Here is a 288358-nt window from a genome sequence, read left to right as displayed (position 1 = left end):
CTGTGCGAGTGGATTCTTCGTAAAACCCATCGCACAGCAACGATCCACTTTGTATCTGTGCGACGCGCTTGCGCACTGCAGTGCATGCGCAGTTCTGACCTGATCGCAGCAAAAAAATTAGCATGCGATCAGGTCTGACCCCCAGTCAAAATCGGGCACAGACAATATCTCACCGTGTGTACACACCTTTAGACTTGCACAGCAACTACATCTGAACGGGATCCGGTCTGAAGGTCGACAATGTTTAGGTCGACCACTATAGGTCGACAGGGTCAAAAGGTCGACATGAGTTTTTCACTTTTTTTCTTACTTTTTCATACTTAACGATCCACGTGGACTACGATTGGAACGGTAATCTGTGCCGAGCGAAGCAAGGCACCTTGCCCGAAAGTGAGGGGACACGGTGCACTAATTGGGGTTCCTGGTCACTCTACGAAGAAAACGACACCCACAAAAAAAAAAAAAAAATCATGTCGACCTTTTGACCTGTCAACCTAGAACATGTCAGCCTTCTGACCCTGTCGACCTAGACACTGTCAATCTAATGATCGGGTCTGGGACTCCAGGTCGACAACAAAAAGGTCGACACACCTTAGGTCGATGCAAATTGGTCGACACACCTTAGTTCGACATGGACAAAAGGTCGACATGGACAAAAGGTCGACAGGAACAAGGTCGACATGGAAAAAGGTCGACATGAGTTTTTTATGGGGGGGTTTGTGTGTCGTTTTCCTCGTAGAGTGACCGGGAACCCCAATTAGTGCACCGCTTTGCTCGCCATGCTTCGGGCATGGTGCCTTCGCTCCGCTTGGCACAGATTACCGTTCCAATCGTAGTCCACATGGATCGTTAAGTATGAAAAAGTTCAAAAAAAGAAAAAAAATTGTGAAAAACTCATGTCGACCTTTTTCCATGTCGACCTTGTTCCTGTCGACCATGTGTCCATGTCGCCTTTTGACCATGTCGACCTAAGGTGTGTCGACCAATTGGCGTCGACCTAAGGTGTATCGACCTTTTTGTTGTCGTCCTGGAGTCCGGATACCCTAATGATCCACATCCCATCTGAACACCCACAAGTCCTGGTCTATACTGCACTGCAGAACAAGACCCCACATACTTAGGGGAAGATTTATGAAAGCTTGGAGAGTAATACCAACCAGTCAGCTTTTATAGGAAGTGTTTATAAAATGACAGGAGCTGATTGGTTGGTACCTGTTCATTCTACAAGCTTTGAGGAAACCAACCAACCACACCAGCAGGCATCAGCACACAGACCCTTATCACCCCGCTCCAGCTACAGTATGCCTCATGTACATCATACATATGGGAGCTGATGCAGCGACTGACATGAGGCCACCCGCTCCCCGCTGTGCTATCCCCGCCCGGGCCGCATGCTCAGTCACGGTATTACGGTACACAGCCGCCAGCGCTTCCCACCTGAGCCTGTATACAGAACGCTGCTGCCGCTGCCACTATAACACCCACGGACGGAGCTCCCAGACCCGCTGCAGCAGTGTATCCGCCACACAATCACCGCCCCCGGCCGCAGCGTCATGGTAGGAGGAGCCGCCGTCACTCTGACCCTGGCTCGCTCGTCGCACATTAGACCGTCTCACAGGCGGAGCTACAGTAGTATTCCGTGTATTATAACTCCGTATATTCCTGCGGATGCGGAATCCACACAGGGAGGAGCCTGTGCCGAGCACAGACCGGGTACTGAGGGAGAGATGTATCGAACATATTTAATAAGAGGAACGGGACCTTCACGACCAATCAGCTGCTATGTATTATGTTACTGAATGCACTTGATAAATGTTGTGTCAAAGCTGATTGGTTGCCATGGGCAACTTATCCACTGGCTCATTTCTCTACTCTTTTGCCTGCTTCCTGTATCTACCCAACAGTGACATGTGTGGCGCTAATATATCCCCCAGCAGTGAAAAGAATATAAAGAAGTAGGAACGCTGCAAATTATGGTATAGGAGTGGCCTGGGTGGTAAGAAGTGTGCGGGAGTGATGCATCAAGCAGCATTAGCTGTCACTTTGGGGGATATTCAGTTATTTAAAAAGTCAGTTGGGTGTCTGGTTTTTCCTATCTAATAGACAGAAAAAAACAGACACCCAACCGACTTTTCAAACAATTGAATATCCCCTTTATGTTTTATCCATGCCCCCATAATGACGGAAACATGGGGCTTGCTTTGTGAGTGTGGAGCTTCGTGCGAGGCCATGCCCCCCTAACCACGAGGCCACACCCCTTAGCTGGAAGCCACCCTCCCCCTATCGTCTAGGGCGGCTCAAAGAAGTTGGGAGGTATGTATGCAGTGATTACTGCAGACACTCTTCTTGACAAACTGTCCATCCAGGAAGGATGCGGCCACAAAATGAATGACAGTGGCAGGAGTATGTGGCGACGCAGCTTGGGTGGGTGACAGGCCATACGGGGGCAGTCCAGTAGCGTTTTTCAGGGGTGGCGGCGTGATGTCACACTCAGCCGCTATGATTAAATAAATTGCGGAGGACCGACTGACAGCAAAGCCAGGCTGCGCTACAAGGGGTCAACCTTAATTCGATGAGTACACAATATAATTGCGGACGCATTGGGAGGTGGCCCTTCACACTTGCTGGGCAGCCCCCAGCATGTGAGGAGATGAATGCAGATCTGGCTGCGTATCAAGGAACAGTTTTATTAAAATGTAGCTTGTACATTGGTGGGGCAGTGGGTGAGAATCATTGGTGGCACTGTTGATGTGGGCTGTACATTGGTGGGGCAGCAGTGACTTACAGAATACACTCTGAAGGCAGGAGGCTGAGCTGGCTGGCTGTACGGAGTGCGGCTCCGTCCAGTGTGCTCGCGGCGTCAGCGGCTGGTAAGATGGAGCCGGGGAGGGTCCGGGCGGAGGGACAATGTCACAGTGTGCACATCGCTCATCACGGCTCCGTACACACATGCCGAGATGAGCGATGTTACAAGTTACATTGCTCACATTCAGCTGCATGCACGGCCGACCCGCGTCCTGCTCTTAACAAGCGTGGGTCCGTGCATAGGCCGTCGTTATGGGCATACACACTAGACGACTTGAACAATATATCGTTCAAAATTGTCGTTATCGCACATATTGTTAGGAAAAGTCGTCTAGTGTGTATGCCCCTTTAGGAAGTACTTGGAACAGATGTGTAATTAAAGTCACATTGAGCACTTAAAACATTTTCTGTCAGAGATTGAGACTGGAAAACGCATTGTTGATTTCTGTCAAAGATATTTTGCATATTTTCAACCCCGACTGCAGCTGGGTCAGACATGCTTAGAAAAAAACCTTAAAAAATGCTTGTCACTGTGTCGTTGTTATTATTATCCTCAGGTATTAGTTGTGAGGAGAACAAAATTCCCCAGACTCTGAGGTAAAACAATTGATTCTTATCATAATGAATTGTTTTCTGAGGTAGGCACATGTTCAAGACAACTTTACCCCACTGGGGGGAAAAAAAAAAAAATTGGGAACCTGTTCAACAGACCATACAAGAAATCGTGTTATTATTATCCTTTGTTTATTTTTTAACGTCAATAGTTTTTATTGAAAGTATATTCAAACAAAGGGGTACAGAAAAAAGAAGGGGGTAAGAAAGGGGGAACAAAGCATAGGGAAGGGGGGGTATACATAATGATATCATCAAAATTTACAGAGTTTACAAGCTCAAAAGCAGTGGTAAAGCATAAAGATCTCAGTACCATAAATCGGACAGTATAGTAAACACTACAAAAATAAAGTACATAGATAGAACACTAGAGGTGGATCATTAAGGTAGAGTCAAGGGGGGATTATCCTTTATTTATGTGGCACCACAAGGGTTCTGCAGCACCTATCAAAGTATATAAATGAACAAATTAAAAAAAAAAAACTGACTTACAATACAAAACAAGTAGGACAAGCACATGGTATAGAAACAATTTAGCATCAACGGACACAACACAAATAAGCAGGTGTGTGCCGATGGTGCCTTGCCCACAGCGCAAATGCACTGCAGGCGCACCATCTGGCAGCACACCGCCCCCCCCCCACCACCACCACCACTCCCTGTACGTCTGTACTACCCGGTGTAAGTGCCGCCAGTGCCTGTCTCCCGCTGCCGCCACTGCACACCCCCCATGCCGTTATCCCAGCTGTGAGTCCCGCCGCCGCCTCTGCAAAGGACGGGGAGTGATACGCCGCAGCTGCCATGTGGTAGCACATACCCCACCCCGTATTCCGTCTGTGAGTCCCGCCATCACCTCTGAAAGGGACAGGGAGTGGTGCCGCAGCTGCCATGTGGTAGCACCCCCCCCCCTTCCCCCCATCTGTATGAGGTGCCTCTGTAATTCAGAGGGAGTGCTATTGCAGCCTGCAGCTCCCAAATAGTAGTGTAAGTGCCTGGAAGCCCTGGATGCCGGATCGTCCCCACAGGAATATCACACACACACCCCTACCTCTCTCTCTCCCTCTCTCTCTCTCTCTCTCTCTCTCTGACTCTGCCTGCCTAATGTGTAACAAAAGGGGGCTCTGTTGCTGTAATATGTAAAAAATGGGGACTGCTGCTTAATGTGTTAAGAAGGGGGACTCTGCCTGCCTAATGTGAAAAGAAGGGGGACTATGCCTAATGTGTGAAAAGGGGGGACTCTGCCTGCCTAATTAACTGAAAAAGGGAGACTCTGCCTGCCATAATGTGAAAAAGGGAGCTCTGTGGCCACACCCCTTCACCATGAAGCCATGCCCCTATATTTTGGCGCACGCCTACGGCCTGCATTGGCCCTGTTTTGTATATGTAGGGGCAGTGCCGTAACTAGGTATTTCTCTATCGTCCTAAGTGGATGCTGGGGTTCCTGAAAGGACCATGGGGAATAGCGGCTCCGCAGGAGACAGGGCACAAAAAAGTAAAGCTTTACTAGGTCAGGTGGTGTGCACTGGCTCCTCCCCCTATGACCCTCCTCCAGACTCCAGTTAGATTTTGTGCCCGAACGAGAGGGTGCAATCTAGGTGGCTCTCCTAAAGAGCTGCTTAGAGAAAGTTTAGTTTAGGTTTTTTTCTTTACAGTGAGTCCTGCTGGCAACAGGATCACTGCAACGTGGGACTTAGGGGGAAAGTAGTAAACTCACCTGCATGCAGAGTGGATTTGCTGCTTGGCTACTGGACACCATTAGCTCCAGAGGGATCGAACACAGGCCCAGCCGTGGAGTCCGGTCCCGGAGCCGCGCCGCCGACCCCCTTGCAGATGCTGAAGCGTGAAGAGGTCCGGAAACCGGCGGCTGAAGACTCCTCAGTCTTCATAAGGTAGCGCACAGCACTGCAGCTGTGCGCCATTTTCCTCTCAGCACACTTCACTGGGCAGTCACTGAGGGTGCAGAGCGCTGGGGGGGGGCGCTCTGAGAGGCAAATATAAACCTTATACAAGGCTAAAAATACCTCACATATAGCCCATAGGGGCTATATGGAGATATTTAACCCCTGCCTGACTGGAAAAATAGCGGGAGAAGAACCCGCCGAAAAAGGGGCGGGGCCTATCTCCTCAGCACACGGCGCCATTTTCTGTCACAGCTCCGCTGGTCAGAACGGCTCCCAGGTCTCTCCCCTGCACTGCACTACAGAAACAGGGTAAAACAGAGAGGGGGGGCACATTAATGGCTATATATATATATATTAAAGCAGCTATAAGGGAGCACTTAATATAAGGATATCCCTTGTATATATAGCGCTTTGTGGTGTGTGCTGGCAGACTCTCCCTCTGTCTCCCCAAAAGGGCTAGTGGGTCCTGTCTTCATTAGAGCATTCCCTGTGAGTTTGCGGTGTGTGTCGGTACGTGGTGTCGACATGTATGAGGACGATATTGGTGTGGAGGCGGAGCAATTGCCAAATATGCAGATGTCACCCCCCAGGGGGTCGACACCAGAATGGATGCCTTTATTTGTGGAATTACGTGATGGTTTATCTTCCCTTAAACAGTCAGTTGAGGACATGAGGCGGCCGGACAATCAATTAATGCCTGTCCAGGCGCCTCAAACACCGTCAGGGGCTGTAAAACGCCCTTTGCCTCAGTCGGTCGACACAGACCCAGACACGGGCACTGATTCCAGTGACGACGGTAGAAATTCAAACGTATTTTCCAGTAGGGCCACACGTTATATGATTTTGGCAATGAAGGAGACGTTACATTTACCTGATACTACAGATACCGTAAAACAGGGTATTATGTATGGTGTGAAAAAACTACAAACAGTTTTTCCTGAATCAGAAGAATTAAATGACGTGTGTGATGAAGCGTGGGTTGCTCCTGATAAAAAGTTGATAATTTCAAAAAAGTTATTGGCATTATACCCTTTCCCGCCAGAGGTTAGGGCGCGCTGGGAAACACCCCCTAAGGTGGACAAGGCGCTCACACGCTTATCCAAACAAGTGGCGTTACCCTCTCCTGAGACGGCCGCACTTAAGGATCCATCAGATAGAAAGATGGAAGTTATTCAAAAGAATATATACACACATGCAGGTGTTATACTACGACCAGCTATAGCAACTGCCTGGATGTGCAGTGCTGGAGTAGTTTGGTCAGAATCCCTGATTGAAAATATTGATACCCTAGATAGGGACAATGTTTTACTGTCGTTAGAACAAATAAAGGATGCATTTATCTATATGCGTGATGCACAGAGGGATATTTGCACACTGGCATCTCGGGTGAGTGCTATGTCCATTTCAGCCAGAAGAGCCTTATGGACACGACAGTGGACAGGCGATGCGGATTCAAAACGTCACATGGAGGTTTTGCCGTATAAAGGGGAGGAGTTATTTGGAGTTGGTCTATCAGACTTGGTGGCCACGGCTACTGCCGGGAAATCCACTTTTTTACCTCAAGTCACTCCCCAACAGAGAAAGGCACCGACCTTTCAACCGCAGCCTTTTCGCTCCTACAAAAATAAGAGAGCAAAGGGCTTGTCGTACCTGCCACGAGGCAGAGGAAGAGGGAAGAGACACCAACAGGCAGCTCCTTCCCAGGAACAGAAGCCCTCCCCGGCTCCTGCAAAAACCTCAGCATGACGCTGGGGCCTCTCAAGCGGACTCGGGGACAGTGGGGGGCCGTCTCAAAAATTACAGCGCGCAGTGGGCTCACTCGCAGGTAGACCCCTGGATCCTGCAGATAATATCTCAGGGGTACAGGTTGGAATTAGAGACGGATCCTCCTCATCGTTTCCTGAAGTCTGCCTTACCAACCGTCTCTTCCGAAAGGGAGAGGGTGTTGGAAGCCATTCACAAGCTGTACGCTCAGCAGGTGATAGTCAAAGTACCCCTATTACAACAAGGAAAGGGGTATTATTCCACTCTATTTGTGGTACCGAAGCCGGATGGCTCGGTAAGGCCTATTCTAAATCTGAAGTCCTTGAACCTCTACATAAAAAAGTTCAAGTTCAAGATGGAGTCACTCAGAGCAGTGATAGCGAACCTGGAAGAAGGGGACTTTATGGTATCCTTGGACATCAAGGATGCGTATCTACACGTTCCGATTTACCCCGCACACCAGGGGTACCTCAGGTTCATTGTTCAAAACTGTCACTATCAGTTTCAGACGCTGCCGTTCGGATTGTCCACGGCGCCTCGGGTCTTTACCAAGGTAATGGCCGAGATGATGATTCTTCTTCGAAGAAAAGGCGTATTAGTTATCCCATACTTGGACGATCTCCTAATAAGGGCAAGGTCCAGAGAACAGCTGGAGACAGCTTTAGCACTATCTCAAGAGGTGCTAAGACAACACGGGTGGATTCTGAATATTCCAAAATCCCATTTAATCCCGACAACTCGTCTGCTGTTCCTAGGAATGATTCTGGACACGGTTCAGAAAAAGGTTTTCCTTCCAGAGGAAAAAGCCAAGGAGTTATCCGATCTGGTCAGGAACCTCCTAAAACCAGGAAAAGTGTCAGTACATCAATGCACAAGAGTCCTGGGAAAAATGGTGGCTTCTTACGAAGCAATTCCATTCGGCAGATTCCATGCAAGAATATTCCAAAGGGATCTGTTGGACAAATGGTCAGGGTCGCATCTGCAGATGCACCTGCGAATAACCCTGTCACCAAAGACAAGGGTGTCACTTCTGTGGTGGTTGCAGAAGGCTCACCTATTAGAAGGCCGCAGATTCGGCATTCAGGATTGGATCCTGGTGACCACGGACGCCAGCCTGAGAGGCTGGGGAGCAGTCACACAAGGAAGAAACTTCCAGGGAGTGTGGTCGAGCCTGGAAAAGTCTCTTCACATAAACATTCTGGAACTAAGAGCAATCTACAATGCTCTAAGCCAGGCGGAACTTCTCCTGCAAGGAAAGCCGGTGTTGATTCAGTCGGACAACATCACGGCGGTCGCCCATGTAAACAGGCAGGGCGGCACAAGAAGCAGGAGTGCAATGGCAGAAGCTGCCAAGATTCTTCGCTGGGCGGAGAATCACGTGATAGCACTGTCAGCAGTGTTCATCCCGGGCGTGGACAACTGGGAAGCAGACTTCCTCAGCAGACACGATCTTCATCCGGGAGAGTGGGGTCTACATCCAGAAGTCTTCAACATGTTAATAGACCGTTGGGAAAGACCAATTGTAGACATGATGGCGTCTCGCCTCAACAAGAAACTGGACAAATATTGCGCCAGGTCAAGAGATCCACAGGCAATAGCTGTGGACGCACTGGTAACTCCTTGGGTGTACCAGTCAGTGTATGTGTTTCCTCCTCTGCCGCTCATACCAAAGGTATTGAAGATCATACGGCAAAGAAGAGTAAGAACAATACTAGTGGTTCCGGATTGGCCGAGAAGGACTTGGTATCCGGAACTTCAAGAGATGCTCACGGACGAACCGTGGCCTCTACCTCTGAGAAGGGACCTGCTACAGCAGGGTCCCTGTCTTTTTCAAGACTTACCGCGGCTGCGTTTGACGGCATGGCGGTTGAACGCCAGATCCTAAAAGGGAAAGGCATTCCAGAAGAAGTCATTCCTACCTTGATTAAGGCACGGAAGGAAGTCACCGTGAAACATTATCACCGCATTTGGCGAAAATATGTAGCGTGGTGCGAGGATCGGAGGGTTCCGACGGAGGAATTCCAACTGGGTCGTTTCCTACATTTCCTGCAATCAGGATTATCTATGGGTCTCAAATTGGGATCCATTAAGGTTCAAATTTCGGCCCTGTCAATATTCTTCCAAAAAGAATTGGCCTCTGTCCCTGTGGTCCAGACTTTTGTCAAGGGAGTACTGCATATACAGCCTCCTGTGGTGCCTCCGGTGGCACCGTGGGATCTAAATGTAGTTTTAGATTTCCTCAAATCCCATTGGTTTGAACCATTGAAAAAGGTGGATTTGAAATATCTCACATTGAAAGTGACTATGTTACTAGCCCTGGCCTCTGCCAGGAGAGTATCTGAATTGGCGGCTTTATCTTATAAAAGTCCTTATCTAATCTTCCATTCGGATAGGGCAGAACTGCGGACTCGTCCGCATTTTCTCCCTAAAGTGGTATCAGCATTTCATCTGAACCAACCTATTGTGGTGCCTGCGGCCACTAGCGACTTGGAGGACTCCAAGTTGTTGGACGTTGTCAGAGCCTTAAAAATATACATTGCAAGGACGGCTGGAGTCAGAAAATCTGACTCGCTGTTTATATTGTATGCACCCAACAAGTTGGGCGCACCTGCTTCTAAGCAGTCGATTGCTCGTTGGATTTGTAACACAATTCAACTTGCACATTCTGTGGCAGGCCTGCCACAGCCTAAAACTGTAAAAGCCCACTCCACAAGGAAGGTGGGCTCATCTTGGGCGGCTGCCCGAGGGGTCTCGGCATTACAACTCTGCCGAGCAGCTACGTGGTCGGGGGAGAACACGTTTGTAAAATTTTACAAATTTGATACCCTGGCAAAGGAGGACCTGGAGTTCTCTCATTCGGTGCTGCAGAGTCATCCGCACTCTCCCGCCCGTTTGGGAGCTTTGGTATAATCCCCATGGTCCTTTCAGGAACCCCAGCATCCACTTAGGACGATAGAGAAAATAAGAATTTACTTACCGATAATTCTATTTCTCGGAGTCCGTAGTGGATGCTGGGCGCCCATCCCAAGTGCGGATTATCTGCAATACTTGTACATAGTTATTGTTAACTAATTCGGGTTATTGTTAAGGAGCCATCTTTAAGAGGCCCTTTCTGTTGTCATACTGTTAACTGGGTTTAGATCACAAGTTGTACGGTGTGATTGGTGTGGCTGGTATGAGTCTTACCCGGGATTCAAAATGCCTCCCTTATTGTGTATGCTCGTCCGGGCACAGTACCTAACTGGAGTCTGGAGGAGGGTCATAGGGGGAGGAGCCAGTGCACACCACCTGACCTAGTAAAGCTTTACTTTTTTGTGCCCTGTCTCCTGCGGAGCCGCTATTCCCCATGGTCCTTTCAGGAACCCCAGCATCCACTACGGACTCCGAGAAATAGAATTATCGGTAAGTAAATTCTTATTTTTAGCGCTGTGTGCAAGAAACGGCATTGCCCCCCTACGCAAGACAAAAGAAATATATAGGGGCGTGGCTTCATGGGGAAGGGGCGTGGTCACAAAATAATGCCAGTTCATACTACGGTGCATAGTAGTCTCCATTATTCAAATTACGCTGCACAGTAGCGCCACTACACCAGGTAGAGCCCCTTTTTACACATTACGGCAGACAGCGTCCCCTTATTACGGCAGACAGCGTCCCCCTTATTACACATTACGGCAAACAGCGTCCCCCTTATTACACATTACGGCAGACAGCGTCCTCTTTTTACACATTGCAGCAGACAATGTCCGCCTTTTTACACAAAACGGCAGACAGCGTCCCCTTATTACACATTACAGCAGACAGCGTCCCCCGTTTTACACATTACGGCAGACAGTCCCCCTTATTACACATTACAGCAGACAGCGTCCCCCTTATTACACATTACAGCAGACAGCGTCCCCCTTATTACACATTACGGCAGACAGCATCCCCTTTTTGTACACATTACGGCAGACATCGTCCCCCTTTTTACACATTACGGCAGACAGCGTCCCCTTTTTACACATTACGGCAGACAGCGTCCCCTTTTTACACATTATGGCAGACAGCGTCCCCTTTTTCTCTTACGTCCTAGAGGATGCTGGGGACTCCAAAAGGACCATGGGGTATAGATGGATCCGCAGGAGCTTGGGCACACTATAAAGACTTAAAGTGGGTGTGAACTGGCTCCTCCCTCTATGCCCCTCCTCCAGACCTCTGTTAGACTTTGTGCCCAGGGGTGGTCTTCAGTATGCCGAATGTCGGGATCCCGGCGCACAGTATACCGGCGCCGGAATCCCGACACCCGGCATACCAACAGCTATTCTCCCTCGTGGGGGTCCACAACCCCCCTGGAGGGAGAATAAAATAGTGTGGCGCGCATAGCGCGCCACCGTGCCCACAGCGTGGCGAGTGCAGCGAGCCCGCAAGGGGCTCCTTTGCGCTCGCCATGCGGTCGGTATACCGGCGGTCGGGCTCCCGGCGCCGGTATACTGGTCGCCGGGAGCCCAAGCGCCGGCATACTGTACTACACCCGTGCCCAGGAGTGATGGGACACACACTAGGGGAGCTCTCCTGAGTTTCTCTAAAAGACTTTATGTTAGGTTTTTTATTTTCAGGCAGACCTGCTGGCTACAGGCTCCCTGCATCATGGGAGTGAGGGGAGAGAAGCAGGACCTACTTCTTCTTAGTTTAAGGGCTCTGCTTCTCAGGCTACTGGACACCATTAGCTCCAGAGGGTTTGATCACTTGGTGCGCCTAGCTGCTTGTTCCCGTCCCCGCGCCGTCACCCCCTCACAGAAGCCAGAAGAAAGAAGCCGAGTGAGTATTGGAAGAAAAGAAGACTTCAGTAACGGAGGTAACAGCAGCGGTAACGCTGCGCTCCATGCTCCCACACACCAACGTCTCTGGCAGGGTGCAGGGCGCTGGGGGGGTAGCACCCTGGGCGGCATGTTGCTGAGGTTTGGATCTCCTGCGGGGGGACATATTTAGGGTCCAGATACCAGGTATGTTCACCCCGCCAGTGTGCCGCGAAACGGAGGGAGCAGCAGCGGTAGCGCTGCGCTCCCTGCTCCTGCACACCATCGGCTCTTGCAGGGTGCTGGGGGGGAGCGCCCTGGGCGGCATATACTGACTTAAACCGCTGGCAGGGGGACATATTTCGTTGACACCGGGTATGTCACCCCGCCAGTGTGCCGCAGCGATCACGCTGCGCGCCTTTGCTCCCACACACCAACGGCTTCCGAGGGTGCAGGGCGCAGGGGGGGCGCCCTGGGCAGCGATTCTATTTATGTATATATACAGGGGGTTATACCCTGTATATAGGTTCCCCCAGCTCAATATATGTATTTTTATATATTTCTCTAACGTCCTAGTGGATGCTGGGAACTCCGTAAGGACCATGGGGAATAGCGGGCTCCGAAGGAGGCTGGGCACTCTAGAAAGATTCATGACTACCTGGTGTGCACTGGCTCCTCCCACTATGACCCTCCTCCAAGCCTCAGTTATACCCCTTTCACATCGCACAAATAACCCGGTACCGACACGGCATATTGCCGTGTCGAACCGGGTCAGTGTGCGATGTGAAAGCACACTGGGCGATTTAGCGGGTCGCCTGACCCGGTAAATCAACCCGGTAAAAAAGAAGGGTTTTACCCGGGTTGATTACCGGGTCAGGTGCGGTGTGAATGGGAGCCGTGTCGATGCGACACGGTTCCCATTCACAAGATAGGGAGAGGCGGCGCTGGAGATGAGCTCATCTCCCGACGCCGCCTCCACCCCAGCCCCTGCTGCTGCTGCGGCCTCCGTTGTCATGGCAACCGACCCGGTATATTGCCGGGTCGGGAAGCCTGCAACGGAGCGCAAATGCCGGATCCCACCCGGTAAGTACACGTTTGTCTTACCGGGTAGGACCCGGCATTTGCGGTGTGAATGCAGCATTAGATTTCGTGCCCGGCCGAGGTTGGATGCACACTAGGGGCTCTCCTGAGCCCTTAGAAAGAAAGTATAGTTTAGGTTTTTTATTTTCAGTGAGACCTGCCGGCAACAGGCTCACTGCAGCGAGGGACTAAGGGGAGAAGAAGCGAACTCGCCTGCTTGCAGCCGGATTGGGCTTCTTAGGCTACTGGACACCATTAGCTCCAGAGGGATCGACCGCAGGCCCAGTCCTTGGTGTTCGGTCCCGGAGCCGCGCCGCCGTCCCCCTTACAGAGCCAGAAGCAAGAAGAGGTCCGGAAAAACGGCGGCAGAAGACATCAGTCTTCACCAAGGTAGCGCACAGCACTGCAGCTGTGCGCCATTGCTCCTCATACACACTTCATACTCCGGTCACTGAGGGTGCAGGGCGCTGGGGGGGGGGGCGCCCTGAGAAGCAATAATAACACCTTGGCTGGCAAAAATTCCACAATATATAGTCCCAGAGGCTATATATGTGGAAAATACCCCTGCCAGAATCCAGAAAAAAGCGGGAGAATAGGCCGCGGAAAAGGGGCGGAGCTACCTCCCTCAGACACACTGGCGCCATTTCTCCTTCACAGATCCGCTGGAAGGAAGCTCCCTGGCTCTCCCCTGCAGTCTACAACAGAACAGGGTAAAAACAGAGAGGGGGGGCACTAAATTTAGGCGCTATATATATATATATATAATATAAAAAGCAGCTATAGGGGACATAACTCAGTTAGTCCCTGCATTATATAGCGCTCTGGTGTGTGCTGGCAAACTCTCACTCTGTCCCCCCAAAGGGCTTTTGTGGGTCCTGTCCTCATTCGGAGCATTCCTTGTGTGTGTGCGGTGTGTCGGTACGGCTGTGTCGACATGTTTGATGAGGATAATGATGTGGAGGCGGAGCAGATGCCTTTAGAAGGGATGTCACCCCCTGCGGGGCAGACACCTGAGTGGATGGGCTTATGGAAAGTAATGAGTGCACGTATAGACTCCTTATATAAAAAAATCGACGACATGCCAAATGTGGGACAGCCGACTTCTCAGCTCGTGCCTGCCCAGGCGTCGCATGGGTCGTCAGGGGCTCTAAAACGCCCGCTACCTCAAGCAGACCCAGATGTCGACACTGATACTGACACCAGTGTCGACGACGATGAGTCTAACCTGATGCCAACTAAGGCCATTCACTGCATGATTGAGGCAATGAAAGAGGTGTTACACATTTCTGATATAAATACGGGTACCACTAAAAAGGGTATTATGTTTGGGGAGAAAAAACTACCCGTAGTTTTTCCCCCATCAGATGAATTAAATGAAGTGTGTGAAGAAGCGTGGGCTTTCCCTGATAAAAAATTGGTAATTCCTAAGAAGGTACTAATGGCGTTCCCTTTCCCGCCAGAGGATAGGTCACGTTGGGAAACACCTCCTAGGGTGGATAAAGCGCTCACACGTTTGTCTAAAAAGGTGGCACTACCGTCTCCGGATACGGCCGCCCTCAAGGAACCTGCTGATAGACAGCAGGAGGCGATCCTGAAGTCTGTATATACACACACAGGCATTATACTTAGGCCAGCTATTGCGTCAGCTTGGATGTGCAGTGCTGCCGCTGCGTGGTCAGATAAACTGTCAGAAAATATTGACACATTAGACAGAGACACGATCCTGCTAACCATAGACCATATCAAAGACTCAGTCTTATATATGAGAGATGCACAGAGGGAAATCTGCCGACTGGCATCTAAAGTAAGTGCATTGTCCATTTCTGCTAGGAGAGGCTTATGGACTCGCCAGTGGACAGGAGATGCAGATTCAAAAAAACACATGGAAGTGTTACCATATAAGGGTGAGGAATTATTTGGGGATGATCTCTCGGACCTAGTTTCCACAGCAACGTCTGGGAAGTCAGCATTTTTACCCCATGTCCCCTCACAGCCTAAGAAGGCGCCGTTTTATCAGGTTCAGTCCTTTCGGACCCAGAAAAACAGGCGTGGAAAAGGCGGGTCCTTTCTGTCCAGAGGCAGAGGTAGGGGAAAAAGGCTGCAACAAACAGCAGGTTCCCAGGAGCAAAAGTCCTCCCCCGCTTCTTCTTCCAAGTCCGCCGCATGACGGTGGGGCTCCACAGGCGGAGCCAGGTACGGTGGGGGGTCGCCTCAAAAATTTCAGCGATCAGTGGGTTCGCTCACAGGTGGATCCCTGGATCCTGCAAATAGTATCTCAGGGGTACAAGCTGGAATTCGAGGCGTCCCCACCCCACCGGTTCCTAAAATCTGCCTTGCCGATTGCTCCCTCAGACAGGAAGGCGGTGCTAGCGGCAATTCACAAGCTGTATTCCCAGCAGGTGATAATCAAGGTACCCCTACTTCAACAAGGCCGGGGTTACTATTCCACACTATTTGTGGTACCGAAACCGGACGGTTCGGTGAGACCCATTCTAAATTTGAAATCCTTGAACACGTACATAAAGAAATTCAAGTTCAAGATGGAATCGCTCAGGGCGGTTATTGCAAGCCTGGACGAGGGGGATTACATGGTATCCCTGGACATCAAGGATGCTTACTTGCATGTCCCCATTTACCATCCTCACCAGGAGTACCTCAGATTTGTGGTACAGGATTGCCATTACCAATTCCAGACGCTGCCGTTTGGACTGTCCACGGCACCGAGGGTATTTACCAAGGTTATGGCGGAAATGATGATACTCCTTCGAAGAAAGGGAGTTTTAATTATCCCGTACTTGGACGATCTCCTAATAAAAGCGAGGTCCAAGGAACAGTTGTTGGTGGGAGTAGCACTATCTCAGGAGGTGCTGCACCAGCACGGCTGGATTCTGAATATCCCAAAGTCACAGCTGGTTCCGACGACACGGCTACTGTTCCTGGGTATGATTCTGGATACAGTCCAGAAGAAAGTGTTTCTCCCGGAGGAGAAAGCCAGGGAGTTGTCATCTCTAGTCAGAGACCTCCTGAAACCAAAACAGGTATCAGTGCATCGCTGCACACGGGTCCTGGGAAAGATGGTAGCTTCTTACGAAGCAATTCCCTTCGGCAGGTTCCATGCCAGAATCTTTCAGTGGGACCTGTTGGACCAGTGGTCCGGATCGCATCTTCAGATGCATCGCTTAATAACCCTGTCTCCAAGAACCAGGGTGTCTCTACTGTGGTGGCTGCAGAGTGCCCATCTTCTAGAGGGCCGCAGGTTCGGAATACAGGACTGGGTCCTGGTGACCACGGATGCCAGCCTTCGAGGCTGGGGGGCAGTCATACAGGGAAGAAACTTCCAAGGACTATGGTCGAGTCAGGAGACTTCCCTTCACATAAATATTCTGGAACTAAGGGCCATCTACAATGCCCTAAGTCGAGCAAAAGCCCTGCTCCTACACCAGCCGGTGCTGATCCAGTCAGACAACATCACGGCAGTCACCCATGTAAATCGACAGGGCGGCACAAGAAGCAGGATGGCGATGGCAGAAGCCACAAAAATTCTCCGATGGGCGGAGAATCATGTACTAGCACTGTCAGCAGTGTTCATTCCGGGAGTGGACAACTGGGAAGCAGACTTCCTCAGCAGACACGACCTCCACCCGGGGGAGTGGGGACTTCACCCAGAAGTCTTCCAGATGCTGGTAAACCGTTGGGAAAAACCACAGGTGGACATGATGGCGTCCCGTCTCAACAAAAAGTTAAAAAGATATTGCGCCAGGTCAAGGGACCCTCAGGCGATAGCTGTGGACGCTCTAGTGACACCGTGGGTGTACCAGTCGGTTTATGTGTTCCCTCCTCTGCCTCTCATTCCAAAGGTATTGAGAATAATAAGAAAGCGAGGAGTAAACACAATTCTCGTGGTTCCGGATTGGCCAAGACGAGCGTGGTACCCGGAACTTCAAGAGATGCTCTCAGAGGACCCGTGGCCTCTACCGCTCAGACTGGACCTGATACAGCAGGGGCCCTGTCTGTTCCAAGACTTACCGCGGCTGCGTTTGACGGCATGGCGGTTGAACACCGGATCCTAAAGGAAAAGGGTATTCCGGAAGAAGTCATTCCTACGCTTATTAAGGCCAGGAAAGATGTTACGGCAACGCATTATCACCGCATATGGCGAAAATATGTTGCATGGTGCGAGGCCAATAAGGCCCCAACAGAGGAATTTCATCTAGGTCGATTTCTGCATTTCCTGCAAGCAGGAGTGGATATGGGCTTAAAACTAGGCTCCATTAAAGTACAGATCTCGGCTCTGTCGATTTTCTTTCAAAAAGAACTAGCTTCAGTACCTGAAGTTCAGACTTTTGTAAAAGGAGTGCTGCATATTCAGCCCCCGTTTGTGCCTCCGGTGGCACCTTGGGATCTCAACGTGATGTTGAGTTTCTTAAAATCACATTGGTTTGAGCCACTAAAAACCGTGGATCTGAAATATCTCACGTGGAAAGTGGTCATGTTATTAGCCTTGGCTTCAGCCAGGCGAGTGTCAGAATTGGCGGCTTTATCATGTAAAAGCCCTTATCTGATTTTCCATATGGATAGGGCAGAGTTGAGGACTCGTCCCCAATTTCTCCCTAAGGTGGTGTCAGCGTTTCACCTGAACCAGCCTATTGTGGTGCCGGCGGCTACTAGTGAATTGGAGGACTCCAAGTTGCTAGACGTTGTCAGGGCCCTGAAAATATATGTTTCCAGGACGGCTGGAGTCAGAAAATCTGGCTCGCTGTTTATCCTGTATGCACCCAACAAGCTGGGTGCTCCTGCTTCTAAGCAGTCTATTGCTCGCTGGATTTGTAGTACAATTCAGCTTGCACATTCTGTGGCAGGCATACCACAGCCAAAATCTGTAAATGCCCATTCCACAAGGAAGGTGGGCTCATCTTGGGCGGCTGCCCGAGGGGTCTCGGCTTTACAACTTTGCCGAGCAGCTACTTGGTCAGGGGCAAACACATTTGCAAAATTCTACAAATTTGATACCGTGGCTGAGGAGGACCTGGAGTTCTCTCATTCGGTGCTACAGAGTCATCCGCACTCTCCCGCCCGTTTGGGAGCTTTGGTATAATCCCCATGGTCCTTACGGAGTTCCCAGCATCCACTAGGACGTTAGAGAAAATAAGAATTTACTCACCGGTAATTCTATTTCTCGTAGTCCGTAGTGGATGCTGGGCGCCCATCCCAAGTGCGGATTGTCTGCAATACTTGTAAATAGTTATTGTTAACTAAAGGGTTATTGTTGAGCCATCTGTTGAGAGGCTCAGTTGTTTTCATACTGTCAAACTGGATATAGGCCCTCATTCCGAGTTGTTCGCTCGGAGTTTTTCATCGCATCGCAGTGAGAATTCTCTTAGTGCGCATGCGCAATGTTCGCACTGCGACTGCGCCAAGTAACTTTACTATGAAGAAAGTAAGTTTACTCACGGCATTTTCATCGCTCCGACGTTCGCATTGTGATTGACAGGAAATGGGTGTTACTGGGCGGATGCACGGCGTTTTAGGGGCGTGTGGATGGAAACGCTACCGTTTCCGGAAAAAACGCAGGAGTGGCCGGAGAAACGGTGGGAGTGCCTGGGCGAACGCTGGGTGTGTTTATGACGTCAGCCAGGAACGAAAAGCACTGAACTGATCGCACAGGCAGAGTAAGTCTGAAGCTACTCAGAAACTGCTAACTCGTTTGTAATCGCAATATTGCGCGTACGTCGGTCGCAATTTTAAGAAGCTAAGATTCACTCCCAGTAGGCGGCGGCTTAGCGTGTGTAACTCTGCTACATTCGCCTTGCGAGCGAACAACTCGGAATGAGGGCCATAGTATCACGAGTTGTACGGTATGATTGGTGTGGCTGGTAAGAGTCTTACCCGGGATTCTAAATCCTTCCTTATTATGTCTGCTCGTCCGGGCACGGTGTCCTAACTGAGGCTTGGAGGAGGGTCATAGTGGGAGGAGCCAGTGCACACCAGGTAGTCATGAATCCTTCTAGAGTGCCCAGCCTCCTTCGGAGCCCGTTATTCCCCATGGTCCTTACGGAGTTCCCAGCATCCACTACGGACTACGAGAAATAGAATTACCGGTGAGTAAATTCTTATTATTTGTTGAGCGGGCTTAAGCACGCCGAGAAGAGGCGGAGCTTAGCCCTCACAGCGGAGTCAGCTCTATTTTGTTCAGGTCCCCGCCAGGGCTTGCTGTATAGTAAGAAGGAGGGGGGGGGGGGCACAGTGTTTTTTAATGCTATATGGAGTCATATAGCATTATGTTTTATAAGGGGCGCATAATCTTTGTTGTGATACGTAAATTCAGTGTTTCCCTGTTTGTTTACCCACTATCTGTTAGTCGACATATGTCGACATGTGTGAGGGCTTTGTCACAAGCTGCTGTGGGGATAACTGTTGGCTTCGCCGGCGCATGACGGTACTTGATTAGGAAAATTAAGTATTAGCAGGTTGGTGTTTGCTTAAAAAAGTAAACACGCTAGGGGAGACACAGTTGTTTGTGGGTGCCCTGTCGGCATCAACGGTATTTACTGGGTAAAAAATTAACAGGCTGTTATTGCCTTGTACCTGTATATATATTTATAGATATATGTGGGGGGAGTCTTATTTAAATTGTATATGTGTGCTTCCCTCAGACCCCTCGGGGTTCCAAGATTGTTATTTTTTGCCGTTTACTATCCCCTGCTGTCAACATATACTAAGTTTCTGTCGACCATAACGTTCCTGGTAGATCCACATCTGGGGCATGTCAGTACATGGTCATACACATTCAGAACACATTACTGTCACTAGGGACCTGACGGGTCTGGACAATCCACTCACGTATAGGTTATATATATATATATATATATATATATATATATATATATATATATATGTTTATATATGCATGGTTAGGATATGTGTGTTTTATTGTGTATTACATTATGTATGTCCATGAATGCTGAAGTAATGGTATTCTTCTCATGTGCTGGACGCTCTGTTGATTAAGCTCTAGATTGGCCGTGATGAGTTGGTTTTCGATCCTCTCAAGGAGTCCGAATATTATTCTCTTCCCGACGCGGAGAGAACATTGTGGCAGTCAACTCCTGGTCGATGCAGAGCCGGTCGCAAAGGATCATACACAGGAAGCTAAGTGATATTTTATTTCTATATTTATTTGCACTGCATGTACATGGGGGAGTGTTCTGTTCGGACAGGCATCCGATAGAATTACCCTACAGAGTGTGGGTAAGGTTGCTTATGTTGATTATATTCTATAACATTGCAGCAGGTTGCCGCATGACGGCAGGAGGTGTGGCCGAGGGAAAACTGCTGAGGTTGTTTCCGAGAGATACTGGGATGCCTCAGTTCAGTCAATCTCGGCGGATACCACTGGTAAGTTTAGCTTTGTGAGTTAGACTCCTTCGCAACGGTTGGGGACGCATTCTTTGGTGGGATGCAGTTGTTTTAATCGTTCGATACCGTTCCTTTTTCCTTTTCTGTGCAGACAGTGGAAGCTGAAAAGGTAAGAGTTCTGCAGCCCTGTTTGGTCCGCAGAACCGGATCTCGGTTTCTGTTTTTAACACGTCCGCCACAGGTCGCTGAGTCTATCTGGCTGGATCCCACTCCGGTGGGGACTCGTCTACTAATTTTCCGTTAGTCCGAGAATTGACTAGGACCTGTGACTTGATTGTATAATCCGAGGGGGGACATTCTGAGTTACAAAATTACCCCTCACTGTTTTTCTATGAGATCTTGCCGTTTCCCTTCTGGAAGGGGAGGTAGTACGTGACGCCGTACAGAGGTGCGTCAGGTTCAGGGAATTGTTCTGCTGTTCCAAAAAAAAAAAAAGACTAAGAGGTTTCAATGCGTGGTTCTCTGCATTCGGATTACCTGGGTGGATATCCAGGATTGTCTTTGCCATTTCATAGGAGTAATGGCGGTATGATGGTTCTCTTTCAACAGTAAGAGCCATTCTTATTCTGTTCTGGGACGCTCTCCAGATTAAGGCGAGATCAAGAAACGAGTGGTGCAAATCGTTGTTTCTCTCTGACTGTTCTTTCAACAGTGGGAATGACTGTTGTTCCCAACGACGCAGAGTTCGGAGGTGGGTGTCAGAGTGGATACTGACCGGTTGAGGTTCCATGTTTTTTCCTGTGGAAAGAGATCTGAGGATCCAGAGTCGGATCAGATTTGCAACAGTGTAAACCCATCAATACGTTCCGTTGATGAAGAAGATGGTTGCGGCCTACAAGGCCATTCGGTGAGCAGGTCAAATGCTAGAGTGGTTTTGGCGGGACCAGTTGGACATGTGGTCCGGGTCTCACCTGCACATGCACCGGAAAATAATCCTATTGTCCAGGACCAGGATATCTCTCCTGTGGTGGCTGCACAGTTCTCACCTCCTAGAGGGACGAAGGTTCGGGATCCAGGATTAGATCCTGGTGTCCATGGATGCAGGTCTCCGAGGCTGGGGAGCAGTCTTTCCAGGGGAAGAATTTCTAGGGGAAAAGGTCAAGCCGGGAAGCTTGTCTGCAATAAGCATTCTTGAATTAAGAGCTATTTACAACGAACATCTTCGCGATCTGTCCGTCTTAATTCTGTAGGACGACTTAACAGCAGTGGCGTAAGTAAGCCGCTAGGGCGGAACGAGGAGCAAAGCGACAATGGCAGAATCCGCAAAAGTTTTCCACTGGGCGGAAAGGCATGTAAACGCTCTATTAGCGGTCTTCGTTCCGGGTGTAGACAACAGAGTAATAGACTTCCTCAGCAGACACGATCTCCATCCAGGAGAGTGGGGTCTTCATCAAGAAGTTTTCACAGAAGTGACAAGTCTTTGGTGAATTCCTCAATTAGACATGATTGCGTCTCGCCTCAACAAGAAACTTCAGGGATATTGTTCCAGGTCAAGGGACACTCAAGCTATAGCAGTGGACGCCCTCGTGACACCTTGGGTGTTTCAGTCGGTCTATGTGTTCCCTCCACTTTCACTCTTTCCAAAGGTGATAAACATAAGAAGAACAAAGGTTCAGGCGATCCTCATTGTTCCGGTCTAGCCAAGGAGGGCTTGGTATCCAGATCTTCAAGACTTACTCATAGAAGATCCCTGGCCTCTTCCACTACGAGGGGACCTGTTACAGCAAGGACCGGGCGTGTATCAAGACTTACCGCGGCTGCATTTGACGGCATGACGGTTGAACGCCATATCCTAGCCCGTAAGGGTATTTCCGGTGAAGTCATTCCCACATTGCTTCAGGCTAGGAAAGGAGTAACGGCGAAGCTTTACCACCGTATTTGGAGGAAGTATGTGTCTTGGTGTAAATCCAAGAAGACTCCTACGGAAGAATTTCAGCAGGGTCGTTTTCTCCAATTTTTTTTTGCAAGCAGAGGTGGATGCAGGCCTAAAGTTAGGCTCCATTAAAGTGCAGATATCGGACTTATCAATTTTCTTTCAAAAAGAATTGGCCACCTTTCCAGAAGTTCAGACTTTCGTGAAAGGAATGCTGCACATCCAACCTCCATTTGTGCCCCCAGTGGCACCATGGGACCTTATCGTGGTGTTGCAGTTTCTTATGTCACACTGGTTGGAACCTTTATGAGAGGTTGAGTTAAAATTTCTCACTTGGAAAGTGGTCATGCTATTGGCCTTGGCGTCCGCAAGGCGGGTGTAGGAATTAGCGGCTTTGTCTCACAGGAGCCCCTATTTGATCTTCCATGTGGATAGAGCGGAATTGAGAACTCGGCAACAATTTCTGCCAAAAGTGGTTTCTGTGTTTCACAGGAACCAGCCTATTGTGGTACCTGGGGCTACTTAAGCCTTGGATATTTGTGTCGCCAGAACGGCTCGGATTGGGGAAACAGAGGCTCTGTTTATCCTGTATGATCCCAACAAAATTGGGGCCCCTGCTTCTTAGCAGACTGTTACACGCTGGATCTGTGATAGGATTCATGCCGAATCCTATCACAGATCCAGCGTTCATGTTCATTCTACGGCTGGATTGCCGTTACCGAAGTCGGTGAAGGCCCATTCTACCAGGAAGGTGGGCTCTTCTTGGGCGGATGCCCGAAGAGTCTCGGCAGTTCAACTTTGCCGAGCAGCTACTTGGTCGGGTTCAAACACTTTGCTAAGTTCTACAAGTTTGATACCCTGGCTGATGAGGACCTCATGTTTGCTCAATCGGTGCTGCAAAGTCGTCCGCACTCTCCCGCCCGGTCTGGAGCATTGGTATAGACCCCATGGTCCTTTTGGAGTCCCCAGCACCCTCTAGGACGTAAGAGAAAATAGGATTTTAGTACCTACCGGTAAATCCTTTTCTCCTAGTCCGTAGAGGATGCTGGGCGCCCGTCCCAGTGCGTACTGTGTCTGCAGTTATTGGTTATGGTTGCACTTTGTGGTGTTTCCTTTCTGTCAGGTTGTCGCTGACGTTGTTCAGGCCGTTGCATGCGGTTTCTTATTATTGGTTGTGTTGACACACAGGTTGTGTTGCATATTCTCTCAGCATATGGCTGTATGTTTTTTATTCCGTGGGCTGGTATTCTGTTGAAGGCCATGTCTTGCGGTATGTTTGTGGTGTGAGCTGGTATGACACTCACTGTGTTTAAATTATAAATTATTTTCTCCATCTCTCCTGGGCACAGCTTCTAACTGAGGTCTGGAGGAGGGGCATAGAGGGAGGAACCAGTTCACACCCACTTTAAGTCTTTATAGTGTGCCCAAGCTCCTGCGGATCCGTCTATACCCCCATTGTCCTTTTGGAGTCCCCAGCATCCTCTATGGACTAGAAGAAAAGGATTTACCGGTAGGTACTAAAATCCTATTATTACACATTACAGCAGACATCGTCCCCCGTTGTACACATTATGGCAGACAGTCCCCCTTATTACACATTACGGCAGACAGCGTCCCCCTTATTACACATTACAGCAGACAGCGTCCCCCGTTTTACACATAACGGCAGACAGTCCCCCTTATTACACATTACGGCAGACAGCATCCCCCTTATTACACATTACGGCAGACAGCGTCCCCTTTTTGTACATGTTATGGCAGACAGCGTCCCCCTTTTTACACATTACGGCAGCCAGTCCCCCTTTTTACACATTGCGGCAGACAGACACGAGAGAGAGAGAGAAAGACAGAAAGAGAGAGAGAGAAACAAAAAGACAAAGAGAGAGAGAGATACCATCTCTCCCGCTGGCAGTTAGGCTCCTCGTGCTGGCAGAGATCCCGGGCAGCCGCAGGGGAGAAGGAGGAGGAGGGAGGGGGACTTGAGCCGCAGCAGCGCTATGTCATTGGTAGCGGCGCCGCTGCAGCACTCCCCTCTCCTTCCGCATTGGCTGCCCGCTGCTGAGAATGCTGGGTTGAGGGAAGCGCATCCCAGCATTCACAGCAGCGCCGGGCAGGCAGCCACAGTGTGTCTCTTTGCTCTGAAGTACCCGCGGCGGCGCTGCTGACATCTCCGACCGCGGCCGTGCGGCCATTTGAAATATAGTGCGGACCGCCAGCCAATCAGAGCTCACGGCTGTGAGCCTTGAGCTCTGATTGGCTGGCGGTCCGCGTGCGGTCAGAGTTGTCAGCAGTACTTACTTCAGAGCGAGGAGATGCGCTGTGGCTGCCTGCCAGTGGACTCTCCTCACCTCCTTCCCTCAAACACAGCGGCGGATGCGGGGGGCAACAATTGTGAGCACTGCTGGGGGGGTGGAGGCATTATTTGTATATCTGGCACTGCTGGGGGGCATTCATTTTATATCTGGCACTGCTAGGGGGCATTAATTGTATATCTGGCACTGCTGGGAGGCACTAATTGTATATATGGCACTGCTGGGGGGGGCACTAATTGTATATCTGGCACTGCTGGGAGGCACTAATTGCGTATCTGGCACTGCTGGGAGGCATTAATTGCATATCTGCCACTGCTGGGAGGCACTAATTGTATATCTGGCACTGCTGGGAGGCACTAATTGTATATCTGGCACTGCTGGGAGGCACTAATTGTATATCTGGCACTGCTGGGAGGCACTAATTGTATACCTGGCACTGCTGGGAGGCACTAATTGTATATCTGGCACTGCTGGGAGGCACTAATTGCGTATCTGGCACTGCTGGGGGGCAATAACTGTATCTGGCACTGCTGGGGCCATTAACTGTGTATCTGGCACTACTGGGAGGCATTATTTGTGTATCTGGCGCTGCTGGGAGGCATTATTTGTGTATCTGGCACTGCTGGGAGGCATTATTTGTGTATCTGGCACTGTTGGGAGGCATTAGTTGTGTATCTGGCACTGCTGAGGGGCATTATTTGTGTATCTGGCACTGCTGAGGGGCATTATTTGTGTATCTGGCACTGCTTGGGGCATGATTTGTGTATCTGGCACTGTTGGGAGGCATTATTTGTGTATCTGGCACTGTTGGGGGGCATGATTTGTGTATCTGGCACTGCTGGGGGGCATGATTTGTGTATCTGGCACTGCTGAGGGGCATGATTTGTGTATCTTGCACTGCTGGGAGGCATTATTTGTGTATCTGGCACTGCTGAGGGGCATTATCTGTGTATCTGGCACTGCTGGGAGGCATTATTTATGTATCTGGCACTGCTGGGAGGCATTATTTGTGTATCTGGCACTGCTGAGGGGCATTATTTGTGTATCTGGCACTGCTGGGGGCATGATTTGTGTATCTGGCACTGCTGGGGGGCATGATTTGTTTATCTGGCATTGCTGAGGGGCATTATTTGTGTATCTGGCACTTCTGAGGGGCATTATTTGTGTATGTGGCACTGCTGGGAGGCATTATTTGTGTATCTGGCACTGCTGAGGGGCATTATTTGTGTATCTGGCACTGTGGGGGGGCATTACTTGTGTATCTGGCACTGCAGGGGGGCATTACTGTTGTGAGGCCACACCCACCTTTTGTGAGCCCACACCGACTTTCACAGGAATGCGCGCACATTGGGGGGAGGGGGGAGCTCTTCCAGAGGTTTTTTTTTCCAAAGGTAGCTCACACCCCAATTAAGGTTGGAGACCACTGCTTTAGAGTCATTTTACTGTCCCAAACCTTTTTACTTACCAAGATTTTCATATAGACTTATACACATTCTCTGATCCTCCTCTCCATAAGCAGTGTTACTTCTCTACTACTCATTTTCTGATGTCAGAAAAAGATGGACAACTTAAGATAAAAAAGATTTAAAAAAATGATCTGAAAGAGCTCAGATTATATAGTGCTCTGAACGAAATGATAAATTGCTAGTTATATTGACACATTATGCTCGCTCTTCCAGGGATAGACTTTAGCTGTAGCAAGAGATGCATCAACTCCAGAAATATCATTGATGTTCCTGTGCTCTGGTGGTTTGTCCCTGCCCTAAGTAGGGTTGCCACCTAATCCCTTTAATTCTGGAAACATATTAATGACATAGGTTCTGTGGCTGGCTGACTTCAAGACTCCATTTCACCTGGTTTTAATCAGCCACAGAACCTGTGTAATTAATATGTGTCCAGAATTAAGGGGATGTGGTGGTAACCCTACCCCTAAGATGTCATAATGACTGGCCTGCATTGATCAAAGTGAGCATTGTGACATCACTACAGCATACCTCCCAACTTTTGGCTGGACGAAATAGGGACTCTCGCGCGGCTTTGCCGCGCGCCAACCCGGAAAGGGGGTATGGCCTTGCTTGAGTGGGCGTGGCCTCCCAAACGGCCGTTTTCTGCCTTTTGGGGGCGTGCCCAGTGCTCCCCGAGCAGCTGGGCATCCCCCGCTCCCCTCCTAGCTCTGAATACATGACGTGCGCGTGCGCACAGCATGTATTCAGTGATCACCGGCTGCTTTGCAGAGCGGAGCAGCGGGTGATCAAAGCCTCCCCCCAACTGCTTCCCCACCCGCGGGACACTGCTGCCCGCGGGTGGGATAGCGGGACAGGGTCCGAATAGCGGGACTGTCCCGCTGAAAGCGGAACAGTTGGGAGGTATGCTACAGTCAAACGGCATATTTCCTGCTGTCAGCTGCTGTATTTCCATAAATGGAGCTGCCAATTACATACCTCCCAACATTACCCTCTCCAGGAGGGACACAATGCTCTGCTTCTGGACTTTTTTCTTAATTTGTGAATGCCATCACCTGTTTTGAACAGGTAAATGAATAAAGAAAGCTGTTTCAGCACAGGTGATGGCAATCACAAATTCAGAGAAAAGTCCAGGAGCAGAGCATTCTGTCCTTCCTGGAGAGGATCATGTTGGGAGGTATGCAATTACTGCTGACTAGTCGATACAATATTGCAGAATGTGATGATATCATTACTTATGCCATTGATATAATTGCATGACATCTATATTTCCAACTCTATAGTTAATTACCTAGGCTTTGGCAGCTGTTGCTTGCACTGGAATTTTAAGCAGGGGCAGTTAACTTATCATACCAGCATTTTCTTACATCCAATGTCTATAAAGATCCTTTCTCCCCTTATATCAACAACAATCACTTTTTACTAGAGATGTGCGGTGGGCACTTTTCGTGTTTTGGTTTTGGTTCTAATTCCCCGCTCGTGTTTTGGTTTTGGCTTGGTTTTGCCAAAACCACCCTTTCGTGTTTTGGTTTTGGATCTGGATGATTTTTTTTGGGGGGGGGGGGGGGAAACGCTAAAATCACAGAATTTGGGGGTAATTTTGCTTCTATGGTATTATTAACCTCAATATCATTCATTTCCACTCATTTCCAGTCTATTCTGAACACCTCACACCTCCACAATATTGTTTTTAGGCCTAAAAGTTGTACCGAGGTTGCTATATGACTAAGCTAAGCGACACAAGTGTGCAGCACAAATACCTGGCCCATCTAGGAGTGGCACTGCAGTGGCAGACAGGATGGCACTTAAAAAAACTAGGCCCTAAACAGCACATCATGCAAAGAAGAAAAAGAGGAGGTTGCTGGATGACTAAGCTAAGCGACAGAAGAGTGTGGCACAAACACCTGGCCCATCTAGGAGTGGCACTGCAGTGGCAGACAGGATGGCACTTTAAAAAACTAGGCCCCAAGCAGCACATCATACAAAGCACACTAGCAAAGCGAAAATACACTCCCCCCGTGGGCGGCGACTATACGTTTGCATGGCTGCAAAAAGTAGCGAGCGATCAACCCGAAATGATAGCCAATATTGGTGGCACAGGATAGCGTACCCCTTAAACAAACACACACACACGGCAAAGCCTGTAAAATTAATTTGGATAATAATAACCCTTTTATTTGAAGCTATTATAATAATATGCAGCACAGGCGAGCATACCCCTACACCACACAGGGCAAACCCTGTAAAAATTATTTGGATAATAATATAAGTAATGTATATAACCCTTTTATTTGGAGTAAATAATGTACAGCACAGGACACCACCACTGGGCTTATGGCAGCACAAGACACCACCACTGGACTGATGCAGCACAAGACAGCACCACTGGACTGATGCAGCACAAGACAGCACCACTGGACTGAACTTATACGGCCGTACCGCTGGACTTATACGACCCCTGGAGTTGTACGGCAGTGTCAGACAGAATGGCACTTTAAAAAACTAGTCCCCAAACAGCACATGATGCAAAAAAGAAAAAGAGGGGCAAGATGGAATTGTCCTTGTGCCCTCCCACCCACCCTTATGTTGTATAAACAGGACATGCACACTTTAACAAACCAATCATTTCAGCGACAGGGTCTGCCACATGACTGTGGCTGAAATGACTGGTGTGTTTGGGCCCCCACCAAAAAAGTAGCAATCAATCTCTCCTTGCACAAACTGGCTCTACAGAGGCAAGATGTCGACCTCATCCTCCGATTCCTCACCCCTTTCACTGTGTACATCCTCCTCCTCACAGAGTATTAATTCGTCCCCACTGGAATCCACCATCACAGGTCCCTGTGTACTTTCTGGAGGCAATTGCTGGTAAAGGTCTTTATAATTAATTTTGATGAAAATCATCTTCTCCACATTTTGTGGAAGTAACCTCCTACGCCGATCACTGACACGGCTACCGGCTGCACTAAAACACTCTTTCAGAGTACACACTAGAGGGGGGCAACTTAGGTAAAATAAAGCCAGTTTGTGCAAGGGCACCCAAATTGCCTCTTTTTCCTGCCAGTATACGTACGGACTGTTTGACATGCCTACTTGGATGCTGTCACTCATATAATCCTCCACCATTCTTTCAATGGTGACAGAATCATATGCAGTGACAGTAGACATGTCAGTAATCGTTGGCAGGTTCTTCAGTCCGGACCAGATGTCAGCACTCGCTCCTAACTGCCCTGCATCACCGCCAGCGGGTGGGCTCGGATATCTTATCCTTTTTCTCGCAGCCCCAGTGACGGGAGAAAGTGAAGGAGGAGATGTTGATGGGTCACATTCTACTTGAGTTGACAGTTTTCTCACCAGCAGTTCTTTGAACCTCTGCAGACTTGTGCCTGCCGGAAAGAGAGATACAATGTAGGCTTTAAACCTAGGATCCAGCACGGTGGCCAAAATGTAGTGCTCTGATTTCAACACATTGACCACCCTTGAATCCTGGCAAAGCGAATGAAGGACTCCATCCACAAGTCCCACATACTTTGTGGAATCGCTCCGTCTTAGCTCCTCCTTCAATTTATCCAGCTGCTTGTGCAAAAGCCTTATGAGGGGAATGACCTGTCTCAAGCTGGCAGTGTCTGAACTGACTTCACGTGTGGCAAGTTCAAAGGGTTGGAGAACCTTGCACAAGACGGAAATCATTGTCCACTGAGTCAGGTGCATTCCCCCTCCTTTGCCTATATCGTAGGTAGGTGTATAGGCTTGAATGGCCTTTTGCTGCTCCTCCATCCTCTGAAGCATATAGACTAGAGTGTTGAATTCTACCTCGTTACCACCTCTTGCTTGAGGTGATGGCAGGGCAGGTTCAGGCGTGTTTGATGGCGCTCCAGTCTTCGGCACGCGGTGGCTGAATGCCGAAAGTGTCCCGCAATTTTTCGGGCCACCAACAGCATCTCCTGCACGCCCCTGTCACTTTTAAAAAAATTCTGCACCACCAAATTAATTGTATGTGCAAAACATGAGACGTGCTGGAATTTGCCCAGATGTAATGCACGCACAATATTGGTGGCGTTATCCAATATCACAAATCCCCAGGAGAGTCTAATTGGGGTAAGCCATGTGCAATGATGTTGCTCAGTTTTCGTAAGAGGTTGTCAGTGATGTGCCTCTTACGGAAAGCGATGATACATAGTGTATCCTGCCTAGGAATGAGTTGGCGTTTGCGAGATGCTGCTACTGGTGCCGCTGCTGTTGTTGCTGCGGGAGGCCATATATCTACCCAGTCGGCTGTCACAGTCATATAGTCCTTAGTCTGCCCTGTTCCACTTATCCACATGTCCGTTGTTAAGTGGACAGTGGGTACAACTGCATTTTGTAGGACACTGAGGACACTTTTTCTGACATCTCTGTACATTCTCGGTATCGCCTGCCTAGAGAAGTGGAACCTAGGTGGGATTTTATACCGGGGACACAGTACCTCAAACAATTCTCTAAGTCCCACTGAACTAATGGCGGATACCGGACGCACGTCTAACACCAACATAGCTGTCAAGGCCTCAGTTATCCGCTTTGCAAAAGGATGACTGCTGTCGTATTTCATCTGCCACACAAAGGACTGTTGGACAGTCAATTGCTTAGTTGAAGTAGTACAAGTGGTCTTCCGACTTCCCCTCTGGGATGATGATCGACTCCCAGCAGCAACAACAGCAGTGGCAGCAACAGCAGGCGTACCACTCAAGGATCCTCCGGAAGAATCCCGGTTAGGAGAGGACTCGTCAGTCTTGCCAGGGACATGGCCTGCAGGACTACTGACGTTCATGGCTGAGGAAGAAGTTGACGTTGAGGGAGTTGGTGGTGTGGCTTGCAGGAGCTTGGGTACAAGAGGAAGAAGGGATTTAGGTGTCAGTGGACTGCTTACGCTCTTACCCAAAGTTTCACAATTTGACACTGACTTCTGATGAATGCGCTGCAGGTGACGTATAAGGGAGGATATTCCTAGGTGGTTAACATCCTTACCCCTACTTATTACAGATTGACAGAGGCAACACATGGCTTGACACCTGTTGTCCGGATTTGTGGAGAAATAATTCCACACCAAAGAGGTGGCTTTTTTTGGTATTTTGCCCAGGCATCACAATTTGCTTCTTCATCCCATGGACAATAGGTGTCTCCCCCAGTGCCTGACTTAAATAAACAACATCACCATCAGAATCCTCATCGTCAACTTCCTCCTCAGTGCCAGCAACACCCATATCCTCATCCTGGTGTACGTCAACAGTGACATCTTCAATTTCAATATCAGGTGCTTGCACTTGCACTTGTTCCCGTCCAGTGTTCGGAAGGTCAGGCATCGCAATCACCGACACACTTGGACTTTGGGGATTTGTGATACCATCTTAGAATGCACAGTTCTTTTCTGTGCTTTTTCCAGCTTAACTCTTTTCATTTTTCTAGCAGGAGGATGAGGGCTTCCATCGTCATGTGAAGCTGAACCACTAGTCATGAACATAGGCCAGAACTTTAGCCGTTCGTTGCCACTCCGTGTCATAAATGGCATATTGGCAAGTTTATGTTTCTCCTCAGACCATTTAAATTTATTTTTTGGGGTCTTTTTACTGAACTTTGGCTTTTTGGATTTTACATGCCCTCTACTATCACATTGGGTATCGGCCTTGGCAGACGACGTTGATGGCATTTCATCATCTATGTCATGGCTAGTGGCAGCAGCTTCAGCACTAGGAGGAAGTGGTTCTTGATCTTTCCCTATTTTATCCTCCAAATTTTTGTTCTCCATTATTTTTCTGGAGTTATATAACACAATATGCGGCACAGGAGAGCATACCCTTATGCCTCACTGGGCAAACCATGTAAAAATTATTTGGATTAAATATTAATAACCCCTTTATTTGGAGTAAATAATATACAACACAGGGCAGCACCACTGAAATTATATGGCAGCACAACTGGACTGGACTTATACAGAATTATATGGATTTATATGGAATTATACGGCAGGATCACTGTAATTATACGGCAGGATCACTGGAATTATACGGCAGTACCACTGTAATTATACGGCAGGATCACTGGACTTATACGGCAGTACCGCTGGATATATACGGCAGTATCTATGGACATATATGGCAGTATCACTGGACATATACGGCAGGATCAATGGACATATACGGCAGGATCACTGGACATATACGGCAGGATCACTGGACATATACGGCAGGATCACTGGACATATACGGCAGTATCAATGGACATATTCGGCAGGATCACTGGACATATACGGCAGGATCACTGGACATGTACGGCAGTATCAAAGGACATATACGGCAGGATCACTGGACTTATACGGCAGGATCACTGGAAATATATGGCAGGATCACTGGAATTACATGGCAGGATCACTGGAATTATACAGCAGGATCACTGGATTTATACGGCAGGATCACTGGAATTATACAGCAGGATCACTGGATTTATACGGCAGTTCCGCTGGACATATACGGCAGTACCGCTGGACATATACGGCAGTATCAATGGACATGTACGGCAGTATCACTGGACATATACAGCAGGATCACTGGACATATACGGCAGGATCACTGGACATATACAGCAGCATCACTGGACATATACGGCAGGATCACTGGATTTATACGGCAGGATCAATGGACATATACGGCAGGATCACTGGACTTACAGTATACAGCAGGATCACTGGAATTATATGGTAGGATCACTGGACATATATGGCAGTACCGCTGGACATATATGGCAGTACCGCTGGACATATACGGCAGTATCAATGGACACATACGTCAGGATCAATGGACACATACGGCAGGATCGCTGGACATATACGGCAGGATCACTGGACAAATACGGCAGTATCAATGGACATATAAGGCAGGATCACTGGACATATACGGCAGGAGCACTGGAATTATACGGCAGGATCACTGGATTTATACAGCAGTACCGCTGGACATATACGGCAGTACCGCTGGACATATACAGCAGGATCACTGGACATATATAGCAGTACCACTGGACATATACGGCAGTACCACTGGATATATACGGGAGCACAGGGACACCACCACTGGACTGATGCAGGACAACACAGCACCACTGCAATGGACCGGACTTATACAGCAGCGCTGGACATATAGCAGCAGAGGACACCACTGTGACTGGTCACTGGACTGACTGATGCACAGGACACTACCACTGGTCTGATGCAGGACAACACAGAAACACTGTTAGGGACTTATTATACAGCAGCACTGGACATATGGCAGCAGAGGACACCTCTGTGACTGGTCACTGGACTGACTGATGCACAGGACACTACCACTGGTCTGATGCAGGACAACACAGCAACACTGTAAGGGACTTATTATACAGCAGCACTGGACATATGGCAGAAGAGCACACCCACCACTGTGACTGGACTGATGCAGCATAATACACCACCAGTGAACTGATGCAGCACAACACAGCACCCTATACAGCTGCACTGGACATATGGCAGCAGAGGACACAACCACTGTGACTGGACAGATGCAGCAAAAGACACGGACACTGAGGACACTGAGAGAATGGAGACACGCCCTCTCTCTACACTCTCCAATGCCGAAGTGAAAATGGCGGCAACGCACGGCTCCTTATATGGGATCCAAACCCCGCGACAATCCTGTAATTTTTTCAGTTAGGAGCTGCTTAGCTGGTGCTTAATCTCTGTTTTACAGGTACACATCAATTTCAATAAGTACATATATGGGATATGTCTACCTGAAAATAATTCTAGTAAATTTTGGAATAAACGTCAGGGCTCATACTGGCATTAATGTATATATAGTAAGAGCTATGAAAAAGGCTGTGGCTCTGGGGGTTTTTTTTATTGTTTTTTTCCTGGTTATTCCTAAATAATGACCACAAATAAATAAATATATATATATATATATATATATACACAGTATGTATATGTATATATATACAGGTTGAGTATCCCTTATCCACAATGCTTGGGACCAGAAGTATTTTGGATATCAGATTTTTCTGCATTTTGGAATAATCGCATACCATAATGAGATATCATGGTGATGGGACCTAAGTCTAAGCACAGAATGCATTTATGTTTCATATACACCTTATACACACAGCCTCAAGGTAATTTTAGCCAATATTTTTTATAACTTTGTGCATTAAGCAAAGTGTGTCTACATTCACACAAATCATTTATGTTTCATATATACCTTATACACACAGCCTGAAGGTCATACAGCATAATACAATATTTTTAATAAATTTGTGTATTAAACAAAGTGTGTGTACATTGAGCCATCAGAAAACAAAGGTTTCACTATCTCAGTCTCACTCAAAAAATTCAGTATTTCAGAATATTCCGTATTTTGGAATATTTGGATATGGGATACTCAACCTGTATACATAACTCCACAATGCTACTAAAAGAAACCCCTTTTTATCCTACATAAAAATTCAATGGCCCTCATTCCGAGTTGTTCGCTCGGTATTTTTCATCGCATCGCAGAGAAAATCCGCTTAGTGCGCATGCGCAATGTTCGCACTGCGACTGCGCCAAGTAACTTTACTATGAAGAAAGTATTTTTACTCACGGCTTTTTCTTCGCTCCGGCGATCGTAATGTGATTGACAGGAAATGGGTGTTACTGGGCGGAAACACGGCGTTTCAGGGGCGTGTGGATGAAAACGCTACCGTTTCCGGAAAAAACGCAGGAGTGGCCGGAGAAACGGTGGGAGTGCCTGGGCGAACGCTGGGTGTGTTTGTGACGTCAACCAGGAACGACAAGCACTGAAATGATCGCACAGGCAGAGTAAGTCTGGAGCTACTCTGAAACTGCTAAGTAGTTAGTAATCGCAATATTGCGAATACATCGGTCGCAATTTTAAGAAGCTAAGATTCACTCCCAGTAGGCGGCGGCTTAGCGTGTGTAACTCTGCTAAATTCGCCTTGCGACCGATCAACTCGGAATGAGGGCCAATGTCTCCAAGATATAGTTTAAAATAATAAACTGTCATATGCATTAACCAAGAAATGTATGCCTAAATTTACTAACCATTGGTTTTGGTGCTACCCAAGACTGACAGAAACTGACAGATATAGACAGCGTGTTGCTGTCCAAAAAAAAAAATCAACAATGTTTACTATCCATCAGGTTTCAACTCCAATCAGTCAGATTTCACTGGTATATTTGCTGTGGGCTTTTACATTTTTGTTCAAACTGACAGCAAATAAAAGTAAAGAAATTTTTGCTACATTAAGTAAAGAAATTTCCGCAAAATGATGGGAAACCCTCCCAAACAATAAACTTATTCTGGTCTATGTAAAAGTACCAATCATTGGTCCGATGTGCTAAAGTATTTTAAAGTTAGGTTTTTGGACGGTTTGTTGTCAGTTTTGCCTTTAGTAAAAGCCTGGTTTTAAAAAATGACGGTAAATCACCCAAAACCGACCTTTAGTAAATTTACCTTTCAGTCTGTGCAGTAAAGAATAGGCACAGTCGTATACGTTTGCCAGTGCATGCCCTGTTCACTCTATGAATTATATTTATGCATATTTATATCTGCCAGAAGACTTATTTACTATAGTTAAGTATAGACGATTGAGTTATTTCAGATATAATATTCAGCTTTATAATACATAGTAATTGGTATAATAATGAAAATATAATATTTACGTGTTTTTTAAAGGCTTCACTTTGTAAAGGATCTCAAGGTCAGGTTGTTAACAAAGCACTCAGCTATTTAAATGCATAAGTAAAGGATAACACTTAATAATGGGTGGGATTCAATTCTTTTCACCCCTTTCCACACCTGTTCTGTTTCTGCCCTCAGGGATGTTGTATCATTATTTCAGCTCGCTACCCCCAGAGTAGCGAGGCACCCAACCCTTTACACAGCTTAACCTGATTACTATGGGCGCAATATTCGCGATAACGGAGATCATTTTAGAAAGGAAATTGGGCGTGATATATCATTTGAATCTCACCCACTAAATTTCATATTAACAAATGTGAAATAAAAGTTACAGGAGTGCATGTAAATGGAAACACGTTCTTGTCATCTGTATGTTTAATACTATAATTGTTGTTTACCTGCAACAATAAAAGTCCCCACAAGATGGGGTTCTAGTTACTCGAGATATTGTTTTATAACATAACATGGAAAAGAAACAAAAAATTATATTTTTTGTTTAAAAAAAATGAATGTAATGTAATACTCCTATACTCCCATATAGGGGGAAGTTACTGGATAGAAATAAACACAAATAAAATAAGTACTTTCCCAACTAATCCAACTTTTAATACTAACATTTCTGAAGCATGGTTTACAGCATTAATTTCGCTGTGTGATTGGTTGCTTTAATTCCTCACATTTTTCCTGTGCACTACATTTCAGTAATGTCGTGGATATTATTTTTTACATGAAAAAAGAAACTGACTATACCTTTCCAACCACCTGCTACAAACAATGTGTTAGTAAAGTGCCTTGTAAATTATTATTTAAATGCTGCTAACTTTTACCATTTTAAACTATTAGATTGATTCTGGGAAAAAGTAAGAATTAAATCTGGAGTTCTCAAAACTTAGTTTATTCATTGCTTGAAATAGACTAGGAATTGTGGGGGTCATTCCGAGTTGATCGCTTGCTAGCTACTTTTAGCAGCCGTGCAAACGCATAGTCGCCGCCCACGGGAGAGTATATTTTCGCTTTACAAGTGTGCGAACGCCTGGGCAGCCGAGCGGGACGTAAAAGTTTTTTGCAGTTTCTGAGTAGCTCTGGACTTACTCAGCCCTTGCGATCACTTCAGTCTTCTTGGTCCCGGAATTGACGATAGACACCTGCCCTGCAAACGCCTGGACACGCCTGCGTTTTTCCAAACACTCCCTGAAAACGGTCAGTTGACACCCATAAACGCCCTCTTCCTGTCAATCCCCTTGTGATCGGCTGTGCTAATGGATTCTTCGTTAAATCCATCGCCCACCAATGATTCGCTCTGTACACGTACGACGCGCCTGCGCATTGCGGTGCATGCGCAGTAGTAACCTGTTCGCTGCGCAGTGAAAAACGGCAGCGAGCGATCAACTGGGAATTACCCCCCCGTGTGAGATGTTTAGTGTGAGGATTGTGATAGTTGCTGGCAATTATGTAACATATTCATATTCCATACATTCCTTGCTTATCTGCTTGGGGTAATTCCTTATTGTGTAATTTACCCCTGACTGTTACATACAGGGGTGCTGAGGCAGAGCGGTGCTACTTACCCATGCACAGGCTTGTTGGGGGCCCCGGCAGACGACTGCAGGGGGAAGTGTTGGATTGAAATATTAATGGCAGTTGGCGGCTGATCTCAGTGGTATGTTGGCACATGACAAGCTGGTCCACTCATTCTCCCTGCACTGCCGTAGGCCTCTGCTGCAGAGGGTGACAGTGCTGCCAATCTTTGCGCTGTACCCAGCCTGGCTGTGCCTGTGGGTGTCGATAGTGGCCCGGCTCAGTTGCTGATAAATGTCCGCCTTTGCAGCTCACAGTGCCCCTTGTGCAACACTTTTTTTTTTTTTTTTGGGGGGGGGGGTGTTATATTGGGAAGGGGTGTTGCCATGATTTGACCACACTCCCCATTATCTGTACCCATCCTCGCTCTTGGCAGTCCTGATCACATAATGCCACTTACATACAAAAGTGGGAACATCGGGCACACATTAATTGCACCATCGAACCCCTTAACAACCCTGTGCTGTCTCAGAAAGAGCGTCTCACCTAAGACACCAGCGCCTTTCCAGCTGTATGAATTCGCAGTGGGTAACTATGCATGCCCCAAAAATGCCTGCGTTTTTCTAACCACCCCCCATTGCCTTCCCCAAATGTTGACTACCTGTCACTCATTCTGCAAATATATCCTCTGTGCGTATAGTATCGCTAATCCACCACAATGCAGCACAGCAATGGCGCATGCGCCCTAGTAAAACATCACTGCATCTGCAGTTGACATTGCATGCACCCCTAAATCAGGCCATAATGTGAACTGGGGGCACCACAGTGTGTTTAACACATTTGTGGTTCTGGGAGTATTATAATACTTTTTATTAACATCACCATCACATCTTATTGACAGTTTTATTGGTGGCAGACCCACAAGTTTGTTGCCCTGGGGCCCCACATACCTTTATCTGGCCCTGACTGTAAGCTGCCTTCTTTCCTTTAATGAACTCAGTCAGTCTCCCTCCTCTTGCTGGCTCCTCACTCTACTCTCTGACAGCATGCTGGAAGCGTTGCATTGTAATCAAGCAGCTGCCATGAGCAGAGTACATATGTCCCGGTCTGCTGGAGAGGGGAGAAGAAAATATGTCATGGGGCATACTGATGATGAGGCAATGGAGGAGGTGACTCTCTTTTGCCTTCGGTAGTCCCTGCCACCACCTGTCCGGCCCTGTCTGTGTGGAAAAGGGGGTCCTTTGATTGTGCCCTCTGTGTTCATTATAATCCAGCTCTGTCAAAATCAGTAAAGAATTTGCACATGTGATCCAAAAGAGGGGGCGTGACCTCTCCAAAAGGGGTGTGGCTTGACTGCAAGGGGCATGGCATTGCAGGAAAAGACTACCTTACACCCCAGTTTTGCAACCTGCATGCCCAGACATTGGCCAACACAGGAAAAAATAATCCTGATTCATCACTTACTTTTTTTGTAATTTTTCCCCCTTACACATTATGTCACGCACGCAATGCCCATTACACATTATACTACACACCGCAATGCCCATTATACATTATACCACACACCGTAATGCCCCTTATACATTATACCACACACCGCAATGTCTGTGACACATTATGCCACACACTGTAATGGCCATTACACAATATGCCACACACCGTAATGCTCCTGATACATTATGCTGCACACCGTAATGCCTGTGACACATTATGCCACACACTGCAATGCCCATTATACATTATGCCACACACTGCAATGCTCATGATACATTATGCCACACACTGTCATACCTGTAATACATTATGCTATACACCATAATACCCCTGAGACATTATGCTACATACTGCAATGCCCATGATACAGTATGCCACACACTGTAATGACTGTGACACATTATGCCACACACCACAATGCCCATGATACATTATGCCACACACTGCAATGCCCATTACTCATTATGCCCCACAGTAGGGCTTCTAATTACTTTAAAATTACCTGCTCATTGCTAGGGGTTTCATGCTCTTGGTTCCATGCTCGTTGCCAGGGGTTTTCAAGCTCTTGGTGTCATGCTCGTTGCCAGGGGTTTCATGTGCTGAGTGTCATGCTTGTTGCCAGGGGTGTGTAATGGTCATTTCCAGGGATTTTCATGCTGTCGGTGTGGTGCTCATTGCCAGGGGTTTCATGCACTGGGTGTCATGTTTGTTGCCAGGGGTTTCATGCACTGGGTGTCATTCTCTTTGCCAGGGGTTTCTTGCACTGGGTGTAATGCTCGTTGCCAGGGGTTTCATGCACTGGGTGTCATGCTCGTTGCTAGGGGGTAATGCTCATTGCCAGTGGTTTCTTATGCTGGGTGTTTTGCTTGTTGCGAGTGGGTAATGCTGGTGCCAGGGGTTTCATGCTGTTGGTTTCATGCTCTTTGCCAGGGGTGTGTAATGCTCATTGCCAGGTGTTTTATGCACTGGGTGTCATGCTTGTTACTAGGGGTTTCATGCACTGGGTGTCATGCTCGTTGCCAGGGGTTTTATGTGCTGGGTGTCATGCTCATTGCCAGGGGATAATGCTTGTTGCCAGGGGTTTCATACGCTGGGTGTCATGCTCATTGCCAGGGGTGTGTAATGCTTGTTGCCAGGGGTTTTCATGCTGTCAGTCTCATGCTCATCGCCAAGGGTTTAAGGTTGCCACCAGCGCTACCCAGCACTATGCGCTCCCAGGTCCCAGTACTTCCTGGCTCTGTGAGATGCTAGAGGTCAAGTATAACCTCTAACATCTGTCTCCTCCATGGTGGTGACCATTTTGGGAGGGACAATTAGCAGATTAACATAGTTAGTCCGCATGGAAATCTGCACTGAAAAAGCGGCGGTGCCCCCCAGCAGTCCTATGCCTCCTCAGTGGCTGCAGGGGCTGTAGTTACGCCACTGTTGTTAGTGTCGATAATCCCTTGACTGTTAACTGCTTCTGGTTTACAACTGTCTGTAAATCAAAGGCAACTATCAGTGCGGCGGGCTTCCTATCAGTGCGGTCGCATTATTACTGTACCCCCCTGATGATGGCAGGATGCAGAGAGGGCCAGGTCGGGGGAACTTTTTACTGCAGTGTGAGGACCCTGGGAGACACCTTCTCTTCCCCCCCCCCACCTATAATCTGGCCCTGCTTACAGTGATGGGTCAGTATATCTGATGCTGCAGCACAGCATAGCTGGGCAAGGACATCTAAGAACCAGCAAAGATTTTGGGGGGTAGATGGGCGGTGAGGTGTGAGGAGCATATATTTAGATGCATACAGAGGGAATACACATGGCAGACCGGCAGAGGAGATGTCGGCTGTCACTATACCGACAGCGGCATTCCAGCAGGTGGAATCCTGGCAGCGAGTCCCCTCGCGTCGGGCCTGGGGGCGAGCTTAGAAGACCAGGCTGCAGTCAGTTTCTATTCTATTTTAATGCTCTTTTTTAATGCTGTTCTCACCTTTTCTAGCATTTTTCTGCTCTATAGCTCATAGAGGTTGTCATATTCCCTGAACAGCAGCTTGCAGTGGCGGATTCAGGGGGAGGGTGGGGGGGCACCAAGGCACGTCCCCCCCCCCCCCTGTAATTTTTTTACAAAAAATTTTGTTTTGTTTTGTTTTGCTGTGGCAAGCTACCAACATGCCCGGGCTGCCCGGAGGCTAGCCAGTCCATCCGACAGTCAGCAGGATAACGCTGCTGTCATGCCTGTGTGCAGTGAAGAGGAGCCCAGCAGCCTGCATGCGGCGGACGCCATCCTGACAGCCGTCAACCCGGAGGCTTACCGGGACCAGACGCCAAGCCAGCAGCCGCCAGACCAGAGACCAGTCATGGCTCACCTTTCATCTGTCCGTAAATATGGAGAGTGGGCAGCAAATAGTCCCACCTCTCTCCCACACAGTACAATGCCACAAACAGGTTGTAACTTTAAGCATTCGGGAGAGGGGGCAGGAGGGGGATGGGGAGCGGGTGACTAGGCTGCTGTTAAGGGTAGTCGGCAGCTGTCTCACAGTAACAGACACCGGCAGCAGCCACCACCAGCCCACAGCTGCCACCTGAACCTCCCATTTCCACAGGGCACACTGCACAAACCACTGCAATAGGGACCCAGAGGGTGGCAGCCTGCTCACCTGCAGTGAGCACAATGCCCTGGACACATTGCTCCATGCCACCCATTATTTCCCTGTCACGCTCTGCCTACCCAGTCACCCACTATCTCCCTGTCACCCACTGCCATTCCTGGTCACCCTGCTTCTCCTTCACCCAATGCTTACCCAGTCACCAACACCAACTAATTCCCTGTCTCTCTATGCCTTTCATTCTCTGCCTCTCTCTGTCACCCATAACCTCATCCTCTGCCTCTCCTCTGCTTCACTGTCTCCCTATCACCCGCTCTCTCCGGTAACCCTCTGCCTTGCCAAGGCATCACACTCCTAACCACCCTCTGTTTCTCCTATCACTTGCTGCCTTTCCCCGATAACCTTCTCCTTGTTACTCACTGCCTTTTTCCGTTACCCTTTTTTGTCACCCACTGCTTACCGTCACACCTCTCTCCTGTCACCCACTGCTCTTCCTGTCACCAACTTCCTCCCCCTGTTACCCATTCCCTAGCATCACCCACTGCCTCCCTGTGGAGATGTGCCCTGTACTACAGGGCACATCGTTGCAGCGGCGGGTGTCCGGTGCAGGGACCAAATATTTCCCTGCGCCGGACTGTCGGCGGCATGTAGCGGCGCTTTAAACTTGGCGCCACTTGGGCCGCCAATGAGAAGCGCCGCCGGCGTCTTTTCAAACTCGGCGCCGTCCGCGAGCAAATCGCGGCTCGCCGGCCAATCGGAGGCGGATGCGGCGAGCCAATCTGCGCTCGCCGCGTCATGGGCCCCTCCCCCGGCGTCTGACGCCAGACGCCGGGTGGGAGCCTAAGAAGAGGACCGCGCGCAGGAGCGCAGAAGACGCCGGGCAGGAGCCGAAGTCGTAGGGCGCGCGGAAGAGCGCTGAAGAGCTCGGGTGGCCGCGGAAGAGGCCAGAAGACTCCAGGCCCGGGAAAGAAGATGTCCAGCGGCGGCTGGACGCGGTGAGGCGACGGCGGTGCCGCTGGCCAGGACGGGCCAGTGGCCGAAGATTGAAAAGGAGTGCCGGAGAGGTCACCAGGGCTGGAAAGGAAAAGAGCTGACGAAGCTCCCCCCTGGTGCCTCTCCCAGCGAGTCAGGTAGGCCCTTCTCAGGTGCCCCTGTACCCGCTCCTCCCTAGACCACCGGGTGTTCGGGCATTAGGCCCGTGGGCACAGTCAGGCCCTTCCGGCCTGTGGGCACATAGTTGGGCCTTCCCGGCCCGTGGCACCGTCGGGCCCGTGGCCCTGTTAGCCGGGCACTAGGCCCATGGCCACGTTAGTCGGGCCCCCCGGCCCGTGGGGCAAGATAGGCGGGCACTAGGCCCGGGGGCACATCAGGCAATAGGCCTGTGGGGCATTAGAGGGCATTAGGCCCTAGTGTATTTTGGCCAATTAGGTGAAAATAAGGTGACGCTGGGTACTAGGCCCAGGTCACCCAACGGGCGACAAGTTAGGCGGGCGCTAGGCCCGTGGGTGAAGTCAGGCCGACGGCCTGTGTGCAGTCAGGGGGCGCTAGGCCCAGTGAATAAGTGCCCCCCCCCGCCCCCGAGGTGAATAAAGGTGGCACTGGGCACTAGGCCCAGGCCACCCTGAGGTGTTTAGGTAGGCAGGTCCGCTTGACCTGAGCCCCATAGGAGGAAGTGTACTGGAGGTGGGCAGGCTGTGTGGCGTCCACCCCCTTCCAGCGGTAGGTAGGGATTTGAAGGAACAGCATCATTTGATGTACTCTGGTATGTGTGTTGTTACCGTGCAGGGCAAAGTGTTGTTTAGAGTTTGTGCATAGTTTGTGTTGCACCACCCACACTTGAGCCAGTTTGAGGGCCTTGTTTATGTAGCTAGTGTAGCGGATGCACACTAGGTTAGAGTTAGGCCCTGCATGGCTGTTTCTCTCTTTGCCTCCTTACAGGGACCTGTAAGTGGAGAAAATCGGAGTACAAGACGTAGGACGGTGAGTAACATCTGTCTGTGTGTCCCTATCTGTCTCCCTTCCTTCAGGGCGAACGGTGAGCCTTGCACGCCGGTGCAAGGTAGAATTTCCACCTGGTGCGAGAGTGCCAATAGGTGAAATTCGGGCTCTGAGGCGGACGCCTGGGATGACCCTCACCTAGCCCGAAAGCGTTATTTTTCTGGGTTCCGGAGGGCGTTTCGGTCCACAGTCAGGAGGACGGCACTCAGCAATCTCCTTCCTCCTAGGTCATCGTGTCCGGGTCCGACTGAAGAATTCCAGGTCCGTTGAAGGTTCCGGTACCTGAAGGTGAGAGAGTGCGGCGCCTGGTAAGTGGTGAACCTACACCTGCACGGCAGCAGGCACTACGCGCACCGCCACCCTCTTACATCCCCATCACCCATTCCCTAATGTCACTCACTGGAACCCTCTGCCTCTCCCTGTCACTCACTGCCTTTTCATCTCCAACCATCTCTTCTCGTTACCCAATGCCTCACCCACTTCCGCTCCCCAGCGTCACTATCTCCCCATCACCTTCCCTCTCCTGAAACCCTCTGCTTATCCAAGGCATCACCTTCTCCCCATCATACAGATACAGCATTCCCTTTGAGGCCACACCCATTGTTTCAAGGCCACACCCACTTCCCCTGGAGCGCACACACCTTTCATCGCACACAAATAACCCCCCCACCACACACACACACACACACACACACACACACACATTTCCCCTGTCTTGGTGCCCCCCCCCCCCCCCCCCCCCCGTCATTTTGTTCTGGTTCCGCCCCTGGCAGCTTATATACTACTATTGGCCGAGATGCATGATACTCTGCATCACGCCACTTACCGCATGCCTATTGCTGTTATTAACTCCATATGCATGTATATTTCAGCAAAGGACAGCTCTCCTGAAGAGTGCTCAGACTCTACTGCGCATGCGCATGCATATCTCCGGGAAAATGGCGCGGTGGCCATTTCCCCTGAGATTTTTCTACTGCGCATGCGCAAAACTCTGTGAAAATGGCAGCTGAGCCATTTTCACTGTGTTTTCACAGCGCTGCGAATGCCGGCGCTGGACTCCTGAGGGGTATTTTAAAAATGGGTGCAGCATGTGCGGTGGGGGTCCTCTCTGGACTCAGGGGCCCGTGTGCACCGCACACACTGCACCCATTATAGAAACGCCAGTGCTCTCTGCACATGTTATATCTGCTCCCCCGCCAGGGCCTTTTCTAGACCTTGTGGTGCCCAGGGTGAAAGTTTCCTTTAGCGTCCCCACCACGACAGGGAAAACAGGGTTAGTGCGCGCATCAAAAAGTAGGGGTGTGGCCTCATAGAGAAGGGGCATGGCCACAGTTATGCCCCCAGTAGATATGCCCTCAGTAGTTGTGCCCCCAGTAGATTGGCCCCCAGTAGTTGTGCCCCCAGTTGTACCCCCAGTAGTTGTGCCCCCCTGTAGTTGTGCCACCTGTAGATGTGTCCCTGTAGTTATGCTCCCTAGTAGCGCCGCTTGCTAACACAAGAAAAACAAACAAAAAAACAATACTAAACAGCCCCGCTCCTGCTTCCCGACCGCCGCTGCCCTCCGTCTCTGGACGCCTCTCCTCGGATCTATGGGAGAAACGTCATGACATCTGTCCCATAGTGCCACACAGACACTAGAAGTCAATTAGGACCTCTAGCGTCTGACAATGCACCGGCTGCAGCGGGCGCCCACACAGCCCATGGCGCCTGCTGAAGCCGGAGTGCCGGGTGTGGTGGGCGCCTGCAGGGTGACTGTAGATGTGTCCCTGTAGTTATGCTCCCTAGTAGCGCCGCTTGCTAACACAAGAAAAACAAACAAAAAAACAATACTCAACAGCCCCGCTCCTGCTTCCCGACCGCCGCTGCCCTCCGTCTCTGGGCGCCTCTCCTCGGATCTATGGGAGAAACGTCATGACATCTGTCCCATAGTGCCGCACAGACACTAGAAGTCAATTAGGACCTCTAGCGTCTGACAATGCACCGGCTGCAGCGGGCGCCCACACAGCCCACGGCGCCTGCTGAAGCCGGAGTGCCGGGTGTGGCGGGCGCCTGCAGGGTGACTGCACCCACAGGTCGCAGTGCCCCGTGCACCCGACCGGCTTGCCTGTGCCTAGATCCACTCCTGCCCCCTGCAGTGCACATGGTTTTGCCCATTAGCTAACAAATTTGCTGCTGCGATCAGGTCTGCATTAGGCCCCAAGTACGCTATTAACATATTTTTTGTTAGTTTATTTGATAAGCATTAAGTATTTTGAAGTCTCTATAACAAGTAGTTAATTTATTTTTCATCAACCATACAAGTTAAAACTTTAGACCAGTTGCTCTGAAACTGAGTGCCTAGGCACCCTAGGATGCCACGGGACACTTGTAGGGGTGCCTTGGTTTGGTGGTCCAGGGCCAAAACAAATTACTTATGGACAAAGTGATAGGCAAAACCAGTGCTGGTGGCTGCCAATCATAAATATGTGGACACTTAGAACCTCAACTATATAAATTTATTAATAAGAAACTTTAGGACTAGGGATAAGTACTAGGATGTCTTGAAAAAATGTTGATACTCTATGGCGCTGTGATTCAATAATGTAGACCTTTGTAAATATTAAAAAGCAAGGATAAAAACTCTTCTCGTCGTTCTCTAACATAGTTGTTCTCAAACTGTGTGCTGCAGCACCCTGGGGTGCCTCGGGGCACTTGCAGGGGTGCCCTGGGTTGGTACTCTAGGACCAATTCAAATTATTTACAGTCAGTCCAGTAGACAAAACCACTACTTGTGGCTTCCAATCATAAAATATGTGGGCAAACAGAAGCAAATCATATCCCTCACCACATAACTGAACCTAAGGATGACATATAAACACAATTTACTTAATTTAATATATTTTTTCTGAATTTCTCGATAAGAAACTTTTGGCCTAGGGGTGCTGTGAAAACAAATCTGATATTCTAGGGCACCGTGACTCAAAAACGTTTGGGAACCACTGCTCTAACACTACCGTTTTCTTTCTTTAGAACAACACATGCAACAAAAACTCTGTATATATTAATTATATAAGACTAGGTGCTTCATCGCGCCCTACGGGCGCTCTTCACACTGTCGGAAGGGCCTATGCCCCCTTAACCCCTGCACGCCTTTCTGTGGTTCAATATTTGTATTATATGGAGTATTACCTGCATTCCTAGTTTTGTTAGTGGTTAAATAATGCACGACAAAAGGGCGTCCAATGGTGAAGGGGGCGTAGCCCTTTGCGACGGGGAGGGGGCGGGGGAGTGGGGCCATGGATGAGGGAGGTGGTCTGGCAGCGCTCCAGGTGGGGGAGGGGCGGGGGTGTCGCAGGTGGTGGATGGCAGGTGCAGAGCTGTTGTAGATGTGGGAGGGGTTCCTGAGGCGCTGCGGGTGGGGAAGGGGCAGGTGTGGGGGTGGCATGGGTGGTGTAGTGGGTCCGGAGGCGCCGTGAGGGGGGGTGCTGTGGGTGGGGGAGTGGCAGGAGCGGGGGTGCGGCGAATGGGTGAGGGGGTCCGGAGGTGCTGCAGGTGGTTGAGGGGCGGATGAGCAGGTGCCGGGGGTGGGTAGGGGTCTGGAGGCTCCGCGGGTGGGGGATGCATAGGTGCAAAGGGGCAGCAGTTGGGGAGAGGGTTCGGGGGCGCTGCGGGTGGGGGAGAGACAGGGGTGCCGTGGGTGGGGGAGTGGCTGGTGCAGGGTTGTTGCGGATGGTTGAGGGGTTCCAGAGGCGCTGTGGGTGGGGAAGGGGTGGGTGCACGGGTGGGGTAGGGGATCCGGAGGCGCAACTGGTGGGGGTGCCGCGGGTGTTGGAGGAGCAGGTGCGGGGGTGCGGCGGATGGGGGAGGGGGTCCGGAGGCACTGCAGGTGGTGGAGGGGCAGGTGCCGCAGGGGGTCCGGAGGTACAGCGGGTTGGGGAGGGGTGGGTGCGCAGGTTCAGCGGATGGGGGAGGGGGTCCGGGGTGCTGCACGTGGAAAAGGGGTGGGTGTGGGAGGGGCAGGTGCGGCGGGAGTGTGACTGTTGCGGACGGGGGAGGGGTTCCGAAGGTGCTGAGGGTGGGGAAGGGTGCGGCGGGTGGGTAGGTGGTCTGGAGGCCCCACGGTTGGGGGAGGGGTGGGTGTAGGGGTTGCAGTGGATGGGGGAAGGGGTCCGGGTGGTGGGGGAGGGGCGGGTGCAGGGTTTGTCCGTGGGTGGGGGAGTGGTGGGTGTGGAGCTGTTGCGGATGGGGGAGGGGTTCCGGAGGCGCTGGAGGTGGGGAAGGGGTGGGTGCCGTGGGTGGGGTAGGGGGTCCAGAGGCACAGCTGGTGGGGGCAGGGCAGGTGCCGCGGGTGGGGTAGGGTGTCCAGAGGCGCCGCGGGTGGGGAAGGGTTGGGTGGGTGCGGGATGCAACGGATGGGGTCCGGGGGTGCTGTGAGTGCGGAAGGGGCGGGTGCGGGGGTGCTGTGGGTGGGGGCGGGGCAGGTACGGGGCTGTTGCGGATGGGGGAGGGGTTCCATAGGCACTGCGGGTATGGAGGGGCGGTTGCGGAGGTGTGGCAGGTGAGGTAGGGGGCCTGGAGGCGCAGCGGGTGGGGGAGGGGTGGGTGCGGGGGTGCAGTGCATGGGGGAGGGGTCAGGGGGTGCTGCTGGTGGGGGAGGGGTGGGTGCGGAGGTGCTGCGGGTGTGGGAGTGGTGGGTGCTGGGGTGTAGAGGGTGGGGGAGTGGTGGGTGCCGCTGTAGGTCTTACAGTATATATCAGTGCACATAATCTCTGTGGCAGTTAATGAGGGTTGTTGATGGAGTAAGAGGGGTGAGGGCCAGTACACAGACAGAGGGAGCTCCGGCTCAGCAGCAATGGGTCATGGTGAGTGTTCCTTCCTGGCCCCGTTCCGCCGCACACTGTTCGCCCTGTCTGACGGGCGTCATTCCTCCACCCTGCCTGGCAGAGTCAGCTGGTGTTATCGTGGAGCATGAGTTAGCGTCCGGAGCCCTGTGGGCCGCCAGGCATGGTGTTTTCCCTGGAGAGGTGCGGCGCGCGGCTTTAGGCTGCAGACGGAGGGAGCTCCGATGCAGCAGCAATGGTGATCAGTGAGTGTCCCGCCCTGGTGCTGTCCCGCTGCACATTGTCCGCATCACTTGCCGCTGAGCATGGCAGCCAATGTCTGTATGCTGCCAGTGCTCATATAGCAGTGCGTGAGCTAGCGCCCCCGCCCTGGGGTGTGGGTGTCAGGCGGCAGGTATGATGTCTATCTGGGAGAGGAGCTGCGGACGGCCACTTGCTGCCTGCAAGTACCCTCCGTATCTGCACTGTTCCCCTCCCTGCAGATGCTGTCAGTGGCCATGGTGTACTTCTGCTACTGCTGGCCATCCTCACCTCCCTATACTGTAGGTAGGGTCTTGTACCTGACTCTGCTGCTGGCACAGGGTATGGGGTAGCTCTCTGTAGCAGATGCAGTTGACTCCGCCCAGCGTTAGAGTCCCAGGCACAGAGTCACAGATCTGGGCTATTATGTAGGAGATGTAGGTGGTTCATCATTGTTGATAGACACAGGAGTCGTATATCAGTCATATTTGTATTTCAATGCTGAAAATCTTATAGAAATTGAGCTTTTGTAATATTCTTGCGGTAAGAACATATTGACCTTATCCATGGTTTGACTGTACTCCTTCAGATGTGATCCATTATTATGCTACAATGTCTTAACCATGACTGCGCTCTCTTTGGGGGTCATTCCGAGTTGATCGCTTGCTAGCTATTTTTTGCAGCGCTGTGATCAGATAGTCGCCGCCTATAGGGGAGTGTATTTTTGCTTTGCAAGCGTGCGATCACATGTGCAGCTGAGCTCTACAAAAAAAGTTTTGTGCAGTTTCTGAGTAGGTCTGGACTTACTCAGCCCTTGCGATCACTTCAGCCTGTCTGGTCCCGGAATTGACGTCAGACACCCGCCCTGCAAACGCTTGGACACGCCTGTGTTTTTCCAAACACTCCCAGAAAATGGTCAGTAGCCACCCATAAATTCCTTCTTCCTGTCAATCTCCTTGCGATCTGCTGTGCGAATGGATTCTTCGTTAAATCCATCGCTCAGCAACGATCCGCTTTGTACCCGTACGACGCGCCTGCGCATTGCGGTGCATACACATGCACAGTAGTGACCTGATCGCTGCGCTGTGAAAAACAGCAGCGTGCGATCAGGTTGGAATGACCCCCTTTGCCCTTGATTTTTTTCATTGCAAAACAATACATTGTATTCATTTATTTTTCGAATAATGAAAAATTTATAAATTGAAGTCTTCTTCAAAAATAGAAATGTACATACTAGACTTGGCCAGTTTCATTACATATCTATCACTCATTTGTCTCCAGTGCACTTCCTTCAATAGCTTGTTTAAACTGCCTCACAATTGAACTTTTTTCCTTTACTATTTTTAAACCTTTTTTAAATTTCCTGTGTTTTACACATTTACTTGGAGCCTATATACAAAGTTCTTCTGTATACTATGGAAATTGAAGAAAACAAGAATTTATTATGTAAGGTATTAATAGCATATACAGTGGTGCTTGAAAGTTTGTGAATGCTTCAGAATTTTCGATTTTTCTGATGAAATTTGGCCTAAAACTACCTCAGATTTTCACACAAGTCCTAAAAGAAGATAAAGGGAACCAAATCAAACAAATGAGACAACAAAATTAGACATGCTCATTTTTTATTGAGGAAAATGATCCAATATCACATACAGTATCTGTGAGTGGCAAAAGTATGTGAACCTTTGCTTTCAGTATCTGGTATGACCCCCTTGTGCAGCAATAACAGCATGTAAACGTTTCCGGTAATCGTTGATTAGTCCTGAACATCGGCTTGTAGGAATTTTACCCTATTCCTCCGCACAAAATAGCTTCAACTCTGTTATGTTGGTGGGTTTCCTCCCATGAACTGCTTCCTTCAGGCCCTTCCGCAACATTTCGATTGGCTTAAAATCAGGAATTTGACTTGACCATTCTAAAACTTTTAAATGTATTCTTCTTTAACCATTCTTTGGTCAAATTACTTGTGTGCTTTGGGTCACTGTCCTGCATGACCCACGTTCTCTTGAGATGCAGCTCTTGGACAGATGTCCTGACATTTTCCTTTAGAATATTCTGGTATAATTCAGAATTCTTTTTCCCATCAATGAGGGCAAAAAAAATTCTTAAGAGTTCATAAACTTTCAAGCGCCACTGTAACCTTAGCAAATATTTTTTTTTTTATCAGGTTAAAGAAAAGTAGACTGTACAAGATAAATGGAAAAGTTTAATAAGACATCAATGTATATACATTACCATATTTATACTAAAATTTGAAACCTTGCTCATGACACACATTCAGAATATGAATTTGTATCACTCACAAATGAAAGAACTTATGAAAAAGTATATATTAGAGATGACGTTTACAACTTATTTTTGGCTGAATATATTTACCCATGTTTCAACTATGTACCAATAGTCACATGATACATGACCTATTTGTTAAAGGTAGAAGAGCCCTAAATCCAGCTAAAACATCCCTTGATAATATAAGCCCTACAGCCAGTGATGCCCTTTGCTTGGGCTCTCCAGCGATACCTTCCCTATGCAAAGCATACTGAAGCTAAATAATGCATTTAAACAAAGATAATGGCCCAAATTTAATGCCGTAGGTGCGGGTTATGGGCCGAACTCAGACGTTTTTTTAAAGCGTCAATCATTTTCAAGCCAAAATTATGCCTTGTAAATGATCGCCACTTTAAAAAAATGTCCGACTTCAGCTGGCAACCCACACCATCAGGGGCGGAACTACTGGCGGGGCAGGCAGTGCATTGCACTGGGGCCCCGCCGCACTCAAGGGCCCACAGCCGCCGGCCGGCATTACATGAATGAGTCACAATGACTCATTGTATGTCATGCCGCAGCCGCACACCAGCGCTCCCGTGACCCGCCCGTCATAAGGAACGATTCTGGCCACCCGCACACGAAGGAGGGAGGAGGGTCCGTCCCTCCCTCCCTCATATACAAACAGGTCACAGTCTCTGAGTGAAGGAGAGAGCCGCAGCAGCGCTTTGTTACTGGTGGAGGCGCTGCTGCTGCTGCTCCTCTGCTTCACTATAGGCTGTCTCTGAGAACAGCCTATAGGGAAGCAGAGGGGCAGCAGCAGCGCCTCCACCAGTAACACAGCGCTGCTGCGGCTCCCTCCTTCACCTCCCTCCTCCTTCTTCTCTACTGCCCGGGAAGCTGCACCGAGGAGCCTGAGCCAACAGAGAGGGTAAGTATAATTCTTCCTTCTTTCTTTCTTTCTTTCTTTCTTTCTTTCTTTCTTTCTTTCTTTCTTTCTTTCTTTCTTTCTTTCTTTCTTTCTTTCTTTCTCTTTCTTTTTTTATTTGTTGGGACTGCCTGCCGCAATGTGTAAAAAGGGGGGACTGCCTGCCGCTATGTATAAAAATGGGGAATCTGCCTGCCGCAATGTAAAAAATGGGGAATCTGCCTGCCGCAATGTAAAAATGGGGAATCTGCCTGCCGCAATGTAAAAATGGGGAATCTGCCTGCCGCAATGTGTAAAAATGGGGGATCTGCCTGCCGCAATGTAAAAATGGGGAATCTGCCTGCCGCAATGTGTAAAAATGGGGAATCTGCCTGCCGCTATGTATAAAAATGGGGAATCTGCCTGCCGCTATGTATAAAAATGGGGAATCTGCCTGCCGCTATGTGTAAAAAGAAAGAATCTGCCTGCCGTAATGTGTAAAAAGGGCACGCTATCTGCCGTTATGTGTAAAAGTGTATGGTGTCTGCCGTAATGTGTAAAATGGGGACGCTGTCTGCCGTAATGTGTAAAATGGGGACGCTGTCTGCCGTAATGTGTAAAAAGTGCACGCTGTCTGCCGCTATGTGTAACGAGGGCACGCTGTCTGCCGCTATGTGTAACGAGGGCACGCTGTCTGCCATTGTGTAAAAAGTGTATGCTGTCTGCCGCTATGTGTAACGAGGGCACGCTGTCTGCCGTTATGTGTAAAAAGTGCACGCTGTCTGCCGTTATGTGTAAAAAGGGGAATCTGTTCGCTGTAAGGAGTAAAAGGGTCTCTACCTGGTGTAGTGGTGCTACTGTGCGGCGTAATTTGAAGAATGGAGACTACTGTGCACCGTTTTATGAATTGGTATTATTTTGTGGACACACCCCTTCCCCACGAAGCCACGCCACTATGTATTTTTGCGCGTGCCTACGGCGCGCACTGCCCATGGGGTGGACTTGGATGGGATGGGGGGGGGGGGCCCAAAGCATTTTGTTGCACCTGGGCCCACCGCTTGCTTGTTCCGCCACTGCACACCATGTCAGGATAGTGATAGCAGATACTATAAACAAGAAGAAATGCATTTTTATTTTTACTTTTGAACTTTTTTTATTATTTTTTTATTTCTGTTTTTCATTTTTTATGTAATGTAAACTTGGAAGCTCATGACCAGCCATCCAGAGCAGATCTGTTTCTTTGTATTGTTTTGATTTAAGGCTGCAAAGCTTGATTATAGACACATTAAAATATCAGACCTGGAAACAATTTTCTTCTTTGGTCTGATAAACACAAAAATGTATTCCATTTATTCTTTTGTTGCTCCGGTTTCAGGTCCTGGGGGGTGCAATTTTTTTTACCATAGGTAAAATAGCCCCCGAAATTAAATCAACAGTCAATCATACAGTTGATTGCTACAAAAAGGCGTGATTCATTATTGTGATTCACTGTCAAACTTTATAAGGACATGGAAGCAATTTGTACTGGAAAGACAATATATTTTTGTGCTATACACAGGATACAGTCATTAGGTCGACCACTATTGGTCGACATGCATTAGGTCAACATGGTCACTAGGTCGACATGTACTAGGTCGACATGGAAAAGGGTCGACATGCATTTTTCTAATTTTTTTAAACTTTTTTATACTTTACGATCCATGTGGACTACAATCGGGAACGGTAACCTTGCCCGAAGCATGGTGAGCCATACGATGGGACACGGTGCACTAATTGGGGTTCCTGGTCACTTTACAAAGAAAACGACACCCCCCAAAAATAAAAAACCTCATGTCAACCTTTTTCCATGTGGACCTAATGACCATGTCGACCTAGTGACCATGTCGACCTAATGCATGTCGACTAATAGTGGTCGACCTAGTGACTGTCGATCTAAGTGTGGTCGACCTAATGACCCATACCCGCTATACACAGCTCCACTTAATAATTTCCTCCATGCTACAATCAACAATCGTGTTATGTCATTAAAACTAGGGATAACCCAGCAGAACATATTACAATGGTGAACTGATCAGTGTAGCAGTAGCATTTATTTTGAGTAACTCTACTTGTACTGTTTAAGAGGAGGTTTGAGAGAGGAGAAGGCCTATGTGCACTTTCTGTGCAGGTCCACCTCTCTCACCCATGATCTCAGCAGACTCTGGGCCTAATTCATGGTTGATGCTCACGAAAGTGAGTGACTATTGGCAGACTGAGCATGTACTGTGATCGCACTCTGCACGAGTCAAGGTGTCGCTGTGATCCCGCTCACAATGAGGATTTCAGTCGAAAGTTATTGACAGGAAGGGACCGTTAGAAAATGTTACCAGGGAGTGGTTGCAAAAACGCAATTGTGTCATTGCCGTTTTTGGCCAACAGCTTCACTTGCATAATTAGCAGTTGTGAAGCCGAGAAAATCGCACATACTAAAACATGTGTGTACAAACATGAATTAGGCTCTTTGGCACTAGAGCTCTTTACGTGCCAAATTTTATCTTGCAGAAGTCCATTTCTATGGCTGAAATTCCATGCTTGTAGCCTTTGGTTCAGATGCATCTCCAGCTGCTGGCATGTCCAGTGAAACATAATTATTATCGGCATATCAAATTCCAGCATTGCTGTAACTTGCGCTATGTCTTTGAATAGGACATCTCTAGACTTGACAAGCTTTTTGATGCTTGGATTCCATAATCAGTAGCCTTTGCTTTCATGGCAAAAGCCACACATGATTCACTTTACTGATTTTAAATCCAGCTTAAGCTTTCTTTTTTTGATATGTGTACGTAGCAGTTCCTTCAAAAGTTCTGATATGCTGTACACTTGTTTTTTGTTTTGTTTTTTTACCATGATTTAATAGTTGTTATGTCCTTTAAAGCAATGGTAGAAGAATGGGTATTGAGATGAACTGCTGTGTACACGGCTTCTGCCCACAACAAATTCTCTAGACCTTTGTCCTTTAGCATACATCTTACTTTTTTCTACTGGTGTACGGTTTGCTCATTCACTTACACCATTTTTCTCAGAAGTATAAGCAATGGTCAACTGATGCTGTATTCCATACTTTCTTAAGAATAGTTCCACCTCTCTGTTTTGATATTCTCCCCATTATCAGATCTCGGTGGCCTGTTTGATCTTCTAGAAGTCTCTTGTAGTCTGCTATCTTTATTGCTACTTCAGATTTCTCTCTAATAAAGTACATGTGTCAATTCTGTGAAGTCTTCTATGAATATCACAAAGTATCTACAGTATATCCATTCACTGACTATACTTCCTTTGGACCACACACATATGTACGCACTATCTCAAGTAATGGTGTAGCTCTGCTTGTTGACTTGGTAAATGGCTAACAACGTTTCCCTTCTATACTGTACAGCGCTCACATGTCTGTATCTCTGCAGTAGTCAGTGATATTTCTGTGACCATCCCATTCAGTTGCTGTTGAACACTGTCCAAGGTGACCAAAATTTCTGTGCCAGAGTTCTAGTGACTGTGACTCAGTTGTCATAATAGTGCAACAGTGCTGTGTATCAAGGATGTACAATTGCTGACACCTTGTACCTGTAGCTGTTACAGCCTGTTTTCTGTTTCACACAATGTTATTTTATTTAGCAAAGTGAACTCTGTGGCCTCTCTGTTCTAGGACACTGAAGGCTATAAGATTTGTTCCCATCTCTGATACATAAAGCTCATCTAGGATTTCTATTCTTGCTCTAATTTTGTAAGCAGGCTTTTTGTAACTGTAAGAACTTGATTGGCAATCCCTTTAATTGTGATAGGGTCACATTTGGTTAATGTGGTAAACCATTCCTCTTTGCAGCTGATATTGCTTATTGTGCTTGAATCAATATACCAACAATCTTTTATGCAACTATATGTACCCTCAGGGCTGATTAATCTTTGCATTTCTTGCTATGCATAGGAGTCACATTCTTGTTCTTGCAAACAAATGCTTTGTGTCTTATCTTGTGACAAATATAGCACTTAAATTTAATTTTCTGAATTTTTCACTCTATAAATGTAATCAATACTCTCAGCACTTGACTCATAGTTCTTGGAACTGCAGTAACTTTGCTCTGACTGTGTTTGTAGTTCATTTTGCTGTGTTTGTCTCCAATGCTACAACTAGGTAGCCAAACTCAGGCAGCCAAACTTAGGCATCAAGTTCTGTAGCAATAGCTATCTCTTCCTCATCCACTTGCACTCCAACAGACTTGAGTTGCTAAGAAACAGACATTATTGTTGCATTCACACAACTTGGTGTTGTACAATACACAACTTAAATGTATCCTTTTCATGAGACTTCCATCTTGGTTATGTTGCCTATAGTGCTGTCCACATGTCTTTAGCTGACATCTTGACATGTATTGTAGAGTGCACATTTTGCTCTACACTTAAACCATTACTACCAGTGTCTCTCTACCATAACCTTCCACCATAGCTCATGTTTAACTTGCATTTCCATAAAAAAACACTTTCTATAATTTTCTACACCTTATAGCTTTATAAACCCCTTCTGTACTGTCACACTGTGCTGGGAAACACGCTGAGCTATCTTCACTCTGAGTTCTGCAGCAGTTTGTGGTGTGCATGTGCCTAAGATGGCATCTGTGTGTTTCTGAAGACACCAGCAGTTGCCTTAACACTACAAACTGCCTAGGTACTGCTATACACACTCTGGTCATGGAACGGAGTGGGGTCTTATACAGCTCACCAGCCGGTGAGTGTATTTGAATGCAGATAGTGGTACTGAGATGCTGGAACAGCATTTTGGAAGGCAATATTTCACAGGTAATCACGGGACTCCCACTGTGGCACTCTAACACTGTGACAAGATGCTGTCACCCACTGTGGCACTTTAATACAGTGACAGGATGATTCTGCACATGTGCAGTACTAAGGATGATGCCCATCTTGTTACAGGGAATGAAGCCTCCTTGGAGAAGGTCCACAAAATTAGCGATGGGCCCTGAGCACGCAAACGCAGGTCTCATGTTGGTGGCCCGCATTAAATGCGAATGCCTCTGCCTGATTGACAGGCAGAGGATTTTGCAGTGCAGCAACTGGGCTGTGTTGGTGGCATTTTTGAGGTGGCTGTGTTTCGTCACATGCAGCCAATCCGAACAAACAATGGCGGCAGGTGTCCTGCCATCGCAGCCAAGCTGCGCCTGCAGGAGGCTTTCAGAAATTCTGCAATCACAATGTAATTGCGAAATGAACGCAGTGGGTGGGTGGTGGCCTGCGATGCGCAGCACCCAGCATGCGAAGAAAAAGAATTGTAAATTCTGCTGTTGAATTTACAATCCTTACTGAATGAAGTCCATAGCCTGCACAGTAGCGCTCTCCACTTTCAATACAAGATACACTGGTCTATAGAAACAAATAATCGCATATAGGGGTCTATTAATGAAGCAGTGAAAAGAGTGAAGTTGCCCATGACAACCAATCAGCTGCTCTGTATCATTTTATAGTATGTAAATTATAAATGTTACGCCAATGCTGATTGGTTGCCATGGGCAACTTCTCCACTCCTTTCACTGCTTCATGAATATACCCCATAAATTTTATAAACAAAAAGGAAAATTCTTTATTAAAAATCATCGCTAACATCAAAAGATATACCAGTGTATCTATAGTATATTCTTATGTGAATAAGCAGAAACAAAAGGCATAAAGATAGTAATAAGAAAGACCACAATCATGAATAGGAATTGTTTGTTACAAATACAATCTCCTGGTGACTAGTGATGTATGATAGTGTATCATACATCAGATTGACTAGGGCAACTAACTTGTGTGCACCCCTACCTATAAGGTTGTCAATATGATATGCTAGTGATGTTATTGAATAGTATAATGTGTAAATGCTGCCAGCACCACAAATGTGTTAAACATGTTGTATTTCACTAGTTCACATTATGCCACACAGAACACCCAGTTCACATGGTGATGCTATAGCATACTAAACACTCATATAGCGAGTTCCTAGATCTCAAAGAAAACTATATACACTATAAACACAGAAATTGCTATCTCCCCCTCCCCACCAATTAATCTTTTAATACAGAGCCTGCAGTTATTACCATTATCATGCCTACCCGCTTCAGCTGGGGAAAGTTCTGCTTGGAAAGAAGCCACCTGGCGATCCTACTCAGTCTCTACCACTATCTCCCTCATTTCCTCTACTTGTTGGTGTCCTCCGAGGTCCATCCATGACCGCTTCTCTTTTATGTCTACACCTCTTCCCTTGGAATTCAGTTCCTCCAGCCTCCAATATGCTAATAAATCTCAAACCTATCTCTCCTCATCTGGCTTTTTGCCCCCTGTTCTCCCTCACATCTCTAACTGCATTACTGCCATCTCATTCTGGATGACTGAGTGCTTCCTGAAACTTAACATGATGAAGAATAAACTCATAATTTTCCCACTTTCCAGATTCCCTCCACCTCCCTTCTGTCCCGAATTAGGATTTATTTATGGACACAGGTCCGAAAACCCGAGCCTGGAACCACGGACAAGCTGGTAACAGGCTGACCTGGAATGGGATCGGACTGGAGTATACAGGCTGAATCTGAATGGGACCGGACTGGGGTATACAGGATGAACCGGAATGAGACCGGACTGGATGCAGAGTAGTGGAACTTGATGTAAATATGGTAGCTGGAGAGATGCAAGTAAGATAATTGGCAGGGACCTGCAATGAGCAGGTGAGATGACAAAAATGGAAGTGGTATACACACAGGAGTTGCAGAGGTCAGACAGATATACTCTGAATTTGTATACTTATATGTTAGTGGATGCACAAAGGAAAAGTCTGACATTGAACAAAGGTTGGGGCTTAATATTGTGGTAGAATACTAATAAAGAGCACACTAAGACACGTGCCCCTGCTGGCGAGTTCAGATATATTTGTAGAATTTCTGTTCTCGAAACATGGGAACTTGTGATGATAATATTCAGCTGAATTCAGCACTCTGTAGTGCAGGTGAGACTTTCACATGCAGCAAACTAGGGTACTTGATGGCAGAAATATCAAGAGTTAACTGCATGCAGGATATCAGAATGGCCGCAGAAGGAATGCTTGTACTTGAGAGAAGCATGCAGCACTGAGAACAAAGCTGCAGATCAGGAACCAGTGAGTCAGTAATGACTTGTTGATCTGGCATTGCATTGGTGAACTGGAAGGGTTTAAATAGGCTGACCTGGGAGTGGATAGGCTGCAGTGATCATGTGGAATAATTCAGGAACCAGATAGGTGCAGGCACGATCACGTGATGAAAGTCAAGATGGCTGCATGCATGATGTGCCTAGTCACAAAGTCAAACAGGAGTCACACAGAGCGGAGTCACACAGTCAAACTGGAGACAGAGGCAATGCAGAGAATGACATGCACAGGGTGATTCAGGAGACATGGCATGCACAGAGAGACACAGGGCACACCAGGATGCTATATGAAGGAGGTAAGCTGATTTATAGAAGCGGATCTTGACACTCCCCCGCTCTCTCTCTGTTGACATCAACCTCTCTTCCATCCCATGTCAACTGCATTGGTTTCATCTTTGTTTCCATTATCTCCTTTACTTCCAGATACAGTACAATCTATCTCTTAGTCTTGCCTTTTCAACCTCCATGACATCTCTAGGATTCACCTTTTCCTCACTAACATCATCACCATCTTGACTACTGTAACATCCTTATTTCTGGCGTCTCTTTAAGCTACCTCCTCACTTTCCAATTTGTCCTTAATGCTGCTGTTGGTCTAATTTTCTTCTTCCCACACAGCATCTGCCTCAACCCTCTGCCACATCCTACACTGACCACCTAGAATTCAGTTCAAGCTTCTCACCCCTAACTGGGTACACACTTGTCCAATACTCCAGGTATACAACTCCAGATCAGACTGTACATACAACCTACTGCATACTTGATCGCAAATTCTACATCCAATCTGTGCATGCACACCTGTCCAATTTTGCTGCAGATCTCCATTCTGCTTCTGATTGTGTTACCTTACACAGGGCCTTATTCAGGTTGCATCACAAATGCGATGCAACCGCAATTTAAGCTACATGACCCATGTACGCATGCGCTGGTCCCATCCTGTGCAAGCGCCGGCAGTTAATGCGGACGGCCTGCATGAACTGCGATTGATAGGCAGAGGTGTTCGCTGGGTGGGTGGCGTTCAAACGTTTTTGGGGTGGGGCTGGGGAAATGGGGGCATGTTGTGGCATTTTAGGGGCAGTTGCGTGTCGTCACATGCAGCCGATATGATCGAAAAAATGGCGGCGGGACTCCTGCGCCAACAGGAGGCATCCACATTCCTTGCAATCGCATACTGGGGCCACCCATCACAGGGCAAGGCCACCCAGCATGCTACCCACAGCCCACACACTGCGATCACGCTGTAATTGTGATCACCCTGCAATTACAGCATGGTCGCAGAAATCGTGGATGCCTCCTGTTGGCGCAGCCTGGCTGCAACGGCAGGAGTCCTGCTGCCATTTTTTCGATCAGAGCAGCTGCATGTGACGATATGCAACACGCCTTTGTTTCCCCTGCACCACCCCAAAAACGCTTGGACGCCAACAACCCTCCCCCCGCAAATGCTACTGGCCTTCCAGGATAGGGTTTGCTGATAATTTTCTAACAAAATACATTGGACAGAAATTACAATTTAAATAATTTTCATACATTAATATTTTTAGATTAGGCTCAGGCCATGGAAATTGTATAAACTGAAACTGAAAGAGTCAGAAATTAACTCTTTATTAAAGTTAGGACCTTACCGCAATCCTATTGTGCACATAGAATAAAATAAACCTTTATAATAACTACTTTGCGTTTTTGAAAGCTGTGCTAAAATGTCACAGACATTGATGGGAAATATCAATTGATATTTCTGTCAATAAACATTTATAAACTGTAACACTTTTCTATATAAAGCCATAAATTGCTAATTCCCTCCCAGGCCCCCCAAGTTTGACAATGTGCCAAAGCATTCGGTTCAGAGGTTCCCTGATACTTTAAGCCTTGGTGTACAATAGCCAGAACAACACATATGTCACATGCAATGTAGATCTCTTGTGAAACTGATCATCATGTGTATAAGTGGCAGTTCCAGGACCCCTTTGTCACTCCTCATTAATCCATTTAGTTTGAGCTTTCCCATCGGTGGCTGGGCTCTGAAAAGGGAACTGTGTCATGTGTTGCATCCTGTATTTAAAAAAAAGACCAACAGGAAGTACTGGGATTGGTAGCCAGAAAAAAAGACTGTTTTTAGAGAGAGGAAACTAAAGACATTAAAAAGCCATGACGAGGGTGTGCATAGTTATAATCAGAACCATGAGCAAGTAGTGAAGGAACTTCCAGCTGAAAGAAGGGACTGATGTGAAAAGATCACAGGCGAGAGCGGAGGAACAAAACCTAAATGGATGAATAAGGCTTTTTAATGAACTCCCTCTCAGTTCCAGCTGCTCCTATCTCACTTCAAGCCCTGTCAGGTAAATTTCACACATGATATATTCTCCTCAGACCCTTTGTCTTTTATTTCTCAGCTCTGAACATGTATAGAGGACAGCTGCCCTCTGCCTAGAACCCCCTGTTCTTATTTCCAATGTGGGCAATGATTATACAGACATGATGACATACTGCCTGTGTCCATCTGCTGGCTGTCTCACTATATGTACACAGATATCGTTAACATTTTGGGTTTCTTTGGGTTCAATGTAATACTGATATTATGGAATGAATATACATTAAGCTTCAAACCAGTACAATACAGAACTTAACATGAATACGGCTTTAAAACAGAGACAATTCTAGTAATAAAATACTTTTTGGGACAGGAATATCTTTCTTTCTCGTTGTGGTTCTTGATGTTCTCTTCATGCATCTGCTAGAAAGGGTACTCCGCGATATTCCCAACATTTTGGTTTCCCTGAATCGCTTCCTTTTTTCCACCACAGAGTAAATAGCACTTTGCCTGTAATTGGTGTCCTATTTTGGTGGTGCCTTTATATAAACTCTGCTGGTAGTTAGAATTACTTTTGAAAAGCTTTGCAATTGCTTGTTGATGATGTCTGATGATCTCTAGTATCAGAACTTGATGATTATTATCTTTTATTTATGAATTATCTAAGATGTTACAGTTTCAACATAACAAAACTATGTTTAAATATGTATTTTGTGATCATATATTGTGTAGACTTAAATGTTAAATCTATGATATCTCTTTTATGTACTTTACCCTTTTAAGATATAAACAGAAGCAAGGACTGTCTCGAACATTTTTTTTAGTGGTAGACAGGTGGATGGGTTCTTATAATTATGGGCATAATTCAAACCTGATTGTAGCAACAAATTTGTTTTAGATTTGGGTGGGTTATTTTGTTTCTGTGCAGGGTAAATACTGGCTAGATTTCAGTGTGAACACACCCCACCCAGATCTAACTCTCTCTGCACATGTTATATCTGCCCCCCCCCCCCCCCCCCTGCAGTGCACATGGTTTCTCTAACGTCCTAGTGGATGCTGGGAACTCCGTAAGGACCATGGGGAATAGACGGGCTCCGCAGGAGACTGGGCACACTAAAAGAAAGATTAGGTACTATCTGGTGCACTGGCTCCTCCCTCTATGCCCCTCCCTCTGGCTCCTCCCTCTATGCCCCTCCTCCAGACCTCAGTTAGAATCTGTGCCCGGCCAGAGCTGGATGCACCTAGTGGGCTCTCCTGAGCTTGCTAGAAAAGAAAGTATTTGTTAGGTTTTTTATTTTCAGTGAGATCTGCTGGCAACAGATTCACTGCTACGAGGGACTGAGGGGAGAGAAGCAAACCTACCTGCTTGCAGCTAGCTTGTGCTTCTAAGGCTACTGGACACCATTAGCTCCAGAGGGATCGAACACAGGGCCCGACCTCGATCGTCCATTCCCGGAGCCGCGCCGCCGTCCCCCTTGCAGAGCCAGAAGACGGAAGAACCAGAAGAAAAACGGCGGCTGAAGACTCCGGTCTTCAATAAGGTAGCGCACAGCACTGCAGCTGTGCGCCATTGCTCCCACAGCACACCACACGCTCCGGTCACTGGTGGGTGCAGGGCGCAGGGGGGGGGGGGGGCGCCCTGGGCTGCAATTAGATTACCTTTTGGCAATAAAAACACACATAATACAGTCTAGTACTGTATATGTGTAAAAAACCCCGCCATTAAAGTACATAAAAGGACAGAAGCCCGCCGCTTAGGGGGCCGGGCCTTCTTCCTCAGCACACCGGCGCCATTTTCTCTTCACAGCTCAGCTGGAAGGAAGCTCCCCAGGCTCTCCCCTGCAGTATCCTGGTACACAAAGGGTGAAAAGAGAGGGGGGGGGCACATAAATTTAGGTGCAAAAATTGTATATACAGCAGCTACTGGGTAAACACTGAGTTGTAGTGTAATCCCTGGGTTATATAGCGCTGGGGTGTGTGCTGGCATACTCTCTCTCTGTCTCTCCAAAGGGCCTGGTGGGGGAACTGTCTTCAAATAGAGCATCCCCTGTGTGTGTGGTGTGTCGGTACGTGTGTGTCGACATGTCTGAGGTAAAAGGCTCCTCTAAGGAGGTGATAGAGCGGATATGTGTGTGGGAGGGTGTCTCCGTCGACAGCGCCGACACCCGTTTGGATATGTGTAAGTGCTGAGGTAAAATTATTGCACAAAAGGTTAGGGAACAGAAAGGAAATCTACCCTGGTCTGTCCCTATGTCACAGAGTCCTTCAGAGTCTCTCTATGTTCACTATCCAAAATAACAAAGTATCGACACGGAGTTTAACTCCACTGTCGACTACGATAATACAAAGTTACAGCCAAGAAGGCTAAAAGATATTCAACATATGAATATTGGAATAAAAGATGATTTGCATATCACTGATGACTCATCTGTCCCTGACACGAGAGTACACATGTTAAGGGGAAGAATGCTGAGGTAAATTTCCCTCCTCTCATGAGGAAAAAGAGCGGGAATCTCCAGACAAGAGACGGCAGCTTCCCACAAGAGAATTCTCAGGCTGTATCCTTTCCCCACTAGGGCCAGGATGTGTTGAGAATCTTCCCCTTGGGTGTCCTGTTTGCACTAGCTATTCTCAGGGATCCTGCAGATAGCGTGCACATTCTAGTATACTACCCAGACCGGCGATTGTGTCGGCATGGGCTTATAGCGCTGTGGCAGCGTGGACAGGTACCTTATCAGCAGAGATTGAGACCCTAGTATGCATATAAATATTTTAAGATGCTGTCTTAAGTGATAGATATATAATTATAAAGCATGCCCAAAGGGACATGAGTATACTGGGTCCTAGAGACAAAAGCTATGTCGATTTCTGCTTGATGTGTCCTGTAGAATATACATTGGACAGATGATGCCGATTTAAGAGGCATATGGAAGGCTGAGGATTGTGTGGAGAAAGGTTCTCGGGCCTGGTCTCCACAGTTATAGCTGGTAATTCTGATATTTTGCCTTATATTCCTGCACAGCCTAGGAAAGCACGACATTATTAAATGCAGCTTTTCGAATAAAGAAACAAGAAAGTCTGAGGTGCGTCCTTTCTTGTCAGAGCCGGGGGCAGAGAAAAGAAGCTGTACAACACAGCTAGTCCCCAGGAACAGAAGTCCTCCCCGGCCTCTACAAAAATCCACCGCATGTCGCTGGGGCTCCACAGGCGGAGCTAGGCCCGGTGGGGACACGCCTTCGTAAGTTCAGCCACAAGTGGGTTCACTCCCTGTTAGATCCCTGGGCAATAGAAATTGTGTAGCAGGGATACAGGCTGGACTGTGAGAAGATGCCCCCTCACCGATGACCCGGCGGGATTCCCCCCAAGAGAGGGAGCCAGTGTTAACTGCAATTCGCAAATTGTATCTTCAACAGGTGGTGGTCAAGGGTCCCCTCCTTCAACAAGAGGGTGTTATTATTCGACCATGTTGTAATCCCGAAACCAGATGGTTCGGTTAGACTCATATTGAATTAAAATCCCTGAACATATACCTGAAAAGGTTCAAGTTCAAGCTGGAATCGCTAAGAGCGGTCATTGCAAGCCTGAAAAGGGGGAGTCTTTATCGTGAATCGGGACATAAGGGATGCATACATTCAGGTCCCCATTTATCCACCTCATCAGGCGTACCTCAGAATTGCGGTACGGGATTGTCATTACCAATTTCACCAAGGTAATGGCGGATATGATGGTGCTCCTGCGGAAGCAAGGTGTCACTATTATCACATACTTGGATGATCTCCTCATAAAAGCGAGATCAAGAGAGCAGTTGCTGGACAGCGTATCACTTTCTCTGGAAGTGAAACGGCAACACGACTGGATTCTATATATTCCGAAGTCGCAGTTGGTTCCTACAGCTCATCTGCCTCGCCTAGGCATGATCCTAGACACAGACCAGAAAAGGGTTTATCTCCCGATAGAGAGAGCTAAGGAGCTCATGACACTGGTCAGGAATCTATTGAAAAACAAAACAGGTGTCGGTGCATCACTGCACTCGAGTCCTGGGAAGGATGGTGGCATCATACGAGGCCATCCCCTTCGGCTGGTTCCATGCAAGGACAATGGAACTTACTGGACAAGTGGTCCGGATCACATCTTCAGATGCATTGGTTAATCACCCTATCCCCCAGGGCCAGGGTGTCTCTCCTGTGGTGGCTGCGGAGTGCTCACCTTCTCGAGGGCCGCAGATTCGGCATTCAGGACTGGGTCCTGGTTACCACGGATGCAAGCCTCCGAGGGTGGGGGGCAGTTACACAGGGAAGAAAATTCCAAGGTTTGTGGTCAAGCCAACAGACTTGCCTTCACATCAATATCCTGGAACTAAGGGCCATATACAACGCCCTAAGTCAAGCGGAGTTCCTGCTTCGCGACCAACCGGTTCTGATCCAGTCAGACCGCAGGGGCTCATGTAAACCGCCAAGGCGGCACAAGGAGCAGGGTGGCGAGGGTAGAAGCCACCAGAATTCTTCGCTGGGCGGAGAATCAAGTAAGCGCACCGTCAGCAGTGTTCATTCCGGGAGTGGACAACTGGGAAGCAGACTTCCTCAGCAGGCACGACCTCCACCCGGGAAAGTGATGACTTCATCAGGAAGTCTTCACGCAGTTTTGCAAATTGATGGGAACTGCCTCAGGTGGACTAGATGGTGTCCCACCTCAATAAAAAGATAAAAAAGGTTTTACGCTGGGTCAAGGGACTCTCAGGCGATGGCTGTGGTCGCACTAGTAACACTGTGGGTGTTCCAGTCGGTCTATGTATTCCCTCCTCTTCCTCTCAGACCCAAGGGCTGAGAATTGTAATAAAAGGAGGAGTGTGAACAATATTCTTTGCTCCGGATTGGCCAAGAAGGACTCGGTACCCGGAACTGCAAGAAATGCTCTCAGAGGACCCATGGCCTCTGCCTCTCAGACAGGACATGTTGCAACAGGGGCCCTGTCTGTTCCAAGACTTACCGCGGCTGCGTTTGACGGCATGGCGGTTGAACGCCGGATCCTAGCGGAAAAGGGCATTCCAGATGCAGTTATTCCTACGCTGATAAAGGCTAGGAAAGACGTGACAGCAAGACTTTTTCACTGTATATGGCAAAAATAGGTTGCTTGGTGTGTGGCCGGGAAGGCCCTACAGAGGAATTCCAGCGGGGTCGATTCCTGCACTTCCTACAGTCAGGAGTGACTATGGGACTAAAATTAGGATCCATAAGGGTCAAGATTCGTCCCTATCCCTTTTTTTCTCAAAAAGAACTGGCTTCACTGCCTGAAGTTCAGACGTTGTTACAGGGGTGCTGCATATTCATCCTCCTTTTGTGCCACCAGTGGCACCTTGGGATCTTAACGTTGTGTTGTATTCCTAAAATCCCACTGGTTTGAGCCACTTAAGACCGTGGAGCTAAAATATCTCACGTGGAAAGTGGTCATGCTTTTGGCCTTAGCTTGGACTAGGCGTGTGTCAGAATTGGCGGCTTTGTCATGTAAGAGCCCATATCTGATCTTCCATATGGAAAGGGCAGAATTGAGGACTCGTCCCCAATTTCTCCCTAAGGTGGTATCATCGTTTCATTTGAACCAACCTATGGTGGTGCCTGCGGCTACTAGGGACTTGGAGGACTCCAAGTTGCTGGACGTGGTCCGGGCCCTGAAAATGTATGTTTCCAGGACGGCTAGAGTCAGAAAAACTGACTCGCTATTTATCCTGCATGCACCCAACAAGCTGGGTGCTCCTGCTTGAAAGCAGACTATTGCTCGCTGGATCTGTGGCACGATTCAGCTGGCACATTCTGCGGCTGGACTGCCGCATCCTAAATCAGTAAAAGCCCATTCCACAAGGAAGGTGGGCTCTTTCTTGGGCGGCTGCCCGAGGGGTCTTGGCATTACAGCTTTGCCGAGCTGCTACTTGGTCGGGTTCAAACACATTTGCAAAATTCTACAAGTTTGATACCCTGTCTGAGGAGGACCTTGAGTTTGCTCATTCGGTGCTGCAGAGTCATCCGCACTCTCCCGCCCGTTTGGGAGCTTTGGTATAATCCCCATGGTCCTTACGGAGTTCCCAGCATCCACTAGGACGTCAGAGAAAATAAGAATTTACTCACCGGTAATTCTATTTCTCGTAGTCCGTAGCAGGGCCGGATCTAGGGGGGGGGGGGGGGGGCGAAGGGGGCGACCGCCCCCCCCTAACACAGTCATAGCCACGCCCACTTTTGAGCAGAAGAGAGCTCTCCTGGGAGAGCCTTATGCAGAACGATGTGCTGCAGCTTATACCACAGCAGCACAGGGGAGCCAGGAGAGCAAGGGTTACAGAGCATTTGCTCCTCACTTGCTGGTGTGTGGCTACTAGGGCTAATAAATACAATTACCCCATAGCACAGTCACATGTAGATAGAACAATCACAAAGCTCTATCTCAGTCTCACTCAAAAAGTTCAGTCAGAATTGAGAGAGGAGAAGTTAGGACTGCAGATGGGAGGAGTTGGGACTGTAGAGGGAGGAGTCAAGATTAAACAGTAAACCGCCCCCCTAAAGAAAAGTCTAGATCCGTCCCTGGTCCGTAGTGGATGCTGGGCGCCCGTCCCAAGTGCGGAGTCTCTGCAATACATGTATATAGTTATTGCTTAACTTAAGGGTTATTGTTATGAGCCATCCGTTGAGAGAGGCTCAGTTATTGTTCATACTGTTAACTGGGTATAGTTATCACGAGTTGTACGGTGTGATTGGTGTGGCTGGTATGAGTCTTACCCTGGATTCCAAATCCTTTCCTTGTAATGTCAGCTCTTCCGGGCACAGTTTCCTTAACTGAGGTCTGGGGGAGGGGCATAGAGGGAGGAGCCAGTGCACACCAGATAGTACCTAATCTTTCTTTTAGTATGCCCAGTCTCCTGCGGAGCCCGTCTATTCCCCATGGTACTTACGGAGTTCCCAGCATCCACTATGGACTACGAGAAATAGAATTACCGGTGAGTAAATTCTTATTTTTGCCCATCTGCTAACAAAATTCCTGCTACGATCAGGTCTGAATTAGGCCCTATATATGGGTTGGGCATGCGTTACCGCCGCTGAAGATCCTGGAGGTCAGCATACCGACCACAGGATCCCCGCAGCAGAATGCCGTCAGGGAAGGGGGGGGGAGGAGGTGCACCAAGCACCTTGCGGGCTCGCCATAGGTTCTATTCCCACTCTATGGGTGTCGTGGGAATGGCCCTGCTGTCACATAACTACATCCCTTATATATATCTCCCAATATTGTATTTCTGAATCAAATCCCTCTGTGCCTCTGTTCTTTAGAATCCCTCTGTCCTTCTTTTGGATCTGTTGATCTCTTTATGGATATTGAGACACACTAGCGCCAAACAATAGCTGCTCATCTCCCAAATGCTGCATAACAGCACCCATGCTGTGTACTTTATTGCTTTGTCGTGGCAATAATTTGCTGTAGTGCTTTATGTGAAATATACTAGAAGGTAGTAGGTGAGCGAGTGTGTATGAATGCAATCAAAGTGCATATTTTTACGCTGCTCTTTGTTTTTGTTTTTTTTGTAATTCTGTGTTTTTTTTAATAGTTGAAGAGAAAACTAGCTTACAGAGGCCAATTAATTGGTTAATTTGCACGCAAACAATATGCATATAATTTATTCAGCAGTGAAAACATGTAATTCATTTTGGGAGAAATGATCAACATTGCAGAGTCTCAAACCAGTCTAAGGCCAGGTACACACTAGAACGATATCTTCAACAAATAAATCGTGAAGATCGTTTAATGTGTACGCAGGATTGCGCGCTCCCGCTGGTCGCATACAAGATCTTCTGGTTGGATGTGCTCCATGGCCAATCAGACGATATCGTCTCATATGCGGTGTTGTGCAGTGTAATGAAGGACGAAACCAGATATTGTTCGGTCGTTCATTACATTGCATAGTGCATATGGGCAATCTTGCATGGTCTGAGGTAAAGGGAATTCATCCCGACCAACAGCAAGATTGCCCGTGTCTCTAGTGTGTACCTGGACTAAGTTTTAAATTAAATCAACCAGAATTTTCATCTTCACATTAGTCCTTCCCTGTGTATTATAGTTTACCTATTATTTGTAATATTAAAGTGATTTATTCAATAATGTAATGCAAATAAAAAGATATGTATTGTAACCAATAAAAAGCAATATGATATTAGTTTTGTGTTGTGTCTATTTACAATAAATATCAGTATTCCCTTTTTCAAGATCTGTTTGTGCCGTTTTTGTGCAGTAAAGACGCAGACAATACAAACACACACTGGCTGTAGTCTTGCGTAATCAGATTTTTGCCACATGTGTGTTATTACTTGTGTCTTTACCCCGTCATACACATTACACAATCAGGGAGTATTGATTGTTATTGTAAACAGAGTGGAAGCTCACACTGAGTTTGGAGAAAATACTTAGGGTGGTATATATACAGAAGAGAGTAGTGCAGGCATGTAGCATCTGTATAAATAATCAGAACTAATGCCCGTACGCACCGGAATGATGCTAATGAAACACGGAACGATCATGTTCCGCCCTTCATTAGGATGCTACAGGACGCTAGCGATATCGTCAGGTTTGATGTGCAGCATATCAAATCAAACCTGATGATATCGCTAGAGACTGCGGACACCCACATATCAGGCATACACACTGCATGATATGCGCTGATGTGAGCGATATGTCGATATGATCTGCCAGATATGTACCCAGGTTTATTTATTGTCTTACACATGTCTTCCAATAAATTTGACTAAATACATAGCAATGCATTGAGTTGGAGACTTCGTTCTGTGTTGTTCACCTTGGATCAGCATAATCATACAAAGAGGGCAATTCAATTAGCCGCGGTAATTTACCGCAGGCTACTTAATTAATCCCCTGGAACGATTCAATTAGTCCTCTGAAGGCAGACCGCAGGCTGCATTTAGTGGGAATTCCTTTTCGGGTCTGAACAGACCCGAAAAGAAATCCCCGATAAATAGTCTGTCTTCAGGTGCTGCAGCCATGTTAATTAACAGATATTTCCAGGAACGTATCCCAGATTATATACTGGATTCTATGTGTTAAACTGGTTAATTTAAGAGGTTAGAAAAAGGGGCTCTACTTTAATATCCCCAGACGTTAAAGCATGAGGCTACTCCCCTTCACCTCGTTAAATTAACAGGACTAATTGAATTCCCCCAAAAGCTGTTCCTTTTGTTTCCATTAGACACGATATGTATAATACTTGTTGAGTTTATGGCTGCTCTCTCCGGGAGGAAGCAACCAGGTCGCACAACAGGGGGCGTGGTTCTGTGAATAGAGAGATGTCTGGGGGCATAGGCATGGGGTTGAGCGGGATGCAGAAGACCTGCCTACTTTTCCAGGTGGCTGGGAGTGCCACACAATTTTCGGGAACCTCTCTGCAATTCCGGGAGAGTAGGCAAGAATGAGCCGTACCCATACCTATCAACATTGAATAAGACAAATAAAGTCTGTTCCCTAGTAGGCCAACATACCATCCAGCTTATATAAAACCTTGCTCATTTCAGATGATGTTAGGACTGTTAGAAAGGGGGGGGGGGGGGGGGGGGAAACGGGAATGTTGGCAAGTATACGTATACATTGAATAGCGCGTGATGTTTTCCAAACAAAAACTTCTCTGTGTTGCGATATAAATACATGTCTGAAAATACGGTGTTAAGTAAAGGTTGTAGGACGGGACAGGAGCAAGACATAATGGGCAGTATTCAATGGTTATATCGCACCCGGTCTCCCGTTTAAAGTGACGGGAGATCGCGAGGCGAAATTAAATTGTTCTTATTTATTACGCATATTGCACCCTTAGGTGTCGGGCTTAGCAGCGTATAGCGGCTAAACTCAACCAAACTAATGGGCGCAATGCAAAAAGTCCTGTTTCAGCGCTCAAACAAATCACTTTTCGCTCATTTCAGCTCGGGGGGGTGAGCTGAAATGCCGTCGCTGGTAGCCGATCGCGCCCAATAGCTCTGTTGGGTGCTTCTACTAGATGCCAGCGATAAAACAATTGAATACCGGCCCAAATATATCTGAATGTGGAAATCACCTTTCATGGTGTAGTTCACTCTTTGAAAACAAGAAGCCAATCACACGCGTATCTACATTAGAGCTTCAGTTAGGAGGTGGGATCTGTGGTGTTCTGGGTGCAAATAAGAAGTGGGGTACCCAGGTGTGAGCTGCAGCTCCTGGCTTTAGTTGCTTGGAGGAATTCCGATGGACACTACCCCCTGCAAACTACTTGTGTGGGAGGGGGGGGGGGGCTGTTTATATTAGGAGGGGATTCAAGTGTTCCATTACATCCAAAAATTGGGATGTATGACCATGTGCTACTTATACACACTGCAGTGTGTGGGATAATCTGTTCAATGGATTTAGGAAATATATATCAGAGCAGGACTAGTCTGACACATATGGGAATTGTACATAACTTTCAGTCTAATGGAACACTCATTTCTCAGTCACCTTTCACTATCAAACAATAGCTGTAAGTAATGGAGGAGCTGTAATGTGCATGAATATAAGATATGAGGGTTAATCACCACAGTAAACATAACATATTTCTGGCAGTCTATCAGGTTACATGTTTTACATTTTATTTTCTTGCTTATGTTGCTGCTCCCATGGGTGATACTTGTTGCCAAACTTTTATTTTTCCATTCGCTTCAGCATAAAAAGTATTGGGTTTATTTCCAACACGAAAAATGCAGAACACAATAGTTCATTAGATTCTCACACAAAGCGATCCTTATGGAACTTTTGTGTCCATCCCATCTTACCAGGTCCATTTCTCAGCAAATAACTACTTACCCAGCAATGCATGGCAGCCTTTTATACTGTATAATAGAGATGAGCGGGTTCGGTTTCTTTGAATCCGAACCCGCACGAACTTCACTTTTTTTTTCACGGGTCCGAGCGACTCGGATCTTCCCGCCTTGCTCGGTTAACCCGAGCGCGCCCGAACGTCATCATGACGCTGTCGGATTCTCGCGAGACTCGGATTCTATATAAGGAGCCGCGCGTCGCCGCCATTTTCACACGTGCATTGAGATTGATAGGGAGAGGACGTGGCTGGCGTCCTCTCCATTTAGATTAGATTTAGAAGAGAGAGAGAGAGAGATTGCTGTGATACTGTAGATTAGAAGAGAGTGCAGACAGAGTTTAGTGACTGACGACCACAGTGACCAGTGACCACCAGAGACAGTGCAGTTGTTTGTTTTATTTAATATATCCGTTCTCTGCCTGAAAAAAACGATACACAGTCACACAGTGACTCAGTCTGTGTGCACTGCTCAGCCCAGTGTGCTGCACATCAATGTATTGTATATAAAGCTTATAATTGTGGGGGAGACTGGGGAGCACTGCAGGTTGTTATAGCAGGAGCCAGGAGTACATGATAAATAATATTATATTAAAATTAAACAGTGCACACTTTTGCTGCAGGAGTGCCACTGCCAGTGTGACTAGTGGTGACCAGTGCCTGACCACCAGTATATTAGTAGTATTGTATACTATCTCTTTATCAACCAGTCTATATTAGCAGCAGACACAGTACAGTGCGGTAGTTCACGGCTGTGGCTACCTCTGTGTCGGCACTCGGCAGGCAGTCCGTCCATCCATAATTGTATTATAATATATACCACCTAACCGTGGTTTTTTTTTCATTCTTTATACCGTCGTCATACTAGTTGTTACGAGTATACTACTATCTCTTTATCAACCAGTGTACAGTGCGGTAGTTCACGGCTGTGGCTACCTCTGTGTCGGCACTCGGCAGGCAGTCCGTCCAACCATAATTGTATTATATACCACCTAACCGTGGTTTTTTTTTCATTCTTTATACCGTCGTCATACTAGTTGTTACGAGTATACTACTATCTCTTTATCAACCAGTGTACAGTGCGGTAGTTCACGGCTGTGGCTACCTCTGTGTCGGCACTCGGCAGGCAGTCCGTCCAACCATAATTGTATTATATACCACCTAACCGTGGTTTTTTTTTTCATTCTTTATACCGTCGTCATACTAGTTGTTACGAGTATACTACTATCTCTTTATCAACCAGTGTACAGTGCGGTAGTTCACGGCTGTGGCTACCTCTGTGTCGGCACTCGGCAGGCAGTCCGTCCATCCATAATTGTATTATAATATATACCACCTAACCGTGGTTTTTTTTTCATTCTTTATACCGTCGTCATACTAGTTGTTACGAGTATACTACTATCTCTTTATCAACCAGTGTACAGTGCGGTAGTTCACGGCTGTGGCTACCTCTGTGTCGGCACTCGGCAGGCAGTCCGTCCATCCATAATTGTATTATAATATATACCACCTAACCGTGGTTTTTTTTTCATTCTTTATACCGTCGTCATACTAGTTGTTACGAGTATACTACTATCTCTTTATCAACCAGTGTACAGTGCGGTAGTTCACGGCTGTGGCTACCTCTGTGTCGGCACTCGGCAGGCAGTCCGTCCATCCATAATTGTATTATATACCACCTAACCGTGGTTTTTTTATACCACCTAACCGTGGCAGTCCGTCCATAATTGTATACTAGTATCCAATCCATCCATCTCCATTGTTTACCTGAGGTGCCTTTTAGTTCTGCCTATAAAATATGGAGAACAAAAAAGTTGAGGTTCCAAAATTAGGGAAAGATCAAGATCCACTTCCACCTCGTGCTGAAGCTGCTGCCACTAGTCATGGCCGAGACGATGAAATGCCAGCAACGTCGTCTGCCAAGGCCGATGCCCAATGTCATAGTACAGAGCATGTCAAATCCAAAACACCAAATATCAGAAAAAAAAGGACTCCAAAACCTAAAATAAAATTGTCGGAGGAGAAGCGTAAACTTGCCAATATGCCATTTACCACACGGAGTGGCAAGGAACGGCTGAGGCCCTGGCCTATGTTCATGGCTAGTGGTTCAGCTTCACATGAGGATGGAAGCACTCAGCCTCTCGCTAGAAAACTGAAAAGACTCAAGCTGGCAAAAGCACCGCAAAGAACTGTGCGTTCTTTGAAATCCCAAATCCACAAGGAGAGTCCAATTGTGTCGGTTGCGATGCCTGACCTTCCCAACACTGGACGTGAAGAGCATGCGCCTTCCACCATTTGCACGCCCCCTGCAAGTGCTACGAGGTTACATCCAGAAAATGTGGAGAAGATGATGTTCATTAAAATGAATTATAATCAATTCCTCCGCGGAGACATTGACCAGCAGCAATTGCCTCCACAAAGTACACAGGGAGCTGAGATGGTGGATTCCAGTGGGGACGAATTGATAATCTGTGAGGAGGGGGATGTACACGGTGATATATCGGAGGGTGAAGATGAGGTGGACATCTTGCCTCTGTAGAGCCAGTTTGTGCAAGGAGAGATTAATTGCTTCTTTTTTGGGGGGGGTCCAAACCAACCCGTCATATCAGTCACAGTCGTGTGGCAGACCCTGTCACTGAAATGATGGGTTGGTTAAAGTGTGCATGTCCTGTTTTGTTTATACAACATAAGGGTGGGTGGGAGGGCCCAAGGATAATTCCATCTTGCACCTCTTTTTTCTTTTCTTTTTCTTTGCATCATGTGCTGATTGGGGAGGGTTTTTTGGAAGGGACATCCTGCGTGACACTGCAGTGCCACTCCTAGATGGGCCCGGTGTTTGTGTCGGCCACTAGGGTCGCTAATCTTACTCACACAGCTACCTCATTGCGCCTCTTTTTTTCTTTGCGTCATGTGCTGTTTGGGGAGGGTTTTTTGGAAGGGCCATCCTGCGTGACACTGCAGTGCCACTCCTAGATGGGCCCGGTGTTTGTGTCGGCCACTAGGGTCGCTAATCTTACTCACACAGCTACCTCATTGCGCCTCTTTTTTTCTTTGCGTCATGTGCTGTTTGGGGAGGGTTTTTTGGAAGGGCCATCCTGCGTGACACTGCAGTGCCACTCCTAGATGGGCCCGGTGTTTGTGTCGGCCACTAGGGTCGCTAATCTTACTCACACAGCTACCTCATTGCGCCTCTTTTTTTCTTTGCGTCATGTGCTGTTTGGGGAGGGTTTTTTGGAAGGGACATCCTGCGTGACACTGCAGTGCCACTCCTAGATGGGCCCGGTGTTTGTGTCGGCCACTAGGGTCGCTTATCTTACTCACACAGCGACCTCGGTGCAAATTTTAGGACTAAAAATAATATTGTGAGGTGTGAGGTATTCAGAATAGACTGAAAATGAGTGTAAATTATGGTTTTTGAGGTTAATAATACTTTGGGATCAAAATGACCCCCAAATTCTATGATTTAAGCTGTTTTTTAGTGTTTTTGGAAAAAAACACCCGAATCCAAAACACACCCGAATCCGACAAAAATAATTCGGTGAGGTTTTGCCAAAACGCGTTCGAACCCAAAACACGGCCGCGGAACCGAACCCAAAACCAAAACACAAAACCCGAAAAATTTCAGGCGCTCATCTCTAGTAGGAATATCGCACTGTGGCCACACTGACCTTACACGCACTGGCAGGGTTGGACTGGCCCACAGGGGTACCGGGGAAACCCTCCGTGGACCCCACTGCCTGGCCCCCCACCCAGGTTCCAGACTGCGCACTTGAATAATACAGTATGTTACCTTATACTGCATAGGACTATGGTGTATTTTATACACTGCATTGTTTTAATTAATCTGGTACATCATCATGCATAGCATAGACAATCAGTATTTACGGGGTCAAGACCCTATCCAAGCCTCTGTGAGGACTGGTCACACCTGCTCTGGTAACTGACCACACTCATAAGAATGGGCCCCTAAAACAGCATTCCCTGGTGGGCCCTTCATGTCCCAGTCTGACAATGCCCACTGGCATAGGTTTTGATAGCTGTAAATGCACGTGTGCCCATCACTTGGCCAAGAAATGTTGCAAATAGCATTGCTGTGCAAATAGAACCCAAGCAAAGGCTTCTGCAGAGCCAAAAATAGGTCTGTAACAACTTCTTCATAAACTAAACTGCATACCTTAGATTTTCTCAGTTCAGCTACGGTCTTTGGAAGCCATGAGATACGCAGACTATGGTTGTGGGTTAGGTGGCCTGTGGAACCTGTGAGGCCTATTGGTGAGTTGTCATGCTCAGTATTTCTGATCTAGAAAAGAGAATGCCAAAACTTGTAAATGACCTTTCTCTTTGTGATTATACTGTATTAGTAAAACAAGAAAACACAACTTAAGGCCTAATTCAGGTTGGATCGCAGTGTGCGATCCAACCGTAAATTTTTAGACAAAGCTTGGGCAACGCTCCATTTCCAGAGAGGAGACAGAACGTTGCTGGGGCGGTGTGGCGTGAACGGGTGTGATGGCGGCCAAGCGGGGGGCATGTCGGGGTGTGATCACGGCAGATGTGTGACATCACACTCAGCCGCCGCGATCAGGAAGATGGTGATCCTGCTAATTTGCAGACTTTGTAATCCTTTTCTGAATTAGGCCCTTAATACAGAAACACAGAATAAGGGGGAGAATTCTATTAGCCGCGGTAAATTACCATTGGTTAATTGATCCCCGGGGTATCCACTTAGCCCTGAAACCAGGAGTTAACGGGGATTTGTTTTTCACCAGCCTCAGCTTAAAACAAAACCCAAAAAACCTAGATAACTAGTGCATCAACAGGTGCTGCGACCCTGTTAACACGCAAAATCCGTGACACGCTAATTTAACGGGCGTTAACAGCGCTGCTGGGTGAAAAAGGGAGTGCAATTGCCCGAGGCTACCTATCATTTTCTCCTGTGAACACTTTTCACCGACAATTGAATTCCCCCTTAATGTATAAGATTATATACAAAATACGAGCTATACTAAGTAATTAAGATATTATAAGACATTAAGTAATTAAGACATTTCTGTATCCAACCAACAACATTGATATAAAGCGGTGGAACGGATGGGGGGGGGGGGGGGGGTGTTAGTGGCAGTCAGACACAAACCTATTAGGTGGAGTAGGAAGAAGTGTAATGTTTGCATGTGATTGGATAGCAGTGGCATAGCAGTAGGCCACAGAGACCTGCTGCAAAATATGATCCAGAGCCCCTAAACCAGAGCCGCATGGACCTGAGGAAACACCAGAGCTGTCTGTTGATTAGGAATGCAATACTTTGTAGTTTTGATATTTATGAAAATATTGTGCAGTGTGATTATGAGCACATCTCAATTGCCCTGATGTTCAATGGCATATTGTGTTTTTTTGTGAGACCACCAGAGTCCCTGGGGTGAGATACAGCTGTTATACTTATTTTGTAATGACTGTTCCTAGGAACATATACAGTAGTAAAATAAAACCTGTAGTGGAATAATGACAAACCAACATTACTTGTACCATTGAGAGTAGTACACCTATAATGAAGTTATACATCTGTTAAGAAACATAAGGTGTTTACCGTTAACAAATAAAAACCTCCGTGATACTATGAATAAACGCACAGGAGAAATAGTCTATTATGTTATCATGAAAGGACAATGTAATTAGATCCTTTAATCATGTGACTTTTTGTAAAGGTAATTTTTCCTTACATAAAGAAGGGTTTAGTAAAGCCAGTTAACCAAGAAAGAACCTACCTGTAATATGCAAAAAATGTATTCTGAATAAATCCTTTTTAAATGATGAATTCTCTGTATATTACTGTTACAGTATATCCTGAGGGTATTCACTGGGATCCGGACTATTGGTCAATATACATTAGGTCGACAGTCATTAGGTTTCACCCCATATGGTCAACAAACAAAATGTCAGCATTGACAAAAGGTTGACATATGAAAGATGAGCACATGAAAGGTCGACATGATGGTGGTCGACACATATATGGTCAACAGCTGATTTTTTACTTTATCCTGCCTTGACTATACATGTCACAAATCATAACCTTTAGTAACCTTGTGGTGAGCAAAGTGAGACAACGGATCCAAAGCGCAGCGAGCGAAGCAAGCCCGCGAGTGGACGCGTTGCAACAATTGGTGGTCCCAGACAGGGCAGTAGAGAGTCTGGCTGGGCCCGGGTACTTCTCAGGGGGCGTGGCCTAATTACAGGATGTTTGGTCATGCATCCTTAGAAAAAAATACTGAGATAAATGCTATTTTAAGCGCCTTCATTGCCGCACTGCAGCCCAGCACACAGCAGAGTGTGCTGGGGGAGGAGAAAAGCTGCAGCTGCTGCTGTCAGGCAAGGGGGAGGGAGCCCGGGTATCCCACTGGGCCCTCACCAGGCCCCTCCATCAGACCTGGTCCCGGGTAATTTGTACCCTATCCACCCCTCTCCCGGCACCACTTGGCCTCGATGCCAAAACTATCCACACTAACCCCAAAAATACAAAAAAAGTATGTCAAACATTTTTGTGTCGACCATTGTCGTGTACCTTTTGACCATGCCAACCTTTTCCAATGTCGGCCTCTCATATGTCGACCTTTTGTCCATGTCTAATGACTGTAGACCTAATGCATGTAGATCTTCTATACCATACTCGCATCCATTTACCTCCTCATGTAATGCAGAATTGTACCCTACACCAATGTGTCATTTCATACTGTACAACATTACATTACTATGTAACTGAGGGATAAATGGAAAGGGTGAACAACAGTTGTACTAAGTCTATGTTTCTTCTTTCACCCATATGTTATGGTGAAGCACACACACAAGTTAATGTATGTATGTATGTATGTATGTATGTATGTATGTATGTACAGATGCTACAAATGAATTCAAACAGCAGAAACTTACATTTAGCTGTATTTGGTTTCTAATAGCAAACAATGATAGTAATCTGTATTACTGGTCCTCCTCCAAATTATGGGGGTAATTCAGACCCGATCGCTGGGCAGCGCTTTTTGCAGCCCTGCGATCGGATAGTCGCAGCCTACAAGGGGAGTGTATTTTAGCTGTGCAAGTGTGCAATTGCATGTGTAGCAGAGCTGCACAAACTGATTTTGTGCAGTCTCTGCGCTGCCCAGGACTTACTCACCCGCTGCGATCACTTCAGCCTGTCCGGGACCGGATTTGACGTCAGACACCCTCCCTTCCAACACTTGGACACGCCTGCGTTTTTCCAGACACTCATTGAAAACGGTCAGTTGCCACCCACAAACGCCCTCTTCCTGTCGATCTCCTTGCCATCGCCGGTGCGTTCGGGATTTTTGCACCAACCCTTCGCTGACCGACGATACGTCGCGCCTGCACATTGCGGTGCATACACATGCACAATTCAGATCTGATCACAGGCTGTGAGAAAACGCAGCCTAGAGATCAGGTCTGAATTACTCCCTATATCACCCCCGTGGAGCTGTAGACAGGGCTCATAGTGACCCCCCCTCCCAATTTTTTATGTTCCTAGTCACAACATAGGCAGGCATTTAGGGATCTATATGCAATTCAGGAAGTATCCCAGAGACAGTTATACAAAACACAGAGCATTCCATAGACCGATCTGTAATACAGAGTGCATTCCAGAGGCTGTTATATAATACAAATCCAGGCGGCCTTAGACACTCTCTCCAGTACATACTGAGATACAGAGACATTGCAGGGAGGGGTACACTGAAATGCAGGGTGACTACAGGAATGAGGTACACTGAGATACAGAGACACTGCAGGGATGAAATATGCTCCATTAAGTTTGTCCAGCGCTCTAAAATTGCAATAATAGCCCGTTTGTTTGCTTTTTCGGCTGAAAAAGTAGCAGAGCTAATTAGAAACCACCTAAGAGAGAACAGGGACTGTGTGCAGGCTTGGTGTGGGCTGTGGATTTGTGCGAGTCTACTGTGCATGCACATGGTCTCCAGGAACATGGCACCCATGTCTTGTTCCTGGGGACACGTCTATTGCACATGTGCAAATCACTGGGAAAATGGCTGTCACACCATTTTCCTGGTGATTGCTTTCTGCAACACCAGACAGTCCGGGACTCCGGAGGGGTAAGTATAAATATATGGGTGCAGGGTGTGCAGTGTGGGCCCCTTGGACCCAGGGGCCCATGTGCACTGCATAGCTTGCACCTATTATAGTTATACTTACTGCAGAATTGTGAAGGAACAGTATGTGGGGGCAGGGCCGGATCTAGGGGGGGGGCGAAGGGGGCGACCGCCCCCCCCCCCTAACACAGTCATAGCCACGCCCACTTTTGAGCAGAAGAGAGCTCTCCGGGCTTATACCACAGCAGCACAGAGGAGCCAGGAGAGCAAGGGTTACAGAGCATTTGCCCCTCACTTGCTGGTGTGTGGGTACTAGGGCTAATAAATACAATTACCCCATAGCACAGTCACATGTACATAGAACAATCACAAAGCTCTATCTCAGTCTCACTCAAAAAGTTCAGTTAGAATTGAGAGAGGAGGAGTTAGGATTGCAGATGGGAGGAGTTGGGACTGTAGAGGGAGGAATCAAGATTAAACAGTAAACCGCCCCCCCTAAAGAAAAGTCTAGATCCATCCCTGGGGGGAGGGGGGGGGGGGGGGAGGGACATCGGACTAGGGAGCGGAGGGGAATGAGATATTGTCAGCAGAGAAGGGGAGATGCAATAAGTCTTAGTGAGAAATAAAGTGGATTAGTTCGCTAAAGCACCCAATTGGTGTCTAACTGTGATTTCAAATGCTGTGCTAGGTAATTGACAAAAACTGATTGGTTGCTTTGCGCACCTTCTCCATTTTATTTTTCTTAAGGCTTGATACATAAGTTGGGCCTAGGCTGGGGGAATGATGATGAGTTCAGATTTAGAAATATTGACTTTCAGAAAAAGTTGTGCCATCCAGGAGGAGATGGCTGACAGGTGGTGGTGATAAGGGAGAGGAAAGATGTGCATGGAGAGAGGTAAATTAAAGAAATTTCAGTCAGTGACTACTACACGGTCGGGTCACATTATTATGACCACTTCCTACATTTGATGTCAGCAGCGCGTAGCCCCTGAAGTACACCATGGGGTATATTTACTAAGCTTCCGATTTTGACCAATTTTGAGTTTTTACTTCAAAGTGTCATCTCGGGAATTTACTAAACTAAAATCTCGGCAGTGATGAGGGCATTCGTATTTTTTTTGAAGGCAAAGAAAAAAATACGAATGAATACACCATCGGTCAAACACGCCTGTTATTTTATACAACTCGGTAATTTACTAAAAATTCGTATTCACAATCACTGCCGGCAATAGCCAAACACTGCCGTGAAAAAGTACAAATCGTAAAAAAAAGCAGTTTTCAAATAGACCTGCTTTTTCTCTAACGTCCTAGTGGATGCTGGGGACCCCGTAAGGACCATGGGGAATAGACGGGCTCCGCAGGAGACAGGGCACTTTAAGAAAGAATTAGGAATACTGGTGTGCACTGGCTCCTCCCTCTATGTCCCTCCTCCAGACCTCAGTTAGAATCTGTGCCCGGACGAGCTGGGTGCACTTTAGTGAGCTCTCCTGAGCTTGCTAGATAGAAAGTATTTTGTAAGGATTTTTTATTTTCAGAGAGATCTGCTGGCAACAGACTCTCTGCTACGTGGGACTGAGGGGAGAGAAGCAGCCCTACTAACTGCGGATAGGTCGTGCTTCTTAGGCTACTGGACACCATTAGCTCCAGAGGGATCGAACACAGGAACGCACCCTTGGTCGTCCGATCCCAGAGCCGCGCCGCCATCCCCCTCGCAGAGCCAGTAGCCAGAAGCCGGCGTGAGAAGCAAGAAGACTTCAAAAGCGGCGGCAGAAGACTCCATCATATGAGGTAGCGCACAGCACTGCAGCTGTGCGCCATTGCTCCCACATTACACCCACACACTCCGGTCACTGTAGGGTGCAGGGCGCAGGGGGGGGCGCCCTGGGCAGCAATTAGAGACCTCTTGGCAAAGTGGGCATATATACAGTTGGGCACTGTATATATGCATGAGCCCCCGCCATTATTTTACACAAAATCGCGGGACAGAAGCCCGCCGCTGAGGGGGCGGGGCTTCTTCCTCAGCACTCACCAGCGCCATTTTCTCTCCACAGCTCCGCTGAGAGGAAGCTCCCCAGGCTCTCCCCTGCAGAAGCACGATAGAAGAGGGTGAAAAGAGAGGGGGGGGCACATAAATTTGGCGTAAAAACAATATATACAGCAGCTACTGAGTTAACACTACGTTACTGTGTGATTCCTGGGTCATATAGCGCTGGGGTGTGTGCTGGCATACTCTCTCTCTGTCTCTCCAAAGGGCCTTGTGGGGGAACTGTCTTCAAATAGAGCATCCCCTGTGTGTGTGGTGTGTCGGTACGTGTGTGTCGACATGTCTGAGGTAAAAGGCTCCCCTAAGGAGGAGATGGAGCTAATATGTGTGTGAGAGGGTGTCTCCGTCGACAACGCCGACACCTGTTTGGATATGTGTAAGAGCTAAGGTGAATTTATTGCACAAAAGATTAGAGAACAGACAGGAAATCTACCCATGTCTGTCCCTATGGCGCAGAGACCTTCAGAGTCTCACAATGCTCACTATCCAAAATAATAGACACTGATATCGACACGGAGTTTGACTCCAGTGTCGACTAAGATAATGCAAAGTTACAGCCAAAATGGCAGAAAAGTATTCAATATATGATTATTGTAATAAAGATGATTTGCATATCACTGATGACTCATCTGTCCCTGACACAAGGGTACACATTTTAAGGGGAAGAAAGCTGAGGTAAATTTCCCTCCTCTCATGAGGAAAAAGAGCGGGAATCTCCAGACAAGAGACTGCAGCTTCCCACAAAGAATTCTCAGGCAGTATCCTTTCCCCACTAGGGCCAGGATGTGATGGGAATCTTCCCCTAGGGTGTCACGTTTGCCCAAAAGGTAGCCCTAGCTATTCTCAGCGATCCTGCAGATAGCGTGCACATTTTGGTACACTACTCAGACTGGCGATTGTGTCGGCATGGGTTTATAGCGCTGTGGCGGCGTGGACAGGTACCTTATCAGCAGAAATTGAGACCCTAGTATGTATATATATATATATATATATATATACATACATATAGAGATATATATATATATATTAAAGATGCTGTCTTAAGAGATATATATCATAAAACATGCCCAAAGGGACATGAGTATACTGGGTCCCAGAGGCAAAGCTATGTCGATTTCTGCTTGACGTATCCTGTAGAATATGCAATGGACAGATGATACCAACTTAAGTGGCATATGGAAGGCTGAGGATTGTGTGGAGAAAGGTTCTCGGACCTGGTCTCCACAGCTATAGCTGGTAATTCTGATATTTTGCCTTGTATTCCTGCACAGCCTAGGAAAGCACGTCATTATCAAATGCAGCCTTTCAAACAAAGAAACAAGAAAGTCCGAGGTGCGTCCTTTCTTGCCAGAGGCGGGGGCAGAGGAAACCAGCTGCACAACACAGCTAGTTCCCAGGAACAGAAGTCCTCCCCGGCCTCTACGAAAATCCACCGCATGTCGCTGAGGCTCCACAGGCGGAGCTAGGCCCGGTGGGGGCACGCTTTCGTAAGTTCAGCCACAAGTGGGTTCACTCCCTGTTAGATCCCTGGGCAATAGATATTGTGTCTCAGGGATACAAGCTGGACTTTGAGAAGATGCCTCCTCACTGACGACCCTGCCGGCTTCCCCCCCCTAGAGGGAAACAGGGTTAACTGCAATTCACAAATTGTATCTTCAACAGGTGGTGGTCAAGGTTCCCCTCCTTCAACAAGGAGGGAGTTATTATTCGACCATGTTGTAGTCCCGAAACCAGATGGTTCGGTCAGACCCATATTGAATTTAAAATCCCTGAACATATACTTGAAAAGTTCAAGTTCAAGATGGAATCGCTCAGAGCGGTCATCGCAAGGGAGGGGGATTTTATGGTGTCTCTGGACATAAAGGATGCTTACCTTCATGTACCGTTGTCACAAACCGGTCTCTCACCTCTGCGGGTTCTGGGGTTCGTCCTTTGCCAGTGCGGTTGCTCACGGTGCTGTGCGCCCGTGTGGGGACGCGGCGTGATCAGTGGCACAGGTAATGCAGAGTCTGGGAACTGGGAGTGCGGGGACCAAATGGCCTAAGGCACTGCGGGGTGTCTGCTGTATAGGAGGTGGCCATGTTGGAGACCAAATAAGTAATACAGAGCACTTGTGAAAACACCTGCGGGCAGGTGTAAGCCAATCCCGTGCTTGTGCTGCCTTTAAGTAGGCTGGGATTATGTTACACTGGGCCAGTGCTTTGTTGTATCAACGCTGTGCTCTAGCTCTGAGCTCTCTCCGTGCATTCCTGTGTGATTCCCGTGGTCCAGATATCGCCTCCGTTCCCAGAGGTCCGTCTGCAGCCTTCACTGCTAAAGATCCACCGGCTCTCCGCTGTGCTGTCAGTTAATTGCACACCTACTGGAAACAGTTGGATTCCCAGAGTCTTGCATGAGGTTACCTTGTCTGCCTGCCTTCAACCATACAAAGTTTGGAGGATTCCACTACCCTCAGCTGTTCGTTTGTTCTACTCTGCATTTAACCCGTTCATCACCTTGTCATCTGCTACAGTTTTCACAGTGATCTCCGGAACCCGCAAGTAACCCAATTCAGTACTTTTATTTTCTATGTTACCATAACAAGGATAATTCTTCACAGCCTCTCAGTTAACTCTCAAAACTTCATTGCAAATCCTTACAGTTATTTCTTCATGTCTGCATTACCCAGTTAAACACATTCTGCAGTTCAGCATCAAAGCTTGTTTATATTTGGACAATTCAACATTTATTCATCAGCTTGTTTTATATACAGTTCCATGAACATTTCTTTTATTTGTCTTTGAGATTTATCCTGCATATTATTTCTGCCATTCCTGCAATACTTCAGTATAATATGATGATTAACAACTTGTCATTTAACTCTTTACTGAATTGTTATTTTTAATAAATATATGAAACGGAACTTTCTTCGTCCTCCCTGCTTTCTTCATACCCCAGCACCTACACCTGTGGTTGGTCCCGGGTTAACGGATTCACAAAAACACCCGGATCTGACAGTAAGCACTGGCCACATGGATCCGTCAAGTGACCAATTCGCAGGAGGCGGTGCTACGTCAGATATCCTTTCCCGTCTGGAAAACCAGGAGTCTATACAGACACAAATAGTGCAGTTTATGCAAACTATGGCAGACCGTTTAGAGACTCTTCATACGGCTATTAAAACGTCTCAAGTTCAGATTCCAACTCCGGTTGTCCCAGTTACCACTACAGCTTCTCCTGTGACGCTGCCTACGTCCCGCTTGCAGTTACCCTCTCCGAGTAAGTTTGACGGAACTCCAAAACTTTGCAGAGGATTCCTGAATCAATGCGAGATCCAGTTCGAACTGTTGTCCGCCAGTTTCCCATCAGCTCGTTCTAAGGTTGCATATATTATTGCCCTCCTCTCCGGTCAGGCTCTGGAGTGGGCATCACCATTATGGGAAAGAGGTGATCCTATCCTCTCTAATTACAAGGAGTTTGTATCATCCTTCCGGAGAATCTTTGACGAACCAGGCAGGACCACCTCAGCATCTTTGGAGATTCTCCGTCTACGTCAAGGTTTACGTCCTGTCAGTCAATATATTATTCAGTTTCGCACGTTGTCTTCAGAGTTAAACTGGAATGAGGAGGCCCTGATCGCCGCGTTTTGGAATGGACTTTCAGAGAGAATCAAGGATGATTTAACTATCCGGGATGTGCCAACTAAACTGGATGAATTGATTTCTCTCTGTAACAAACTTGACCTACGCTACAGGGAGCGATGTTTAGAGAAATCCAGGGCAGAGCGATCCAGTCCACGTTATCATCCTAGGCCTCGACAAGATTCTTCATCACAGTCTCCGGTAACGACAGAAGAACCTATGCAGATTGGGCGCTCTCGCCTCACAGAGGAGGAACGACTTCGTCGTCGACAGGGTAACCTCTGCATGTACTGTGGGTCCTCCGAACACTTAGTTAAATTCTGTAAACTCCGACCGGGAAACTCTCGCTCCTAGCTTATTCAAGGGAGGTTAAGCTAGGAGTTACTTTAGAATCACGTTCTGGGAAAGAGCCGACCTTGTCTATTCAATTAGAAGTTCCAAGTTCTACAGTGAAAGTTTCAGCTCTCCTAGATTCCGGGGCAGCCGAGAACTTCATCTTCTCAGCCTTTGTCTTACGGTCTAAAGTTCAAACCATGCCTCTGGAAGCAGCAGTTGCTGTTACAGCAGTGGATGGAAGTCGAATTCCAGATGGTATAATTACTCATCGAACCGTATGTCTCAAGATGAAAGTTGGTGTGCTCCATTCCGAATACATCTCCTTCTACGTGATTCCCAAAGCCTCTCAATATGTGATACTTGGTTTACCTTGGCTGCAGAAACATAATCCTCAACTTAATTGGCAAACCATGGAAGTCCTTTCGTGGGGTAAATCTTGTACCAAGGACATTTTAGCCTCAATTGTACCTCTCCGGTCAATTAGCCTTCCCGACCTACCTCCGGTGTATCAATCCTTTGCGGATGTTTTCAGTAAACAAGCAGCAGACTCTCTCATCGCGAATGGGACTGCCCAATCGTCCTGGTTCCGTGCAAAACCCCTCCTAGGGGACGAATTTATCCGCTATCCATCCCAGAGACGCAAGCTATGTCTGATTATATACAGGAAAATCTAACCAAAGGATTTATCAGACCATCTTCTTCACCTGCAGGAGCCGGATTCTTTTTCGTTAAGAAGAAGGACGGTGGGTTACGACCATGCATAGATTACCGTGGACTCAATGAGATCACTGTGAAAAACAAGTACCCATTACCCTTAATTCCAGAATTATTTGATCGGGTAAAGGGAGCTACTGTGTTTACAAAATTGGATCTCCGAGGGGCCTACAATTTAATCTGCATCCGGGCAGGGGACGAGTGGAAGACTGCTTTTAATACCCGGGATGGGCATTACGAATACCTTGTAATGCCTTTTGGTCTTTGTAATGCACCTGCAGTTTTTCAAAGCTATGTGAATGAACTTTTTCGTGATCTTCTCTACAAGTGTCTAGTAGTGTACCTGGATGATATCCTAATATTCTCTAAGGATCTAAAGCAGGCATGTCCAAACTGCGGCCCTCCAGCTGTTGAGAAACTACACATCCCAGCATGCCCTGACACAGCTTTAGCATTCTCTGACAGCAAAACTGTGTCAGGGCATGCTGGGATGTGTAGTTTCACAACAGCTGGAGGGCCACAGTTTGGACATGCCTGATCTAAAGTCTCACCGTCACCAAGTTAAAGAGGTACTGACACGTCTGAGGAAAAATCAACTTTATTGTAAGTTAGAGTAGTGCACTTTTGAAGTATCTTCCATACCGTTCCTTGGTTACATCATTTCTGGATCAGAGCTATGTATGGATCCCGGTAAGGTACAAGCTATCCGAGATTGGTCCACTCCTACAACTCTCAAGGGGATTCAGCGATTTCTTGGCTTTGCTAATTTCTATAGGAGATTCATTAAGAATTATTCTACGTTAGCTGCTCCCATTACAGCCCTAACTCGCAAGGGAGCAAATCCCACGAACTGGTCTTCTGAAGCAATCAAAGCCTTCTCTAAATTTAAAGCAAGCCTTTGTGTCAGCCCCCATTCTTCGACAGCCTGATTTAAATCGTCCCTTTCTACTAGAGGTGGATGCATCTACAGAAGCAGTAGGAGCTGTGTTGTCACAAGTCTTTGAAGAGAAAAAGGTCCATCCCTGCGGATATTTCTCCCGTAAGTTCCTCCCGGCCGAACGTAATTATGCAATCGGTGAGCAAGAATTACTTGCCATCAAGTTGGCATTTGAGGAGTGGAGATACCTTCTAGAAGGAGCACAACATCGCATTACAGTTTATACTGATCATAAGAATCTTCTATATCTGCAGTCAGCTCAGTGCTTGAATCCACGACAAGCTAGATGGGCGCTTTTCTTCACACGATTCAATTTCAAGCTCACCTATCGTCCAGGGTCTCAGAACAAAAAGGCAGATGCCCTTTCTCGGTCCTTTGCTTCTTCTGAATTAAATGATGCTACCATTGTGAATCCTACGTCCTTTTTAATGACTCGAACCTCTCCAGTTCCTCCGCCTGGCAAGACCTTTGTCGCCACAAATCTTCGAAAACGGCTGCTTACCTGGGCTCACTCCTCTTCCTTCATGGGTCATCCTGGGGTTCTAAAGACTCTCAAATTTATTCAACAGTCTTATTGGTGGCCACGTTTCAAAGCCGATGTCCAAGAGTTTATAGCAGCATGTCCTAAATGTGCCCAACATAAGAGTCCAAGAAGTTCTCCACCAGGTTTATTACATCCATTATCCATACCCAAACAACCATGGACTCATATCTCAATGGATTTCGTGACCGATCTACCTCCATCAAAAGGGCGAAATATAATTTGGGTGATAGTGGATCGATTTTCGAAAATGGCACATTTCATTCCATTAACTGGATTACCATCAGCCCCTTTACTAGCCAGATTGTTCAACTCTGAAATCTTCAAGTTGCATGGCCTTCCTCGAGAGATCATCTCTGATCGGGGAACACAGTTTGTGGCCAAGTTCTGGAGGTCACTTTGTTCATCTTTAAATGTCAAGTTGAATTTTTCTTCTGCATATCATCCTCAGACAGATGGACAAACTGAGAGAGTAAACCAAGACCTTGAAACATTTCTCCGGCTATATATATCGTCCTCACAGGATGACTGGGTTGACTACCTTCCATTGGCAGAATTTGCTCATAATAATCTCTACCATTCGTCTTCAGAATCTACGCCCTTTTATATTAACTTCGGCTTTCATCCTCGTGTGCCAGAGTTCCATCCATTGCCAGCCCTAGAGGTTCCAGCAGCAGATCAAGAGCTTCAACGTCTATCTAGAATCTGGAGTTGTGTGCGTAAGTCGTTGGTCAAAACTTCCGCTCGTTATAAATCTTTTGCAGATAGAAAACGTAAAGCTGTACCGAATTACAAGGTGGGAGACCAAGTTTGGATTTCTACGCGCAATCTCAGGTTCAAAGTTCCTTCTAAGAAATTTGCTCCCAAGTTTATTGGTCCATTTCCCATTGTAAAGGTACTCAACCCTGTGTCATACAAAGTCAAGTTGCCACCGTCTTTGAGAATTCCTAACGCCTTTCATACATCTTTATTGAAACCTTTGATTCTCAATAAATTCCGTACTACCCAGTCCAAATCTCCTAAAGTTCACTCTTTGCAGGATGAGGAATTTGAAGTTAAAGAGATTGTGGACTCACGTTCCCGATATGGACGTTTACAGTTTTTGGTCGACTGGAAGGGTTACGGTCCGGAGGAGAGATCCTGGGTTTTTTCTGAAGATGTTCATGCTCCAAGACTGGTACAGAAATACTTCTCCAAAAATCCTGATAAGGTTCAAAGGTGTTCGGAGACCACCCTTAGAAGAGGGGGTACTGTCACGAACCGGTCTCTCACCTCTGCGGGTTCTGGGGTTCGTCCGTTGCCAGTGCGGTTGCTCGCGGTGCTGTGCGCCCGTGTGGGGACGCGGCATGATCAGTGGCACAGGTAATGCAGAGTCTGGGAACTGGGAGTGCGGGGACCAAATGGCCTAAGGCACTGCGGGGTGTCTGCTGTATAGGAGGTGGCCATGTTGGAGACCAAATAGGTAATACAGAGCACTTGTGAAAACACCTGTGGGCAGGTGTAAGCCAATCCCGTGCTTGTGCTGCCTTTAAGTAGGCTGGGATTATGTTACTCTGGGCCAGTGCTTTGTTGTATCAACGCTGTGCTCTAGCTCTGAGCTCTCTCCGTGCATTCCTGTGTGATTCCCGTGGTCCAGATATCGCCTCCGTTCCCAGAGGTCCGTCTACAGCCTTCACTGCTAAAGATCCACCGGCTCTCCGCTGTGCTGTCAGTTAATTGCACACCTACTGGAAACAGTTGGATTCCCAGAGTCTTGCATGAGGTTACCTTGTCTGCCTGCCTTCAACCATACAAAGTTTGGAGGATTCCACTACCCTCAGCTGTTCGTTTGTTCTACTCTGCATTTAACCCGTTCATCACCTTGTCATCTGCTACAGTTTTCACAGTGATCTCCGGAACCCGCAAGTAACCCAATTCAGTACTTTTATATTCTATGTTACCATAACAAGGATAATTCTTCACAGCCTCTCAGTTAACTCTCAAAACTTCATTGCAAATCCTTACAGTTATTTCTTCATGTCTGCATTACCCAGTTAAACACATTCTGCAGTTCAGCATCAAAGCTTGTTTATATTTGGACAATTCAACATTTATTCATCAGCTTGTTTTATATACAGTTCCATGAACATTTCTTTTATTTGTCTTTGAGATTTATCCTGCATATTATTTCTGCCATTCCTGCAATATTTCAGTATAATATGATGATTAACAACTTGTCATTTAACTCTTTACTGAATTGTTATTTTTAATAAATATATGAAACGGAACTTTCTTCGTCCTCCCTGCTTTCTTCATACCCCAGCACCTACACCTGTGGTTGGTCCCGGGTTAACGGATTCACAAAAACACCCGGATCTGACACCCGTTTATCCACCTCATCAGGAGTACTTCAGATTTGTGGTACAGGATTGTCATTACCAATTCCAGACGTTGCCGTTTGGTCTGTCCACGGCACCGAGAGTATTTACCAAGGTAATGGCAGTAATGATGGTGCTCCTGCGAAAGAAAGGAGTCACAATTATCCCATACTTGGACGATCTCCTCATAAAGGCGAGGTCCAGAGAGCAGTTGCTGATTAGTGTAGCACGCTCTCGGGAAGTGTTACAACAGCACGGCTGGATTCTGAATATTCCAAAGTCGCAGCTGATTCCTACGACGCGTCTGCCCTTCCTGGGCATGATTCTGGACGCAGACCAGAAGAAGGTTTTTCTCCCGACGGAGAAGGCTCATGAACCCATGACACTGGTTAGTGACCTCTTAAAACCAAAACAGGTGTCTGTGCATCACTGCAAGAGAGTCCTGGAAAAGATGGTGGCGTCATACGAGGCCATTCCCTTTGGCAGGTTCCATGCGAGGACCTTTTCAATGGGATCTGTTGGACAGATGCATCGGCTGATCACCCTATCCCCCAGGGCCAGGGTGTCTCTTCTGTGGTGGCTGCAGAGTACTCACCTTCTCGAGGGCCACAGGTTCGGCATTCAGGACTGGGTCCTGGTGACCACGGATGCAAGCCTCCGAGGGTGGGGGGCAGTCACTCAGGGAAGAAGTTTCCAAGGGCTGTGGTCAAGTCAGGAGACTTGCCTTCACATCAATATCCTGGAACTAAGGGCCATATACAACGCCCTAAGTCAAGCAGAGACCCTGCTTCGCAACCAATCGGTGCTGATTCAATCAGACAACATCACCGCAGTGGCTCATGTAAACCGCCAAGGCGGCACAAGGAGCAGGGTGGCGATGGCGGAAGCCACCAGAATTCTTCGATGGGCGGAGAATCACGTACGAGCACTGTCAACAGTGTTCATTCCGGGAGTGGACAACTGGGAAGCAGACTTCCTCAGCAGGCACGACCTCCACCCAGGAGAGTGGGGACTTCATCAAGAAGTCTTCGCGCAGATTGTAGGTCGGTGGGAACTGCCACAGGTGGATATGATGGCATCCCGACTCAACAAAAAGCTACAGAGGTATTGCGCCAGGTCAAGAGACCCTCAGGCGATAGCTGTAGACGCACTGGTGACACCGTGGATGTTCCAGTCGGTTTATGTGTTTTCTCCTCTTCCTCTTCCTCTCATACCCAAGGTGCTGAGAATCATAAGAAAAAGAGGAGTGAGAACAATACTCATTGTTCCGGATTGGCCAAGAAGGACTTGGTATCCAGAGCTGCAAGAAATGCTCACAGAGGACCCATGGCCTCTAAGGCAGGATCTGTTGCAGCAGGGACCTTGTCTGTTCCAAGACTTACCGCGGCTGCGTTTGACGGCATGGCGGTTGAACGCTGGATCCTAGTAAAAAAAGGGATTCTGGATGAGGTTATTCCTATGCTAATAAAGGCTAGGAAGGACGCAGAGCCGGCCCTAACGAATATGATGCCCTAGGCAAGATTTTGGCTGGTGCCCCCTAGCACCACCGCTTGTTCCGCCTCTGACCCTGCACCCCTTTCCCAGCACCATCACCCCCCACCCATAGCAGTCCTTTTTTTTGTTTTCCTACCCCCTGTAATTTAAATAAGAACAGTGTGCACATTTGGCCTTACACATATGCCGCACATTATTAGTGCCCTTATACACATAATGAAACACATAGTGCCCCTTACACATATGTTACACATTATTAATGCCCTTATACACATAATGACACATGTAGTTCCCAGCGTGAGTCAACTGGCAGCTCTGCTAACGTCGGGTGCCTAGTTTTTATGAAAATGCATCTTATTTGCATTGCTATGTGGCTAGGATGCACAAGCAGCTTCTGCTGATTAAAATTATATGCAGCATGCCTATATACTGTGTGTGACTGTGGCTGTATCTGCGTACGACATGCTACACACAGAATATAGGCATGCCGCATATCATTTCTCTGACGTCCTAGTGGATGCTGCAAGGATCTCACAGATTCGGCCGGGATTCATTGTGTTTTGTCAGGCAGTGTTTTACTAATCACTCCCATAAAACACTGCCTGACATTATGAATGACATCGACATCGGAAAATACGACAGCTTAGTAAATGAATCATAAAAAAATAAAATTCACACTACCGATGTCATTCGTGTCATGCTGTCATGCGTAAAAGGGGCGATTTATCAGAGTTGCAAAAAGGGATGATTATCGCCTTACGGGCCAAGGGTGGCAGTATTTCTGGAACAGCGCAGTTTGTGAACTGTTTGTTGAAGGTGTATCATGACTGGACAAATGACACCATTGCGAATAACTGATGTGGAAACTGCGGAGCACCACGTGCCACTGATGTGAGAGGTGAACGTCGATCACGAAGGTGTGTGAAAGCCGACTAACACGCCACAGTGAAGCAGCTCACAGTCAAAATGTACCTGGGGGCTACCAGATGTGTGTCTAAAACGACAGTTCAGCCAGTCTAGCTGCTGTCCGTGCTGCACATGGCGGTTACTCTGGCTATTAGCTGGTGGTCATGATAATGTGAGTCAACTGTGTATAGGCAATAAAGGCATGATACATTCAATTCGACAATTTAAGAGACTCATGCATGTGATTTGAATCACATGTCACTAATGTGAAGATACTAAAGTATTTAACCCTTTTGCAGTTCAAGCCTGTTACACTTGCAGACAGCCTTGTGTCTTAGCTCAGGATGTCCAATACCTCTAGCGGCTCTCTATCACTTAGACCACAGGTTCTCAAACTCGGTCCTCAGGACCCCACACAGTGCATGTTTTGCAGGTCTCCTCACAGAATCACTAGTGAAATAATTAGCTCCACATGCGGACATTTTAAAATGTGTCTGTGAGTAATTAATACACCTGTGCACCTGCTGGGTTATCTGCAAAACATGCACTGTGTGGGGTCCTGAGGACCGAGTTTGAGAACCTATGACTTAGACAAACAGCTGAAATGTGCACCTCATCACATGTACTTTCTTTTCCATATGCACATAGACAAAGTAACAAATGCTACAAACTACAAATGCCAGAGACAACTGAACAACCGTGCCCTAAAGGGCCTATAGTCACAAACTGTGTTGGAGCAATGACCCAGTCACTGAGTCACACTGGGCCTGACGTATATTTGTACGCAAACCTGAAGGCTTGCGTACAAATACGATGCTTGGGGGTCTGCAGATGTCGCTTGCAGCCTCCTGTCAGCCGTAGCTAGATTGACATTCTGTGGTATTTGGAAGGTGGAGCGAGTGAAGCACCCTGGATTGTTCTTCAAAATGGGGGCATGTCACCCTTCTTTTGAAGACATGACAAGTCCAGGGTCTTCCTGGACCCCAGTGTCTGGATCTGGATTCAGCTTACACAGGCTGGCTGGTGCCTGTAGCCATCCCAAATCACGACCAATGGTTGCGATAGTGATCCGAGGCTGCATCCTGAGACGCAGCACTTGGATCCTCACTAATGGTAACTTGAGGCATCTATCTCCTGTCATGATCCGGGTCACTGGACGCCTGTATCTACCTTTCAGGTGTCTCCTGAGGCTGGCTCAGTGTTCCAGCGCCGGGTCTCACTCATGCTGCTGACATCCTCACTTTACATCTCCTCTCTGCCAGTCCGCAGACGCTGTCACAAAGAACTCATGTAGTTAGAATGGCGTTTCTAGCCCTCCGCGGCCTCCGCCGCCATTGCTGCACTTCTAGTACTCAGATGGGTCTGCATGGCGTCTCCTGTCCGCTGCAGCCACTGCCGCCATCCTTATAATTCAAATGCGCAAACAAGTCTGCACGGCGGCTCTTGCCCACCGCGGCCTCTGCTGCCAGCTCTGTGAATCAAGTGCGCAAGTTGGCGTTCACTGACCTCCGCGGCCTCAGCCACCATTACTGTAATTCCTCACATGGTGCAACAAGCTAGATTTCCCTCCAAGTGCTAGTATGGGCGCAGCCATGTTGGTTCCAGTCACATGACACTATCTCCACCAATCCACAGCACCGCTGGACTCTGCCTGATTGTCGATCCAATCCCTGCACTGCTGCAGGTATAAAGGTCCTGTTCCTAAACCAGGAAGTTGTCAGTGCTTTGGTTGTCAACCCAGTGTTACCAGTCTCCTTGCTTGTGGTTGTTTGCTATTCCAGGTTTCCAGCTCCTGCTTCCAACTCCACTAGCGACCCGCACCAGTTTAACATCATGCGGTGCATCCTGACTCTGCAGTGTCCTACATTGCCCTCTGCAATTGGCAGTGCCCAAACACCGTCTTCCAGCTGTTAGCTTCCAGCGGTGTTCTGTCCTTTGACCTCATCGGTGCTCCGCCATCGAATACCAGCAATCATCGGTGCTCCGCCATCGAATACCAGCAATCATCGGTGCTCCGCCATCGAATACCAGCAATTATCGGTGCTCCGCCATCGAATATCAGCCGTCATCTGTGCCCTGTCACCGTCTTCTCAATTTCAACGATCTCTAGCATCATCTGTGTATCTAACTATTTCTCCAGCTACATTGGATCATCAAGCCCTGCTCACTTCATCATTCAGTCGGGTTCCGTCCGGCCTACCCAGCAACTAACTCGCCTCTCAGACAATACAACCAGCTTCCAGAGAACCACCTGCTGGTCAGTTCCTGTATTTATTGCACCACTCAGGAACTGGGTGTCGATTAAGGACATTCCATCTCCTAAGTCTATCTAGACGGATACCTATCATTACCACACCCAGTACCATCTGCTCTTCTGTTGTATTCACAGGAACTGTGTATTGCATATATTTTTTACCATATCTCATGTTGCTGTTGATGTACCACCTGAACAGTGCTTGAAATAAACCTTTTAAACTTTACTCCTGTTGTCGTGGTCACGCCTTCGGGCTAGGATACTGCATGTCCAAGAGTCCCATACTACCGACCAGGTTTCACTATACCTCTGCAACTGAGACTTCCTCCTACAGACGCCTCTTGCTGTATTACAATTTGAAGCAGACAGAATTGCACAGTCACTTGCTGGCGTCTGTGCAATTCCATCCAAACATGAATCAGGCCCACTGTGCACTCCTTTGCCAGCAGCGCAGGGAATACGTCCAATGTCTTCCTACTTTTGACACGTACACAAGGTATTAAAGAGACTTGAAGATTGCTGATGCAGTTTTAGACAAGTCCAACAAGAGTGACTGTGACCTTTTCTTAGGACTGTCCCAAAGTACGAGTGCTGGTGGGCGAGGTTCCCTAGTATGATTGCTGCAGTGGCTTCCAGGGAGAATGATTTATGGACTGACTGGTACAGTACATCTGGCACAGCATTTCTGATGCTAGCATCATAAGTCCTGCACAGTCTGATGCCAGTGGTCAACATAACAGTCAACAGAACTCTTTGGGGCATCACCGGTCAGTTTTATGCCTCTGTACCCTCTAATGACAGAAGCTTCTTTAAGGGACATGTTAGGACATCTAGTTGTGCATAAAAAACCTACACTTATTAAGACTAATGTAACCATACAATTTAAAATACATATTTAACATCATACTTCATATGTACTGTAATTTGCAGATTACTAAATGTGAGATGGGATGCTACGCGGGACTAACCTTGAGACATACAGCATAGAGGGGTACATTTACTAAGTCTTGGAGATAAAGTGGACGGAGATAAAAGGGGCTGTTGTTTACTAAGCCCTGGATGGAGATATAGTAGCTGTAGATAAAGAATCAGTCATTCAACTCCTGTCATTTTTCATACACAGCCTGTGACATGGCAGTTAGGAGCCGATTGTCTGGTACTTTATCTCCATCCACTTTATCTCCATCCAAAGCTTAGTAAATAGACATTAAAGTACCAGCCAATCGGCTCCTAACTGTCATTTGTCAAACCCAGCCTGTGACATGACAGTTAGGAGCTGATTGGCTGGTCATTTATCTCTGTCCACTTTTTCTTCATCCAAGGTTTAGTAAATAGACCTCTAAGTACCATATCTCTCAGTTATCTGTTATGTAGGGGTATGCGCTATACTAGGTAGGCATTCATAATGTTGACATTCTTAGCATGTCAAAGTTAACCATGTTGACATCATGTGGACACTGCTGAAATATCGACATGACAGAATGTCAACAAACCATTCCTGGTTGTCTAGCAGGTCTTACCTGGTCGCACCGGCAGTGGGTTAGTCAAAGGTGGATTCCGTGTCCCCGGCGGTCACATGGCATAATCATGTGATGCGTCAGCGTTCCAATGAGTACTTTACCCCTACCCCAGAGGTTCTCAAATGCAGTCCTCAAGGCACCATAACGGCACTCAAAAGTATAGCCATGCTTGTCCACAGGTGACTAAATTAGTAACATAGTAACATAGTATCTGAGGTTGAAAAAAGACAATTGTCCATCGAGTTCAACCTATTTGTGGTGTCCTATGCATGATGATTTGACTAAAATTTCTGACTGATGCTGCTGTCAGCCATTGCATTTTATCCCTATTTATAGTAACTATAATGCATGACTATGCACCATACCCCTGGATATCCTTTTCCAATAGGAATTTATCTAACCCATTCTTAAAGGTGTTGACAGATTCCGCCATTACAACTCCCTCGGGCAGGGAATTCCAAACACGTATTGTCCTTACCGTGAAAAAGCCTTTACGCCGTATTGTGCGGAATCTCCTCTCCTCTAACCTGAGCGAGTGTCCATGAGTCCTCTGTGTTGATCTAACCAAAAACAGGTCCTGCGCAAGCTCTGTGTATTGTCCCCTTATATATTTGTAGATGTTGATCATATCCCCTCTTAGTCTCCGCTTTTGCAATGTAAACATGCCTAGTCTTTCAAGCCTTTCCTTGTATTCCATCGTCTCCATGCCCTTAATTAGTTTGGTCGCCCTCCTCTGTACCTTTTCAAGCTCCAGGATATCCTTTTTGTAGTACGGTGCCCAGAACTGTACACAGTATTCAAGGTGTGGCCTCACTAGTGATTTATATAACGGGAGTATAATACTCTCGTCCCTAGCATCAATACCCCGTTTTATGCATGCTAATATCTTATTAGCCTTCTTTGCTGCAGTCCTACTTTGGATACTACTTCTTAGCTTGCTATCTATGAGAACACCTAAGTCCTTTTCCAGTACAGAATCCCCTAATTTTACCCCATTTAGTAGGTAGGTGTAATTTTTGTTCTTGTTACCACAGTGCATTACCTTACACTTGTCTGTGTTGAAGCGCATTCTCCATTTGGCTGCCCATGCTTCTAATTTAACTAAGTCGTTCTGAAGAGGCTCGGCATCCTCCTCTGTATTTATAGCCTTACATAATTTGGTATCATCTGCAAAAATTGACACCATGCTCTCTAGACCTTCTGTTAGGTCGTTAATGAAAATATTGAACAATAGCGGTCCTAATACTGAGCCTTGCGGCACACCACTTAGCACTTCAGTCCAAGTTGAAAAAGATCCATTAACCACAACGCGCTGCTTCCTATTATCTAACCAGTTTTTGACCCAAGTGCATATTGTGCTTCCTAGCCCTGATTCTTGTAGCTTGTATATAAGTCTCATGTGTGGTACAGTATCGAACGCTTTGGCAAAGTCTAAAAAGATTACATCCACGTCTTTACCCTGATCTAGGTTTGCGCTTACTATTTCATAAAAGCCAAGTAAGTTGGTTTGACAGGATCTGTCCTTCATAAACCCATGTTGATTCCTTTTAATGACCTTATTGGTTTCAAGGAACTTCTGAATACTATCTCTTAGAATACCTTCCAATACTTTCCCCACTATAGATGTAAGACTAACTGGTCTATAATTACCTGGTTCAGCTTTACTTCCCTTTTTGAATATAGGCACTACTTCCGCTATACGCCAGTCTTTGGGAACCATACCTGATATAACTGAATCCTCAAAGATCAAAGATAGCGGTTTTGCCAGTTCAGAGTGAAGCTCCATTAGAACCCTTGGATGAATACCATCGGGCCCTGGTGATTTATTAATCTTTAAATGTTTTAATCGGTCACAGACTACTTCCTCGCTTAAATAAGTACCTATCAGTGTGATATTGTCATTATTGAGATTGTGTGTCAGTCCCTGAATTGGGTCCTCTCTAGTGAATACTGTTGAAAAAAACTCATTTAGTGTGTCCGCTATGTTATTATCATTTTTGCTTAAGACTCCCAACTTGTCTTTCAAAGGGCCTATACTCTCCTTTTTTAATCTCTTGCTATTAATGTATTTAAAGAATTTTTTGGGATTCGCTTTGCTTTCCTTTGCTACTAGTTTTTCAGTTTCTACTTTAGCCGCTCTTATTTCCTTTTTGCAATTTTTGTTACATTCCTTATAGTGCTGAAATGACTCTGCATCCCCGTCAGATTTGTATTTTTTAAATGCTCGCCTTTTCTTGCCCATAAGTTCCTTAATCTTTTTGTTAAGCCACATCGGTTTATGATTTTTATTCCCTTTTTTGCTACTCATAGGAATATATTTGAGTGTATTTTTAGCTAGCAGGAATTTTAGTACCTCCCATTTCTCCGTAGTATTTTTTCCTAAAAACAAACCTTCCCATTCAATATCCCTGAAAAATACCCTCATCATTTCAAAGTTGGCTTTGCTAAAGTTTAAAGTCCTAGTTGAGCCAGTATAGGGCTGTTTGTAGAAACTGATATTGAATGTGACCATATTGTGGTCGCTGTTTCCTATGGGTTCCCCTACTATAATACCCGATACCAAATCCTGATTGTTTGTTAATACCAGGTCTAAGATTGCATTGTACCTAGTTGGTTCCTCAATTCGTTGGACTAGGTAGTTATCATTTAGTGTGTTTAAAAACATACTGCCCCTAGCAGTATCACATGAATCGTTTTTCCAGTTTATCTCTGGATAGTTAAAATCTCCCATCACTACTATGTCTCCTACTCCTGCTGCTTTTTCAATTTGCTTTAGTAACAATTCATCATCAGGTGCGTTGATACCAGGCGGCCTATAGCATACACCCAATACTAACTTTTTTGTTCCTTTTTCCCCGCATGCAATTTCTACCCATAATGTCTCAACAGTGTCTACAGTCCCCTCCTGAAGATCTTCCCATATATTAGGTTTTAAAAACGGCTTTACGTACAGACACACCCCTCCACCCTTTTTATTTAGTCTGTCTCTCCTAAACAGTGTATAGCCCTCTAGATTGACTGTCCAATCATGAGATTCATCCCACCAAGTTTCAGTAATGCCTATAATATCATACTGTTTGCTTGCTGCAAGTATTTCTAGTTCACCTCAGTCAATTTTATTTAACCATCTGTGAGCCATGGATATACCTAAAACCTGGACCGTTGTGGTGCCTTGAGGAGCATGTTTGAGAACCTCTGCTTTATCCTCTATCCCTAATCATATTCCCTGCCCCTAGCCCTCCCCCTAATGCCTAACCCGAATCTCCCCCTAGTGCATAACCTAACCCTTCCATCCCACACCCTAAACCCCAATGTCGACATTCTGAGAATGTTGGCATTTCACATGTTGATATTACAGATGTCAACACTGTGAATGTGTTGACGCGTCAACTGTCAACATTGTGTTGTCAGCATTATGATGGTTGACATTGTGAATGTGGAACTTATGACTGCATCCCTGTCAAAGGATGACATTTTTAATGGTCAATATTTTTTTCTAAATAATGTTAAAAAAGTTATATTTTTAATCATTTTTTATCTTTTTTTTTTAATCATTTTTTTGGGGTTTTGTTTTAACAAGTGGAACTGAAAGTCCAAGCCTGAGCTTTCAATTCCACTGCATGTACGCGAACCAACTACTACATTGTGTAATCGCATTTTTCACGGAGACTGATGCAGCACTAAATTAACACTTAACACTTTGAGGCAGAGATTTTGCTGATAAATTGTGACAATAAAAAAATTATATAAAATGATTGTTACTGTCTTTTATTAACAAGCAGATCCCTTAGAAAGTCAGTCTGTCTAGAAACACAGGACCCGCTGTATGTTAGTAAGTAAAGCAAAAGTAAAGCAAAAAAGCAAGCAACTGGGCAAAACCATGTTGCACTGCACATGAGGCAGATGTGGGATGGTATCTGGATCCTTGAGATGCCGGCAGTCAGCATAACAACAGCGGCATCCCCACACTCAGGATCACGACAATTACTAAGTAACTATGCTACCCCTAATCCCTAACCTCCCTAACCCGGCTTACCTTTCTGCAGTCTTTAGTTCGGGATTCCAGCGTCGGTATTCCTAGCAGTGGGCCTGATTCACTATAATCTGCAATTGTGAGAACGCACACACTGAGCGATAATCTGCAGAGTGCTCATGCGCTGTGAACGCACTGCACGTGCACAAAGGCCAAAGTGCAATCGCTGTGTTTGCAGCCTAAGTGTAAAGCGATTGCAATTTGATTGACAGGAAGTGACCGTTTGAGGGTGGTAACATGGCGTTTGGGGAGTGGTTGGGAAAACACAGGCGTCAAATGGCCGTTTTCGGGGAGTGTATCTGATGTCATTATTTGAGTAGGCATGCTTGTTTTTTGCATATGCATTGTGATTCTGCTAATGGATACGCAGATTTGCGATCGCATCAATGGGCGTCTGTTATTCTTTCTGGGCAGCTCTTCACATGCGATTTATAACTAGCAGATTTGTGAGAATCGCTGTCTCAGCCTCAATAGTGATCCATAGTGAATTAGGCCCTGTGTTGGAATTCCGATATCCGCTATCCGCAGATGGAATATGCAGAGAGAGTTAGATTTGGGTGGGGTGTGTTCAAACTGAAAACAAAACTGTAGTGTAAAATAAAGCAGCCAGTATTTACCCTGCACAGAAACAATATAACCCACCCAAATCTAACCCTCTTTACACATGTTACATCTGCCACACCTGCAGTGCACATGGTTTTGCCCAGTTGCTTGCTTTTTTGTTTTACTTCCAAACATGAATCAGGCTAATAGTACATTAATTGCTGACGAACACCAGCATCTAGCCGGTCCATTTGACTTATTTCTGGTTTGGTCCCGGTACATAACAGTGAGTGTTTGTTCAAACCATAGTTCCTTTATTGGTGTCTTTTCCGCTACATCTGCTGGGAGTTTGTTCCAAACATCTATTAATCTTTCACTCAAATATGTTCTAACATTACTCCAGAGTGTTGTGATATAAATGATGGATTATATCCTCCACATTTGTCTAACTAGAGGAATATATAAAATAGACATACACCATTACAGCACTGTCTTGAGATTATGACTTCTACAATATTGTTGTCTGTTAAACTGTTCTGCATCTCAGCTCTATGTGCCCAGAGCGGAGATGAATGCAAATTGGATGTACTTGATCCTGCATTGTGTGCGCAGAACTACATGCGTATATATAGGCCCATATGCAGAGTTGTACGCACTTTTCGACATAGGCGTTTCTATAATGGGTGCTATGTGTGCAGTGCACATGGGCCCCTGGGTCCAGGGGGGCCCACACCGCACACACTGTACCGATTTTTAATACTCACGTTTCCGGAGTCCAGCGTTGGGCGCTGCTGACACTGCAAAAATTGCCATTAAAATGGCCGCTGTAGCCAAATTGGTCTCTGGAACATGGCGGACACCATGTTTCCGGAGACTTGCACATGCGCTGTAGACTCCGGCACAATGCTGGATACTACTGCGAAATACAGAGGAGGGGGCCCTCTCGGAGGTGAACACGGGCCCCCTCCTCTGTTAAAACGCCCCTGCTTTGCGGTGCATGCGCCCACCATCCGTACACTTAGCAAATGATTCCCTGGAGACAGGCATATTCATGTTGCGATCCAACTCTGCAGAAACACAGTTCCATCAATACACCCTCTCTCTGCACAATGCCTTGGAGAGAGACCCTGTTACAGCCCAGTCACGTCACTTCCCGGATTTAACTAATTTGTGTGAACTACAGTTTTTTTTTATGTTTTCCAGTATTTGGTGGCAAATGGTCAATTGTGTGTTTTCATCCATTACCAGATTTTCATTCCAACCAGCCAGATCTGGCAGAAGTTCTCCTTGGCAATTGTATAGTGTATGCCCAGCTTAAATAGGATTCCTGATACACTTTGCACATTTATTGTGGTAACTAGTGTGTGCTAAATAGTAAAGGATTTTAAGAATGCCTGGGAAACCATTTGTTTGTCCGTATAATTTGACTTTATCTGCCATCAACATTCTGTGTACTTAAGAACAAAAACAAGTCTATTAATTCCTGAGTATGCTTCAGACATAACAATTGTTCCATATAAAACCATCCAATAGAATGTCAGCCAGTTCTGCTGCTATAATATTGTGGCAAAATGACTGTGCAACCAAATGTCAAGGCATGTTCCGCTATATGTATCAAGAGCCAGACAGACGATGTTATCAGTATCAAAAATAGTTTCTAGAATGTCCTGTGTTCTGCTAGTGTCTGGGGGGTATTCATGGTGCCCATGGTAACCAATCAGCTTTGAAGTAACATTTAGCAAGTGCATTCTATTAAATTATACATAGCAGCTGATTGGTTGTCATGGGCAACTTCTCCACTGGCTAACTTCTCAACTCTTTTCACTGCTTCATGAATAGACCCTGGGCAGCACCAGATTACTGACATCTGAATGTATGATTTGACCCAACTGTTATTAACAGATGCTGCTTTACTATGGGTGTTCTAAACACAAGCAGGTAACACTCAATGGCAGTGACCTTGCTAAACTTATGTTATGTTAAGGTGCTTTTAAGCCTCTATGCTACATTGTCACATTAGAAGCATAGAAATACAGAACTGATAGCAGATATGAACCACTTTCCCCATCTAGTCTGTCCCTTTTGTAACCAAATTGTTACCTCAAAACCTATTAGATCCTGAGTTATTTGTAAGGGTGTGGTATGCGCTACCGGCGGCGGGTATCCCAGAGGTCAGCATCCCAACACCAAGATCCCGGCCACAGAATGCCGACGGGGAAGAGGTAAGCGCAACAAGCCCCTTGCGGGCTCGGTGGCGAGCTGCACTTGCCACAGGTTCTATTCCCATACTATGGGTGTCGTGGACACCCACGAGTGGGATTAATCCCTGTTGGTCGGCATGCTGACCGTCAGGATAGTGAGGGGGCGGGATGTAGGGGGGAGGTATTGTGACTGGCGGTCTCCTGACGGCCGGTCACATAACTACATCCCATTTGTAACATTCTTGAAGTTGTGGTACTGAAATGTTATGTGTGTTATTAGTTTGTGCGTCAACTGTAGAATAAAAGATACGTTTGGTACTCAATAATATTTTTGTAAGTTAGATGTAAATATAATTTAAAACAAAGTATTTGGCACTTTATTATATGCAAGTGTTTCAGACTCTGAAACTAGACTGAGAGAACTGGGGTTTTAGTAGAGTTGCTGTCCAGAATATGAGGCCAGACTTGTTTAATGACCTATTTGCATTGTGGTATGTAAGAGCGATGTGAGTTTTTCCATAGAACAGACAGCCCTATTTAATTCGTTACATGGGAGATACGCTGTGGTTGGGACCAGAGCCAGCAGTTAGCAATAACACAGCTTGTGTTATAAGAACAATCTGAGCAGCAATGATATTCTAAACTCAGCCAGGATTGCGGAATAACACAAATATTACTGCTCTTAACTCATTTTACAGTATCTCTGTTTTTAATCAGTTTTTCTTTATAGTGAGATAACATTGACTTAAATGCGTTCATGGGAAACGGCTGATCCGGGGTTAGAATGATCAATATATCATGCCGTTATGTGTGTACAGTAAGTCGTGCAAGCTCCTGTTTTGTATCTGAAGGCATAGTGTCAGGCTTTCTGCAATGCTGCTCTAGGATACTGCCATCAACCTACACAATATTGTTGCTGTAAGTTTCTTTTTTAATATTTCTTCAAAACTCATATGACTTGAAATTACAGCGTTAAACCGATCTCGCTGCTCCTACTGAGATCAGGAGCAGTTCAGAGTGCGTGACTACGGTTCTCCATCACTGCCAAAATCTAAACAATCTTGATTCCTGAACTTGCTTCCCTAGAGACAGCCGGGTGCCTTAATTCAATGCCAGGAAGCTTTGGACACGTCGTTTTTTTTCCAAATGCTTTAAACAATACTTAGAAATTATTCATTTAAGAATTCCGAAGCCGCTCCATTCTTTTCTTTTGCAAAATGTTTTGATCAAATCAGGGTGTGTATGTCTGCATTTACATTCTTCTAGCTTTTTTTTAATAGAGCAAATATTACAGGACATATTTTTTGGCTTCCTCATGGCATTTTGTGCAGAGTGGAGCTGTTATACTGTATTTGTCTGTAGATGGAGGTGATAAAGAGCACAAGCAGACTAAGCATATTAGCAACATGTCTGACAGACTGGGACTGCAGCTGATGACAGTGTGTCATAGTATTATCCTCACTTCAAGCCTCTAGAGTTTCTGTGTATTGATGTATGAGGGATTTTAAAACCGGGATGTAGGAGCTGATGCACCACTAATAATCGGAGTACTAATGGATTCAGTATTCGATCCGGACAGTCGGGATCCTGGCGGTCATAAGACCGATGCAGGAATTCTGACAGATGGGATCCCGACGGTAAGCGCGTGTTCCCTCGCAGGCTCACTGCGCTTGCCACGCTTCAGGCCCGATGGCGAGCTTTGCTTGCCACACTAATTTATTCCCCCTCGTGGGGTGGCATGGACCACCCCCTGAGTGGGGATTCTGGGCCCCAGTTGGTATTCCGACCGCCGGGATTCCCTTGGCTGTCGGGATTTCGGTGTTGGTATCCTGACCGACAGGATCCCGACAGCCGGGAATCTAACTGCTTCCTGTAATAATCTTGTGCTAGGTTTATTATTCTAGAAAAAGAATTAAAGGGAATGTAATTCAGCTCGATGTTCTGCCGTGATGTTCAACTGTCTACACTACCACTAAGGGGGTATCAAATTGCAGGTGATAACCCATTTTAGCGTAATACGTTTTCCACCTTGGTTTAAACCAAATGGTTTAAAAATAAACAAAAACAAAAAAATAATGCTCAGTAAAAAAAGCCTATTATACTAAAAAACAAGTGTTTTCATTTTAAATGTTTAATGCCAGTAGTATACCCAGTGCTAATGTTTAACAACTCGTGTGTGTGTGTGTGTGTGTGTGTGTGTGTGTGTGTGTGTGTGTGTGTGTGTGTGTGTGTGTGTGTGTGTGGCTGTGTGTGTGTGTTCTCTGAAAAGTGCTTTTGCATTTTCCATTTTGTATAATTATTCAGATTTTTTTAAATTATAATAAGTAGGACCAATGCTTAACATTAACGTGTTGTTCTTATTTTCAATTTCTTTCATCAATCCTTCAATTTCATCATTATCCTTTATTTATATGGCACCACAAGTATTCATGGAACAGTGAAAAGCCCTTTATTAGTGATAACATTTCACTGTTTCCTCCAATTCATAGAAGGCATTACCGTGGATAAATTTCTGAGTTCCCCCTGCTCAGTGTAGAAATCGCTTCCGGGTATGGGGCGGCCAATTCATAGAAGCACGGAAAGCTCACCTTTCTGTTTAGCTTCTCTAAACAAATTCACCATCTCAGGATGGCGTAAGGAGGTGGGAGAGGGGAGAAAATCAACGGAGACTACTGTCTCCCAGACCCTCCCTGTTCTCCTTACCCACTTCTCTCTCACCAGCCAATCACGGGTCCCCAGTGTTACTAGGCAGGAAATTAGAGTGAGATGTCCCCGGCAGTCACCTGAGACTGCCAATGCTGACTGTACTCCCTCTCACCGCCGCCTCCAACACCTGCACTGCCCCCCGCAGCAACCCCACTGCAACAACAGTAGCAGCACTCTGCCCCACAACCCAACTAATCTCGGCACCCCTGCCCAACCACCGCAGACACTCATCTGCCCCCATTACCGGTGCTGATGCTGGTGCTGCACAAAGTGAAAACGTCTTCCCTTCCCCTCCATGCTACTAGCTGGCACTGGGTGCGGTCCCCGTGCATGGCCAGCACCATGTGTGAGGTATATGCATTTGCTGGGTCACTGCTAACTTCCCGCTGCTCCCCACTACCTTCACACAGCCGGCTGGCTCACTCTGCACATGTGCAGTATCAGGGAACTGTACATAAATGTGGTATAGCAAGTGATCCGCTGCTTCGCTAAGGAGGCTGACACCATGGGACACCGCAAGATGGGTGAGTATTTGTAAACCACACGGTAACTTGAAGATATATCGCATCAGTATGATGAGATCTGTATTGAAACTTACTGTGTCCCATTTCACTACCTTTATGAATAGACCCCTTTGTGTGAAAATTGGTTATTGGCCAATTCAATTCAGGTGAAGTTAACACGCAATAATTCTCCATAGGGTTTAATGCACATTTTTTTCCCACCAACTCCTGAGCAGGTCTAAAGTTGGGGAAAATCCCTATTTTATGGTAAATATGTCAGAATTTGGGGCTTAATTCAAGATTGATTGCAAAATCAAAACTGATTGATTGCAAAACCATGTGCACTGCAGGTGTGGCAGATATAAAATGTGCAGAGAGAGTTAGATTTGGGTGGGTTATATTATTTCTGTGCAGGGTAAATACTGGCTGCTTTATTTTAACACTGCAATTTAGATTTCAGTTTGAACACACCCCACCCAAATCTAACTCTCTCTGCTCATGTTATATCTGCCCCCCCCCCCCCCTGCCTGCAGTGCACATGGGGGGTCATTCCGAGTTGATCGCTAGCTGCCGTTGTTCGCAGCGCAGCGATCAGGCTAAAAATCAGCATTTCTGCGCATGCGTTTGCACCACAATGTGCACGCACGACGTACGGGTACAAAGGCTTTTGTGGTTGTGCACAGGTTCTAGCAAAGTTTTCAGTCACACTGACGGCCGCAAGAAGATTGACAGGAAGGGGGCGTTTCTGGGTGTCAACTGACCATTTTCAGGGAGTGTCTGAAAAAACGCAGGCGTGGCTGGGCGTTCGCTGGGCGGGTGTATGACGTCAAATCCAGACACGAATAGGCTGAAGTGATCACAAGCGCTGAGTAGGTTCAGAGCTACTCTGAAACTGCACAAACTGTTTTTGTAGAGTTCGGCTGCACATGCGTTCGCACTTCTGCTAAGCTAAAATACACTCCCCAGTGGCCGGCGTCATTGCGTTTGCACGGCTGCTAAAACTAGCCAGCGAGCGATCAACTCGGAATGAGGGCCATGGTTTTGTGCATTAGCTAACAAATTTGCTGCTGCAATCAGGTCTGAATTAAGCCCATGGATTTCCCCACTAAAGGAAGATTTTGCTTTTGCAATCAACCTTGATTTAGGCCCTTGGCCCCGAACCACTGGCATGCTCTCCCTAATGATTAATTAGTGAGAATTTTTTAAATTATTTTAATTTGGCCAATAATTACGTCATTTTTGGCGTGAAAATATGGAAAATGTAGGCAAATGGGTTAATTGTTGTGACAGCTATATGGGGTGCTGTATGAATGGGAGGGTATGGGTCATTAGGTCGACCACACTTAGGTTGACAATCATTAGGTCGACCACTATATGTCGACATGCATTAGGTCAACATGGTCACTAGGTCAACATGGTCATTAGGTCGATGTGAACAAGGTCGTCATGGAAAAAGGTCGACATGAGGTTTTTTTTTTACTTTTTTGTTGTCGTTTTCTTCGTAAAGTGACGGGGAACCACAATTAGTGCACCGCGTCCCCTCGCATGTCTCTCAATCGTAGTCCACGTGGATTGCAAAGTATTAAAAAGTTCAAAAATCAAGAAAAAAATAATGTAAAAAAAGGCATGTCAACCTTTTTCCATGTCAACCTAGTATATGTCGACCTAGTGACCACGTCGATATAATGCATGTCGACCAATAGTGGTCGACATAATGACTGTCGACCTGAGTGTGGTCGACCTAAGGACCGTATCCCGAATGGGACAGGTAGATGGGGGTGCTGTATGAATGGGACGGGTGGATGGGGGTGCTGTATGAATAGGACAGGTAGATGAGGGTGCTGTATGAATGGTACAGGTAGATGGGGATGCTGTATGAATGGGACGGGTGGATGGGGGTGCTGTATGAATGGGACGGGTGGATGAGGGTGCTGTATGAATGGGACGGGTGGATGGGGGTGCTGTATGAATGGGACGGGTGGATGGGGGTGCTGTATGAATAGGACAGGTAGATGAGGGTGCTGTATGAATGGTACAGGTAGATGGGGGTGCTGTATGAATGGGACGGGTGGATGGGGGTGCTGTATGAATAGGACAGGTAGATGGGGGTTCTGTATGAATAGGACCGGTGGATGGGGGTGTGGTATGTATGGGACCGGTGGATGGGGGTGTGGTATGTATGGGACGGGTGGATGGGGGTGTGGTATGTATGGGACAGGTGGATGGGGGTGCTGTATGAATGCTAAAGGTAGATTGGGTGCTGTATGAATAGGACAGGTAGATGAGGGTGCTGTGTGAATGGGATAGGTAGATGGGAGTGCTGTATGAATGGGACGGTGGATAGGGGTGCGGTATGAATGGGACGGGTGGATGGGGATGTGCGGTATGAATGGGACGGGTGGATGGGGGTGCTGTATTAATAGGACAGGTAGATGAGGGTGCGGTATGAATGGGACGGGTGGATGGGGGTGTGGTATGCATGGGACGGGTGGATGGGGGTGCTGTATGAATGGTACAGGTAGATGAGGTGCTGTATGAATCGGACAGGTAGATGAGGGTGCTGTATGAATGGGACAGGTAGATGGGGATGCTGTATGAATGGGACGGGTGGATGAGGGTGCTGTATGAATAGGACAGGTAGATGAGGGTGCTGTATGAATGGGACAGGTAGATGAGGGTGCTGTATGAATGGGACGGGTGGATGGGGGTCCTGTATGAATGAGACAGGTGGATGGGGGTGTGGTATGTATGGGACGGCTGGATGGGGGTGCTGTATGAATGCTAAAGGTAGATTGGGTGCTGTATGAATAGGACAGGTAGATGAGGGTGCTGTGTGAATGGGATCGGTAGATGGGAGTGCTGTATGAATGGGACGGGTGGATAGGGGTGCGGTATGAATGGGACGGGTGGATGGGGGTATGCGGTATGAATGGGACGGGTGGATGGGGGTGCGGTATGAATAGGATGGGTGGGTGGGGTGTGATATGAATGGGATAGGTAGATGGGAGTGCTGTATGAATGGGACGGGTGGATAGGGGTGCAATATGAATGGGACGGGTGGATGGGGGTGTGCGGTATGAATGGGACTGGTGGATGGGGATGCAATATGAATAGGATGGGTGGATGGGGTGTGATATGAATGTGATAGGTAGATGGGGGTGCTGTATGAATGGGACCGGTGGATGGGACTGCTGTATGAATGGGACGGGTGGATGGGTGTGCTGTATGAATGGGACGGGTGGATAGGAGTGCTGTATGAATGAGACGGGTGGATGGGGGTGCTGTTTGAATGGTACAGGTAGATGGGGTGCGGTATGAATGGGATAGGTAGATGGGAGTGCTGTATGAATTGGATAGTTGATGGGGGTGCTGTATGAATGGGGCGGGTGGATGGGGTGCTGTATGAATGGAACGGGTGGATGGGGGTGCGGTATGAATGGTACAGGTAGATGGGGTGCGATATGAATGGGATAGGTAGATGGGAGTGCTGTATGAATTGGATAGTTGATGGGGTGCTGTATGAATGGGGCGGGTGGATGGGGTACTGTATGAATGGAACGGGTGGATGGAGGTGCGGTATGAATGGGACAGGTGGATGGGGGTTCTGTATGAATGAGACGGGTGGATGGTGGTGCTGTATGAATGGGACAGGTGGATGGGGGTTCTGTATGAATGAGACGGGTGGATGGGTGTGTGGTATGCATGGGACGGGTGGATGGGGCTGCTGTATGAATGGGACAGGTGGATGAGGGTGCGGTATGAATGGGACGGGTGGATGGGGGTGCGGTATGAATGGGACGGGTGGATGGGGGTGCTGTATGAATGGTACAGGTAGATGAGGTGCTGTATGAATGGGACAGGTAGATGGGGGTGCTGTATGAATGGGACAGGTGTTTTTGAAGCCTGCAGGTGGGAGTTGCAGGTGTTTTTTTTTTTTAAATGTTTAAAAGTGGCTTAGAATGACACAAATATACACTTACAGGCATTTTTATGCATCCCTAAATTAAGTATATTACCTATTTGCAGAAAAACACTTGTTTTCTATCATTTTGTCACTGCTTTAGAAAAATGATTGTAACAGCCATTTGACACAATTTAAGAACCCCAAATACATTTATTATGACCCCTTTCAGACATGCATCAAAACCCCTGGTTTATGCATGTGAAAGCGCATCAAACCGAGATTTTGGTATGTATTAACTCATAATGAAAAAAAGGGGAAATGACCCGTGGCGCTAAAAAGGAAACGTGTCTCATCAATTAAACCACCTTGTGTTTGTCTATAAGGTTTGGTGAACCTTGGTGTGACCTGGGCTGCAGGTAGAAGGTTGATTGCACAAAATAGAGGTTCGATTTTGCTTTTTAGTGTTCATGTTGTAATTCAATCGACCTGGGACTAAGTCCCATGTCTGCGACCCTTCTCCCAACCAGGGTCATGGAGCTCAGACTCGGGAATTGCTGGAGTGGTAGACCCAGCAATTTCCCTGTCTGATGTCTGATGGGGTTAGTCTTTTCTGGGGTATAGGCAGATTTCCCCATTCTCCCCTATACTTAACACATGGAAAACCAGCAAGAATTATTGGGTGAAACACTTAACACCCATTTTCTAATTGGATTGCACGAAAAGTTTACACCCGCAATCAACGGGTGTTAACTTTTGTTAACACTCGTTATGTGTAATCAACGGGCGATATACAAGATAAGTAAACACCCGTGAAAACATCGCTTTCGCTTACAGTGTCTTAGTACTGTATGACAGCCAAACATTGACAATCATGTCTGCGCCAACCATTTCAGTCTTCATAATGAATTGAAGTTTTGCCGAAGATTTCTGGTGTCAAATCTTTGATGATTTTATAAAAAAAAAAGTTTTATTTTTCAGTAATCTACATAGTCATTTCTTATGAATTTTATTGCTCACTTTATGATAAAATAAAAACATCTGTGTATAATGTTGCCAAACATCTTTCAGTCAGCGTTGCCACATCTACTGATTGGTGACAGGGACAAAGGTCAAATGACCAGAGCCTAGTTACATGGAGCCAACACTGGAAATGAAACCGAGATCCAAGCAAGTTTCATAGGCAAAGCTCTTGTATAGGGAAGTGCAACTTCCTCCATCATATTCAGCCTACTGCCCACATGGAGTCTCATTGTCTTGTAAGTAAATAACTTAATAACTGATGTTGGTTCCAGTAGCACCCGTGTTTTGCTCACAGAGCACAATTATTTTTAACCTGTTCTTCTAACTTCTATTTGTGGGGAAGATTTATCAAAGCTTGTAGATAGAGAAAGTGGAGAGAGATAAAGTACCAAACAATCAGCTCCTGTCGTTTTTCAAAAACAGCCTGTAAAATTACAGTTAAGAGCTGATTGGCTGATACTTTATCTCTCTCTAAGGTTTGATACATCTAGCCCATACGATACATGTAGCCCATATATATCAAACCTTGTGTGCTCAGATATACAGTATATGCGGTTTCACCTTTCATCGTCCACATATGGAAGGAACATATGGGCAACTTCACCACTGGCTCACTTTTCTACACTTTACACTGCTTCATGAATAGATCCCTTGGACGGAGATAAAGTCGCTGGAGATAAAGTACCAGCCAATTGACTCCTATCTGTAATATTTCAAACACAGCCTCTGGCATAGCAGTTAGGAGCCGATTGTCTGGTATTTTATCTCCAGCAACTTTTCTCCATCCAAGGCTAGTAGATAGACCCCTAGGGGGTCTATTTACTAAGCCTTGAACGGAGAAAAAGTGGATGGAGATAAAGTACCAGCCAATCAGCTCCTAGCTGACATGTTACAGGCTGTGTTTGAAAAATGACAGTTATCAGCTGGTTGGTTGGGTCTTCATCTCCGTCCACTTTATCTCCACTCAAAGCTTAGTAAAAAGACCCCTTAGTCTTCTACTGTATGCCTGTGCCACGGCGGACTAAGTGAGAGACAGATGGACTAGTCACTGGTCCGACTGGGTCTCTATGAAACTCCTGTTGCAAATTTCTATGTCTGTGACAGACAGGTGAAGTCACTCAATTTTCTGGTGGTGGTGGTGGTGGTTTAGGGAGACAATCAATGTATTGTGGCAGTCCAGATGCCACCCTGGGTGTTTGCAGGACAGGGCACAACAGTTCGGTTGCCCCGGGCCAAAGCGACCTGGGTTTAGGACTGGATAGAGGAAGCCCAGGGAGGTGTTAGGACATAGCAAGTTGTCATTCAGCCTTAGCACGGCCAGTTTTGGGTCCCTGGGGTTTGGATGGGGGAGAGAGAGAGAGTGGGCGGGCACTCATCCATGCAGGTCTGGTCCAGGTTTGGAGCAAGCACACCCAGCAATCAGGCACACCTGTGCCATACTTTTATAAAGCTCGTTAGGGCAAGGACTCTTGGGACATGCTTGGGACAGGCATATGAATATCCTTACAAAGAATCAAGGTTAAAAAAGGGTTGAGATTGCCTAAAGGATAAAATAAAAAAGGGGCAGACTAGATGGGCCAAGTGGTTCTTATCTGCCGTCAAATTCTATGTTTCTATGTTTCTATGACTCAGGGCTCCTGATGCCAACAAGTGGCCAGGCGATAGAGGGCGAGCCAGTGGGTTAGAGACAGGGAGCCTGAGATTTGTGTATATGCTGTTTGTGGACCGGTGCCTGGTTAATGTAACCGGTAAATTTGCTGTTATAAAGACCTGTTTACTGTGCTGTTGAAGTAAACAGACTGCTTTTCCCCACAACTGTGTCAGCGTCTTGTCTGGTGGAAGGTCGCTTGTTACAAATTGGCGCCTGAACAGGGACCCTCTGCTGGACGCACCAAGCGCAGCGGGAACCCAGTGGGTGCAGGAGCTGCCGGAGCCGTGACAGTCTCCACAGACTCTGCAAACTTCCTCTGGTCAGGTTAGTAACCAGCCAGGGTGTGTGTGTCAATTGTTTTTGTTTTGTTTTTAAAAAGTGTTTTTTTGTTGAATTGTGGTTTGGTGGCGTATGTTAAGGGATGCGAGGTTCATATATCGTGCATCCATCACGTCTACCATGGAGGAGTTGTTAAGGGCCCTACCTAATATGTCTGCGCGGCAACAATCCCAGATGCAGCTTCTCCAAACACAAGGCTCATCAGGAAACCCTGCGCCTGATTCGTGATGAAGTGGATCTCCTGCGACAGCATCACCAGGCCGTTGCAAAAGATGTGTCCCTCAGGCGATGTAGAAGCGTACCTGGGGACCTATGAGCGCGCGGCCGCACACCTGGGATGGCCAGAGGATAGCTGGGTGAATAAGCTGGCCCCATATTGGACGGGGGATTCCCAGACCAGGCATCCACCTATTTGCAGCTTAAAGCTGCCATACTGGGTTGCATCGGCGTAACCAAGGCCTGCAAAGCCCAGCGATTCCAGGACTGGCGTTGGACCGTGACAGAGAATTCTCAAACCAAACTGTCTGAAATTCTAAAAATGGAGAGGTCTTGGCTTCAGCCGTAGAGGAATATGGCCGCCTAAGTGGTAGAGACCGTAGCCATAGACCACTGTGTTCGGGTCTTAGACAGAGGCATGCAAAGGTGGGTTCTCCAGGCTGACCCCCAAAATATGTAGGACCTAGCCACCACAATGGAGAGATATGCTGTGCTGGGGAAAATGGCTAAGCCCTTAGACCGAGAGCCTCGACCAGATCCAAGACCCCAGACCCGTCTAACTCCGGAAACGGGGCCCCGGACCAATACGGTCATCTGCTATGAGTGCAGGGAACAGGTTCACATCCGAAAGGACTGTACCAAACAGCCTGAGCCTATGGAGTGTGGAACAGGGAAATTGGGGAAACCAGCCTACAGCTGTGTCAGAAGCAAGGGTTCATCTGTGCCCTCCTGGTTCCAGGTGACCCTCCAGATTGCAGCATGGCCAATCCAGGTGCTTGTCGGTACCGAGAGTGAGTTGTCAATTATCTCCGCGGAGTCGGTCCCTGAAGGCATTGACCAGGTGCTCTGCGTCCATAGTGTCACTCGCAAGTACCCCATAGTGTGGTTTCCAGTGCAACATCGAGGGGGGTGGGGGGGCGGACAATCCAGCTGGTGCCAGCCGTCGCCCCGCGCTTGCCCTACTCTTTGATCCTGGGGTGGGATTTCTCTGGCCTATCGGAACTGCTGGCGTTTCAACTCAAGGAGCTGCCTTCCTCTCCCAGTTCCGTGGCTCGAAGGTCGAGTAATTCTTCAGGAGCTGACTGTCTGTGTGGAGTCAGTACGTCTGCGCCAGAAAAGCTGACCAACCCAGAGGAGGTGAGTGACGAAATGACATTAAGAACTGTCATGTCGCTTCAGGATTTCAGACGAGACCAGCGGGAAGACCCGATCCTCGTGAATTCTTTCCAGAACATTTGTATTTATAATGGGAAAATGTATTCGCCCTCACCCGGGGGGGGGGAGGGGGCAGCTCTTATTTCATAGTAGAGAAGGATTTAGTATATAGGGTTGTCGAGGAATGGGGCAAGAAAGTTGAGTAGCTTATAGTGCCACGGGTCCATCAGCCTCTGGTCGTGGAATCTACCCATTCACAGTTGTGGGGAGGACATTTGGGGCAGGAGAAAACTCTGCAGAGAGTGTACAGCAGCGGTTTTTCTGGCCGGGAATCCTGTCGTCGGTAGCAAAGTACTGTCAGGAGTGTCCTATCTGCCAGCGTACCGCACCAAAGCCCCAGTACAGAGATCCCCTCATCCCTCTTCTGGTAATCTCCATTCCTTTTGAAAGGATTGGGATGGATATTGTGGGTCCGGTAGAAAAATCAGCAAGGGGACATCAGTATATCTTAGTCCTCCTTGATTATGTCACACGATACCCTGAATCCATCCCTCTCCAAAATATGAAGACAGCAACCATTGCCAAAAAACTATTGCTGATCTTTTCACACCTGGGCATACCCAAGGAGGTCCTCACTGACCAGGGGACCCCCTTTATGTCCTGGCTGATGAGCGACTTATATCCGTGCTGGGGGTTAAAGAGATTCGCACCTCAGTGTATCATCCCCAGGCCGATGGCTTGGTGAAGCACACACTGAAGCAGAAGCTCAGGAGAGCAGTCACCCAGGACAAAAGGGATTGGGACCAGCTCCAGCCTTTTCTAATGTTCACCATCCGAGAGGTTCCCCAGTCCTCTACAGGATTCAGCCCCTTTGAGCTGTTGTACGGCAGACAACCCTGGGGAATCCTGGACCTCCTAAAGGAGGGATGGGAACAACAGATGTTCCCGGAGCCAAATGTAGCACAGTTCATCCACCAGCTCTATGGGCAGTTCCAGCAGACACTCCGTTGGTCAGGGACCAGATGATCTATCACATAAATCTGCTGAAGCCTTGGAAGGAAAGCTCAGAGTCAGCAACTGCAAGAGTGGCCAAGATCTCGGCATGTGCGCTCCCAATTGACAGATTTCTCGATGAGGTCAAGACGCATCAAGCTCACGACATGGTCAGGAGAAATTTAGATGTCTTTTTGGTGATTCCGGGGAGGAGTAAGATCATCGAGCACAACATCGTTACTCCTCCAGGGGTAGTGGTCAATCTGTGGCCGTACCCGATACCCAAGGCAAAGAGGAACGCAGTACGCAAGGAAACGGAGGACATGTTACGCCTGGGTGTTATTGAAGAGTCCACCAGCGGGTGGAATCACCCCATAGTGCTGGTTTCCAAGCCATCTTGAGCACTGTGGTTCTGCAACGACTTCCGCAGGTTGAACCAGGTATCTAAATTTGATTTAGTTGATGAGATAATCGAGCAACTGGCCCAAAGCCAATACTTGACCACTCTTGACCTTACCAAAGGCTATTGGCAGATTCCCCTCACCGAGGCTGCCAAGGCGAAAACTGCCTTTTCCACCCCAGAGTGCCTGTTTCAGTATCAAGTCTTGCCATTTGGTCTTCACGGGGCCCCGGCCACATTCCAGCAGGCTATAAATAAGCTCCTACAGCCCTACCGAAAGTACGCAGCCACGTACCTAGATGACATTGTTATCTTCAGCGACAACTGGGAGTCTCATCTGGCCAAAGTGGAAGCCGGTGCCAAATCAAACTTCAGGTAAATAAGGTGGAGGCGGTGGCTGCCTGGCCTGGCCAAGGCCTGAGAGGAAGACCCAACTCAGGGCCTTCTTAGTGGGATATCACCTCAAGTTTTTCCTGAACTTTGCCACGAGAGCAGCTCCGCTCAATGATTGCTTGAAAAAGCTAAATCCGGACAAGTTTTGTGTGGACGTTCCAGGTACATGAGGCCTGGAGGAACTTAAAAAGTGCCCTGTGTAAAGCACCAGTGTTGATAGCTCTGGACTTCGGAAAAAGGTTCATCCTGCAGACGGATGCTTCGGGAACAGGCCTCGACGCAGTGTTGTCTCAGGAGCTAGGGAAGGAGGAGAGACCAGTCCTCTACTTCATCAGGAAACTACTGCCTAGGGAACAGCGATATGCCATGGTAGAGCAGGAATGCCTGGCTATCAAGTAGGCAGTAGAGACTCTAAATTACTATCTCCTGGGACGGGAATTCACCTTAATCACGATAACGCTCCGCTCCAATGGATGTGCCTAAATAAGGAGACCAACGCCTGGGTAACACGTTGGTTCCTTGCCATCCAGCCGTACCACTTCAAGGGCCAGCACAGAGCAGGAGGATTACAGGGCAACGCGGATGCCCTTTCGAGAAAGTTCCTCTCCTCAGAAGTTGCAGAGCCCTGTGGGGTAAAGCTAGAGGGGGGGAGGAGGACTCAGAGAGAGGCCGACCCGAAAAGGGATATGCCTGCTGAGATTGGTGAGCAGGTATGTGTGCCAAAGAAGAACTCAGCTTCACCGTAGGATCGAAGCTTAGGGGGAGGATATGTGGCAGTACAGTCCAGATTCCACCCTGGGTGTTTGCAGGACAGGACACAACAGTTCGGATGGTCCGGGACAAAGCAACCTGGGTTTAGGACTGGACCAAGAGGAAGCCCAGGGAGGTGTTGGGACACAGCAAGCTGTCATTCGGCCTTAGCACGACTGGTTTTGGGTCTCTGGGGTTTGGATTGGAGAGAGAGAGTGGGCGGGCTCCCATCCATGTACTTCCGGTCCAGGTTTTGGAGCAAGCACTCCCAGCAATCAGGCACACCTATGCCACACTTTTATAAAGCTCGTTAGGGCAAGGGCTCAGGGCTCTTCATGCCAACAAGTGGCCAGGCGATAGAGGGCGGGCCAGTGGGTTAGAGACAGGGAGCCTGAGATTTGTGTATATGCTGTTTGCTTTTCCCTACAACTGTGTCAGTGTCTTATCTGGTGGAAGGGTAGCTTTTTACAGTATGTCTTATTTATTTTTTTCCTTTAGGGGCAATGAATTAATGTATGTTTTATTTTTTTCCTGTGGGTGCAATTAATGTGTTTTTTTTTTCCCTGTGGCAGATAATGTTTGTGTTTTTTTCCTGTTACGGACAATGTTTTTGTTTGTTTTTCCCTATGGCGGGCAATGTGTGTGTGTGTGTTTTCCCTGTGGCAGGCAATGTGTGTGTGTGTGTGTGTGTGTGTGTGTGTGTGTGTGTGTGTGTGTGTGTGTGTTTTCCTGTGGGTGACAATGTGTCTTAGCTCCTTGGTATTTATTTCTTTTCTGTGGAATAATTAGTTTAATTAAAAGCTGGGAAATAACCTTTTCAGTTAATAAAAGTAGCAGCAGAAGGATGACATTGGTGATTTTGTTATGGTTAAAATATAATTAAGGTGAAAAATCTTGACATTGTCAGAATATTGACTTCAGAAATGTCAATATTTTCATAATGTTGATATTTCCAGGATTCTTAGGATTAGTGTTTGGGAGATTTAATACAATATTGGTACCCCAAGGGGTGCCAGTTTATACAGTGGTAAATTGGGAGGGTAGAGTCTCACTTAAAAGAACTGGTGCTTGTCTAGAGGGGACTAGAGGGGACTAGAACTTGGAGGGCAAGGGGTGGCGGGCGATATAGAAGGCTTGAACAACCCTTCTTGCGCCGCATAGAGTACCTCCGTGCCTCTTCTTCACTGTGAGACATCACAGTTTTAGCACACAGAGGATTAGCAGATCCTTGACAGCAGCCTCCTCATGACTGACTGAGACCTGTCACCTGAGAGAATTCAGATTGAGGTAGTTAATCTGATTTATATGTTGTATAGTAGTTGAAGGTAGGCACTATCTATGCCTTCCATGGGGATAACCTAGACTCCACAGCACAGGCCACACACCCTGTGTAGACCACACCTACACAACACTGGTCATGCCCCCACATCACTAGTCACACCGCTGGTCACACCCTCTGTAGCAGCATACAATAGGCCCTAAATATATTTCAGATCTAGGCCCATTTGAACCTTAATCTGGCACGGGCCATAATCTATTGATCTAATGATTTTGTACTTGAAGAGTAGCTCCCCAAAAGCGCAGCTCGCTGTGAGGGTCATAGCGGCTGCATGTGATGTCACGCAGCTGCCGCGGCCCACCCCCAAAGGTCCGGGCACGCCTGCGCTGCCCAGACTGCAGCCCCTAAATGGAGGCCAAACGCCACCGGCCCACCCAGCGACTGCCTCTGCCTGTCAATTAGGCAGAGGCGATCGCAGGGCTGAGACAGCCGTCGGCTGTCTGGCATGCGCTGGCGCACTGCGGCATCGGCAAATGCGCAGTTCAGACCTGATCGGCTGCTGTGGAAAACGCCCAGCACCAATAAAGGTCTGAATTAGGCCCTGGGTTGGAACAACTATTCGTTACACGGGGGAAAGAGCAAACACCCAGTTAGATGCTAAACAGGTGCTCCAGTCACATCCCCGGCTGCAGTCTGTTTGCAAAAGACGTTTCTCTGTGTCCAGGCTGCCCACTATCAATATTCCAGATCTGGTATAAGATCTCCACTCCAACACTCTCTATTCAGCGGTGGTCACAGTAGTAATTGCACGTGCAATACCTCTGTTACAGGTACTTTCTCCTGCAGTAGTTGGTTAGTAGTAGTATATGGAGGGGGTGGTATTCAGTATGTTGGGATCCCAGCGCTCAGTATACTAGCGCCGGAATCCCGACACTCGGCATACCGACAACTATTCCACAACCCCCCTGGAGGGAGAATAAATAGCGTGGTGCGCGCCACCGTGTGAGCAGTGTGGAGAGCACAGCGAGCCTGCAAGGGGCTCATTTGTGCTCGCCCAGATGCCGGCGGTCGGGATCCCGGCGCCAGTATGCTGGGCGCCGGGATCCCGACGGCCGGCATGTGGTAGTCAGGGTCATCAGCAGCACACCCTGACTAGTTTCTCCATCAGTAAAATGCGGTGACAGTTTCATCAGAAGTATGTGGCTTCTTTCTCGATCCATAGTTGAACCAGCAGTGTCCAATCAGATTGATAAACGCCCTACCGGCCAATTAAGCTGTATGATTTTCTAACCGACTGGCACCCATATTCCAAAGGATGGATACCACATTTCAAAAACCTACATTTACAAAGTAGAAATACAAAAATCCTTTTATCATATTTATTAGAACCTTTACACCAATGTTTTTAAATTACACTTATCACACACAGTAAAAGAAGTGTTGTGCAAAACCAATATTCATGACAATGTAGCCAAGTAAATTCTATTCACAGGGAACAGTGATATGTTGGGCACATTGTGACCTTATATGGTTTGTTTTCATGAACATTGGTACAATACTGTATATGCTTTAAATGCAGACATGGAACATGGGATCATATTTTTTTGCCTTGAAGATGCATAGATCTAGGACTACAGTCCGGCAACCAATGGCATTTGATTTTTCCCATTTATCATGTGTGTAACAGGTTAAACAATTAATGAGGGAAGAGGTCTTTTATTTTAGTCTCTGACAGATTCAGAAGACCAGCGGGCTGTATTCTTGCCCTGGTAATAACATGTACATTACTGGCAGCAATAACAGATGGATTAATTGGGCAATTTGCTATTAAAATCATGCTGGTACAGCATAACTAATATGGTGGTCTCAGTGGCGTAAGTTCGTCCCAGTTGCCCGGAGGCAAGATAAATATTGGTGCCCCCCCTATTTCCTATAGTAAGATAAATAAATGTATGCATGTGTGCGTATATGCGTGTGCGTGTGTGTGGAGTGTTCTGAAAAAAATGTATATACTGTATTTATACATTTAATTGTCTTTTATTTTAAATCACACAATTCTTAGCAGTCATACCCAGGAGTAGAACCCATGACCTATTACACTGACAGTGGACACTTTACTGATGGAGTTATTTGCTCCTGTACGGGAAGTATGAGAATTCTAACTATATGAAGTTACGTGTAATTGTCAGAGAAGTAACTTCATATAGTTAAAATTCTCATATTTTCTATGCAGGAGCAAATAGCTTCATCAGTAAGGTGTCTGCTTCCAGTGTAATAGGTCATGGCTTCTAATCCTGGGTGTGACCTTTGTAAAATGTGTATATTCACTATAATAAAGAGGGTGTGATTTGTAAGGTCCAGGGACCAGTGAGGAAGTCGGCCACTGAAAAGACAGCGACAGATATCAATTAACTTAATTCACTGGTGTCACAGAATGGGAGGAGAGGTGCCCCCCTTCAGAGCAGGAGCCCGGCGGCAGATGACTCCATTGCCTCCCAGAGTTCTGCCTCTGGGTGGTCTTCAGTTTGCTAGGTTGTCCTGGAAAAAACTCGGCTCCATTAACAATTCCTTCACAGATAACAGCAGTGGCGAAGGCAGTGGAGTTCTGCCTTTGGTGACAGCCAGTGTGGGAGGACAAGTAGCTTGCATGCTGAAGGCGTGCGCTGGTGAAAGGGGGCATGGCCTCGTGGGTTGAGGGTGTGGCCTCACAACCCCGAACCTCTGTTTTTGTCACTCTGGGGCTCAAGAGATGCTGGGTTTCCCTGGAGACCACTCTGTGTGCAGTGCCGGCTCCTGTCACGTAATGTTATAGTGCAGCACCCTCTCCTGTCACTGAGTCACCCCACACCCCTGTAGTGCCGCTACTGCACGAAAGTGGTGTTCATACTGCGCGTGCGTGGCCATTGAGCCACATATATGCAGAGCCCATTCTTGTTTTCTTCAATCTTAACTTGTTGCATAGTCTTGCCTTGTTGTATTCAATGTTATCTGTTGGTAACAGAAGTACAGAGTCTTTAAGTTGGTGATGTGCTGATTTTATGAATTACAGTGACTTTGTGATTATGGGGGATATTTATCAAATGCTTGGAGAGAGATACAGTAGAGAAAGATAAAGTGCCCTGCCAACCAATCAGCTCCTGTAATTTTTCAATTAGCTTGTAACATGGATAATGATTGGTTAGTACTTTCAGATTTCAAGATACATCAAGTACATTCTATAAAATAATAGGTGGAAGCTGATTGGTAAATATGAGCATAACCTTGCATACCTTGCGCACAATTTTGGATTACCATGGGTGTTCGTGCCACCAATACCCATGGTTGCCAAAAATTTTTTTTTAATGGTTGCAGGGTTTTCAGGGCTAAAAACCCCACAATACATGGGGGAGAAAAAGAGATACTGATCTGCCCAGTGCTCTCCACATCTCCTAGTGGTCTCCCCTTCATCTTCCCATGTAGGGGCTGCTGGGAGAACTAGTTCTCCCGGTGGCTGGCTCTAGGGGGAAATACACTACATGGGGGGGGGGGGGAGGTCACACACACTGGGGGTCACTGACACACACTCATAAACACTGACAGACATTCCACACAATTACATACTCACCGCTGCCGCAGAAAACCCAGCTCTTGATGATGGAGGCAGAAGACACAACTTCAGAAGGTGAGTAATTACAGATGATTTTTTTCCTAAAATTAAGGATATTACGAAAAATTAGACTTACTCTGGAGATGCAAGAAAAAAGACGAAATCACTGTGTCCCATTCCTGTCCTTTAAGTGAATAGCCAAACGCCAAGGCTGCCAGAAAAAAAACCGCATTGGCCGGAGTTTAATAGTCCTGTGTTTGAAGCTGTGTGCTCTATGCGATCAATGTGATCGGTGCGATCTGTGCAGTGCTTCTGCGTTACAGTGTAATAAAACCGTTACCATTTAAAAAAAATGCATTGGTTCCCACTCTAAAAGTTTGACCAGCCTGGGACCTATGAGCTGATTCTGGTCCTGTAAAAACAGGAAAAAAAATATGTGGGGGGTCCCCTGTATTTTTAAGTTCAACTAAAACATTAACTTGCCTCCAACTAGTTAGCTCAAGCCAGGGATTTCATAGAAAATGGGCACCCCCCAAAAAAAGGTGTCCCCCTTCCCGGATATATACCCTGGTCCTGGACTGAAGCCCGGGCCTATCCCCTGCACCACTATAGTGTGTATGGGAGCAAATAGTCAACTGTCCTTTGCTCCCATTCATTACCAGATTTTTGTTCCAACCAGCCAGATCGGACAGATCATCTGACAGATAATCGTATAGTGTGTCCCCAGCTTTAGAATGAGATAATGGGTGAAGCAGGGTCCCCAATAAGCACAAAGTAATGTCTGAAGACTCCTGCTAAAGCTAATATCACAAAATGGTAAAATGGTCCTCTACATGAAAATACATATATGAATTTATATATCCAAGTTGTTAGATATTAATATAGGAAATTGCATGTCATTTTTTAACTGCAATTTAAAATCATCTCCTATAACTAAGCTTTCTAGTGAGCCTTTCATACACCAGACCATTACTGATAAGGAGTACTGACAGTTACTGCACTCCTGCTGTGTGTTTTGTGCCTTGTCTAGTGGACCAAACCCAGAATGTGTGGGATATAAGTACTGTGGGGAGCCAGAAAACAAGGCAGCAGACAACAGTTGTTTTTGCAGCAGGGAACAGAAGGTACACTTATGAAACAGTATTTTTTAATGACTTCCTTTCTGAAGAAAAACACAAATTTAAATTTTCATTAAGGGTGCAATTAAACAAATAAGTGTCTCTATGTGAATCCAATGATTTAGCAAAATGATTCAGTAGAGGAAAAGTTGGCAGGGTTCGCTATACATGATGAAATTCTTCATTTTTGAGTACAGCAATCAACCACCTAATCTTTGTGCAAATTGTCAAAATTAGTTATTCTGTTTACCCTGAATATTAACAGCAGAAAAGTGCTTGTGTGTTAGTGTGGTTTGTTTTCTTTCCATACAGAAGAAAATCTCTTGACCACGGTTAACCCAATTCAGACTGTTCCTAAAGAAGATGCTGCAAGAAAACATATGGCTACTTTCCCTGGCAATTGTTACATCTGTAACTAGTAAGTGCATTATACACCAACATAGAAAATGTGTTTGCATATCTTTATTAATCTTATATAGTAATTACTTTTATATAGCTTTTTTTAAAGAAAAAAACAAACATTTTATATTCATTGTATGATCCATTGCTTAAAACATAGGGGTGATTCAGATCTGATCGTTGCTATGCGTTTTCGCACAGGGGGTGATCAGCAATAGACTGCGTATGTGTATGCACTGCAATGTGCACGCGCGTTGGCAAACAACAACAATGGGCATCGCCGGTCAGCGACAGGCTGGTGCGAAAAATGCAATTGCACCGCCTGTGCTCATTGCATGTAGGAGTAAGTTCTGGGCTGCGCACTGACTGCATATAGTGGAAAAATCATTCAATGGTAAGTGAGGTGCGAACATATTTGCTGCTGCCCACTGACTGAGGGATTTTTAGCAGCTCGGCGTACACATGCAGTCGCGCACTTGCACGGCGAATATACACTCCCCTTGGGCGGCGACTATCTGTACGCAGTACAACAATTTTAGCAGCCCAGCGATCGGGTCTGAATCACCCCTATAATATGCTGCATATATTGCAGTATTTGGTTTACTTCAAACTTGAAATCCATCCCTTGTGATAGTAGCTGTCATCACAGTCAGCACGCAATTACTCCAGCCCTAGCCTTCATGCAAGAGATCCATCTAACATCAGATGGATCTCTGCCTACGCTCACCTCTGAATAACCCACCTCACCAATTACTTGCCCAAGGGCCATCTTAATGTATAGGGACACTGGGCAGATGGCCAAGGCCCCAGGATTCTGGAGCTATCCAGCAATCGTGCTGACAATCACTGTATGAAAGCAGGTGGAGAGAGCGTGGGACTGCAGGAGGCATAAGTTATGCCTTTTGTTTTATTTATTCCCGTGAATGGGTGAGTAGGGGCCCAGTGCATTGCTTTACACAGGGCCTACAAGGCTGTTAAGACGGCCATGGGAACACTTCTCCCTTGGGCCCAGTTGCTACCCAGCTACACTCACTTAGCCACAAGTAGAGATGCATCTGAGATGTGTATGACTCTGAATCGCATGTACAGTACTGTAAATGCTCAGAGATGTGAATGCTCAGCTTGCGTGCAACTCTGAATTATCCCCTATGTGGCTTAAACTACAGTGTACGGAGTACATCAAGGGCAGTCAGCTATAGACAAGCGCACAACGCACATTTTACTGTGAAAGCTGTATCGTCTGTAGGTGGTTAAGCTCAGGTGTAAATACATGATGATGATAGTCACCAGCACTAGCGTACCAATTGTGATTGGCTGATGGCGAAGGCACTGCTTTCTGCGTTGCTCTTAAATATATTGTTTGTGCGTTTTCAACAATGTTTTTTTACTTATTACTTGCATAGGATGGAGACATAAAAGTCTAACAGGGATGCATATTTTAAAGCAAACATGAATGATTATAAAGATGGGCGTAAGGGTATGTGACATGTACAGCCCCTAGTGTAAATGGCGCATGTGCCACCGATGCCAACCTGTACGCATCTTGTAATAACTGCAATCTTGCACATGTACGTAATTGCAGCACTTTTAGTGACTGTATTTTACGCCTACAAACTGGAGTGCAATTGAAGCCAGTTTTGCATCAGCCCTACTTATTTTTGCCAGCAAATAGGGCTTCTAAATCTGGCACATGCTTCTTGGTAAGGGACGCTAATAGACTATAAATAAAGCAGGGAACACATGGTACATTTATATAACAGTTTTTAGAATTACTTCTATTCTGAAGAAACACGCAAATGATCAGTCTGGTAATACCGCATTCAGATCGCAAATGCCGGATCCCACCCGGTAAAAGAAACGTGTCCTTACAGGGTGGGATCCGGCATTTGCGCTCCTTTGCTGGCTTTCCGACCCGGCAATATACCGGGTCGGTTGCCATAGCAGCGGGGGGGGGGGGGGGGCGCAGCAGCAGGGGCGGGGGTGGAGGCGGCGCTGGGAGATGAGCTCATCTCCTGCGCCGCCTCTCCCTATGCTGTGAATGGGAACCGCGTCGCATCGACGCGGCTCCCATTCACACTGCACCTGACCCGGTATTCAACCCGGGTATAATCCTTTTTTTATACCGGGTTGAATTACCGGGTCAGACGACCCGCTAATTCTTGGAAAGTGCTTTCACATCGCACACTGACCCGTGTCGTGTCGATACCGGGTTATTTGTGCGATGTGAAAGGGGTATGAGTGGCACAAATGCATCTTTCCTGGGATCATTATGTCTTGCTGTACTCCCCCCCTCCCCCTTCATCTCCTTGCTGCTTCCCTAAGCACAAGGGGTTGATAGTGCAAGATGCCCCCCATACCTTATACAGATAGATACATAACATTTTTGTTGAGCATGAACAACAGAAGAAATGCAATTTGTTGGATAGAACAGTGCAAATTCCAGTTGTTTCTAACTCTACATAAGACCCATGACTTACACTGATCTATGTTTTCAAGCTGACATTTTCTTTATATTTGATTTAGCTGCAGATGTCTCCTATTATAACTGTGCCTGTGAAGGTGAAAGCTGCCGGGGAAAGACCTGTGTTGGAAGGGCATGTTTTGTGACCGAGGAACTACTGTTTGACTCTAGAAAAATCCACAGAGTCCGAGGCTGCTTTAATTACCATGTCATCGAGCAGTGCAGCGGCAAGACAGAAATCACACGGGTGGAGTGCTGCTATGCTAATTACTGCAATCAGAATGTTACCATCTTCACTCTAGGTATAGTAACATTATTTATTATTAACAGTTTCTTATATAGCGCAGCATATTCCGTTGCACTTTACAATTAGAACAACAGTAATAGAACAAAACTGGGTAAAAACAGATAGACATAGAGGTAGGAAGCCCCTTTTTGCAAGCTTACAATCTATAGGGAAATAGGCATTGATTTGATACACAAGGATACATGCTACCTATTGCATAATGGTCCACCAGATTGCTAGGTTCTTAATGGGTTGTATGATATGATCACCCCGCAATGTTGGCCAAGTGTCAGGAGGGTGTGAGAGTAAAGAGACAAGATATGTGATGTTATGTGTACTGTACAGAGAGGATGTAATTAGATAGGGAAGCACTGAAGGTTATGTGGGTAGGTCTGGAATTTGATAGGCTTGTCTGAAGAGGTGAGTTTTCAGTGTCACTGACATGGATTGGGGGTGTTGTGAACTCGGGGGCTCCTCCGATGGTCGGGAAGAGGCACCACAGCTGGGTCGGAGCAGAGAAGGCCGGATATAGGTTTTCCTCATACAGGACTCTGACAATTATGTTTGATGAAAAAATGCTGAAGAACTTTATTTAGGGAAGGGAGCAATACAGCAACACATGGAAGAAAGAGGACTTGTGGGCAATGTCAAAGGCTACTGAAGAATTTGTGAGCGATGTTTAGAGATACATGAATAAAGAACTTGTGAGCGATGGTGAAAGACACTAAAGAATTTGTGAGCGATGTTTAAAGTCACTGGTGAATGAAGAGCTAGTGAGCGATGTTAAAAGACACTGAAGAATTTGTGAGCGATGTTTTAGATACACTGATGATTGAAGAACTTGTGAGCGATGTTTAAAGACCCTGATGATTGAAGAACTTGTGAGCGATGTTTAAAGACACTGATGATTGAAGAACTTGTGAGCGATGTTTAAAGACACTGATGATTGAAGAACTTGTGAGCGATGTTAAAAGACACTGATGATTAAAGAACTTGTGAGCGATGTTTAAAGACACTGATGATTGAAAAACTTGTGAGCGATGTTTAAAGACACTGAAGATTTTGTGAGCGATGTTTAAAGACACTGATGATTGAAGAACTTGTGAGCGATGTTTAAAGACACTGATGAATGAAGAACTTGTGAGCGATGTTTAAAGACACTGATGAATGAGAAACTTGTGAGCGATGATAAAGACACTGATGAATGAAGAACTTGTGAGCGATGATAAAGACACTGATGAATGAGGAACTTGTGAGCGATGATATAAGGCACTGAAGATTTTGTGAGCAGTGTTCAAAGACGCTGATGATTGAAGAACTCGTGAGCGATGTTTAAAGACACTGGAGACTTGGTGAGCGAGCAGCACGATATGCTGGGAAAGTTGACTGGATGCTGGAAACTCTAGGAGATAGCACAGCGGTCACAGGAGCACTGGAGATCACCTCTGGAAAAGCGACGATACTCAGGCGCCGGAGCTCTGCCCGGCATCTGGTTTTGAATCTCCCGCCCTAACAGGATTGGTGGAGCGGTTCTGTGACGCCACCCGCTCCCCGCTCACATGACGCCAGGTGCAATGGCGGCGCCCACACTCCGGGGAACCGCCGGGAGCAGCGCCAGGCAGGCGCCGGGACCCGACGACCGCCGGAGGCGAGGGCCGCCAGACGGACTAGTAGACACGCAGGGGTAAGCGCTGCGGCCGCTGCCTCTGGTGTGTGACAGTATCCCCTCCTCCAGGAGTGGCCCTCGGACACTTCCCGGGCTTTGTTGGATGTCTGGAATGGAATATCCGCACTAGTCGGGGAGCCGTGACTTCAGCAGCTTTGACCCAGCTCCTCTCCTCAGGACCATCACCTTTCCAGTCTACCAGATACTGTAGATTCTTGTGAAGATAACGAGAGTCAAGAATAGCTTTAATTTCAAATTCCGTTCCAGCTTCAGTCTCTACAGAGGTTGGCCTAGGAGATTCTGAATGGAACCGATTCAAAACAAGAGGACGAAGGAGAGAGACATGGAAAGAATTTGGTACCCGAAAGTGGGTAGGCAATCAACCGGGTTCAGGACTTGCAACACAGGGTAAGGACCAATGAACATTGGAGCAAACTTCATAGCAGGCACTCTTAAACGGAGGTTACGGGTAGAGAGCCATACCCTGTCACCCACTTTGTATTGGGGAGCTGCCCGTCGCTTCCTATCCGCAAAGAATTTGTAGCGGCCGGAGATTTTCTTGAGGTTAGCATGAACCCTACTCCAGATTTGACTGAAGTGCCGGAGAGTAGAGGCTGCAGCAGGGACATCTTCTGGAGGACAGATGGGTAATTCTGGAATTTGAGGATGGAATCCGTAATTAATGAAGAATGGAGACTCACCAGTGGAGGAGTGGTACAGATGATTATGGGCAAACTTGGCCCAGGGTAACAGTTCCACCCAATTGTCTTGCGAAGGAGAGAGATAAACGCGGAGAAAAGTCTCTAAATCTTGATTGACGCGTTCAGTTTGCCCATTGGTTTGAGGATGGTAAGCAGATGAGAACTTGAGCTTTATTTGTAAGGCAGAACAGAGGGCCCTCCAGAACCTTGCCGTGAACTGCACCCCCCGATCAGAGACTACCTCCTGAGGTAACCCGTGTAGGCGGAAGTGTTCACGAATGAATAATGAAGCCAACTTGGGAGCTGACGGTAACCCGGTCAATGGAATAAAATGTGCCATTTTAGAAAAGCGGTCAATAATCACCCAGATGGTATTATGACCCTTGGAGAAGGGTAATTCGGTAACAAAGTCCATCGAAATATGGGTCCAAGGTCTCTTAGGAATGGACAGTGGATGAAGCAACCCCGCAGGAGGCAGACGAAGAGTTTTGTGCTGAGCACATTGAGGACATGAGTTGACATAATCCTGTATATCCTTCTTCATAGTGTCCCACCAGTATGACCTTCATAGAAATTCCCACATTTTTTGAACTCCAGGATGACCGGAAAACTTGGAGATATGAGCCCACTGCAACAACATCGGTTGAAATTTAGCTGGTACAGACATTCTCCCAGGAAGAGGACCCAGAGTGGTAGGAGCTGCCGAAATAGAGACTGGACTGAGAATCAAAGCCTTTTCAACTGAATTTTCTTCATCTGAGGCCGTTAAGGAATGAGATAGAGCATCAGCCTTAGTGTTAAAAGTCCCGGCCCGGTACTTAATGATGAACGAGAAACGAGTGAAGAAGAGCGCCCATCTAGCTTGACGGGGATTCAAGCACTGGGCCGTCTTGAGATACAGCAAGTTCTTGTGATCGGTGTAAATCGTAATTAGATGTTTAGCACCTTCCAATAAGTACCTCCATTCTTCTAGGGCAGATTTTATCGCCAGAAGTTCCTGGTCTCCAATGGAGTAGTTTCGTTCAGCAGGAGAGAACTTGCGAGAATGGAAACCACATGGATGTAACTTCCCATCAGAGGAGTACTGGGAAAGTACGGCACCGATGCCTACCGATGAAGCATCGACCTCCAAGAAGAATGGTTTTGAAAAATTTGGTTGCTGGAGTACCGGAGCGGACATAAAGGCTGCTTTCAACTGGGCGAACGCTGCTACCGCTTCAGAAGACCAGTGACTTGGGTCAGACCCCTTTTTGGTTAGGGCAGTAATAGGTGCCACAATGGTAGAGAATCCCTTTATGAATTTCCGGTAGTAATTTGCAAAACCCAGAAATCTTTGTACCGCTTTCAAGGAGAGAGGCTGAGTCCAGTCCCGAATGGCAGTGAGTTTTTCCGGATCCATGCGGAGCTCCGTACCTGAGATGACATAGCCAAGAAATGGAATTGAAGGGACCTCAAAGGTACATTTGGAAATCTTGCCTTAGAGATAATTCCTTCGTAGGCAAAGAAGTACTTCCTTGACCTGTACTCTGTGCTCTGTGAGATTCTTAGAAAATATCAGAATGTCATCCAAATATACCACTACGCTTAGGTATAACATATCCCGGAATATCTCATTCACAAATCCCTGGAAAACGGCAGGGGCAATGCTGAGGCCAAACGGCATTACCAAATATTCATAATGCCCGTCCCTGGTATTGAAGGCCGTCTTCCATTCGTCCCCCTGTCGGATGCGTATCAAATTATAGGCTCCCCTTAAATCGAGCTTAGTGAAGACGTGGGCTCCGCGAACCCTATCAAATAGCTCAGTGATGAGCGGCAAAGGGTATTTGTTCTTAACGGTGATATCGTTTAAGCCCCGATAGTCAATACATGGTCTTAACCCTCCGTCCTTCTTCTTCACAAAAAAGAAACCTGCTCCCGCCGGGGAGGTAGAGGAGCGAATGAATCCTTTCAGCAAATTAGACTTGATGTAGTCCGACATAGCTTGGGTCTCGGGTAATGACAAGGGGTAAGTACGTCCCCGGGGTGGCATTTTCCCTGGGATGAGCTCAATGGGACAGTCCCAGGGTCTATGGGGTGGTAACTGATCGGCCACCTGTTCCGAAAAGACATCTGTGAACTCCCGATAGACCTCCGGAATGAGCTCTTCATCCGACTTGGAAGATACTTGGAGCGGGTAGACAGGAGTGAGACAATTAGAATGACAAAAAGAACTCCAGGACAGTATTTGTGACGACTTCCAGTCGACGTGAGGGTTGTGAATTTTAAGCCAAGGAAGACCTAGAACCAGATCGTGGGGCATCTCCCGAATCACTAGGATCTCCAAATGTTCTTGATGCAGAGCTCCCACCTGCAGCTTGATTGGCACTGTGCGACTGGTAATAAGACCATTAGAAATTTGGGTACCATTGATGGCGGTCAACGTAATAGGCCGTTTGACAGACTGTAACTGTAAACCTAAGTTCTGGACACAAGAAAGGGAAACAAAATTCCCTGCAGCCCCAGAGTCCAGCAAAGCTTTAACAGGTTTGGCTATTGACTCAGGAAACAGAGACACGGAGAGTAAACAGTCCACTGTCGGAGAAGGTTTAGATGTAATTCCTAACTTGACTCCTCCGGAACAGGCTAGGACTGCCCGTTTCCTGGACGGGACTTGCAGAACTTGAGAAAATGATCCGCGGCTCCACAGTAGAGGCAGAGTCTACCCTCACGACGTCGCTGTCGTTCTTCCGGGGACAACTGAGATCGATTGATTTGCATGGGTTCGTCTGGACCTGGAGTAACCGTTTGCTTAGATGGGAGAGACCGGAATCTGGATCGATCTGACCGACTACCTTCGCCACCTCGTTCCTGCATGCGAAGATCCACTACACAGAGTGAGATCAACTGTTCTAAGGAATCTGGCAGATCCCTAGTGATCAGTTCGTCCTTTAGGTGGTCGGAGAGCCCGTTCCAAAAAGCAACCCGGAGAGCATCATTATTCCAGCGTAGTTCTGAAGCTATGGTCTGGAAATGAATCACATACTGCCCCACTGAACGGGAGCCTTGTCGGACTCGGAGCAAGTCTGAAGAAGCAGCGGTCGTTCTGCTGGGCTCATCAAAGATTCTTCGAAATGACGCAATGAAATTGGTGTAACTAGAAACCAAAGGGTCAGATCGCACCCACAATGGTGACACCCAATCCAACACTGAACCTTCCAGCAAGGAAATAATGTACGCCACCTTGGACCGATCCGTGGGGAAGTTGTGCGAAAGAAGTTTAAAATGCACCTCGCATTGGTTGAGAAAACCACGGCAAATTCTTTGGATTCCCATTATAGCGAGAGGGAGTAGGAAGCTGAAGGCGAGACCTAGTTCCAGACAAGGATTGAACATTACTAGGGACAACCACTGGAGCGGGCACTGGAGCTGGAGCCAGAACTACTGAAGCCAGAGAAGCCTGAATTTGATCCAGCCGGCCGGATAATTCCTGGAGATACTGCATCACCTGGCTCTGTGCAGCCTCCTGACTCTGAACTCGGGAAACCAAGTCCTGGATGGCACTTGCCTCTGGGTTCCGATCCCCCGGGTCCATGAGGCCTGAGTATACTGTCACTGACCTGGATTGGGAGTGTTGTGTACTCGGGGGCTCCTCCGATGGTCGGGAAGAGACACCACAGCTGGGTCGGAGCAGAGAAGGCCGGATATAGGTTTTCCTCATACAGGACTCTGACAATTATGTTTGATGAAAAAATGCTGAAGAACTTTATTTAGGGAAGGGAGCAATACAGCAACACATGGAAGAAAGAGGACTTCTGGGCAATGTCAAAGGCTACTGAAGAATTTGTGAGCGATGTTTAGAGATACATGAATAAAGAACTTGTGAGCGATGGTGAAAGACACTAAAGAATTTGTGAGCAATGTTTAAAGTCACTGGTGAATGAAGAGCTAGTGAGCGATGTTAAAAGACACTGAAGAATTTGTGAGCGATGTTTTAGAGACACTGATGATTGAAGAATTTGTGAGCGATGTTTCAGAGACACTGATGATTGAAGAACTTGTGAGCGATGTTTAAAGACACTGATGATTGAAGAACTTGTGAGCGATGTTTAAAGACACTGATGATTGAAGAACTTGTGAGCGATGTTTAAAGACACTGATGATTGAAGAACTTGTGAGCGATGTTAAAAGACACTGATGATTAAAGAACTTGTGAGCGATGTTTAAAGACACTGAAGATTTTGTGAGCGATGTTTAAAGACACTGATGATTGAAGAACTTGTGAGCGATGATAAAGACACTGGTGAATGAAGAACTTGTGAGCGATGTTTAAAGACACTGATGAATGAGAAACTTGTGAGCGATGATAAAGACACTGATGAATTAAGAACTTGTGAGCGATGATATAAGGCACTGATGAATGAAGAACTTGTGAGCGATGATAAAGACACTGAGGAATGAGGAACTTGTGAGCGATGATAAAGACACTGATAAATGAAGAACTTGTGAGCGATGATAAAGACACTGATGAATGAGGAACTTGTGAGCGATGATAAAGACACTGATGAATGAAGAACTTGTGAGCGATGATAAAGACACTGATGAATGAGGAACTTGTGAGCGATGATATAAGGCACTGAAGATTTTGTGAGCAGTGTTCAAAGACGCTGATGATTGAAGAACTCGTGAGCGATGTTTAAAGACACTGAAGACTTGGTGAGCGAGCAGAACGATATGCTGGGAAAGTTGACTGGATGCTGGAAACTCTAGGAGATAGCACAGCGGTCACAGGAGCACTGGAGATCACCTCTAGAAAAGCGACGATACTCAGGCGCCGGAGCTCTGGTTTTGAATCTCCCGCCCTAACAGGATTGGTGGAGCGGTTCTGTGACGCCACCCGCTCCCCGCCCACGTGACGCCGAGTGCAATGGCGGCGCCCACACTCCGGGGAACCGCCGGGAGCAGCGCCAGCCAGACGCCGGGACCCGACGACCGCCGGAGGCGGGGGCCGCCAGACGGATCAGCAGACATGCAGGGGTAAGCTCGGCGGCCGCTGCCTCTGGTGTGTGACATTCAGGGAGCATTTAAAGGTTTGGAGACTAGAGGCGAGTCTTATTGTGGGTGGGAGGGCATTCCACAGAGTGGGTGAAGCCCGGATAAAGTCCTGTAATTTGAGTGTGAACAAGTAATGCGTGTGGATGAGAGACGTAGATCTTGTGCAGAGCGGAGAGGTCGGGTAAGGAGATATTTTGAAATGAGTGACGAGATGTATGTTGGTGCAGTTTGGTTAATAGCCTTGTATGTCAGTAAAAGTATTTTAGATTTAATACGGTAGAATACCGGTAACCAATGGAGGGACTGACAGAGCGGATCTGCAGACGACGAACGTCTAGCGAGGAAGATTAGCCTTCCAGCTGCATTCAAAATGGATTGTAGTGGTGAGAGCCTATGTTTGGGAAGACCGGTCAGGAGACTATTACAATAATCAATGCGGGAGATAATGAGAGCATGGATTAGAGTTTTTGCTGTGTCTTGTGTAAGATATGGTCGAATTTTGGATATGTTTCTTAGATGTATGTAACATGATCTTGAGACAGATTGAATGCGGGGAACAAAGGACAGTTCAGAGTCAAGAATGACACCTAGGCAGCGAGCTTGGGGGGTAGGGATGATTGCAGAGTTCTCAACAGTGATAGAGATATCAGGTTGGAAATTACTATTGGCCGGTGGAAATATAATTAATTCTGTTTTGGAAATATTAAGTTTGAGGTTGCGAGATGTCATCCAAGATGAAATGGCAGAAAGGCATTCAGTGACACGGCCCAATACAGATGGTGACAAATCAGGGGAGGATAGGTAGATTTGAGTATCATCCGCATACAGATGGTACTCAATCCGAAAGAGTTGATTAGTTTGCCAAGAGATGTGGTATAGATGGAGAAAAGCAGAGGACCTAAGACTGAGCCTTGCGGTACTCCAATTGAGAGAGGTAACGAAGAGGAGGTGGAATCAGAGAAATGAACACTGAAGGAGCGATTAGATAGGTAGGATGAGAACCAAGAAAGGGCTGTGTCCTGAATCCCTAGGGATTGTAGTGTTTGTATGAGAAGAGAGTGGTCAACAGTGTCAAAAGCAGCAGAGAGATCAAGGAGAATAAGTAGAGAGCAATGTCCTTTAGATTTAGCAGTGACCAAATCATTCACTACCTTAGTCAGTGCTGTCTCTGTGGAGTGTTGGGCACGAAATCCTGACTGAATTGGGTCCAGTAGGCTGTGTGAGTAAAGAAAGTGTGTGAGGCGAGTGTAGGCAAGTCTCTCAAGTAGCTTGGAGGGGCATGGGAGCTGAGAGATGGGACGGTAGTTTGAGAGACCACCACCACTGCATCATCTGTGGTTGCAGCCTCCAGCTAACCCAAGCCAAACAACAAGCAACTACATCTGCAGCACTGGATGATGGTAGTTTCCTTTAAAATCACAAATAAACTATGTAAGGTTTAAAGAAGACCATTTGTTTGCTGAGCCCCAACATTCACAAGAAGGAAGCCAAACAAGTAATTATAAAAAGTATTGCATTCTTTGTGCACTAAGGTCGTTACTGGTTACAAGTGAATTTATAGACAGGTTACTAGTTCCCTGACAAAACGACTGCACCCTCTGCAGTGTCTGCACCCAGGTGACCTGCCCCCTCTAAAGCATTAAATGGATTGCTTACATACTCCACACTAAGCAATCTCTTTAAAGGAATGCCTTTCACTAATGCTGGGTACACACTCGTAGATAAATTTGCAGATCAATTGATCTGCAGATATATCTACAGACAGACTTTGCAGACTTTACATGCGCCCGCCCAGTTCATCCATCAATCACCGCCAGCGTCTGCAGCAAGTGTACTGACGGATGGCTGACTGCCCGTACACAAACAGCGATGCATCAATATATCGTTAGATATATTGACCATCGGCTGTGCTGCAGGGCCGACATGATATGTCTGTGAATGACGGCGTTCACTGACATATAGTTTGTACACACTGGCAGACGGGCCAGTGATATATCAGCTGTGTAATAAAAGCCTGATATATCGGCCATTGTGTACGCACCATAACACTAGGGACAGATTCAAGACACTACAGCAGAGATTTTCAACCTTTTACAACTCGCGGCACACTGAACAAGATTTCAATATTGCCAAGGCACATTCAAATATAATGGTGATGCATGGTGCAGTTGCGTGTCCTAGGATGTCATGTTGCAGCTTCTCCATAGGTAACGCCTGAGCCACATCTGAGAAAGCCAGAAGAGCCCAACACTGCCGAGGCCCAAAATTAGAACTGGCTCTGCAACCACTAAACCCACCAGTATTGATCGTTCCAGGGCCTCAATAGCGGCAAAACACTGACGGGCCTGGCTGTGTTTCTACTGTCAGCTGCTGCTGGTGTTCTAAGGGTGGGTACACACCAGAACGATCGCAAGACAATTTCCCTTCAACTTCCCGGGAGCTCCTGGACAGGCCTAGGCTCAAGATTTGGCAAAAACGGGGCATTTGTGTCAAACGGTTCCGATCCGACTGCGATCCAATGCATGTTGGTACACAGAACACTAGGCAACCATCTTGCCGACTGGCCTTGAATTTAAATAATGGGCAGGACTAGCTGAGGGGGTATAACTAGCAGCAGCCATTTTAGGTCTTTGCATTTCTGCTTTGTGACTAGTGAGGCTTGATTTATACCTGCTGAATGCTGTACATAGCTATTGTGTTCTCCTTTGTTTTGCCTGGCATTACAAATAGTTCTTTTCCTGTGTAGTGATGGATCCTTCACAGCATCAACTTCTCCTGTCCTATGCTGTGCTGAGGCTGAGATGTGAGAGGGCCCAGCGTAGGAGTGTGAGGTTGTGCTGGACGAAGCAGTGGTTGCTGAGGAGGGAGACTCATTCTCACATGCCACTGCTCATGGAAATTAGGGAGAACAATCCTGATAACTACCGCAACTTCCTGCGAATGGATGACGCCACCTTCCAGGAATTGCTGTGTCTGGTGACCCCCTAATCGAGAGGCAAGATACGAAGTACCGCATGGCTATCTCTGCTGAGGACAGGGATTAGTGGGCACATAAACATTGGTGGGCAGTCTGGGCATATATAAACCAATCAGTGGGCATACGTAGGCATTGGTGGCCAGTGTGGCCATATATAAAGCAATCAGTGGGCACATAAACATTGGTGGGCAGTGTGGGCATATATTAAACAATCAGTGGGCATACTGTACGAAGGCATTGGTGGCCAGTATGGGCATAGAAGAGCATTGGTGGCCAGGAGTACACATACCAAAGGATGAAATCGGATGGGTATCAGAGGAGTCTGCACTGTGTCTGCACGCATACACTGCACGATGCTGGAGAAGATGGCGGCGGGTGGCAGTGTACAGGAAATGCCACTCAAATGACGCAGGTCGCATGATGGACGTACGATGCAAACACACATGATCAGCACACGATCGGCACCCACTCGGAGGTCGGATTGAGGAATCTTGACTGCAGCAGGTCTACGTAGATCTCCAATTCGACATATGAGCAGCGGGTACGCACATCGGATCGGAAATCGTAGGCAAAACAGTTATGAATCTGCACTTTTTACATTAGATTGCATCGAAATCAGGGCTTTTTACACAATGTCGTCCTGGTGTGTACCCATACTAACTCCACCCGGGAGGGTGAGGCGGCATCACGTTTGCGGCTTCAGCCTCCAGCTAGGGGTGGTACTATCGGCCACTGCTGGGTTCTTTCTCCAGCTGGGAGGGTGCAGCCTCAGGCGGGGGGGGGGGGGGGGGGGGCGGTCTGTACAATCGGCCTCTGCTGTTTTATTTATCTCCAGCCGGAGGAGGGGGAGGGAGTGATATGGGGGCAGGCAGCAGGCGGGTGAACTGGCCGACCTGCTGGCGGCCGCTGGCCAGCACTACCAGGCGTAAGCAGCAGTAGTAGTTAGTTTACTGCTAGGTAATCCAGCTCTGAGCGGGTCTCCTGGGACCAGACGGGCCCTAGACGGCTGTCTTTGTTGCCTAACGGTAAATCCGCTTCTGCTACACGGCGTATACCAAGCTTCATGGTTGCTTTTCATTATTAGCTTGAATCTTTTTGAAGTTTCTCTTTTACATTTGTGCAGCAACAACATTTTTATTTTTAGTTTTTGCATTTGTAAATGATCTAAGTGCACGCCATTTAACAACTTGTTTCTTTTTCCTCAGAGAAAGCGGTAGAGATAAACCTCATACTGGTGATTGTCCTCCCAGTAGTTCTGTTCCTGATTCTCCTAATGGTCTTCGCATTCTTGTTCTGGAAATTGAAGGAAAGCAGCCGGAAAAAATCCTTGGCTAGACTGATTGATTTTGGAAATATAGACATTGTTAATGCATCAACTGTTGGTGACAGCACTTTAGGGGTGAGTCATTTGGGAGATGGTAAAGATAATGCTATGTAGAAGTTTCTTATCTGAGTGCACTTTTAATTAGTCTTAGGGCAGTATTTCACAGTATGTTGCTCCAAGTGCCCTAAGCTGCAAATAGACAACGTCCACTGAATATTTATCTGAGTGTGTATATACACAATGTTTGCTTCTATATAAAGCTTCATAATAAAGCTTCAGCAAGCATATATAGAAAATTGTACACACCTCAATATGATGATAGAGCATTACGGAAAAAAATATCCACATAACAAAAACACATTATCACTGTTATAATAGCCATATAAATAAATAGGTAAAGTAAAATCTATGCCAGAGGTTCTCAAACACGGTCTTCAAGGCACCCCAATGGTCCAGGTTTTAAGTTTATACATGCTTGGCCACAGGTGACTTAAGTAGCACCTCAGTCAATTTGATTTAACCATCTGTGCTGAGACATGGATATACCTAAAACCTGGACTGTTGGGGTGTCTTGAGGACCGTGTTTGAGAACCTCTGATCTATGTAAATTGTGATACAGTGATATAGTGAGCCACAGTCATTGTACTATTGGGCATCACTATAATAAACATCAAACACAGTTATACAGTTTTAATAATTTACTTTATCCTCTTGCTAAATTAAAAGCCTGATGGGGTAAGGTAGAACTTATAAAGTAAGTATACTTGCATCTGCCGAAATTTCCCAGGCAATGTGGCTTCAAATTATAATTCCCAACCAGAACCCCCACTCTGTATAGTCAACACAAAAAGTGATATACAGATACCCTAAAATAACATTAATGTGGAATTTAGGAACCTCTGGAATGCCCTCCCGCCTTTTTTAGACTTTCCTTCAGCCTCTCAGACTTCAAACGTGCCTTTAATACTCACTTTTCATCCTAGCTAACCACCGCTTGCCCCTCCTAATCTCTGCAGTCTCTGTCCCCTTCTACCATTTGTCCACCTATATCTTCAATAGTCTGTGATCTCGTATGAGCAGGGCCCTTTCTCCTTAGTCTTTTCTATGTAATTATTGCTTCTAGTGTGGGAATCATAATAACTAACTGGCTTTACTTAGTTTTGTAAAAGCAAAAACTAAAAAACAACTAGAAATGCATTTTTTTGTCAGGATCTTCTAGATGACAATTGTACGACTGGCAGTGGCTCTGGGCTCCCATTTCTTGTGCAGCGGACTGTGGCTCGTCAAGTTACACTGCTGAAATGTGTAGGTAAGAAATAAAGAAGTCACTCTGGAAATGTATATGGTAACAATTGCAAAAATAGATCACAATTACAAATGGGCTAGGTGGTTCTTATCTACCATCAAATTCTATGTTTCTATGTCATGCAAGGGCATAGCTACCATAGGTGCAGGCAGTGCAGCTGCTATGGGGCCCAGACCTGAGAGGGGCCCACCTTCCCTGTCATGTGTTATATACATTTCTCTAACGTCCTAGTGGATGCTGGGAACTCCGTAAGGACCATGGGGATAGCGGGCTCCGAAGGAGGCTGGGCACTCTAGAAAGATTTATGACTACCTGGTGTGCACTGGCTCCTCCCACTATGACCCTCCTCCAAGCCTCAGTTAGATTTCGTGCCCGGCCGAGGTTGGATGCACACTAGGGGCTCTCCTGAGCCCTTAGAAAGAAAGTATAGATTTAGGTTTTTTATTTTCAGTGAGACCTGCTGGCAACAGGCTCACTGCAGCGAGGGACTAAGGGGAGAAGAAGCGAACTCGCCTGCTTGCAGCCGGATTGGGCTTCTTAGGCTACTGGACACCATTAGCTCCAGAGGGATCGACCACAGGCCCAGTCCTTGGTGTTCGGTCCCGGAGCCGCGCCGCCGTCCCCCTTACAGAGCCAGAAGCAAGAAGAGGTCCGGAAAAACGGCGGCAGAAGACATCAGTCTTCACCAAGGTAGCGCACAGCACTGCAGCTGTGCGCCATTGCTCCTCATGCACACTTCACACTCCGGTCACTGAGGATGCAGGGCGCTGGGGGGGGGCGCCCTGAGCAGCAATAAAAACACCTTGGCTGGCAAAAATACCACAATATATAGCCCCAGAGGCTATATATGTGGTAAATACCCCTGCCAGAATCCAGAAAAAAGCGGGAGAATAGGCCGCGGAAAAGGGGCGGAGCTATCTCCCTCAGACACACTGGCGCCATTTCTCCTTCACAGATCCGCTGGAAGGAAGCTCCCTGGCTCTCCCCTGCAGTCTACACTTCAGAACAGGGTAAAAACAGAGAGGGGGGGCACTAAATTTAGGCGCAATATATATATATATATATATATAATATAAAAAGCAGCTATAGGGGACATAACTCAGTTAGTCCCTGCATTATATAGCGCTCTGGTGTGTGCTGGCATACTCTCACTCTGTCCCCCCAAAGGGCTTTTGTGGGTCCTGTCCTCATTCGGAGCATTCCTTGTGTGTGTGCGGTGTGTCGGTACGGCTGTGTCGACATGTTTGATGAGGATAATGATGTGGAGGCGGAGCAGATGCCTTTAGAAGGGATGTCACCCCCTGCGGGGCAGACACCTGAGTGGATGGGCTTATGGAAAGTAATGAGTGCACGTATAGACTCCTTATATAAGAAAATCAACGACATGCCAAATGTGGGACAGCCGACTTCTCAGCTCGTGCCTGCCCAGGCGTCGCATGGGTCGTCAGGGGCTCTAAAACGCCCGCTACCACAAGCAGACCCAGATGTTGACACTGATACTGACACCAGTGTCGACGACGATGAGTCTAACCTGATGCCTACTAAGGCCATTCACTGCATGATTGAGGCAATGAAAGAGGTGTTACACATTTCTGATATAAGAACAGGTACCACAAAAAAGGGTATTATGTTTGGAGAGAAAAAACTACCCGTAGTTTTTCCCCCATCAGATGAATTAAATGAAGTGTGTGAAGAAGCGTGGGCTTTCCCTGATAAAAAATTGGTAATTCCTAAGAAGGTACTAATGGCGTTCCCTTTCCCGCCAGAGGATAGGTCACGTTGGGAAACACCCCCTAGAGTGGATAAAGCGCTAACACGTTTGTCTAAAAAGGTGGCACTACCGTCTCCGGATACGGCCGCCCTCAAGGAACCTGCTGATAGAAAGCAGGAGGCGATCCTGAAGTCTGTATATACACACACACACACAGGCATTATACTTAGGCCAGCTATTGCGTCAGCTTGGATGTGCAGTGCTGCCGCTGCGTGGTCAGATAAACTGTCAGAAAATATTGACACATTAGACAGAGACACGATCCTGTTAACCATAGACCATATAAAAGACTCAGTCTTATATATGAGAGATGCACAAAGGGAAATCTGCCGATTGGCATCTAAAGTAAGTGCATTGTCCATTTCGGCTAGGAGAGGCTTATGGACTCGCCAGTGGACAGGAGATGCAGATTCAAAAAAGCACATGGAAGTGTTACCATATAAGGGTGAGGAATTATTTGGGGATGGTCTCTCGGACCTAGTTTCCACAGCAACGTCTGGGAAGTCAGCGTTTTTACCCCATGTCCCCTCACAGCCTAAGAAGGCGCCGTTTTATCAGGTTCAGTCCTTTCGGACCCAGAAAAACAGGCGTGGAAAAGGCGGGTCCTTTCTGTCCAGAGGCAGAGGTAGGGGAAAAAGGCTGCAACAAACAGCAGGTTCCCAGGAGCAAAAGTCCTCCCCCGCTTCTTCTTCCAAGTCCGCCGCATGACGGTGGGGCTCCACAGGCGGAGCCAGGTACGGTGGGGGGCCGCCTCAAGAATTTCAGCGATCAGTGGGCTCGCTCACAGGTGGATCCCTGGATCCTTCAAATAGTATCTCAGGGGTACAAACTGGAATTCGAGGCGTCTCCACCCCACCGGTTCCTAAAATCTGCCTTGCCGATTGCTCCCTCAGACAGGGAGGCGGTGCTAGCGGCAATTCACAAGCTGTATTCCCAGCAGGTGATAATCAAGGTACCCCTACTTCAACAAGGCCGGGGTTACTATTCCACACTATTTGTGGTACCGAAACCGGACGGTTCGGTGAGACCCATTTTAAATTTGAAATCCTTGAACACATACATAAAAAAAAAAAAATTCAAGTTCAAGATGGAATCGCTCAGGGCGGTTATTGCGAGCCTGGACGAGGGGGATTACATGGTATCCCTGGACATCAAGGATGCTTACTTGCATGTCCCCATTTACCATCCTCACCAGGAGTACCTCAGATTTGTGGTACAGGATTGCCATTACCAATTCCAGACGCTGCCGTTTGGACTGTCCACGGCACCGAGGGTATTTACCAAGGTTATGGCGGAAATGATGATACTCCTTCGAAAAAGGGGAGTTTTAATTATCCCGTACTTGGACGATCTCCTAATAAAAGCGAGGTCCAAGGAACAGTTGTTGGTGGGAGTAGCACTATCTCAGGAGGTGCTGCACCAGCACGGCTGGATTCTGAATATCCCAAAGTCACAGCTGGTTCCGACGACACGGCTACTGTTCCTGGGTATGATTCTGGATACAGTCCAGAAAAAAGTGTTTCTCCCGGAGGAGAAAGCCAGGGAGTTGTCATCTCTAGTCAGAGACCTCCTGAAACCAAAACAGGTATCAGTGCATTGCTGCACGCGGGTCCTGGGAAAGATGGTGGCTTCTTACGAAGCAATTCCCTTCGGCAGGTTCCATGCCAGAATTTTTCAGTGGGACCTGTTGGACCAGTGGTCCGGATCGCATCTTCGGATGCATCGCTTGATAACCCTGTCTCCAAGAACCAGGGTGTCGCTACTGTGGTGGCTGCAGAGTGCCCATCTTCTAGAGGGCCGCAGGTTCGGCATACAGGACTGGGTCCTGGTGACCACGGATGCCAGCCTTCGAGGCTGGGGGGCAGTCACACAGGGAAGAAACTTCCAAGGACTATGGTCGAGTCAGGAGACTTCCCTTCACATAAATATTCTGGAACTAAGGGCCATCTACAATGCCCTAAGTCAAGCAAAATCCCTGCTCCTACACCAGCCGGTGCTGATCCAGTCAGACAACATCACGGCAGTCGCCCATGTAAATCGACAGGGCGGCACAAGAAGCAGGATGGCGATGGCGGAAGCCACAAGAATTCTCCGATGGGCGGAGAATCATGTACTAGCACTGTCAGCAGTGTTCATTCCGGGAGTGGACAACTGGGAAGCAGACTTCCTCAGCAGACACGACCTCCACCCGGGAGAGTGGGGACTTCATCCAGAAGTCTTCCAGATGCTGGTAAACCGTTGGGAAAAACCGCAGGTGGACATGATGGCGTCCCGCCTCAACAAAAAGTTAAAAAGATATTGTGCCAGGTCAAGGGACCCTCAGGCGATAGCTGTGGACGCTCTAGTGACACCATGGGTGTACCAGTCGGTTTATGTGTTCCCTCCTCTGCCTCTCATACCAAAGGTATTGAGAATAATAAGAAAGCGAGGAGTAAACACCATTCTCGTGGTTCCGGATTGGCCAAGACGAGCGTGGTACCCGGAACTTCAAGAGATGCTCTCAGAGGACCCGTGGCCTCTACCGCTCAGACAGGACCTGCTACAACAGGGGCCCTGTCTGTTCCAAGACTTACCGCGGCTGCGTTTGACGGCATGGCGGTTGAACACCGGATCCTAAAGGAAAAGGGTATTCCGGAAGAAGTCATTCCTACGCTTATTAAGGCCAGGAAAGATGTTACGGCAAAGCATTATCACCGCATATGGCGGAAATATGTTGCATGGTACGAGGCCAAAAAGGCCCCAACAGAGGAATTTCAACTAGGTCGATTTCTGCATTTCCTGCAAGCAGGAGTGAATTTGGGCCTAAAACTAGGCTCCATTAAAGTACAGATCTCGGCTCTGTCGATTTTCTTTCAAAAAGAACTAGCTTCAGTACCTGAAGTTCAGACATTTGTGAAAGGAGTGCTGCATATTCAGCCCCCATTTGTGCCTCCTGTGGCACCTTGGGATCTCAACGTGATGTTGAGTTTCTTAAAATCACATTGGTTTGAGCCACTAAAAACCGTGGATCTGAAATATCTCACGTGGAAAGTGGTCATGTTATTGGCCTTGGCTTCAGCCAGGCGAGTGTCAGAATTGGCGGCTTTATCATGTAAAAGCCCTTATCTGATTTTCCATATGGATAGGGCAGAATTGAGGACTCGTCCCCAGTTTCTCCCTAAGGTGGTGTCAGCGTTTCACCTGAACCAGCCTATTGTGGTGCCTGCGGCTACTAAGGATTTGGAGGACTCCAAGTTGCTAGACGTTGTCAGGGCCCTGAAAATATATGTTTCCAGGACGGCTGGAGTCAGAAAATCTGACTCGCTGTTTATCCTGTATGCACCCAACAAGCTGGGTGCTCCTGCTTCTAAGCAGTCTATTGCTCGCTGGATTTGTAGTACAATTCAGCTTGCACATTCTGTGGCAGGCATGCCACAGCCAAAATCTGTAAATGCCCATTCCACAAGGAAGGTGGGCTCATCTTGGGCGGCTGCCCGAGGGGTCTCGGCTTTACAACTTTGCCGAGCAGCTGCTTGGTCAGGGGCAAACACATTTGCAAAATTCTACAAATTTGATACCCTGGCTGAGGAGGACCTGGAGTTCTCTCATTCGGTGCTACAGAGTCATCCGCACTCTCCCGCCCGTTTGGGAGCTTTGGTATAATCCCCATGGTCCTTACGGAGTTCCCAGCATCCACTAGGACGTTAGAGAAAATAAGAATTTACTCACCGGTAATTCTATTTCTCGTAGTCCATAGTGGATGCTGGGCGCCCATCCCAAGTGCGGATTGTCTGCAATACTTGTAAATAGTTATTGTTAACTAAAGGGTTATTGTTGAGCCATCTGTTGAGAGGCTCAGTTGTTTTCATACTGTCAAACTGGATATAGTATCACGAGTTGTACGGTGTGATTGGTGTGGCTGGTAAGAGTCTTATCCGGGATTCTAAATCCTTCCTTATTATGTCTGCTCGTCCGGGCACGGTGTCCTAACTGAGGCTTGGAGGAGGGTCATAGTGGGAGGAGCCAGTGCACACCAGGTAGTCATAAATCTTTCTAGAGTGCCCAGCCTCCTTCGGAGCCCGCTATCCCCATGGTCCTTACGGAGTTCCCAGCATCCACTACGGACTACGAGAAATAGAATTACCGGTGAGTAAATTCTTATTTTTTTGCCATTGGGTGGTACATAGGGATCATTTCAAACTTTTTCCTTGGGTCCTGCAATATATCTAGGTATGCCCCTGGACCTGCTCATGTAGTGTGGTATAAAATGAACTGGAGGGCATTTTAATGTTATATAATATGAACCGGGGCACTGTAATGTGGCACAATATAAACAGGGAGCACTATATATCATAATGTGAATTGGGGGTACTGTGCGGCATAATGTGTACTGGCAGCTCTGAAGTGTGACATAGGGTAAACTTAAGCACTACTGTGATTCATAAAAGAAACTAGGGCTCTACTATGGGGCATAACATTAAATAAGGCTCTACTATGGTTCAGAAAATGAACTAGGGCACTATTATAGGGCATAAAATTACCAACTACTGCAGAGAAGTGTCTCTCTAGAAGCATTGGGACAGGGGGCCCCTTCAAAATGTTGCTATGGGGCCCACAAAATTCTGGTTACGCCCCTGATGTCATGATATAGTTTGCACTGGCTCATTTCTCCGCTCTTATCACTGCTTAGTAAATGTACCCCTAAATACGTAAAATTAGGAAAATTGCTGAATTTTGTGAGGAAATAGAAATACAGTTTTAATACTAATAATTTATAGCCGAGCGTGTGGCCAGTTGGGCATCTGATCAGCATCATGCTGTCATAATGGTGGGCTTGTTTTTATGTGGAGGCCTGTGGCTGTGGTCCCATCCAAAACATTGTTAATCTAGTTGACCACAGTTCAGGGGAAATGTATCAAGTCTTCTATAGAGAAGTTGCCCAAAGTAACCAATCCACTTCTAACTGACAATTATCTAGCACAGTATGTAAAAAACAGAAATTGATTTCTTGCTATGGGCAACTTCTCCACTTTACCTCTCTCCAAGGCTTGATACATCTTCCCCAAAAATCTAATCATAAGAACTGAGCACCAGTATTATCATTCTCTTGGCTGCACATGAGTGTCTAAATCTGACAATATTATATATGTGGAAAAAATGCTGCAAAGTAAGAATGCTTATAAAAATAGATGTGGTAATAGTTTATTTTTATCAATTAGCAAAATGCAAAGTGAATGAACAGAAGAGAAATCTCAACAAAATCAATATTTCAATATCTAAATCAAATCCCTTTACCTTCAAAACAGCATAAATTCTTCTAGGTACACTTGCACATAGTTTGTGAAGGAACTTGGAAGGGAGGTTGTTCCAAACATCTTGGAGAACTGATCACAGATCTTCCGTGGATGTAGAGTTGCTGAAATCCTTCTGTCTCTTCATGTAATCCCAGACAGACTTGATGATGTTGAGATCAGGGCTCTGTGGGGGCCATATCATCAATTCCAGGACTCCTTGTTCTTCTTTATGCTGAAGATTGTTCTTAATGACTTTGGCTGTATGTTTGGGGTCATTGTCCTGCTGCAGAATAAATTTGGAGCCAATCAGATGCCTACCTGATGGTATTGCATGATGGATAAGTACCTGCCTGTATTACTCAGTATTGAGGACATCATTAATCCTTACCAAATACCCAACTCATTTGCTGAAACGCAGCCCCAAACTTGCAACCTCCACCATGCTTATGTTGCCTGCAGACAATCATTATACTGCTCTCTAGCCCTTTGGCGAACAAACTGCCTTCTGTTACAGACAAATATTAAACATTTTGATTCATCGGTCTGTGCAAAGCCATGTTTCACTGCAGTTGGGGCAGATGTAACATGTGCAGAGTGAGTTAGATTCGAATGGGGTGTGTTTAATCTGAAATATAAATTGCATTAAATAAAGCTAACATTTGTGAGCTACATGCAAAGGCAGCCAGTATTTAGCCTGCAAAAATATAAATGTATTTGCTCCCCATGCATGGCAATAGGTTTTGTCCCAGACACAAAGTTACATGCTTTTTTTTGCTTTACTTATAAATATGAATCAGGCCCCCTGTGCCTGTGTCCATGATGACCTTAGCCTTACTTACTATATACGCATCTGAGCTTGTGACCCTGACTTTAGCCAGTTTCCCAACCTCAGCAACTGATTTTCTTACTTTGAATCTTGCATTGCTTTACCTCACTCGGTACTCCCAACTTGTCACAGGTTGCTAGAGTGCTGTGGCCTGCGGGCTGCCAGCAGCAAATCCCATACCACTTTGCAGCAGTTCCTGTTGAAACGCAAACTCTAGTCTAACAGCATTCTCTCAGCATTCACTCTGACAGAATCAGATAAATGATTATAGGCAACACATTATTTTCGTACAACTTTGGTTATTGTACCATCAGGCGAGTACATCAACCTTCTTATGTTTGCCTTATTTTTCCCCATTGTCTTTTGACAACACAATGGGGAATTATTGTCTGAGGTAAGAATCAGAGATGAGTGGTTCGGATTGCTTGCAATCTGAACTGCTCTGAACATTGGGATCCGAGCTTACCCGAGCCGCGGGCTCGATTGTTCCTGCAAGACTCGGATTCCATGTCGAGGCCGACCATCATCTTCTGGCTTCGGTTTCTTACAGAACTTGGATTCCATATATGGCGCCGCTGCCAGGACTCGGCTCCATTTCACTCAAGGCATGCTGCTGTTTTGGCTGTCCTGTGTCCAGACTCCAGACTTCACTAAGTGGCTGCAGTATAGTGACAGTGTATATATAGGGGCACACTGCATGCTGCGCTATACTCTGCTGTTTTGGTGTGCTGTGTCCAGACTCCAGAGACTCCAGACTTCACTAAGTGGTGGTGTGCAGTTTAGTGACAGTGTATATAGGGGCACTATACTCTACTGTGTCCATTCAGAGACTAATTGTGCCTGTACAGTATAATGACTGTGTATATAGGGGCACGCTTCTGTGTGTTGCGCTGTATTCTGCTGTATTGGCTGTGCTTTACTCAAGTGCATTCTGTTCACGTGCATTTATAAGCCCTGTGATCCACGCAATTTGAACAGAACTGCAAGATTAAAAATAGAAAGAAAAAAATAAATTATATATATATATATATATATATATATATATGTATAATGAATCCGTAAAGGCAGCACTTCACAAACAGCTTATAACTTCTCCGGTGCCCTCCGTACGTATTCCCCGGCCAGGAGCCCAAATGTAGAACAGCAAGTCGGCTGTATTATTCTGAGTGCCGCCTATTTGCTGTTCTATATGTGTGTGTATATATATATATATATATATATATATATGTATATATGTGCACATGCATCTATAAGCCCTGTGATCCATGCAGTTGGAACTGAGCTGCAGGTGTAAAAATAGAAAATATATATATATATATATATATATATATATATATAAAAAATACTGTATATCTATTTTTTTGTACTGGTTGGTTGGTGCATTTATAAGCCCTGTGATTGACGCAGTTGGAACTGAGCTGCAGGCTTAAAAATAGAAAAATTATATTATATATATATATATATATATATATATATATATTGTTTTTGTACTGGTTGGTTGGTGTGCTTATAAGCCCTGTGAACCAAGCAGTTGGAACTGAGCTGCAGGCATAAAAATAGAAAAATAAAATATATATAATATGTCTATTGTTTTTGTACTGGTTGGTTGGTGTGCTTTACTCAAGTGCATTTTGTTTGTGTGCATCTATAAGCTCTGTGATCCATACAGTGATCTGCGACTTGACAAATTGATAACTATCAGTTTATAGAAGAGCAACCAAATACTAGTGCAGCAGCTGCTGCCACCAGTCATGATGACGACGCTAGTCCAGCAACGTCATCTACTAAAGCCGATGCTCGAGGGCATAGCAGGTCTAAGTCAGGGCATCTACATTCAAAAACCAAATTTACAGTGTTAAAAAAGGACACCTCTTATAAAGGGAAGGTTTGGTGCAGAAAGATATAAAATTGCTAACATGCCATTCACCACATGCAGTGGCAAGGAATGGCTCAGGCCTTGGCCTTTATTTCTGAGTGGTGGTTCTGCAACTGTCAGTGAGGCATCTTTTTCTGCCTTTCATGACAATGCAAGAACTTTTCACTCATAGTCTAGAAGAGTTGTAAAAAAAATTAAAACCACTAAGGCAGTAGAACAAACTACATTCAGAACCGTCAAACATTCCTGATGAACGTTTAGGGGTGTCCACGTTAGCTATGTGTGAGTCTGACCTTTCTTACACTTCCCTCATAGAGAAGCCTCTTTCAACTCCTACCACCATTTCTACACCATCTGCACATGCGGGGAGCAGTACAAGTAAAGATGATGATGAGGGCATAATAGAAATTGAGGATTCATGTGTGGAAGTGGAACAGAATGAGGGAAATATGTGTGTACTACTACTATCTGACACTGAAAATGAGGATGTTGATGATGTTGTTTGTGTAAGTCAGCCACCAGTGGCTGCAGTTCTTGTCGGTTATTAAAAGAAAATCATTGTGATGCCTGGGCATAAGACCAAAAAAGCCACTTCTTGGTTGAGGGATTATTTTTACCCAAATCCTGACAATGTTTGTGAAGGCATCTGCTCCATTTGTGAGGCCAAAGTTAGTAGAGGTAAGGTCATTAGCCATCTAGGCACCTCCTCTATGTTATATCATTTGCAGTGAGTTCATGAAATTTATTTTACAAGATTATAATGTAATTAGCACCTTCCTCATCAACCTCCTCATTAGTGATCGGAGGTAGTTCTTCCAAAAAATTGTCTGTCGCTTAGTAACCAACCAAGTCGCTGCATCCTTTGCCCAATAATGGTGAAAACAATATAATAAGCTATGAGGTGGTCAAAATTGACTGGAAATTTATGTTATTGAGGTTAATAATATTCTAGGAACAAAAAAAGACCCAAATTAAGTGATTTTAGCTTTTTTTGTCAATGAAAAAAAAAATCCAAAACCAGTCACAACTGTTTGGCAAATTGAAATTCAAAGCTGGACGATGAATCAGATCCAAATCTAAATCCAGCAAAAATGGTCCGGTGCACATCTCTAGTAAGAATACGCAAAGACAAGTCCTGGAGCATCATACACTCTTGTCTTAGGTGTATATTTACTAATGTCTGCCACTAGCTAATGCCCATTTTTGGCTCCTCCAGTTATGTTCAGGAGTTATGTAAAAAGAATCTGGACCACTTGTAAAACCAGCAAAGGGCCTAAAACTCAGCTTTATGAAGCCTATTTCAACATGATCCTGCAACAAAAGTTTGCTTTTGCATTTGGGCAGAATTACATTATGAAATGCATTACTATAGCTATTCAGCTGTTACCATCACACTTTTACACAATGGTCCCATACCACTCAGGCTGCACCGTGAGTGCCAGTGTCACCATACCACTCAGGCTGAACCATGAGCACTAGTGTCACCATAACACTCAGGCTGCACAGTGAGTGCCAGTGTCACCATACCACTCAGGCTGAACCATGAGCACTAGTGTCACCATAACACTCAGGCTGAACCGTGAGTGTTAATGTCATCATACCACTCAGGCTGAACTGTAAGCGCTAGTGTCACCATACCACTCAGGCTGAACCGTGAGCGCTAGTGTCAGCAGGTAACCATTTGTAGCATGATACTCTACCCTCTACCCTTGTCACTGCTTCCCATGATCGAGTTCAAGATTTTGCCCCGTGCTGCACCCCTTCAGTGGAACGCGCTCCCCTGCTCCATGACTCTCCCCGTCCTTGCAAAACTTCAAACAAGCTAGTCCTAAGGCTGCTCCTCCAACCGCCTGCCTCATGTCTTGACCATCTCTGCTTTACTTACATCCTGCCATCAGGCTACCTCCCTCTTGCTTGCACCTCATGTCATATGCCTTCCCACTAAATTGTTAGCTCCTCAGAGCACTGCCCTCTTCCCTCTTGTTGTCAAAGCCCTCTTCTCCTCACATTTCACTTACAGCTCTCTCCTACTAAGCGACCATCTTTACCAGCATATTCTCCTGCTGGTAAAGGCTCATCTCTATCTATGGCCGCCAGCCCCTAGTAGTACGCTGATTACTTCCTCGCTACTTACATCTAAGCTGTATTGTGTATTGAGAATTGTGGTGCTCTTTGTTACCTGTACTCGATTTTTGTTATTTTTTACTGTAATGTTAATTTCTGTCTCTCTGTACTGTTTTATTGTATGCCCTTTGTACGGCGCTGCAAAACACTTGTGGCACCTTATAAATAAAAAGAAATAATAAATAATACTGTTACTCAGCTGCACTGCTGTGAGGTGTTCTCAAAGAAGGACCTGGTGGAAAGCATATAGCACATTGGGCCTGATTCAGAGGAGCGCAGCAGATCTGAGAAGATTTGCAAATTTTGCAGCCATCGGACCTCTCGGCAACCCTAATGTCCACTGCAAGTAAGACCCTGGGGCCAGAACCACTATGCAAGAAGACGCATTCACTGGCTGTGATATGCCCCCGAAACACCTGCATTTTGAGTCACCCCCCTGTAACCTCCCACAAACGGTCAATCACTCTGCTTTCTTGTACACACTACGAACTCCGTCTTAAGACCATTGAGGCACATACGCTGTGCGACTCTGACTCATGCTCAGTACAAAAAGCTTCGTCCAACTGCGCAAAATCGCCTTTGAGTCCAGCTCTGAATCAGGCCCATTAAGCACTTAAGTCACTCTATAAATTGCTCTATCCCAGACAATCTGGGTCATGGAGCTGATTCAGTCAAGTAAGGCCACTTATTAGTGCCCTGAACTCAAGTCCTATGTAATCAGCAAACCTGGTGATGGGATCTCTGTAATGCGGTATCCGGTCAACAGGGTCAAAAGGTCGACTTTTTTTTAGGTTTTTATACATTTTTACAATGGTTGCTGCATTTACTATCCATGGGGGTAATTCAGATCTGATCGCTGCTGTGCATTTTCGCACAGCGGGCGATCAGGTCCTAACTGCGCATGCATATACACCGCACGTCGGACAACAACAGGCATCGCCGGTCAGCGACGAGATGGTGCGAAAAATCTGATTCGCGTTCGCAAGGTGATTGAAAGGAAAAGGCCGTTTGTGGGTGGCAACTGACCGTGTACAAGGAGTGTCTGGAAAAATGCAGGCGTGTCCAAGCGTTTTCAGGGAGGGTGTCTGACATCAGCCTGTTCTCATCGCACTGGAGGAGTAAGCCCTGGGCTGCGCATAGACTGCACAAAGTGGATTTTCGCAGCTCGGTGTACACATGCGATTGCACACTTGCACAGCGAATTTACACTCCCCCTGGAGGCGGCGACTATCTGATCGCAGGACAGCAAAATTATCAGCCTAGCGATCAGATCTGAATTACCTCCTATGTCTCAAACTATTACCTTTAGTAACCTTGTGGCGCCCGAAGCGTGTCAAGCGAGCCCACGAGGGGACGCATTTCATCAAATTGACTATCCATGTCACAAAAAAAAGTAATCTTGCGGCGAGCGGACATATTTCAACAAATTAGGGTAAAAATCTTTTAAAAACACAGAACAACACCCCAATTTTTTTGTGTCGACCCTTTGACCCCGTCGACCTTTTGACTGTCGATTTTTTACTGTCAACCTAATGACTGTCTATCTTTTTAATGTCTATATTGTGTATCAGAACCGTATAATGCTGCCATTGTATAAGCAGTAAAATGTGACAGTATAATTATTTTTCTCCATAAGAAAAGGTACACAAATAAGTTTAAACAAATATTTTAGCATTTTAATGTGCCTGTGAAATAATTGCCTGATGGTTATCAGCGTTAAGGGCCCCATACACTAATGCGACATGTCCGACCTTCATGTCGCAGGCGATCACCCCGGCAGCCTCCCGGGTGGCAGGATCCGCCAAGATACATCGTATGCTGTCCTTTCTTGTGCGATCCCAGCCATGCCTGCGGGGTCGGACATATCACGAGTGCAGCATGTTCAATCTGGAGGATCCGATCCGATGCTCACGGGAACGCGCATCGGATCGGAAACACCTCCAAAATGCCCAATTTCATCCAGTATATCGGGCCGAATGCCTGAAATCGGATGAAATCGGGCATCATCATTCTAGTGTATAGGGCCCTTTACAATGACTGGAATGTAAAACATTGTTTATTTATTTCTAGGTAAAGGGCGATACGGGGAAGTATGGAGAGGCACGTGGCAGGGGGAGAATGTGGCTGTTAAGATTTTTTCTTCTCGAGACGAACAGTCTTGGTTTAGAGAAACTGAAATATACAACACTGTTTTGCTGCGTCATGAAAATATTTTGGGTAAGGTATACAGTTAGTTGATTTTTTTGTTTCTTATGTTGCTTCTTGCCTGCAATATATGATATATTTAATTTTATATATATATATATATATATATATATATATATAGGTTTTACAGGCGGATCGGCACTCACCTAATCAGTAATATTGTGCTACGGTGCCCTCTGGAAATCCATTATAGAAAACAGCTCTATCCCATACAGCGGCACTCGGAGACTGGTTCAAAAAGTGCAGTAAAGTGCTTTTAATATGTCATAATAACAATTTGCAGTCCAACGTTTCGGGGTGTAACCCACCCCTTTGTCAAGGTGAGCAAACGAAAAGTTTTTTCGTTTGCTCACCTTGACAAAGGGGTGGGTTACACCCCGAAACGTTGGACTGCAAATTGTTATTATGACATATTAAAAGCACTTTACTGCACTTTTTGAACCAGTCTCCGAGTGCCGCTGTATGGGATAGAGCTGTTTTCTATATATATATATATATATATATATATATATATATAATATATATGTGTGTGTGTAAATTGCCCATCAAGTTCAACCTGTTTTATATATATATATATATATATATATATATATATATATATATAACCCTGGAACATTTTATGCAACCTCCTTGTCTCAGATTCCCACTAAGAAATGCGTTGTAACTGCCCTTCACCCCGGTGTTATTAGCTGTGTCTTCCTTCTGAGGAAGAGATCTTTAATCCCAAAAAGAACCATATCCACCGAGTATCTGAAAGCACCTGAACTAGAACATGTAGTCGCATGCAATGCGGTTCACGACTAAGTCACTATAAAGTCGCACAAGGTTATGCGTCCCATGGAGTGTAGAATAATAATTTTATTTATTTAGCGCTTTTTCTCCTATAGGACTCAAAGCGCTTAACAGATACATAGCATGATAGATGGGGTCATTCAGACCCGATCGCTGCTGTGCTTTTTCGCACAGCAGAACATGCAGCGGAGCTGCAATGCGCAGGCGTGAGGCCCCGCCAGCGACGGGGAACACCGGCCAGAGACGGGAAGGACGACGAAAGCGATCGCACCGGCGATCGCAAGAAGTTTGATAGGAGGAGGCCATTTGTGGGAGTCAACTGAAAACGCAGGCGTGTCCAAGCGTTTGATGCCTGACGTCAGCTCCAGATCGTCGCAGTGGAAGAGTAAATCCTGATCTGTGCAGAGACTGCACAAACATTTGTTTGTGCAGCTCTGTGCAAAAGCCATCGCACCCCTGCACATCAACTACCCCTTCCTCCTGTAGGTGGCGACTACCTGATCGCAGGGATGCAAAAAATGCATCCTAGCGATCAGGTCTGAATTAGGCCCATAGTACAGAAACAATAAAGTACAGCTTTTCATAAAATACAGAAGCATGAAGATACTAAAAGGGACATTATGGAAATGCTTGAGTAAACAGGAAAGTCTTGAGTCTACTTTTGAAGGATTCTATAGTTGGGGCCTCTCGCACTGTGCGGGGAAGTGAGTTCCATAGAGTCTGAGCCACATGACTAAAAGTTCAACCCCCAGATGAATTACGAGAGATTCTAGGTACTGCTAAAACTCCTTCATCTACAGAACGTAGTAATTGAGTGGGGCAGTATGGGATCAGAAGCTGCTTCAGGTACCTTGGGCTCTGGTCGTGTAGTGCTTTGAAACTCAGTAAGTCAATCTTGAAGATGATTCGCCATCTTACAGGCAGTCAGTGAAGGGAATAGAGTATGGGTGTTATGTGGCTAGAACAGGGCTGGTTGGTTAATAGCCTGGCCGCTGTGTTTTGCACCAGCTGTAAGCGGTGCAATTATTTTGCTAGGAGACCAAGGTAGAGGGCATTACCGGAGTCTAATCGAGATGATACAAATGCATGTATGACTTTTGGCAGATCATCTGAGGGAATTAAGTGCTTGATTCTAACTATGGCCCTCGTTCCGTGTTGTTCGCTCGCTAGCTGCTTTTAGCAGCATTGCACACGCTAGGCCGCCGCCCTCTGGGAGTGTATCTTAGCTTAGCAGAATAGTGAACGAAAGATTAGCAGAATTGCTAATAAATAATTCTTTGCAGTTTCTGTGTAGCTCCAGACCTACTCAGAGATTGCGATCAGCTTAGTCCGTTTAGTTCCTGGTTTGATGTCACAAACACGCCCTGCGTTCAGCCAGCCACTCCCCCGTTTCTCCAGACACTCCCGCGTTTTCCCCTGACACACCTGCGTTTTTTAGCACACTCCCGGAAAACGCACAGTTTCCACCCAGAAACGCCACTTTCCTGTCAATCATTTACCGATCAGCAGTGCAACTGAAAAGCGCCGCAGAATCCACAGCAAATCTACTAAGTTTTTAGTTAAATAACTAAGCGCATGCGCCCTGCGTGCCTTGCACATGCGCAATTTGCAACAAATCGCAGCATAGCGAAAATCGGCAACGAGCGAACAACTCGGAATGACCACCCATGTTCATAAACAACAGGATGGGTTTTACCGCACACGATCACTCCTAGCCCTATTAACCCTCTAGGGTGAGTAGGAATGCTTAGAATTGCATAAGGAGATAGAATAACAAATGAATAACCAAATTCCTTTCATTTGATGGCTGATGTTTTATGTCAGCAAAATCAATAATACAGGGACTGGTGGTGCTCCCCAGAGTCAGAAAAAAACAAACGTATTGTGGTGCGAGGAAAAAAAGAAGACTCTATACTGGGGTCACTCTTAACTATAATAGGAAAAAGAGTCCAGAACGGTATCAATATTGATCAGTCTAAAATCTACTATTTATTAGATATGCATTAAAATAAGAGGAACAACACAGACACACATACACATAAAAAAGGGGAAAACTATGTTCCTGGACAGCGAATAAATGCCATATAGGTTTCAATAATTTATTGATTAAACCTGTGCAGGTACATTATAAATAATGCGTGGATTTTAGGGACCAAAATATTATTCGGACTGTAATGAGTCCTGATTGTTAGATTAATTGCATGCGCTTAGAGAGGACACTCCAATATTATGTAATAATCACTAGAACGCCCATTGGGCTTGTTCAATATACACCACAGATAAAGAAGTCCCAAAAAATGCTATTTGGCAAATAAGATATGGAAATAGTATTGTTATGGTTCCATCTAGAACAACATTCAGCTTAGAAACAAACTGTCAATTCCCAATTCTCACTCCTTGAATGCCAGAGAATAATTCCCTTTAGTAGCAGAATAACTGCTCCTGAATCAGACAGCAATGGATCAAGTATACTTTCAAGAAAACAGTATAGCAGTATAAAGTACAAAATATTTAACTGACTCTGTACCTCTTTGGGCACTTATCCTGTGCAATTGCTGCTCCTAATTCAACAGCAATGTATCATAAACCTTCAGATTGTAAGATACTGCAGAACAGTATAAAACACAACATTTTTAACTGACACTGTACCTCTTTACTGTATCACATATATTAATCAATTCAAAAAATTCTCATAGCATTGCTTATAGTCCAAATAATATCATGTGAGCATCCAGCAAATAATATCACCAGCAATATAAGCTTAATGACCTCAATGCAAATGGTATCACATAGACGATATCAAAGAGGGATTGAGTAGAGAATAATCCAGCAGATCTTGTCCCTGCTGATATCTACTTTCTCACCCTCTTGATCACCTGGCAAATCAGGTTAAATCAGCGGAGGGTGGATGAGAGTATAGCCGGACCTCTGCTGGTATGAAGGAAAGTAAAGGGCCCTTCTGCTGTTTCTTTTAGAGTGTAGCTGACATCCTGATATCAAATGACATTGCAGGGTGTCACGTCGCAATTCAGAAATGAGAGAGGGCTGAAGGAGAAAAAAGTGCTACCTCCATCTAGGCAGAGCCGGCCTTAGGCATAGGCAAACTAGGCAAATGCCTAGGGCATTTGGTATGCTTAGGGGCACCAGCAGCGCCTGCTGATTAAAATGATATGCGGCATGCCTATATTCTGTGTGTGACTGCGGCTGTATCTGCATATGAAATGCTAACTTGCGTGTATTCCTGGAAATCACTGTAATGTAGCATTTCGTATGCAGATACAGCTGCAGTTGCACAGGCATGCTGGGTATCATTTTAATCAGCAGAAGCTGCTTGTGCATTCTAGCCACATAGTAATGCAAATAAGATGCATTTTCATAAACAAAAGGTGCCCGACGTTAGCAGAGCTGCCAGCTGACTCATGCCAAGCATCTCTTGAAGAACTAGCGGCGGTGCTAGGGGGCACCAGCCAAAATCTTGCCTAGGGCATCATATTGGTTAGGGCCGGCTCTGCATCTAGGTGTAATAGCTGGTACAGTGTGCATTTTCATTCAAGCATGCTGGTCCTGTTTATCCAAATTGACAGCGGCATTAACACATATTCAGTGGTCAGATAACTGGTTTCACCCGAGGGCTTGTTCACATCTCTAATGCTGCCAGCATCTTCTGACTATGTTCCTCAAGTGAAAGAATGAGGATTTGATTGTGGCTGATATCTGATGTTTAAGTGTAAAGCCACCATCCAGGACAACGCCAAGATTCCGCACACGTTCAGTGGTTTGTAATACTGAATCCCCAAGTGTAAGTCCAGTTGGTTGGCTATGCTGTAGTCTTGTCCTTTGATGTTGCGGTCCTATCATAAGGACTTCTGTTTTATCCGGGTTCAGTCGCAGCCAACTGGTACTCATCCACTTCTGGAGCTCAGCTAGACAGCCATTTAGGGTTGCTATTGGGCTATCAGTGCCCGGAGCAAAGGACAAGTGCAGTTGTGTGTCATCTGCATAGCAGTGGTAGACCAGGCCGTGGCACCTGATTATTTCCCCCAGTGGGAGTATGTATACTGTAAAAAGCATGGGGGATAGTATAGAACCTTGTGGGACACCACATGGCAATGGCACTGATGGTGATAAGTATACTCCAGACGATACTCTCTGTGACCTGCCTGTGAGAAATGATTTGAACCGGCTTAGGACTGTGCCATCCAGTGTATGCACATAGCTGCAGTTACAAGTGAGATGGGTGGTGGCTGGAAGGTGACATTTCAGGCGCACGACAATGTAACATCATATGGGCATGTTGTGTTCTAGGTTTGATGGTGCAACTCATTATTACGTCTAAACTTGTACCAAGCTGTTTTTCAGCCTCTTAAGTCACTTAAAGTAGATGTCTGAGTGCTTGCACACTAAGGGCGGGATGTATTAACATACATCGCCGCCCCTCGCCGGTTACCGCAGCGATGTTGATCGCATATGTACTAACATATGCGATCAACATCGTGATGCGGTGACGGAGGCCCCCCGCGATACCTGTTAGGTGGTCTGCGGGGGGTCTCCGTCACCTCCCCGGGGTCCCCACACTGGCTAGATGCCGGGAAGCAGCAGCAGGCTGCCCCCGGCACCTCCTCCTCCCCCCTGCAGCCAGCCGGAAGGACGTCCGGCTGCGTTGCTAGGGGGAGGAGGACACTACCTTCCGGGTCCAGGGCAGCCTGGAGGAAGGTAAGCCAGGGGGAAGGGGGGTCGGCGTCTGCGGCGGGGGTCGACGGTGTCGGCGGGTTGCGGCGGTCGGCGAAAAGAAGCCCATAGGCTTCTATAGGGTTTCGCCATCCAGAGATGGCGAAACCCTGGACGCCGAAAACGCTGCGGTAGGGTCTTAGTAAATATGAAAATGCGGTAAAACCCCCGTTTTCGGGGGTTTTACCGCATTTTTGCTTTAGTACATCCCGCCCTTAGAGAGGTGGATGTACACCAGGCAAGTCCTTTTGCTGGTATTAGCATAAAGTCACATATGCTAAACCGGCAAAAGACACAAACACGGATGCTGCAGCGTTCGACTTAGAATAAGGGCCTTAGGGCCTAATTCAGACCTGATCGTAGCAGCAAATTTGTTAGCAGATGGGTAAAACCATGTGCACTGCAGGTGGGGCAGATATAACATGTGCAGAGAACAGTTAGATTTGGGTGGGTTATATTGTTTCTGTGCAGGGTAAATACTGCCTGCTTGAGTTTTACACTGCAATTTAGATTTCAGTTTAAACACACCTCACCCAAATAAATCAGTGCACATGGTTTTGCCTATTTGCTAATAGATTTGCTGCTACAATCAGGTCTGAATTAGGGCCCTCATTCCGAGTTGTTCGCTCGCAAGCTGCTTTTAGCAGCTTTGCACACGCTAAGCCGCCGCCTACTGGGAGTGAATCTTATCTTATCAAAATTGCGAACGAAAGATTAGCAAATTTGCGAATAGACACTTCTTAGCAGTTTCTGAGTAGCTCCACACTTACTCGGCATCTGCGATCAGTTCAGTGCTTGTCGTTCCTGGTTTGACGTCACAAACACACCCAGCGTTCGCCCAGACACTCCTCCGTTTCTCCAGCCACTCCCGCGTTTTTCCCAGAAACGGTAGCGTTTTTTCGCACACACCCATACAATGGCCAGTTTCCGCCCAGAAACACCCACTTCCTGTCAATCACATTACGATCACCAGAACGAAGAAAAAAACCTCGTAATGCCGTGAGTAAAATACCTAACTGCATAGCAAATTTACTTGGCGCAGTCGCACTGCGGGCATTGCGCATGCGCATTAGCGACTAATCGCTCCATTGCGAGAAAAAAATACCGAGCGAACAACTCGGAATGACCCCCTAGGACCTTAGTATGGGAGATACTTGACCATACAGATCACATAGGCATTCTAGAAGTGTGCACTATGTGGCCCATGTAGCTGACAGTGCCACAGGTAAAAGTCTGTTGTTTCCAGCTCACCTCTAGTGTTTGAGCCCTTAGCTGCCTACTCAGTGATGCATTTGAAAATTAATTGGGGTCTAAGTTCTAGTTAAATGTCAATGGAGGTCATTCCGACCCGATCGCATGCGGCAGTTTTTCGCAGCGGTGCGACCGGGTCTGAACTGCGCATGCGTCGTGACCGCAATGCGCAGGAGCGTCATCAGGGAACAACAGAACTAACTAACGAAGAAAGCGATCGCACCAACGACCGGAAGAATATTGATAGGAGGCATTAACTGATCATTTTCAGTGAGTGTCCTTCCGAACGCAGGCGTGCCCCACTGTTTCGAGGGAGGGATCCTGACATCAGCTCCGTCCCGGATGATCGCAGCGGTCCTGAGCTGTGCAGAAACTGCACAAACTTTTGTTTGTACAGCTCTCTGCACAAGCGAGCGCAGCCCTGCACAGCGAGTCCCCCCTCCCCTGTAGGCGGCGACTACATGATCGCAGCAGTGCTAAAAGTAGCCTGCTAGCGATCAGGTCGGAATGAGGACCAATGATAGGATCATGAGTAAGTATAGATAATGACGGAATGTTCATTAACAATAGAAATAAATATAAATTAATTAAATATTATCAAATCACATAACGGGCCTAATTCAGTAAGGATTGCGGCAGAATGAGTCCTGCGCATGTGCAGTTTACCGTCCATCGGGAAAATGCAGGTTGGATTGCTTATGCGATCCACCCTGAATCAGGCCTAAAGTCCACTATCTTGTTAGATGATATTTAAATTAAAAGCAATACTTTTTCAGATACAGTATTTAAATGCTCTCTGTATTTAAATGTAAATGATAATCTACGGTGTCTCCTTCAGGAGAGATACTGCGGAACATTTCAGGGGGCGGGGCCGGATACGCTGCACCAAGGACATGCCTAGTGCAAGGGCACGCTGCTGCAAGGATCGGTCTGGTGCAAGTGCATGCTGCACCAAGTATAGGGCTGATGCAAACGCACACTGATAGTGATGACGACTTCTCACAAGTGGATGTATAGGGGCAGTGTGTAGATGTGTACATTTCTGTGTATGACGAATATATGTATTTTGAGAAATGTATGCCCAATTTACTTCCAGCTCTGCATCAGATTCTTGGTGTGCACCTACAAACGCCATTGTTTGTACCGGTGTATCTTTCTATGGATTCCCAGGAGTCGCCTCTGCATGCTGGATGTGTATCTAGGTCTGAGAACAAATGCTCTGCATAAAAGTCCAACCTTCACTCTTTTCATCAAATTAAATATTTCAGTTTTCTCCGAAAATACTACTTAGCTTAGCCTCATTTATTGAAGTAATCAAAGAGAGATTGCTTTTGTTAAGTATAACTTGTGTGTGTATACAGCTTTTTATTACAGATACCTCACTGGGTGGGATGTACTAATGTACATCATCGCCCATCGCCCATCGTCACGATGCTGATGGCATATGTACTTACATATGTGATCAGCATTGCAGAGGACAGCTGTCCTCCGCGATGCGCAGCGGCAGCCTGACCTCCAGGATTCGGCCCCCGGGAGTCAGCTTGCGCATGCGCAGGGTGACGGGGGCAGGCGCGAGGCATGCTGGGAGGGATCCGAATGGATCCCTCACACAGTGCTGTGGAGAGAAGTCCATTGGCTTCTATGGGGTTGCTGGCGATACCCCACCTCGGCACTGACCTGGCGGCCGGGGGATAGTATATCAGGAAAATGCTGTAAACAGGCGGTTTACTGCATTTTCCATTTAGTACATCCCGCCCAGTGATTGAAATGTGTTTATCTACAAGAATATGCAGCTTAGTCCCAATAAAAGCAGAGGCCGATGCCTGAAGTCAGTTTCATGTAATCTAGCCACTTGCTGTAGCATGAAAGCCGAGTTTGCCAGAGAGACTGCATAACCTTACAGTAGCAACAGCTGTCTGATCCTGGCACGTTCCTACACAACTACCTCTGCTGCACTATCCTTTTCTAGGGCTGGCACTTGAAGCCATTAACAAATAGCAGACAACTCCTCCAACAAAAATAGGAATAGCTGGGCCAGCTGCGGCAGTAAATGGGAACCCAGCACTACCACAAGAAATGGGTGTCAGGTGGTATAAAAAGGTCCTGAGCAATCGCTCTGCCTGCCCATGCAGATACTGGCCTTGCAGTGAGAGCCTGATGTGTATGTAATTACATAAATGGGAGTTCTTCACTGACACAAATGGTCATCATCTAAAACACATGGGCAAATGTAACAAAGGAAATACATGAACAATTCACATTAGGCATTTCATTTGGGAAATGTGACTTTAGTGTGCAGGGACTATCCTGCTTTTTGTATGACACGGTGCATGACACAAATGTCATTATTATTTAAATGACTATTTATTTTTCAGCCTTTATTGCATCTGATATGACGTCTCGGAACTCCAGCACACAGCTTTGGCTAATCACGCACTACTATGACAATGGGTCTTTATATGACTATCTCCAGAGGACGACTATTGATCCTGAAGAATGCTTGCAGTTAGCGGTGTCCATTATCTGTGGGTTGGTGCACCTTCACGTGGAGATATTTGGCACCCAAGGAAAACCTGCCATCGCACACAGAGACCTGAAGAGCAGGAACATCCTAGTAAAGGCCAACAAACAATGCTGCATTGCAGACCTAGGTGACTATGTTAGAATTAAGATAAGGCCAAATCTAGCAGAAGAATGTAGTATTTTAAACCTAAAAGATCCCTAACACTAAAAGACAAGGGGCCTGATTCAGATGTGTCTGGAGGGAGCATCGCTGTTGCTTACTTGGAAGCAGCATGGGTGCACAGATATGGTAATGCAGCAGGAGGCGTCTGGTATAAGTAGACACCTCTAAGTAGACACCTCCTGCATGCATTTGTGATCCGGTGCTACGTCAGAGGACACAGCATCGGGTCACTTATGCCACCATTATTCGGCTGAGTGACCCATGAGGTCACACAGGCCAACCGCCAGAGCTCCATCGGAAAATGGAGATCCTGACCTCGGCATTCCCACAAAACGGAGGCAACACATCTCCATTTTGTGAAACAGCTGCTGTCGCCGCCCCTCCCCACCTCCAAAAGACTGCAGACTGTCAACTTCTTGATGTCTGCAGCCATAGTGTGCCCAATGACGCAGGTCCTGTACTGCACATGCAGAGTACGGGTCCAGCACATGCGCAAAGTACTAACCAAAGTACAGCTGGCGTAGGGACCTGAATCAGGCATTAAATAGCACTAAATAGCTATTGATAAGATTCACAAAAATACAGTGCAGTACATTTCCATGTAAGGTGGTACAAGATGGTGGAGGAGCAGAAGTGTGCACCAGTAGATGAGATGGGTAGTGAAGAATGAGGAAGTATTGAGTAGGTGCACCATTGTGATGTAGTAGAAAGACAAAATATCCATGTGCTGGGGAGAGGGCCTATGGATATTAATGCTGTATGCTTGAAGAAAATTGCGATAAGAGCTGTCCTTTGTGATAGAAGGAGTTTGGGGTTTAGGAACCGGGAGTAATTCTGCGCATGTGTTGATTGACACGTGATTCGTGGAGGTTGCTGGGAGGGATCCGATTGGATCCCTCTCAGGAAGGAAACTCGAAAAGAAGACCATTGGCTTTATTGGGCAATGCCATCTAAAGATGGCGTTGCACACCACTTCCAAGATACATTCCAGAGCTTGGTGCATATGAGAAAAGCGTCCAAACCTCTGAAAACTGCATTTTCTGAGGTTTGACCGCAGATTTAACTTTGCTGCATTCCGCCCTGTGAGTCTGTGTATTAGTAAGTCATTGTGAGTCTGTGTAACAGCATGTCACTGTGAGTGTGTGTATTAGTATGTCACTGTGAGTCTGTTTTAGTATGTCACATACGTCGGGATGTAATGGAGTCTGAGACCACCGGAGGTGCCGGATGCCGGCCCATCTCTGAGTTTTTTTTTAAAGGGGCAATCACTTACAAGGCAAAACCATGCCTTGTATGTGATTGCCCCTTTAAAAAAAAGTCTGAGATTGGCCGGCATCCCGCACCTCCGGGCGATCTCCGACTCCATTACATCCCGACGTATGTGACATACTAAAACAGACTCATAGTGATATACCAATACACACACTCACAGTAACATACTGGTACACACACTCACTCACTGTAAGTCTGTGAAGTCTGTGTACCAGTATGTTACTGTGAGTGTGTGTATTAGTATGCCACTGTGAGTCTTTGTAACAGTATGTCACTATGAGTGTGTGTACCAGTTTGTTACTGTGAGTGTGTGTATTAGTATATTACTGTGAATATGTGTATTAGTATGTTACTGTGAGTGTGTGTATCAGTATGTCACTGTGAGTGTGTAGTATGTCACTGTGCGTCTGTGTATCAGTATGTTACTGTGAATGTGTGTATTAGTGTGTTACTGTGAGTGTGTGTATTAGTATGTTACAGTGAGTGTGTGTATTAGTATGTTACCGTGAGTCTGTGTATTAGTATTTTACTGTGAGTGTGTGTATTAGTATGTTACCGTAAGTGTGTGTATCAGTATGTCACTGTGAGTGTGTGTATCAGTATGTTACCGTGAGTCTGTTTATTAGTATGTTACCGTGAGTGTGTGTATCAGTATGTCACTGTGAGTGTGTATCAGTATGTTACTGTGAGTGTGTGTATCAGTATGTAACCGTGAGTGTGTGTATCAGTATGTAACTGTGAGTGTGTGTAGTAGTATGTTACCGTGAGTCTGTGTATTAGTATCAGAGGCAGAGCTCTGGGAGGCAACGGAGTCATCTGCCGCCGGGCTCCTGCTCTGAAGGGGGGCACCTCTCCTCCCATCCGTGACACCATTGAATTAAATTAATTGATAGCTGTCGCTGTCTCTTCAGTGGCCGACTTCCTCACTGGTCCCTGCACTTTACAAATCACACCCTCTTTATTATAATGAATATACTAATTTTACAAGTATCACACCCAGGATTAGAAACCACAACCTATTACACTGGAAGCAGACACCTTACTGATGAAGCTATTTGCTCCTGTATAGGAAATATAAGAATTTTAACTATATGAAGATACTTCTCTGACAATTACACGTAACTTCATATAGTTAGAATTCTCATGCTTCCTCTACAGGAGCAAAATAACTCCATCAGTAAAGTGTCTGCTGTTAGTGTAACAGGTCATGGGTTCTAATCCTGGGTATGACTGCTAAGAAACGTGTGATTTAAAATAAAATATAATTAAATGTATAAATACAGTATATAAATTGTTTTCAGAACACTCCACACACACACACACACACACACACACACACACACACACACACACACACACACACACACACACACACACACACACACACACACACATACATATGTTTATCTTAATATGGGAAATAGGGGGGCACCAATATTTATCTTGCCTCCGGGCGACTGTGATGAACTTACGCCACTGATTAGTCTGTTACCGTGAGTCTGTGTATTAGTATGTTACCGTGAGTGTGTGCATCAGTATGTCACTGTGAGTGTGTGTGTCAGTATGTTACTGTCAGTGTGTGTATCAGTAAATATTATATTCCACATGTAAAATCTAGTTTTGTTTTGCTTGGTACAGTACTACTATATAATAGTTTTAAGAATTTATCCATGTATGTAAGAATGTATAACAAATAAATGTTTATGTTTTAGGCCTTGCTGTGGTACACTCTCAGAATGGGGATTACCTTGATATTGGTAATAACCCGCGAGTTGGCACCAAACGTTACATGGCACCTGAAGTCCTGGATGAAACCATACGCACAGATTCATTTGAATCATACAAACAGACAGATGTATGGGCGTATGGATTAGTGTTGTGGGAAATATGTAGAAGAACAATTATAAATGGTGAGTTTTATGCCTGCAAAATCATTCTCTTATTTGTGAGCAGGGGCAGCTGGTACTATGGCTGTTAGGGGGAGCTGGATATTCCTCTGGAAGCATTAAGACTGATACCTTCCTATTTCTCTCTCTCTAAGTACAAGTGTAATGCAAACAGAGCTTCTGTAATGTACTGAACACCAGGCTGAATGCAAAAAACAGCAATTTTTCAATGGAATGACATCTAAGTTGCCTTTCCTAATAGAATGGCAGATGAATGTACTGATTGGATACAAATCACCACCGCAGTGGTCGTAATGACCATTATCTTCAAACAGCCCCATCAACTACGGTATATTGCCAAGCAATGTCATTCTGTAATGCGCTCATATCTTAATCACTCAGTCACATTAATTTTTCTAAGCCACAGTGACGTGTGTATAACTGAAGAAAAGAGGAATTGCTGCCGAGTATGTTGTCTTCATAACAATAACATTATCAGTATTCTCCTCCATAGCTCACCACCTTGGGGCTTATTTATATGTTATTGGGTTCTAGACTCGATTATTAGAATTTAATATGGCTGCTTATCTCTGCTATAAGAATTGAAAGATTGTCTGGATATATTAAAATAAACCGTCAGGCAAAGGGGCTTCCATAGGATTGAGTGGGGGCAGATCGGGGGCAGAGCAGGAGCCGACATATGCCAGGTCCATATTACTAGGTAATAATAATAACAACAGCTATGTAATAATCTGCAGTTATCTGTCTCCACTGCTCAGTGAAAGCAGTGTGCCAAAACAAGGGGTAAGTATAGTGGCGGGCGGATGGGGCGGGGGTGAGCTGAGGTGGTCCAGCCTATGCCAGGTCCATATTACTAATTAGCAATAACTTTTCTAGTAACTACAAGGAAGGTGCCCTGTGTATGTCACACGTACTGACGTATGGCTCTTTACTGCCATCTGAGATAAGTTGGATCATAAATATGAAAGTGCACTATCCATTCTTGCATGTCAATCTTAAGCCCCTGCAAATGTACAGTAGCTTTTCAAGATGGTGTTAATTGCCATACCAGCAAATACTTACCTCTTATTATGGGTACAGCTAGCTGAGGGTGAACATGGGCAGATTGGGATATTCCAGGCAAAGTACAGGATAGCCCTAGTAAAACATTTAATTTATTATGCAAAAAATGGCATTTGGCTTTGTGGGATATGAATTTCAAGGGAAAGGGAATGAGGCTACACATATTTGTTTTTTTTTCCACCACAGTACTTGGACATTAATCACTAATTTCAATGACGTGCTATTAAAGCCATCTAGGCACATCTCGAAGTACATTAAAATGTATGCATGGTCCAATGTAGGCCAACATAGCTCTTATGTCCTCTTTACCGTGTCAATACACTAATGAGAAGTATATTAAGAGAATAAAAATGTGATCATTGTTAACCTGACAGTCTACTTGATATTCCACGGCATATATATTTGTATTTGTACAGATTTGTCTGTATTTCAAATGATACTTACACAGATTGTTCCAGTCAGTATTTTTATTGCAAACCAGTTGGCTCTTAAAGTAAATTTTCAAACTCATAATTCATTATCTGTCTACAGATTAAAATAAACTGAAAAATTCTGCTTATATAGGTATTCAACCCCTGTGCTGTGGAGGCTCCAAGTACGTACACTGATGAAAGATATTGGTGGAACAACTGGCCCAAAAAAAAAAAGAAGTAAGCTTTTATCAATAAAATACCCCCTAGTTCACTTCAAACAGCACTGGTCATACTGCAAATATGTAGGAAGTCTATGAAAATGAAGAACAAAGAGCATTAAAGATAAAACATACCTCCCAACATGACCTCTCCAGGAGGGACACAATGCTCTGCTTCTGGACTTCCCTCTTAATGTATGATTGCCATCACCTGTGCTGAACAGGTTAATGGATAAGAAAGGTGTTTCAGCACAGGTGATGGTAATCATAAATTAAGAGAGAAGTCCAGGAGCAGAGCATTGTGTACCTCCTGGAGAGGGTCATGTTGGGAGGTATGATAAAGTAATAGACATGCACAAGAGAAGAAAGGCTGCAAAATAATATCCAAGTGCTTGAATAGCCCATTGAACACTATTGGGTCAATTGTGAGGAAATGAAAGCTGCATTATTCCATGCAGGCACTACCTAGACAGGACTGTCCCTCAGCATCAGAGCAAGGAGGCTTGTGAGGGAAGCCACAGAGAGACCATCACTTTAATGGAGCTACAGAGTTCAGTGGCTGAGACCGTGCACCGGGGCCGTAACTAGGGGGGGCTAAGGGGGCATGCGCCCTGGGTGCAGGATTTGAGGGTGCGCTGAGGAGTTGCAAAGGAGCAGGGTTTTTGTGTTTTTTTTATATGGGCAGTGCTGTGCTGGTCCAGTGAGATAGCAGATGGCTCCCGGGGCAGTGTCTCTGACCCACCTGTCTGCCCGGAGCTGGCTCCGACGCTGTGCGGGTGAGCTCCAGTACCTGGGATCTCTCTTATGCCGGCTACTGTCTCAAACTCTCTTTGCCATGCAGTGTTGCGACTAGCGTGTGGTGCACCTTACAAGCTATAGAAGCGAGCTGTTGGTGCTATGTTTTTCAGCAGGCTATGATCCCGGCTGACTGCTCAGCACCCACCGATATCAAGCTACAGGCTACACCACATTGAGAGGACACACTGCCCCAGGCTTATGCTTGTTGGTGCAGTCACCTATGTTACAGAAATCAAAGGTTCACTTTGCTAGCTATACACTTGACAGTGGAAACTTAGAGCCTGAATAACCTCCAAATCTCACCGAGTATTTCTACAGCAGCTTTGTGGTGAGTTTAAAGACAGACTTTATTATCGGCACTGTGCTCCCAGTTGTATCAACCTCCGCTTTGCCTCCCAGATGGGGGGATTTGGTGTAGTTTATAGGGGAATGTAGTGTAGTGATGTATGTAGTGTAGTAATGTATTTCAGTATATAGGGGTATGTAGTGCACTGATGAGGTGTAGAATATAAGGGGATGTAGTGTAGTGACGTAGTGTAGCATATAGGGTATGTAGTGCAGAATACAAGGCATGTAGTGCACTGATGTGGTGTGGCATAAAAGGGTATGTAGTATAGTGATGTTGTGTAGCATATAGGGTATGTAGTGCAGTGTATAGGGGCATGTAGTGTAGTGATGTAGTTCAGCGTGTAGGGGATGTAGTATAGTAGTGCAAGGGATAGGGGAATGTAGTGCATTGATGAAGTGTAATGATATAGTGCAATGTATGGGGACACACAGAGGAGCATGTATTTGAACACGCTGCTGGAGGTGCATGTGACACATAGGGCATTTGAGGGACACAGAAGAAGATTGTCCAATAGTATCCCCTTTTTAAAAAAAATGTTTGATAATCTAATTATTTAGTCTGACAGGGTTTGTTTTTGGTTTGTTTTGCTTTTTTTTTTTTTTTTTTTTTTTGGGGGGGGGGGGGGGGGGGGGGGGCGCGCCAAATTACTGCCTTGCCCCCGGTGATGAAAATCCTAGTTTCGGCCCTGCCGTGCACAGTCAACCATATCAAGGGCTCTGCATACAATTGATCTGTGTGAGAGGGTGACTAGAAGGAAGACACCACTTAAGAAAAACAAAATGAAAGCACGCCTGGAGTTTGCCATAAACCATCAGTGTGACCCAGCAAAATGTGGGAAAAGGTTTTGAGGTCAGATGAGACAAAAATTGATCTGTTTTCAATTTTTATTTGTCTAAAAAACATCTGAAGACAAATCACGAGTTTAAAAACACATTTTAAGAGCAGGTGTGCATAAAGTGAGGTATCCGGACTGTAGGTCGACCATGAAAATGTCAGTAGTCAGGTCGATCACTAATGGTCGACATGCATTAGGTTGACATGGTGAAAAGATCGACGTGGTCAATATGTCAACATGTAAAAGGTTGATAGGTACAAAAGCTCGACATGTTCAAATGGTCGACACACATATGGTCAACGCACATATGGTCGATGCAGCTTTATTTTACGGTTTTAGCATTTTCATCAACTTTTTCATACTTTACATCCACATGGATTACGATTGAGAATAGTAACCTGAGGGAAATGAGCCATGCAAAGGGAACATTAATCTGGGTTACATGTGCTCTGACGCGAAAGTGACTCCAAAAAAACTTAAAAATGGTGTGAAATTTTTTGTGTCGACCTTTTGACCCAGTTTACCTTTACTACTGTCTATCTTTTTCATGTCGCCTAATGACCCTGTTTACCTTCTTTTGACCCTGTCAACCTAATCCATGTCAACCATTAGTAGTCGACTGTAAACCTTTTGCATGTACAGTAGATCTAATGATCCACACCCAAGTGAGAAGGGGGCCTGTGACAGTCTCCGTCTGGGCGCCCTCCTTTCTAGCCAACAGCTCAGAAGACTCTGAGCACTAGGGTCACTAGGAACACTGCTGCCGTTGACGTGGGACTCCGTAGGGGTAAGTATTCAAGAAATGGGTGTAGGGCATTCTTGCCTGCCTGACCCTCTCCATGAGGGAGAAAATGCTCTGTTCCTGGACTTTCCTGGTAATGTATGATTGCCATCACCTGTAGTGAAACACCTTTCTTATCAATTAACTAGCTCACCTCAGGTGGAACAGAGCATTTTCTCCCTCATGGAGAGGGTCAGGTAGGCAAGTATGGTGTAGGGTGTGCAGGGTGGGCCTTCCTGGACCCAGGGACTCATGTGTACCACACACCTTGCATCAATTGTAGATACACCACTGTTTAGGAGCCTACCAGTTCATAATAAAATATTGTCTGGAATCATTTGTGTAAGCGTTGATCGTCATTTGTAATACAGACAAATCACTTTACGTTTAGAGGGGATTGAATGCTTTTACAAACAACTGTTTATATATATATATATATATATATGTGATGTTGCTTTTATTAATTAAAGTGGAAGGAAATGCAGAGATAAAGCTTCATTTGAACAGCGGATCATCTTGGATTGCATAACTCAGCAAAATGTGCACTAATCCAGATTCTGAATCGGTTCGCTTATCTCTAATTGTAATGTGTTAATAGGGTATTAGGAGTAAGCTGCTACATCTTGTAAAACATTCATACCATGCCACTAATCCTCTATTTCAGATATGTGGCAGCTTGCATGGACCTGTGTTTCGTTTCACACATCCACACAAGTAAATCATTTTTTATTACACATTTCAATTAATTGCTTAGTCAAAATAATCTGACACGGCAGAACTTGCCTCCTCCATTGGAACAAAACGGACACTACGGGCCTGCTAATCAGTCCTTTGATTTCAACTGGTTTTGTTTTCCACAAAGGATTAGCTGTAAATTATAAACACTGTAATCTGGTGTCAGCACCCAGGTCCATGATTAAAGCAGCCATTACATTCAATCAGCACTCTGTTTATTCAACACTGATTAGAAAACTAGCAGCATCAGAGAGGAGCTTGGAAAGCTGCCATGCTTCCTGCAGCCTGTTGCCATAAATCTGAAACACAGGACAATTTCCCCCATAACAGAGTGGCAGCAGAGCACACAATGCATGTTGGGATGTGCAGAGTAGTGCCGGCCATTGTTTTACTTTTGACATTGAGTCTGCAGTGCAGTCACAACGCGGATACGGAGTCTGACTATCACCCACACAATTCCTCCAACAATAAAGAAGCTGGATGTGTGGTGGGTGTTAATAGCAGAAGGGAGAGAAATGAGCCAAATATTAATTAACAAAAAAAAACACACACACAAAGAAAGAATGCTAATGCATTACAAGCAGCGAGAGCATACCCCCCAACGTGACCCTCTCCAGGAGGGACAGAATGCTCTGCTCCTGGACTTCCCTCTTAATGTATGATTGCCATCACCTGTGCTGAAACACCTTTCTTATCCATTAGCCTGTTCAACACAGGGGTGGGCTATCACACATTAAGAGAAAAGTCCAGGAGCAGAGCATTGTGTCCCTACTGGAGAGGGTCATGTTGGGAGGTATGAGCGAGAGTACAGACTAGTAAGGCCTTTTTATTTGACCCTGTGCTGAGTCTATTTTGGCATTTTGGGGTTCATCACATTGCTATGTATTTTCTTTCCAAAATACGTAGCATTTAAAAAAGAAATCTTCTAGGTTTCTTTACATACACTAGTATGCACAGCATGTTATATTGTGTAAGATAATGCATTTAGGGGGTCATTCCGAGTTGATCGCTAGCTGTCGTAGTTCGCTGCATAGCGATCAGTGAAAAAAACGGCTAATCTGCGCATGCGTATTCACCGCAATGCGCATGCGCGTCGTACGGGTACGAAGTCCTTTGTGGTTTTGCACTGGTTCTAGCGACGATTCCAATCGCTCAGCCGAACGCAAGGAGATTGACAGGAAGTGGGAGTTTCTGGGTGGCAACTGACCGTTTTCTTGGAGTGTTTGGAAAAAACGCAGGCGTGGTCAGGCGTTTGCTGGGTGGGTATCTGACATCATTACCGTGTCACTCGTCACAGCAATCATCGCACAGTATAAGTAACTACAGGGCTGGTCTTGTTTTGCACAAAATGTTTTGCAAGCGCTCGACTGCACAGGCGTTCGCACTCCTGCAAAGCGAAAATACACTCCCCCGTGGGCGGCGACTATGCGTTTGTATGGCTGCTAAAAACTGCTAGCGAGCGATCAACTCAGAATGACCCTTTTAATACCCATACCTCCCAACCTTGTAGCACATAGAATCGAATCCCTTGCGTGGCGGAAAGGGTGTGGAGGACTCAGTGAGGGGGGGCATGGCCTTGTGGCGCGGACCCATATTTGCCATTGTGGGTTGGTGTCCAGCGCTCCCCGAGCAGCTGGGAAGCCCCCTGCTCACCACTGTGTACTGCATGGATGCTGTGCGCTTGCACTGCTACCTGCTGCTTTGAATGCTTTGTAGAGTAGAGCAGCGGCTGATCAAAGCATCCCCCAACTGTACCCCGCCCACGGGACACTGCTGCCTGCTGGTGGGACAGTGTCCAAATAGCGGGACTGTCCCGCTGGAATCGGGACAGTTGGGAGGTATGAATACCCCTCTTCCACTGACTTCAAAATTCCGGGTTCTTGCATGTGAACGTACAAAACCCAAGATTTTGGTCAGCGTAAAACACAACCTACCTGGGACTAACTCTCGGGTCCCCAACCCTGCTCCCGACCAGCATCAAGGAGCTGAGAACCGGGAAATTGCCAGGTTGATAGACCCAGCAATTTCCCGGGGTGCAGTGGAAAAGGGGAATTACATTTAATTACTAAACAAAGTTGGAAAACAGTTGAAAAGGAGAAATTGTTATATCTTTCTGAATAGTTACAAGCAGCTGTGGCTCCTATTTGGGTGGAGGAGGGGGGCTGCTGCTGACTGTGCTGCCTCGTCCCCGCCGCCTGACATGCTGCCCTGGTCCCCGCTGCCAGCCGGGTTCCGACACCTGTACAATGGAACTAGCAGGTGCCGGGAGCGGTGCATGTGCACAAGCGGTGGCTTGAATGTACCGGCTTCTATGAACTGCATCGGCAGCAACCCATAGAAGCCAGTTAGGGCTGATGATTAGATAGGGAATGGCTTCCTACAGGAAGGGAGGGGGGGGGGGGGATGGCAGTCCATAGGTAAAATCCGCCCCTGGTCACGAGTCTCCTGATAAGTATAGTAAAATATTTCTGTAGGCTGCCTCAACTTAGGTAGCCCTAAGATCAGGGAGTCCCCATATGGGACTCCTCCTCTCTAGCCAGCAGCGCAGTAGTTTCTGAGCACTAGGGTCATTAGGAGACCCTAGCGCTGTGCCAGAAACTAGTGTGCATGCTCAGGACTCTAGGAAAATGTCATGGCAGCCATTTTCTCAGTGATTCTCCTACTGTGCTTGTGTAAAATGCTGGAAAAATGTCCGCAGCACCATTTTCCCGGTGACGTGTGCAGTGCTGCTGCTGACGTGGGACTCCTGAAGGGCAAGTATTCCAGAAATGGGTGCACTGTGTGCTGTGTGGGCCCCCCACCGGCCCGTATGCACCGCACACTTTGCTCCTATTATAGATACCCCATTGTCTAGGATTCTCTGAAAGAGGAATAGGCAGTTGAGATGCAGAGAAGTCTCACGGTCTTAGACATGTCTTGAAAATGTATTTTGTATTCCTGGGCAGTAATTGGGAGTGTTGCAGGTGTGCAGCTGATAGTGGTTGGGCACACAGATAGGCCATATTCAGACGTATAATCTGCATCTGCCATAAGGCTGGTGCAAGTTTCAATGCTGCAACTGAAGATACGTCTGAAGACACTCAAAGTAGGTGTCTCAGACCTGGCACATGCAGGCGCATGGATGTACACTAGTGATGGGCTTGTAGTTTCATTTGCATAAAGTCGCAGAAGCCATAGTGGCAAAAGACGTATGCTGCAGTGCCTGACCCATTATCAGCCCCAAACACTCCTGTCAAGCACCTACCTATCCCGTGGAATTCAGTGCTTGTTGTCTACAGTAGGTGGCTCTTATGCTTGTATGTTGTCAGTTCAAGACAAGCATGTGGACGTGAACTCATGACCCTGCAGCAAATCTATAAGACAATGTACCAATCAAATTGGGCAGTGGTCATGGGTTTTCTTTTTAACCCCTTTATACTTTTGCAATGTACAGTATGTAGAACACAAGTTCCATTCACTGTTAGTAGCCATGGGGTAAAAGGGCAACACATAGCATTTGTGACCACGCATAAAACTATAGTTACACAGTCAGTCAAACATATAAGATAATTTCTTCTCCACCAACACAAAAATATAATGTCAAAAATTAAACTACTGTTGAACTACACATAACATGCACCAAATCTATGTGACTATTCTGATTCTCCTAAATTTCATTTTTTTAAGACTTCTTTACACCCGAAATAAAAAAAAAAAGTGCTTGGTACTGTTCAATAAACTAAAGTAGAACTTGCAGTCAGGCTTCAAGGGAACTGGCAAATATGTTAAATTTTATTTGATCACATTGAGCTCCACCCAATGCTAATTTTGTAGTTTGGAACAAAGTTTTTCTTTAATGAGACTCTTGCACAGACAGGGGGGGATTGGGAACTGAAAGGTGCCCTGGAAAAATTTGCAGAAGTGGCCCTACGTGGGCAGCACCAGAGGTATACTGTGTAACCATGGCGGCAGCACCACCCCTCACGTGTCTACAAACAAAACAGGCCCCACATGTGGGATCTTCACTGTGGGCCCTTTGGCCAATCCTCCCCTGTGCACAGATCTAATCATGCAGCCTATTTAACTCTTATACTGTACATTATCCATCCTGCAGAGTTCCAAAGCACTTTGTAACTTGCAATATTCCTTTACCAAATATTTATATTTCTAGGTCCATATAGAAGAATAGTAAAGTGTCTTATACCCCTTTTCCACTCCACTAAAAACCTTGGTTATTGCTGTGATAACGCAAGAGCGACTCAGTGGAAAAGGGTTAACCCGAGTCCAGTGACCTGGGAGTCCAACCCGGCTAGCTTGCAGGGTTAGTCTTAGGAAGGACCCGGGTCGCGGTGCAGTGTTAATGGGTAAGCCGGGCCGATGCGACCCGTCACCCGTTTATAACATAGGGAGAGCCGGCGATATCATCTCAAAGTGCCGGCACTAGTCACATGTGCAGTGGCATCACCGGCCTGGGAATAAGCCAGAACCAGCCACCACTCTGAAAGGGGTCTTAGCCGGGTTGCACGCAGTATTTCAGTTTAATAGGGGTATATAACACAGGGGTGGGGGGTTTGGTTATTGGACATGATTAGTATGTTATATATGTAGGGCCTGACCAAAGGCATAGCTACCATAGGTGCAGGGAGTGCAGCTGCTATGGGGCCCAGAGCTGAGAGGGGCCATCTCCCCTGTCAAAGTTGATGTGTTATATACATTTCTGCTGCGGGGTACACTGGGCTCCACAAGGATAGGCATTGGGGTGTAGAGTAGGATCTTGATCCGAGGCACCAACAGGCTCAAAGCTTTGACTGATCCCAGAATGCACAGTGCCGCCTCCTCTATAACTCCGCCTCCCTGTACAGGAGCTCAGTTTTGTAGTTGGTGCTGCAGTAAGCAGGCACAATACAGAGGGGCTGCTCCAGGCAGCCCTAAGAAGAGCTTTTTTTGAAGAAAAAAGTGAAGACTACAAGGGCAGCAGCGGTGGTAAATGTCAGAAGACATTCACGGCTGCAGCTCCAGCTCTCCCCAGCGGCGCTGTACACTCCCGAGCCCTGGTTGCTAGGTAACTACAGTAGGAGGCTCCGGTTTTCTTCACGTCAGGCACACACGACGGGGGCTCTCCGGGATCGCGTGGCCGCGCTTCGGGAGGTGGTGAGTGGGTCCCGCTAGCGGGACCCGGTCTTTATCGCGATCCGGCGCGGTGAGTGGGAGGCGGGCCACGCGCGCTGGCGGTGGACACTGTGGCAGTACAGGCGATCCCACTAGATAACCAGGGCATGGGTGCAGGTCAGGTTTTCTCTCTAAACCATTTTCAGTAGCACACAGTACCCAGTGGTTTTGCCATCAGGGGGATAAGGCTTAGACCTGAAGCCCCTCCCCAAGCCCCAGGGCGCCATTTCCCGCAAATGTTCCCGCCCTGGAGCTGCATATCTGTCTCTCCCTCACTCCCTGTCGGTGTCTGGGTGCCATTATCTCTCAGCTTCACTGTTCCTGGGACTGCTTGGGCAAATCCTCCTGTGTAAAGCCGCCTGGTTGTCAGTGCTGTGACTTTACATGACACTTAAGTATTCTACCTGCCTTTTTAGACAGTGCTAGTTAAGAAAGAGTGCATTTAGTCAGGGTTTTCAAGTACAATTACCCTGTGATATACATCCAGTTCTTACTGTGCAGTGTTATATCTATTGACTACATAGCTATATATATAAGCTAGTCCAGTGCAGTATTATTGTTAGTAATAACCTCTGCATTGTACAAACTGTGACTATCTGTGTGTGCATTAGATAGCTGAGTGGTGTCCATTTCGTATCTTTCACTCAACTTGCTATCCCTATTTCTGCTGCGGGGTACACTGGGCTCCACAAGGAATGGACAATGGGGTGTAGAGTAGGATCTTGATCCGAGGCACCAACAGGCTCAAAGCTTTGACTGTTCCCAGAATGCATAGCGCCGCCTCCTTTATCACCCCGCCTCCCTGCACAGGAGCTCAGTTTTGTAGTTGGTGCTGCAGTAGCAGGCACTTAACAGAGGGGCTGCTCCAGGCAGCTCTAAGAAGAGCTTTTTTTTCTGAGGAAAAAAGTGAAGACTTCAAGGTCAGCAGCAGTGTTACATGTCAGTGGACATTCACGGCTGCAGCTCCGGCTCTCCCCAGCGGCGCTGTACACTCCCGAGCCCTGGTTGCCGGGTACCTACAGCGGAGGCTCCGGTTTTCTTCACGTTAGACACACACGGCTGGGGCTCTCCAGGATAGCGTGGCCGCGCTTCGGGAGGTGGTAAGTGGGTCCCGCTTGCGGGACCCGGTCTTTATCGCGATCTGGCGCGGTAAGTGGGAGGCGGGCCGCGCGCGCTGGCGGTGGACACTGTGGCAGTACAGGCGATCCCACTAGATCACCAGGGCATGGGATAGGTCAGGTTTTCTCTATAAACCGTTTTATTAGAGCCCGCAGTACCCGGTGGTTTTGCCAGCAGGGGGATAGAGCTTGGACCTGAAGCCCCTCCCCCAGCCCAAGGGTGCCATTTTCTGCAAATGTTCCCGCCCTGGAGCTGCATATCTGTCTCTCCCTCACTCCCTGGCTGTGTCTGCGGCGCCATTATCTCTCAGCTCACTGTTCCTGGGAATGCTTGGGCAAATCCTCCTATGTAAAGCCACCTGGTTGTCAGTGCTGTGACTTTACAAGACACTTAAGTATTCTACCTGCCTTTTTTTAGTCAGTGTTAGTTAAGAAAGAGTGCACTTAGTCAGGGTTTTCTAGTACAATTACCCTGTGATATACATCCAGTTTTTACTGTGTACTGTTATATCTATTGTTATATAGCTGTGTAAGCTAGTCCAGTGCAGTATTATTGTTAGTAATAACCTCTGCATTGTACAGTCTGTGACTATTTGTGTGTGCATTTGATAGCTGTGTGGTGTCCATTTCGTGTCTTTCACTCAACCTGCTATCCCTATATTCTATAACCTGAGGGTGCTTGGTGCGTCAGGTTTTATCTAATATAGGATTTTCACAAAGATATACTGTATTACGTATTTTTCTCTGTGATTTAGTCACCATATCTCTCCTTTATCTCTGCTGGTGCTGACTACACTGCGCAGGGGTTTGGGGCTTAACACACTGCCGATGTTGCTGAAGCTGCAGATACCTATGAGGAGAATATAGCAGCTTTGGTCTCTGGTTCTGGGGGCTCCTTGCCCCCCAGTGGGACGGTGGCAACGGGGGCAAATAATGACCTGCCGTGGGCCGCTTTTTTCACGCTTCTGCATACGCTAGTTCATAAACTAACACCCCCTATGGGACCCCCAATGCCGGTGCAACCATTTGTGGTCCCTGCAGCTAATCTGCTGTGGGCGGACGAGTTATATGCTCAAATAAAGAAGTTGAACCAGTCCCTGACTACTAAAAAGTCAGACCGTCGCTCGCCTACATCCAAGGGGTCCTCTAAGCGAGCGCTTGTCTCCTCACAATCCACTGCTGTCACTGACACCTCGTCAGATGAAGACGGCACTTACACTGACCCCACAGGTTCTGACTCAGATACGGCTGATGGGGAGGGTAGTTCACATGTGGATGTTCCTGATCTTTTGGAGGCTATTAAGTTAATTTTACAGATTACGGATGATCCCGAGCCATCCGTTCCTCCTAAGAAACCAGATAGGTTCAAGCGTCAGAAGGTGATTAAACAAGTTTTACCTCATTCTGACCACCTAATTGATATACGTCAGGAACCCTGGGAATACCCGGGTACGAAGTTTGTGCCTCAAAAGAAGATGCTGGCTCGCTATCCCTTCGTGCCGGAGCTGTCTAAGAATTGGGAAACGCCTCCTCCAGTGGACTCACATGTGGCTAGGACGGTGGTTTCCTCAGCTCTACCGGTCACCACCGTCACGTCTCTAAAAGAGCCTACGGATAAACGTGTGGAGGGTTGTCTTAAAGTGATTTACACCCTCACGGGTGCTGCACAAAGGCCCACTATTGCAGCTACTTGGGCTGCAGAGGCCATTGAAGCATGGGCCTTGGAGTTAGATGCTGAAATCTCCTCTGACCATGCTAGACAATGCTTGTCTTATATTGTCACAGCTTCTAGTTATATTAAAGAGGCGGATTCTGATGCTGGTATCCTGGCAGCCAAGGCCTCTACTACGTCAGTCCTGGCTCGCTGGATATTGTGGCTGAGATCCTGGTCTGTGGATCTGGACTCTAGAAAAACCCTGGAGGTACTCCCTTTTAAGGGAGATATTCTGTTTGGGGAGGATTTAAATTAGATTGTGGTACTTCCTTTCGCCCCTTTCGTCCTTCAGGTAAAGCAAAAGGTCAGGCGTACAACAAGCAGGCCCGCACTTCCAAACCTGGTAAGCCTAAGCCCAAAAGAGCCTGCTTCCAAGACCGATAAGCCTGGCGCATGACGAGGCGGGCCTCCCTTTGGGGGTTCCCAGGGTGGGGGGCCGGCTTCTAGGGTATGCCCAGGAATGGTTGAAGACCACTTCAGATGCCTGGGGTACGGGAAGTCGTCACGCGAGCTAACGCCATAGCCTTCAAAAACCGACCTCCTCATCGATTTTGCCAGACAGATGTCCCGTTGGACAAGACAAAGGCAAACACTCTACATTCGGTGGTACAGACCCTCCTGGATACAAGAGTCGTAGTACAGGTGTCTCTTGCGCAGAGGGGCCGGGGGTGCTATTCTCCGCTGTTTCTAGTCCCGAAACCGAATGGGTCATCCCGGCCCATTCTCAACCTCAAGGCATTGAACAGGTTTGTGAAGGTTTCCAGGTTCTGGATGGAAACCCTTCGCTCTATAGTTCTGGCCTTGGAACCTGGGGACTTCATGGTCTCCCTGGATATACAGGATGCTTACCTGCATATTCCTGTAGCAGTGTCTCATCAGCAATACCTGAGATTTGCGATTGGCAACTGCCATTACCAGTTTCGGGCGTTACCATTTGGTTTAACAACGGCTCCGCAAGTCTTTACAAAAGTCATGGCGGTGATGACGGTGGTACTCCGCCGTCAAGGGGTCAGGATACTGCCGTATTTGGACAACTTGTTAATCCTGGCAAATTCCCCAGAACTTCTCCTGCGTCATCTAGATGTGACGGTCCGGTTTCTGCAAGCCCACGGGTGGCTCGTCAACTGGAAGAAGTCATCCCTGATCCCTGCTCAGAGCATGGTGCATCTGGGAGCACTATTGGACACTCACAACCAGCGGTCGTTCCTGTATCAGGAGAAAGTCCTGAAACTTCAGGACAGGATTCGTTGCTTCCTATCTCGTCCGCAAGTGTCGATACATTCGGCGATGCAGGTGCTGGGCCTCATGGTGTCAGCATTCGACATGGTGGAGTACGCTCAATTTCACTCTCGCCCTCTCCAGAGGCTGATTCTAGCCAAATGGGACGGCCTGCCTCACCGGATCAGGTCTCAAATTATCTCATTGACTCCGGAGGTCCGTCTGTCGCTGCTCTGGTGGCTCCGGGACCAACAACTGTGCAGGGGCCGTCCGTTCTGGATATTCGACTGGGTCCTGTTGACGACAGATGCCAGTCTAAGAGGTTGGGGCGCGGTGCTGGAGCAACACTCCCTTCAGAGGCGGTGGACCAAGGAGGAGTCCCTCCTCTCGATCAATATTCTGGAGTTGCGGACGGTCTTCAATGCCTTGAACCTGGCCCAGCATTTAATTCAGAACCGTCCTGTTCAAGTACAGTCGGACAACGCCACCACAGTGGCTTACATAAATCATCAAGGCGGCACTCGAAGCCGCCTAGCAATGAAGGAAGTCTCACGGATTCTACAGTGGGCAGAACGCCATCTACCGGCCATATCGGCAATATTCATTCCGGGAGTCCTGAATTGGGAAGCAGACTTTCTCTGTTGTCAGGACGTGCATGTCGGCGAGTGGGGCCTCCATCCAGAAGTGTTTCAACTCCTAGTGGAAAGGTGGGGCCTTCCTCGACGTAGATCTGATGGCGTATCGACACAATCACAAGGTTACGGTCTACGGAGCAAGGACAAGGGATCCTCAAGCAGCATTCGTGGATGCGCTGGCGGTACAATGGAGGTTTCGGCTGCCGTACGTGTTCCCTCCGGTGTCATTCCTGCCCAGGGTAATTCGGAAGTTCAAGCAAGAAAAAGGAATTCTGCTTCTCATAGCTCCAGCGTGGCCCAGACGGCACTGGTTCTCAGACCTGCAAGGCTTATCGTCAGAGCGTCCAATTCTACTTCCACAATGCCCAGACCTCCTCGTTCAGGGCCCCTGTGTCTACCAGGACCTAGCCCGGCTGTCTTTGACGGCGTGGCTCTTGAAGCTTCCGTCTTAAGGGCTAAAGGGTTTTCTGAGGCGGTCATTCAAACTATGTTGCGGGCCCGGAAACCGGCTTCGTCTCAGATTTACTATAGGGTCTGGCATTCTTACTTTGTTTGGTGCGCATCTAACGATTATGATGCTTCCAAGTTTAGTATAGCCAAGTTATTGGCTTTTCTTCAGCAGGGCCTGGACTTAGGCCTGTGTCTGGCCTCCCTCAAGGTTCAAATATCTGCCTTGTCGGTGTGGTTTCAGAGAAAAATTGCGACCTTACCTGATGTGCATACCTTTACTCTTGGCGTGTTGTGTATCCAACCTCCCTATGTCCCGCCTGTGACTCCTTGGGACTTGTCGGTGGTTTTGGAGGCGTTACAAGAGTCTCCGTTTGAACCTCTTGGTTCAGCTGACCTTAAGTGGCTTTCCCTTAAGGTGGTGTTTCTGCTGGCTATTGCTTCAGCTAGAAGAGTGTCGGATTTGGGTGCCTTGTCCTGTAGTTCCCCATATCTGATATTTCACCGTGACCGGGCAGTTCTTAGGACTCGTCCCGGCTATCTACCTACGGTGGTTTCTTCGTTCCACCTTAATCAGGAGATTGTAGTTCCGGCACTTGTTTCTCCTGATCTGTCTCCCAAAGAGCGGTCTTTGGATGTGATACGGGCTCTCCGTATCTATTTGAAGAGAACTGCTCCTATTAGGAAATCTGATTCTCTTTTTGTTGTGTTTGGGTTTCACAAACGGGGCTGGCCTGCTCACAAGCAAACTCTGGCCAGATGGATTAGAATGGTGATTGCACATACTTATGTGAAGGCTGGTCTCTCTGCTCCTGATCACATAAAGGCCCATTCTACTCGGTCTGTTGGACCTTCTTGGGCGGCCCAACGTGGTGCGACCCTTGAACAATTGTGCAAGGCGGCTACGTGGTCCTCTGAACACGTTCATAAGGTTCTATGCCTTCGATACTGCCGCTTCCCAGGATGCTTCCTTTGGATGCCGGGTTCTTGTGCCCGCTACAGTGCATCCACTCTCATAAGGGACTGCTTTAGGACATCCCCATTGTCCATTCCTTGTGGAGCCCAGTGTACCCCACAGCAGAAAACGAGTTTTATGGTAAGAACTTACCTTTGTTAAAACTCTTTCTGCGAGGTACACTGGGCTCCACAAGGCGCCCACCCTGACGCGCTTAGCTTCTTTGGGTTGGTATGACATTAGCCGCTGACACGTCTTCTGTCGTGAGAATGTGGTGTTGTGGCTACTAACCGTTGTAGTCTCTTTTCCTGCTACTGCATTGGGCTGGTTAACTAAAAACTGAGCTCCTGTGCAGGGAGGCGGGGTGATATAGAAGGCGGCACTATGCATTCTGGGAACAGTCAAAGCTTTGAGCCTGTTGGTGCCTCGGATCAATATCCTACTCTACACCCCATTGTCCATTCCTTGTGGAGCCCAGTGTAACTCGCAGAAAGAGTTTTAACAAAGGTAAGTTCTTACCATATAACTCGTTATTCTATAACCTGAGGGGGCTTGGTTCGTCAGGTTTTATATTGATATAGGATTTTCACAAAGATATACTTTAATACGTATTTTTCTCTGTGATTTAGTCACCATATCTCTCATTTATCTCTGCTAGTGCTGACTACACTGCACAGGGGTTTGGGTAAGAGGTATTGTGCTGCTGTCAATTGTACTGTGTTACCTGATACTGCAAGTTATATCATGTCTGCTTCTGAGGGTAACGGTTCTAGGGCTGAACACACTGCCGGTGTTGCTGAAGCCACAGATCCCTATGAGGAGAATATAGCAGCTGTGGGCTCTGGTTCTGGGGGCTCCTTGCCCCCCAGTGGGACTGTGGCAATGGAGGTACATAATGACCCACCGTGGGCCGCTTTTTCCACGCTTCTACATATGCTAGTTAATAAACGAACACTCCCTATGGGACCCCCTAACCCGCCATGGGCGGACGATTTATCTGCTCAATTGAAGAAGTTGAACCAGTCCCTGACTACTAAAAAGTCTGACCATCGCTCGCCTAAGCCCAAGGGGTCCTCTAAGCGAGCGCTTGTCTCCTCACAATCCACTGCTGTCACTGACACCTCGTCTGATGAAGACGGCACTTACACTGACCCCACAGGTTTTGACTCAGATACTGCTGATGGGGAGGGTAGTTCACATGTGGATGTTCCTGATCTTTTGGAGGCTATTAAGTTAATTCTACAGATTACGGATGATCCCGAGCCATCCGTCCCTCCTAAGAAACCAGATAGGTTCAAGCGTCAGAAGGTGGTTAAACAAGTTTTACCTCACTCTGATCACCTAGTGGATATACGTCAGGAACCCTGGGAAAACCCGGGTACGAAGTTTGTGCCTCAAAAGAAGATGCTGGTTCGCTATCCCCTCGCACCAGAGCTTTCTATGAATTGGGAAACGCCTCCTCCAGTAGACTCACATGTGGCTAGGATGGTGGTTTCCTCAGCTCTACCTGTCACTACTGTCACGTCTCTAAAAGAGCCTACGGATAAACGTGTGGAGGGTTGTCTGAAAGCGATTTACACCCTCACGGGTGCTGCACAAAGGCCCACTATTGCAGCTACATGGGCTGCAGAGGCCATTGAAGCATGGGCCTTGGAGTTGGAAGCTGAAATCTCCTCTGACCATGCTAGACAATGCTTGTCATATATTGTCACAGCTTCTCGCTATATTAAAGAGGCGGCTTCTGATGCCGGTATCCTAGCAGCCAAGGCCTCTACTACGTCAGTCCTGGCTCGCCGGATATTGTGGCTGAGATACTGGTCTGTGGATCTGGACTCTAGAAAAACCCTGGAGGTACTCCCTTTCAAGGGAGATATTCTGTTTGCGGAGGACTTAAATAAGACAGTGGCTGACTTGGCTACTGCCAAAACTGCCTGTCTGCCAAGTACCGCTCCTTCTGTGTCGAAGGCTAAAGGTACTTCCTTTCGCCCCTTTCGTCCTTCAGGTAAAGCAAAAGGTCAGGCGTACAACAAGCAGGCCCGCACTTCCAAACCTGGTAAGCCAAAGCCATAAAGAGCCTGGGCGGCCTGTCAGCCAGCTTCCAAGGCCGATAAGCCTGCCGCATGACGGGGCGGGCCTCCCCCTGGGGGATCCCAGGGTGGGGGGCCGGCTTCTAGGGTATACCCAGGAATGGTTGAAGACCACTTCAGATGCCTGGGTACGGGTAGTCGTCACTCGAGGTTACGCCATAGACTTCAAAAACCGACCCACTCATCGATTTTGCCAGACAGACGTCCCGTTGGACCAGACAAAGGCAAACACTCTGCATTCGGTGGTACAGACCCTCCTGGATACAGGAGTTGTAGTACAGGTGCCTCTTGCGCAGAGGGGCCGGGGGTACTTTTGTGAAGGTTTCCAAGTTCCGTATGGAAACCCTTCACTCTATAGTTCTGGCCTTGGAACCTGGGGACTACATGGTCTCCCTGGACATACAGGATGCTTACCTGCATATTCCTATAGTAGCGTCACATCAGCAATACCTGAGGTTTGCTATTGGCAACCTCCATTATCAGTTTCGGGCGTTACCTTTTGGTTTAACAACGGCTCCGCGAGTCTTCACCAAAGTCATGGCGGTGATGACGGTGGTACTCCGCCGTCAAGGGGTCAGGATACTGCCGTATCTGGACGACTTGTTAATCCTGGCAAATTCCCCAGAACTTCTCCTACGTCATCTAGATATGACGGTCCGGTTTCTACAAGCCCACGGGTGGCTCATCAACTGGAAGAAATCCTCCCTGATCCCTGCTCAGAGCATGGTGCATCTGGGAGTGCTATTGGACACTCACAACCAGAGGTTGTTCCTGTCTCAGGAGATAGTCCTGAAGCTTCAGGACAGGATTCGTTGCTTCCTTTCTCGTCCGCAAGTATCGATACATTCGGCGATGCAGGTGCTGGGCCTCATGGTATCAGCATTCGACATGGTGGAGTATGCTCAATTCCTTTCTCGCCCCCTCCAGAGGCTGATTCTAGCCAAGTGGGACGGCCTGCCTCACCGGATCAGGTCTCAAATGATCTCATTGACTTCAGAGGTCCGTCTGTCGGTGCTCTGGTGGCTCCAGGACCAACAATTGTGCAGGGGCTGTCCCTTCTGGATATCCAACTGGGTCCTGTTGACGACAGATGCCAGTCTAAGAAGTTGGGGCGCGGTGCTGGAGCAACACTCCCTTCACGGTCGGCGGACCAAGGAGGAGTCCCTCCTCTCAATCAACATTCTGGAATTGCGGGCAGTCTTCAATGCATTGAACCTAGCCCAGCATTTAATTCAGAACCGTCCTGTTCAAGTACAGTCGGACAATGCCACCACAGTGGCTTACATGAATCATCAAGGTGGCACTCGAAGCCGTCTGGCAATGAAGGAAGTCTCACGGATTGTACATTGGGCGGAACGCCATCTACCGGCCATATCGGCAATCTTCATTCCGGGAGTCCTGAATTGGGAAGCAGACTTTCTCAGTCGTCAGGACGTGCATGCCAGCGAGTGGGGCCTCCATCCAGAAGTGTTTCAACTCCTAGTGGAAAAGTGGGGTCTTCCAGACGTAGATCTGATGGCGTCTCGACACAATCACAAGGTTCCGGTCTTCGGAGCAAGGACAAGGGATCCTCAAGCAGCATTCGTGGATGCGCTGGCGGTGCCGTGGAGGTTTCGGCTGCCGTACGTGTTCCCTCCGGTGTCACTCCTGCCCAGGGTAATTCAGAAGTTCAAGCAAGAAAAAGGAATTCTGCTTCTCATAGCTCCAGCATGGCCCAGAGGCACTGGTTCTCAGACCTGCAAGGCCTATCGTCAGAGCGTCCAATTCTACTTCCACAATGCCCAGACCTCCGCGTTCGGGGCCCCTGTGTCTACCAGGACCTAGCCTGTCTGTCTTTGACGGCGTGGCTCTTGAAGCTTCCGTCTTAAGGGCTAAAGGGTTTTCTGAGGCAGTCATTCAAACTATGTTGCGGGCCCGGAAACCGGCTTCGGCTCGGATTTACTATAGGGTCTGGCATTCTTACTTTGTTTGGTGCGCATCTAACGATTATGACGCTTCCAAGTTTAGTATAGCCAAGTTGTTGGCTTTTCTTCAGCAGGGCCTGGACTTAGGCCTACGTCTGGCCTCCCTCAAGGTTCATATTTCTGCCTTGTCGATGTGGTTTCAGAGAAAAATTACGACCTTGCCTGATGTGCATACCTTTACTCAGGGTGTGTTGCGTATCCAACCTCCCTATGTCCCGCCTGCGGCTCCTTGGGACTTGACGGTGGTTTTGGAGGCGTTACAAGAGTCTCCGTTTGAACCTCTTGGTTCAGCTGATCTTAAGTGGCTTTCCCTTAAGGTGGTGTTTCTGCTGGCTATTGCTTCAGCTAGAAGAGTGTCGGATTTAGGTGCCTTGTCTTGTAGTTCCCCATATCTGATATTTCACCGTGACCGGGCGGTTCTTAGGACTCATCCCGGATATTTACCTAAGGTGGTTTCCTCATTCCACCTTAACCAGGAGATTGTGGCCTCGGCACTTGTTTCTCCTGATCTGTCTCCCAAAGAGTGGTCTTTGGATGTGGTACGGGCTCTCCGTATCTATGTGAAGAGAACTGCTTCCATTAGGAAATCTGATTCTCTCTTTGTACTATTTGGATTTCACAAACGGGGCTGGCCTGCTCACAAGCAGACTTTGGCCAGATGGATTAGAATTGTGATTGCATATGCTTATGTGAGGGCTGGTCTGTCGGCTCCTGCTCACATTACGGCCCATTCTACTCGGTCTGTTGGACCTTCTTGGGCGGCCCGCCGTTGTGCGACCCTTGAACAATTGTGCAAGGCGGCTACGTGGTCCTCAGTGAACACGTTCATAAGGTTCTATGCCTTTGATACTAAGCATCCTGGGAAGTGGCTCGGGATCATCCGTAATCTGCAGAATTAATTTAATAGCCTCCAAAAGATCAGGAACATCCACATGTGAACTACCCTCCCCATCAGCCGTATCTGAGTCAGAACCTGAGGGGTCAGTATATGTGCCGTCTTCATCAGACGAGGTGTCAGTGACAGCAGTGGATTGTGAGGAGAGAAGCGCTCGCGTTGGTCAGACTTTTTAGTAGCCACAGTCCCACTGGGGGGCAAGGAGCCCCCAGAACCAGAGCCCACAGATGCTATATTCTCCTCATATGGCCCCGTGGCGTCAGCAACACCGGCAGTGTGTTCAGCCCCAGAACCGTTACCCTCAGAAGCAGACATAATATAACTTGCAGTATGAGGTTAACACAGTACAATTATCAGCAGCACTATACCTCTAAACCCAAACCCCTGCGCAGTGTAGTCAGCACTAGCAGAGATAAAGGAGAGATATGGTGACTAAATCACAGAGAAAAATACGTAATACAGTATATCTTTGTGAAAATCCTATATTAGATAACACCTGACGCACCAAGCCCCCTCAAGTTATGGAATATAGGGATAGCAGGTTGAGTGAAAGACACGAAATGGACACCACTCAGCTATCAAATGCACACACAGAAAGTCACAGTTTGTACAATGCAGAGGTTATTACTGACAATAATACTGCACTGGACTAGCTTACACAGCTATATAACAATAGATATAACAGTACACAGTAAGAACCAGTGGCGTAACTACTGCCCCCGCAGCCCTCGCGGTGGCTTAGGGGCGCAGGGCTGCGGGGGCGCCACTGATTTAGCACAGATTGACATGCGGACGAGCGTCCTCATGTCAATCTGCGGTCTCCTCTCCCTGCGGTCTCCTCCTTCCCTCCACTGCTGTAAGGAGGGTCACCTCCTGGGTCTCCGGCGGGTCTAATAAATGAAGTGCCCGTACGTGAGCTCTGATTGGCTCACGAACTGGCACTTCCTTTAACAGACCCGCCGGAGACCCAGGAGGGACACAGGAGAGGCGCGCGCTGTGCCCTCCATCAAAAAACAGCGGGGGAGCGCGGGGGGGGGGGGGCACTGGGGCAGCATATGCGGCACAGGGGGTGGGGGGCTTATGTGGCACTGAGGGGCCATATGTGGCACTGGGGGGGTGTATATGTGTACCTGGCACATGGGGGGGCTATATTTGGCACTGGGGGCATGTGAGTACCTGGCACTGTGGGGGAATATCTGGCACTGGGGGCATATGTGGCACTGTGGGGGGGATATGTGTACCTGGCACATGGGGGGAAGGGGGCTGTATTTGGCACTGGGGGCATGTGAGTTCCTGGCACTGTGGTCGAATATCTGGCACTGGGGGCATATGTGGCACTGGGGGGGTATATGTGTACCTGGCACATGGGGGGGGGCTATATTTGGCACTGGGGGCATGTGAGTACCTGGCACTGTGGGGGAATATCTGGCACTGGGGGCATATGTGGCACTGGGAGAGCACAGACCTAGCAACAAGCACTACCCCCTAGTAACGAGCATGACACCCAGTGCATGAAACCCCTGGCAACGAGCATGACACCCAGTGCATGAAACCCCTGGCAACGAGCATGACACCCTGAGCATGAAAACCCCTGGCACCGTGCATGGAACCAAGAGCATGAAACCCCTGGCAACGAGCAGGTAAGTTAAAAGTAATTAGAAAGCCTTACTGTAGGACTTAATGTGTAATAGGCATTACGGTGTGTGGCATAATGTGTCACAGGCATTACGGTGTTTGTCATACTATATCACGGGGATTGTGGTATAATGTCTCAGGGGCATTGCAGTGTGGCATAATGTATAACGGGCATTGCGGTGTGTGGCCACCTCCCGAAGCGCGGCCACGCGATCCTGGAGAGCCCCAGCCGTGTGTGTCTAACGTGAAGAAAACCGGAGCCTCCGCTGTAGGTACCCGGCAACTAGGGCTCGGGAGTGTACAGCGCCACTGGGGAGAGCTGCAGCTGCAGTAGTGAATGTCACAAGACATTTACCACCGCTGCTGCCTTTGAAGTCTTCATTTTTTACCTCCTAAAAAGCTTTTCTTAGGGCTGCCTGGGCTTACTGCAGCACCAACTTACAAAAACTGAGCTCCTGTGCTGGGAGGCGAGGTGATATAGAAGGCGGCGCTGTGCATTCTGGGAACAGTCAAAGCTTTGAGCCTGTTGGTGCCTCGGATCAAGATCCTACTCTACACCCCATTGTCCAATCCTTGTGGAGCCCAGTGTACCCCGCAGCAGAAATGTATATAACACATCAACTTTGACAGGGAAGATGGCCCCTCTCAGCTCTGGGCCCCATAGCAGCTGCACTCCCTGCACCTATGGTAGCTATGCCTTTGGTCAGGCCCTACATATATAACATACTAATCATGAAATGACCACCGCCTCAGAGGAGACAGTTATTAAAGATACTGCGGCAGCAGTGTGGGGTTCGGGACAGGGATAAGCAACCCCTGACAACAAGCAGAATCCCTGATAACGATCAGGTACTGGGACATTACTGTGTGGGGCATAATATGGTGATAGGGGCATAACTGTGTGGGCATAGATATTTTATTTTTATTTTTTTAATATGTAGTTATTTCTTTTTATTATAATAATAATAATAATAATAATAATTATTATTATTATTATTATTATTATATTTATTTTGGGTGGGTGGGGTGTCTATTTGCCTATTTTGTCAGTTCTGGGCCCCACAATTTCTGATGGCAGCCCTGCTATGAGGCATAACATTAACAACTGTTGAAGAGAGGTGTTTCTCTAGAAGCATTGGGACAGGGGCCCCTTCAAGATGTTGCTTTGGGGCCCACAAAGTTCTGGCTACGCCCCTGGGCCTGACTAGTATGGTAAAAGTGGAGCAGTGTGATGTGTATGCATTGAGTGGTAAATTTATTAGCATTCTGTTTGCACTCCATCCACATTCTGATTGCGGCCTCATCCAATCCTGTGGCTCAGAACCAGGCTCTTAGCTTAAACCTTTTTTTAAGTATACAGATATGGATATATCCACAGGGAACCAGCGCTCAAACCCTATTTGTAGTGGTGAATGATACGGTTATAAAGTGAAACTAAAATCAATAATGAAAAAGCAGGTAATATACTTAAGGTTGTTTATTCTAAGATGCTGAGATACTTTCTTTCCCAAAAGGTATAAATTCGGTTTAAAAGTCAATCAGTGATTGGGGCACGCTCCTGGTTTGAGCTTAAACTCTGAAGTGCAAGGTTCAATTGAAAGAACAAATGCTGTAATCTTTGTAAAGTCGAAAAAAAGAAAAAGAAAAAAAGAAAAAGAAAAATGCCACAAAAAAATAATAATGATAATATGTACTAAAGTCCAAACGGTTTACAAGTCTATACAGACTGCGGCGTCCCGCTAATCTGTGCTCTGAAGTGAAGGATTCTCTTGTGAAGTGATGAACAGTTGACAGCGGTAGTGTATGCTTTGGTTAGAGTGGAGAATAAGGACCCTGGACTGGCGCTATTCCTCCTGCAGCACGTCCCACAGTAGAGCGCCCGAATCAGGCCCGCTCTGCGGGGCCGCTGACCTGGGGTGTGCGCCTGTCACGGAGGCAAAGTGGACCCGGCCTGAGCTCTCCGAGCGGCTGGCCACGCCTCTCCTCCTCCTACAGGGACTTACCTTCTCCCTTCCCCTCCGCCTTCCACTCTATGCTGTCTCGGGCTTCTTCCGTCGCCTGGCAACCGGTTGCTTCCGGAACTCCAGATCACGTGACCGGATGGTTTGCGGAAAGGATTAGCAGTACTGTCTGTTAGGCGCCGGGGTCCGCTCGTCGGTGCGGCCCGGCGCCTAGCAACCAGGGACGCCGTGCGCGTACAGCCGCCGGCTCCCTGGCAACGCTAGACGCCGGGCGCACGGAGCCGTACGGACCCTAGCAACGGGTACGCCACTGGCGGACCGCGTTCCCCGTTGCTGGGTCCATTTAAATTAATAGGGCACCTGTTTCCTGGCCGTGCAGCAAGGCAGCTGCACGGCATTTAATCCAATCAGCCTCTAAACAGCTGATTGGAGGACTCCCTGTTAAGTACACTTCCAGGGCTTCTCACAGACGCCGGTAATAGCTTCCTGCATGCTGTATCTGTTTGCTGAGAGTGTTTCCAGTCCTGCTGTACCCGGTCGTTCCTGTCCTCAGTTGTCCTGTACTCGGAAGTCGTCATCTGTTCCTGGAGTCCTGACTGAGCACCTTTAAACATCCAGTGGTGTTCGTGAGTCACGGCGTAGCCGTGTTGCGGCTTGGCCGCTTTATTTCTTATTATTTATTATTTGTGTTTCGGAGCTTTTGCGGAGGATTCCGCTCCCACAGATCCACTCTGGTATACAGCGGTGCTGGGTAGGAGTAACGGACTAGTGGATTTTGGTTGTCCTTTTATCTGGCGGTTTTTCCGCGCATACTTCTGGTTTGGTTACTTAGCTTGTTGCCCCTGGCCTGTTGTCAGTCAGAGGTCCTCTTGTCATCATCCTGCCTCGGATTTCCCTTTGTCTCTCACTAAGACCGGGGGGCACCGGAGTTGGGCAGACATAATCCGCCTTTCAAACGTGGCTGCCAGGGGCTCAAGAAACCATAGTCTCGCAAGGAATTTTCGATAGCACGGGTGAGACAATAGAGTTAGGGCGCCAGGGGCAACTAGTCTTTCCAGCTCCCGTAACCAGCATTCCCCTTCCAGTACTCTGGCCATTGGCCCTCATTCCGAGTTGATCGCTCGGTATTTTTCATCGCATCGCAGTGAAATTCCGCTTAGTACGCATGCGCAATATTCGCACTGCGACTGCGCCAAGTAATTTTACAATGGAGATAGTATTTTTACTCACGGCTTTTTCATCGCTCCGGCGATCGTAATGTGATTGACAGGAAATGGGTGTTACTGGGCGGAAACAGGCCGTTTTATGGGCGTGCAGGAAAAAACGCTACCGTTTCCGGAAAAAACGCAGGAGTGGCCAGGGAAACGGGGGAGTGTCTGGGCGAACGCTGGGTGTGTTTGTGACGTCAAAACAGGAACGACAAGCACTGAACTGATCGCACAGGCAGAGTAAGTCTGAAGCTACTCTGAAACTGCTAAGTAGTTAGTAATCGCAATATTGCGAATACATCGGTCGCAATTTTAAGAAGCTAAGATTCACTCCCAGTAGGCGGCGGCTTAGCGTGTGTAACTCTGCTAAATTCGCCTTGCGACCGATCAACTCGGAATGAGGGCCATTGTCATTAGATCTCCTCCGGTCAGGAGTACTGGAATCATAACATTATTACCGGCCATACCAAAACTTAAAATTAAACAGGGTTTGATTTTTTCCTTATTCAGTTTTGTAAGAGTTATCGGCCTCATGAATCCCACAGGTTTAGGGCCAAATCCTGGCCAGCTCCTAGTCAGCCAGATTCAAGAACTTACTCAGATGGTTCAGGATCTTTCCCTTCGGGTGAAGTCGCAGGAAGATCTTTTACGAACTTCCCTGAGGGTAGTCCCTGAACCAAAAATGCACTTGCCTGACCGTTTTTCTGGTGATAGGAAGGAGTTTTTTTAATTTTAAAGAATCCTGTAAACTTTATTTTCGTTTAAGACCGATCTCCTCAGGTACTGAATCTCAGCGGGTCGGAATTATTATTTCTTTGCTCCAGGGGGATCCTCAGACCTGGGCTTTTGGTTTAAAAGCAGAGGATCCGGCATTGTTGTCAGTAGACGCCTTTTTGGGGTCTTTAGGGTTTTTGTATGATGACCCTGATAGAGAGGCATCCGCTGAGAGTCAGTTACGCGCTCTCAGACAGGGTAGAAATCCTGCAGAGGTTTATTGTACAGAGTTTCGCCGTTGGTCGAACGACTGTGGCTGGAATGACCCAGCCCTGCGCAGTCAGTTTCGCCTCGGCTTATCTGAGTCTATAAAAGACAGTCTCCTTCAGTATCCCGCTCCTGAGACTCTCGATAAACTCATGGAGCTTTCTATTAAGATTGATCGTCGTCTCAGAGAGCGGAGGGCTGAAAAAGGAGCACCTGTCAGGTCTACTCCATGTGTATTTTCCATTCCTGAGGACATAGAGGAGCCCATGCAGTTGGGTCTCTCCCGGCTGTCTCCAGAAGAAAGAGCCAGAAGGCAAAACTCTGGTCTTTGTTTGTACTGTGGGGGTAAGGGACATTTTGCCCGTAATTGTCCGAACAAGTCGGGAAACGCCTCGACCAAGTGAATTGTGAGGGGGTTCACTTTGGTCTGCAGCTTATCTCCTCGAATAACTCCCTTTTAGTCCCAGCTAAAGTTTCCTTTGGCAGCCTCAGTTCTTCGGTGTCGGCTTTTGTTGACAGTGGAGCTGCAGGGAACTTTATGGACTTAACGTGGGCCAAGGCCTTAGGTATTCCTCAGTTAGCCTTGGGTAGGTGTATCACCATGCATGGTTTAGATGGGAGTCCCTTGTCCAATGGGGTTATTTCCCTCTGTACACCCCCTATACTACTTACGGTAGGAGCTCTTCATTCCGAAAAGATCGAGTTTTTCCTTACCCATTGCCCAGCTGTTCCAGTGGTTCTGGGTCACCCTTGGCTGGCCTTTCATAATCCCATCATTGATTGGCAGTCGGGGGAGATTTCACAATGGGGTACCATCTGTAATAAGGAATGTATTACGTTTCCCGTCAGAATAGCTGCTGCCATTCCCGAACTCATTCCCGTGGAATACCAGGACTTTGTTGATGTGTTTTCCAAGGGCAATGCGGACATTCTGCCTCCCCATCGGCCTTATGATTGTGCTATTGAGCTAATTCCTGGTGCCACATTGCCAAAGGGAAGGTTATATGCATTATCCGGGCCAGAAACTGCGGCCATGAATGAGTATGTTAAGGAGAGCCTAGGGAAAGGATTTATCAGGCCATCTAAATCCCCTTTAAGTGCAGGCTTCTTCTTTGTGGAGAAAAAAGATGGATCACTCAGACCTTGCATTGACTTTAGAGCCCTGAATAAGATCTCAGTTAAAAATACTTACCCTCTGCCGCTGATTTCTGTCCTCTTTGATCAGCTGCGTTCGGCTGTGATTTTTCTAAAATTGACCTGAGTGGAGTGTATAACCTCATCCGAATCAAGTCAAGTGGAAGACGGCTTTCAGTACTCAGTCGGGTCACTACGAGTATCTGGTGATGCCGTTTGGCTTGTCTAACGCTCCGGCAGTTTTCCAGGATCTCATTAACGATGTGCTCTGTGATTTTCTAGGAAGATTCGTGGTCGTTTACTTAGACGACATCCTGATCTATTCTGACTCAATTGAACAACATGTTACCCAGGTGCGTCAGGTTCTTCAAAAATTACGTGAAAATCACCTATATGCCAAGCTGGAGAAGTGTGAGTTTCATGTCACGGAGGTATCCTTTTTAGGGTACATTATTTCCCCTCGGGATTCTGTATGGAACCTAAGAAGCTCCAAGCCATCCTTAGTTGGGCGCAACCCACCAACTTAAAAGCAATTCAGCGCTTTTTAGGGTTTGCGAATTATTATAGAAGATTTATTCATTCTTTTTCCGACCTGGTTGCTCCCATTGTGGCACTGACTAAGAAGGGAGCGGATCCTACCAACTGGTCACGTGAAGCTGAGTTATCCTTTCAGGCCTTGAAACAAGCTTTTGTCTCAGCTCCAGACCTCAGACATCCCAACCCAGAATTGCCCTTCATTGTTGAGGTTGATGCCTCGGAGGTTGGAGTGGGGGCTATCCTATCTCAGAAGGATCCGGACTCTCTGGAACTACATCCTTGTGCCTTTATGTCCAGGAAATTCTCATCTGCTGAATCCAACTACGATGTTGGTAACCGGGAGTTACTGGCTATTAAATGGGCTTTCGAGGAGTGGAGGCATTGGCTTGAGGGAGCAACACATACCATTTCAGTATTGACTGACCACAAAAATCTTCAGTACATCGAATCAGCTAAGCGGCTGAATGCCCGGCAGGCTCGTTGGGCTTTATTTTTTACTCGTTTCAAGTTTATTATCACTTTTAGGCCAGGTTCCACGAATACCAAGGCGGATGCCCTGTCACGCAGTTTTCTTCCAGTTCATAATAACAGTCCTGTTACTCCCATACTTCCGTCTTCAGTCATTTGGGCAGGCCTCACACAAGATTTATTTACCCAGTTAAAGCAGCTTCAACATCAAGCTCCTGGAAATACTCCTGCTGGTCGTCTTTACGTCCCTGAGTTTTTGAGAGCTACTGTTTTGACTGAGTTTCATGATAGCAAAGTTGCCGGGCATCCGGGGATCTCTAAGACTTTGGAATTAGTCTCCCGCTCAGTATGGTGGCCTGGTCTTTCTAAAGACATTAAGGAGTTTGTTTTTTCTTGTCAGGTCTGTGCACAGCATAAGGTTCCCCGTTCCTTGCCTATCGGGCAACTTATGCCCTTAAATGTTCCTCTCAGGCCATGGTCTCATATTTCCATGGATTTTGTGGTAGACCTCCCTCTGTCAGCCGGATTCCGAGTCATATGGGTGGTAGTGGACCGTTTTAGCAAGATGGCCCATTTCATTGCTCTTCCCCGACTGCCATCTGCCCAGGGATTGGTTGTTTTGTTTCTCCGCCATGTTTTCAGACTTCATGGGTTGCCCACTGATATTGTTTCTGATCGGGGTCCACAATTCATTGCACAATTCTGGAAGTCTTTTTGTGCCTCATTAAAGATGAAATTGTCTTTAACATCCGGCTATCATCCCCAATCCAACGGGCAGACCGAGCGAGTTAATCAATCATTAAAACAGTATTTGCGTTTGTACTCAGCCAAACTCCAGAATGATTGGTCCGAGTTTCTTCCTTTGGCGGAGTTTGCTTACAACAATTCTTGTCATTCCTCCACTAATGTGTCTCCATTCTTTTCAGTTTTTGGTTTTCACCCCAGAGCTAATTCTTTTTTTCAACATTCCTCTGTTTCCTCGCTAACCTTAACCTCTCATCTCAGAGTCATTTGGAAAAAAGTGCACCTTGCTCTCAGAAAAGCGGCATTTCGAGAGAAAAAGTTTTCTGACAGGCTCCGGCGTCCTTGCACTTTTAAGGTGGGAGACAGGGTATGGTTGTCGACTCGTAACATTAGACTTCGACAAACCTCAGCTAGATTGGGCCCCAAATTTATTGGACCATTTCATATTATTAAAAAAATCAATCCAGTTGCTTTCCGGTTACGTTTACCAAGAGCTCTCCGAATCGGAAATACGTTCCATTGCTCCCTGTTGAAACCATACGTTTCTTCCAGTAGATTTCCTCGGAAGATCTCTCAGGGGAAATCACCAGTAGATGTACAGGGACATCAGGAGTTCTTGGTGGAGAAGGTTCTCGATTCCAAATTGTCCCGGGGTCGGCTTTATTTTCTGGTGCACTGGAAGGGCTATGGTCCAGAGGAAAGGTCTTGGGTCCTGGATAAGGATCTCCATGCCCCGAGGCTCAAGAGGGCATTTTTTCGGGAATTTCCTCGGAAACCTGGCTTTAGGGGTTCCTTGACCCCTCCTCAAGGGGGGGGTACTGTTAGGCGCCGGGGTCCGCTCGTCGGTGCGGCCCGGCACCTAGCTACCAGGGACGCCGTGCGTGTACAGCCGCCGGCTCCCTGGCAACGCTAGACGCCGGGCGCACGGAGCCGCACGGACCCTAGCAACGGGGACGCCACTGGCGGACCGCGTTCCCCGTTGCTGGGTCCATTTAAATTAATAGGGCACCTGTTTCCTGGCCGTGCAGCAAGGCAGCTGCACGGCATTTAATCCAATCAGCCTCTAAACAGCTGATTGGAGGACTCCCTGTTAAGTACACTTCCAGGGCTTCTCACAGACGCCGGTAATAGCTTCCTGCATGCTGTATCTGTTTGCTGAGAGTGTTTCCAGTCCTGCTGTACCCGGTCGTTCCTGTCCTCAGTTGTCCTGTACTCGGAAGTCGTCATCTGTTCCTGGAGTCCTGACTGAGCACCTTTAAACATCCAGTGGTGTTCGTGAGTCACGGCGTAGCCGTGTGTTGCGGCTTGGCCGCTTTATTTCTTATTATTTATTATTTGTGTTTCGGAGCTTTTGCGGAGGATTCCGCTCCCACAGATCCACTCTGGTATCCAGCGGTGCTGGGTAGGAGTAACGGACTAGTGGATTTTGGTTGTCCTTTTATCTGGCGGTTTTTCCGCGCATACTTCTGGTTTGGTTACTTAGCTTGTTGCCCCTGGCCTGTTGTCAGTCAGAGGTCCTCTTGTCATCATCCTGCCTCGGATTTCCCTTTGTCTCTCACTAAGACCGGGGGGCACCGGAGTTGGGCAGACATAATCCGCCTTTCAAACGTGGCTGCCAGGGGCTCAAGAAACCATAGTCTCGCAAGGGATTTTCGCACGGGTGAGACAATAGAGTTAGGGCGCCAGGGGCAACTAGTCTTTCCAGCTCCCGTAACCAGCATTCCCCGTCCAGTACTCTGGCCATTGTCATTAGATCTCCTCTGGTCAGGAGTACTGGAATCATAACACTGTCCTTCTTTGCAGTGAACATTCGTCCTCAGTACAATGTAGTATAGATGGGTAGCTCCAACGCGTTTCGACCTGTTAGGGTCTTCCTCTGGGAGTCATTTGTGTGTTTAGGTTGCAGGAATTTAAGGTGTCCTGATAGGGTGGGATCAATTCCCATTGGTCCTCTGATCTGGCTTTGTGATTGGCTCACAGCTTGTCAATCGAAGTTTATGGGAGGATGTGACATCATCACAGTGCTTTAGAGTGTGCCCAGTATTATCTGGCTTTGTGATTGGCTCACAGCTTGTCAATCGAAGTTTATGGGAGGATGTGACATCATCACAGTGCTTTAGAGTGTGCCCAGTATTAAAAAAAAGGAAAATAATGGAAAAATATATCCGTAGTGAAAAGGATATATATAAAGTTACAATATAGCAGTTATATGAATTAATCTCCAGTTCTTTTTGACCTCTTTTACACCAGTGAACTTAAGTAGAGCAGGGTTTACTGGTGTAAAAGAGGTCAAAAAGAACTGGAGAGGAGGTGATTACATCTCCAGAATCAATAAGGAAGAACTGTGCATGATGATTAATTTAGGGACACTGGCCCCCAAAGGGCTCAACATTGACAACGAAATTAGGTCTGTCATATGCAAATGAAGACATATCCCATTTCAAGTCAATTCAACAGCAGCTACATTCACTATTCTATGATATCTTACATCAAACTAGTGACAGGCATTGGTTAATGCTGTAGAGGGTTAATCATTATTCTCATGCATTTGAACATAGCATCAAAATATCCCAAGGTTCATTATTTTGAGTATTAACACCATTCAGCAAGATTGATTCATATAACTGCTATATTGTAACTTTATATATATCCTTTTCACTACGGATATATTTTTCCATTATTTTCCTTTTTTTAATACTGGGCACACTCTAAAGCACTGTGATGATGTCACATCTTCCCATAAACTTCGATTGACAAGCTGTGAGCCAATCACAAAGCCAGATAATACTGGGCACACTCTAAAGCACTGTGATGATGTCACATCCTCCCATAAACTTCGATTGACAAGCTGTGAGCCAATCACAAAGCCAGATAATACTGGGCACACTCTAAAGCACTGTGATGTCACTGTCACGATCCGGGTATCTGGACGCCATTACTTACCTTTCAGATGCCTCCTAAGGCTGGCTCAGCGCTCCAGGACCGGATCCCATCTGTTATTCTGATGTCCACATTCCTGCCTCCTCTCCTGTCACTCTGAGACGCTGTCACAGCGGCGCCATGTTACATCCTGAATGGCGTCTCCCGCGGCCTCCGCCGCCGTTCCTGAGTTTCTGCATGCAGGATATCAGAGTGGGCTTACGTCAGCCGCGGCCTCCGCTGTTGCCCGCGTGGTTCAAATGTGCATTCATCAGTCTGGCGTCTCCTGTTTACTGTGGCCGGCGCCGCCATTACTGTTTAAGTTTCCACATGGATTACAAACCAATCTTCCCTCCAAGTGTCTGCATGGGCGCAGCCATGTTGGATTCTGTCACCTGCTCAAATTCCTCCAATCTGTTGTTTGCATTGTAATCTGCATAATTGCCTAGCCAATCCCTTCCTTGCTGCAGGTATAAGTATTCTGTGCCTGAGCAAGGAAGGCGTCAGTGCTTTGGTTGTCAAACCTAGTTCCAGTTTGTCTCTCTCCTGTGGTTGTTTTCCAGGTTCCAGTTCCTATCTCCAAACCTCCACTAAAGAGACCCGCCCCAGTCTACCACCTGCGGTGCAGCCTGACTCTCCAGTCTTCTGGGACTCATCTGTTTCCTGTTACAGATCTACCTGCTTCCAGCCTTAGCTTCCAGCAGAGATCAGCTCTTCTTAAAGTGCCGGTACCATTTCTGCAGATTACCACTCACCACCGGTACTATTGTTTCACCGCTCTCAAGCTCCATATATCCATCATATTTCATCGCTCTCAAGCATCATTTATTATTTGGCTGGTTCTATCCAGCAACCCACTCTGTGCATTCATCTGTCTGGTTCCAACCAGTACCCACAGCAGCTATTTTATTTACAGCAGCCCAGCTTTTCCTGGAACACCAGCTGGTACGATCCTGGGCTATTTCCATTGCTACAGTCAGGCCTGGTAAGGACTGTCCAACTAGAAGATAATAAGAACTGTCTCATACTACCAGAGCCCTGTGGCCCTTGCCATCCTGTAGTGCCCAGGAACTGTATTATTTCTCTGCTGATTTTATGTTTCTCTTTTATTACTGCTGTGATGCATGGAGTTTGTCAAAATAAACATCATTGACTTTTATCCTGGTTGTCGTGGTCACGCCTTCGGGCAATTCTTCTACGTGTTACTTACATGTCCAGGGGTCTGATACAACCTCCCAGGTTCCACTACACCTCAGCCCCTACAACTGAGGCTGCCTCCCGTCAGCTCAGGCCCTCAGTTGTGACAGTAAGCACTGACCATATGAATCCAGCCGGAGACCAGGATCAAGCGGCTAGGCCGATGCAAGAACTGGCAGCCCGACTTGAACATCAGGAGGCTGCACAGGGCCACATCATCCGCTGTCTCCAGGATCTCTCTACTCGGCTGGATGGGATTCAGACAACCCTCCATGAATCAGGAGCGTCCGGTGCGTCACCCACAGTGACTCCAGCTGTAACCCCACCCACCTTACCCATTTCTGCTCTACGTCTTCATCTTCCAACGCCAGCAAAATTTGACGGATCTCCAAGATTCTGCAGGGGATTTCTAAACCAGTGTGAAATCCATTTTGAGCTACAACCTGGCAATTTCCCCAGTGATCGTACTAAAATTGCTTACATTATTTCTCTTCTCAGTGGCTCAGCCCTTGACTGGGCATCACCGTTATGGGAGAAGTCCGATACCCTGCTGTCCTCCTATACTGACTTTGTGTCAACATTCAGGCGTATCTTCGACGAACCAGGCCGGGTAACTTCAGCTTCATCTGAGATTCTCTGTCTACGCCAGGGATCACGTACTGTAGGACAGTATCTTATACAGTTCCAGATCCTGGCATCCGAACTGGCATGGAACGACGAGGCCCTGTATGCTGCATTCTGGCATGGCTTATCAGAGCGTATTAAGGATGAGTTAGCTACCAGAGACTTGCCTTCTAAGTTAGATGAGCTAATCTCACTCTGCACGAAAGTTGATTAACGTTTCAGAGAAAGAGCAACTGAGCGTGGAAGATCATCTGCTCCAAAGTCTTCTGCTCCTCCTCCTCGCCAACTGTCACCATCCAAAGATGAGTCCATGCAAATTGGTCGTTCCCGTCTAACTCCTGCTGAGCGCCGAAGACGTCTCTCTGAGTCTCTTTGTCTTTACTGTGCAGCTCCGTCTCACACCATCAATGCCTGTCCCAAACGTCCGGGACTCCAGATCCTAGCTCGCCGAGGAGAGGGCCGGCTAGGAGTAATGATCTCCTCTCCATCTCCTCATGATTGTAATCTCCCAGTCTCGCTCCAAATTGCTCAACGTTACAGGAACGTCATTGCCCTCCTTGATTCCGGAGCAGCTGGGAATTTCATAACCGAAGCCTATGTTAAACGGTGGTCCCTACCCACCGAGAGACTTCCTTCGTCCATCTCCTTAACTGCTGTGGATGGCAGCAAGATTTGTGACGCAGTAATTTCTCTAAGGACTCTACCAGTTCGTCTGAGAGTGGGAGTTCTTCATTCTGAATTTATCTCTTTTCTAGTGATTCCAAGAGCCACACATCCAGTGGTTCTGGGCCTTCCATGGCTCAGTCTCCACAATCCATCAATTGACTGGACGACTACGCAAATTCTGGCATGGGGTCCCTCCTGTGCTGAGACATGTTTGTTTAAAGTATTGCCTGTTTGTTCTTCCTCCTCCAGGTCGTCTGATGTTCCACCTCCTCCATATCAAGATTTTACGGATGTGTTCAGTAAAGCTTCTGCTGATATCCTTCCTCCTCATAGAGAATGGGACTGCCCGATTGATCTCGTTCCAGGGAAGGTTCCACCTCGAGGCCGAACTTATCCGTTGTCTCTGCCTGAGACGCATTCCATGGAGGAATACATTAAAGAGAACCTAGCGAAGGGGTTCATTCGACCTTCCTCTTCTCCAGCCGGCGCAGGCTTCTTTTTCGTAAAGAAAAAAGATGGTGGTCTGCGGCCGTGCATCGACTACAGAAGTTTGAACGACATTACCATCAAGAACCGTTATCCTTTACCCCTGATTACTGAGCTCTTTGATAGAGTTAGCAGAGCCACCATCTTTACAAAGTTGGACTTGAGAGGTGCATACAATCTCATCCGGATCCGTGAGGGTGACGAGTGGAAGACCGCCTTTAACACCCGTGACGGACATTATGAGTAACTCGTCATGCCCTTCGGATTGAGCAACGCTCCAGCTGTCTTCCAGCATTTTGTGAATGAGATCTTCAGAGACATCTTATACCGTCATGTCGTGGTCTATCTAGATGATATCCTCATCTTTGCCAATAATCTAGAGGAACATCGTTTCTGGGTAAAGGAGGTTCTGTCCCGTCTCCGTGTCAATCATCTCTATTGCAAATTAGAGAAATGTGTCTTTGAAGTCAAATCCATTCCGGTTCTAGGTTACATTGTGTCCGGTTCCGGACTAGAGATGGATCCTGAGAAACTACAAGCAATCCAGAATTGGCCGATACCCTTAACCCTCAAAGGCGTCCAGAGGTTCTTAGGGTTCGCCAATTACTACAGAAAGTTTATACAAGACTTTTCCACCATTGTGGCGCCTATCACTGCGATGACTAAGAAGGGTGCTAATCCGTCTAAGTGGTCTGAAGAAGCTACGCAAGCATTTCATCTATTAAAACAACGGTTCATCTCTGCACCAGTTCTGAAACAGCCCGACATCGACTCTCCTTTCATCTTAGAGGGGATGCCTCCTCCGTTGGAGTAGGAGCGGTGTTATCCCAGAGGGCTAAAGATGGCCATCTACATCCTTGCAGTTTCTTCTCCAGGAAGTTCTCCCCAGCTGAGCGCAACTATGCCATTGGCGACCAGGAGTTGCTAGCCATCAAGCTTGCTCTAGAGGAGTGGAGATATCTGTTGGAGGGAGCTTCTCATTCAATCACTATACTTACCGACCACAAGAATCTTTTATATTTGAAAAGCGCACAATGTCTTAACCCTCGTCAGGCCAGATGGGCACTTTTCTTTTCCAGGTTCGACTTTAAACTCCAGTTCTGTCCGGGCTCTCAGAATCGCAAGGCCGATGCCCTTTCCCGCTCATGGGAGCAAGAAAATGAGTCAGAGTCTTCAGACAAGCATCCTATTATTAATCCGTTGGCATTCTCCACGGTAGGGATGGACTCTACGCCCCCACCAGGGAAAAGTTTTGTGAAGCCGGTGTTAAGGAAGAAGCTCATGCATTGGGCCCATGCTTCCCGTTTTGCCGGACATACAGGTATCCAAAAAACCCTTGAGTTTATCTCTAGGTCCTATTGGTGGCCAACTCTGAAGAAGGACGTCATGGAGTTCATTGCATCTTGCCCAAAGTGTGCCCAACACAAAGTATCCCGCCAGTCGCCTGCGGGGCAACTGGTTCCATTATCCGTTCCCCGTCGTCCATGGACCCATTTATCAATGGACTTTGTTACGGACTTGCCTATGTGCAACAAGTTCAATACCATCTGGGTGGTAGTTGACCGGTTCACCAAGATGGCACACTTCATTCCTCTTACCGGTCTTCCGTCAGCTTCCAAGTTGGCTCAAGTGTTCATACAAGAGATCTTCCGACTCCACGGTCTTCCTGAAGAAATTATCTCAGATCAAGGAGTCCAATTCACAGCCAAATTCTGGCGAAGTTTGTGTCAAGTCCTCCAAGTCAAGCTAAAGTTTTCCACAGCTTACCATCCTCAGACCAATGGTCAAACTGAGAGGGTGAATCAGGACTTGGAAGCCTTCCTCCGCATCTATGTGTCCTCCTCTCAAGATGACTGGGTTCAACTACTTCCCTGGGCCGAGTTCTGTCATAACAACCAATATCATTCCTCATCTTCTTCAACACCATTCTTCACTAACTATGGATTCCACCCTAAAGTTCCTGAATTCCAACCGCTTCCAGCAACTTCTGTTCCAGCAGTGGATATCACCTTGCGTCAGTTTGCAAACAACTGGAAGAATGTCCGAGCGGCTCTGCTCAAAGCATCGTTCAGGTACAAAAAGTTTGCTGATAAAAAGCGTAGAGCGGTTCCTGCTCTCAAGGTGGGTGATCGTGTGTGGTTGTCTACTAAGAATTTGAGGTTAAGAGTTCCCAGCATGAAGTTTGCACCTCGTTACATCGGTCCTTTCAAAATTGAACAAGTCATCAATCCTGTTGCTTACAGACTCCAGTTACCTCCCTTCTTAAAAATACCCAGGACATTCCATGTTTCCCTGTTGAAACCGCTGATCCTGAATCGGTTTCATTCTACACTTCCTCCAGCTCCGAAAGTCCAAACTCAACGAGGAGCTGAGTATGAAGTGGCCAAGATTCTGGACTCACGTCACCGTTATGGTCAATTACAGTATCTTATTGACTGGAAGGGTTACGGCCCTGAGGAACGCTCATGGACCAATGCTTCTGATGTCCATGCTCCGGCCTTGGTCCGGAATTTCCACTCCAAGTTTCCTCAAAAGCCAAAGAAGTGTCCTGGGGCCACTCCTAAAGGGGGGGTGGGGGGTGCTGTCACGATCCGGGTATCTGGACGCCATTACTTACCTTTCAGATGCCTCCTAAGGCTGGCTCAGCGCTCCAGGACCGGATCCCATCTGTTATTCTGATGTCCACATTCCTGCCTCCTCTCCTGTCACTCTGAGACGCTGTCACAGCGGCGCCATGTTACATCCTGAATGGCGTCTCCCGCGGCCTCCGCCGCCGTTCCTGAGTTTCTGCATGCAGGATATCAGAGTGGGCTTACGTCAGCCGCGGCCTCCGCTGTTGCCCGCGTGGTTCAAATGTGCATTCATCAGTCTGGCGTCTCCTGTTTACTGTGGCCGGCGCCGCCATTACTGTTTAAGTTTCCACATGGATTACAAACCAATCTTCCCTCCAAGTGTCTGCATGGGCGCAGCCATGTTGGATTCTGTCACCTGCTCAAATTCCTCCAATCTGTTGTTTGCATTGTAATCTGCATAATTGCCTAGCCAATCCCTTCCTTGCTGCAGGTATAAGTATTCTGTGCCTGAGCAAGGAAGGCGTCAGTGCTTTGGTTGTCAAACCTAGTTCCAGTTTGTCTCTCTCCTGTGGTTGTTTTCCAGGTTCCAGTTCCTATCACCAAACCTCCACTAAAGAGACCCGCCCCAGTCTACCACCTGCGGTGCAGCCTGACTCTCCAGTCCTCTGGGACTCATCTGTTTCCAGTTACAGATCTACCTGCTTCCAGCCTTAGCTTCCAGCAGAGATCAGCTCTTCTTAAAGTGCCGGTACCATTTCTGCAGATTACCACTCACCACCGGTACTATTGTTTCACCGCTCTCAAGCTCCATATATCCATCATATTTCATCGCTCTCAAGCATCATTTATTATTTGGCTGGTTCTATCCAGCAACCCACTCTGTGCATTCATCTGTCTGGTTCCAACCAGTACCCACAGCAGCTATTTTATTTACAGCAGCCCAGCTTTTCCTGGAACACCAGCTGGTACGATCCTGGGCTATTTCCATTGCTACAGTCAGGCCTGGTAAGGACTTTCCAACTAGAAGATAATAAGAACTGTCTCATACTACCAGAGCCCTGTGGCCCTTGCCATCCTGTAGTGCCCAGGAACTGTATTATTTCTCTGCTGATTTTATGTTTATCTTTTATTACTGCTGTGATGCATGGAGTTTGTCAAAATAAACATCATTGACTTTTATCCTGGTTGTCGTGGTCACGCCTTCGGGCAATTCTTCTACGTGTTACTTACATGTCCAGGGGTCTGATACAACCTCCCAGGTTCCACTACACCTCAGCCCCTACAACTGAGGCTGCCTCCCGTCAGCTCAGGCCCTCAGTTGTGACAGTCACATCCTTCCATAAACTTCGATTGACAAGCTGTGAGCCAATCACAAAGCCAGATAATACTGGGCACACTCTAAAGCACTGTGATGATGTCACATCCTCCCATAAACTTCGATTGACAAGCTGTGAGCCAATCACAAAGCCAGATCAGAGGACCAATGGGAATTGATCCCACCCTATCAGGACACCTTAAATTCCTGCAACCTAAACACACAAATTACTCCCAGAGGAAAACCCTAACAGGTCGAAATGCGTTGGAGCTACCCATCTATACTACATTGGACTGAGGACGAATGTTCACTGCAAAGAAGGACAGTACTGCTAATCCTTTCCGCAAACCATCCAGTCACGTGATCCGGAGTTCCGGAAGCAACCGGTTGCCAGGCGACGGAAGAAGCCCGAGACAGCGTAGAGTGGAAGGCGGAGGGGAAGGGAGAAGGTAAGTCCCTGTAGGAGGAGGAGAGGTGCGGCCAGCCGCTCGGAGAGCTCCGGCCGGGTCCACTTTGCCTCCGTGACAGGCGCACACCCCAGGTCAGCGGCCCCGCAGAGCGGGCCTGATTCGGGCGCTCTACTGTGGGACGTGCTGCAGGAGGAATAGCGCCAGTCCAGGGTCCTTATTCTCCACTCTAACCAAAGCATACACTACCGCTGTCAACTGTTCATCACTTCACAAGAGAATCCTTCACTTCAGAGCACAGATTAGCGGGACGCCGCAGTCTGTATAGACTTGTAAACCGTTTGGACTTTAGTACATATTATCATTATTATTTTTTTGTGGCATTTTTCTTTTTCTTTTGTTCTTTTTCTTTTTTTCGACTTTACAAAGATTACAGCATTTGTTCTTTCAATTGAACCTTGCACTTCAGAATTTAAGCTCAAACCAGGAGCGTGCCCCAATCACTGATTGACTTTTAAACCGAATTTATACCTTTTGGGAAAGAAAGTATCTCAGCATCTTAGAATAAACAACCTTAAGTATATTACCTGCTTTTTCATTATTGATTTTAGTTTCACTTTATAAACCGTATCATTCACCACTACAAATAGGGTTTGAGCGCTGGTTCCCTGTGGATTTATCCACATCTGTATACTTACCATTTAAGGGGGGGTGGGACACCCCTCATTACCAGCAGCACACCCCGCCTCAGATTAACACCTCAGTGCGCAGAGAACCCATTTCTGTAAACCTTTTTTTTTAAAAACATATCCTGAGTTTATTTATAATTAACCTGTGCAATATTATTTTGATCTTAAGAGAAAGTTCAATATACAGTATTTTGGAGCTGTGGTTCTGAAATTCACAATATGCTTTAATAGCTCTCTATGTACCCCATCTGTGTCACCCCTGTCTGTCTACCCCTCCCCTTTAGAATGTAAGCTCTCACGAGCAGGGCTCTCTTCCCTCATGTGCTTATCCTTTTTCTTACTTTAATAATCTTCAACTGTACCACATCCAGCAGTCTTCTGCCACCTGATACTTATTCCAGTGTCATCTGCTGATGTAACTATGTGTATTTACCCTGTACTTGTCCTATACTGTCATCAACTGTGAGTTGCTGTTTTTCTGTTTGATTATTTGTTTATGTACTCTGTAACTGGGCACTGCGGAACCCTTGTGGCGCCATCTAAATAAAGGATAATAATAATAATAATCAACATATAGTGTTACCCTCATACTTTCTGCGTTATGTGAGTAAGTATGAAAAGCTGTTAGAATATTAATGGTAACAGCAGAACGCCAGCAAGCAATGTGGAGTAATACAAAAATGTTATTCAGAACCCTCTGTGTCTTGGGTCAGAACCTGTAAGGTTATAATAAGGGCGGGATGTACTAATATACATATACATGTACTAACACATGCCTTTTGCTATACCTGATGGTCCGGAGGAGAGGGTGTGTGGGGGTCTCCGTCACCTCCCCGCGCCGGGACTCGGGAGGTGGCGTCTGCAGTTAGTCCCAGGCTCCTCCTCCCTGCAGCCGGAAGGACAGCTGGCTGTGCTGCTGGGGGAGCAGGAGGCTGGGATCCAGGACTGCGACAGGGAGGTTGCCGGCACACAGGTATGAGGTGGTCGGCGTGAGCGGCGGAGGTGGCGGAATGCGGTAAGAAGCCCACAGGCTTCTATAGGGTATCATCATAAAAAGCTGGCGATACCCTCCGCATCGATAAGCAGGTGGATGGAGGTTAGTACATCTGAAAATGCTGTAAAAATTTCCAGAAGTAGGTTTTTACAGCATATTTCCTTTAGTACATTCCACCCTATGTATGTATATGTATCGCTGCTTGTATTATACAGGTTTAGGTATTAGAGCAGTATTTACTACAACTACTACTACTACCACTTCTACTACTACTACTACTACTACTACTACTACTACTATTTATCATTAAGATGTTGAAAGTTAGTGGACCCTTTAATAAATTGCAACAATATCAGTATTAAAATGGAGCAATGTCTGGATAATATTGGTGTAATACATGCTTTTTATTATGTTTCTCACTCTCTGTCCTGGTCCTGCTTGCTGTAGGCATGGTGGAAGACTACAAGCCTCCATTCTTTGACATGGTTCCACATGACCCAAGTTTTGAGGACATGAAGAAAGTCGTTTGCGTTGACCAACAGAGACCAAATATCCCTAACACTTGGCATTTACACAAAGTAAGTAAAACAAATAAATAAATATATATATATATATATATATATATATATGTTTATCTACACACACACACACACACACACACACACACACACACACACACACGCACACACACACACGCACACACACATATATATGCTGTGGATGGCCCGGCACTCCTGTATGCCTTAATCATATATGCTGCGCTGCCCTCCAAGTGACTCAAGGTCACTATAATACGCGCAGATGTGTGGCGGCACTCAAACAGACTCTGCAAGGTGGATAATCAGGTCATTTATTAGACCACTGCAGTGGTCTAATAAATGACCTGATTATCCACCTTGCAGAGTCTGTTTGAGTGCCGCCACACATCTACGCGTATATATATATATATATATATATATATATATCCATACAGCGTAACACCGGCACTCTGGATGCCCCCTAGGGCTTGCTTACTCTGGTGCCCTCCATCTGGGTTTGGCAACCCCCATATGTAGATCAAAAAATGAGGCGGCACTCAGAGATTTGTTGAAAAGCAAACAGGTGTGTATTCAAATCATCACATCACATCAACGTTTCGGGGAACAAATCCCAGATGAAGGGGATTTCCTGATGAAGGGGATTTGTTCCCCGAAACGTTGATGTGATGTGATGATTTGAATACACACCTGTTTGCTTTTCAACAAATCTCTGAGTGCCGCCTCATTTTTTGATCTATATATATATATATATATAATCTTTATCTATACACACACACACACATATATATATATATATATACAGTATATATAAGCTATGGGGCTAATGCGGGATTTGCATTCAAGTTCGGTTTGTGGACAAATTGTGTGATGTTAGCACTAATTCATGCTCCACAGCCAAGAGATATGCAACAACGGGGGTCATTCCGAGTTGATCGCTCGCTAGCAACTTTTTGCAGCGCTGCGATCAGGATAAATCTTGGCAAAACTGTGCATGCGTATGCACCGCAATCCGCAGGCGCGTCATACGGGTACACAGAGGATCGGTGCTGGGCGATGGATTTAACAAAGAATCCATTCGCACAGCCGATCACAAGGTGATTGACAGAAAGAGGGCGTTTGTGGAAGTCAACTGACCGTTTTCTGGGAGTGTTTGGAAAAAACGCAGGCGTGTCCAAGCGTTTGCAGGGCGGGTGTCTGACATCAATTCCGGGACAAAAAAGACTGAAGTGATCACAGCGGCTGAGTAAGTCCAGAAATACTCAGAAACTGCAAAAACTTTTTTGTGCCGTCGGCTGCAAAAGCGTTCGCACACTTGCAAAGCGAAAATACGCTCCCCCATAGGCGGCGACTATCTGATCGCAGCGCTGCAAAAAGTTGCTAGCGAGCGATCAACTCGGAATGAGAGCCCATGAGTAACTATCTGGGATTCAGAGTCACATCTCCATTTGTGGAATCGGGTTGCGGCAATAAGGCTGGATGATTTTTGAGCTGGGATTAGTTAATGATAGCAAGTTACACAAATACAACGGTGACCAAATAATACAGTTGCTGACAAATGTACATGTGTAATATAATGATACAAATACAACCAGAGGAAATGCATAATTACGTAGAGAAATAAATAGAGAGGGGTTGCTCACTAGAGCTTACATTCTAGAGGGGACACGAACATATATAAAAATGGGGAGGAGAGGTGAGTACAGTTAGGGAATGCAGAGGATACAGTTATACAGTTATATGGTAGTATGCTTGAATGGAGAGGTGAGGTTTGAGGGCATATTTCTGTAGCATCCATAAGGGATATAGGGGGAAACTAATACGATGGGCTATAGACGGGGTCCAAAGGAGCCAGTGCACTTTAAATTTCTTCAACTGGGTGTGCTGGCTCCTCCCCTCTATGCCCCCTCCCACAGGCAGTTTAGAAAAAAGTGCCCTCAGGAGAGGATGCACATCTCTGAGCTCCAGAGAGTTTTCTTTGATTTCTTTTAAAACTTTTATTATTTTCGGTATACTGTTTGGGCAACAGCAGACCTGCACCGTGGGAGTTAGGGGGGCGGTCACCGGCCTTAAGAGGTGCAGAGCCGCTTCCCCGCTGCAGGACCACCGTCCTGAGGGGTTGTTATTCAGCGGGGCACTGCACCTTGACTGTCACAGCCGCAGCATGCCGCACACCCCTAACGCTGCCTGAAGGTGACATCGGTAGTAAGTACAAGCTGGGGGCCCCGCTAGGGGGGTACCCCGGTTCAGAGTGCGGCTGACCACGGGCGCGGCGAACGGGACCCTCCCTGGAGGGTCCCGCTAGGATCCCCCGTGTGTAAACTGGCACAAAACTGCTGGACTAGCACTTGTGTGATGTTTTAAGCTGTTTAGGAGACTTTGCCAGTATAAAAAATATGTACAGCTCCGGCACCATTGGAGGGGGCGAAGCTTCCTCAGAATGGGACTTGGGGCGTTTTGGCGCCTTCCTCTGCTTACTGCAGCCATCTACAGCACACGCACAGCGCTTTCTGCCTCACAGACATGCTGGAAAACTGGTACAGGGTGTAGCAAAGGGGGAGAGCCGATTGTGGGGGTAATTCCAAGTTGATCGCAGCAGGAATTTTTTTAGCAGTTGGGCAAAACCATGTGCACTGCCGGGGGGGCAGATATAACATTTTCAGAGAGAGTTAGATTTGGGTGGGTTATTTTGTTTCTGTGCAGGGTAAATACTGGCTGCTTTATTTTTACACTGCAATTTAGATTGCAGATTGAACTCACCACACCCAAATCTAACTCTCTCTGCACATGTTATATCTGCCTCCCCTGCAGTGCACACGGTTTTGCCCAACTGCTAAAAAATGTCCTGCTGCGATCAACTTGGAATTACCCCCTGTGTACACTATCCTGTGCATATTTAGGATTGCAATTGTTAGTGATTACTGTGATTTACAGAGCTGACAGTCTCACTGGGGCTGTGCAGCTCAGGGTGTGCTGGTATCATCCCTCTCTCTGTGTCTCCTCTCACATACAGTAGGTCAGGCTTGCATATAACTGTCTGTGTATATGTGTATGTTATTGTACTTACTGTGAAATATGGGTAAGCACAAGCTGTGCAGTTTGTTACACCAGATTCTCTCCATTATCTAATGACTCTGTTTCCTGTGAACAATGCAGTCAATCTTCACAAATTAGTGAAGAGGCTGGGGGAGAAGGTCCAGAGCCCCACTGGTTAGTGTCTCTTAAGACTATGATGTCAGATACGTCATCCCAGCTCATTGCTAATGTGCAGAAAACTCAGCTACTGCAACAAGCTGTGGCAGATTTAGCTGCTAGGGCTGATGCGCAGCACCCCCTCTCTCATGCAGGTCCCCAGAAGTGTGGTTTACCTGCTACAGATGATGATATACCGGATGATGGGGATGACCTGGATCCCGTTAGTGGGGATCCCGATTCTACTCCGGGTATTGAACGCCTGATTTTGGCTATAAGGGATGTGTTAAAGCTCCCTCTAGAGGACGCTGCTTCACAGCAGTCGTTTTTCTTTGGACAAAACAAGCCCAATGTCACTTTCCCTGATTCTCCAGAGTTAGATGACTTATTCAAACAGGTCTGGAAAAATCCAGACAGAAAATTCTAAGTAAAAAAAAATGATTTTTCTCTAACGTCCTAAGTGGATGCTGGGGACTCCGTAAGGACCATGGGGAATAGCGGCTCCGCAGAAGACTGGGCACAAAAGTAAAGCTTTAGAACTACCCGGTGTGCACTGGCTCCTCCCCCTATGACCCTCCTCCAAGCCTCAGTTAGATTCTTGTGCCCGAACGAGAAGGGTGCACACTAGGTGGCTCTCCTGAGCTGCTTAGTGAAAAGTTTAGTTTTAGGTTTTTTATGTTCAGTGAGACCTGCTGGCAACAGGCTCACTGCATCGAGGGACTAAGGGGAGAAGAAGCGAACTCACCTGCGTGCAGAGTGGATTGGGCTTCTTAGGCTACTGGACATTAGCTCCAGAGGGACCGATCACAGGCCCAGCCATGGATAGGTCCCAGAGCCGCGCCGCCGGCCCCCTTACAGAGCCAGAAGACAGAAGAGGTCCGGAAAATCGGCGGCAGAAGACGTCCTGTCTTCAACAAGGTAGCGCACAGCACTGCAGCTGTGCGCCATTGCTCTCAGCACACTTCACACTCCGGTCACTGAGGGTGCAGGGCGCTGGGGGGGGGGCGCCCTGAGACGCAATAAAAACACCTTGGATGGCAAAAAAATGCATCACATATAGCTCCTGGGCTATATGGATGAATTTAACCCCTGCCAGAATACACAGAAAAACGGGAGATAAGGCCGCTGAGAAGGGGGCGGAGCCTATCTCCTCAGCACACTGGCGCCATTTTCCCTCACAGCTCCGTTGGAGGGAAGCTCCCTGGCTCTCCCCTGCAGTCACTACACTACAGAAAGGGTTAAAAAAGAGAGGGGGGCACTAATTACGCGCAGTATTAAAAATACAGCAGCTATAAGGGGAAAAACACTTATATAAGGTTATCCCTGTATATATATAGCGCTCTGGTGTGTGCTGGCAAACTCTCCCTCTGTCTCCCCAAAGGGCTAGTGGGGTCCTGTCCTCTATCAGAGCATTCCCTGTGTGTGTGCTGTATGTCGGTACGTTTGTGTCGACATGTATGAGGAGAAAAATGATGTGGAGATGGAGCAGATTGCCTGTAATAGTGATGTCACCCCCTAGGGGGTCGACACCTGTGTGGATGAACTGTTGGAAGGAATTACGTGACAGTGTCAGCTCTGTATAAAAGACAGTGGTTGACATGAGACAGCCGGCTACTCAGCTTGTGCCTGTCCAGACGTCTCATAGGCCGTCAGGGGCTCTAAAGCGCCCGTTACCTCAGATGGCAGATATAGACGCCGACACGGATACTGACTCCAGTGTCGACGGTGAAGAGACAAATGTGACTTCCAGTAGGGCCACACGTTACATGATTGAGGCAATGAAAAATGTTTTTACACATTTCTGATAATACGAGTACCACCAAAAAGGGGTATTATGTTCGGTGAGGAAAAACTACCTGTAGTTTTACTGAATCTGAGAAATTAAATGAGGTGTGTGATGATGCGTGGGTTTCCCCCGATAACAACTGATAATTGCTAAAATGTTATTGGCATTATATCCTTTCCCGCCAGAGGTTAGGGTGCGTTGGGAAACACCCCCTAGGGTGGATAAAGCGCTCACACGCTTGTAAGAACAAGGGCTCTACCCTCTCCTGAGATGGCCGCCCTTAAGGATCCTGCTGATAGAAAGCAGGAGGGTATCCTAAAATGTATTGACACACATACTGGTGTTATACTGCGACCAGCAATCGCCTCAGCCTGGATGTGCAGTGCTGGGTTGGCGTGGTCGGATTCCCTGACTGAAAATATTGATACCCTAGATAGGGACGGTATATTATTGCCTATAGAGCATTTAAAAGATGCATTTCTATATATGCGTGATGCACAGCAGAATATTTGCCGACTGGCATCAAGTTTAAGTGCGTTGTCCATTTCTGCCAATAGAGGGTTATGGACACGACAGTGGTCAGGTGATGCGGATTCCAAACGGCATTTGGAAGTATTGCCTTATTAAGGGGAGGAGTTATTTGGGGTCGGTCTTTCAGACCTGGTGGCCACGGCAACAGCTGGGAAATCCACGTTTGTACCCCAGGTCGCCTCTCAACATAAGAAGACGCCGTATTATCAGGCGCAGTCTTTTCGTGGGCAAGCGGGCAAAAGGTTCCTCATTTCTGCCCCGTGTCAGAGGGAGAGGAAAAAGGCTGCAGAAATCAGCCAGTTCCCAGGAACTGAAGCCCTCTCCCGCCTCTGCCAAGCCCTCAGTATGACAAGCAGAATCAGGCACGGTGGGGGCCCGTCTCAATGAATTTCAGCGCGCAGTGGGCTCACTCGCAAGTAGACCCCTGAACCCTTCAGGTGATATCTCAGGGGTACAAATTGGAATTCGAGACGTCTCCCCCTCGCCGTTTCCTAAAGTCGGCTTTACCGATGTCTCCTTCTGACAGGGAGGCAGTTTTGGAAGCCATTCACAAGCTGTATTCCCAGCAGGTGATAATTCAAGATTGAGTCACTCAGAGCAGTGATTGCGAACCTGGAAGAAGGGGACTACATGATGTCTCGGGACATCAAGGATGCTTACCTTCATGTCCAAATGTACCCTTCTCACCAAGGGTACCTCAGGTTTATGGTACAGAACTGTCACTATCAGTTTCAGACGCTGCCGTATGGATGGTCCACGGCACCCCGGGTCTTTACCAAGGTAATGGCCGAAATGATGATACTCCTTCGAAGGAAGGGAATTTTAGTTATCCCTTACTTGGACGATTCCCTGATAAGGGTAAGATCCAGGGAACAGTTGGAGGTCGGTGTAGCACTATCTCAGGTAGGGTTGCGGCAGCATGATTGGATTCTCAATATTCCAAAATCGCAGCTGATTCCGACGACTCGTCTTCTGTTCCTAGGGATGATCCTGGACACAGTCCAGAAAAAGGTGTTTCTCCCGGAGGAGAAAGTCAGGGAGTTATCCGAGCTAGTCGGGAACCTCCTATAACCGAGCCAAGTCTCAGTACATCAATGAAATGGTTCTGGGAAAAATGGTGGCTTCCTACGAAGCAATCCCATTCGGCAGATTCCACGCAAGAACTTTCCAGTGGGACCTGCTGGACAAATGGTCCGGGTCGCATCTTCAGATGCATCAGCGGATAACCCTGTCACCAAGCACAAGGGTGTCTCTCCTGTGGTGGTTGCAGAGTGCTCATCTTCTAGAGGGCCGCACATTCAGGACTGGGTCCTGGTGACCACGGATGCCAGCCTGCGAGGCTGGGGAGCAGTCACACAGGGAAGGAATTTCCAGAGCTTATGGTCAAGCCTGGAGACATCACTTCACATAAATATCCTGAAGCTAAGGGCCATTTACAATGCTCTAAGCTCAGCAAGACCTCTGCTTCAAGGTCACCCGGAGTTGATCCATTCGGACAACATCACGGCAGTCACCCACGTAAACAGACAGGGTGACACAAGAAGCAGGAGGGCAATGGCAGAAGCTGCAAGGATTCTTCGCTGGGCGGAAAATCATGTGATAGCACTGTCAGCAGTATTCATTCCGGGAGTGGACAACTGGGAAGCAGACTTCCTCAGCAGACACGACCTCCACCCGGGAGAGTGGGGACTTCACCCAGAAGTCTTCCACATGTTTATAAAACTCGACAAGTATTGCGCCAGGTCAAGGGACCCTCAGGCAACAGCTGTAGTCGCTCTGGTAACACAGTGGGTGTACCAGTCAGTGTATGTGTTCCCTCCTCTGCCTCTCATACCCAAGGTACTGAGAATTATAAGATGGAGAGGAGTAAGCACTATATTCGTGGCTCCGGATTGGCCAAGAAGGACTTGGTAACCGGAACTTCAAGAGATGCTCACGGAGGATCCGGGGCCTCTACCTCTAAGAAGGGACCTGCTCCAGCAAGGACCCTGTCTGTTCCAAGACTTACCGCGGCTGCGTTTGACGGCATGGCGGTTGAACGCCGGATCCTGAAGGAGAAAGGCATTCCGAATGAAGTCATTCCTATCCTGATCAAAGCCAGGAAAGATATAACCGCAAAACATTATCACCGCATTTGGCGAAAATATGTTGCGTGGTGCGAGGCCAGTAAGGCCCCGACGGAGGAATTTTCAACTAGGTCGATTCCTACATTTCCTGCAAACAGGAGTGTCTATGGGCCTGAAATGGGGGTCCATTAAGGTTCAAATTTCGGCCCTGTCAATTTTCTTCCAAAAAGAACTAGCTTCAGTCCCTGAAGTTCAGAAGGTTGTGAAAGGGGTACTGTATATACAGCCTCCTTTTGTGCCTCCAGTGGCACCTTGGGATCTAAATGTAGTTTTTGGGTTCCAAAAGTCACATTGGTTTGAACCACTTAAATATGTGGAGTTAAAATATCTCACATGGAAAGTGGTCATGCTGTTGGCCCTGGCCTGGGCCAGGTGCGTGTTAGAATTGGCGGCTTTATCCTGTAAAAGCCCTCATCTGATTTTCCATTTGGACAGGGCGGAATTGAGGACTTGTCCTCAGTTTCTCCCTAAGGTGGTTTTCAGCGTTTCACCTGAATCAACCTATTGTGGTGCCTGCGGCTACTAGGGACTTGGAGGACTCCAAGTTGCTAGACGTTGTCAGAGCCCTGGGAATATAGGTTTCCAGGACGGCTGGAGTCAGAAAATCTGACTCGTTGTTTATTCTGTATGCACCCAACAAGCTGGGTGCTCCTGCTTCTAAGCAGACTATTGCTCGTTGGATTTGTAGTACAATTCAGCTTGCACATTCTGTGGCAGGCCTGCCACAGCCAAAATCTGTAAAAGCCCATTCCACAAGGAAGGTGGGCTCATCTTGGGCGGCTGCCCGAGGGGTCTCGGCTTTACAACTTTGCCGAGCAGCTACTTGGTCAGGAGCAAATACGTTTGTAAAATTCTACAAATTTGATACCCTGGCTGAGGAGGACCTGGAGTTCTCTCATTTGGTGCTGCAGAGTCATCCGCACTCTCCCGCCCGTTTGGGAGCTTTGGTATAATCCCCATGGTCCTTACGGAGTCCCCAGCATCCACTTAGGACGTTAGAGAAAATAAGAATTTACTTACCGATAATTCTATTTCTCGTAGTCCGTAGTGGATGCTGGGCGCCCATCCCAAGTGCGGATTGTCTGCAATACTGGTACATAGTTATTGTTACCAAAAAATCGGGTTATTGCTGTAGTGAGCCATCTTTTCTAGAGGCTCCTCTGTTATCATGCTGTTAACTGGGTTTAGATCACAAGTTATATGGTGTGATTGGTGTGGCTGGTATGAGTCTTACCCGGGATTCAAAATCCTTCCTTATTGTGTACGCTCGTCCGGGCACAGTATCCTAACTGAGGCTTGGAGGAGGGTCATAGGGGGAGGAGCCAGTGCACACCAGGTAGTTCTAAAGCTTTACTTTTGTGCCCAGTCTCCTGCGGAGCCACTATTCCCCATGGTCCTTACGGAGTCCCCAGCATCCACTACGGACTACGAGAAATAGAATTATCGGTAAGTAAATTCTTATTTTTTTTTCCCTCTGCGCTATTTAATTAAAATGAAGCAACAGGACATAAATATACTTGATGCACAAATCTATTTATAATTAGTTTTAATCTTCAAATGACTAATCTCATATAAAAACAATATAATACATCAAAATAAAGAAAAAATAATTATTTTATATATAAACCAAAATAACATATAAAATATAAGCATAAGAGGTGGATCATATATCTAAAACCATACCATTATCCACAGCGGACTTCACTGTCAGCTGTATTATTGAAATACTGTCCAAATTCCTGTATAGGACAGTCTCGTATAGTTTGGTAAGTATTGTCCCGTAAATGATAATGGTAAGCAATAGGGATAAGAATTATTGTGATCTTTACCAACACATGTAAGTTTCGTGTGCTCCCAGCAAGATAGTTGGTCCCAAGGACATATGAGAGGTGTCCTTCCGACCTCGGAGGATTGAATCCGGCACCGGGGCTCGGCACACCGCAGGTGCCTTTAGCCAAGCGAGCTCCCGTCTTCCAGCCGCCGCATATAGTGTCCACCGCCTCTCGATAATCAGCCTCACAGCAGTGGTGCACACGTTCTCACAGTGATTTGCAGCAACAGGTAAAGTCCACTGGGTCCCCAAAGGGCAACTTCTCTGACGCGTTTCGCTCCTAATTGGAGCTTTCTCATAGAGTGACAAAACTTAAAATCCATAGCCCTTTTTAAATGCCAGCTTTATAGCTGATTGGTTCAATAATCCTAATAGATGCAAAGCACCTGTCCTAGATCCACCTCCTTGCAACACATTCTTCCATAGTTAAATAGTCATTTAAAAAATAGACACTCACCATCCGTTCATTTAATATGCCCGCTTGTCCAGAAAATCTAATCACATATATATATATATATATATATATATATATACATACACTTCTATCTTTTATTCTTCCACATAGAAGCATTTTTTTATATATAAATATATTATTATTTATGAAAAATATGTATAAAACTCACAATCATACCCATATAAATAAGAAATAAATAAACGTGTGTTCACAGAAAAAATAATAAATAAACTCAATACATATTATATATCGATCAAACTATAGTCTGTGATCTGGGATCCGAACCCGTGGTCCTCACTATTGCAGTAATTTTTTCTACCTCTAACCTATCTCCAGCACTGGCCTCTTCTCTTGACTATTCTTATATAACCTCTCGTTATTAGCGCCTTGAAACATACAGTTCAGTCCTACGTCATTGTTCCAGTACCACTACCACAATGCGGCAAGGGGTTTTACTCAAACCTGTTTGTGGTGCCGAAGCCGGACGGTTCAGTCAGACTCATTCTGAATCTGAAATCCATGAATCCATATTTGAGGGTGTTCAAGTTCAAAATGGAATCCCTGCGAGCAGTGATTGTGGGCCTGGAAGAACAGGAATTTCTGGTCTCCTTGGATATCAAGGACACCTATCTCCATATTCCAATTTGGCCTGCTCATCAGCGTTCCAGCGGTTTGCCCTGCTGGACGATCACTTCCAATTCCAGGCACTACCCTTCGGCCTGTCAACAGTCCCGACGGTATTCACGAAGGTGATGGCGGAGATGATGCTTCAACTCCGGGTCCAGGGGATCAATGTGGTCCCTTATCTGATAAAGATCCAGGGAGCTTTTGTTGCACCATATCGACCCCAACATCCGTCTTCTGTCCGACCATGGGTGGAACCTCAACTTACAGAAGTCCCACCTGGAGCCATCTCAGAGGCTCCTATTCCTGGGGATGTTGCTGGATACTGTGGCCCAGAAGGTATTTTTACCAGAGGACAAGGCGAAAACACTTCAGGAGATGGTCCGCATGGTGCTCCGACCTACTCGAGTGTCCGTACATCTCTGCATAAGATTGTTCGGAAAGATGGTTGCATCATATGAGGCAATCCAGTATGGGAGGTTCCATGCCAGAACGTTTCAGTTGGATCTCCTGAGCAAGTGGTCCGGCTTACATCTACAAATGCACCAGATGTTTCAGCTGTCACCACAGGCCAGGATTTCCCTCCTGTGGTGGCTACAGTCCTCTAATCTCCTGGAGGGCAGGAGTTTCGGGATTCAGGTTTGGACCCTCCTCACAACGGATGCAAGACTGAGAGGATGGGGAGCTGTCACCCAAGGGGCGCAGTTCCAGGGCAGGTGGTCAGGCCATGAAAGTCTCCTTCCAATAAACATTCTGGAACTTCGGGCAGTCTACAATGCTCTACTTCAAGCCTCTCCTGTACTCCAGGATCACGCGATCCTGGTACAGTCGGACAACGCTATGGTGGTGGCATATATCAATCGACAAGGAGGGACAAAAAGCAGAGCCTACATGCAAAGATACTCCTCTGGGCGGAAAGAAATGCAAGAGCCATGTCAGCAATCTTCATTCCGGGTGTGGACAACTGAGAGGCGGACTTCCTGAGTCATCACGATTTGGAGTGGGGGCTCCACCATCTGGTGTTCCAGCAGATCATCGACCGGTAGGGTTGCCCACAAATAGATGATTGCTTCTCATCTCAACAAGAAACTTCCCTGGTATTGCTTGCGGACCAGGGACCCTCAGGTGAGGGCAGTGGACACACTGGCGTCGCCTTGGCCGTACCGGCTGGTATATCTGTTTCCTCCGATCCCATAGCTCCCAAGAGTGCTAAAGCGAATCAGGAATCAAGGTGTCCAGGCAATTCTAATTGCCCCGGATTGGCCTCGGGGGGCGTGGTACGCGGATCTTCCTAATATTCTGCGGATTGGCCTCGGGGGGCGTGGTACGCGGATGTCTGTCGAAGACCCTTGGCCTCTACCACTCAGAAGAGATCTTCTTCAACAAGGGCCGTTCGTCTACCCGGACTTACGGCGACTTCGTTTGATGGCATGGCGGTTGAGCGGAACATCCTAGATCACAAGGGCCTTTCCAAGAAGGTTATTGCAACCATGGTTCAGGCCAGGAAACCTATGACGTCAAAACACTATCATCATATCTGGAGGAGGTATGTCTCTTGGTGCGAGGAACACACGTATCCGCCTGCAGAGTTTCACTTGGGATGTTTCCTACGTTTCCTGCAGGCTGGTGTGGATAAGGGCTTATGTCTGGGTTCCATTAAGGTCCAGATTTCAGCTTTCTCCATTTTCTTTCAGAAGAAATTGGCACTGTTGCCAGAAGTTCAGGCCTTCTTGCAAGGGGTACTCCACATACAACCTCCCTTTGTGCCGCCTACGGCGCCATGGGATTTGGATATAGTGTTGAAATTTCTACAGTCCTCCTTGTTTGCACCTCTCATGACCGTAGAAGACAAGTACCTCACATGTAAGACGGTGATGTTACTGGCTCTGGTTTCTGCTCGACGTGTTTCAGAATTGGGGGCCTTATCGTGTAAAAGTCCCTAATTGGTCTTTTACGAGGACAGAGCGGAGCTCTGGGCTAGACAGCAGTTCCTGCCGAATGTTGGTTCCGCGTTTCATCTGAATCAACTTATTGTGGTTCCATCCAGTTCTGATGCTTCTGCTCCTCCGGAGGCATTGGATGCTGTGCGTGCCTTGAAGATATATGTCTAGCGTACAGCTCGGGTTAGAAAGATGTATTCCTTGTTCGTGATCTATGATGCGCAGAAAAAGGGTTGCCCTGATTCAAAGCAGTCCATTGCTCATTGGATTAGGCTTACCATCCAACAGGCCTATGTGTTGGCAGCCTTACCTGTTCCTAAGTCTCTAAAGGCCCGCTCTACTAGATCAGTGGGCTCTTCCTGGGCGGCTGCCCGTGGAGTCTCTGCCTTGCAACTATGCCGAGCTGCTACCTGGTCGGGGAAGAACACTTTTGTGAAGTTCTACAAATTTGATACCCTGGCCAAAGAGGATACCCAGTTTGGGCAGGTGGTGCTGCAGCAGTCTCCGCATGTTCTCACCTGTTCTGGTAGCTTTGGGACGTCCCCATCATACTAGTTTCCCCCAATATCCCTTATGGATGCTAGAGAAAATAGAATTTTAATACCTATCGGTAAATCCTTTTCTCGTAGTCCATGAGGGATATTGGGCGCCCGCCTCAGTGCGTGAACTTTTCTGCAGGTTCTTGTTCTATAGTTACCTGTTCAGCTGTTGCTGTTGTTGTTACCAGCCGTTGCTGGTTGTTGTATGTTAGTGGTGTGCTGGTGTGTACATCTCACCACCCTTTCTGTTATCATGTTCCTTCTCTCATATATGTCTTTTCTCCTTCGGGAACGTTTTTACCTATAACTGCCTGTGGGAGGGGGCATAGAGGGGAGGAGCCAGCATACCCAGTTGAAGAAATTGAAAGTGCACTGGCTCCTTTGGACCCCGTCTATACCCCATCGTACTAGTTTCCCCCAATAGCCCTTATGGACTACGAGAAAAAGATTTACTGGTAGGTATTAAAATTCTATTTCAAAGACTGGGAGGATGAGTGCAAGTCGGATTGAGTGTGGAAGGGCATTCCAGATGTTGAGAGTAGCAACGGAGAAATTTTGAAGGTGGCAATGAGAATGTGAAAATGCATCAAATATTGGCAATGTGAAATGGGCGAAATTTGGGTGTGAAATTGAAGCTTGAGATCTAGGAAGGAGAGGGGTGATTGAGGCCTTGTAGGTGGGAGCTCTCTATTAAATGTCACTAGTATGTCCTCCATATTGTATGATGATCACTATGATGTTCTCTGTATTGTATGCTGGTCACTAAGATACACCACTGTATTGTATTGCAAACCTAATAATGCTCTCTGTATTGTATAAGGAATTAAGATGCAGTCTGTATTGTAAAGCAGTCACTAGGAGACACTCTATTTCACATAGATGGCTTGTTTGATCTGTATATTGTTTGGCTGTCACAAGAATGCTTTGTATTGTATTGTGATCACAAGAATAGTCTCTGTATTGTATTTTGCTCAAAAGAGTGGTCAGTGTATTGTATGTATATGTCACTAGGTTGTATTATGTATTGTATAACAGTTACTGAGATGTGCATTGAACAGTTGATAAAAATGCTCTCTCTATACCAGTAATGCTCTCTTTTTTGTATGGCGGACACTTGGTTGCTCTTTGTATTGTATTGCTGTCACAATAATAATCTATTTTATGGTGGTCCCTAAAATGCTGTCTGTATTGTGTGGTGATTACAAGAAAGATCTCTATATTATGTTCAAGTCCAAGAATGCTCTCTGAATTATATGGCTCTCCCAAAGATGCTTTGTGTATTACAGTATATGGCAGTCACAAGAATGCTCTCTGTATTTATGGTGGTCCAAAGAATATATGTGTTTTATGGTTATCAATCACTAGAATGATCTTTGTATTGCACGGCTGTCATAAGAATTCTACCTATACTATATTATGGTCACAAGACTGCTATCTGTATTGTACATTGGTTTCTGTATTTTATTGTAGCCTCTCAGCTATTCTTTTGTATTGTATATCAGTCTCTTGAATGCTCTTTGGGATACTCCCAGGAAATCTTTCCATTCTTATAACTCTGTCTACCATTGAGTGTTCACTTTGTCAAGCTACAATGTGACTACAGATAATGGTGTGCTAACCCCATGTACTTTTGAACTGATCCCACCTACAGTTGATTCAAACAACTTTCTATGGGGTCTATTTACTAATCCTTGGGTGGAGATAAGGTGGACGGAGATAAAGTACCAGCCAACCAGCTCTTAACTGTCATTTTTAAAACCCAGCCTGTGACATGACAGTTAGGAGCTGATTGGCTGGCACTCTATCTCCGTCCACCTTATCTCCATCCAAGGCTTAGTAAAAAGACTCCTATGTTAGACCACTGTCAGAATTTTTTCCAGGGTCACTTTTAAAATCCTAAACGGCCTCTGTTGGTTAGAGCGGGACTCTTACTGCTATGGGAGGAGAGGGAGGGTTGTATCTAAATCCAAGTGGGCTGAAGGACTTTGCCCAAATCTAACCCTAACCCTTCCCCCAGTACCTAACACTAACCTTCCCTCCCACATATATATATATACAAATCCGACGATAGACGGCAGTGGCACTCGGAGACATACATCAAAGAGTAATGGTATATTTCAAACAACCGAAACCAACGTTTCGAAGCTCACTAGCCCCTAGGCAATGAATAAATAAAAAATAAAAAAATAAAAATCACTGTGATGCTATAGATCATAACTTTAATATTAAAATGCACATAAGCAAATGCACAATATAATATATCATATAAAATAGCCCACAATAGTTTAACTCATTAACCTAAATAGGGGCACCATTTAGCATAACACAGGTTCCCAACGGTCATGGTTTTAAATGTATCCATGCTTGGCCACAGGTGACTTAATTAGCACCTCAGTCAATTTGATTTAACCATCTGTGCTAAGCCATGGCTATATACTAAAACCTGGACTGTTGGGGTGCCTGGAGAAAACGTTGGGGAACTTCTGGCATAACACCTTTAGCAGTCACTTACTGCTCTTTGTCACTGTACCACGGGAGGCGGTCAAGATCCCGCCGGACGGAATCCCGGCGGTCGAAATACCGACGCCGGAATCCCGACCGGCACAATCCCAACATATTCTCCCTCCGTGGGTGTCCACGACACCCATAGAGGGAGAATAGAATAGTGTGCCCGCAGCGTGGCGAGCGATGCGAGCCCGCAAGGGGCTGCGTTACGCTCGCCACCCCTGTCGGGATTGTGTGGTCGGGATTCCGGCGTCAGTATTTCGACCGCCGGGATCCCGTCCAGTGGGATTTAGTACTGATCCCTGTACCACTTATGCAAGCTATAGATGGCAATATTAATATCATCCCCAATGATGGCAGTGGGAAATCCAGCAATAACCTTCCAAGCTTTGCTGTGTCTCTGACGTGTGAAAGTGTAATGCACATGTGCAGACTGCCAGCCGTTGGCAGCAGAAGGCTGTTAGCAACAGCTTGGAAGATACCTCTGAGGAGTAGGATGTAGCTGGAACTCGCTGGAGGGGTAAGTAATGTTAAATACTAATGGTATATTTGTGTTATTTTAGTATTACTGCGATACTAAACAAAATATGCAATTAATAATAATAAGGATTGTAGTTAGAGAAGTATCCTATGACACATTGGCCCTCATTTCGAGTTGTTCGCTCGCTAGCTGCTTTTAGCAGCCGTGCAAACGCTAAGCCGCCGCCCTTACGGTGTGTATCTTAGCAGAAGTGCAAACGAAAGGATCGCAGAGCGGCATCAATTTTTTGAGCAGCTTCAGAGTAGCTTCAGACCTACTCCTAGCTTGCGATCACTTCAGACTATTTAGTTCCTGTTTTGACGTCACGAACACGCCCTGCGTTCGGCCAGCCACGCCTGCGTTTTCCCAGGCACGCCTGCGTTTGTACCTGAAACGCCTGCGTTTTTCAGCACACTCCCTGAAAACGGTCAGTTACCTCCCAGAAACGCCCCTTTCCTGTCAATCACTCTGCGGCCAGCAGTGCGACTGAAAAGCTTCGCTAGACCTTGCGTAAAAAACCATCGGCAGTTGTGAAAGTACATCGCGTATGCGCATTGCGCCGCATACGCATGCGCAGAAGTGCAGCTTTTTTGCCTAATCGCTGCGCTGCGAACGAAAACAGCTAGCGATCAACTCGGAATGACCCCCATTGTGTTGGGGGAGCTGGCCCAAAAGAATTAGGACCAGTAGTGGCTCCATAGGTGGGGCTGCAGCCAGGTCTGGATTTCCCACAATGCAACCTAGGTGCCCATCTAGGGCCCCTTAGATCCCAAGGAGCCCTTGGACAGGCCTCACAAGAAATCTGGCCTGTCCAAGCATTCCCAGAGTAGCACTGTGCAACTACCGCGTGACATCGCGGCTTCACGCAAACTCGACCATACCCCAGAGTCCCATTGTCTGCACTGTGCAGGTTAGTTACTTGTAATATACGTGTAATGTAAGGTAGTCCTGTCCACTTCCCACCTACCATAAATAATAAATCCTATAGTGTACTTGGGAAAAAAAGAAAAAGAAAAAAAAAAGGGAGGGGAACTGTATGCTTATACTGATATCTATCAATTGCAGGGTTGTTGGGTAGTCAGTGTCTAGCTTGTGGGCCCTCCGGGGTCCAAGAGGGAACACCCTGCACCCATTGTTTTTAATACTTAGCCTCCGGAGTTCCGTGGCGCAGCAGCAGCGCTGTAGAAATCACTGGGAAAATGTTGCGGCCCCATTTTCCCAGTGTTTTGCGCATGTGCAGTAGAGAAATCACTAGGAAAATGGCCACCGAGCCATTTTCCCGGAGATCTGCGCATGCGCTGTAGACTCTGGGACAGCGCTAGGGTCCCCAAGGGACCCCAGTGCCAAGAGTCAAGTGTTGTTGCCGGCTAGAGAGGAGGAGGCCCAGACAGAGCCTGCAAACGCCCCTGCCTGTGCCACACAGTCTGGGAGAGATAACTATATGTCATAGACACTAGGGAAGCCAATCCCGGGCCATTTTTTCAATCCCGGGTATCGGGATTGAAAAATGGCCAATCCCGGGATTCCCGGGATTGGCTTTTAAGTGTGTGGCCGGCCCCTCGCCCAACCCCACCCGGCCCACCCGGCACACATTACTAACCGTATACCGAGGGCGGGCAAGTGGGGATCTCTTCCTGCACTCCCTCAGTGCACGATTGACGGCGCAGTGTGACCTCATGCTGCGTCGGGGGAGACGGAAGGAGAAAGCCGGGCAGCATCTGATCCCTCAATCCCCGGGATTGGACCTTCCAATCCTGGGATTGAATCCCGGCCGTTTTTGGCCCTAAATCCCAGGATCCCGCCGATCCCGGGATTGGCCACCATAATAGACACTAAGCAGGGCACAGAAACACACATTACTGTGCATGTATCTGTCAAAGTCGAAAAATATCACGTTGCCATATATTCACCCCATGCGCTTGCCCGCTGCACGTGCACATTCTCTCCCGTGCGTGCGGATACTCGCAGCTGCGTGATGGCGCTTCCTCGGCCATGTGCTCGAGCGCGTGGTATGTGCATTTACGGTAGAGTTTGTGTGCGTCTAGCCGGGCGACTCAAATGTTACATAGTAAATCCAAATAGTATGTTTTATAGGTAATGTTCCCCTTAATAATAACTGTAAGTTTGTTTATTGTAACTGGTCCCTGGACAGAGGAATTCCTCTTTGCATGATACGAAGGGTCAGACAGGGTTTGAGCAGTGGTGTTTGGTACCTAACTAAAGAACATTTTATTAGAAACAATCCGGTGCTGGTTAGGTAAAGATTAATCGCTCCTGCGTATAGTTATGTCTATTAGTAGTTTCTGGACATTTACTATATTTGCGGTTCATTATCCATGCGGTGGGAATTCTGAGATTCCCTCCCACCTGAGCAGTTTGATATAGTCACAGCCCACCTGTTCAAACTAACCTATGACCTTTTGTTATGATGCGAGGAGACATTCCTGTGTCCAATGAACAATAAGATTGTAGGGCCCTTTGTAGTACACTGTATGTTGTGTATATAAGGGTCACTGTCCCCAGACCGGCCAGTACTCTCTCTCATCAACATTTATCCCTGATAATTGGAGGACTGGATCCGGTTGCGCTAGCGAGTGTTCCCCGTATGGTATGTTTCTCTGTGGCCACTTTGTTACCCATTTAATGTTAGCCATTCATTCTTAGCCTACGTATTTGTGTTTGCGATCGTTTGCTGTTGTGTATATTTCTGTTTAGTTATTCTGTTAGATATTTATGTTAGCCTGTAGTGTATGAACTGTTAACTGTTTTTTTCCCTTTTACTTAGCTAAATATTGTTAGTAAAGGTGTTGGAACCTTAGCAAGGTATTGTGTGTTTATTACATTGCTGAGGGTAATCGGAGCGTCTCAATCGCTCAAACAGCTAGCTTACAGACCAAGGTTAAACAGTATTATATCATTGTAGTATCTCAACACTAAGAATTACAGTATAAGCATACTCTGTGTAAGGTTTAAAAGGTTATTATCTGTGTGTACGCTCGCTGTGTGTATCCCGTACTCACAGCGCAGCGTGTGTACGTAACTTGCGTACCACGTGCGAGGTCTTCGTACGCAAATAGCGTACGAAGTGCGTAGCATGTGCACGAGGGACAGCGGCCATTACGGCTTCACGATATTAGTAAATAGCTTGTGTTCTAAGGTAATTTAATGTACTTTATCATATCCTACCTACCACACCACCAGCTCTTTGTATCCACACCACAGCCACCATTCCAGATGCCACACACTGTAACGTCCATTACAGTGGCTAACTGGTGATCAAGCCCGCGTGGTGAAACATACGTTCAGTGTCAGTTTACTTACCGGCTCCTCACTACAGGAGGAAGCCGCGTCCAGCAGTGTCCAACCGCTACTTCTAGCACGGTAACCCATACGACCGCCTCCACCTCTCTACCTTCGCAGCGCTGACACATTCCCTGTTGGCGCATTTGGACCTTGTAATGATATTGGTATCAAGGTCCATCTAACATCATATACAGGGAAACATAGTGTTTCTATCAGCGTAGCAAAAATCCTTACTCTCACCCGTTATCCGCTCCAATTATGATGACGGGAAGCAGATGAGGATGACTGCTATACATGCTGTACTACCTCCTATATCAGAGTAACAATCCTTAAACATATCTCTTATAGTATTGAAATTATGCACAATTCTTTTAAATGCATGTGTACCAGACATTTTTTTCTTATGGCAAAGGGAGGTGAGCAAGGAGGAGGAAAAGTAGTGGAGGGAGTGGACTCTGGGAGCGGAGACATACGTAGCAAACAGAAAGATGAATAGATACTGCCCTGCCTAGATAGGGCAGTGCACTGCCACTGCCCCTTAACCTATGGGGCTCCTGGTGGATGTGACCTGCGCGGAAGGGGTGACTCCCTGACCACATGCGCATCACACTGGGCTTGGGGAGGGGAGGGGGGGGGGTGTTGCTATGTGTGCCCACAGCAGTGCGCTCTCCTGGCCCCCAGCTTGCACCAGACAGCACACAGTGGAGCAGGCTCACCTTTAAAATCTGTTTTGTATCCAGACATCACCTCCCCGCAGCGTCACCTGCTCTGCTCGTTCCTTCTTCATCTCTGGGCTTCCAGACGGCAGGTGCTGTGGTGTGGAGTCCGGGAATCTGGGCGCGCTGGTGGCAGGGAGGCACCATGTGACATCAAGCACGGAAGAGGTGCCGGGTCCCAGTAAGTATGTGGCGGAGGGAGGGCTATGAAAGCCTTTCACTGCACCGCTATTATAAACGTCTATGCAGGCGGCAGCAGTTGTTGTTGCACTGGCGCCGTGGCCGGAGTGTGGAGGGTATTAATGCCGGAGGGGCGGGGGGACTGACAGCAGGGCATAGGACGTTGCTGTAAAAGGAATTTTTTTTTTCCTAATTACAGCACAGACACATCAGCTCCATTATTAATCCGGCCCTGTATCTGGGTTGTTGACTCAGGGTTTTCATTGATGACTGTCTGATGATTCTATATTGTGAAATTATATATAGGAGTGTGCCTGTGACAGCTATGTGATATTCTTTTTACAATCAGGATATATTTACAGGTGTTGATTGGTGAAGGTTTTATGAAATGATTATCAATAAGTTTGAAAACGGATTCCTAATCTGTAATCTTATATGGAAATGTTTTGCATGCTGTAGCGGCCATAACAACATATCACTGCTAAAATAATAGGTGATACTTTGATCTAAGCTGTATGATTTAGGTATTGATTATCCATACATTGGATTTAAGTAAAAATGTCATTCATACAAAAAAATTCACCATGGAGACAAATATTGTCCTTTAATATATATTTAGAATAAGGTGGGGGTGACATACATATAGGGGGTCATTCCGACCCAATCGCTCGCTGCAGTTTGTCGCAGCGCAGCGATCGGATCGGAACTGCGCATGCGCCGCAGTGCGCCGGCGCATGGCAGCTGTCGTTACCTAGCGATCGCCTCTGAGACAGAGGCGGTCGCTAGGCGGGAGGGGGCTGAACCGCCGTTTAGTGGGAGCGGTCTGGCCATTGCAGGCGTGGCCGGACCGCGCAGCGGCTGCGACGAGTAACTCCCGGCCAGCCGCAGAAGCTACACGTTATACCATACACCGTAATGCTTATTACAACTTATGTCAAACACCGTAATGCCCATTACACGTTACGCCACACACCGTAATGCCCATTACACATTATGCCACACACCGTAATGGCCATTTCATATTACACATTATGCCACATACAGTTATGCCCGTGACACAATTTTATACCCCACACGCAAAAATGTCCCTTACAAGTTATGTCCCACAGTAGGTCTTCTAATTACTTTTAAATTACCTGCTCATTGCCAGGGGTCTCATGCTTGTTGCCAAGGGTTTCCTGCTCTGGGTTCCATGCTCGTTGCCAAGGGTTTCCTGCTCATTGCCAGGGGTCTCATGCTCATTGCCAAGGGTTTCCTGCTTGTTGTCAGGGGTTTCATGCTCTGGGTTCCGCGCTCATTGCCTGGGGTTTCTGCTTGTTGCCAGGGGATTCATGCTTATTGCCATGGGGTTTCCTGTTCATTGCCATGGGGTTCATATGCCGCCCGCACCCCAGCTGCAGCAGCTGCCGTGGGCTGCGTGGTCGCCCGCTGCAGCTGAAACCATTGAGGGCGACAGTCAGACACTAGAGGTCCCACTTGAACTCTAGCGTCTGTCTCCCTGCTCTCCTCCAGATGCTAGAAGTCAAGTGGGACCTCTAGCGTCGGTCTCCCTCAACGGTGTCTGTTGCAGCAGGCGCCTACACAGCCCACGAAACCTACTGCAGCCGGGGTGCGGGCTGGTGGTGGACTCCTGTGGGGTGACTGCAGCTGCACCCTCAGGCCGCAGCAAACTGGGCACTTGCCCTGCTAGCCCACACCTAAAACCGCTCCTGATGTAAGGAGCAACGTGAAGAGGGCCATCCTTCTTTATAGTACTAAGAGGGAAAAACTTAGGGCTAGGGAATTAGGGTTAATTTAGAGGTTTTGGTTAGGGTATTAGGGATAGGGAATTAGGGTTAGTATAGGGGTTTGGGTTAGGGTATTAGTGTTAATTTAGGGGTTTGGGTTAGGGATAGGGTATTAGGGTTGTATAGGGGTTAGGGTTATGGTTAAGGTGAGGTTTGGGGCTAGGGATGAGTTAGGGTCAGGATTAGGGTAGGGATGATATGCATCCTGGATTTACAGATCTAAATATCTTTGTGTAGATTCATGCCCAGGTCCAGCGTATACAGTTTTCAACAGCTGTGTAAGGTGGAATTGCAGTTTCCTTTACACACTCATCTGTACACCTAGATCCTGTCCAGTCCAAGAAATACAAGGTCCTGAACCAATAATCCTGAGAATGCAGCTTATCGATTTATAACGACTAGTGACAATTTTGTGATGTCCTTTGATAAGATGAGAAATGCTTGAAGGCACAAAAAGGTTTCATCCACTGTATGTGGGCAGTTGGTTTACTTTAAATGTGACACAGGCTCCAAATCTACAGTACTTCCAAAATACCTAGGGCATGATCCAGATTTGTACACAATGCCAATGCTTATGCAACTGAGCGATCATTGGTAGTCTGTGCATGTGCCACAATTGCACTACACATGCAGCAAGGTACTTTTGTGATGGTGCTCACAACCAGGAATGAAAATACAGTGCTATGGATTGTTGGAGGACGGCGGCCCCAAACCACTATCTTGTCTAGGGCCCCATGAAGTCTAAATCCCGCTCTGGCTGCAGCGTAGTTTAAAGTTCAAATAGTGGAGACACACCAACTGCCAGTGAGTCAGTTTGGGATGACAGTTAGTAGCAGCAGGTATGGCCCTTATTTGAAATTTGGACTGTGCCGCCACTGGTTGGGACTGAAAATGGGAGGGGCAGGATTGTAAGTGAGTGGGGTAATTAGTAGACAGGGGAGGAGTCAGGATTAAGGGGTCTATTCATGAAGCAGAGAAAAGTGTGGAGAAGTGAGACAGTGGAGAAGTTGCCCATGACAACCAATCAGTTGCTACGTATAATTTTATAGTATGCAAATTATAAATGTTACTTGAAAGCTGGTTGGTTGCCATGGTCAACTTTTCCGCTGGCTCACTTATCCACACATGTCACTGAGACCCCTAATTCTTAAACCATCCCCACTAAAAGAAAAGTCTAGCTCAACCCCTGACTGGGGGGGCACTACACAATGTGGAATAAGGTGACCTGGGGAGCACTATAATGTAGCTTAATGTGAACTGGGAAAGCTACTATGGGGCATTATAAACAATCGCTGTGCTGAGACAGGTGTCTCCCTCATCCGAATAAAACTGAGATACATAGACACTCCCATGTGAGCAACCAACTACAGACAACTGTTGCCTGTAGTTGGTAAAGTGGCGGATCCTCACATGTTACGTGTGGGCTGCATTCTTTACGAATGGAGACCAGCATGAAGTAGGCGTTTCTGGGAGGCATTTGGGTAGCGAGTATGAAGAAGTACGGAGAGACTATTTTTGGTGGGAGTTGTTTGGATGTCTTTGTGTTGCGGGGTTGTCAGTGTTGTGCGGATGTCTTTGGTGGTTTTCTGAGTTGGATAAGGGATGTCTGTTGGGAATCAGTATGATATCCCGGCTTTCGGCATGCCGGCGGCCAGAAGACCGACACCGGGATCCGGACAGCTGGAATACCCGCGGTGAGCGCAGCATTTCCCCTTGTGGGCTCGCTGCGCTGCCACGCTTTGGGCCCGGTGGTAACCTTAGGTCGCAACACTAATCTATTCCCCCTTGGGTGGTGGCGTGGACTTTGTGAGGGCAGCAGCTGTGTACAGAGATGCAGCATCTGGCGCAGATCAGACATGGACATGCAGCATGGCTGCAGCAAGTAAGACGCTGGAGCGATTGCATCTGCATATGGGATCACTGTTGCCAACAGTAACATGTCACCAAAATGATCTGCATCTTTGCTAACATTCCCTCTAAACGGTCCCTGACTGTCAAACACTTTGCAAATAAATCCTCTCTGCAACCAGCATCACAAGACCATGGTGGCACACGTGCAGTGCGACTTAGACGCATGTGCAGACCGACGATAATTGGGTTTGCGTACATATCTGTACCAGACCCTTAGTTCAGCCATTGTGGCATTAGCATATGAAAGCGAGTATAATGCTGCGGCCCTGGGAAAAAGCAGCTGCAGAAGTGTCTGTGCTGCAGCTGTCAGTGCATTGTTGTATGTTGCTAATGATGCAATAGATCCTCACATGTTGCACTTGACAGTGCACTATTTTCTGTAGCTGGTAATGCTGCAGATCCCCACACTACTCTGACAGCGCATGCAGAGGACCCATTCTGTGCATGTGTAGAGCAGGTCCTGGGTTGTCACTCAGTTCCCCAAGGCGCAGCATGACAGACATGCAGCAGCCAGTGACTGGTACATTCTACAAAATGGGGGCGTGTTGCCCTCTTCTGTAGGCGTGCCTTGGCCCGGGTCTACATCTTCTGAAGCACATTTTTTGACCCCATAGAAGACACTAGCCATCCTTCATGACCTAGGGGTTAATCAAATGGTCGATATTTCCGCAGAGTGTTACGCTGCTGCATCCTTATATGACAGAAGCTTGTAAGAGGCATCTATTAACCCAAGACACTTTTACACAATCGGGCCAAAGAGCCTGATTCTGATTTAGAAGTAAAGCAAAAAAAAAAAAGCAAGTTTCTTTGTATCTTGTTGGAGCAAATACATTTATATTTTTTCTGTGCAGGGTAAATACTGACTGCTGATTTGCATGTAGCCCACAAATCTCTCTGCACATGTTACATCTGCCCCACCTGCAGCGCAACATGGTTTTGCCCAGGTGCATAGTTACCTGCTATGTTTGCTCTGCTTCCATCTCTCAATCAGGCCCTAATCAATAAAAAAAATAAACACTTTCTGAACATTACTACAGATATAAAAAGGGAACACACACACACACACACACACACACACACACACACACACACACACACACACACACACACACACACACACACACAATTATCATGATAGTATTACTTTAAATAGCAAGTATAGCTTCAGTTTGTAACATGTTATTAAGATTATAGTGTGGAACAATGAAATGTGAACTAATTACAAGGTGTGACTTCACATGTTGGGAAGCAGAGTCATAATGAGACTCTAACGATACATTAGAATACCTATAGATTTGCAAGTACATCCAAGAACACAATCAAAAGCATACATGTCATTTTCTCAGAGAGCAGGGAGTGAGGACACGTCATGATAGACTAAATGCTCTTCATTCTTACTTACATATCACTCAACATTCATAGCTCAATTATCACATGCCAAGCCGAGACCCTGTGGCTGGGTTAAATTCTCTGGTATACGGTCTCTAGGTCGACAAGACTTAGGTCGACCACTATTAGTTGACAGTAACTAGGTCGACAGGGTCTCTAGGTCGACATGTTCTAGGTCAACAGGTCGACATGAGTTTTTCACATTTTTTGCAATTTTTCATACTTTACGATCCACATGGACTACGATTGGGAACGGTAACCTGTGCCCGAAGTTCGCTCGCCATGCGAGGGGACGCGGTGCACTAATTGGGGTTCCCGGTCACTGTACGGTGAAAATGACACCAAAAGAGATAAAAAAAATGAATGTCGACCTTTTGACCTGTCAACCTAGACTATGTCGACCTAGAGACCCTGTTGACCTAGAATCCCTGTCGACCGATAGTGGTCGACGTAGACCACTAAGTGTTCTAAGTGTTGTCGACCTTCGATACCACACCCCAATTCTCTATCTTTCTATAGTCTCTAACTCTCTATTATACCTAGAAATAAAATAGACTGAAAATGTTGTGATAAAATATTAGTCTTCCTATTGGTATTTTAATGTAACGCATGATCTATATGATCCACCTCTTTTTAGTTGCTAATAATTTCTCCAATGTGTACTCTTTCTCCGCAAAAATGTAATTAAAAATGGTGATTTATAGTGTACATCATAATCAAGTTATGCAGTGCAGTTCTTATACACTCTAATAAGAGATACTAGGGAGTCACGTATTTCTTATGGCGACTGGTAGCATGCAAATTAGTGTTTTGTATCTACATCTTTCAGATGTGTGCTGGACAGTGTTAGCAATACTATCGACAGTAATATTCAAATACATTCACAGAAACAGGATTAGGTTTGTTCAGGGTTGGATTGGGAACAAAAAGCGGCCCTGGAAACATTTGTACTAGTGGCCCCACATGGGCAGCACCAGAGGTGTAAGGTCTAGTAATGGGCCGTGGCAACAGCACCCTCCCCCCAAGACTTTCCAGATAGTGGGCATGTCCAGCATCAAGGGGAAGTTAAAAGGAAATAAAATTAAATATTATGAGCACATTATATGATACACCTTCAGAATTTAGGAAACTATATCATTCTTTAGAAAGATATATTTTTTTGCTTATTACACCAACCGCATATCCCAATCACTATTCACTCAATCTTATAAGTCAGCCAAGCAGGCAGACAGAGCATACACTAGATCATCTGCAATCACAGGCTAAGTAGCAAAGTAATTTTCATATATGCAAATTATTTTGCATCTTAGTCATTATGTCTATAAAAAGGACCACGTCCTCAAACAAAACAGGCCCCACGGGTGCGTCGGCCCACGGGGAATCTTCCCTGTGAACCCTATGGCCAATCCGCCTGTGGGTTTGTTGCACTACCTTTGTGGACATGCTTGGCCAGCCGGATCACTGCTCATCTTGAACATCTGTCCTGCCGTTATTAGTGCACCAAACCCAAACATGTTTCCGTGACATGACTCCAGATAACCCCGGTATCCAATTTAAAAAATGTGGGGTTTTCGGCGCTGAAAACCCTGCTGCATACAAAAAATAAAAATAAATTATACTCACTTGTCCGGAGGTCCCCAGTGGTCTCTGTGGCTCCCATTGACACAAGCTTCAGCACACACATCGCTGCGGAAGTGATGCCAGTTTCCGGTACTGTGTAGCCAGGTGACAGTAAAACACTCCCATCACCATGACTGACGGATTAATAAATCTGACACTGTAATAAGAAAGCATACAGGATATAGGGAATCTATAGCAGCACTGTTTCAAACAAGGGAGGTGTGGTGGATTCACTGTTACCAGCTTCCGGGAGTATGTAACCAGGTATCACATCTGGCGTCAGTGTGAGATGGGATGCATATATATTGGAAGAATCTTTATGAGAGGTAGTTGGTGTAGCTCAACAGCACAACCTTCTTTTACAGCCTGTGTATCTTGTCTCCCCAAGACCAAAAGGTGATTGGAATGCGAGTGGTGTGGGAAAACACTACAGCGCCCACTATTAAATACCACACCACTCGCATATTGTAAGAATCAGGGCAATTCAGACCTGATCGCTAGGCTGCATTTTCTCAAAGCCTGCGATCAGATTCGAACTGCACATGCGTATGCACTGCAATGCGCAGGCACGAAAGACCGCAGCAACGGGGATCGGTACATAGAGACAGGATGATGCGAAAAAAGCGATCGCACGGGCGATCGCAAGGTGACTGGCAGGAGGAGGGCGTTTGTGGGTGGCAACTGACCCTTTTCAGGGAGTGTCTGGAAAAACACAGGCGTGTCCAAGCATTGGAAGGGAGGGTGTCTGACGTCATTTCCGGTCCCGGACAAGATGAAGTGATTGCAGCTGCTAAGTACGTCCTGGGCTCTGCAGAGACTGCAAAAAATCAGTTTGTGCAGCTCTGCTACACATGCTTTCGCACACAGATAAAATACACTACCCCAGTAGGCAGCGACTAACTGATCGCAGAGCTGCAAAAATCACTGCCCAGCGATCAGGTCTGAGTTAGGCTCATAGGGGTACATTTACTAAGCAATGATAAGAGCAGAGAAGTGAGCCAGTGGAGAAGTTTCCCCATCAACCAATCAGCAGCTCTGTATAATTTTATAGTATGCAAATTATAGATGTTACTTCAGTGCTGATAAGTTGTCATGGGCACTTCTCCACTGGCTCACTTCTCTGCTCTTATCACTGCTTAGTAAATGTCCCCTTAGTCAGATGGCTTCTTTTTTTCTCATCACAAATGTTATAACAGAACATTTATATACATGAGATGGCTTCCTCCCACTAGCTATGCCCCACCAAACTTGGGTTGGTTCTATATCGGAGGGGCTGAAGGGACCTTGTGACGTATTGAGGGGAGGAGCTACGTCACCAGGGGGAGGAGCTACGGGCGAACAGGGTACCCGAAAAGTACCCTCGCGGGCTCGCTTCGCTCGCCACGCTTCGGGCACGGTGGCTCGCTCCGCTTCGCTTCGCTCACCACCTAATTACTAAAGGTAATAGTTGGTGGCGTGGATAGTAGAGGAACTATCCCGCTGGCCTAGCTCCTCCCCCTTCGTCGTAACTCCTCCCCCTTACGGAAAAGGTCCCTTAGCCCACTTGATTCTAGCATCTACCACCAAACTTGCCTATCATCCGACTGCTAGTCAGCATTGGAAGCCCTGCCCACTGGATCCCTTAATCCTTATATCCTTTCACACACTCCAGAGCAATCACACCAAGGTAGTACAGCTGTGTGTAAAACCTTTTCTGTAGGAAAGAGCAGGATTCTTAACCCTGTTTGCTCCTTGTCCTAGGGAGTGAGTCCTGTTCTGGACATCAGAACGTGGCAAAGTACCCTCTTATATAAATATATGTATATATTTTCACCTTATATAAGTAAAAACGGGTATGGGACTCAGGGTCGACAGTGTCTAGGTCGACACCTATTGGTCAACAGTGGCTGAGTCAACACTAGAAACAGGTCGACGTGGCCATTAGGTCGACATGAAAAAGGTCGACATGAGTTTTTCATGTTTTTTTTGTGTCGTTTTCTTCGTAAAGTGACCGGGAACCCCAATTAGTGCACCGTCTCCCCTCGCATGACTCACTTCGCTCACCATGCTTCGGGCAAGGTGCCACGCTCTGCTACCAGGGTGCTCAGCACAGGTTACCATTCCCAGTCATAGTCCACGTGGATCGTAAAGTATGAAAAAGTTCAAAAAAAAAAAAAAAAAGTGAAAAACTCATGTCGATCTTTTTGCATGTCGACCTTGTTCATGTTGACCTAATGGTTGTGTCGACCTATTCACTGTCGACCAGTGGGTGTCGACCTAAGTGGTGTCGACCCAGAGTCCGGATACCATTAAAAACACCAAAAAGTGATTGAAGACATGTGTGTCCCATTTACCATTGACACCAGCTTCAGCTCACACATCCCTGCGGAAGTGACGCCAGCATCCGGTAGAGTGTAACCAGGTGACAGTACAACACTCCCATCACCATGACTACCCAACTAATAACACTGTAATAAGAAAGCAAACAGAATATAGAAAATCTATAACAGCGCTGTTTCAAACAAGAGAGGTTTGGCGGATTCACTGTTACCGTATTACACACTCCCGGAAGAAGTGGTGTCACTTCCACAGGATGCGGCAAAGGACCCTCTTTGCCACTATGGGGGATATCCAATTGTCCCCGGTAAAACATCTGGTCTGTACTGGGGGGGCATATGTGTACCTGGCACTGGGGGAGCATATTTGGCACTGGGGGTATATGTGTAGCTGGCACTGGGGGGGCATATTTGGCACTTGGGGTATATATGTACCTGGCACTGGGGGGGCATATTTGGCACTGGGGGTATGTGTGTAGCTGGCACTGGGGGAGCATATGGGGCACTGGGGACATATGTGTATCTGGCACTGAGGGGGCATATCTGGCACTAGGGGCATATGTGGCACTGGGAGCACAGGCCTAGCAACAAGCATTACCCCTTGGTTACAAGCACAACACCCAGCTCATGAAATCCCTGGCAACAAGCATTACCCCCTAGCAACGAGCATGACACCCAGTGCATGAAACCCCTGGCAACGAATATTACCCCCTGGCAACAAACTTGAAACCCAGCACATGATACCTCTGGCAACAAGCATAACACCCAGCGCATGAACCCCTGGCAACGAGCATGACACCCTGAGCATGAAAACCCCTGGCACCGTACATGGAACCAAGAGCATGAAACCCCTGGCAACGAGCAGGTAATTTAAAAGTAATTAGAAGCCTTACTGTAGGACTTAATGTGTAATGGGCATTGTGGTGTGTGGCATAATGTATCACGGACATTGCGGTGTGTGTCATAATGTGTCACAAGCATTACGGTGTGTGGTATACTATATCACAGGCATTGTGGTATGTGGTATAATGTCTCAGGGGCATTGCAGTGTGGCATAATGTATAACGGGCATTGCGGTGTGTGGCATAGGGTATAACGGGCATTGCGGTATGTGTCACAGGCATTACGGTGTGTGGTATACTCAATCACGTGCATTGTGGTATGTGGTATAATGTATGGACCACCACCCAATTAGGGGTTCTGGCCGTGTGGTCGGGATTTGGACAGTCTGCATTTCAATGGCTGACAGAATTTTAAGCACTATCTATTTGTGTAATTGTATTTTATATTTTTAAAAAACATAACCAAACAAACCACTGCGTCTGACATTGGCAGTGCAGACGACTTAGTATCAGGCCCATTCTGTACAATGGAAATGTTTTCTCAATAATCAAGTTGGTGAAATAAAGAACAAATCTCTTTTTAGCCTTTAGTTCAGATGACCAACAATTAATCATCAAATTTTACAAATATATTTGCTTTTATGTAAATTGGTCATAAGAAGTTTTTTTTTTTCTATCACATTTTTACCTTACGAATTAACTTTTCCTTTGTTAACATTCCTGAGCAGCTGTTTATTTGTTTCAGTAACAGATGCTAAAGACTTCAAACTTTAATAAGGCATTTATTTGCTTTAGCTATTTTCCTGCTGTTGTCGGTGCATGAAATCTGTGTGTCACGATCCGGGTATCTGGACGCCATTTCTTACCCATCAGATGCCTCCTAAGGCTGGCTCAGCGCTCCAGGACCGGATCCCATCTGTTATCCTGATGTGTACATTCCTGTATCCTCTCCTGTCACTCTGGGACGCTGTCACAGTAAACGCCATATTACACCTGGCATGGCGTCTCCCGCGGCCTCCGCCGCCGTCCCTGAACTTCTGCATGCAGAGTGTCTGAGTGGCGATTACGTCAGCCGCGGCCTCCGCTGTGTCCGCGTGGTTGGATGTGCATCTGTCAGCCTGGCGCCTCCTGTCTCCGGTGGCCGGCGCCGCCATTACTGTTTTCATTACCACATGGATTACAAACCAAACTTCCCTCCAAGTGTCTGCATGGGCGCAGCCATCTTGGATTCTGTCAGCTGATCATTTCCACCAATCTGTTCTCAGTATTGATAATCTGCATAATTGCCTAGCCAATCCCTTCCTTGCTGCAGGTATAAATACACTGTGCCTGAGCAAGGAAGGCGTCAGTGCTTTGGTTGTCAAACCTAGTTCCTGTTTGTCTCTCTCCTGTGATTGTCTTCCAGGTTCCAGCTCCTGTCTCAAGACTTCCACCATAGAGACCCGCACCAGCATTCCACCTGCGGTGTAGCCTGACTCTCCAATCCATTGTGGATTCATCTGTTTCCAGCTACAACATTACCTGCTTCCAGCTCAGCTTCCAGCAGAGTACAGCTTCCCTTAAAGGGCCGGTGTCCTTTCTACACTTTACCACTCTCCACCGGTATTATTATTTCTCCGCTCTCAAGTTCTACATTTCAGTTCATATTTCATCGCTCCCAAGTTCATTTATTATTTAACTGGTTCCAGCCAGTATCCACTCCGTGCTAACAACAGTCTGGTTCCAGCCAGTATCCACAGCAGCTGTTTTATCTTCAGCAACCCAGCTTTCCCTGGAACACCAGCTGGCACAATCCTGGGTTATCTCCATTGCTACAGTCGGGCCTGGTAAGGACTTTCCATCTAGAAGATCATAAGAACTATCTCACACTACCAGTGCCCTGTGGCTCCTGCCATCCTGTAGTACCCAGGAACTGTATTTATTCTTTGCTGACTTTTACGTTTTCTTTTACTGCTGCTGTGTTGCGGAGTTGTCATAATAAACATCATTGACTTTTATCCAAGTTGTCGTGGTCACGCCTTCGGGCAGTTATTATTCATGTTACTTACATGTCCAGGGGTCTGATACAACCTCCCAGGTTCCGGTACATCTCAGCCCCTACAACTGAGGCTGCCTCCCGTCAGCTCAGGCCCTCAGTTGTGACAGTAAGCACTGACCTAATGAATCCAGCCGGAGACCAGGATCAAGCGGCCAGGCCGATGCAAGAACTGGCAGCCCGACTAGAACATCAGGAGGCTGCACAGGGCCACATCATCCGCTGTCTCCAGGATCTCTCTACTCGGCTGGATGGGATTCAGACAACTCTCCGTGGATCAGGCGCGTCTGGTGCGTCAACCACAGTGACTCCAGCTATAACCCCACCCACCTTACCCATTTCTGCTCCACGTCTTCATCTTCCAACGCCAGCAAAATTTGACGGATCTCCAAGATTCTGCAGGGGATTTCTCAACCAGTGTGAGATTCAGTTTGAGCTACAACCTGGCAATTTTCCCAGTGACCGTACAAAAATTGCCTACATTATTTCTCTTCTCAGTGGCTCAGCCCTTGATTGGGCATCACCGTTATGGGAGAGGTCCGACACCCTGCTATCTTCCTACACTGCCTTCGTGTCAACATTCAAGCGCATCTTCGACGAGCCAGGCCGGGTAACCTCAGCTTCATCCGAGATTCTCCGTTTACGCCAGGGGTCACGTACTGTAGGACAATATCTGATACAGTTCCAGATCCTGGCATCCGAACTGGCATGGAACGACGAGGCCCTGTATGCTGCATTCTGGCATGGCTTATCTGAGCGTATTAAAGATGAGTTAGCTACCAGAGACTTACCTTCTAAGTTAGATGAGCTAATCTCACTCTGCACGAAAGTTGATTTACGTTTCAGAGAGAGAGCAACTGAGCGTGGAAGATCATCTGCTCCAAAATCTTCTGCTCCTCCTCCTCGTCAACTGTCACCATCTAAAGATGAGCCCATGCAACTTGGCCGTTCCCGTTTAACTCCTGCTGAGCGCCGAAGACGTCTCTCCGAGTTTCTCTGTCTCTATTGTGCAGCTCCGTCTCACACCATTAATGCCTGTCCCAAACGTCCGGGAAACTCCAAATCCTAGCTCGCCAAGGAGAGGGCCGGCTAGGAGTTATGATCTCCTCTCCATCTTCTCAAGATTGTAATCTCCCAGTCTCGCTTCAAGTTGCTCAACGTTATCGGAACGTCATTGCCCTCCTTGATTCCGGAGCAGCTGGGAACTTTATTACCGAAGCCTATGTTAAACGGTGGTCCCTACCCACCGAGAGACTTCCTTCGTCCATTTCTTTAACTGCCGTGGATGGCAGCAAAATTTTTGATGCAGTTATTTCTTTAAGGACTCTACCAGTTCGTCTGAGAGTGGGAGTTCTTCATTCCGAACTTATTTCTTTTTTAGTGATTCCAAGAGCCACACATCCTGTGGTCCTGGGCCTTCCATGGCTCCGTCTTCACAATCCTACAATTGATTGGACGACTACGCAAATCCTGGCATGGGGTTCCTCCTGTGCTGAGACATGTTTGTTTAAAGTATTGCCTGTCTGTTCTTCCTCCCCCAGGTCGTCTGATGTTCCACCTCCTCCATATCAATTTTTCACGGATGTGTTCAGTAAGGCTTCTGCTGATATCCTTCCTCCTCATAGAGAATGGGACTGTCCGATTGATCTCGTTCCAGGGAAGGTTCCACCTCGAGGCCGAACTTATCCGTTGTCTCTGCCTGAGACGCATTCTATGGAGGAATATATTAAAGAGAACCTAGCAAAGGGGTTCATTCGACCTTCTTCTTCTCCAGCCGGCGCAGGCTTCTTTTTTGTAAAAAAGAAAGATGGTGGTCTGCGGCCGTGCATCGACTACAGAGGTTTGAACGACATTACCATCAAGAACCGTTATCCTTTACCCCTGATTACTGAGCTCTTTGACAGAGTTAGCGGAGCTACCATCTTTACAAAGCTAGACTTGCGAGGTGCATACAATCTCATCCGGATCCGTGAGGGTGACGAGTGGAAGACCGCCTTTAACACCCGTGACGGACATTATGAGTACCTCGTCATGCCCTTCGGATTGAGCAATGCTCCAGCTGTCTTCCAGCATTTTGTCAATGAGATCTTCAGAGACATTCTATACCGTCATGTCGTGGTCTATCTAGACGATATCCTCATTTTTGCCAACGATTTAGAGGAACATCGTTTTTGGGTTAAAGAGGTTCTGTCCCGTCTCCGTGTCAATCATCTCTATTGCAAATTAGAAAAATGCGTCTTTGAAGTCAAGTCCATTCCGTTTCTAGGGTACATTGTGTCCGGTTCCGGACTAGAGATGGATCCTGAGAAACTACAAGCAATCCAAAATTGGCCGGTACCCTTAACCCTCAAAGGGGTCCAGAGGTTCTTAGGGTTCGCCAACTATTACCGAAAGTTTATACGAGACTTTTCCACCATTGTGGCGCCTATTACTGCTTTCACTAAGAAGGGTGCTAACCCGTCCAAGTGGTCTGAAGAAGCCATGCAAGCATTTCATCTTTTAAAGCAAAGGTTCATCTCTGCGCCTGTTCTGAAACAGCCTGACATCGACTCTCCTTTCATCTTAGAGGTGGATGCCTCCTCCGTTGGAGTAGGAGCGGTGTTATCTCAGAGGGCTAAAGATGGCCATTTACACCCTTGCAGTTTCTTCTCCCGGAAGTTCTCCCCAGCTGAGCGCAACTATGCCATTGGCGACCAGGAGTTGCTAGCCATCAAGCTCGCTCTAGAAGAGTGGAGGTATCTGTTGGAGGGAGCTTCTCATTCAATCACCATACTTACAGACCACAAGAACCTTTTATACCTGAAGGGCGCACAATGTCTCAACCCTCGTCAGGCCAGATGGGCACTTTTCTTTTCCAGGTTCGACTTTAAACTCCAGTTCTGTCCGGGCTCTCAGAATCGCAAGGCCGATGCCCTTTCCCGCTCATGGGAGCAAGAAAATGAGTCAGAGTCTTCAGACAAGCATCCTATTATAAATCCGTTGGCATTCTCCACGGTAGGGATGGACTCTACGCCCCCATCAGGGAAAAGTTTTGTGAAGCCGATGCTAAGGAAGAAGCTCATGCATTGGGCCCATGCTTCCCGTTTTGCCGGACATACAGGTATCCAAAAAACCCTGGAGTTTATCTCTAGGTCCTATTGGTGGCCAACTCTGAAAAAGGACGTCTTGGAGTTTATTGCATCTTGCCCAAAGTGTGCCCAACATAAAGTATCCCGCCAGTCGCCTGCGGGGCAACTGGTTCCACTATCCGTTCCCCGTCGACCATGGACCCACTTGTCGATGGATTTCATTACAGACTTACCCATGTGCAACAAGTTCAATACCATCTGGGTGGTAGTTGACCGGTTCACCAAGATGGCACACTTCATTCCTCTCACCGGTCTTCCGTCAGCTTCCAAGTTGGCTCAAGTATTCATACAAGAGATCTTCCGACTCCACGGTCTTCCTGAAGAAATTATCTCAGATCGAGGAGTTCAATTCACAGCCAAATTCTGGCGAAGTTTATGTCAAGTCCTCCAAGTCAAGCTAAAGTTTTCCACGGCTTACCATCCTCAGACCAATGGTCAAACCGAGAGGGTGAATCAGGACTTGGAGGCCTTCCTCCGCATCTATGTGTCCTCCTCTCAAGATGACTGGGTTCAATTACTTCCCTGGGCCGAGTTCTGTCATAACAACCAGTATCATTCTTCATCTGCTTCAACACCATTCTTCACTAACTTTGGATTCCACCCTAAAGTCCCTGAGTTCCAACCGCTTCCAGCAACTTCTGTTCCCGCAGTGGATATCACCTTGCATCAGTTTGCCAATATCTGGAAGAGCGTACGATCAGCTCTGCTCAAGGCATCGTTCAGGTACAAGAAGTTTGCGGATAAGAAGCGTCGAGCAGTTCCTGCTCTTAAGGTGGGTGATCGGGTATGGTTATCCACGAAGAATTTGAGGTTAAGAGTTCCCAGTATGAAGTTTGCACCTCGCTATATCGGTCCTTTCAAGATTGAACAAGTCATCAATCCTGTTGCTTACAGACTCCAGTTGCCTCCCTTCTTAAAAATACCCAGGACATTCCATGTTTCCCTGTTGAAACCGCTGATCTTGAATCGGTTTCATTCCTCACTTCCTCCAACTCCGAAAGTCCAAACTCAACGAGGCGTTGAGTATGAAGTGGCCAAGATCCTGGACTCACGTCACCGTTACGGTCAACTACAAGATCTTATTGACTGGAAGGGTTATGGTCCTGAGGAACGTTCATGGACCAATGCTTCTGATGTCCATGCTCCTGCCTTGGTCCGGAGATTCCATTCCAAGTTTCCTCAAAAGCCAAAGAAGTGTCCTGGGGCCACTCCTAAAGGGGGGGGTGCTGTCACGATCCTGGTATCTGGACGCCATTTCTTACCCATCAGATGCCTCCTAAGGCTGGCTCAGCGCTCCAGGACCGGATCCCATCTGTTATCCTGATGTGTACATTCCTGTATCCTCTCCTGTCACTCTGGGACGCTGTCACAGTAAACGCCATATTACACCTGGCATGGCGTCTCCCGCGGCCTCCGCCGCCGTCCCTGAACTTCTGCATGCAGAGTGTCTGAGTGGCGATTACGTCAGCCACGGCCTCCGCTGTGTCCGCGTGGTTGGATGTGCATCTGTCAGCCTGGCGCCTCCTGTCTCCGGTGGCCGGTGCCGCCATTACTGTTTTCATTACCACATGGATTACAAACCAAACTTCCCTCCAAGTGTCTGCATGGGCGCAGCCATCTTGGATTCTGTCAGCTGATCATTTCCACCAATCTGTTCTCAGTATTGATAATCTGCATAATTGCCTAGCCAATCCCTTCCTTGCTGCAGGTATAAATACACTGTGCCTGAGCAAGGAAGGCGTCAGTGCTTTGGTTGTCAAACCTAGTTCCTGTTTGTCTCTCTCCTGTGATTGTCTTCCAGGTTCCAGCTCCTGTCTCAAGACTTCCACCATAGAGACCCGCACCAGCATTCCACCTGCGGTGTAGCCTGACTCTCCAATCCATTGTGGATTCATCTGTTTCCAGCTACAACATTACCTGCTTCCAGCTCAGCTTCCAGCAGAGTACAGCTTCCCTTAAAGGGCCGGTGTCCTTTCTACACTTTACCACTCTCCACCGGTATTATTATTTCTCCGCTCTCAAGTTCTACATTTCAGTTCATATTTCATCGCTCCCAAGTTCATTTATTATTTAACTGGTTCCAGCCAGTATCCACTCCGTGCTAACAACAGTCTGGTTCCAGCCAGTATCCACAGCAGCTGTTTTATCTTCAGCAACCCAGCTTTCCCTGGAACACCAGCTGGCACAATCCTGGGTTATCTCCATTGCTACAGTCGGGCCTGGTAAGGACTTTCCATCTAGAAGATCATAAGAACTATCTCACACTACCAGTGCCCTGTGGCTCCTGCCATCCTGTAGTACCCAGGAACTGTATTTATTCTTTGCTGACTTTTACGTTTTCTTTTACTGCTGCTGTGTTGCGGAGTTGTCATAATAAACATCATTGACTTTTATCCAAGTTGTCGTGGTCACGCCTTCGGGCAGTTATTATTCATGTTACTTACATGTCCAGGGGTCTGATACAACCTCCCAGGTTCCGGTACATCTCAGCCCCTACAACTGAGGCTGCCTCCCGTCAGCTCAGGCCCTCAGTTGTGACACTGTGCATGTGACACTACAGTACCTATGCCAAATCCATTTCTATAAGAGCTGTGCTTAAAAAAAAAAAGAAAAGGGAATTTTTTGTTCATGGAGTTTGCACTTTATCAGATTTTTTTGTGTAACAGAAGTATAAGATCTATACAAAATGTAATTTTTTTTTTTAAATTTTCTCTTAGGTTTTATCAGAACTTACAAAGACCATGAGAGAATGCTGGTTTCAGAGTCCATCAGCAAGACTTACTGCTCTGAGGATTAAGAAAACATTAAACAACCTGAAAAATTCATTAGATCAAAGATCAACAATTTCTATGAACAACCTTAAAACACATGACTGAAATGAAGCCACAGGAGAAAATGTTTGTGGCACATTTTTCTTTATAGTGGGCATCACTGCCTGTAATATGTTCCAGAATTGAAAGTACAGTTTTGAAGACAATGCCAAATGCTCAGTTTTATATAACTACAAATATACCAGCTTTTGACCAGTATGGCACTGGCAGTGATAGATAGGCCAGATTATTATGGTGACCAGTTCTACTAGCTGCAAATAAGTCCTTTTTCTCAGCCATTCAACTTATCTCTTTGAACGTAAGTTCTCCACACAGCTGGCAAATAAATTGCATGAGTACAGTATACTGTATGTTCTAAAGCAAATCCATATTACATGTCACTCTAGCAGCAAAGTCAGAAAGGTGTATCCAATATCAGTTGACATTTTAACATCGAGAGACTTATGTTGTGAATATCTGGCAGCAGATGTGAGAACAGTATCAGTGATGGTCCATTTGGCTGCATCATCAGCTTCATAATTACAGCATTGCACATTTAGCTTACACAGCACTTGTACAGTGCACAGTGATGACACAGGTTCCTATTGAATTGATGGTCTGCAGTCTCACGAATATTGGTATAGATTATAACATGGCTGCCTCCAATTTGTGTAAGTGGTATGTCCACTTTTTGAGCACATAGTGTGAGTATATAACAAAGTCCTTCCAAATGTACAATGCTCAGCTACACATACTGTATATGGGTGTGATATGCCGACAGTGGAGATGCCGGCAGTCACATCACTGACCAAGGCATCCTGACTTTTAGAATGCAGACATGGGACGGGGTAATAAGTTTACCCCTGCCCTGCCACCTACCCTAACCCGCCTGAGGTGGCGGCTAGGGATAAGATAATGGGAGGCCTTCCGGGGGTCACCTGACCGACAGTATCCTGTGCACCGGGATGCTAACCGCATCCCCTGTATATAAGTAAAATGTGCTTCCGTTTCAACCACAATAATTATATAATTACAGAGCAAGAGGTTCTCAGAGAAATCAGCAATTATTCTGTATTCTAGTAAACAGAATCATTTATTTTTATAAAATACTCATTTCATAAAGAACAAAACTGTGTGAGGTGTAAAATATCTCATGACCTGCATTCGTCAGACAATTGTATATTTGTCAAACAAAAAAATAAGCTGGGAAACAATTAGGTGCTCTTAAATTATATAAATATATTGAAAGGAAAATAACTGTTAGTTCACAATGAAATAAGCTGCGGAATAGGGGAACACACCTAAAACTCCCCCTTAAAATATAAACCAAAAATGTATATATACAGTAAATATAAATGAGAGAAAATTCTGCACTGTATAAACACTGGGTGTATTATATATAACTCTGCAATATGTAGAGAACGGCACAATAAAAAGTATATATATTAATTTATTTCATTATATATTCATAATATTAACCAATAAAAATCAATTAAATATCACACATCATAAAAATTGTAAAAACATAGAGAAATATCACTGGACCTAAATATATGGAGATATTCTGATATTCAAAAAATAAAAGTCTCTTGGAGAAAGTGAAACAAACCCCAGTGGTAATATCTGTAATGATCCTGGGGAACTGATATAATTATTTATAGTTACCATTATTTATTATATTGGTTTCCCAGGATCATTACAGATATTCCCATTCGGGTTTTGAATGTTGAATGTTTCAGCCAAAACTCTCTTTATGACCTGTGTTCTTGGTCCTTATACAAAGTCCTGATCACAATAAGGAGAACTGAGGGCCAAGGGGTTTATTTAGAAGTTATCAGAGTTAAAAACAATTTGAATTTTCTGAGGCTTATCAGCGATTCTGCGAGGTGATTTAAAGCAGCAATTATTTAAAAAGGCAATACGCACTCCAAATGAAGAACTAACCCTTTGTGAGATGGACACTTTTGTTGTATGTACTAATCCAACAGTAGTCTTTTGCCATTGGGATCTTAGTCCATGCAAGTAATTTTCTCTTTTAAGGCTGGTCTGTACATTGTTCATGTTAATCCCATTTTAAAATACAGTTGGCTGTGTCTGGGGGCATCCATTAATAATGTAGACTCAATCGATCTCACTTCAAAATTATATAAAATGTGATTTTGGTAGCTGAAATGCAGACAGATAAATAAACCAGATCCAGGCTATTGAGGATAAAATGGATAGATAAATCAATTACAAGTCAACAATTTTACATTTACCTTTTGCTTACAGAAGCTGCCGTTAAAATACATATTCACTTTGTTTTGATTTTTGCTCACTTCAGCACCTGTCATGTCCCATAGGGGCAGTGTTTCTAAAAACAGTATTAGTTATCTAGTATTAGATACACAAATTTGAATAGCTTTCTAATTTATACTGCAAATGTATATGTTATTATTTACTTATTTTAAAGAATATTAAAATCATTTACAACATTTTTCATGTGTTAGCTCATTTTTGCACTACAATCAAAAAAGTTTTGTTTGTGTTCGTTATGTCAGTTCTGTTACAGTTTAAGTGCCCTACGCACTTAAAGATTATCTGTCCAATCTTTCTGGTTGGAACAAAAATATGGTAATTATTTCCTGCTTTGCAGTATTCGACAATATGCACATGCGTGACTCTGGCCAACCAGTTTGACACATGCACAGAGGAACTAAAACAGAGACTTGAGGAGGAATTCAATTGGGGGCAAAGGGTGTGAATTGCCATTGCTGAAGCGTTTAAACACCAGCAACGGCAACCCAATCTGCAATCTTTGCTCGACCCAATTCACACCCCTTTCAGTTAAAAGTACTTACTACCAGGGGCGCCGGAATGTTTTTAGGTTGGAAAGGGGGGGGGGGGGGGGGGGGTAGAAAAAAAATAACAGTTTCTCTTATGTCCTAGAGGATACTGGGAATCCATTTAGTACCATGGGGTATAGACGGGTCCACTAGGAGCCATGGGCGCTTTAAGAATTTGATAGTGTGTGCTGGCTCCTCCCTCTGTGCCCCTCCTTCATTTTAGAAAATGTGCCTGGAGGAGCCGGTCACGTATATGGAACCTTCTTCTGCATTTTATTTTCTCTGTTTGTTATTTTCAGGCAGGACTGGTTGGCACCAGCCTGCCTGCTTCGTGGGACTTAGGGGGGTAACGGCCCAACCTCTTGAAGGTTTAATGGTCCCGCTCCCTGCTGACAAGACACTAGCTCCTGAGAGAACTATTCGCAAGCCATACCACCCCTAACAGAAGAAGAGTGAAGAGTGGTGAGTACTAAGCCGGCGTCCCGGTTAGCGGGTCGCTGGCCATTATGGCGGCTTGAAGGTACGGAGAAGTACGGCTTCTACATGGGGCGGCTGAGTCCCCAGACTCAGTACACAGTGCAGACATACAGCTTCTGAGGGGGCGAACTGAGTCTAAGTACGTTGTATGTGTACACAGTACCCACACTGGCATCACAGACTTAAAAAGGGATTGACTCCATTTTAGGCACAAAATCACCTCAGCCAGTATAAAAAAAGCGGGAAGACCGTGCGCCATTGAAGGGGTGGGGCTTCACTATGAGCGGATCCAGCAGCTCACCAGCGCCATTTTCCCTCTGCAGTGGATACAGACGCTGACTGACAGAGATGCGCAGCTCCTCCGGAGTGACTCCAGATTACCTCAGCGGTACCAGGGGGTCATAGCGGGGAGGGAGCAAGTATTAGTGTACTAAGTCCCCAATCTGGGTACTTAGTCTGCAACCCGGCTAAGCTTGGCATTAGCGGTAAGGGCGCTGTGTGTGCTGGCTCCATACTATCTCTGTGTCTCCCTGGAATGGCTCTTTGTGGGTTAATTGTGCATAACCTTTTCGTATGTGTGTGTGTGTGTGTGTGTGTGTGTGTGTGTGCAGTCACATTTACGTTATCAGGCAAAGAGTGTGTTTCATGTAAGACAGAGTGTTCCTCTTCTCCAGGGGGTTCACTACTGTATACACAGTGTAGTGCACCTTCCCATAGCGGGGCTGAGCCAGCATGGCTGGATTCCATTAAGGGAATGATTTTCAATATTTCTACTAAATTGTCTCGCAATGAGAAAGAGACGCAATACTTAAGACAGTCTATGAAAAGACTGAGTTCCCAAACCAGCATCTCAGACCCCTGCCATTTGTCCTCAAAAACGTACTTTGGCCCATATCCTGCAGTCTGACTCTGATGATGAAGGGTCAGACATGGAGGAGGGGGAGTTGGACTCAGAGGTGGGGGAGGCTACTCTGTCACAGGGATTAGAGGCTCTAATAGAAGCTATCAGATACGTCCTACAAATCCCTAATAAGGTAACAGAGGAGTGTGAGGAATCTTATTTTAATGTAAAAAATAAATCCTCAGTTACTTTTCCTGTGTCAAAGGAACTGAATACCCTGTTTGAAAAACCGTGGGTTAATCCTGATAGGAAATTTCAAATCCCTAAGAGGTAACTCTCATCCTTTCCTTTTCCTCCCCAGGATAGGAAAAAATGGAAATATCCACCAATAGTGGATGCATCAGTATTTAGGCTGTCACGAAAAATAGTACTGCCTGTCCCGGGTGCAGCCTCCCTGAAAGACACGGCTGATCGTAGAATTGAGACCACACTCAAATCCTTGTATGCAGCTGCAGGGGTGGGCCAGAGACCCACTATAGCATGTGGGTGGATTACTAAAGCCATTGCTAAATGGTCGGGTAACCTAATTGAAGGGTTAGATTCCTTATCTCGGGGGGAGATTGTTTTACTCCTGCAACCATACAGGACTCTGTGAACTTTATGGTGGAAGCCATAAAAGAAATAGGCTTGCTTAATGCACGCACCACTGCTATGGCAGTGTCAGCACACAGGGGCTTATGGCACCAGTGGACTGCTGATGCAGACTCCAGGAAAGGCGTGGAAGGCCTACCATTCACAGGAGAGGCCTTATTTGGAGATAAATGAGACAAATGGATCACCACAGCTACTGCGGGTAAGTCCAGATATCTTCCTTCTGCAGCTCCTCCAGCCAGGAAGGCTTACTCATCTTCCAATTTACAGTCCTTTTGGACGGCCAAGTTTAGGGGCAAAACCAGAGGTTCTCCTACAGCCACCAGTGGTGCTAGAGGTAAACCACGCAAACTAGCAACTGCCAGTTCTCAGGAACAGAGCTCAAGCTCTGCTTCCTCAAAGCCTTCAGCATAACGGTGCACCACGATGCCTGGAAGACTGGCGGGTGGGAGCCCGGCTAAAATTCTTCAGTGACATCGTGCCAGGATCCCTGGGTCGTAGATCTTATTTCCTAGGGCTACAGACTGGAGTTCCAGGAGCTCCCACCTCACAGATTCTTCAAATCAGGCTTACCAATTTCACAAGAGGCACGTATAAGTTTACAATACGCCATTCAAAAACTGGCACAGACTCAGGTCATTGTTTCAGTTCCACCTCATCTAGAAAACAGGGGGTATTATTCCTACTTGTTTGTAGTTCCGAAACCGGACGGTTCGGTAAGACCGATTTTAAACTTCAAGTCATTGAACCCATACTTACAAGTGTTCAACTTCAAGATGGAGTCTCTGAGAGCACTGATCTCAGGTCTGAAAAAGGGGGAATTCCTAGTGTCTCTGGATATCAAGGATGCGTACCTTCATATTCCGATCTGGCCGCCTCATCAGGCTTATCTTCGGTTTGCACTGCAGGACTGGTACTACCAGTTCCAGGCCCTGCCATTTGGTCTCTCCACAGCACCGAGAATGTTCACCAAAGTTATGGCAGAGATGATGTTTCTACTCCACAAACAGCGAGTGAACATAATTCCGTACCTGGATGATCTTCTGATAAAGGCACTGTCCAGGGAGTGGTTGTTGGACAGCATTCGCCTCTCAACCGGTTTACTTCTGGATCACGGGTGGATTCTAAACTTACCAAAATCTCACCTGGAACCGACGCAGAGGCTTCCTTTCCTGGGTATGATACTCGACACAGAGTCTCAGAGAGTGTTCCTTCCCTTGGAAAAGGAAATGGTAATCCAGTCAATGGTTCGAGCTGTCCTGAAGCCAACCCGGATATCGGTGCATCTATGCATTCACCTTCTGGGGAAAATGATGGCCTCTTACGAGGCAATTCAGTATGGAAGTTTTCATGCAAGGCCCTTCCAGCTCGATCTGTTGTACAAATGGTCCTGATCGCATCTTCACATGCACCTGAGGATCCGCCTGCAGCCAAAAGCCAGGATCTCGCTTCTGTGGTGGCTACAGATTTTTCACCTAGTCGAGTGTCGACGGTTTGGGATTCAGAATTGGTTTCTGCTAACCACAGACGCAAGCCTCAGAGGTTGGGGAGCAGTCACCCAAGGGGTGCAGCTTCAAGGAAGATGGTCAAGTCAGGAGGTCATCCTTCCAATCAACATCCTAGAACTTAGGGCTATATACAACGCCCTTCTGCAAGCCTCATCTCTTCTTCAGAATCAGGCCATTCAGGTCCAGTCAGACAATGTAAGGGCAATGACATACATAAACCGACAGAGCGGAACGAAAAGCAGAGCCGCAATGTCAGAGGTGTCAAGAATTCTCTTCTGGGCGGTAAAACACGTTGTGGCGTTGTCGGCGGTCCTCATTCCGGGAGTAGACAACTGGGAAGCAGACAAGGGCCCTCATTCCGAGTTGATCGCTTGCTAGCTGCTTTTAGCAGCAGTGCAAACGCTAGGCCGCCGCCCTCTGGGAGTGTATTTTAGCTTAGCAGAATTGCAAACGAAAGATTAGCAGAATTGCTACTAAATAATTTGCAGCAGTTTCTGAGTAGCTCCAGACTTACTCCTAGTTTGCGATCAGCTCAGTCTGTTTAGTTCCTGGTTTGACGTCACAAACACGCCCTGCGTTTGGACAGCCACTCCCCCGTTTCTCCAGCCACTCCTGCGTTTTTACCTGGCACGCCTGCGTTTTTTTGCACACTCCCTGAAGATGGCCAGTTACCGCCCAGAAACACCCACTTCCTGTCAATCACACTACGATCCCTCCAGCGATAAAAAAACGTTGGTCGGCATTGTGTAAATCTACTAAGTTTTGTGTGAAAGTACTTAACGCATGCGCGATGCGTACCGTGCGCATGCGCATTTCCCACATAATCGCTGCGTTTCGAAAATCGGCAACGAGCGAACATCCCGGAATGACCACCAATATTCTGTAGTGGAATTTCATCTAGGACGTTTCCTGCTTTTTCTGCAGTCGGATGTGGATGTGGGCCTACGCCTGGGCTCCATAAAAGTCAAAATTTTGGCCTTGTCCATTTCTTTCAGAAACAATTGGCTTCTCTCCCTGAGGTCCATACATTCTATAAAGGTGTTCTGCACATCCAACCTCCCTTTGGGGGTCATTCCGAGTTGATCACTTGCTGGCTAGTTTTAGCAGCCGTGCAAACGCTATGCCGCCGCCCACTGGGGAGTGTATTTTAGCTTAGCAGAAGTGTGAACGCATGTGCAGCCGAGATCTGCAAAAACAGTTTGTGCAGTTTCTGAGTAGCTTTGAACCTACTCAGCGCTTGCGATCACTTCAGCCTATTCATGTCCAGATTTGACGTCATACACCCGCCAAGTGAACAGCCAGCCACGCCTGCATTTTTTCAGACATGCCTGCGTTTTTGCAAACCCTCCCTGAAAACGGTCAGTTGACACCCAGAAACGCCCCTTTCCTGTCAATCTTCTTGCGGCTGCCAGTGCGACTGAAAACTTTGCTAGAACCTGTGTACAACCACAGTGGGCTTTGTACCTGTACATCGTGCGTGCACATTGCGGGGCATACGCATGCGCAGAAATGGCGTTTTTTAGCCTGATTGCTGAGCTGCGAACAACGGCAGCTAGCGATCAACTCGGAATGACCCCCTTTGTGCCTCCCACGGCACCTTGGGATCTCAATTTTGTGTTCCAGTTCCTCCAATCGGATTGTTTTGAACCGTTACAGGAGGTAGACGTAAAATATCTTACATGGAAGACCGTCACACTGTTGGTCTTGGCTTCAGCAAGACGTGTGTCGGAACTGGGGGCGTTGTCTTACAAGAGCCCCTATTTAATTTTTCATGAGGACAGAGCTGAACTCGGAAATCATCAAGAATTTCTTCCTAAAGTGGTGTCTGCGTTTCTCATCAAGCAACCTATTGTGGTTCCGGTTGTTACGGACACCTCTGCTACTTCAAAGTCTTTGGGTGTTGTGAGGGCTTTGAAGGTGTATGTAAAATGAACAGCTCGTCACAGAAAATCGGACTCACTGTTTGTGCTTTATTATCCCAATAAGATTGGGTGTCCTGCTTCAAAGCAGTCAATTGAGCGCTGCATCAGGCTCACTATCCAGCATGCTTATTCCACGGCAGGATTACCGGTTCCAAAATCTGTACAGGCCCACTCTACTAGGTCGGCGGGTTCTTCTTGGACGGCTGCCCGGGGTGTCTCGGCTTTACAGCTCTGCCCAGCAGTACTTAGTGAGGTTTGAACACGTTTACTAAGTTTTACAAATTCAAAAATTTGACCTATGAGCCCCTTATGTTTGATCAATCAGTTCTGCAGGAACCTCAGCACTCTCCTATCCAGTTTGGGAGCTTTGGTACTTCCCCATGGTACTAAATGGATTCACAGTATCCTCTAGGACGTAAGAGAAAATAGTATTTTAATTACCTACCGGTAAATCCTTTTCTCGTAGTCCGTAGAGGATACTCGGCGCCCGCCCGGTGCTTCGTTCTTCCTGCACTGTTACTTGGTTAAGTATTGTTGTTTGGATCAGCTGTTGCTGTTCCCGTTTTCAAATTTGGTTAGCATGGCTTTCCGCTTGTTTTTTGTGTGTGCTACTTTGGAATCTCACCACAGTTTCCTAGACTGAGTCTGGTAGGAGGGGCATAGAGGGAGGAGCCAGCGCACACTATCAAATTCTTAAAGTGGCCATGGCTCCTAGTGGACCCATCTATACCCCATGGTACTAAATGGATTCCCAGTATCCTCTACGGACTACGAGAAAAGGATTTACCGGTAGGTAATTAAAATCCTATTTTTGGCACCCCCATGGTGTCGGCCTTCTCTCCCTTTTTAGCTCCCGACCCCAGTGTTTACTTACGCCACGCGGGCGGCATCGCCTTTAAAAACAGTATGCTACCGCAGGTTGCTGTGTCCTTCTATCTGCTGTTCTGTCCTAGCCGGCTGTCTCCTCTTCACAGATGCCCTATGGCAGAGATTTTCAACCTTTTACAAATCGCGGCACACTGAACAAGATTTCAATATTGCCAAGGCACATTCAAATATAATGGTGATGTATGGTGCAGTTGCGTGTCCTAGGATGTCATGTCGCAGCTGCTCCATAGGTAACGCCTGAGCCACATCTGAGAAAGCCAGAAGAGCCCAACACTGCCCGGGCCCAAAATTAGAACTGGCTCTGCAGCCACTAAACCCACCTGTATTGATCGTTCCAGGGCCTCAGTAGCGGCAAAACACTGACGTGCCTGGCTCTGCTTCTATGGCGGCACACCTGGAGACTGCTCAGGGCACACTAGTTTGTCACGGCACAGTGGTTGAAAAACACTGCCCTATGGGGTAGCAAACACTTTTGAAAGAGATTTCACCACCGCAATGTGCGGCGGGTGTCGTGGGAATTAGGGCGAGTGAACACGATGCTGTCAATTGAATTAGCAGCAACCCTATGGAACCCTATGGCTTTCGGCTACACCTAAAAATAAAGTAAAAATTAATTAAAATAGATAAATAGATGATAAAATGGCTAAACAAAAAATAGCCTCCAAGGGAAAATGTTTTATAGAAATGATAAAGAAATTTTCCATTCATTTTCCACAATTATCATTATAATTGGAAGCCTTGTATAAATACACTACCAGTCTCTGCATTATTATTATTATTATTATTATTACAACAACAACAACAACAACAACAACAACACAGAACAAATCAACAATTGAAAAATAGAAAATAATCATTTTGTTTAACAAAGTTTTATCTAATTTTTACCTCATCACAATAACCACCATTTACAGATATAACCGCCAGACACACTTGTGGCATTCTTTCTACAATGGAAATATTGGGCCTAATTCTGAGTTGATCGCAGCATCAAATGTGTTAGCAGTTGGGCAATACCATGTGCAGTGCAGGAGAGGCAGATATAACATGTGCAGAGAAAGTTAGATTTGGGTGGGGCGTGTTCAAACTGAAATCTAAATTGCAGTGTAAAAATAAAGCAGCCAGTATTTACCCTGCACAGAAACAAAATAACCCACTCAAATCTAACTCTCTCTGCAAATGTTATATCTGCCCCCCCTGCAGTGCACATGGTTTTGCCCAACTGCTAACAAAAATCCTGCTGCGATCAACTCAGAATTACCCCCATTGTTCCGGAAGTTCTACTCAAAATTTTTGCAGAAGTTCCCACAAATGTGTTGCACTTTTAGGTTGCTTTGATTTCACTGTTCTGTCCAGTTCAACACAAACCAGGTTGATGGGGTTTAAGTGGGTTATTTAGATTGCGTCGCTTGCACCCCAGCGGTAGTGGCAGTGCGCACATGTAGGTACTGTCCTGCGCATGTGCGGCCGCCGAATACGTCCGGGTCGCAGTGGGTGTAGGCAGGAGGCGGTGACGGAGAGTTGCAGGGTTGGTGCAGGGAAAATGGCGGTGGACCTCCTGCATACGCAGCCTAGCTACAGCTGCAGGGGGTCATCCAAAGTTGCTACGACTGTAATTATATTGCAGTTGCAGTTGTTGGGAGGCTATTGTGCATGCTGGGCGGCCATGCTCTGCGATGGGTGGGCCCCAGCATGCGAGAGAATGGATTGCAGATTCTGCTTCTTAGCAGAATCTGTAATCCGTACTGAATAACCTCCTAAATCTGGAGACAGTGCTGGCCATTCCATGATGAAATGTAGTTTTGACATAGCAAGGAGGTATGTTTGGGTAATTATATTGCTGTAGAATGAGCCCTTGGAGAACTAAGGGGGTCATTCCGAGTTGTTCGCTCGTTGCCGATTTTCGCTATATTGCGATTAGTCGCTTACTGCGCATGCGCAAGATTCGCAGAGCGCATGCGTTTAGTTATTTTACACAAAAGTTAGGTATTTTACTCACGGCATAGCAAGGATTTTTCATCGTTCTGGTGATCGTACTGTGATTGACAGGAAGTGGATGTTTCTGGGCGGAAACTTGCCGTTTTCTGGGCGTGTGCGAAAAAACGCTGGCGTTTCTGGGATAAACCCGGGAGTGTCTGGGCGAACGCTGGGTGTGTTTGTGACATCAAACCAGGAACGAAACTGACTGAACTGATCGCAATGGCTGAGTAAGTCTGGAGCTGCTCAGAAACTGCTAAGAATTTTCTATTCGCAATTCTGCTAAGCTGAGATACACTCCCAGAGGGCAGCGGCTTAGCGTGTGCAATGCTGCTAAAAGCAGCTAGTGAGCGAACAACTCGGAATGAGGGCCTATGTGTAGACCAGAGAGTAGATATGCAGGTATGGCATATATAACATGTCCACAGAGATTTGGGTGGGGTGTGTTCAAACTGAAATCTAAATTGCAGTGTAAAAATAAAGCAGCCAGTATTTACCCTGCACAGAAACAAAATAACCCACCCAAATTTAACTCTCTCTGCACATGTTATATCTGCCTCTCCTGCAGTGCACATGGTTTTGCCCAACTGCTAAAAATTTCCTGCTGCGATCAACTTGGAATTACCCCCATGGTTTTGCCCATTAGAGAAAGATTTTGCTGCAGCAATCAGGTCTGAATTCCAGTTTTCAGTAGCCCACATAGGTGGTGCTTCATTGCCAAGACAAGCCTCCTTTTCATTGCTGCTGCCTGCCGAACAGAGTAAGGGGCTAATTCAGATCTGATTGTAGATCTACGATCAGTCACACTGACATGCGGGGGGACGCCCAGCACAGGGCTAGTCCGCCCCGCATGTCAGTCCCTACTCGTCGCTGATGTGTGACGTCACGCAGCTATGCCGCCCCCCCCCCCCAATGGTCCGGGCACACCTGCGTTGCCCGGACCGCTGCCCCTAAACGGCGGTCAAACGCCACCGGCCTGCCCCCTCCCGCCCAGCTGCCGTCCCTCTGCCTGTCAATCAGGCAGAGGCCATGGCAGGGCTACGACAGCCGCCGGCTCTCTGGCATGTGCCGGCGCACTGCGGCGTCTACGCATGCGCAGTTCAGACCTGATCACTGCTGTGCAAAAACTCACAGCACCGATCAGGTCTGACTCAACTCCTAAGTTCTAAACCCATTACTTGTTCCCTGAAAAAAAAGGCTCTATGTACATGGGGGTTTTAACTGGTAGTGTATTTTTTCTGTAGATAGCAATTTATATTAGTGATGAGCGGGTTCGGTTTCTCGGAAACCGAATCCCCCCGAACTTCACCCTTTTTACACGGGTCCGAGCCATACTCGGATTCTCCCGTATGGCTCGGGTAACCCGAGCGCGCCCGAACGTCATCATCCCGCTGTCGGATTCTCGCGAGATTCGGATTCTATATAAGCAGCCGCGCGTCGCCGCCATTTTCACTCGTGCATTGGAAATGTTAGGGAGAGGACGTGGCTGGCGTCCTCTCCGTTTATGTTGATGCATTGCAAATATTTTGTGCTTGCTTATTACTTAATTGTGGGGACTGGGGAGCAGCTGTATATAGGAGGAGTACAGTGCAGAGTTTTGCTGACAGTGACCACCAGTAATACGTTGTCTGCCTGAAAAACACTCCATACCTGTGCTCAGTGTGCTGCATATATCTGTGCTCACACTGCTTTATTGTGGGGACTGGGGACCACCAGTATATTATATAGGAGGAGTACAGTGCAGAGTTTTGCTGACAGTGACCACCAGTAATACGTTGTCTGCCTGAAAAACACTACATATCTGTGCTCAGTGTGCTGCATATATCTGTGCTCACACTGCTTAATTGTGGGGACTGGGGAGCAGCTGTATTATATAGCAGGAGTACAGTGCAGAGTTTTGCTGACAGTGACCACCAGTATACGTTGTCTGCCTGAAAAACACTCCATATCTGTGCTCAGTGTGCTGCTTTATTGTGAGGACTGGGGACAACCAGTATAATATTATATAGGAGGAGTACAGTGCAGAGTTTTGCTGACCAGTGACCACCAGTATATAATATATAGCATTACGGTACAGTAGGCCACTGCTGTACCTACCTATGTGTCGTCATTAAGTATACTAGTATCCATCTACATTCTATACCTGTGGTGCATTTAGTTTTGCAGTTTGCTGACACAGTGACCACCAGTATACTATATATAGCAGTACGGTACGGAAGGCCACTGCTGTACCTACCTCTGTGTCGTCATTAAGTATACTATCCATCTACATTCTATACCTGTGGTGCATTTTAGTTTTGCAGTTTGCTGACACAGTGACCACCAGTATATATAGCAGTACGGTACGGAAGGCCACTGCTGTACCTACCTCTGTGTCGTCATTAAGTATACTAGCCATCTACATTCTATACCTGTGGTGCATTTTAGTTTTGCAGTTTGCTGACACAGTGACCACCAGTATACTATATATAGCAGTACGGTACGGAAGGCCACTGCTGTACCTACCTCTGTGTCGTCATTAAGTATACTATCCATCTATACTCTATACCTGTGGTGCATTTTAGTTTTGCAGTTTGCTGACACAGTGACCACCAGTATACTATATATAGCAGTACGGTACGGAAGGCCACTGCTGTACCTACCTCCGTGTCGTCATTAAGTATACTATCCATCTACACTCTATACCTGTGGTGCATTTTAGTTTTGCAGTTTGCTGACACAGTGACCACCAGTATATATAGCAGTACGGTACGGAAGGCCACTGCTGTACCTACCTCTGTGTCATCATTAAGTATACTATCCATCTACATTCTATACCTGTGGTGCATTTTAGTTTTGCAGTTTGCTGACACAGTGACCACCAGTATATATAGCAGTATGGTACGGAAGGCCACTGCTGTACCTACCTCTGTGTCGTCATTAAGTATACTATCCATCTACATTCTATACCTGTGGTGCATTTTAGTTTTGCAGTTTGCTGACACAGTGACCACCAGTATACTATATATAGCAGTACGGTACGGAAGGCCACTGCTGTACCTACCTCCGTGTCGTCATTAAGTATACTATCCATCTACACTCTATACCTGTGGTGCATTTTAGTTTTGCAATTTGCTGACACAGTGACCACCAGTATACTATATATAGCAGTACGGTACGGAAGGCCACTGCTGTACCTACCTCTGTGTCGTCATTAAGTATACTATCCATCTACACTCTATACCTGTGGTGCATTTTAGTTTTGCAGTTTGCTGACACAGTGACCACAAGTATAATATATATAGCAGTACGGTATGGAAGGCCACTGCTGTACCTACCTCTGTGTCGTCATTAAGTATACTATCCATCTACATTCTATACCTGTGGTGCATTTTAGTTTTGCAGTTTGCTGACACAGTGACCACCAGTATATATAGCAGTACGGTACAGAAGGCCACTGCTGTACCTACCTCTGTGTCGTCATTAAGTATACTATCCATCTACATTCTATACCTGTGGTGCATTTTAGTTTTGCAGTTTGCTGACACAGTGACCACCAGTATATATAGCAGTACGGTACGGAAGGCCACTGCTGTACCTACCTCTGTGTCGTCATTAAGTATACTATCCATCTACACTCTATACCTGTGGTGCTTTTTAGTTTTGCAGTTTGCTGACACAGTGACCACCAGTATACTATATATAGCAGTACGGTACGGAAGGCCACTGCTGTACCTACCTCTGTGTCATCATTAAGTATACTATCCATCTACATTCTATACCTGTGGTGCATTTTAGTTTTGCAGTTTGCTGACACAGTGACCACCAGTATATATAGCAGTACGGTACGGAAGGCCACTGCTGTACCTACCTCTGTGTCGTCATTAAGTATACTAGCCATCTACATTCTATACCTGTGGTGCATTTTAGTTTTGCAGTTTGCTGACACAGTGACCACTAGTATACTATATATAGCAGTACGGTACGGAAGGCCACTGCTGTACCTACCTCTGTGTCGTCATTAAGTATACTATCCATCTATACTCTATACCTGTGGTGCATTTTCGTTTTGCAGTTTGCTGACACAGTGACCACCAGTATACTATATATAGCAGTACGGTACGGAAGGCCACTGCTGTACCTACCTCTGTGTCGTCATTAAGTATACTATCCATCTACATTCTATACCTGTGGTGCATTTTAGTTTTGCAGTTTGCTGACACAGTGACCACCAGTATATATAGCAGTATGGTACGGAAGGCCACTGCTGTACCTACCTCTGTGTCGTCATTAAGTATACTATCCATCTACATTCTATACCTGTGGTGCATTTTAGTTTTGCAATTTGCTGACACAGTGACCACCAGTATACTATATATAGCAGTACGGTACGGAAGGCCACTGCTGTACCTACCTCTGTGTCGTCATTAAGTATACTATCCATCTACACTCTATACCTGTGGTGCATTTTAGTTTTGCAATTTGCTGACACAGTGACCACCAGTATACTATATATAGCAGTACGGTACGGAAGGCCACTGCTGTACCTACCTCTGTGTCGTCATTAAGTATACTATCCATCTACATTCTATACCTGTTGTGCATTTTAGTTTTGCAGTTTGCTGACACAGTGACCACCAGTATATATAGCAGTACGGTACGGAAGGCCACTGCTGTACCTACCTCTGTGTCGTCATTAAGTATACTATCCATCTACATTCTATACCTGTGGTGCATTTTAGTTTTGCAGTTTGCTGACACAGTGACCACCAGTATACTATATATAGCAGTACGGTACGGAAGGCCACTGCTGTACCTACCTCTGTGTCGTCATTAAGTATACTATCCATCTACACTCTATACCTGTGGTGCATTTTAGTTTTGCAGTTTGCTGACACAGTGACCACAAGTATACTATATATAGCAGTACGGTATGGAAGGCCACTGCTGTACCTACCTCTGTGTCGTCATTAAGTATACTATCCATCTACATTCTATACCTGTGGTGCATTTTAGTTTTGCAGTTTGCTGACACAGTGACCACCAGTATATATAGCAGTACGGTACGGAAGGCCACTGCTGTACCTACCTCTGTGTCGTCATTAAGTATACTATCCATCTACATTCTATACCTGTGGTGCATTTTAGTTTTGCAGTTTGCTGACACAGTGACCACCAGTATATATAGCAGTACGGTACGGAAGGCCACTGCTGTACCTACCTCTGTGTCGTCATTAAGTATACTATCCATCTACACTCTATACCTGTGGTGCATTTTAGTTTTGCAGTTTGCTGACACAGTGACCACCAGTATACTATATATAGCAGTACGGTACGGAAGGCCACTGCTGTACCTACCTCTGTGTCATCATTAAGTATACTATCCATCTACATTCTATACCTGTGGTGCATTTTAGTTTTGCAGTTTGCTGACACAGTGACCACCAGTATATATAGCAGTACGGTACGGAAGGCCACTGCTGTACCTACCTCTGTGTCGTCATTAAGTATACTATCCATCTACATTCTATACCTGTGGTGCATTTTAGTTTTGCAGTTTGCTGACACAGTGACCACCAGTATACTATATATAGCAGTACGGTACGGAAGGCCACTGCTGTACCTACCTCTGTGTCGTCATTAAGTATACTATCCATCTACACTCTATACCTGTGGTGCATTTTAGTTTTGCAGTTTGCTGACACAGTGACCGCCAGTATACTATATATAGCAGTACGGTACGGAAGGCCACTGCTGTACCTACCTCTGTGTCGTCATTAAGTATACTATCCATCTACATTCTATACCTGTGGTGCATTTTAGTTTTGCAGTTTGCTGACACAGTGACCACCAGTATATATAGCAGTACGGTACGGAAGGCCACTGCTGTACCTACCTCTGTGTCGTCATTAAGTATACTATCCATCTACACTCTATACCTGTGGTGCATTTTAGTTTTGCAGTTTGCTGACACAGTGACCACCAGTATACTATATATAGCAGTACGGTACGGAAGGCCACTGCTGTACCTACCTCTGTGTCGTCATTAAGTATACTATCCATCTACATTCTATACCTGTGGTGCATTTTAGTTTTGCAGTTTGCTGACACAGTGACCACCAGTATATATAGCAGTACGGTACGGAAGGCCACTGCTGTACCTACCTCTGTGTCGTCATTAAGTATACTATCCATCTACATTCTATACCTGTGGTACATTTTAGTTTTGCAGTTTGCTGACACAGTGACCACCAGTATACTATATATAGCAGTACGGTACGGAAGGCCACTGCTGTACCTACCTCTGTGTCGTCATTAAGTATACTATCCATCTACACTCTATACCTGTGGTGCATTTTAGTTTTGCAGTTTGCTGACACAGTGACCACCAGTATACTATATATAGCAGTACGGTACGGAAGGCCACTGCTGTACCTACCTCTGTGTCGTCATTAAGTATACTATCCATCTACATTCTGTACCTGTGGTGCATTTTAGTTTTGCAGTTTGCTGACACAGTGACCACCAGTATATATAGCAGTACGGTATGGAAGGCCACTGCTGTACCTACCTCTGTGTCGTCATTAAGTATACTATCCATCTACATTCTATACCTGTGGTGCATTTTAGTTTTGCAGTTTGCTGACACAGTGACCACCAGTATACTATATATAGCAGTACGGTACGGAAGGCCACTGCTGTACCTACCTCTGTGTCGTCATTAAGTATACTATCCATCTACATTCTATACCTGTGGTGCATTTTAGTTTTGCAGTTTGCTGACACAGTGACCACCAGTATATATAGCAGTACGGTACGGAAGGCCACTGCTGTACCTACCTCTGTGTCGTCAAGTATACTATCCATCCATACCTGTGGTGCATTTCTTTTTTGCACAGTTTGCTGACCACCATTATATAATATATAGCATTACGGTACAGTAGGCCACTGCTCTACCTACCTCTGTGTCGTCAAGTATACTAGCTTAGTCACACAGCGACCTTGGTGCGCCTCTTTTTTTCTTTGCATCATGTGCTGTTTGGGGACAATTTTTTTAAAGTGCCATCCTGTCTGACACTGCAGTGCCACTCCTCTAGATGGGCCAGGTGTTTGTGTCGGCCACTTGTGTCGCTTATCTTAGTTACACAGCGACCTTGGTGCGCCTCTTTTTTTCTTTGCATCATGTGCTGTTTGGGGGACAATTTTTTTAAAGTGCCATCCTGTCTGACACTGCAGTGCCACTCCTCTAGATGGGCCAGGTGTTTGTGTCGGCCACTTGTGTCGCTTATCTTAGTCACACAGCGACCTTGGTGCGCCTCTTTTTTTCTTTGCATCATGTGCTGTTTGGGGACAATTTTTTTAAAGTGCCATCCTGTCTGACACTGCAGTGCCACTCCTCTAGATGGGCCAGGTGTTTGTGTCGGCCACTTGTGTCGCTTATCTTAGTCACACAGCGACCTTGGTGCGCCTCTTTTTTTCTTTGCATCATGTGCTGTTTGGGGGACAATTTTTTTGAAGTGCCATCCTGCCTGACACTGCAGTGCCACTCCTAGATGGGCCAGGTGTTTGTGTCGGCCACTTGTGTCGCTTATCTTCGTCACACAGCGACCTTGGTGCGCCTCTTTTTTTCTTTGCATCATGTGCTGTTTGGGGACAATTTTTTTGAAGTGCCATCCTGTCTGACACTGCAGTGCCACTCCTAGATGGGCCAGGTGTTCGTGTCGGCCACTTGTGTCGCTTAGCTTAGTCACACAGCGACCTTGGTGCACCTCTTTTTTTCTTTGCATCATGTGCTGTTTGGGGACTATTTTTTTTGAAGTGCCATCCTGTCTGACACTGCAGTGCCACTCCTAGATGGGCCAGGTGTTTGTGTCGGCCACTTGTGTCGCTTATCTTAGTCACACAGCGACCTTGGTGCGCCTCTTTTTTTCTTTGCATCATGTGCTGTTTGGGGACAATTTTTTTGAAGTGCCATCCTGCCTGACACTGCAGTGCCACTCCTAGATGGGCCAAGTGTTTGTGTCGGCCACTTGTGTCGCTTATTTTAGTCACACAGCGACCTTGGTGCGCCTCTTTTTTTCTTTGCATCATGTGCTGTTTGGGGACAATTTTTTTGAAGTGCCATCCTGTCTGACACTGCAGTGCCACTCCTAGATGGGCCAGGTGTTCGTGTCGGCCACTTGTGTCGCTTAGCTTAGTCACACAGCGACCTTGGTGCGCCTCTTTTTTCTTTGCATCATGTGCTGTTTGGGGACTATTTTTTTGAAGTGCCATCCTGCCTGACACTGCAGTGCCACTCCTAGATGGGCCAGGTGTTTGTGTCGGCCACTTGTGTCGCTTAGCTTAGCCATCCAGCGACCTCGGTGCAAATTTTAGGACTAACAATAATATTGTGAGGTGTGAGGTGTTCAGAATAGACTGGAAATGAGTGGAAATTATGGTTATTGTGGTTAATAATACTATGGGATCAAAATGACCCCCAAATTCTATGATTTAAGCTGTTTTTTAGGGTTTTTTGAAAAAAACACCAGAATCCAAAACACACCACAATCCGACAAAAAAATTTCGGTGATGTTTTGCCAAAACGCGTCCGAATCCAAAACACGGCCGCGGAACCGAATCCAAAACCAAAACACAAAACCCGAAAAATGTCTGGTGCACATCACTAATTTATATTACTTTTGATTACTACTATAAATCTCAGGCGTATTTGATATTTCCTATTTTTACATTACTTACCTATATAGCTAGATATCACTACATATTTCTATACATATTTTGCAACATACAGTATTACATAAAATCTCAGCTCTTGTATTTATTGTCATATTGAGTTGGCTAAAGCAGTGCAAGATTTTCAGTGGTAATGGTTCCACTGTGATGCTTGCTAAACAGGCTTTCCCTTGCTTAGCAGTGGTGACAATCTTACTGCTGGCTGGGGATACCACTGTATGAATAAAGCTAATCTTTATAGCCAGCGTAAACAGAGACTGGATGTTTTGTCCCCTTATGTTTTACGTTATTGTTTGCGCAATGTTTGTTTTTCTTGAACATCTTCAGCCATATGCAACGATAAGCCATTTCAGGATAGCAGTAACTGAGGCACTGATTATATATCACTGTGTCTGGTTTGGATTTCCAGTAAATGTCATTTTCTGCAAATATCAGCTTGTCTGAGAAGTTTACTGTACTCAGTATGCCTGAAAATCCCACTTTATGACATTTCAGCCCACAATTAGAAGCATTTGTTCTCCGTACAGCTGAGCTTGTCAGCATAGATCCATCTGACGAGTATTTTACTTATTGCATTCAATAATCTGACTGACAATCTGATTGTAATCAGTAGGGGAATCTCCCTATCCACATTACATTGAAATGAGATTATACAGTACCTCTCTGCCTCTGTCAACCTATAACTTTCCACTTGCTCTGGTAATCATTTTACGGCAAAATTTTTGCCTAAATAAAATATAAATAATTTTGAACATCATACAAGCTTGATAAATGAATAATCATTTACCTGCATCATCAATGAAGTATAGTATTCTGTGGCTTTTTCCCTGTTGATTGAAGAAAATATACAGTATCTGCTTCATTAGTAAGGCAATCTGCCTGTACAACTATACTGTTCTGTAAGCCAGGGCAACCAGTGAGCTTTCAGATTCTAAACTGCATTAGGAAATGGCTTTTACTACCTGATTGGTTTCTATGGGTCATAGCAAATCTGTGCACATTTCCCCTTGTTATTAATGAGCTTCTACAATATCTGGTTATACAATATCACTTTTATTGGATTCTGCAGTCAGGAGGTGACAGTGTAAACAGTTTCTGAATCCTGCTTTAGGAGATATATAGGGTAGCCGTTAAAATACAGCTAGTCGAGATCCCGGCGGATACAATGCCGCCGGCAGATTCCCGACTAGCGGTGAAATGCCGTCTCTGGAATATTGGCGACAATGGCTATTCTCCCTCTAATGGTGTCCACGACACCCATAGAGGTAGCATAGAACCTGTGGCAAGCACAGCGAGCCACCATGCCCGCAGCGTGGCGAACGCAGCGAGCTCGCAAGGGGCTTTCTAGTGCTCGCCCCGCTGCTGACATTACAGCGGACAGGATCCCGCTGTCCCCTTGAGCGGACGGGATCCCGCTGTCCCCTTGAGCAGCTGGGTAGCCCCCGACTAACCCTCCCTGCACTGATAGATGGCGTGTGCATGCGTACGGCATCTATTCGGCGATCAAAGGCTGCTTTGCTTAGCAGGGCAGCAGTGATCACTGGCTCTCCCATCTGGACCCCCCCGCCCGCGGGACACTGCAGCCCACGGGTGGGACAGCGGGACAGTGTCCTATTAGCGGGACTGTCCGGCTGTATTCGGGACAGTTGGGAGGTATGCCATTGTTTTACATGTGTCACAATGAGAAAAAACACGCTTTGTCCGTGTAACTTGGAATCTTTACTAACTTTATTTGTGCATCTATTTTGAATGTTTTCAAATGTCCTAATCTTGTGACATCTTCGTTCTGCTAATTTCTACCACCACAACACTTAGAGATGTCTTGAAAGTCATAAATGTCACAAATGTTTGCTTCTGTCTACTCTGATGTAAAGCCACCCTTTGCTGTGTTCTCTCACTAGTTGCATCAGCATATTTTCTGCTGTTACAGACAAAATTGCGCAATTGACCAGATATTACAGTATGCCTTGCACTAAAACCACCACAATCCCAGATATTATATAATGCACCTTTTGAAAATAAGCATTGAAATGAAACTTATTGGGCATGTCAGAAAAGGCAGACAAAGATGGGAATTCAATTAGCTGCGGTAATATACCACAGTCAGTTGATCAATTAGCCCTGATGCTGGCACTTATCTGGCATTCCTCAGTAGGTCCGAAACAAAATACCTGATAAGTACCTTTCTTTTATGGCCACGATGATGAAAACACATACTATGTGTTTTTGCCTGGAAACTGGATTTTTTGGGGAGCGACAAAGACTGACTTGAATTGCCCAGAAAAAATCTCAGGCAAAAAAATTGTGGTAAAACCCATTTTTTTTGCCCAGAAATTTTTCAGTCTGGAAATGATCTGACTTCAAATTGAATGATGATTCTTTTGCTCTGCTAATGGACTATGGGGTCCATGTACTAAGTGGAGCCGTGGCGGAACTACCGACGGTACAGTCAGTGCAATGCACTGGGGCCCACGGCAATGAAAGGGCCCACAGCCGGCGGCTTTAGCAGTACTAACAATGAGCCTGAGTGATTCATTATAGTACGCTGGCAGACCGCGAGCAGTAACAAAGGGGATGGCCTCTGAATAATAAGCCGAGAGGACGCGGTACACTTATACGGTGTCCGTGTCGATCTATGTCGACATACACAACAAAAAACAATGAAAAACGTGTCGACTTTTTGACCTGTCGACATTTTAAATGTTGGTATTTTGACTTTGTCAGTATTTTGACCTTGTCGGGATTTTGACCATCGGGATTTTGATTGTAGGTATTTCATAATGATCCCCATATTAGAATCAGTAAGAAACAGAACTGAACTGTCTAAGCACACATTCTCCCACCTCATGGTATGAGCCTTGTCTCTTTTTCCTGGCAGCTACTCTCTGGTCCAGTTCACTGATTAAGTACTCAGATCCACACAGACAACAAACTTGGCAGAAGGAGCTGCTGCCAGTGGGCATGTGCAGCAGCTCTGCTCTGTCCTTTAAGCTGCACTGACGGCATCTCTAGTAATTGTATTATATAGTATTGCTATTGTTGTCATAATTTGAGCCGCTGGCCACACGGAAAGGGGATTTTTGTGGCAACCGTAAACCCCCCCTGCGTTTGCCTATGTTTTTGTGTATATACGGTATATCTGTGAGATGCAGAGGGCATGTGTGTCACACAGGGGGTGGTGGAGGGGAATTTGACAGAGGATGTGGGTATTTGGGGCAGAAAGGGGGCATGTGGGAACACGCTATTGGAGGGCATGTGACAAAGACACTGAAGAAATCTGGGGTGCACAGAGGGGCATGTGGGAATACACTACTGTGGAAAAGCATGTCAGGGAGACACTGGGGGCATTTGGGGCAAACGCACGCTGCTGTGGAGAAGAGCACAGACACGGGCACTAAATGCAACAAGGTACTAACTGCCTCATTTATCTTTAGCATGAGTGGGGGGGGGGGGGGCAACGCCTATTTTTGCATCTAGGCCCACGACTCGCTAGTTCCGCCACTGAAGTAGAGATAAAGGGTCCAAACAAAAAAGGCAGAGAAAATATCTTTACAGATCGCTTCTCGATATTTACTAAAGTGTTTTCTTTGTCTTCCTGCTGCTAGCGCTAACAGCAGGCTACAATATTGCAATGCCATATCCAACCAATGGCAGTGTTAAGTAATCTGCTGTAGCTGTTACTAAGGGGAGAGGTCACTTATCACCAGCTGTCTACCTCAACACCAGCTTCATCACCTCTGGCTGCCGTTATCTGCCTCTTCTCAGTGAAGTAAATGCTCCCTGTCACTCTGGATGATTTCCAATAAAGTTTGTTTAAAGAAAAATAAATATCTATCCTACAGCCGCATGGGATGGCACTCGGAAGAGATGTGAGAGTAGCAAAGCAAATCCAGGGTCGTCTTTTCAATCCTGGGATTCAGGATTGAAAAAAATATCAATCCCAGGATTCCTGGTATTGAATTTACAAACAGGCCAGTATGTGGGTGAGGGAGCAGGCACCCAGGTGACTCCAGATGACCTGGTCCCTGTGCTCTCACTCCTCAGTTCCCAGCTCACCTGGTGATGTGGGGCATTGGGTGAGAGGAAGCGATGAAGGTTCTGGTGGGAGTGAGGAAGCCCTCCTGTCAGCAGCTTGGTGATACAGCAGCTCAGCATCAGTCCTGGCGTGTGTAAAGAGACAGCGGCTCCCACTGTGGTGAGGTCGGGTCTCATTTTGCGCATGAGCACTATAATCTGAGGATTGGAGGCATGAATCCCTACCTTTTTAATCCCTACATTTTTAACGCTAAATCCCGGGATCCAGCCTATCCGTATCCCCACAGTGCAGTCAGGACGATATGTGTCTGTGCAGTCACCACTGAGGAGATGACTTTTCGTTCACTATTCTCTGTGGGGCTATTCTGAGGAACAATTGCAATAGCCGCCTCCTGCTTCGTAATGATATCAGTTGAAGCAGGAGTGGCTTTATCTCAATGGTAAGGGAAGTATTAGTACATGGACCCCTGAGCAGCATGATATTCCCATGTCTGGGAAGCTTTTGACAACTATTACGTAAAATAAATCTGGTAAGAACTTCCTCAGATCTGAAATCCATTTGGAATCTGTACCCTTTTATTCCAAAAATGTACCATATACTTGTAGTTGTACAATCATGTGAAAAATATAATACAACCTTGTTCATATCAGTTTTAACATATTAGTAGGGCTGTAACAAAGGGTGTGCAAGTGGCGTTGGCATCCAGGGCCATGGGGGTGGTACAGTTGCTGCCACTGCACCTGCATATGGCTTGCAAGGTGCATAGAACTCCACCCTGCAGTCAGTAGCACTGCTCTCGCTACCTGTGGAGCTTCCTAGAGGTTGCATCCCCGCCCCCTAGATTTGATGTCAAGACGTCATGGGTTTAGGGGGCAGCAGCCACTACAGGGCGGCATACAACCCTGTCCCGGCCCAGTATATCAGGATGTACAGTAATTAGCAATCATCCAGTTCTTACCAAAATATACTCGTGACAAATAATCCATAGCTATTACCTAAAAATATTTTATTTAAAATAACTGTAACATAAGGTAACACGAAGAAGCCGTGTGAAAAGTATTTCCAATTTCTCATACGTCCTAGAGGATGCTGGGGTCCACTTCATGACCATGGGGTATAGACGGGATCCGCAGGAGACATGGGCACTCTAAAGACTTTTCATTGGGTGTGAACTGGCTCCTCCCTCTATGCCCCTCCTCCAGACCTCAGTTTTAGAAATGTGCCCAGGCAGACTGGATGCACTCCAGGGGAGCTCTACTGAGTTTCTCTGAAAAGACTTATGTTAGGTTTTTTATTTTCAGGGAGATCTGCTGGCATCAGACTCCCTGCTTCGTGGGACTGAGGGGGCAGAAGTAGGAACCAACTTCCTAAAGAGTTTCATGGCTCTGGTTCTGGCTGACAGGACACCATTAGCTCCCTAATGGAACTGAACGCTAGCCGTGCCTAGATGCTCACTCCCACAGCACGCCGTCACCCCCCTCACAGAGCCAGAAGTCAGAAGACAGGTGAGTGTTAGAAGACAGATCTTCAATCAAGAAAGTGACGGCTAAAGGTACCGCGCGGCTGGCGGGAGCGCAGCGCGCCATATTGCCCACACATACACGGGCGCGCGCGCGGGGGGGGGGCAGCCCTGGGCAGCATGAAACCTATGGAAACTGGCATAAATAAGGGGTATAAGTTGCTGAGGCACAGTCCTACCCCCGCCAGTATAAAAAATGACCTCATAAAAGCTGAGGAGAAACACACCATTGAAGAGTGAAGCTTCCTCCTCAGTCAGCCAGCACACTGCTCAGCGCCATTTTCTCTCTCTCCTCAGGCTGCAGAGACAACACTGGTCCTCCTCCACTACTGATAGGGGGGGCCACAGTGAATTTGGTGCTATATAATTGTGTGATTAACATTATAAAAGCGCTGAATGTCAGTGGGAATTTTGTGTTCACAGACATTGTGTTACTGGCGCTGGGTTGTGAACTGGCAAATCCCATCTGTGTCCCTCTGACAGATTTTACTGTAGGTCTGTCCCTTATAAATCCCAGAGTGTCTGTGGTGTGGTTCTGCACGTGTGTGACATGTCTGTGGCAGGGAACTCTGTGGAGACATGTTAGGGACACAGAGGTGTAATATGACACCAAGAGCCTGACTGGGTGAAAGGTTACATGATAGCGTGAATCATATCAGTAATAGGTTGGACTGAATCTCATACAGAAAATGAAAATAATCTGTTGAAGATGTGATTTTTAATAGTTCTGCCTTTCATCCACAGGGACCTTTCTGAGTCACATACAAATTTGCACAAGTAGTACAAACTGATATTGACACGAACTCTGATTCCTGTGTCGACACTAGTGATTCCAGGGGAATAGGTCCTAAGTTAGCAAAAAAGCATTCAAAACATCTTTTAGCTATAAAGGAGGTGTTAGAAGTTACGAAGCCCCCTCTTTTACCACAAGGAGAGGGTTTACTTTAGTAAAGAAGTAATGTAATTTTCCCTCCACCTCAGGTCTGATTTAACCTGAAAAGAAATTTCAGATTCCCAAAAGGAATTCAGGCAGCTTACCTTTTTCCAAAAAAGGTGGGAGTCACCCCGCATTTCAGACAGGACCCTGTCATAAAAGAGAAAAGGTGTTTCTCCCTGCGCCTGGAATGGCTTCACTTAAGGAGTCGACAGACCGCAAGTGAGTGAGGTGATTTATTGATGTGGCCAATGGGACACTACTCAGGCCTATCATTGTCTGTGAGTGGGTGAGTAGTGCTATTGAAAAGTGGTCAGAAAACTTGTCATTAGACATTGACACAATAGATGGAGAGGAGATACTCCTAACGTTAGGTCATATCAAAGACGCTGCTGCGTACGTACTAGAATCCATTAAATATATTGGTTTCTTGGGATCAAGAACCGCTACCATGGCAGTATCGGCTCGGAGGGCGTTGTGGATTCGCCAGTGGAATGCTGATGTAGATTCCAAAATAAAATATGGAGGCTCTCCCGTATAAAGGTGAGGCCTTGTTTGGTGATGGACTGGATGCGTTGGTCTCGGCGGCTACCGCAGGTAAGTCGACATTCTTGCCTTATGCTCCTACACCGGCGAAAAAGACACATCACTCTCACATACAGTCCTTTCGGCCCAACAAATACAAAAAGGCCAAAGGTCTCCCCTTTTTTTGCAGGTAGGGGAAGGGGAAAAGGAAAGAAATCCGCAGCGTCTCCCGGATCGCAGGAGCAGAAGTCCACCCCTGCTTCTGCCAAATCTGCAGCATAACGCTGGTGCTCACTAGCGGAGTCCGCTCGGGTGGGAGCACGTCTGAAACTTTTCAGCCAAATCTGGATTAAGTCTGGCCTGGACCAATGGGTCTTACAAATAGTGTCCCATGGGTACAAACCAGAGTTTCAAGACGTCCCCCCATGCCAATTTTTCAAATCGACCTTGCCAGCTTCTCTTCTGGGAAGAGAGGCAGTACCAACGGCAATTAAAATTTTTTGTCAGGATCAGCTCATTGTCCTGGTACCCTTGGCACAGTAAGGAGAAGGTTTTTTTTATTCAAGCCTCTTCGTAGTTCCAAAGCCGGACGGCTCGGTCAGACCGATTTTAAACCTGAAAATCTGAATCTTTACCTGAAAAGGTTCAAGTTCAAGATGGAATCCCTGAGGGTAGTGATTTCCAGTCTGGAAGACGGGGACTTCATGGTGTCAGTAGACATAAAAGATGCTTACTTGCATGTTCCCATTTATCCTCCTCACCAAGCTTATCTGAGATTCGCAGTACAGGATTGCCATTACCAGTTCCAGACGTTGCCGTTCGGACTCTCCACGGCACCAAGGGTATTCACCAAGGTGATAGCGGAGATGATCGTCCTCCTTCGTTAAAAAGGAGTCAATATAATTCCTTATCTGGACGATCTCCTGATAAAAGCGAGATCCAGGGAACAGTTGGTGCAGAACATCGCACTCTCCCTGTCAATACTCCAACAACACGGTTGGATCATGAAGTTTCCAAAGTCGCAGTTGGAACCGACGACAAGATTGTCCTTTTTAGGCATGATTCTGGACACAGAAGTACGGAGAGTATTTCTTCCAGTGGAAAAGGCTCTGGAAATCCAGAAAATGGTCAAACAAATATTGAAACCAACAAGCATGTCGATCCATCAATGCATTCGGGAAAATGGTAGCGGCCTACGAGGCCATACAGTTTGGACGATTTCATGCCAGAGTATTCCAGTGGGACCTGTTGGACAAGTGGTCCGGAAGCCACCTACACATACACCGGAAAATAATCCTGTCCCCCCAAAGCCAGGATTTCGCTCCTGTGGTGGCTACACAGTTCTCACCTACTAGAGGGATGCAGGTTTGGGATTCACGACTGGGTCCTAATAACCACGGATGCAAGTCTCCAAGGCTGGAGAGCTATCACACAGGGGGAAAGCTTCCAAGGAAAATGGTCAAGTCAGGAAGCCTACCTTCACATAAACGTTCTGGAATTGAGAGCCATTTACAACGGCCTTCTACAAGCGGTACATCTTCTTCAAGATTCCGTGCAGATCCAGTCAGACAATGTAACAGCAGTCGCGTACATAAACAGGCAAGGCGGAACGAAAAGCAGAGCGGCAATGGCAGAGGTGACAAGGATTTTTCTCTGGGCAGAAAGACATGTTAGAGCTCTGTCAGCAATTTTCATTCCGGGAGTGGACAACTGGGAAGAAAACTTCCTCAGCAGACACGATCTCCATCCAGGAGTGGGGCCTCCACCAAGAAGTCTTCGCAGAGGTGACGAGTCTTTGGGGAGTTCCTCAAGTAGACATGATGGCATCTCATCTAAACAAGAAGCTTCAGAGATATTGTTCCAAGTTGAGAGACCCTCAAGCAATAGCAGTGGATACACTGGTGACCCAGTGGGTGTTTCGGTCGGTATATGTTTTCCCTCCACTTCCACTGATTCCAAAAGTTCTCAAAATAATAATAAGAACAAGAGTTTGAGCAATCTTCATTGCCCCAGACTGGCCAAGGAGGGCTTGGTATCCAGATCTTCAGCAGTTGCTCATAGAAGATCCTCGGCCTCTTCCTCCTCGAGAGGACCTACTACATCAGGGGCCGTGTGTGTATCAAGACTTACCGCGGCTACGTTTGACGGCATGGCTGTTGAGCGTCGGATCCTAGCCCGAAAGGGTATTCCCAAGGAAGTCATCCCCACTCTTATTCATTCCAGGAAAGGAGTAACGTCTAAACATTACCACCGTATTTGGAGAAAATATGTGTCTTGGTGTGAATCCAAGAAGGCTCCTATGGAAGAGTTTGAGTTGGGACGTTTTCTCCATTTTCTGCAGGCTGGTGTGGATGCGGGCCTTAGATTGGGGTCAATCAAGGTCCAGATTTCGGCCTTATAAGTTTTCTTTCAAAAACAATTGGCCTCCTTTCCAGAAGTTCAGACGTTCGTGAAAGGGGTTCTGCACATCCAGCCTCCAATTGTGCCTCCAGTGGCACCATGGGACCTTAATGTGGTGTTGCAGTTCCTTTAATCGGGTTGGTTTGAGCCTCTGCAAGAAATAGAGTTGAAGTTTCTCACTTGGAAAGTGGTGATGCTTTTGGCGTTGGCATCTGCAAGGCGGGTGTCTGAATTAGGGGCCTTGTCCCACAAGAGCCCTTACCTGATCTTCCATGAAGATAGGGCAGAGTTGAGAACTCGTCGACATTTTCTTCCAAAGGTGGTTTCCTCTTTCCACATAAACCAACCTATTGTGTTGCCAGTTGCTACTGGCACGTTCGCTGAGTCAAAGTCTCTAGATGTGGTTAGAGTTTTGAAGGTTTATGTCGCTAGAACAGCTCGAATACGGAAAACAGAGGTTTTGTTTGTCCTGTATGCTCCCAACAAGATTGGTTGTCCTGCTTCCAAGCAGACTATTGCGCGCTGGATCAGAGGTACCGATGTCGGGGAAGGCCCATTCTGCTAGGAAGGTGGGCTCCTCCTGGGCTACTGCCCGGGGGGGGGGGGGGGGGTCTCGGCATTACAACTTTGCTGAGCAGCTACTTGGTCAGAGTCAAACACATTTGCAAAATTCTACAAGTTTGACACCTTGGCCGATGAGGACCTCAAGTTCGGTCAATCGGTGCTGCAGGGTCATCCGCACTCTCCCGCCCGTACTGGAGCTTTGGTATAAACCCCATGGTCATGAAGTGGACCCCAGCATCCTCTAGGACGTATGAGAAAATAGGATTTTGATAACCTACCGGTAAATCCTTTTCTCCTAGTCCGTAGAGGATGCTGGGCGCCCGTCCCAGTGCGTACTTTACCTGCAGTTTAGTTATTACAGTTACACAAGTTGTGTTATCTTGGTTCAGCATGTTGCTGCAATTAGTTCATGCCTGTTGGCGTGTGCCATGTGTGCGGCATAGTTGAGGGTGTGAGTTGGTAGATATCTCACCACTAGTTAAGTAATTCCTTTCCTCGAAATGTCAGTCTCCCTGGGCACAGTTCCTACAACTGAGGTCTGGAGGAGGGGCATAGAGGGAGGAGCCAGTTCACACCCAATGAAAAGTCTTTAGAGTGCCCATTTCTCCTGTGGATCCCGTCTATACCCCATGGTCATGAAGTGGACCCCAGCATCCTCTACGGACTAGGAGAAAAGGATTTACCGGTAGGTTATCAAAATCCTATTTATTCAGTAGCTTGTATGATAAATAACTTGAATTTTATTTTGCCGAATTAGTTTATCAGTATTCTACATCAAATAGTTAGTATAGTTACATCCATTATTTTCCCTTGTCTTGCATTCCCAACCTTGGTCCTCAAGGCACACTATAGTCCAGGTTTTAGGGATATCCATGCTTGAGCACAGGTGACTTAGGGCCTAATTCAGAGCTGATCGTAGCTGTGCTAAAATTACCACATCTACAATCAGAATCTCTGACAAGTGGGGGGTGCCCAGCACAGGGCTAGTCCACCACGCATGTCAAGCCCTACACCCCCCTACCCTGCAGAAGTGCGAAAGCATCACACAGCGGAGATGCTTTCATACCTGACGAGTAGCTCCCTGCCTACACAGCCATGTTTTGTGTCACAGCGGCTGATTGTGACATCATGGAGCCGCTGAGGCCTGCCCCAGCAGCGGTCTGGACACGCCTGCATTGTCTGGACCAAGCCCCCCAACGGCGTTGAAACACCACTGGTACGCCCTGACTCTGCCTATCAATCAGGCAGAAGCGAACGCAGCAGTGAGATGCTTTTGCATCTCACTGCGTGTACACACAACCTGGGCCGGTGCTAGGCTGTTCGGCACCCCCCTGCAAACTATTAATTTGCGCCCTCCCATATTTTACAAAGGGAAAGCGCGCGTCAAAAAATAGGATTTTAATTACCTACCTGTAAATCCTTTTCTCGTAGTCCACAGAGGATACTGGGGTTCCATTTAGTACCATGGGGTGTAGACGGGTCCACTAGGAGCCATGGGCTCTTTAAGAATTTGATAGTGTGGGCTGGCTCCTCGCTCTATGCCCCTCCTACCAGACTCAGTCTAGGAAACTGTGCCCGAGGAGACGGACATACTTTGAGAGGAGGATATAAATGATAGTTGTGAGATTCCGAACCAGGACACACAAACCAGAGGAAAGCTAAGCTAACCCAACTTTAAACAGGAACAGCAACAGCTGAACCAACAATACTTAACCAAGTAACAGTGCAGGAACAACGAAGCATCGGGCGGGAGCCCAGTATCCTCTACGGACTATGAGAAAAGGATTTACCGGTAGGTATTTTCTCTTACGTCCTAGAGGATACTTGGGTTCCATTTAGTACCATGGGGATGTACCAAAGCTCCCAAACCGGGTGGGAGAGTGCTGATGTTCCTGCAGAACTGATTGACCAAACTGAATGTCCTCAGAGGCCAAAGTATCGAACCTGTAGAACTTAGCAAACTTGTTCGAACCAGACCAAGTAGCCACGTCGGCCACGCGATAGGATAAGGGGGAGAATTTGGGACATGTTGTCACTAGAGATGAGCGCCTGAAATTTTTCGGGTTTTGTGTTTTGGTTTTGGGTTCGGTTCCGCGGCCGTGTTTTGGGTTCGAACGCGTTTTGGCAAAACCTCACCGAATTTTTTTTGTCGGATTCGGGTGTGTTTTGGATTCGGGTGTTTTTTTCAAAAAACACTAAAAAACAGCTTAAATCATAGAATTTGGGGGTCATTTTGATCCCAAAGTATTATTAACCTCAAAAACCATAATTTACACTCATTTTCAGTCTATTCTGAATACCTCACACCTCACAATATTATTTTTAGTCCTAAAATTTGCACCGAGGTCGCTGTGTGAGTAAGATAAGCGACCCTAGTGGCCGACACAAACACCGGGCCCATCTAGGAGTGGCACTGCAGTGTCACGCAGGATGTCCCTTCCAAAAAACCCTCCCCAAACAGCACATGACGCAAAGAAAAAAAGAGGCGCAATGAGGTAGCTGTGTGAGTAAGATTAGCGACCCTAGTGGCCGACACAAACACCGGGCCCATCTAGGAGTGGCACTGCAGTGTCACGCAGGATGGCCCTTCCAAAAAACCCTCCCCAAACAGCACATGACGCAAAGAAAAAAAGAGGCGCAATGAGGTAGCTGTGTGAGTAAGATTAGCGACCCTAGTGGCCGACACAAACACCGGGCCCATCTAGGAGTGGCACTGCAGTGTCACGCAGGATGTCCCTTCCAAAAAACCCTCCCCAAACAGCACATGACGCAAAGAAAAAAAGAGGCGCAATGAGGTAGCTGTGTGAGTAAGATTAGCGACCCTAGTGGCCGACACAAACACCGGGCCCATCTAGGAGTGGCACTGCAGTGTCACGCAGGATGGCCCTTCCAAAAAACCCTCCCCAAACAGCACATGACGCAAAGAAAAAAAGAGGCACAATGAGGTAGCTGTGTGAGTAAGATTAGCGACCCTAGTGGCCGACACAAACACCGGGCCCATCTAGGAGTGGCACTGCAGTGTCACGCAGGATGTCCCTTCCAAAAAACCCTCCCCAAACAGCACATGACGCAAAGAAAAAAAGAGGCTTTTTACTGATATTTGGTGTTTTGGATTTGACATGCTCTGTACTATGACATTGGGCATCGGCCTTGGCAGACGACGTTGCTGGCATTTCATCGTCTCGGCCATGACTAGTGGCAGCAGCTTCAGCACGAGGTGGAAGTGGATCTTGATCTTTCCCTAATTTTGGAACCTCAACATTTTTGTTCTCCATATTTTAATAGGCACAACTAAAAGGCACCTCAGGTAAACAATGGAGATGGATGGATTGGATACTAGTATACAATTATGGACGGGCTGCCGAGTGCCGACACAGAGGTAGCCACAGCCGTGAACTACCGCACTGTACTGTGTCTGCTGCTAATATATAGACTGGTTGATAAAGAGATAGTATACTCGTAACTAGTATGTATGTATAAAGAAAGAAAAAAAAACCACGGTTAGGTGGTATATACAATTATGGACGGGCTGCCGAGTGCCGACACAGAGGTAGCCACAGCCGTGAACTACCGCACTGTACTGTGTCTGCTGCTAATATATAGACTGGTTGATAAAGAGATAGTATACTCGTAACTAGTATGTATGTATAAAGAAAGAAAAAAAAACCACGGTTAGGTGGTATATACAATTATGGACGGGCTGCCGAGTGCCGACACAGAGGTAGCCACAGCCGTGAACTACCGCACTGTACTGTGTCTGCTGCTAATATAGACTGGTTGATAAAGAGATAGTATACTACTAATATTATATATACTGGTGGTCAGGTCACTGGTCACTAGTCACACTGGCAGTGGCACTCCTGCAGCAAAAGTGTGCACTGTTTAATTTTAATATAATATTATGTACTCCTGGCTCCTGCTATAACCTATAACTGGCACTGCAGTAGTGCTCCCCAGTCTCCCCCACAATTATAAGCTGTGTGAGCTGAGCAGTCAGACAGATATATAATATATATAGATGATGCAGCACACTGGCCTGAGCCTGAGCAGTGCACACAGATATGGTATGTGACTGACTGAGTCACTGTGTGTATCGCTTTTTTCAGGCAGAGAACGGATATATTAAATAAACTGCACTGTGTGTCTGGTGGTCACTCACTATATAATATATTATGTACTCCTGGCTCCTGCTATAACCTATAACTGGCACTGCAGTAGTGCTCCCCAGTCTCCCCCACAATTATAAGCTGTGTGAGCTGAGCAGTCAGAGGTAGCTGTGGCTACCTCTGTGTCGGCACTCGGCAGCCCGTCCATAATTGTATACCAGTATCCAATCCATCCATCCATCTCCATTGTTTACCTGAGGTGCCTTTTAGTTGTGCCTATTAAAATATGGAGAACAAAAATGTTGAGGTTCCAAAATTAGGGATAGATCAAGATCCACTTCCACCTCGTGCTGAAGCTGCTGCCACTAGTCATGGCCGAGACAATGAAATGCCAGCAACGTCGTCTGCCAAGGCCGATGCCCAATGGCATAGTACAGATCATGTCAAAACCAAAACACCAAATATCAGTAAAAAAAGGACTCCAAAACCTAAAATAAAATTGTCGGAGGAGAAGCGTAAACTTGCCAATATGCCATTTACCACACGGAGTGGCAAGGAACGGCTGAGGCCCTGGCCTATGTTCATGGCTAGTGGTTCAGCTTCACATGAGGATGGAAGCACTCAGCCTCTCGCTAGAAAACTGAAAAGACTCAAGCTGGCAAAAGGCAAAGCACCGCAAAGAACTGTGCGTTCTTTGAAATCCCAAATCCACAAGGAGAGTCCAATTGTGTCGGTTGCGATGCCTGACCTTCCCAACACTGGACGTGAAGAGCATGCGCCTTCCACCATTTGCACGCCCCCTGCAAGTGCTGGAAGGAGCACCCGCAGTCCAGTTCCTGATAGTCAGATTGAAGATGTCAGTGTTGAAGTACACCAGGATGAGGAGGATATGGGTGTTGCTGGCGCTGGGGAGGAAATTGACCAGGAGGATTCTGATGGTGAGGTGGTTTGTTTAAGTCAGGCACCCGGGGAGACACCTGTTGTCCGTGGGAGGAATATGGCCGTTGACATGCCAGGTGAAAATACCAAAAAAATCAGCTCTTCGGTGTGGAGGTATTTCACCAGAAATGCGGACAACAGGTGTCAAGCCGTGTGTTCCCTTTGTCAAGCTGTAATAAGTAGGGGTAAGGACGTTAACCACCTCGGAACATCCTCCCTTATACGTCACCTGCAGCGCATTCATAATAAGTCAGTGACAAGTTCAAAAACTTTGGGTGACAGCGGAAGCAGTCCACTGACCAGTAAATCCCTTCCTCTTGTAACCAAGCTCACGCAAACCACCCCACCAACTCCCTCAGTGTCAATTTCCTCCTTCCCCAGGAATGCCAATAGTCCTGCAGGCCATGTCACTGGCAATTCTGACGAGTCCTCTCCTGCCTGGGATTCCTCCGATGCATCCTTGCGTGTAACGCCTACTGCTGCTGGCGCTGCTGTTGTTGCCGCTGGGAGTCGATGGTCATCCCAGAGGGGAAGTCGTAAGCCCACTTGTACTACTTCCAGTAAGCAATTGACTGTTCAACAGTCCTTTGCGAGGAAGATGAAATATCACAGCAGTCATCCTACTGCAAAGCGGATAACTGAGGCCTTGGCATCCTGGGTGGTGAGAAACGTGGTTCCGGTATCCATCATTACTGCAGAGCCAACTAGAGACTTGTTGGAGGTACTGTGTCCCCGGTACCAAATACCATCTAGGTTCCATTTCTCTAGGCAGGCGATACCGAAAATGTACACAGACCTCAGAAAAAGAGTCACCAGTGTCCTAAAAAATGCAGCTGTACCCAATGTCCACTTAACCACGGACATGTGGACAAGTGGAGCAGGGCAGGGTCAGGACTATATGACTGTGACAGCCCACTGGGTAGATGTATGGACTCCCGCCGCAAGAACAGCAGCGGCGGCACCAGTAGCAGCATCTCGCAAACGCCAACTCTTTCCTAGGCAGGCTACGCTTTGTATCACCGGTTTCCAGAATACGCACACAGCTGAAAACCTCTTACGGCAACTGAGGAAGATCATCGCGGAATGGCTTACCCCAATTGGACTCTCCTGTGGATTTGTGGCATCGGACAACGCCAGCAATATTGTGTGTGCATTAAATCTGGGCCAATTCCAGCACGTCCCATGTTTTGCACATACCTTGAATTTGGTGGTGCAGAATTTTTTAAAAAACGACAGGGGCGTGCAAGAGATGCTGTCGGTGGCCAGAAGAATTGCGGGACACTTTCGGCGTACAGGCACCACGTACAGAAAACTGGAGCACCACCAAAAACTACTGAACCTGCCCTGCCATCATCTGAAGCAAGAAGTGGTAACGAGGTGGAATTCAACCCTCTATATGCTTCAGAGGTTGGAGGAGCAGCAAAAGGCCATTCAAGCCTATACAATTGAGCACGATATAGTAGGTGGAATGCACCTGTCTCAAGTGCAGTGGAGAATGATTTCAACGTTGTGCAAGGTTCTGATGCCCTTTGAACTTGCCACACGTGAAGTCAGTTCAGACACTGCCAGCCTGAGTCAGGTCATTCCCCTCATCAGGCTTTTGCAGAAGAAGCTGGAGGCATTGAAGAAGGAGCTAAAAGGGAGCGATTCCGCTAGGCATGTGGGACTTGTGGATGCAGCCCTTAATTCGCTTAACAAGGATTCACGGGTGGTCAATCTGTTGAAATTAGAGCACTACATTTTGGCCACCGTGCTCGATCCTAGATTTAAAGCCTACCTTGGATCTCTCTTTCCGGCAGACACAGGTCTGCTGGGGTTGAAAGACCTGCTGGTGACAAAATTGTCAAGTAAAGCGGAACGCGACCTGTCAACATCTCCTCCTTCACATTCTCCCGCAACTGGGGGTGCGAGGAAAAGGCTCAGAATTCCGAGCCCACCCGCTGGCGGTGATGCAGGGCAGTCTGGAGCGACTGCTGATGCTGACATCTGGTCCGGACTGAAGGACCTGACAACGATTACGGACATGTCGTCTACTGTCACTGCATATGATTCTCTCAACATTGATAGAATGGTGGAGGATTATATGAGTGACCGCATCCAAGTAGGCACGTCACACAGTCCGTACTTATACTGGCAGGAAAAAGAGGCAATTTGGAGGCCCTTGCACAAACTGGCTTTATTCTACCTAAGTTGCCCTCCCACAAGTGTGTACTCCGAAAGAGTGTTTAGTGCCGCCGCTCACCTTGTCAGCAATCGGCGTACGAGGTTACATCCAGAAAATGTGGAGAAGATGATGTTCATTAAAATGAATTATAATCAATTCCTCCGCGGAGACATTGACCAGCAGCAATTGCCTCCACAAAGTACACAGGGAGCTGAGATGGTGGATTCCAGTGGGGACGAATTGATAATCTGTGAGGAGGGGGATGTACACGGTGATATATCGGAGGGTGAAGATGAGGTGGACATCTTGCCTCTGTAGAGCCAGTTTGTGCAAGGAGAGATTAATTGCTTCTTTTTTGGGGGGGGTCCAAACCAACCCGTCATATCAGTCACAGTCGTGTGGCAGACCCTGTCACTGAAATGATGGGTTGGTTAAAGTGTGCATGTCCTGTTTTGTTTATACAACATAAGGGTGGGTGGGAGGGCCCAAGGACAATTCCATCTTGCACCTCTTTTTTCTTTTCTTTTTCTTTGCATCATGTGCTGATTGGGGAGGGTTTTTTGGAAGGGACATCCTGCGTGACACTGCAGTGCCACTCCTAGATGGGCCCGGTGTTTGTGTCGGCCACTAGGGTCGCTAATCTTACTCACACAGTCAGCTACCTCATTGCGCCTCTTTTTTTCTTTGCGTCATGTGCTGTTTGGGGAGGGTTTTTTGGAAGGGCCATCCTGCGTGACACTGCAGTGCCACTCCTAGATGGGCCCGGTGTTTGTGTCGGCCACTAGGGTCGCTAATCTTACTCACACAGTCAGCTACCTCATTGCGCCTCTTTTTTTCTTTGCGTCATGTGCTGTTTGGGGAGGGTTTTTTGGAAGGGACATCCTGCGTGACACTGCAGTGCCACTCCTAGATGGGCCCGGTGTTTGTGTCGGCCACTAGGGTCGCTAATCTTACTCACACAGCTACCTCATTGCGCCTCTTTTTTTCTTTGCGTCATGTGCTGTTTGGGGAGGGTTTTTTGGAAGGGACATCCTGCGTGACACTGCAGTGCCACTCCTAGATGGGCCCGGTGTTTGTGTCGGCCACTAGGGTCGCTTATCTTACTCACACAGCGACCTCGGTGCAAATTTTAGGACTAAAAATAATATTGTGAGGTGTGAGGTATTCAGAATAGACTGAAAATGAGTGTAAATTATGGTTTTTGAGGTTAATAATACTTTGGGATCAAAATGACCCCCAAATTCTATGATTTAAGCTGTTTTTTAGTGTTTTTTGAAAAAAACACCCGAATCCAAAACACACCCGAATCCGACAAAAAAAATTCGGTGAGGTTTTGCCAAAACGCGTTCGAACCCAAAACACGGCCGCGGAACCGAACCCAAAACCAAAACACAAAACCCGAAAAATTTCAGGCGCTCATCTCTAATATATAGATGATGCAGCACACTGGCCTGAGCCTGAGCAGTGCACACAGATATGGTATGTGACCAGAGCCGGCGCTACCATTAGGCAGCTTTAGGCAGCTGCCTATGAGCGCCGGCCACTAGAGGGCGGCATGCCCCTCCTGAATTAGTTTAAACTAAAAATCATGTTGCGCAGGACTGGCTAGCGGCGGCCCCAGTGTGGGTCTAACCAGCCGCAGCCATCACTATCAGTCACCCCCGGCCAGGGTGAACTGTGGCTGCAGCGCCCACTCTGCTGACAGACCCCGGCAACAACCAGGAGCAGCAGCGCGATGCTGCTGTGTCCTAAATCCGGGCAGGCAGCAGCATCGTCCTCTCCCTCCAACTCCTGCAGCCGTAGGCAGGGAGGTTCGATTGCTGCCCCCAGCCTTCCATGCTCCCTCACCTGACGCCGTTTGCCACAAGCTGCATGCCGCCCTCCTGCTTCTGGGTTGGCTCCCTTGTATTTGCCTGACCGCGGCCGGCTCCACCTCCTGGAACCCCACATATATGACAGTCCCAGCCACAGTCAGCAAAAAATGTATGTGAAATCATGTTTTGTCATCTTACTCTAATACTACATAAGGGTTAAAAGGTATAATTTATCTGGAGGGGGGGGGAGGTCGGTACAATGGATGTTAGGGGTGGGGATGATTAACTGAAAACATATAAGGGGGTCCACAAACTTATCTTATGCTATAAATTGAATTTTTAATATATATATATATATATATATATATATATATATATGTATATATGTATATATTTGTATATATATATATATATATATATATATACATGTATATATATGTATGTATGTATATATATATATATATACATGTATATATATGTATGTATATATATATACATGTATATGTATATATATATATATATATATATACATGTATATGTATATATATACATGTATATGTATGTATATATACATACACATGTATATGTATATATGTATGTATATATATATATATATATATATATAAACACACATGTATATGTGTATATATATATATACATATATATATATATATATACATGTATATGTATACATATGTGTGTATATATATATATATATATATATACATGTGTGTATATATATATATATATATATATATATGTGTGTGTGTGTATATATATATATATATATATATATATATATATGACGTGGTTACCTGCTGTGGACGATGTGACGTCACCCGCCGGGTCCAGGGAGGGGGGGGGAGAGATGAAGCATAACGGTGACAGTGTCTATGTTCTCTAAACCTAAATGTATGTGGATATTATTCCGTTTTTTTATAAAGTGATTACTTTTAACTTACTAGTGCGCTCTCCTGATTCTTCCTAGCATATATATATATATATATATATATATATATATAGCATCCATATGCGGCGAAACTCAGAATAAAACAGACCAGGCAGGTTTAGTTACCAAACTTTCAATGCTCAATGGGTTGTATTTTCGTCAGGGTGCAGAACGTTCTGCACCCTGACGAAAATGCAACCTATTGAGCATTGAGACATTGGTAACTAAACCTTACTGGTCTGTTTTATTCTGAGTACCGCCGCATATGGAAACTACATTATGCTACACACATTGATGCAGCTCGGATTGGAGGGCACCGGCTATTGACTGCTTTAACTAATATATATATACACACATACACTGTATGTATACATTTACTTTTTGTTACATTTTGTATAAACAGGAAAGGAGATGCAGGACACAAAATCAATAAGTATATATATACACGAAGGGGTGTAACTAGCATTTACAACTGTAATTAAAGAAAGAAACATAACAGACACTCACTTTTCATGAAATGGATATACTGTATTATAAAAAGGTTGGATATATATAATATATTTGCATTTTTGCTCCAGTACAGTCACACATTTGTGTTTTATGTGCCAACTGTTTATAGGTGGTGCACTGGACAGTGCACAGAACCATGTGAGAGACAATGACACCATTATTTTGAATCTGGAGCCATCTGCGAGCCGGACCGGCAGCCAATCATAATATGGCATAATGTGTAAGGGGCATTACTATAGTGTGGCATAATGTTATAAGGGGCATTCCTGTGTGTGTCATAATCTGTAAGTGACACTACTGTGTGGCAAAATGTATAAGGGGCATTACTGTGTGGCATAATGTATAGCGGGCATTACTGTGTGGAATAATGTATAGGGGGCATTACTTTATGGCATATTGTGTTATAAGGGGCACTATTACTGTGTGGCATAATGTGTATAAGGAGTACTACCGTGTGGCAGGATGTGAATTGACTCTACTGTGTGGTTTAACGGAAATGGGTTCTAATGTGATGTAACGTGAATAGGAGGCACTACTGTGTGACGCGACATCAATAAGAGGCACTACTGTAAAAGTAACGTGAATAAGGAGGAGGGGGGGTTGGGTTCAGTTTTGCCTAGGGTGCCGAGAAACCTTGCACCGGCCCTGTATGTGACTGACTGAGTCACTGTGTGTATCGCTTTTTTCAGGCAGAGAACGGATATATTAAATAAACTGCACTGTGTGTCTGGTGGTCACTCACTATATAATATATTATGTACTCCTGGCTCCTGCTATAACCTATAACTGGCACTGCAGTAGTGCTCCCCAGTCTCCCCCACAATTATAAGCTGTGTGAGCTGAGCAGTCAGACAGATATATATAATATTATATATAGATAATAGATGATGCAGCACACTGGCCTGAGCCTGAGCAGTGCACACAGATATGGTATGTGACTGAGTCACTGTGTGCTGTGTATCGCTTTTTTCAGGCAGAGAACGGATTATATTATGTACTCCTGGCTCCTGCTATAACCTATAACTGGCACTGCAGTAGTGCTCCCCAGTCTCCCCCACAATTATAAGCTGTGTGAGCTGAGCAGTCAGACAGATATATATAATATTATATATAGATAGATAATAGATGATGCAGCACACTGGCCT

General features: G+C 46.8%; 2 protein-coding genes across 6 annotated transcripts in view; one reads left to right on the top strand and one right to left on the bottom strand.

The window, feature by feature from the left end:
- The window catches only part of RCBTB2 (RCC1 and BTB domain containing protein 2), a 149544-nt gene extending 147929 nt beyond the window's left edge, over positions 1 to 1615 (bottom strand). The window contains exon 1 of one of the 4 annotated variants that reach the window (XR_010213608.1): positions 1438 to 1613. The gene's annotated coding sequence lies outside the window, so the exon portion shown is untranslated. Of the gene's footprint in view, positions 1 to 1437 lie in introns of all 4 variants that reach the window. The other 3 variants (XM_063952787.1, XM_063952789.1, XM_063952788.1) reach the window with 3 other exon arrangements.
- Positions 1616 to 60831: 59216 nt separating this feature from the next.
- LOC135015220 (activin receptor type-1-like) lies at positions 60832 to 249428 on the top strand. 2 transcript variants are annotated; one of them, XM_063952785.1, is made up of 10 exons: positions 60836 to 61106; positions 123870 to 123975; positions 126480 to 126719; positions 138287 to 138480; positions 139615 to 139714; positions 153652 to 153798; positions 162933 to 163208; positions 166228 to 166425; positions 208780 to 208910; positions 246860 to 249428. In XM_063952785.1, exons 2-10 carry the CDS (start codon positions 123921 to 123923, stop codon positions 247016 to 247018), a joined length of 1500 nt encoding a protein of 499 aa, XP_063808855.1. In that variant the 5' UTR covers positions 60836 to 61106; positions 123870 to 123920; the 3' UTR covers positions 247019 to 249428. The 2 variants fall into 2 exon arrangements, with proteins under 2 accessions (XP_063808856.1, XP_063808855.1); XM_063952786.1 differs by lacking the exons at positions 208780 to 208910; positions 246860 to 249428 and adding an exon at positions 168049 to 168120 and having other exon boundaries at positions 60832 to 61106.
- Positions 249429 to 288358: the final 38930 nt, after the last annotated feature.

Source organism: Pseudophryne corroboree, chromosome 2 (genome assembly GCF_028390025.1).
Source record: "Pseudophryne corroboree isolate aPseCor3 chromosome 2, aPseCor3.hap2, whole genome shotgun sequence".
Classification (NCBI taxonomy): Eukaryota; Metazoa; Chordata; class Amphibia; order Anura; family Myobatrachidae; genus Pseudophryne; species Pseudophryne corroboree.
The sequence above is the reverse complement of the archived record's forward strand: the minus strand, read 5'-3'. Positions and strand labels throughout refer to the sequence as shown.

Excerpts from the sequence above, each read along its gene's own strand:
- LOC135015220 (XM_063952785.1), top strand. The coding sequence starts at position 123,921 with ATGCTGCAAGAAAACATATGGCTACTTTCCCTGGCAATTGTTACATCT. Across the intron at positions 138,481-139,614 it reads TTGGTGACAGCACTTTAGGG|GATCTTCTAGATGACAATTG; the intron begins GTGAGTCATTTG and ends TTTTTTTGTCAG. Across the intron at positions 139,715-153,651 it reads TACACTGCTGAAATGTGTAG|GTAAAGGGCGATACGGGGAA; the intron begins GTAAGAAATAAA and ends ATTTATTTCTAG.